The sequence below is a fragment of the Mugil cephalus genome, chromosome 16 (genome assembly GCF_022458985.1).
Source record: "Mugil cephalus isolate CIBA_MC_2020 chromosome 16, CIBA_Mcephalus_1.1, whole genome shotgun sequence".
NCBI lineage: Eukaryota > Metazoa > Chordata > Actinopteri > Mugiliformes > Mugilidae > Mugil > Mugil cephalus.
Window position 1 is genome coordinate 9,172,796 of NC_061785.1, and position 261,563 is coordinate 9,434,358.

General features: G+C 41.9%; 18 protein-coding genes, 1 long non-coding RNA gene and 1 pseudogene across 29 annotated transcripts in view; 12 read left to right on the top strand and 8 right to left on the bottom strand.

Annotated features, from left to right (window-relative positions):
- LOC125022804 (5-hydroxytryptamine receptor 3A-like) overlaps positions 1-8,638 on the top strand; it is an 8,996-nt gene extending 358 nt beyond the window's left edge. The window contains exons 2-10 of the mRNA XM_047609746.1: positions 478-522; positions 680-789; positions 979-1,148; positions 1,234-1,394; positions 1,662-1,872; positions 1,948-2,082; positions 7,339-7,401; positions 7,545-7,613; positions 8,568-8,638. Coding sequence (XP_047465702.1) covers positions 478-522; positions 680-789; positions 979-1,148; positions 1,234-1,394; positions 1,662-1,872; positions 1,948-2,082; positions 7,339-7,401; positions 7,545-7,613; positions 8,568-8,638 — 1,035 coding nt within the window. The remainder of the gene's footprint in view (positions 1-477; positions 523-679; positions 790-978; positions 1,149-1,233; positions 1,395-1,661; positions 1,873-1,947; positions 2,083-7,338; positions 7,402-7,544; positions 7,614-8,567) is intronic.
- Positions 8,639-9,320: 682 nt separating this feature from the next.
- On the top strand, positions 9,321-13,606 carry LOC125022727 (5-hydroxytryptamine receptor 3A-like). The gene is made up of 9 exons (XM_047609630.1): positions 9,321-9,549; positions 9,967-10,011; positions 10,147-10,256; positions 11,308-11,477; positions 11,584-11,744; positions 12,361-12,571; positions 12,680-12,844; positions 12,971-13,044; positions 13,173-13,606. The coding sequence occupies exons 1-9, from the start codon at positions 9,472-9,474 to the stop codon at positions 13,395-13,397; spliced, it is 1,239 nt and encodes a 412-aa protein (XP_047465586.1). The 5' UTR covers positions 9,321-9,471; the 3' UTR covers positions 13,398-13,606.
- A 3,486-nt stretch (positions 13,607-17,092) lies between these two features.
- Positions 17,093-24,482, top strand: LOC125022805 (5-hydroxytryptamine receptor 3A-like). Its single transcript, XM_047609747.1, has 6 exons — positions 17,093-17,338; positions 21,854-21,898; positions 21,987-22,096; positions 23,364-23,533; positions 23,653-23,804; positions 24,201-24,482. Exons 1-6 carry the CDS (start codon positions 17,261-17,263, stop codon positions 24,480-24,482), a joined length of 837 nt encoding a protein of 278 aa, XP_047465703.1. The 5' UTR covers positions 17,093-17,260.
- Positions 24,483-28,111: 3,629 nt separating this feature from the next.
- On the top strand, positions 28,112-38,009 carry LOC125022806 (5-hydroxytryptamine receptor 3A-like). The gene is made up of 10 exons (XM_047609748.1): positions 28,112-28,151; positions 28,572-28,738; positions 30,909-30,953; positions 31,054-31,163; positions 32,820-32,989; positions 33,085-33,245; positions 34,977-35,187; positions 36,628-36,792; positions 36,954-37,039; positions 37,491-38,009. The coding sequence occupies exons 1-10, from the start codon at positions 28,112-28,114 to the stop codon at positions 37,725-37,727; spliced, it is 1,392 nt and encodes a 463-aa protein (XP_047465704.1). The 3' UTR covers positions 37,728-38,009.
- Positions 38,010-40,549: 2,540 nt separating this feature from the next.
- On the top strand, positions 40,550-44,409 carry LOC125022808 (5-hydroxytryptamine receptor 3A-like). Its single transcript, XM_047609749.1, has 9 exons — positions 40,550-40,594; positions 40,749-40,793; positions 40,877-40,986; positions 41,124-41,293; positions 41,419-41,579; positions 42,638-42,848; positions 42,937-43,089; positions 43,223-43,260; positions 43,714-44,409. The coding sequence occupies exons 1-9, from the start codon at positions 40,550-40,552 to the stop codon at positions 43,951-43,953; spliced, it is 1,173 nt and encodes a 390-aa protein (XP_047465705.1). The 3' UTR covers positions 43,954-44,409.
- Positions 44,410-46,112: 1,703 nt separating this feature from the next.
- lrrc59 (leucine rich repeat containing 59) lies at positions 46,113-50,701 on the top strand. Of its 2 annotated transcripts, none has more exons than XM_047609939.1 (8): positions 46,113-46,280; positions 46,426-46,547; positions 46,681-46,740; positions 47,053-47,211; positions 47,458-47,562; positions 48,700-48,772; positions 48,868-49,071; positions 49,161-50,701. In XM_047609939.1, exons 2-8 carry the CDS (start codon positions 46,446-46,448, stop codon positions 49,442-49,444), a joined length of 987 nt encoding a protein of 328 aa, XP_047465895.1. In that variant the 5' UTR covers positions 46,113-46,280; positions 46,426-46,445; the 3' UTR covers positions 49,445-50,701. The 2 variants fall into 2 exon arrangements, with proteins under 2 accessions (XP_047465895.1, XP_047465896.1); XM_047609940.1 differs by having other exon boundaries at positions 48,868-49,059.
- On the bottom strand, positions 49,490-54,857 carry nat9 (N-acetyltransferase 9 (GCN5-related, putative)). Its single transcript, XM_047609941.1, has 6 exons — positions 54,633-54,857; positions 53,918-54,027; positions 53,559-53,699; positions 53,392-53,451; positions 53,020-53,114; positions 49,490-52,937 (listed from the first exon to the last, which is right to left on the bottom strand). Exons 1-6 carry the CDS (start codon positions 54,746-54,748, stop codon positions 52,788-52,790), a joined length of 672 nt encoding a protein of 223 aa, XP_047465897.1. The 5' UTR covers positions 54,749-54,857; the 3' UTR covers positions 49,490-52,787.
- A 1,008-nt stretch (positions 54,858-55,865) lies between these two features.
- syt15 (synaptotagmin XV) lies at positions 55,866-59,017 on the bottom strand. 2 transcript variants are annotated; one of them, XR_007114459.1, is made up of 8 exons: positions 58,885-59,017; positions 58,612-58,804; positions 57,529-57,677; positions 57,057-57,349; positions 56,786-56,953; positions 56,594-56,702; positions 56,330-56,525; positions 55,866-56,062 (listed from the first exon to the last, which is right to left on the bottom strand). XR_007114459.1 is itself a non-coding variant. In XM_047609227.1 (8 exons), the coding sequence occupies exons 1-8, from the start codon at positions 58,889-58,891 to the stop codon at positions 55,923-55,925; spliced, it is 1,242 nt and encodes a 413-aa protein (XP_047465183.1). In that variant the 5' UTR covers positions 58,892-59,017; the 3' UTR covers positions 55,866-55,922. The 2 variants fall into 2 exon arrangements, 1 of the variants encoding a protein (XP_047465183.1); XM_047609227.1 differs by having other exon boundaries at positions 56,330-56,512.
- LOC125022518 (flocculation protein FLO11) lies at positions 58,734-63,920 on the top strand. Of its 2 annotated transcripts, none has more exons than XM_047609226.1 (2): positions 58,734-58,828; positions 61,661-63,920. In XM_047609226.1, exon 2 carries the CDS (start codon positions 61,676-61,678, stop codon positions 63,686-63,688), a length of 2,013 nt encoding a protein of 670 aa, XP_047465182.1. In that variant the 5' UTR covers positions 58,734-58,828; positions 61,661-61,675; the 3' UTR covers positions 63,689-63,920. The 2 variants fall into 2 exon arrangements, with proteins under 2 accessions (XP_047465182.1, XP_047465181.1); XM_047609225.1 differs by lacking the exon at positions 58,734-58,828 and adding an exon at positions 60,533-60,822.
- A 2,364-nt stretch (positions 63,921-66,284) lies between these two features.
- Positions 66,285-69,485, top strand: zgc:112285 (uncharacterized protein LOC561476 homolog). Its single transcript, XM_047609654.1, has 6 exons — positions 66,285-66,449; positions 66,556-66,665; positions 67,796-67,890; positions 67,985-68,265; positions 68,754-68,917; positions 69,028-69,485. The coding sequence occupies exons 1-6, from the start codon at positions 66,314-66,316 to the stop codon at positions 69,205-69,207; spliced, it is 966 nt and encodes a 321-aa protein (XP_047465610.1). The 5' UTR covers positions 66,285-66,313; the 3' UTR covers positions 69,208-69,485.
- timm23a (translocase of inner mitochondrial membrane 23 homolog a (yeast)) lies at positions 69,478-72,747 on the bottom strand. Its single transcript, XM_047609655.1, has 7 exons — positions 72,337-72,747; positions 72,137-72,195; positions 71,959-72,052; positions 70,978-71,062; positions 70,832-70,890; positions 70,612-70,722; positions 69,478-70,319 (listed from the first exon to the last, which is right to left on the bottom strand). The coding sequence occupies exons 1-7, from the start codon at positions 72,440-72,442 to the stop codon at positions 70,195-70,197; spliced, it is 639 nt and encodes a 212-aa protein (XP_047465611.1). The 5' UTR covers positions 72,443-72,747; the 3' UTR covers positions 69,478-70,194.
- A 1,408-nt stretch (positions 72,748-74,155) lies between these two features.
- LOC125022181 lies at positions 74,156-79,019 on the top strand. The gene is made up of 2 exons (XR_007114422.1): positions 74,156-76,438; positions 76,645-79,019. It is a non-coding gene; the product is annotated as an uncharacterized LOC125022181 (long non-coding RNA).
- On the bottom strand, positions 78,222-93,513 carry qki2 (QKI, KH domain containing, RNA binding 2). 5 transcript variants are annotated; one of them, XM_047608582.1, is made up of 10 exons: positions 93,168-93,513; positions 92,947-93,095; positions 90,347-90,495; positions 89,110-89,226; positions 84,778-84,921; positions 83,449-83,536; positions 82,938-83,222; positions 82,039-82,062; positions 81,253-81,330; positions 78,222-79,313 (listed from the first exon to the last, which is right to left on the bottom strand). In XM_047608582.1, the coding sequence occupies exons 2-10, from the start codon at positions 93,086-93,088 to the stop codon at positions 79,291-79,293; spliced, it is 1,050 nt and encodes a 349-aa protein (XP_047464538.1). In that variant the 5' UTR covers positions 93,089-93,095; positions 93,168-93,513; the 3' UTR covers positions 78,222-79,290. The 5 variants fall into 5 exon arrangements, with proteins under 5 accessions (XP_047464538.1, XP_047464539.1, XP_047464541.1 ...); XM_047608583.1 differs by having other exon boundaries at positions 81,253-81,327; positions 92,947-93,512; XM_047608585.1 differs by lacking the exon at positions 82,039-82,062 and having other exon boundaries at positions 81,253-81,327; positions 92,947-93,512.
- Positions 93,514-99,579: 6,066 nt separating this feature from the next.
- On the bottom strand, positions 99,580-105,542 carry prph2a (peripherin 2a (retinal degeneration, slow)). The gene is made up of 3 exons (XM_047610062.1): positions 104,553-105,542; positions 102,844-103,090; positions 99,580-100,867 (listed from the first exon to the last, which is right to left on the bottom strand). Exons 1-3 carry the CDS (start codon positions 105,131-105,133, stop codon positions 100,661-100,663), a joined length of 1,035 nt encoding a protein of 344 aa, XP_047466018.1. The 5' UTR covers positions 105,134-105,542; the 3' UTR covers positions 99,580-100,660.
- A 2,129-nt stretch (positions 105,543-107,671) lies between these two features.
- tbcc (tubulin folding cofactor C) lies at positions 107,672-109,295 on the bottom strand. Its single transcript, XM_047609068.1, has one exon. The coding sequence runs from the start codon at positions 109,227-109,229 to the stop codon at positions 108,189-108,191; it is 1,041 nt and encodes a 346-aa protein (XP_047465024.1). The 5' UTR covers positions 109,230-109,295; the 3' UTR covers positions 107,672-108,188.
- Positions 109,296-110,203: 908 nt separating this feature from the next.
- Positions 110,204-119,780, top strand: bicral (BICRA like chromatin remodeling complex associated protein). 3 transcript variants are annotated; one of them, XM_047608960.1, is made up of 13 exons: positions 110,204-110,382; positions 112,477-112,542; positions 112,689-112,734; positions 113,034-113,082; positions 113,219-113,284; positions 114,036-115,313; positions 115,435-115,483; positions 115,585-115,625; positions 115,714-115,757; positions 115,840-115,985; positions 116,092-116,186; positions 116,268-116,370; positions 116,855-119,780. In XM_047608960.1, exons 3-13 carry the CDS (start codon positions 112,694-112,696, stop codon positions 117,307-117,309), a joined length of 2,367 nt encoding a protein of 788 aa, XP_047464916.1. In that variant the 5' UTR covers positions 110,204-110,382; positions 112,477-112,542; positions 112,689-112,693; the 3' UTR covers positions 117,310-119,780. The 3 variants fall into 3 exon arrangements, with proteins under 3 accessions (XP_047464916.1, XP_047464917.1, XP_047464918.1); XM_047608961.1 differs by lacking the exon at positions 110,204-110,382 and adding an exon at positions 110,459-112,139; XM_047608962.1 differs by lacking the exon at positions 110,204-110,382 and adding an exon at positions 110,459-111,782.
- si:dkey-21c1.4 (uncharacterized protein C17orf80 homolog) lies at positions 119,168-124,525 on the bottom strand. Of its 2 annotated transcripts, XR_007114430.1 has the most exons (6): positions 123,975-124,525; positions 122,549-123,388; positions 122,183-122,396; positions 121,269-121,379; positions 121,015-121,131; positions 119,168-120,925 (listed from the first exon to the last, which is right to left on the bottom strand). XR_007114430.1 is itself a non-coding variant. In XM_047608963.1 (5 exons), the coding sequence occupies exons 1-5, from the start codon at positions 123,982-123,984 to the stop codon at positions 120,897-120,899; spliced, it is 1,473 nt and encodes a 490-aa protein (XP_047464919.1). In that variant the 5' UTR covers positions 123,985-124,516; the 3' UTR covers positions 119,168-120,896. The 2 variants fall into 2 exon arrangements, 1 of the variants encoding a protein (XP_047464919.1); XM_047608963.1 differs by having other exon boundaries at positions 122,183-123,388; positions 123,975-124,516.
- Positions 124,526-124,957: 432 nt separating this feature from the next.
- On the bottom strand, positions 124,958-135,034 carry LOC125022423 (annotated as a pseudogene).
- Positions 135,035-135,925: 891 nt separating this feature from the next.
- Positions 135,926-148,825, top strand: rgs9b (regulator of G protein signaling 9b). Its single transcript, XM_047609987.1, has 19 exons — positions 135,926-136,114; positions 137,518-137,614; positions 138,360-138,410; positions 138,534-138,640; positions 138,807-138,858; positions 138,934-138,992; positions 139,074-139,150; positions 139,225-139,306; positions 141,408-141,470; positions 141,874-141,903; positions 141,997-142,058; positions 142,418-142,531; positions 142,622-142,737; positions 142,876-142,963; positions 143,431-143,569; positions 143,673-143,755; positions 144,387-144,510; positions 146,404-146,807; positions 146,968-148,825. The coding sequence occupies exons 1-19, from the start codon at positions 136,046-136,048 to the stop codon at positions 147,128-147,130; spliced, it is 1,980 nt and encodes a 659-aa protein (XP_047465943.1). The 5' UTR covers positions 135,926-136,045; the 3' UTR covers positions 147,131-148,825.
- Positions 148,826-158,504: 9,679 nt separating this feature from the next.
- Positions 158,505-215,189, top strand: LOC125021965 (glutamate receptor ionotropic, NMDA 2C-like). The gene is made up of 16 exons (XM_047608184.1): positions 158,505-159,918; positions 168,801-169,185; positions 170,157-170,255; positions 182,225-182,290; positions 183,126-183,314; positions 183,656-183,996; positions 185,202-185,316; positions 190,896-191,107; positions 198,679-198,847; positions 200,768-200,921; positions 201,400-201,525; positions 203,248-203,477; positions 207,122-207,282; positions 209,256-209,443; positions 210,834-211,066; positions 212,258-215,189. The coding sequence occupies exons 2-16, from the start codon at positions 168,817-168,819 to the stop codon at positions 213,815-213,817; spliced, it is 4,212 nt and encodes a 1,403-aa protein (XP_047464140.1). The 5' UTR covers positions 158,505-159,918; positions 168,801-168,816; the 3' UTR covers positions 213,818-215,189.
- Positions 215,190-261,563: the final 46,374 nt, after the last annotated feature.

Sequence of the window (261,563 nt, forward strand, 5' to 3'; positions counted from 1 at the left end):
GAATTCCTCAATTGCTGGCCTAGAGATACAATAACATAAAATATGTTGTATTACAGTATGAACTAATAAACACATAAAGGTGGAAAATTTTCAGTCGGCAGGGGTGAGACCCAATAGGGTTGGGAATAGGACACATTAGATCTGTCAGGCCTATGAAGCTCATATTAAAAACGTATTATCTGGGTGTAACAGGTGATATTGACTACTGACCAAAAACATTTTAGAAACAAGTAATTAAAAAAAAAAAAAAAAAAAACACTGAAAACAGCAGGTGTTGACCTGGCCTCCAAATTCACTAGATCCCAAACTGATAAAGTATCTGTGGGATGATCCACATACACAATATTAGGAAGGTGGTCATAATGTTTTGCCTGATTGGTGTACAATATAATGCAACATTTTATGAGTCTTGCTGGTGTGTTGTCAGCTACATAATGTTAACAGGTGTTGACACAAACTGTATTTCTTTGTCCACAGAGAGAGACTGAGCAAACTTTGAAGACTTACATTTGGATTTACATGGTGGGTTGTCTATGAGTGACACTTCTCACTCTTCTACTGTGGAAAATTAAATGATCTGGACAGCAAGTTCATCTGTTCTATGTTGTATCTTTTGTTTTCCTCGTGTACTTCAACTCAAACAAACTGCTATTTCTTTTTATTTTTATTTTTTTTGTAGGAATGGGACAATGATTTCACTAGGTGGAATCCAGATGACTTCTGTGGCCTTAAACATGTAATAGTTCCAAAGGAAGCTTTGTGGCAGCCAGATCTAAATATTGAAGAGATGTAAGTTGAAATGTATAAATGCTTTTTTCATTTTGCATGTTGGAAGGACATTTTTTTCTGTTTCATTTCTTGAGCCACAGATTGAGTTTATCTGCAAACCTAACTTTTCCACACTGTTAAATAACACATGAGATCTGGTAAGAGGTCCCATAATGATTTGCTATATTGTGTGTATTTGTTTCCATACAGGATAGAGACGAATGATTCCCCTCCAAGTCCTTATCTCAACATTATGTCTGATGGCAAAGTCAAATTTAGAAAAGACCAAGTGGTGATCACCACCTGCAAGATGCATGTCTATAAATTCCCTTTTGACACCCAGAACTGCTCCATCACCTTCAAGTCACTGGTGTTCTCTGGTGAGCCCATGTGAACGTGTTCTGTTTACCTCCATATGCATTGTTGTCCTCCTAGGAAATATAAGAGTTTTTTTCTTCTTCACAGATGAAGAAATACGTTTAAGAACAAACAAAAACAATACAGCAATCTCAGAGAGATCCCGCAGGATGATGAGAAAGGAGTACGAGTGGGTGTTCGTTGACATGAATGTCAAAAAAGAAACTTTCAACCATTTCGGCTTTTACCAAAATAGGATCGTTTACACTGTAAGTATTTCTGTTTCATTTAAGTGTGTTTGTGCCAAGTCGTGCCGGGATAACATTTGTAGACATAGCTGAAACACATGAGTTGGAAAAGTTGTAGGTGACAACCCCAGCTCCAACACTTCAATCATGTTCTGCAAGGAACAGACACTCAAATGCTTGAGCTCAGTCAAAGCTTGATGACAACTACACCCTACCCTTTATGTCAAGAATTTTTACTTTTGATATGTGTGCAGATTTTCTGATACTTGTGCTGTTCATACACAACAGATCAAAATGGAGAGGAGGTCTGTCCTCTACATCGCAAACTTCCTGCTCCCCGTCTTCTTCTTCTTGTGTCTGGACTTGGCCTCCTTTCTGATCTCAGACACCGGGGGTGAGAAGCTCGGCTACAAGATCACCGTGTTGCTTGCTGTCACCGTGATGCAGCTGATTCTCAATGAAATCCTGCCCAGCTCGTCAAACAGGATCCCTCTTATAGGTAAGGAAGCTCAGGGTTTCGCCCCATATTGGTCCGTGCTTTGTACACATTTATATTGATGCCTTCTCCCCTCAGCCGTCTACTGCATAGGGATTTTTTCTCTGATGCTGCTCAGCCTCCTGGAGACCATTTTGGTGATGCATCTGATAGAGAAAGACGCTACAACCCAAGACAATGAGACAGATGGAGAGCAAACCCCGAAAGGGAGATGTTGGAACAAACAGATCAACTGTTTTAGAGGTGAACTCAATCTGAGTCTACAAATCTTTGAAATTCATGTTAGTCTCCCGTTACTGATCAGTCTACAAGTTTAGTAATAATTTAAATGCTCAAAATGCAACAAATACACTTTGCTCAAATATTTCTGTGTCCAACTTCTGTACTTCCAGGAATGAAGCAATGTACTTGCTGTGCATCTGTCTCCGATGTCTCTGCTGATGAGATGCCATCTGTGACCAAAGAGGTTAGATCACTTTGAAAGACTTGACCAAATTTAAGAAAAAAGCCCCAAACTTTATGCACAGTTTATGCATCAATAGTTGTATTTCCATTACAGTTTTCCACAAAATAAAATTTCTGAAATTTCCATAAATTACAATTGCGCCTATGTTTCCATAGAAAGGTGTTTTGCGGATGAGCTGTAACTCCCGTAAAGTCTTGTGTCGCTATATCCCACAATTCTCTTAAACTCTCATCACTTCACTTTGAGTAACATGGACTTCAAATGAACTGATCACATGACCCTCTATGTCATCTTCGGTGACAGGGAATTGCAGAAAAAAAAAAGTGTTTCCACTGCACTTTTGCGATACACTTTTATATCGGTATGTTATAAAAGACAGCGTAAAAATGTTTCTCAAAATGTAGGTGTTTCCATTACCAGTTTTTTATTGCCATATTTAGGGTTTTGTGTATTTCAAGGGACAATGTCAATGCAGCAAGTTTGATGGCACAGTTTCAGACCCTAACGGCTGAACTGCACTTCCCCAGAACTGTAACCACGCTCTCCTACGCAGAGCTATCATTGGTCTGCTTAGTGTGGTTCTGCTTTAGTATTTCCAGGTGCCGCCCCATCTCCCCAATTTTTGAATTGATTTGGATCAATGAAGCTGGAACAGGAAAGGTTAACTGAGGAGGTTTGGAGATAGGATGATATATTTGTATGACCTGTCTTGGGCCATACTGTATTACTGTATTAGTATAAACCATACTGGTGTAAAAGACAGTACCGACTAGTGTTTGAGTGAAGTTGTTACAGAGTGAGCCAGACTGACGAGTGTAGCATAGGTTACACTGCCTATGTCCTGTGTAACCTACGCAGGCATAAACCATGGTTAAGAGCAAACGTGTACGTGGTTTAGAATCTCATTAATTGCGAGTCTATACAATCACTTCTGCAGGGTAGCAGCTGCCAGCTGACGAATGTGTCCCTTGCTTTGGAGAAGGTGTCAGATGAGCTGGGGGAGATTGAGCAAACAGTATCTCAACTCAGCATCGGGAAGGAAGAGGGGAAGCCCGGCTACTGGACAAGACTGGCTAAGAAAATCAACAGGGTTTTCATAATTTGTTATGTCATAGCAGTCTTTCTGTTTTTAGGTGCTCTCTTTGCAGCGTGGGGCATTTTGGAATAGCATAGCCTCAGTTTAAAAACGATTATGAATTAAATGATCGTTTAGTCAACACGTGCGCGTCTTTACAGTTCATCGCCTTGTCTTGGTTAGGTCTTGTCTGAAGTGGTGAAATGCATAATGGAGACAGCAACAGCAGATTCTCCATTCTCCTGCCTCAGTCATCCCCTCCAACTCCTTCCTTCCTCAGGGCAGGAGAAGTAACCACTGTTGAATACGTATTGTGATCAATGTTCCCTCTAAGCTGCGCGCTTACGCAATCGCGCACTGCTTGCACATTCTCAGCGCACAAGAAAATCTATGCAGCGCATAAAATTAAATTCAACATGAACGTATTAATTAATATCTAATATTAGACCTAATCTAATCTAATTAATTAGACCAATAATATTGTTTTCTGTACCATTTTGCAACGTAACTGGGTGAGTGACAGGTGTCCATTCAATGGTACGATGCAGTTCACTTACGCTACGCAGCCATTCATAGCCTTGACAGTGCTTGCCCATGTGCCCTCTGCCCTGCCCATACGCACCGCGCAGGCTAGCTAGCTAACAACAACCCTTACCATGGCGAAACGAACGGGCAGCGACACACCCACTCACCAAGCTAAAGTAAAAAAGAAATGTGGTTCTTTTAAGATGGAAGGGCTGTCGGAGAATGTGCAAATAGAAGAACAAGCAGTGAAACTGGGTGAGATTTTTTCTTTTTCGAGTGAGAAAGGTCTACTCTGTAAATACTGCTCACAGTGGTCCTCAGGGTGTGCTCAGGGAGCTTGTGTGTATGCCCAGACACATGAAAAATTAGAGGGAACATTGATTGTGATCATCATTTCCAGTAGTCAGCAATCACACCACAGCTTTCTTGTCGACTTGAAAAATTTCAGAGGAAGTGCTCCCTTCATCAAAGGTCTGCAGTTGCTCATACACATTATATGACCAGGACTAAATGTTTATACCTGGCTCCAGTCAATCTAAGAAAATGCTCGTTCACACACTTAAACATTATTGGCCAAAGCGACCGGTATAGTAGCACAGGTTGTAGATATATATATCGATATATGTCTTGATAAGGATATATACATTGCTAATGTTCAATTAATCTTCAAAATATATATTAAAATATATATATAAATGTAATGTAAGGGGAGTGTAGCTCTTGCGAGGCTGAAAAAAGTGCATGATCCTCTCTTTGGGAATATACTGTAGTGTAGGCATGAGGTACAAAAATTAATAAATTGACAAATACACTTGTTTCTTGTCCTCGTATCTATGTGTTTCAATTATTATTATTTATTTTTTTTATAAAGTGTATATAGTCACGCCACCTTGGACCAACCTGGTGACTAGCACATCTGTCAGTAACACTGGAAAAATAAAAAACTAAATAAAATATTGTATGCGTAGCTGCTCTAAGCCGTACACAAGCTTTGTTTTAGTGACTATGAATCGTTTGAAACCCTTTACTAGCTGGATATACTGCACGTGCATAGTCATGATGTTATAGTTGGGTGAATAAATTATATTTTTAACCTGTTGTTTTTTAAATGGGGGATTAATAATTAATAATTAGCCTGGTTAGCTTAGTCCATTTGCTACAAAAGGGAGAAATAAAAGGAAAGCACCACCCGTTTCAATTAAGTTCTACTAATTAAATAAGGTATTTCAACCATAATTACAATCAACATACATAGAGATCAAATCAAGCTGCTATCACCATTTGTCCAAATATAATAGTTCTCACAATGGTTAATACTTAAACACAATTTCCCATTAGTTCATAACTATAATGTCAAAACAGCTGTACATTTAACCAATTACAGCTTCCAAAAAAAAAAAAAATACAAATATTATGTGTGAACATGTGAATTGGCAATGTGTTGTCAGATAGATGATTATCGTATTTATATGTATTTAAGTTTCAGAGGCTGTACAATATAAAAGGGCAAATATACGATTTGACTAACAATGAATAAAGCAGCTGCGTTATTCAAATAGCTGTAGAATAACTTTTAAATGCACTCTCCTGGTGATATTCGTACATACAAAAGTTTGGGTCAAATAATTTTTAAGCAACACATACAGATGTCCCATCTGGCAACACTAGTTTATGGATGTAAATGTAGATAGCGGCTTTCATGTTGAGGGAAAGTAGATGAATGATAGTTGTGTGCAGGGAGGCAGTAGTGTGAGAAGCCTGGAGAGTTTGGAAAATTATTATTATATACCACTGCTGGATCCAAGTTAGTCGGTGAGATTTTATCCATATTTAATTGAACAACTCCATGTAGTTAATTGTCTCTTTGTTCTGCTCCATGCTGACTCTGTCAGTTAATTTCTTAATGTCAGGTGTGTCTAATTCATCTTCTCCCTTCCAGTCCCCTCTAGGTTTGGCCTGTAGTATGAATCTGGCTGTGTAGATTAAAAATAATCTATGCTCAGTTAAGGATTACAGGAGCTCAGCCAACGTGGACACACACTTGAGTGCAAAAAGGCAGATGACACACAGTTGAGTAATGAATGAATTAAAGTTTCTCTTCAACAGACTTCACTGCAAAAGACAAAAAAACATACAAATGAAAGACACAGAAAACAACTCACAGGCTCTATGCAGAAGTTTATGTTCCTGCTTTCTTTCATACACGATGACGTGTCATCATTCTGGCTTCATTGTTTAGTGCAACCTTCTCAACCATAGGCAAGTGACTTGACCATTCAACTTGACTTCTGTGGATTTAAACATATTTACATTGTGAAAGAACTTTTGTATTTAGTATAAATTAATCTGAATCAGGGGCTGCACAGCCGCTTGGTGGTTAGCACTGATGCCTCCCAGCAAGTGTCTCCGGGTTAGAGTCCAGTTCAGGCCTTTCTGGGTTTTCTCCAGGTACTCCGGTTTCCTCCCACCCTAAATTTACCCTAGGTGTGAGTGTGACTGTCCAGGGTCCTCTTGCCACTCACCTGACGACAGCTGGGATAGGCTCCAGCAACCAACTGAGTAGCAGAAAATGAGATGAATCCGAACCGTCATTAATTGATGTTTGATGTAAAACTACTTTCACATGCAGCTCCCACTTTTAACGAGTTTACTTTGAGCACAGAACGCCAACAACGGGGGAAATGAGAAGTTAACAGCCTTCAGTCTGATAACAAAGCTGATCTGCCCACAACAAGTGGTTGAGTGCTAAAAGGGTGCTGTCATTTCCTGGCAGTGTTGTTGAAAATTAAAAAGCAGTTGGTTGATGCATTTGCCCTGCCCTCCCTTCCAGTGCAGTTACATTAACACAGTGGAGAAACATTTTCAGACAACAGAGAGGACAGAGATGCTCACTGACTCCTCAAAACCATGATGATTGTAGGACTCTTCTTTCTGCTGCTCCTCACAGGTAATGTGATATCGTTCTGTATAATCTAGGCATTTGTTGTATTTCTACTTTTTACTTTCACTAAAGAACATGAACTGGATTATTTATGTGGTCGTTATTTTAATGAGAAGCAGGAATTTATGCCTGTGAAATGAGAGAAGGTTGGTTGTTCTTTCCATAGCAGATATTAAGTGGGTAAATCTGTGTTTTGGATTCATATGAAACTCTGAGCGAGTCTGATTTGGCCATAGATTCAACAGTTGATGACATCATGTCAAATAAAAATGAGAGTCAGTGGCTGAAATGGCGAATAAATTAATATTTCTCAGAAAGAACGTTAAAATAATTAAATTAGAACTATTGGTTTATTATTATTAGATGGGGTCGTTACGTTTTCCTAGAGCGTGCTGTATTAACTAAGAGACCGAAGTGGGTGGAAGTAATGGTTTTCTTTTCTTCTGTTCTCTTTTCTGTCAGGTGGAGATTTCTCCAGTTCAGATGCACAATATATGGTCAATCAGAGCTTGGGGGAAACGCCAGGTACACAATAAACACCACAAAAGTAACACGCTTTACATTAAGTAGCCAACACATGATCATGATACTGTATAAAGTACAGTGGGAGAGGTCTAGGCATGGGAATTATGATGGAATTAAAGATGTATGCTGTTTTCTGTCTGCAGGAAATAACTCCAATTCAGAGTTTTATGGAGATGAACTGGCATTCAACCGGAGCTCTGAGAATATTTCAGGTAAAAAACATGGTGTGATCAGATTTGAGTATTTTTTACTATAAAGATCATTCCCTGTGCATAAGAGCTTATGTCTTTGCTCACCAAGCATCTTAAAACAATGTGGATTGTTAACGACGCTATATGAATAGAAGTGAATTGAGATTAAATCAGTTTTACTGTATGTGCCAACAAGTGGTTTGTTTCTGTTGTGGCCTAGCATGTCACAATGTCACAGCTACTCTTCCTGAGCAGATTTTGTGTCGAGCAGATAAATGGATGGCCTGATTATGTGAAAACAGGAGATGCGTTTACGTGGAAATAATACTAATATAAGGGCCCATCATTTGTTTCAGCTTGATACTGTGAGCTAAAACAGCTTATTCCGTTATATTGTCCACTGAAGAAAACTTATTGTATCTTGTGAAATTAACTCACAACTCCCCACACTTTCAACTCACATTTCCAAGTTAGGATCAACTAAGTTTATGTCAATTGCCATTTTAAGTTGAGAGCAATAATGTTTGTGTTTCTACTTTTATTTCTCTTCTTGACGACTAACATGAGTTTAAAAGTTTACTTCAAAAAGATCCAACTCACATCTTTTTCATTCAGAAATTTAACAGTTATTTTATTTAGGCTGTTTAGAGGAGGAAATTAAATTTTGATCCACCAAAAACAACCACTTTGAAATGTGTTCCTGGTGGGGATACGGCCTTATCACTTCCACCCATCTATTACGCTTATGGTGCCAATATTTTTGCTGACGTTGAAAAACTGTGGTTTAATGAATTAATCCTCTTTTGTAGAGCCTCAAAGGTATTATCATTTTATAGGGATAGTTTAATAACAAAAAGGGGAAAATGGAGGCAGCCTCTACACTGACCACACAGACAAAACACACAAGAAGTTAAGACAATGGATTCATTTAGGTTTAAGTGTTAAAAACGTATTAATTTTTTTTCTATTTCCCAGTATTCCTATCATATCACCCTTCCTTCTCCCCCGTTGATTTTTTCAACCCAGAACTTGAAGACATGAGTTAAGTCAAAGTAAACTTTATTCAAACAATCAATCAAACATAAAGATGTAATAATATTAAAAAAACAAACAAACAAACAAACAAAAAAAAACAGGGGCCCACACCACAGCCATAAAGCCCTGGAACAGGACCCACAGCCATCGAGGCCATGACAATCCCCAGAAATGAACAAACATGTCAGTTCCGACATGTGCAACTCATGCAGGATTGAAATTTCCTTCCTCAAAGGCCTACGGTACAGCAACTTCAACATAAAATGTGCAAATATGAGATCTGCAGTCACAAGACAATGGATTACGTTACGTTTTTAAATTGAGTTCAATAATAAGAACTTGTCAAGACAGTTTAATACAGCTGTGAAGTTTTACTGTGTGTGCCCTTTTCTTTCAGGTGGTACAGAGCAACCAAAGCCTCAAGATAACAACAGTAGGAAACCAACACTTTCTTGTGCATAACCGCTTAATTATGGAAGTTCAGTTGACTAAATGCTGCAAATCTAAATTTGTAATTTTATTTATTTATTTATTTTTATCAGATAAATGTTCATGTGAATATGTAATTGGCTCTTTCAATTGTTTATTTTTTGTATATTTTTGTGTGTGCGTGAACTTGAGTGAAGTCCTGTGTTTCTAGCTTTGAATTTTAATTTGATATTTTTGCAGACATTCTTTGAGCAGGTGATTTTCATAGTTTTATAAAAATAAAATATTAATTGACTCACGGAGCTCAAGCACGCACATTTTTTTCTTTGTGTCTCGATATTCTTCACCAGAAAAGTGCAGATTTCAGGATGTTATTGATTACTTGAACTTGACCAAAAACAAAGATCTGTACACCATGGACCGGCCTGTCTCAGATCACAAAGATCCTACATATGTACATATCTACATGGCAGTCAGAACCATTCTAGATGTGGTAAGTTATTCATGTTTTTTTCAGTCAATTGTTTTTTAATATTGGCGGGAAAAAGTGAAGAAACTGTTATTTTGCTCAGATCCCTTCAAATAGTAATGCTTAGTTGGTTAGTGCTACATAAGTGCAGTGTGTTTTGTCTTTAGAAAAATAGCCATATTCTTGAAATCTAAACTAAGATGTTTATTAACCATGGCACTCAGTTTGTCTTTTTGTTTATTCTGTCGCCAGTTAAAATGGAAAGCAATGTTGTAAGACAGGGGTGTAAATCTCATTTTAGTTCAGGGGCAACTGAACAGTAATAAGTGCACAATTTGAACAGATTCTTTATAAATGTTAAGGACTCACTGTCTTATTGTCATTATCTGTGGGTGAACTTGTGTTTTAAATTAACAGTGTACTCTGATTCTTCCTCTACAGAAAGAGACTGCCCAAACCTTGGTGACTTACATTTGGTTGTACATGGTGAGCTGCCACCTCTCAGTCAGTCCTCTATTGTGGAAGGTTAAACTGTGTTTCTATCCCTTGTTTTTGTTTCTGTCTTTTATCTCTCATTCTTTCCTCTTGCACCTCACCCCCACAACAACCTCACTGTTGTAGGAATGGAACAATGATTTCATTGGCTGGAAACCACGTGACTTTTGTGGACTTAGAAGCATATTCATTCCAAAGGAAACTTTGTGGATGCCGGATATAACTATTGAAGAGATGTAAGTTGAAATGTATAAATGCAGTCACAGTCATACACACAGATCTGTACACAGTCAAATTAGTAACTTATAAAGCTTAATGTCGCTGTTTAGATCTGACATGAAACCAAACAAACTTTTTAAACCTGTCACTTAATAGTAATTGTACGTTAGCTTCTAGGACAGGCGTCTAAATTAATAGTTAACCTCCTGTTGTAGCCATTAAATGAAGAGCTCTCTGACCTGCCAGTGACTGTTCTTATTTAATTAAACTGGCATATAACATGATCAGCTACAACGGTGTGAAAAAGTCTTGGCACCCCCTCCTGATTTTTGTTCATGTTTGTCACACCTAAGTGTTTCAATTTAAATATAAGATGAATATTTCTTCTTACTTGGATATTTTCCCCCATTTAATGCTGAAAAAACTTCCTTTAAAAACTGCATATTGTGTTTGTGTTATTTTTGTCTTATATTTAAATTTGGTTGGTGACCTGAAACACGTAAGTGTGACAAACATGCAAATAAAATAAAATAAATAAAATAAAAATAAAATAAAGGGTGCAAACACTTTTTAACACCACTGTATATCTCCTCACCCTCTCTCTCTTAGGTAGATGAGTCCCTCCATAAGAGGTGGGTTCTGCTCAAGGTTTCTTCCTGTTAAAAGGGAGCTTTTCCTGCCACTGTTGCCTTCAGGCCTGCTCTGGAAGTTTCAGGTTTCATTTTGTGAAGCGGTTTGAGACAATATGTATTGTTGTATTCAAAAGGATTGTGGAATGATCTTATCAAACCCAAACTTGAATGTATTGCCATGTATCCAGTGAAGTCACTGGTTACTCATTTAAAATTCAAGCTGAGTATTAACTCTTTTTTTTGATTATGTTGCATCTAGTCATCCAGTTTGACACATAGGTCTGGCCTAAGTCCAGATCCTATCAATACATTATTCCAGGACATAATTTAGAACCTAAATGTATAAAATATTTACCAAATGTTGTGTAAAGTGCAACAGAAGCTTTATTTTGTGAGACTTTTCATTACCTTATGGTGTGTATTTCTTTTCATACAGGATAGAGACGGACAAATCTCCTCCAAATCCTTATCTTGAGATTTTTTATCATGGCGATGTGTTTATTAAAACCGAGCAGGTGGTGATCAGCACCTGCAGGATCCGTGTTTACAAATTCCCTTTTGACACTCAGAGGTGCAACATCTCCTTCAAATCCAACATGTACTCTGGTGAGCCCATAATATGTTCACGTGCTGCTTACAGCCACATGAACACATCATCAAATACGAGCACATAAATTCATACCTTGCTAAAATACTATTTTTACCATCACAGATGAAGAGATATCTTTAATGTATTACGAAAACAATGAATGGATCACAAACCACACTCGCAAATTGATAAGTACCCAGTACGAGTGGACTTTCATCAAAATGACAGTCATAAATGAGACCATCGACAGTTTTGGTCCCAATCAAACTAGGATTGTTTACACGGTAAGTATTTCTGAATGCACACACACAGAAACAGAACCATATTAGAAGTAACCAAGTGGTGGGTTCGAAACCACTGCCTTGCTGGAGCCTTTTTGTGTGGTATCCTTTTGCCTGTTCAGGTTTTCTCTAGGTCCACTGGTTTCCTCCCACCTTCCAAAGACATGCCTGTTTGATTAATTTGTTAATCTGTACTGATAGATGTACATGCGAGTGAGATGACGCTGAAATGCGACCCTACTCTGCACAAGACGTTGAAGTAAGGGGAATATATATATATATATGACAGGGAGGAATAGTAAAAACAGCAGACCTGAAAAGATCTGCAGACACAGCTCCAATACATCATCAAAGCCAACCACTTAAACTTGTTACTGTGCAGGGAACAGATAGTCAAATTTTTGCACACAGTTCACTACAGACACCCCTACTCTTATGTAAGTACATGTACTTTTGCTTCTGGTATTTCAGTATATTGTCTTTAAATGCTTTTCCTTTCAGCATTTTTATTTTTTTTTACTTGCCTTAGTGTGGCAACCTGTGTCTTGTTCAGTCGCTGCCTCTGTGAAATGCACAGGACTAGGACAGCCTTGACCTAAATTTGAACATCATTTAACAGATCCACACGGAAAGGAGGTCTGTCCTCTACATCGCAAACTTCATGCTCCCCGTCTTCTTCTTCTTGTGTCTGGACTTGGCCTCCTTTCTGATCTCAGACACCGGGGGCGAGAAGCTCGGCTACAAGATCACCGTGTTGCTTGCTGTCACCGTGATGCAGCTGATTCTCAATGACATTCTGCCCAGCTCATCAAACAGGATCCCTCTTATAGGTAAGGAAGCTCGGAGTTTCGCCCTCGTTGGACCGTGCTTTATGTGAGCAGAGACATACCACACTGACTCAATGAGTAGTTTTTAATGATGCTACTTGATCCCCTCAGTGATCTACTGCATGGGGAGTTTTTCTCTGATGCTGCTTAGCCTCTTGGAGACCATTTTGGTGATGCATCTGATAGAGAAAGACTCTGCAACCCAAGACAATGAGACAGATGGAGAGCAAACCCCGAAACGGAGATGTTGGAACAAACAAGTCAACTCTTTTAGAGGTGATGTTAATCATGGATTCTACAAATCTTTGAAAGTGACATTAGTCTCTGACTAATAGTCTCCCATTATGTTACATTTATTTTAACGACTGTGTATTTATTTTTATGTCCAATTTGTCGTTCCAGAGATAAAGCAATGCATCCGCTGTGTATCTGTCTCCGATATCTCTGCTGATGAAACGCCATCTGTGACCAAAGAGGTTAGATCACAGGCTGGTCAACCAAATAAAAAAAATTAAAAAAAGTTACTAACTGTTGACTGTAAGAGTAAACATGTCATGTATATCATAATCTCATTAATTACCAGTCTATACAATCACTTCTGCAGGGTAGCAGCTGCCAGCTGATGAATGTGCTCCTTGCCTTGGAGAAGGTGTCAGATGAGCTGGGGGAGATTGAGCAAACAGTATCTCAACTCAGCACTGGGAAGGAAGAGGGGAAACCCGGCTACTGGACCAGACTGGCTAAAAAAATCAACAGGATTTTCTCAATTTGTTATGTCACCGCAGTCTTTCTGTTTGTAGCTGGTATCCTTTTGGCCTGGTTGGTTTAAGATGAGTAGTGGTGCTTCAGTTTAAAAAGAGGATACAATTCTTGTGGACATGATCCCCATGCATTTCAAAGCTATCATGAACAGAGATGTAGAACACAAAAGCCCGAAGGAAAACGATATTCCATTGATACCTTAAACTGGTCAATAAGTGTTCACACTGAGCTTTATAAACCAATCAGAAATGATCACAGTTAATGTGTGCAGGCACATTTGGCCCATTTTACAGTCAATAATAATGTTTTTTTTTTAATGTAAGTATGTATGTTTAGTTTTCCTTTTATTTATTTGATCTAAAGAAATTCATTTCTGTGGAACCTGGATCTCCATGTTTTAAGTCATTTCACTGTGCTCTTTTCATAGATTTTAAATGCACAAAACTGGGGAACTAATTAGTTCCAGTTAAATCACGGTTCATTTGGATTTACAGTAATTGGACAGAGCAGCATCTCTCCATAATTAAATGGAAACTTTTGAATTCTACCTGCAAATATAGATATAAAATGAGGTGATTGAACTGACTGTATGGATACGAGCTGATGTTCTGGTAAATGAATCTATAACGATGCAAGACAAAAATTTATCTCATGGAAAAGACACGGGCTGTTAGAATGTTGTTAGAACTGAAATCACTGTTGAATGAAGTTTTCTGCTACTTCACGTATTCTCCTTATATACAATTATATACTACTATACTCATCACTCCAGTCTGACTGCATGAGTTGTGTTATATGTCCTGCTCAATACAATTATCTATAACTGGTAATATGTTCAATTAATCTATCAAATAGACAACACAATATGACAGCAGGGGTTATGGGGGAAGTGTAGGTCTTTTATAGCAGATGTGAGTTTAGATATTCCTCTGTCGAAGTACAATGTGTAGATATGCTGGCTTGTTTGTGTGTGCTCGCTCCAAATTTAATAGAATAGTTGTCCTGCCATGTGACTCAAAAAGTAGAAACAACTAAACTGAAATAAACAATATGGACAAACTTTTCTTTCTTCGTTCTTCTTCTCCCTTCTCTGTGTGTGTTGTGTTTACATCTCTGCACAAATTCAGGTTTTTTAAAGTCTACTCTGACTAGTCGCTGATTACGTCACAAATAAAAACAGCAGAAAGTAATGCTTTGCAACATGAAATCTATATTCTTGACCTGAATACACTGAGAACAGACAACTCATGCACTAAATACTGTGTGCTGCACTTATATATAGCCTGAATAAAACAGGCTGCAACTCAGCACCATCAATATCATTTACTAGCATTCCACGTGTTGCAAGATGGGATAAAGGTGAAGGAAACATGCAGTATTTATCTGAAGCGCTCTCCATGCTCTGCAGCTAAAGGTCTAATAACTCTGACGGACATGTGATGTTAAACTTCTGGGCCATAATAACCTTGTTCTTTATTGAGAAACCGAGCGCCGCCCAGCGGATCAAGACACTTGAGGAAGTTTACAAAGTGACCGGTGGTAACCGGTAGATTAAGAACTCCAAAGAGTAGATACTGAGACATGCGGCAGTGGTGTATTTTCATAAAAAAAATTTGAAGGAGCGGCAGCTAGGATTTAGGAATGGCGACCCACCGCTCCTAAATGAATGTAGAGGAAACGCTGCTTGGGTGTTGCGTAACTTTGTTTTCGTTTGAGTTGCCCTTAACTGTGGTTCCGGCATAATATTTTCTGGCGGTATACAGGAAACGTTACGATCAATTAATTTTAGTACTTAATACCGCAATTAGTTGCGAAATCGAGTAATCGTCTCAAATTGAAGCAGAAGCAGATCACCCTGTTTCAAAGTGATACTAAGCAACTGGATCCATTGCTGTGATTCCTTATGTCCATATATCTCTAAAAATAAGCCTCCAGCTTACCTGAAACACTATGATAAGCACTGACTCAGGTCGAACCATCCCTTTATTAGGTCACATGTGCTGTGAGTTCTTCTTTACTCTCTCACTCTCCTTGCCTTTGTTGCATGTCATTATAACACTTTCTCTACTACTACAAGTACTACTCTCCCACTAAGCTGTCATCATTTTTATAGCTCTGGTTTTCCATCCCTTTTAGCCATTACAGAAATGCATGAATTATCCATGACCTAATATCATGTATTCATGTTTGTACCATAAACAGAATACTTAATGCATGTGTCATGTAGTTTATGAATTCAAACACATGGGTTTGGTTTTCTTTTTAGTATCTGCTCGCTTATGCTGCCCTCCTCTTCTCCTCTCCTCCCTACTCATCTGCCTCACATCCACACAGCGCTCTCTCTCCCTCTCTATCTCAACACCTGCCGCCTTAAACGTCTACGAATAAACATGAAATTAATTGGTGGAATGGAAAATTTGAGTTTAGTTGTATATTAGCTATTATTTTAAAATGCAGTGTCCAGTTCTGACAACTTTACTTTTGGAACTGAACGGCGGAAATGACAAGTTAAGAGCTTTTGGTTTGATAACAAAGCAGTTCTGCCCACAAGTGGTTGAGTGCTAAAAGGGTGTTGTCATTTCCTGGCAGCTTTGTTTCATCTTAGTTTTTATGCTAATAATGATAATGGTTGGTTGGTGCATTTACCCTGCCCTCTTCCAGTACAGTTATATTAGCACAGAGAGGACAGAGATGCTCAGTGACTCCTCAAAGCCATCATGCTTGCAGGTTTCTTCTTTCTGCTCCTCCTTACAGGTAAACTGAGATCATTCTGTATAATGTTTGGCATTTTCAACTTTTTAATACCACTAAGAATTGACATTTTTAATGGACATTGGGGGCGGTGTTTCAGATGTCCTGCTTCTGCAAGTACATTTTTTTTTTGCTCCACAGAAAATATAACAATTTGGAGCTCTTCTGTGGTTTGGATTGATATGTGTGGGGTGCCCTAACAATTGTCATAGCGCATGGAAATGCTGAAATACAGCTGATGCTAGAGAATAAATCAACAATTTCTCAGAAACAAAGTTAACAGTATTAAATTGTGCTATTAACATTTACTGCAAAATTATGTAATTTCTCAGTGGGTCTGTATGTGTGTTAACTTGATCGCTTGGGTAGGCAGGTGAAACTAGTGGCATCCATTTTCCTGTTTGTTCTCCTGTCAGGTGGAAATACCTCCAGTTTGATGCAAGACCTTGAAGACCTGCATAGACAGGTCTTCAATCAGAGCTCACTGGAAATGCCAGGTACAAATTAAACAAACAGTACTAGATGTCTGCGCATGGAAATAATACTGAAAACAAAGAACCGTTTTCTCTTTTATACTAGCTGGGAATTATTCAAGTTCGGAGCTACCAGAGCTTCATGATGACCAACTGGCAATCAATCAGAGCAGGGAGGAGATTTCAGGTGATGGTTGATTTTTATGTGCTAACATATGGAATGACGTGTATGTTTAAAAAATATATAGTTTCAGTACTTTTTCTGTAAAAAAGGGAGATGTCTGTGTATGGAAACTAAAAATAAATACCTGTGTGCTCTTTTATATAAGCTGAAAACATCTCCAGTTCAGAGCTTCAGGATGACAAACATGGGAGCGGCAACAAAAAAGGTAGAAAAGCAGCACTTCAACAATATAGAGGGGTTACTCATCCCAGTAATCTATGTTTGATATATATGATGGCTTTGCTGATGAAGCACCTCTACCTTCTGAGCATTTGATAGTTCACCACAGAAGAAACCAGGGGTGAAACACTGATTTAAATCCAAATGAGACCTCAGAGGCGGGCATTTTTTTTATTTGCGTGTTTTTATCCTTAATTTTGTCTCCAATGCACCATTAATCTTGATATACTTGCAACAGATAGGTGCAGTGCTCGGGACATTATAAAAAAGCTCAACCTGACCAAAGACAATGATCTATACAAGATGAGTCGACCTGTCAAAGATTACCGCTCTCGTACGAAAGTAGCCGTCCGAATGGTGATGAATGGCATTCTAGATGTGGTAAGTCCCTTGAGATTTTCTGTTATTTTTCATTTGCCTATTTTTTTTAAATTTATTTTTAAATTACTGCTAGAATATTGCTCAATTAAGTTGAGTTTGCTCACTTGTGTATATTGCTATTAGGAAATGGTCACACACTTGCATTTTAATGTCTAACAATGACAAATGCAGATTAATGTGCTGTTAGTCATGATGTTGGTCACCTACATGAACCCAACTCAAAGCATGTCTCCCAGAATCCTTAATGACTGGAAGAGCCTGTAAGTGTCTCTTCTAGCCATTGAGCTAGTTGTATTAAACGGTGTACATTTCCTATCTCCTAAAAGTATTGTCTGAAAGTATTGCTAATATCATGTGCATGGACAAAATAGACGGATACAATATGGATCTGGTATTCTTATTATAAAATATTCTTACACAGTGACATGGGTAGGTAGAAGAGCAATATCTTATCTAGCCAGTATTAAAATCAGATTGTCCCCAAGTACAAGACGTGTGTTTCTAAGAAACAAAAAACAAAAAATAGAATACCGTATTTTCCGCACTATAAGGCGCACCTAAAAACCTCCAATTTTCTCAAAAGCTGACAGTGCGCCTTATACAGGTGCTGGCCAGTAAATTAGAATATCATCAAAAAGTTGAATTATTTCAGTAATTCCATTCAAAAGGTGAAACTTGTATACTGTATACTTTCCTTCCACACATAGTGATATATTTCAAGTGTTTATTCATTTTCATTTTTATTATTACAACTGACAGCTAATGAAAACACCAAATTCAGTATCTCAGAAAATTAGAATATTCTGAAAAGGCTCAATATAGAAGACACCTGGTGCCACACTAATCAGCTGATTAACTCAAAACACCTGCAAAGGCCTTTAAAAGGTTCCTCAGTCTTGTTCTGAAGGCTCCACAATCATGGGGAAGACTTCTGACTTAACCGTTGTCCAAAAGACAACCATTGACACCTTGTACAAGGAGGGCAAGACACAAAAGTTGATTGCTAAAGAAGCTGGCTGTTTCGCAGAGCTCTGTGTCCAAGCACATTAACAGACAGGCGAAGGGACGGAAAAAATGTGGTAGAAAAAAGTGTACAAGCTCTAGGGATAACCGCACCCTGCAGAGAATTGTGACGACAAACCCATTCAAAAATGTGGGGGAGATCCACAAACAGTGGACTGCAGCTGGAGTCAGCGCTTCAAGAACCACCACGAAGAGACGCATGAAAGACATGGGATTCAGCTGTCGCATTCCGTGTGTCAAGCCACTCTTGAACAAGAAACAGCGTAAGAAGCGTCTCGCCTGGGCCAAGGATAAAAAGGACTGGACTGCTGCTGAGTGGTCCAAAGTTTTCTGATGAAAGCAAATTTTGCATTTCCTTTGGAAATCAAGGACCCAGAGTCTGGAGGAAGAGCGGAGAAGCACAGAATCCACGTTGCATGAGGTCCAGTGTAAAGTTTCCACCGTCAGTGATGGTGTGGGGTGCCATGTCATCTGCCGGTGTTGGCCCACTCTGTTTCCTGAGGTCCAAGGTCAATGCAGCTGTCTACCAGGAAGTTTTAGAGCACTTCATGCTTCCTGCTGCTGACCAACTTTATGGAGATGCAGATTTCACTTTTCAACAGGACTTGGCACCTGCACACAGTGCCAAAACCACCAGTACCTGGTTCAAGGACCATGGTATCCCTGTCCTTGATTGGCCAGCAAACTCGCCTGACCTTAACCCCATAGAAAATCTATGGGGTATTGTGAAGCGGAAGATGCAATGCGCTAGACCCAACAATGCAGAGGAGCTGAAGACGACTATCAGAGCAACCTGGGCTCTCATAACACCTGAGCAGTGCCACAGACTGATCGAGTCCATGCCACGCCGCATTAATGCAGTGATTGAGGCAAAAGGAGCCCCAACTAAGTATTGAGTGCTATACATGCGCATGCTTTTCATGTTCATTCTTTTCAGTTGGCCAACATTTCTAAAAAAAAAACATTTTTTTCATTGGCCTTTTCAATATTCTAATTTTTTGAGATGCCAAATTTGGAGTTTTCATTAGTTGTCACTTATAAATATCAAAATTAAAAGAAATAAACATTGGAAATACATCGGTCTGTGTGCATTGCATGAATATAATGTACAAATTTCACCTTTTGAATGGAATTACTGAAATAATTCAACTTTTTGATGATATTCTAATTTACTGGCCAGCACCTGTATATGGACCAATATAGAGCCACAACAGGTCTCGCAACTACAATAGGCAGCCGCCGACTCTCCATTTGTGTTTATGTAAAGACCCCAAAATGGCTCCTATTAAGAGACACGCTTACGACGCAGAGTTTAAACTCAAGGCGATCAGTCACGCAGTAGAACACGGGAATAGAGCAGCAGCGAGAGAATTTAACATTAACGAATCAATGGTGCGGAAGTGGAGGAAGCAACAAGATGACCTGCGCCAAGTAAAGAAGACTAAACAGAGTTTCCGAGGGAACAAAGCGAGATGGCCACAGTCATTCATCTCTTCACCGCGATGATGCCAAAGAGCTTTTTCTCCTGCGATAAATAACACCGCTCTGCTGCCCTTCCTCTTGTAACCGATAAACTACCGTATTTTCCGCACTATAAGGCGCACCTAAAAACCTCCAATTTTCCCAAAAGCTGACAGTGCGCCTTATATATGAACAAAGTTTTAAAATAGGCCATTCATTGGAGGTGCTCCTTATAATCCGGTGCGCCTTATAGTGCGGAAAATACGGTAATACAAAGTATATACAAAACAAAACTATGCCGTAAGTGTATTAACTATCTAAACTGTCCATGGAGGATGTAAACATTACTGTAAGTAAAGTGAATAAAGTGCAAATGTAAACACGAATTATATGGATTATAAGAGTTTTTATGGATAAAAAATAAGGTGCTTGCATATACATATGCATTGACGCTTTCTATGTTGGTAAAATACAACTGTGGATCCAGGACACAGTTTACATTTTTTCTTCTTCCTGGAAAAATCAGGCATGAAAAAGATTGTCAACTCCTGTCAGTGGGTTATGTACATATATTAAATACTGACTTGACTATAGGCCACTATTTTGCCCCACCCACTCAAACGACCAAGCAAGCAGGACAAGCGTCCTGCTCAATTGACCAGTGATGATCAGTGCACAGAGCAGCAATCTGATGTAAACATCGGTATTAACTGTATAAACTTCATCACCTTTGTGTCCATCGATGTTTCTATCTATTGTTGTATTGATCTGTTCCTTTCTGTAAAGTGTCCTTAGGTGACTTGAAAGGTGCTTCTTAAATAAAATGTACTATTATTATGCATGATCAACATAAAGTCTCAGAGAGGGATTTTCACAAAACCAACTACTACTGCAAAAATACTGAGTGATTTATTATTGACACGTAACTTGACTTCTCTATATAAAACTATTTGACACTACTATTAGATATCACTCAAAATGTATATGGAAAAAATATGAATCACGATTTATTTGCTTAGAATTGAGATCATGATTCTTTGGTACGATTTCACACCAGACGGATCATAGTACAGGTTTTTAATCTCCTACGTAATGAGCGTCCGCTACTTATGGTGTAGGTAAGATATGCGCTCTCCCTCAGATCGTCGTTCTAGCGGCTCTGTTTACCGTCTTCTTCTGCGATCGACTTTCTTCAATGTTTTTGTTCCAAGGTCACACGCCAGTGCAGTGGTTGTGGAGACATGACAGAGCGGAAACTAAGAAACTTGACAAAATAAAACAGGAAACCCCAAACATGATCACAAAATAAGACAGACATAAACCATGACAGCTTCCTCCACTGATGGAATCGCATGTTGTAAAGACTTTACCATAGGTTAAGGGAGGAGTCAGCGGCAGTGCTGCTTTTAGGAGCACTTAAAAAAAAAAATCTGGGAAGAAATGGAAGCATTTGTTTGCGAAAGCGTCGTATTTCCAAATGAGATCACGTGTGATTCGAGATTTCGATTTTTTAACGATTTATCGTGCAGCCCTAGTAGCTGGCTTACTCGGAATGCAGACAGGGATTGATTGCTTCTCTCTGGTTAATCATAAGTTAAGACTGGCTGTTTTTGAGGTTGAATATTTGAGGTTGTATTTTTGAGGTTAAATATTTGAGGTTACATTTTTAAGGCTGAATATTTGAAATTGTATTTTTGAGGTTGACTATTTTAGGTTGCGCTTTTAAGGTTGAATATTTTAGGTTTAATTTTTTAGGTTGAATTTGTTTGTAAACTAAATTTAGAACTCTGATGGCACAGAAAAACTTCCATACAACATGATCTAAAAAATCATCCATGTGTGGTAGAGAAGAGGCTGGCTTCCCACACACAATATGTGACCCATAGTCAAAACAGAGTCGTCTCATTTGTGATCGACCTCACCTCTCACCCTGAGTCGTAATATTAAAACTGACATACTGCAATATCTTGATAATATTTTTGCAGCAGAACGTTAACTGAATTTCAAAAAACTGTATTTCTGTGTCCACAGAAAGAGGCTGAGCAAGTTTTGATAATTTTCGTTTGGATTCGAATGGTGAGTTCTGTGCGAGAAAGATGATACTACTGAATGATGATGAAAAGTGCAATTATTTACCCCCCCCCGCCCGGCTCTTTTTGTCTAGGCCTGGCATAATGAGTTTTTGTTATGGAATGCAACTGACTTCTGTGGACTTGAGCGTATTTACATTGACAAACAGTCTTTATGGAAGCCAGATGTACTTATTGAAGAAACGTAAGTTGATATTTACATGTATTGTACATACACCGACAATTCAATGTTCTGCTGGGAAACTTTTGGACCTATCATTCCAACCTCAGAAGGCCCATGTCCATTTTCCACCGCAGTATGTTGCCTTGCAATTGTATAGTTGTCACATCAGCAGACACATGGCAATCAAATTAAGTACACAATAAATTCTCAAAAGGGTCTAAATCCACACAAGTAGTATCACAGTCATTATCACAGTGATGGGTTATGCATTTTACACCAGTGCCCTCCAACTTTATTCAAAACACCTCTTAATACGGTCATTATAACACCACTGACCGTATTTATTGTGTATAACACAATAAAACAACACGTTGCACAGCATGGGAGTAACTCATACAGTGAGACAAATGTTATTACTACAGCAAGAAACTCAGTTAAAACTATTCAAAAAGTCTCCTCTCACCCACCGGTGTCACATACATCAAATTTAGCAGAAGCATCAATGTCGAACCACTAAGATGGCGAAAATATACATACATATAAATATAATTCTTTTACTCACTAGAACTTAAAGAAACAATTTAGAGTTCGTCAGCCAAGGGTAGCACTCACAGCAGCTGACCTGAAAGTTTCCCTAGCGGGGCCAGCCTAGCTAGTTCTGGGGTTAGGCGGCCTTTCCTCACAATATCCAGCTTATCCTTCAAAGTCTGGAGTGAAAATGCCTAAGATGTTCTGTGACCAAATTGATTGCCTCTCCTCCTTCTGCCATTGTTGTTTCAACAAATAGCTATCAAAGTGTTAACAGGGACGATTTGCTTGTGCAACATCATTACAATTGTAACAGACATTCATTTATGCGTGTTTCTTTATTGTTGTTGCAAAATATTTATGTACTGTGGGTAGCATTGTGGCAACGTCTGGTGGAAGTGCATTTATTTCACCAGGTTAATGAGACCAGGTGTCTGTCGAAATAATTAGTATTAAATAAAAGACTACCCAATGGCAAAGAATCAAGGTGCTATACCTTCTTGTGCTTAAACTGTGAACTGAATAAATGGAGCAAAGCAACGAGAAATGTTTGAACATCGTTTGAGAGAGCCGAGACGAGCATGCGTCAATTAATTGCAATGACATGCACCTGCAGTTAAGTGACAGTGGAAAGCTACTTACAACTTACAGACTGCGGCAACACATGACGGCTGATATATGATTGGCAAAGTTACACTGCCAGAAGCACTGCGGCTGAGAAACAGATAAGTCACAAAAATTTGTGTGTGTTTGTTTTCAGATTAGACAAGAACAAAGCCCCTACGGGTCCATATCTACAAATTAAGAATGATGGTTGGGTTTCTATCACAGAGAACAATGTTGTGATCAGCGCCTGCAGGATGGACGTTTACAGATTCCCTTTCGACATTCAGAGCTGCAACATCTCCTTCAAGTCTATTATGTACCGATGTGAGGACATAAACTGTGGTGCTGTCAATGTCCACATGAGCACACACTCACATACCTCCTCACACACTCCTACATTGTTGTTCTGCTAAGAAACATCTTTTTTTTTTTATTTCCACCAGATACAGAAATAGAGAGTCTATTCACCCACAACAACACATTGATCATGAAGAGGAATACAAAGATGATCCGGACGCAGTTCGAGTGGTGGTTCTTGAATATGAGTGCCATTAATGAAACTGACCGTGATGGCTTTACCAGGATTGTTTACACTGTAAGTATTTCTGAATTCTCCAATTGCTTGCCATGCCAAGCCAAGCTGACATGATGACATATATTTACGTATACTGGATACGACTTCATGAACAACATAGGAACAGTTATGTAGATAAATCACATAATCACAATCACAGTTGTGCAGGTAACTAGCTCCAACAGTTGTACCTTGCTGTGCTGTACAAAGAACACACAATAAAATCCTCCATGCCATTGCATTCATGGCATGGTTGTGTCTGAATTTCACTCACCTCTACTCTTTAAGTGAGTACATGTACATTTACTTTTGAGCAGATTGTCCACTGAAACAAGCTCCTTTGAGCAAAATGTTTTTTGTTTTGTTTTTTCGTTTTGGTGATGAACCATGAACCTGACCATAAACATCTTTTCACAGATCACCATGAAGAGGAGGCCTGCCCTCTACATCGTAAACTTCTTGCTCCCCGTCCTATTCTTCCTGTGCCTGGACTTGGCCTCCCTCCTCATCTCAGATACCAGTGGCGAGAAACTCAGCTACAAGATCACCGTGTTGCTTGCTGTCACGCTGATGCAGATTCTTCTCAATGAAATTCTGCCCAGTTCGGACAATATTCCTCTTATATGTAAGGAAGCTCTGAGACTCACCCTCATTCGACCTTCATATTTGCTTTATATGACCAAAAACAGCTCAAACTGACTCAGTTGCTGCATTTAAAAAGAGGCCAGCATTCTATTCATTATCGGCTCAGTCAGAGCACAAATTGCCTCTTGCAATAACCTTAATGAAACCAGACAGGTTAGATGATCAGGAATTTTCTAGAGGGGTGGAGTAAACCTTTAATAAACCCAATATTTTCCTTCTGGTTTGAATGAACATATTCCTTCTTTGCTTGTTTGCTACAAAAAAGTCTCAAAAGATGATTGAATTGAACATGAATGTGGGCAGCCTGGGTAAAAACTCGATCTTCTTCTAGTCAATGAATTTAATGTTATCAATGAAGTTAAACAGAAAGAAAGAAGAAACAAAGAAAAGAAAGAAATTGCCTTATGCTACTATATTTTAATATCAAAATGATTTCAATTAAGATAAACAAGTACTGTCAATATAACTTGGCCAATGTATAGATTAATAATGTCCACATTTATATTGCTCCTTTCTCCCCTTAGCGGTCTACTGCATAGGGGTTTTTTTTCTGATGCTGCTCAGCCTCCTGGAGACCATTTTGGTGAAGCATTTGATAAGGAAGGACTCTGCAACCCAGGACAATGAGACAGACGGAGAACACCTGAAATGGGGATGTTGGAACAAACAAGTCAACTGTTTTAGATGTGAATTTAATCATGGATTCTACAAATCTTTGAAACTGACCTTACGTTACTGCTATTTTGACTAATCTGAATTTATTTTTGTGTCTAATTTGTCATTCTAGCTATGAAGCAATGCAATCACTGTGCATCTGTGCCTGATGTCTCTTCTGATGAAACAACATCTGAGTCCAAAGAGGTTAGATCACTTTAAAAGACTGATTCACACAAACTTTCTTAGATCTTCAATTAATTGATTGTTCATTCCACAAAATCACTTCTGCAGGGTAGCAGCTGCCAGCTGACAAAGGTGTCCCTTGCCTTGCAGAAGGTCTCAGATCAGCTTGGGGAGTTTGAGCAAACGGTACCTCAACTCAGATTTAGGAAGGAAGAGGGGAAGCCCGGCTATTGGACCAGACTGACTAAAAAGATTAACAAGGTTTTCGCTGTTTGTTACATCACAGCAGTCTTTCTGTTTCTAATTACGATTATTTCATTGTGGTGCATTTCAGAGGACTAGTGGTGCTTCAGCTTTAAAAGAGGGTTGAATTATTTTTCATGCACATACACTCAACTATTTAGTTTGTACTCACACTTAGCAGAGCTCCAGACTGCCCTAAATGGTGGCATTTTACACCCAAAATTTGAGACAGTGTGAGTAAACTTTCCATCTTCTCACGCATGTGCGACTGGTAAATTTTCTGTTTTTAAAAAAATCATTATTAAATATTTTTTGTTGCTGACAAACTTCTGCTCCACACTTCAGCCCTAGTAGTTGGCGGTAATGCACCAAGTGAGCGGGTTTGCCAACCGCCATTAACTCCAAAAGAAGGAGGCGGGGCAATGTGCGAGTGTGAAAAAGCGTTGGACGAGGAGAATCCACACGTTTCATATCTTGAAAAGTGAAAAATAATTATTCCCTTAATTGGACTTTAAAGCCTGTTTCATATTGTCATCACCATAAAGACTGATCTTTGAACGGCCGAGATATTTTTTAATTTTTTTTTTAATCAAACAAATCAAATGTGTTGTTACATGATCGTTAATGGAAGCGCATAGGTGAATTATCCCTATGTCATGTTCGGGACATTGCACCAATGAGGGAATGCATGTGCAACTGTTTTTATATACGGTTTGTATAGCAATATCCCACACTTTTTAACGACCGTGGCAGCGCTCTGCATCTGAGGAGAAGAGGAGATTCGGCGGCAGATATTGGGCTCTGTGCAGGACAGTCAGTACGTTCACATGCACGTGACAAAAACTAATTCTTGCCTTAATCGGATTATGACTGGAGAACTTAAGTGCATGTAAACACATTACTCCGACTAAAATCGTCGTTCTCTATCCGATTAAGACACTCACATAATGCGATTGGAATTCGTTTTTTCTCCGGCATATATATGCTTAATCGGACATCTAACAGGATAATGCGTGTGCGCACGCTCCACAACCACTGCACTGGCGTGTGACCCCGGAACAAAAACATCCAAGAAAGCTGGTCGCAGAAGAAGAAGAAGGTAAACAGAACCGGTAGAAGAACCATCTGAGCGCGCGTCTTATCTATACCAGAAGATGAAGATAAATTTTTTTTACTATTATTTGAAATGTTTATCTGCCGCACGAACAACTCTCTGGCACAAAAGCCAGCCTAAGCCTTTAGTTAAAAAGAAAGGTAGCACAACTCCGGTCATTTAGAGACATTTTGGATTCAAATTGTTAGACGTGGAGCAGAAGGAGATTGTTTGCAAAGTTTGTTGTGCCGTCGTTATATTTAAAGTTAAGTTTTGGTGGTTCAATAAATACTTTTTTGAAATCAATGAATAATCATGTTTAATAATCGTGATTTCAATATCAATCAAAATAATCGTGATTACTATTTTTTCCATAATCGTCCAGCCCTATGTAAAGTAATTCCACACGGCAGACATAACTACAGCTCTGCAGGCTCCGGTGACAAAAACATAGGCGCATGGCAACCATGGGACAGCTAGACAACAGTGTTACAGCATGTGGTGCCAAGTGAAATTGAGGATATATGAGATAGTTTGGGCTTATGGATCGGGTTGGACGGGTTCTAATAAAAATATCTGATACCCGATCCAGTCATTTTGGCCTGGATCAGACTCGATACCAATCCAGTGGATCGGATTGGACTATCCCTAGTAGATACCTTATGTATTGCAAGATAATCTTGGTGAAGACCCATCCGTTATCCATGAATCGAGCCTGTCTACTGTTAACGAGGGAGCTATGCTCACCATTATGCTGCTATAGTATTCTTTCAAACATTACTCTTTGCTTTAACATTACTGACATCACAAGAGTGCATCCAGAAGCTGCTGTGTTTTCTTAGACTAAAACAACAACAAAAATGTTTGCAGCTGCGATTCGTTAGTCATTCATTAGATTCAATAGATTTGTTTTGTTTGCAAACCTCACAGCTATGTCCTCCATTCGTGTTGTTGCATGTATTACACAGTGCTAAACAGCTAAGACCCATTATTCTCTGATGACTACAGTGTGTCTGTATTACTTATAGTTGTATTAAGAAATACACAATGTCATTGCTCCATTACTTTTGCAAATACACAATAAATTTAGTGTACTAAGTGTTGTGTGGTCAGGTTAGAGGCTCACTGTGTGTAACTAATAAGAATCTACATCTGCAACTTTCTGTATTTACATGATGGAATAAAAGTCCTATAAAGCTTGTTTTATCGTGCTGTTGTCTTCTTCTTTTGGACTGTGAATGGTATATAGAGTATATATGTATGTATGTATGTATATGTGCATACATACATATACACTTGAATTTTGTGTGGGCATTTGCCCTCTGCAGTTTCTTTTTCCCAACTCTCGATGCTTTCATTAACTGATGAGGTTTAACAGAATAAGGGGTTGGTCATTCATTTTGCCCAGCCCTCTTCCTGTGTGAGGAAGTGGTATTTTACCGGAATATAACATTTCTGGACGGGGACTCACGTTTTCAGAACACACTGGATTGTTTTTTCACTCATCATGATTCCTAACTTCCTGTTTCTGCTCCTGCTCCTCACAGGTAAGGTCTCTACTCACCTTCACGGTCTTCTGAGTTTGGTAAATGTCAGACCTCACTGTGAACAGCTTATCACTGAAACAAGAGGGACATACGATAAGGAAATTTGTCTGACTTCTATAATTCAATCTGTTTGTTTAGATGAATAAAGATGTATTTGGCAATATGGGAGACAGAAAGCCCATTTAGACTGAAGTGAGTGTGAAAATCATTTAGTAGTTGAGCAGATGACATCAAATGCCTGCCAAAGTTTATCTGTGACCACAAGCACCGGATATTATTGCTGACATTTATGAGTTTACTGTGTACTAATGCTGAGACTCATAAAATATTCAGTGACATTGTGGCAAAATCAGAGGCAGAAAAAAATGTGTATTTCTTTCTGACTTCTATCTCATGGCGAGCATGCCCCCGTCTTTTTAGTTGAAGGAAGCGAGTCCTCTGAGAAAGTGTGCAGTTATCAGGACGTTTTAAACTACCTGAACTTGACCAAAGGCAGCGATCTGTTCTCCATGACCCGCCCTGTTAAAGACTACAGAAAGCCTACAAGAGTCTCCCTTGAAGTTCTGCTCTATGCCATTCTAGATGTGGTAAGTGCTCAAAGCTTTTGGTTTGTTCCTGGGTAATTACCATTTACCATCAAAAGGATTCTTTAGTCTAATCAAATCAAATAAATACGAGGGTCACAGTGTTACTATTTGTTGGCTTTGGCTATTTGTGCTTGTGTCATTTATGAAGGAAATGCCACTTTATCTCTGCTGGCAACACATTTTATAGGCAATAAATGTAGTTTCATTTCTTAAAATAAAATAAACGCAATGGACTGAGTGCTGACAGCCGTGCGTTGCTTGTCAAATCAAATATTAATATTAACTCAAATCAAATATTACTTATAAATGAGAATTAAATGCTTATATAGTCTGAGCTATTTTCAATACATTAATGTATATGTTGTGCTAATATTTCTTTTAGTGCTATGTATGACTCTATGCAACAAATCGTTCTTCTCACGGTTTTTCTTTGATTCCTGGTCATAATGGCCAATTAGGTCTTTACACAAGATACATTCTAGTATTTGTGATTTCATTTGCGTTTGTGTAGAAGAAGGACATCGCACATTGATGTAATGGTTTTTAGACAACAGGTTTACTGGCAGTGAGTCAGAGAAACCTGATGCCACTCTCTTCACTGTCCATTAAATATAAAACCACATAGATGCTGCAATATTTTTATTAATTGCACAGTGTCAACTCAGACTTCGTATTTTAATTTGTATGGATTTTTGGCAGACATTATGCATCTCACAGGGGCAGATTTCTCCAATGGATGCTTAATTTCATATAATATATTCTATATAGCAAGTCTATATAGCAAAATCCAAAAGCCTGCTCAAGAATGGATCAAGCTTTTGACCTAAAACTGGGCATGAAATGACAACTGATCTGGACAAAGTTTCATCAGACTCTACATTCAGAGAGCACGGCCAGTTTAGCGGTCCAGTTTATTGTTAGATAGCCAACAGTTTACCGAGCTTAGCTTAGTATAGATTAGGGGTGCACGATGATTATCGGCCCGATATCAGGAAAGTATGACATCACTCTGATAAGTTATATCATGATTTATCGGCCCAATAACATATAATATATATTTTTGTTAGCACTGCGGTGTGAGTCGTTGTTTTAATCAGGCACTCCCTCTTCTTCATGACACCTGCAAGGCCTGCAGTGAATGCTGCGTTCATGTGGCTCCAGTTTAATCGGAAAAACAACCTTCTGACTGATAAAATTACTCCCTTATGTCATAAAACAACTCGTCAACTCTTACTGCTTTCACATCGGTCGACCCGGCATTTTCCGACCCAGGTCAGCTCGTCTTTCGCGTACATTGCAGATAACGTTGCAGTTTGGTGATGACCTAAAGAAAGGACCGGTCAAATCCCCGCTCCTTCTTAAGGCTGCTGATATTAGAATAAATCACTGTGTCCTGCACAGAGCACGATATCTGCTGCCAAAGTTCCTGTTTTCCTCGGATGCAGAGATCTGCCATGATCGTTAAAAAAGTGTGGGAGATCGCTATACAAGCTGTACAGTCGCCGTTCACCTATGCGCTTCCATTAACGATCATGTAACAACACATTTGATTTGTTTGATTGGAAATGTAACAGGCAGATATATCATCGTCAGAGCGTCAGTTCGTTGGCTGAGTGCAATAAATGTTTAAAGAAAATATCACAGGAAGGGGAGAGACCATAGAACTAGCATAGAAATGTTTGATTCTAACTTGTGTGTGAATGCATTTTTTCACTTTATTTTTAAACCTGATGCTAAGTATTTCAGGTCTAGAGCCCTTTATTTTGTGATGTTCATTTGAAATATCAAATAGTTTAGTTTGACCTTGATCTTTTAGCAAATGTTTGCTCGCTAATAGTTTTTCATCTGAAAAAATAAACCTCTCAATTTTAAGAGTCAAAACTGTTTCTTATCTCCAGGTATGTTATTGGTATCAGCCTTTAGAAGCAGAAAGTTGTCGGTTATCGGTTTCAAAAAAAAGTTATTGTGCATCCCTAGTATAGATAATGGAAATATGGAAATGGATAGCCATGAAAGATAAAAAAGTAGATGTGACTAATCCAAATTAGCTAAATTGGCTCAGACAGACACTGTGAATTGTGCATGACTGTTGAGGCGATGTTGTTTTATCCATTTTACTATGGGATGGGAATAGATTAATAGATTTTCATATCTATTTCTTTGTTCACAGAGAGAAATTGACCAGACGTTTGTTCCTTATGTTTGGATTGTCTTGGTAAGCACAATTCCTTTACTAATTTCTTTTGCTTGCATTTTTTGCATTCTAGTATTTTCTGATATTCTGTTATTACATTCACCATCATTTCCCTCTGTAGGACTGGAAGAATGATTTCATTAACTGGAATCCCTCAAACTTTTGTGGTATTAAGACTGTTACTCTTCCTACTGAAGTTCTGTGGAAGCCAGATCTCACTATTGAAGAGATGTAAGTATAAATGCACTCGCATTCATGCCATAAACATCAAGACTTATATAACTTTATCCAAAGTGTTTAAATGTGGGTGGTTTACACTGAAATAGAGAATTTTTTAAATGTACGCCGACATAGAAAAGACAAAACGCACGTAAAAACATCAAACTCCAACAGTGTGAGGGCTGTTGAACTCGTTTGTATATGTGAAAAATAAAATGATCATAATCAAGGCATACTACTCTAATGGTGCCATCAGTAAAGAAGCGGTGTCTGTCCACAGATCCAATCTTCCCACAGACAAATAGGACAGTAAGTAAGCGTTTTTTGACCATATATAGGTTTATACACAACTCAGACATTTAAATTGAATTGTATGGTCAGAAAAAAGAGCAGTCCCAGAGATAAACTTCCCCTTACTGTGTAATATGGTTTATACAATAAATAAATAAATTATCTTAACCCCACTTAGAAGAGGTGGGTAAACTGCTTTAGGTTTGGTTTCATTCGCATTTCATTAATTTACCTCCTTATAGTTTCACTGGCGCCATTTTCTATCTCAACTCAACTCCACTGCTTTACATGGATAAAATAAGAGCATAAAAGATAACACAAGTAAAAGCATTAAAACGACAAAAACAATAGAAAATAATAATGGCAGAAAGCACTAAAAGCACCAAGCGAGGGCAGACTCGCATGCTGGGTTGAACGCCATGGAATAAAAATGGGTTTGAGGGGGCTTGTCTGTCTGTGTCTGCATCTGTGCAAGCATTAGCGCCATCCTGGGAACCCTACATTTAACCTACCTACCTACCTTTTACATGTTCTACTTGATGTTGAAAATTGTGTTTGCATCAAACAAATTCACAAACGTTAGTTGAGTTAGCTTACTTAGCTATAAAGCTAACGATAGCTGCCCTGGAAGCTAACGCCGGAGCTGACAGTCTGAGAGCAAACTGGAATCCAGTCTGGATGTAAACTCACCCCTGAATCTGCGTGTCAGCTTCAGTTGCCTCAGTGCCACCTGTGTTCGTGATAATTTTGATTAACTCCTTCGTTGAAACATTGGAGAGGCTTGAACCTGCTGTACCTTCTATTTCACCAACGGCCGTTTAGAAAGATTTGAAAAAAAAAAACCGCCGAGAGACGTTGGTAACGTGTGCTGCGTTCAGGTACTCTGGGAAAACCCTTAATTTGTTCATATTTGCAACCTTTGCTTACCTCTGCAAGATCCAAAACAGTTCGTTGAACATGTCCTAGTAGGGTGCTAATAAACAGTTTTTTATTTTCAAATCGGATTTTACGATTTGTGTGTATTTTCGGTTCCAGTGTGTGAATAAAATAGGATAAAGTCAAAAAAATAATTGTCAGATCACCAGGGAAAGTTGGGCTGGGAAAAAAAGACATTAGACATGTGTATGGCAAAATCAGAAGTATACAAAAACAGCCAGAACAGGCTCGAACACCTAAGGGTTAAGACTGTCTAAGGTCATTCACACCAACAGAGCTCTCCTATTTAAATCTCAATTTAGCACTAGTCTCTCAGAAATTAAGAAACTACTCGGATGAGTGACCAAACGTCTTCAAGAAATTCTACAAGTCCAGCTGCCTTTATTCAAAGCCTTTTGAATTTCTACATGTGTTTGATTATATTTCTCTGTTATCATACAGGACAGAAAAGGACAAAGCTCCTCCGAGTCCTCTTCTCACTATTAAATACTCCGGTATAGTCCACGTACAGAATGACCAGGTTCTGGTTAGCACCTGCAGGATGCAAGTGTATAAATTCCCCTTTGACGTTCAGAGCTGCACCCTCTCCTTCAAATCTGTTGTTCACTCTGGTGAGCGCATTATGTTTCTCTGTGAGTGCAGTGATCACACTTACCCTTAATTACAGTCTCATTCAATTCAGTCATTTTTTTTTCTTCCATTACAGTCACAGAATTAAGGCTTGTTCACAACCTGAGCTCTTCGGAGACCACCAAGTGGTCACGTGAGTTGATGCGGACTCAGTATGAGTGGCTGTTCATCAACATGACAGTCACCAACAAAACGGTCGCCTCATTCGGCTTTGTCCAAGATGTGATCATTTTCACTGTAAGTAGCTTCCATCGTTTTACTCAAGTATTTTAGTTAGCAGAAACACTAGGCTGAAAGTCTGGTTTGCATTGGTGATAGCCATAAACTGTGCAGAGACTGAGAGGGAACAGCTCCTGCAAAGTGAAACCAAGACCAGTAGAGCGCCCCCTGGTGACTGGTTGCAGTATAGGTCATAAGCTCCACCTCCTTCATATTAGTAGATAAGATGAGATGGATAAGAAGCTCGAAACAGAAACTCGAGTGAGTCTGGAGGAAGTATGCTCAGGTCATCGATATTTTATGGCTCCACTCTTGGACCATACTGATCAGCGGATTGCCTTAGATTAAATCTGCCACTTTTTGCTGGTAAACACATATGCCTTTCTATGTTTTGTCATTTTAATCTGGTAAAACGGGGTCAGGTATTTCGAGGCTAATTTGGTTGATGTTTTTTGACCGCTTTGTGTTTGTGCTTTGCCCGGAATTCTGAGGAAAACATGGTGTGAACTACTATTATAAAAACCTCAGACAGAGCCGTCATCTGAAGTGAACTTTGTGTGTACATGTGTAACCACACAACTGTAGCCATTGTGGAGTACAGTGACTCCATTGTCACTACAGAGTACACTACACCACTGCTGGTCAACCAAACTAAGCTCTTCAGGGGTTGCTAAGCTATTACGCAAGAACCACTAGGGTGACATTCTGTATGTGACTCATACTTTAAATCTGATAACATAATGAAATATCGATAATAATAATAATCATTTCTTCTTTCGTTCTTGTCTCACACCTTTAATAGAGAGTATGCATTGGCCACGTCCCCTGAGTGGCAAAAACATGATGAAATGCATTAGTAAATACAACGAGACCGGGAAAGATGTGATTAGCCTCAGTTTCGGTTAGTTAAAGTTAGTTTTAGGTCATATCAGTTATGATAAATGCAGCTAAATAAATGATGCTAAGAGCTTTACTGGGAAGTAACGTTAGCCTTACAATACTGTAGCATCAGACCCAACGTTAAAAGGATGACGAGGAGTGATCACAAATATTCTGTTGATTGTTTTATTGTTATTCATTGTTGAAACTGAAATAGTTACCACCGGCCATAACTACGCCAAAAACATCCCCAACATCCAACATCAACAAACTTATCTGACAGCCCTCCAGAACTAAGAGGAAGAAGAAGTAACTTACAGTATGACTTAATCAAAAATATTAAATAAATAAAAAATAAAAAATGAATATTTCCTGAAACAAAATGTGAACCACAACACCAGGTTTCTGTCACTGGATTCAAGTTGTTTCTTAGTAATGCTGGGATCCATTTACTTGTCTTTTCTTTGGCAGATATCTGTAAAAAATAAATCTTTGACTGCTTTTCAAATCTGTTGGTACAGCCAATCACACAACAGCGCTTTCCCATTTTTTAATTAATTTTATTTAGACGCTAATCAAGCCAATGATTCAAAGTAATGCTGCTAATCTCCAAGTTAATCTGTCACTTTTTGCCACTCGGTGGCCGTAACCATGGAGACTTCACATGCATACCCTCTATTGCCTTAATTATTTTTCATTTCTTACCTTTTCATTTTCCTCGTTTTTCTTCTTTCTGGCCATTCTCCATATTTATTCTTTCCTTTTTTGCATAAACCAGATTTGTCTTTTGTGTTTCTGAAGCAGATTAGCACAAATTGCCGCAGGAGCAAATGCAGGTTAACCATCTGACACTTCTACATCATTTCGCAGATCTCCATGAAAAGGAGGTCTATTCTTTACATCATCAACTTCCTGCTGCCTGTCCTCTTCTTCTTGTGTCTGGACCTGGCCTCCTTTCTGATCTCAGACAGCGGGGGAGAGAAGCTCAGCTTCAAGGTCACGGTGCTGCTCGCCGTCACGGTGATGCAGCTGCTCCTCAATGAAATTTTGCCTTCTTCGTCAGACAAGATTCCGCTTATAGGTAAAGACATCTGTTCACTGCCGGACCTGTTGGAGCATTTTACTGTCAGCTATGCAGATTTTAGGACTAAAGGACTATCTTTGTAGGGTAACCAGATTTGAGTTTGTAAAAAAGAGGAACCTTCAACGGGGGTAACATATTTGAGTAGTAGAACAAACTCCCAGATGAGTTTTAGGTCACAAACAGAGAACATGTCTGGGAAAAGGAGGGCGTCTGGTTACCGTAAAAAAACACTAGGGTGAAAGTGAAATTCCAAAGCAATTTGCCTGTTGCTTATCATTTGTAGTTGCCTTAGAAACCCTCTTGTATATTTTTCACCTCAAATGTTCATAAGCAGAGCAACCAGAACATAATAAATATTGCCAATTTATGGACGAATGTAGCCCTGTCTTCATTTAAACTCTAATTTCACTCAAGGCTCAAAGCCCACTGTCAGCGTTTTATTAAAAGTCCAATTGTTACCACATTGCTGCTAGCTGACAGCTGCAAAAGTATAAGCTACAGAGTGCAACATGTGGTGTTTTGGAAAAATAAAGAAAAAGAAAAGCATTTTGTTTTTCTTCAAAGTGAAACCAAAGTAAGTAGAGCTCCCCCTAGTGACCGGCTGCAACATAGGTCACCTGCTCCATGTGAGCGGATGGGACTTAAACACTAAAATATTTTTTTTTCAAGGATGGTTTCTGTCATTTTAGGTAGTGATAATACTGATGCATAGTCAAGTGTCCATTATTTGGATAAGTTTTGTTTTAGTTATGTGACGCTATAGAAACAGGATGTGACATCCTGATAACAACAAGTTGCCATGCCAATTGCTCTGTGAAGGCTGAGCATATTATGAATTAAATGAAAAGTGAGTCTGGAGTGTAGTGTAACCAGGGCATTAATATCGTGGCTCCAAACCCGTATCCCTAGGAAACCAGCATTGGTTTGGCCTATTGCCAGGAAGTGGTGACACGTTTTCCATATTTATATACAGACAGTGTCTTGAACTGACAGAATCTGACACTTATTGAGACAAGTATTTTATTAACTCCATCTAAAGATGCTTTCAGGTCTGGGGTGGCAGCGTGAGCTAAATGTGAACTTTGGCATGCTAAGATGCTCGCACTGACAGTAATAGCATAACTGACATTATGCGTGAGTTATTATAGTTTATCCTGCGGGAACATGAACAGTTGTATCATTCCATCCTGTGGTTATTGAGCCATTTCACTCAAAACCACTAATGTAGGGCTCTTAGTATTGAGTTACCTCAGCAGGAAAGAATTATTGTGAAAAGATCAGTCTGTTTGGACCAAAGTGGTGGACCAGCATGGCTAGTATTAAATGCAAAAATGATCTTGTCTTTCCTTTGTTGGACATAAGTTCATGTGGACTGACTGAGTAGGTGGTTGCTTATCAATCAGCATCATTGACCTTTTATTAAACTGTTCACTTCAGCGGTCTACTGCATTGGGATCTTTGCTCTGATGATGCTCAGCCTTCTGGAGACTATACTGGTCATGTATCTGATGGAGAGAGACTCATCCCAGGAAAACGAAACACACAGAGAGCAAAGCCTGAGAGGAGACGGTGGGAACAGACGAGGTAAAGTCAACTTCCATAGCCAGTTTAAGTACTCAGCTATATTAACAGATAATCAGGATGATCTTTCTGATAGACTGTTGGAAGCTTAAGTCCCATTTGAATGCAACAAAATACACATGATATCATATCTGTCAGTAACAAGAACTTCACTTCAGGAGCTACATATAAAACATGTGAAGATTTCCTTCCAGAGATGAAGAAATGGATTCAGTGTGCGTGTATCTCTGATGTGTCCACTGATGAAACCCCAGCTGATCTGCTGAAGGTAGGAACTAAAAGGCTGGAACAGCCAAATGTCCAAGCAGAATTGTATTTTGATTTTAAGGCAGAAAGATACTACAGTCGTCAAGTTACATAGATGGTATTGTTGCTAGTTTGTCAACTTTACACAGACCCCTAAAACTTCCAGGACTAACTCACTAACGAAATGACGCATTTAACAATTTATTTTTTCCTGTGATTAGGTGGACAATATGGCAGCGTGCCTAATAATTTAATTTTTCTTCGAAAAGCAGGACCTTAAAAGCAGGCCTATTTTTTTTCCCCAAGCAAATGCAACACGCTTCTGTAGGTTCAATGCACTATAACCCAATAACATATACAGTATATATGCCAAAAAGTTACAATTCATAAGTAGATTGAATGCCACAGCTAGCATTGTTATTTGGTTCATAATCGCACTGATAAAACAGAGTTTTCAAAATCACTCCTTTCAGCGGCGCAGCAGCCCGATGACGGAGGAGCCGCAGGCCTTTGAAAAGCTCTCAGATGAGCTGAAGGAGGTGGTGAAAACACTGACTCTACTCCTCAACAGCAAAAAGGAAGAAGGGTCGCCCAGTTACCTGGCCCGCAAGATTAAAGCAATCAACAAAGTTTACTTCATATTTTATGTCACAGCTTCAGGTCTGTTTCTATTCAGTATGTTTTTCATCTGGCTTCAAGCACATGAATGAAACAGGCTGAGATCTGTTTCCCACTTCGTACTGATTTATTATTCCACAATTATTCCCGCCACCTGATGGTAGTACTATGAGCACTAATGGTGTCTAGTTTTCCAATTGCGATAAGTGCATGCTTTACACACTGTTGCATGGCATAGCCTATATGACACTGATCTGGTTGTATTATCACATTGTACTTGTAAGTGGCAGGTTTGTAAGCTGTTGACATGTAACATGCACAACTGTGACGTTTAATGGATTCACAAAAACACAATAAAAAGGCATGCGAGCAGAATTAAAGACACATCACAGCGTTTTCATCGTATTCAATATTTCGCACTTAACATTTAATTTACGTCCTCATAATGTTATGGCTGATGTCGTCCGCATGCAGAAATAATCAATGAAAAAAATGTTTCTTTTCTTTTTTTTTCACAATAGAAACTCAAAACCCCGCCCTTACCTTAAACCAGCCATTATTGATTCTGACAAATTAAATGAGCTTCCCATCAGTTCCCTTTCAACTCCAGATCCCCATCCCACGTGTCATGCACATCTGCTTTGTGATTGTTTTCTTACACCACTGAAAGGAAACCATAAAGGGTGGGTCATTCATTCTGGCCAGCCCCCCGTCCAGACCAACGCGATGTAATATTTCTGGATCTGGAACTGACAGGGATGCACATTTGCTGACCGCATTCCCTCTGGTTCCGTGATGTTTGCTGCTGCTGCTGCTGCTGCTGTGCTCTTTCTCCTTCTCATCACAGGTAAGGTTTCTGCTCTTCCTCGCAGAGATGTGGAGAAATGTAACTTTTCAGCTCCCACCCACCTGGTACTTTACATGCTGTGTGGGACAGTGTGTCTTTATGTTGACTTCTGTAACATGAGAACAAAAATGCACTCAGACATAGTGCAGGTGATATGATAGCACCTTATTGCATGCATACGTTACGTTTTAATTAGGGATGCTACAATCCCAAATATTGCTAATTCATGAGCAAATTTGTTCAGTTACAATCCTCGAAACTTCATGAGGAAATGCCGTAAGAAAAATCTACAGAGCGATGAAAGAATCGAATTCATTGCCGAAACAGATCAAGTTTACCACCAACATAAACCAATTCAAATGTTAACAAAACAGTATCTATTGCAGCAGGTAAAATTTTCACTTGGGAACAGAGCATTTATGTGTTTGTTAACGGATACATCATTATAGTATAACAAATGGTAAATACATGGCAGAATAGAATGATTGTTGTGGGTTGTTGTATGTAGATATTATGATGTGATTACAGAGAAAAGGAAGGTTTTTATTGTTTTATTGATTGTGGTTACATACCTTCCGACTGTATTCATGGCTCTATTAAATTTGGGATGTGTTTGTGTTTCTGGACGATTGCATATGAACCACTATGTATTTTTGTTTATACACGGTACTTGTTCATATTTTGATATGTTCGTTTTCATATGTGTTTATATTTCTAAGTGCGTTGGTTGTATGTATTTTTATTTTGCATGGACTCCAGGAAGAGTAGCGGTCGCCTATGGCAACAGCTGACGGGGGATCCAAATAAATAAACAAACAGATGAGGAATAGATCACTTACATGATCTCATGTGTTTTTGTTTCACAGAATTCACATTGACTTTATTTATTTCTCCTTAATGTGTCTTGCCTCGGACCCTGCTTAACACAAGCTTGATGGGGACGAAGGGACGAACTAGAAAGAGAGCAACATTTTAAAAAACTGCCACTGAGGCAGATTTAACACTAAGTGCTATGTGGTCAATTAGATGAGCAGGCCAACGCCCATCCATTCTCTTGATGGCCTTTTTTTGCAACCATAATCGCTGCATTAGCTTCTTAAATTTGATAATTATTAGTACTTCCGTCGTCCCGGGAGAGTCATTGTGAAAATTTGTAGACCAATTTCTTGTCAAATGTGGTGTACTCATCCTCTGAAAGCTTAAACTCTAGATGCTTTGTGAGTGTCGCATTTGGCAAATTTCATCCCTTTTTGTCCCTCAGTGATAAAGTGTCTTGATGTTTTTTGCAGATGGGGCATCCTCCGAGGATAACTGCAGTTATTGGGATGTTTTAAATCACTTGAACTTGTCCAAAAACAATGAGAAGTTCTCAATGACCCGGCCGGTGATTAATTACAAAACGCCCACAACGGTGTACCTGGATGTACTGCTCTATGCCATTCTAGATATGGTAAGTGCTGCCCCAAAATACTACATTAATGAATTATTATTTCTTCACTTTGTGAGGACAGAAACGGAAAAGGAGCTGGTTGTAATTTGTTTTACACCGTTTAGCTACAACTACTGACAGGAGAAGTGAGTAACACTTTTGCCATTTGTGTGGATGTTACTTAGACATGTACCAACCACTTAGACTGGCCACGTATCTGTGGGATGCACTGGAACAAACCAAGCTACAATATTAGGTCATAATGTTATGCCTGATCGATGAATTTGTTTAGAATTTAAATATTTTATACAAGTGGTTAGACCCTTCATATATCATGGGGTTAGGGTTAGGGTTAGGGTTAGACATAGACTTAGACAGGCTTTGATGAGCCACGAGGGAAACCATTTGGTCACAGTAGATTAACACATCAAAGAAACATTATTAAAAAAGTAAAAAGAAAGATAAAATAAAATAAATTTGGGTCCTCTGGGTCCCATTATATTAAAATAAAATAAAAATTAGGGTTAGGGTTTCTGGTAAAACAAGTATTATCTAAAATAAAATAAGCAGTGTAATCAAAACATTTACAAAATTAGCAACATGAACAAATGCACAAAAGTAGAAGGCAAACAGTGCCCATGGTGATGCAGTTGTTTGGTCAGTTGCATAAGTTGTGTAAGGAGGTTTGCTTTCTCTCTGCATAGCTTGGACTTAACATAATAGCTTAGTGTTATAGTGTAATAAGTGTTGTTTGCTTGTCTGATTAGAACCGTGCACTATGATCTTCACCACTATCACATTTATTTATTTGCCAACACTGCATTTCTCCGCTGTTAGAAAGAGAAGGACCAGAAGTTTGTTCCTTACGTCTGGATCACGATGGTGAGCCCTTTATTGATCGAATGAAAAGACACATCTGACTTGTTGTGCTTAAACACATTTGCTACCGTTCTTCTCCTCTCTAGTGGTGGGACAATGACTACATCGGTTGGGATCTGGATAGATTTTGTGACATGAAGTTTCTTTCTATTCCTGCTGAAATAATGTGGAAGCCTGATCTCACCATTGAAGAGATGTAAGTGTGTATTCCTGTAGCTGTATGGGAACAGGGATACTCTATATGTTCTATTTGTATACTTATTGCATCCTTTATTATATTTTAAATTAAGCTGTAAATGTCTTTTACAAATATCTGTATTTGTTCTCAAACAGGACAGAGGTGGACAAAGCCCCTCCGAGTCCTTATCTTGCCATTACCAATGAAGGTAAAGTCGAAGTCACGAATGACCAGGTGCTGGTGAGCACATGCAGGATGCAAATTTACAGATTCCCATTCGACATTCAGAGTTGCAGCCTCTCATTCAAGTCTGTCATACACTCCGGTGAGGCCATAATGTGAAATTCTCCTATTTGTCAGAATGCGTCAACTTATTTTGAATATATGCACATAATGCCATCGCACATTCCTCATTTAGCCTCACTTTCTCATTTTGGTTTTCCACCTCAGTTGAGGAGATACAGATCTTTCCTTACTTCAACTCCAATGAGGCCACAAAGGAGTCTAAGCAGTTGATGCGGACCCAGTCAGAGTGGCTGTTCATGGACCTTGAAGTTACAAACAAGACTGTTAATAATTTTGGCTTCAACCAAAGTGTGGTGGTTTACACTGTAAGTATTTCTGTAGTTTGCTTCAAGTACAACTTTGTTACAGATGCATTTCAGTTTGTGAGCTGTCTCTATATTTTTATTCTTGATGGTAGTTCGTCCAAAATTAAACTGAGCATGTTGCAAGATCAGTAAGTACAAAGTGGCCACTATGGACCCCTTCATGGCCTACGTCACTGTGATGTCACGATGTTAACTGGAGGCAAAACAGAGGGAAGCTTGAGGCTGACACTGTCACTTTCTACCATGATAATATCGTCTTGCTGTAAAAATCAAAAACACTAACTTTTATCACATGCCAGTAGTAGACAACTTTGGTTTGGTGATTAAAAGAAAGATGAGACAAGGAAGTATAGCGGTCAGTGAATATAGTCCCATTCAGTCCCAGTCAGAGTCAACTTTTTAAAGTAACGGTCTCGGAGAGTGAGTGAATTAGTATATTCTCTGCGTCTCCCTCGTCCATCCATGCCAAAACAGTCCCTTGAAATATGCTAACCGCCGTTTACAGGCTATAATGTTTGCGATCTGTTGCTTCCAGTTAAGCCCCACCCCTCAAAATACGTCACATTGTTTACAAACCATGAAGGTGTCTTTACCCTCCACTGACCACTCCCTGCATGATGACCATCTCATCTCACATGGATGAAAGAAAAAACAGGACATTGCATAGTGAAAATGAACAATAAACTAAAAAACAGAAATAATACAATTAACCTTGAAGAGGTTATTTAAATTTATTTTAATTTTTAGCCTAGACTTCTTCTCTAGCACAAAGGTCACCATATTGGCCAGAGTAATCCACAAAGTAGTTGACCAGTCCGTGTCCCTTCAAGTGACCATGTTTTCCTTACAAAAGTGCCTTCTACCAACATGCTTACTAGCTTCACTTAGACTACAACCTCTCAGCCCTTGCAGGTTGTAGTTTATTTATACACGCCACACACTGAGGCCTACCTTGAGACTGGTATCCATGTTCCTGGATCAATGTCTTTTGCTCAAAGTCACAGTTTCACAGAAAGTTCTGAATCACTTTTAGTCAAATATCTTCGTCACCTTCACAGATCACCATGAAGAGGAGGCCGGTCCTTTACGTTGCAAACTTTTTGCTGCCTATCTTCTTCTTCTTGTGTCTGGACATGGCCTCCTTCCTCCTCTCAGACACCGGGGGCGAGAAGCTCGGCTACAAGATCACCGTGCTGCTTGCTGTCACGTTGATGCAGATTCTTCTCAACGACATACTACCGTCGACATCCAACAGGATTCCTCTCATAGGTGAAGAAGCTCAGAGTTTTGCCTTTACACGACAGCACATAGTGAGTAGGTATTTGTCCACATTAATGATGCTGCCTGCTCCCCTCAGTGATCTACTGCATGGGAATGTTTTCCCTGATGTTGCTCAGCGTCCTGGAGACGATTTTGGTGATGTATCTGATAGAGAAAGACTCTGAATCCCAGGACAACGAGACTGACAGGGAGCAAACCTTGAATGAGGACAACTTGCACCGGTGCAAAGGTGAGATGGTCTACAAAACCAGAAAGTCTGGAAATATTGTTGTGATTTCAAAAGTCACTCATTTCGACAACTTGTGAATCAGGAAGTAATCATATTGTGTGTGTGTGTGTGTGTGTGTGTGTGTGTGTTTCAGGTGACACGGTTGCTGACCTGCCGCCGGTGGCCAAAGAGGTTAGAATTAATACACTTTTTAAATTTTGAGATGACACTTGCTAAGCTGGTGCAATCAGAGAGAAAATGGTGACAAACAAGCGGTTCAGAATCCAAAACAAGTTCATGTCAAGAGTGACATGTGTAAAAGACAGTATACAAAACTGCACAAACAGTCCATTAGTCCCACATATTTCCTGACAAGCGGTTTTACATCTCAGTAGAGTATGAGTGTTACCGAGTCTGACGCTGAGGCTGACAGCTTGCAACTTGAGCCTGCACCCACCTGTAACTCAAAGCACCCTTTACTATGTTCAGCTTTAAGCCTCTATACCTGGATAAAAATTCACCTCACGTAAAGCTGTCATAAATTAGCTATAGAGACAAGGCTGCTATTTCATTTTGATTTCTGCTGTAAAACTAGAGTCAGGCTCAAGTGGTCAATTTACGGCCCTCTTAAAACTTCTTTTTCAGGGAAGCCGGAGCAAAAGGACGGAGGAGTCTCAAGCCTCGGAAAAGCATTCAGAGGAGCTGCAGGAGGTGATGAAAACGCTGATTGTGCTGCTCAGCAGCAGGATGGGGGAAAGGAAGCCCAGCTACTGGACCAAAATGACTAAAAGAATCAACAAAGTTTTCTTCATTTCCTACGTCATAGCTGCCAGTCTGTTTATACTCTTTATGACTTTGAGTTGGTGTTGGCTGGAGGATAATTAACATAGCAAATGAGTAAAGCGTGAATGAATTAATTATTAAATTATCATCCTCAGACATGCATGTTGCAGGTAATGCATTGCATTTTTGCACACATATGCTACACGTGTACTCCAACCTTCACCTGTACAAAGCTATTCTATTAGCTAAATGCTAATGCCTGTATGCTAGCATGTTCACGGTAACAATTCCTAACATATCAGCATTTCGAATGGTTTAATATTAAAATTTGTCACGTTTATGATAGTCTAAGAAATCAAAACATTATGTCAAGAACCACCAAAATGGTTTGATAGTTTGTGTTGTTGCTTCCATCAGTTGTTGAGACTAAACTAAGTGTTGGAGCCAAGTTGCTAATGTGAAAAAAATAAAATATTAAAAAAGTATGTCTCCAAGCTGAGGCTGACCTTTATGACTGAGAGGATTTATGTGAATCAGACCGCTATCCTGACATCTGTCCTGTACGGCTCTTATTGGATGTATCAGTCTTGGATTTAAGAATTAAACAATAAAAACAACAGCAACAAAAAATATTCCCTCCATTTTTTTTTTGTTCTGCTTTAATGTAGAGATGGAAAGCAAAAACAGTGGCCTGGAAGTGGCAATTTTACTCCTCAAAGCTGAGAGAAACAGCAGGGATGGATGTGGATTTATCACTTAGAGCGGCCCTGTTCACACAAGTAGTTGAAAGATCCATTATTCAAATAAAAAGTCAGTGGAGAAGCTGCAGCTCATGCAGAAAAAAATCCAACAAGTTTCACTTCGATGCTTTATCTGCATCTTGAGATTTTGATGTGATGAATCATATAAATGTAAATAAAGATATTCACTTTATTCTACACTTATTTTGTTGTGTGAGAAGTCCAAACCACCTGGTCCACAATTATTTAAAGTGGCCAAATTGTCTTCATCAATAAAAATGATGGTCTCATATGAAAAAGAAAATTCCAAACAGTCCAAATTTGGTAAATATATGTTTTTTTTATTTTTTTTAAGTGTCTTACAAAGGGATGCAACACAACTCCTACAAAATAAACCCTCCCTCTAGTTTCACATTAAGAAAAGCAGTTAAAATACTTTATGACGATTTCAGTTTATGGGCAAACGATACAAATTCACATTTCAGATAAGGATTTGTTTCCTTTTTATAGTTATTTTCACTATTTGGGAACAGTATTTTTCCCGAATACAGTATTTCGCACAGTTTTATGAATCTACATAGTCTATTGCAGGGACATCAAAACCCATTTTTTGTTCAGGGGTCACACACAGTCCAGTTTGATCTCAACAGGGCCGGACCAGTAACACGATACCGTATTAACTTATAAATAACGACAACTCCAAATGTTTCCATTTGTTTTCACACTCAATGAACCGCACAATTATAAAACATGTAATGAACAACAGGATAAAGGTCACAGTGTTGTGTTATGTCCACAACTCTTACTGAAACAATACATTGGAATAGCAGCTACTTTTACTGGAAAAATTGCAGGTAATTTCTTCAACGTCATTTTTTGCAAATTGATCCCACAGGCCAAATTAGACCCGCAGGATCAAGCTGCAAAAATTACAGCGCCCCACGTGCTGCTCCCTAACTCACACTAAGGACACTGACCCCCTCCCCAAACTCTCTGGATGTTACATTCCTTACATTTCATCAGTGACATCTATATTTATACTGTATATTATATTTTCATTCCATCCCTTTTCTCGCTGTTCAACTCAGCGGTTGCACCAGCCAGTTTATGTATATTGTCTTGCTCCATGTCATGTTTTGTTTTCTTTTTAGTGTACTTTGTATATACAGGTTATATTTTATATTGTGTGTGTACATATCCTCCTTTGGCGTTTGCATTTTTTTGAATATTTGCCGAACCGTAAGCCTATGAGGAATGTCTTGTATATCCTGAATATGTGTTGCACATTTGACTTTGACTCAGGTCATATTTTGACACCTGTGGTCTGTTGTATGGACATAATGTATTAAAGAGGTCTGTTTTTAAGTTTTAAACATTATTATAATGGTTAAATATTGACGCTGACTGGTTATACATATTTTATATTAATCTTTTATTTTTTTGTCTCGGCGTGCTGTTGTTTCCTCCGCCGCTGCAGGGGGCGCTGTTGGCTCCAGCCTTTCCGCGCTGTCGCTCAATCAGTGACGTGGATTTTCATTGGGGCAGTCACAATTGCCAAAAACAGAGACACATTCACATCTCAGAGCTTTTATACCAACTTTCTTCACAGATACAACCGGAACACTCACAGTTTTTCTCCTCGTTTGTCAAACTCTGACAGTTTTTTTTCCCACGCAGCTTCCGTAGCAGGTGAGCGGATCGTGTAAAAACGTTCCCATTTCATTCTTCTCTCTTCTCTACCAGTCACAAGTATCTGCAGCAGAAACTGTTGTAATAGCTTCAATGTGCCCTCGTGTCGGTATTAATTTGTCATTCGCTCTTTTTTATTTCTCAGAGTTTTCTACAAACAGCAGAATGAGTAAAAACAGCAAAGTGTTGAACCTGAAGGATAAAATCAGTGGGAATGAAGCGGACCTGAGTCTGTGTAACCTCACTGAGGTGCCAGTCAGAGAGCTGGTGAGTTACTCATTGATTTGTCTGCAAATATATATACATATTATTATTAATAAATGCACAATGGTTTTAAACTCATGTCTGCTTTTATTTCTGATTTTTACCAAATAAAAATTATTATTTTTGCTCCAAACAGGCTTTATTCACCAAAGCAACAGTTGTGGATTTATCTTGCAACAACATCACCTCCCTTCCTGTGAGTATCACACACTCAAATCCCATCAAACAATGAGCATTACAATCTAAAACCTGTGATTTGTAAATAATTCAATCAATTGAGGGACTGTTAAATAATTAACACATTTCTTGACATTAGAAAATCTCAGACACTGAAGGAAAACTTTACATTTCACTTGTATTATATTGGAATCTGACTAATTATTATGTTTTTACTTGTATAACACTTTGTTAAGGAGAGTTTGGGGACTTCACCCGCACCTCAGTGGCGGATAAACTGAGAAAATTAGGGTCCGATGTGATTCTCTCTGACTGTTTTTCCTTCATGCAGCCAGAGTTCAGCAAACTGACCCACTTGGTGAAGGTGGATCTGAGTAAAAACCAGCTGACCTGTTTGCCAGACGACCTGGGGAACCTGGTCAACCTTCAGCATCTGGACCTGTACAACAACAAGCTGACGGTGCTGCCCGTCAGTTTCTCTCAGCTCAGGGTGAGTGAATGATAGTGTTTTAGTGTGCGCTGATCAGCCACAGCATTATGACCACTGACATTCACGTAGATGTTGAAAATAAATTTGCACAGGAAACAGAACGTGAGGGACGGAGCTTCCTTACTGAAATTTAACCTTCTCACCAGTTATCTGGATACATTATTGATATGTCAGTGCTTTGTAATGTAGGTGGTTGAGGTTCTGTGTCTGATTTCTTTAGCTCATCGTGTATTTGTGCTATTTCAGAGTCTGAAGTGGCTGGACCTGAAGGATAACCCGCTGGAGCCCGGCCTGGCCAAGGCTGCGGGAGACTGTCTGGACGAGAAGCAGTGCAAACAGTGTGCAACCAAGGTGATAAGGAAATTCAGTAATCAATTAACGATTTAATATTTGTTTAATGATACAGAAAAATCACGTTTCGATACGTAACTCGGGTTTGAGGTCGTGGTTCAGGTTCGTGGTAATAAATAAAAAAAACTTTAGAATAAATACAATATTCTCAAGTAGAAATAGAAAGAGGCTGTTGAAATCCTGCGTTTGCACTGAGGTGTTTGTTTTTTTTAGTCACACTGTTTATCCTCGTCATTGCCCTTTGCAAAATTTAACCAAGAAGCCAAAGTGTTGCACAGCGCTATAGCAACGAGGGAGGATCTAAATTAGAAGCTCCGGTTTATCGCTAGCAGTAGCTGTGACTCATGACGGGCTGCACGTGTAGCGACAGGTGGAAAATAAACACACACGACTTCCGTTCTGGGAACTCAACCCGTGCACAGCCCTGTATCGAACCGAACGGTTCAACAGAGGGTATGCACAGCACGCGAAGTCTCCATGGTTACGGCCACTGAGTGGCAAAAAGTGACAGTTGAACATAGAGATTAGCAGCATTAGCTTTAATCACAGGTCGCCTAAACTGTAAAATTAAAAATAAAAAAAAAGGTGAAGAGCTGTTGTGTGATTGACTGAACCAACAGATTTGAAAAGCAGTCGGAGATAAATTTTTTCCGACAAAGAAAAGAGTAAAAATGGAAACTTGAATCCAGGCGCAGAAACCTTGTGTGTCAGGTAATATTCATTTATGCTGTATTTTTTGATGAAGTCCAATCAGATGCTACGGTGTTGTACTTCTCAGTAAAGCTTTTAGCATTAGCATCTTTTTATTTAGCTACATTTACCATAACGGAAATGACCTAAAACTAACAGAAACTAACTGAAACTGAGGCTAATCCACTTTTCCAAATCCACACTAGTTCCTATGGATCATTGTTGAGTCCAGATGTCCTAAATTTGATCTGATAATCCACATTTTCCCCGGTCTCACTGTATTTGCTGATACATTTCACCACGTTTTTGCCACTCAGGGGGCGTGGCCCCAGGTGGCAGTGACGTCAGTGCATACCATCTCTTCACATACATGTATCGTTACACCCCTCCCAGTTAAGTATTAAAACAAAACCGTCTTAAAGATGCTAAATGTTTGTGTTTTTCCAGGTTCTGCAGCACATGAGAGCCCTTCAGGACGAAGCAGATCAAGCACGAGAGAAACGGCTCCTCAGGGAAAAAGGTGGGCCTGAAACGATTTCACTTGAACGTAAAAATTCAGCATGAAAAAAAGAAAATGAGAAAAAACGGGAAACGTGTCCTTCATCTTCCGATCAGAGCTGGAGAAGAAGAAGGAGGCGAAGCAGAGGGAGCGGGAGGCCAGAGAGAAGGAGGCTCGCAAACGGGAGAAGGCGGAGGAGAAGGAGAAGAGGAGGAAAGAGTACAACGCTCAGATGGCGGCTCTGGCTGCGCAGGAGCAGCGGAAGAAAAAGAACGAAGAGAAGAAGAAAAAGAACGGGCAGGCAGCAGGTGGGAATAAAGGTCTGGATGATGCACACGTTAAAAGTCTAGTTCATTATTTTATTTATTTATTAACTCCTGCCTAACGTCACACGGTTGTTTTATCTCAGGAGATAAGAAGGTCGCCGTGGAGTCGGCGCCCAAACCTCGACGTTCTCTCATCGGCCTGTTGTTCAAGCTCGTCCTCGTCTTGCTGCTGGGTCTGGTCGGAGTCGCCGCCGCCTGCCGGCTCACCGACCTGCGCAAGGAGAACGTCTGCGTGCCAGTCAACGTCGCCGTCGACGACGGCCTATCCTGGGCCCGGGAGCAGGAGGGCGTGGTCAGACAGCTGGTGCAAAACCTGTCGTCTGCAGCGAAGGAGCTTCTTGAATCCACGCAGACGTCCAAGACCTAAACACCTGTACTTCGAAGCTCACCCTCACCTGTGAATCCTGGGATGTTTTTTTTTTTTTTTTTTTTTTTTAATATTCAGAAATTATATAAATCTCACTAAAATGTGCAAGCCCGCATCCCGCATGGTGCTTGCAGGTGAAACGTCTGTGCAGAAAGACAAAGGGGAAGTGGACGGATGTGTTTAAAATCATCTTAAATTCCTATGGAATTGTTGGCGCTCTCGTACCCTCTTTCTACTACAGCCTGTTTTTTTTTGTTTTGTTTTTTTTTTTTAAAAAAAGGATCTTAAATGTCTCCCCGGCGACCGCGTTTGGAGTGAAGGTTGGATTTGAGACGTGTTCGTCGTTGAGCAGTCAGTGCCGCACTGGAGCGTCGAGCCAGTCTGAGCATGTGCAGACTGAATGTAAAGCCTTCTCCGTCTTTTTAGTCTCACATCAGAGCTGCTATGAGTGGATTTGATGATATAACATTTGCGCTCGTAATAAGACGCTATATATATATATATATATGTCACACAAATGCCAAAGATCAGTGAGGTCATTCTGTTTGTGCTCTTTAATGGCCAACTAAAGAATACATCACACAATGGTTTGTGTTGTCGTTAGGGCTGCAACTAACAATTCATTTGATTAATCTGAATAATCTCTGGATTGAATCATTAAATTCAGTTTGGGGAAAAACTCGATGTCTTCTGATTCAGTTTATTTTGATTTCTAGCAACAAAAAATTAGCAAAATCCTCCAAACAATCCAATTTGGGGAAAAGCTGCGACTGGCTCCACGTGACCTTTTACATGAACAGAATGATAAACTGATTTTAAAAATGGATTTGAATAGATTTTCAGCCTCTAATACGCACCAACAGCCCGTTGATTCTGCTGCTGCTGTGTTTCAAGAGTTTTCCTGTGTCCCTACATTTCATAAAGCCGGAAGTGAAACTCTGAAATCTTTAGTGATACTGTGCAGACTGTAAACAAATAAGCTTTGGAATTTTAAGTTTCAAGAGTCTTACCAGTCTCCGTGAAGGAAAATTCCAAAACGCAGCAGTAACACATGCATTATCTGAAATGGTGTAGGTGATGTGTTGGTAAAAGGATCCTTAAGAATCTTGCAGTGATTACAGACACAGAGTTGATATTGAAAATATTGGTCCAGATTGTGAAATGCCTTTGTTTTTGCGACTTATTTTCTTAAAAAGGTGCCACTTGTACAGCGCTGTGAATGCTCATCAGCACCATTAAATGGCTATGCACTGCAAACAAATACTGCACCGTCGTGTTTTTGTAATGGATGGATACGCCTGGAAAATCCAAACACCGCCACCAAAAAAACTCACTTTTCACTTACATGAACTGAACTGTAGCCAAGATGAGATGAGATTGTGAGAAAAGGTAGGGATTGTTGGCTAGTTGTGTTTGAGCAGGACCTAAGAACTATAAAAATGTCTTTGAACAGGAAGTAGATTTTGGTAAAAAATTGTGTCCTCATGTGTGGACACTGAGATTTTTTTTTCTATAAAATATTCCTATAAATATTATATCAATATAATTAAGTCACCAATATATAATAAAATATAAAACTTCTATAAAAAATTCTCACGTATGAACATGGATGCGCAAAAGCAGAATTGCACATAATGAAGTCCCAACGTCCTCAATCGAGTACTTGATAATTAGCAAAGTTATAGATTGTTACTATTAATAGAATGTTTGTCATATTAAACTAGAAAAGTTGATAAGTATAAATAAGCAACTGTAAAACTGAGGTTTTGTACATCTTTGTTACATGACTGCGATCATGTTTTTACACCCACTAGTATCTAGTTATGAGGATGAAAGTTTAAACAAAGCAGAATAAGAAGCTCACACAAACCTAAAACTTAACGCCCCCATATGAGGACGCAGGGTCTCAGGAAGTTTACATGCCCTAAAGACATTTCAGCCCCTTCACTCTTCGGTTTCTGGCCTTTAAGAGGACGTTAGAGGACCACTTGTTGAGAAAAAAATACAGGACACCATCCAAGTTAGTGTCCAAAGAACTCCCCTCGTTACGGCTGAGTATCTGGTTGTTAAGATACTCCAGCCGTGAGTTTACACTGTGCACCACCCACAGATCAAAGGTCAGAGATGTCCCTAATAAAAAAAAAAAACAAACAAACAAAAAAAGAACCCTTACTCTTGGTCACTTGGATAATGGTTTGGATACACTAAGACAGAAAGTCCCGACCCACGTAGCCAGTAACTCCCCAAAATATCCACTGATTGCTCCCAGAGGTTGAGTCATCAGATGCCTGGTTCCCAGAGTGACTTGCAATAGCTTCCTTAAAGCTGCGTTACACCCGGACTAGACTTTATTGGCTGCCAGTTTCTGCTGCACTTCTGCAAAGCCAGAAGTGAAACTGAACCAGACATGAAGAGGTACGAACCACAGACTGTGAGTCTGATCAGCACAGTGGAGCCACGATATCAATGACCCGACCGCAGGACACGCTTTACGGAGCGGTTGGCATGGCAACTGGTGGTCGCCATCATGTTTCTATAGCATCAAACAACTAAAACGAAACTTATCCATAAAACTGACACTTGAGCATGCATCAGCATTATATTAACTACCTAAAATGACAGAAACCACCCTTGAAAACAAACTATTTGAGGTATATTTTAGTGTTTTAGTTTCGACTCAAGTCCCATCGACTAACATGAAGGGAGTGGAGCTTATGACCTATACTGCAGTCAGACACCAGGGGGAGCTCTACTGGCTTTGACTTCACTTTTGAAAAGCAGTTCCACACCCATATTTGTACCGTCTAGACCTTTTGTCTTTTTTCTACTTTACGATTATGGTTTAAATCTGTTAAAACATAATAGCTAGTCACAGTAGTGATACCCAGATCCTTAAATGAAGCAGAATCTTCGTGATTTTATAGTTTGTCAAGGTTACATAATCTAGAAACCACGTCTTTAATTTATCTCGACTCTTCAAAGACATTTGCTTCAAAGAAAAGTGTAGATAAAAATCACTTACTTCTAAAATCTCGGAATAATTTAAAGGAACCTTATAAAAGTATGATGATGTGTCACGTATGAACAGTGTCTTACCAAGATCTACCCGCCAGCATCTGCAGATATCTCTAATTGATACAAAACAGTTTTCAGTTTCTAGATATAAGACAACAGAACATGAAGTAGCATGCGCGCATGAATCCAGGTCTTCCAGGTCACCGTAGATCCACAAACAAAAGCAGGATGTGTTGCAAAGGCTCCACTAATTTAATTTTTAGTTCGCAGATTTCATCCATGTTCCGAATGATCTGCTTCACAGCTGGACGTCTTCGAGGAGTGAGAGTCACTGTGAGAGCAGCTCCTGTCTGCTGCTGCAGGTCTGTCTGTAGTCTCTTTCCTTCACGTGGGACGTCTCGTCCAGCAGCTTCGTCCTAAAGGACTCATCCACCGTCAACTCGAGGGTCACCTCTTTGAAGACCTTGCACACCGACGCCTGTAACAGACACAGTGGTAGCTGTGATTCGCAGGTTTGGACTCATCCACGTTCGCTCTAAACAGGCTGAGAATCTTATTACCTCCTGGAAGTGCAGTTTCTTGAACATGGCGATGCTGACCTCGTTGTCAAGTCCGATTTTCGCTTCAAACTTTCCCACCCCGAGTTTGGTGACTCCTGGTGGACGACAACAAACTCATCATCAGCAAACAGAGGCAGAGTTTCCTCCACATGGGTCTGAAGTGACCCGGAGCTTTTATTCCAAGTGATTCACCATTTAACACACACAGATGATGTATTTTGTCAAAGCCATTAAGTGTAATTAAGAAACGATGGATTTATTTCTGTTGTTGTTTTTTTCAAGTAAGATTTGCTTGCATTTCTAAAAACAGAAAACAAAAACTAAGTAGTGTTTCAGGAGAAAGCAGAAAAAAAGTCTGTATTAGCCGCTCACCGTAACACATCATCATGCGTGCCACCTCCTTCCCGATGCCTTTGCCTCTATAACTGGGCTCTGTTAACAAAAAGTATCAGAGAAATGGAAAAAAATGGAAAAATGATGATGAAGTCATAAAATATGTTACAAATAAAGCGCAGGTTGACTGCAAATGTTTGTGTCACCTGCTATCATGATCTCAACCTCGGCCAGGGACGGGTCCGTGGGGTCGGTCAGAAAGATGTTGACATCTCCCACCATGCACTGCTCTTCTTCCACGCTGGGGTCGGCCCACCGCTGCTTATCCAAGATGATGAACGTGCACTCTGGAAAGTTTTAGAAATAGTCAAGTCGGGAGGGTCAGGTGAGTTTTATTTATTTACAAAAGCTACGAGAGATCAAACCTAAAGGGTGAAGGTCTGGAAGTGCAAAGCTTTTTTTTTTTCATTATCAAAGGCCAACTTGCTGATGGGTTGTTTTTTTTTATAGATGCTGACAGATTTTTTGTGATTTCCTAAGTGCACTCCAACTGAAGAGCCCTTACTGTCGTCATCTTCCCTCCAGCTCTTCTGCATGTCGTACTCCTGCTCCAGGGTCAGCGGCTCTGAAGCGGTCAGCTGCTGCAACTCGGGAGACTTCATCCACTCATGATACCTGGATAAAACACATGGAAGCAACGGTTAAACACACCCCTGCAGAGGGAAAAGAGCCTCTTGTGTGTGTCTCCCTTATGGTCTTGTGTTTTTATTTTGACAAAATATATTTCTAGACTAAAGAAATCATTTAAATCACTTGATAATTCTTGACTTTGTGCAAGAAAAAGTAAAACTTCCATGACATCTATACTAAAACAACATTTTATATAATCAGTCACTAAATGGAGTTTGTGGTGAGGCTTCTTTATTTCACTAAATCTAAAATCTTTGCTGCACAAAGTGTTTATTTTATGTGCAAAATATGAGGATGCTGTTGCTACTTTATTTGGATACACTTGTGGCACCAGGAACAGATTGACAACAAGGACAAAAACACTATGTAAAATTAAGTACCACCTCATAAAAAGCCTTCAACTATCAGAAAACAGAACACACAATTTTTAGCCGTCATATCCACCACACTTAAAGAGTTAAATGAAACCGTGACACATCAGGGGTGGATTAAATTAAATAACACGTAAAGAGACAAACTGAGTTGGTTGACAACTGGCAAACATGTTTTACAGTGATGCTCATGCCTAAAAGTTGTTGGCTAAATGTTACCTGGGAACGTGGTTTACATTGTAAGGAACCAACACAACTTTGTGTCCCTCCAGTAAAGTGTTCTCATTAATCTTCATGATGCCAAACCGGATATGATGTGACTCGCTAATGTGCATAAAAGAATAACTTTAAAATAGCGGATACATGTTTATCTCATTGGTTTATCTCCATGTTGCCAGCTCACTGCAGCACTTCCTCATTCACGCTCTTCGTCGGGTCAATCTGCGGCTGCGCTCAGTGTCAGGAAAGAAAAGAGGCGGCGCCTGCTGGTCAACAGGAGGAAGTACAGGCCGCACTCATTTACTGCAACACACCATCCTTTACTTTTGAACTGTTTCAAATATAAATTTAGCATACAAATAACTAGATTATAACATAAGGAATATAAAAACAACTCTTTTATGTAATATTTCCCTTAAGGAAAAAAATATTTATTTGGATGTTTCTTTCCAAAATAGGGAAGTGATTTATATTATCTTCTTATGCACAGATTTACAAAATTACACAAAATTTAAAAATAAATAACAATAAGAATGAATTTATTATTAAAATTATACATTTCTGCCCCCCAAAAAGAAGAAAGCTGAAGTTATGTTACAAAATCTTTATTAACTGTTATTAACTTTTATTTAATGTTTAAGTCGCTGGAAAATATTGAACTTTTTATTGATTAAACAGTTGGTTGAGAAGAAAACTTTGTTGGACAGTTGCTTAAACACTGTTGGATAGCATGCAATAACAAAAACGGAGCAAAACTGCTGGAAACCACTTCTGTGGAGACTTTAAAAGTAGTACGACCATTTTCCCTTCAGCTGGAAAAAACACTTCCTTCTCAAATCTTATTTAATGCCTCCTACGTTTGCTATGCTGTGTATTTGTGTACTTTTTTAGTTTTCTTTTTAGTTTCTGGCACAAACATAATTGTTTAAATATGCAAAAATAATATTAATAGATTATTGTGGCCACAGGGGGGCAGCAGAAACAACGACGTCTCATAAACTGAATAATAGGACACAAAACTTGAGATGAATCATGAGTCTGATTTTCACTCTCTTTCAGCTCAGATTTAGGTTCCTACTGAGTTCTACGCAAAAAAAAAGTCATATCTTTAGTTATTACCACAACCTGTAAATGACTGACTGCAACAATTAAAACACTGAGGGAGTGGTGACAGTCAGGTAAAGTAGCATAGCTGCAACAGTTTTGCTCGATAGTCAAAAACAGCTGTCTTCATTTGGTTATTTTTTTTTTATTTCAAACTTTATTTATATCTTGAGCTTGATTTGGGTGTTAAGTGGCCCTGTTCAGTCTGTGCCACAGTTTGACCGGCTCCTGTGCTTTGTTGACCATGTCCATCCAGTGCTGCAGCTGTGGGCCCCTGGCGTACATGAAAGGACCCAAAACCAGCACTCCCAGCTGGACCGGAGGCTCTGGAGGCAAAACAAGGACACAATAAACAACACGCAAGCAACTCATCCCTGCTGTAACTTACCCATCATACATTTTTAATTTGGTACACGAAGCCTTTAAGCATGCATCTCTATTTATGAAAGAAGAATTATGCAAACAACATATTCACACAAACTGAAAACCAATTTCATGACAGCAATCCTTTAAAATCAGTGGGCCCTGGTTAAATTCTGATTCCAGCTGTTGTAATTCTGTAAAAATGAGATGTTATAAGTTAAGTTAGTCACCTGAGCGGACGCTGTTCGGCTGCTGCAGCTCAAACCTCAGACAGGCCTCGTCCAGGTGCTGAGGTCGCAGTTTAAAGGTCATCCTGTAGTTGAAGTACGGGTCGCTCTCACCTTTCACCACGCAGCTGCGCTTGATCTTCACCGCCTGAGTGTGGATCTGTAAGCTCACCTGGGCGCACACACCTGCGGACGGACGCTGCAGATAGACGCGAGTCGTATTTTTCACTCACTCGAGCCACAAACTTGTCCCGGAGCGTCTCATACCTGCGTCCGTGAGCAGCTGGAGGCCTCGCGCCCTCAAAACCACCACCGAGAGGCGCTGCAGAGACGAACTGTAGCTGAGAGATACCTGCACGTCGCCCAGCTCTGAGCACTAGGAGGTCGAAAACAGCAGGTCACGACTAAACCGTGCACCCAGTGCAATGTGTGTGTGTGTCTGTGTGTGTCTGTGTGAACCTGAGTGTCGTCCTCCGTCTCCAGGTCTCGCCACAGAACCCTGCCGGCCTGACCGAGCTCCCCCTCCAGAGGGAACAGCACCCTGCCCACCGCGTGGCGTTTAGCATCCTGCTCCACGCTCAGCACGCACACACTGAGCGTGCTCTGAGACACGCACACACCCGACACCTGTGGAGGGAAACATGTTTAAACTAAAAAGTTTAAACAAAGACACTGAGCACAGAGTTAAGTCTGCACTTCTTTACACTCGGAAGAAACTCCCCCCCCCCACCTGGAAAATGAGGCAGTCGTTGAACTCCGGGTCGGGCCCCGTGCCCCGGGCCTTGGCCTGGCGGGGCCGCCTGTCGTCGGGGAGAAGCCGGAGCTCCACCAGCGTGACGTTGCCGTGGAAACGAGGGGGGAGGTTGCCGAGGCGAAGCAGGGAGACCATGAGCTGCTCGCTGCTGTGTCGATACTCCACGGAGAAGCAGAGGCGGGTGGCCATGCCGGGGGGAGGGGCCACCACCTCGTTTAGGGGGGGCGCAGAGTAGAGGCCGGTCATCACCGTCCCCACCGGGTACCAACCTGGTGATAACTGGGAGATTAGTCGATGGGAAGTTTGCACAGAAACAAATCAAGCAAGTCTTCTCAAAAACCTCTACAAGTCCAAGTATATACCATGACCTGGATGACTGAGAACCTTCACAGACGTTTGAACAGGAAGTTAGCATTCCCAAAGTTGACACCAAATTTCAAGAACTTACTCGTCACTGACAGTGAGCCGCGATGAGCCAGTATGTCCCGACGGGCCTCCTCCATCTTCATCTCCTCCTCTTTGTCCTGTCTCTCATCGTTTTTCAGAGGGTTTTGGGCGATGAAACGAGGAGGAAGGGCGAAAGGGATGTCATTGGGACTAAACCACACAAAGAGAAGAATATTTTAAGCTAGTTTTTTGCAGTCCTAGCGGAGATGACTGGCGGCCATGTTTTATATCCATGTCAGTTTTAATGTTTGAGTTGCATCGTAAGTCAGATGTACCCATATGTCACAAACAATTGTTTCTACTTGTTTTGTTCTGGGTTGCTACCTCTTTTAAGAATTTTGAAGAAGTGAAAAATTTATTATTTTTCAATGTTATTCCATCTATAAATTAAAGATTTTAAGGATGCATGTCAATAAACAGATGCCTTCAAAGGAATCTAGACGGAGTTAATTTGCCTGTTCTAAATATAGCACAGGAAAAAAAAAAAACAGATTATAACATGAGCAAAATCACAAACATTTTTATGTAATATTTCCTTTAAGGGGGAAAAAACAGCGAAATAAAGTGATTTTTATTATCTCCTTATGTCTTATGCACTGATTTACAATACATAGACAAAATAAAAAATATATATAATAATAATATCACAACAAACTTTCACAAACTATCACAAAAAATTAATACATTCTTGCCTCCAAAGAAAGAAGAAAACCCTAAGTTATGTAACAAAATATTAACTGTTTGGACTTTTATTTAAATTGTTGGGCAAATCTGGAATAATTTGCTTTTTAGTAATTAAACAGTTGGTTTAGAAGAAAACTCTTTTTGTTGGACGGTTACTTAAACACTATTGGAAGTCATGAAGTTAACAAAACTGCTGGAAACCATCACAGTGTGACCATTTTCCCTTCAGTGGAAAGAAACACTTCCTTGTCAAATCTTATTTAATGCCTCCTACATTTGCTGAGCTGTATATTTGACAACTTTTTTTTAGTTAACTTGCGAGCCTCTACATTTACAAACCACATGGATGTTAAAATTCAAATTAAAGCCACGTGTGCATTTGACAGAAAACGGTACTGACGTGGTCCAGGAGCCCTGAGACACCGGGATCACCGGAGCGGAGCAGGCTGGTACTGACGGCACAGCGGGGAGCAGCTCCTGGTACTGACTCTGACGTTTCTTCTTCCTCCTCCGCAGACAACACAGCGTCAGACTCAGCAGCAGCAGCAACAGGAGGCTCACAGAGACACCAACAGCCAGGAGTAACACCTGGTCTGAACAGACAAACACATTAACAGGTAACAGTAGCACAGGTGTACAAGAGGCAGTGGGTTTAATTTAGCTTTCTCCTCACCTGCCATGGATGAGAAATTCCCGGATTTTCTCGGCTCAGGTGAAGCTACTACTACTTAGCATTCGTTATTAAGGGTTTACTGTTTGTGAGTCTGGAGAGCTGTGAGGGTTCGACACAGCTGGCTGGTTCTCACCCTGGTACACTGTTATCTGCATGGCTGCATTAATCTCCTGAGGAGCCCCTGGGCCAAAAATTAACTCCTGGGCCCCGAGTGGCAACAAATGTTTCCAGAAACTTGATTAACCTCCTGAGACCCAAGCTTTTATTTGATATGCATTTTTGATTTCTTCAAGGTGTTTGGTATTGGTTGGACCTAAAATGTATAAAAACTCAGCATTATCTTTGAACAGGAAGTAGTAGTTTTTGAGAAAAAAAAAACAATGTCTGGAAACTGGGATTATTTCATTATTTATATTATAAAGTAGTCACTAATGCATGACAAAATATAAAACTGTTTATTTTAATACCTGAACATGGCTGTGCAGTGACAGAATTGCAAACAATCAAAGTCCAATGTCCTCAAACGAGTACATGCTAATTAGCAAAAATTGCTAATTTGTTAAATTTCCACGTCATATCGAACTAGAAACCTTAATAAGCATAAATAAATAAGTCTTAACATTTGCTACCACTAGATGGCAGACTAAAGTGTCCACTGATGAGGACAAAGGGTTTAAATTAAGCAGAATAAGCTACTATTAAACCTTAAACTTAACGTCCCCATATGAGGACGCAGGGTAATTTTTAAGAAAATTTGTCATTTTATTCCAGCCTTATTAAATAGTTTTTAGCTGGTAGCAGGCAAAACTAAATCCATATGTTAACATCAATGAGCAATGATGGGCGTCAAATGCTACACACAGAACAGAAAACTTAAAAGCACCACCACAGCGCTCATGTTCACATTAACAGTTAAGTGAGTGCACATTTTCAAAGAGCTACTAGCTTGGCTCTTATTTTTTTATATTTAGCCACTGCTTCAGACTTTTTTCATCCACAGGGGGAAATGGGAAATATTTTAGTAACAGTAGTTTCAATTGCACATACATAAACAAAACAAACACTATTGAGGTAATTATAAAATTAACATATGAACTAATGTACAAGAAATAGAGTCAGGAGTAAATATATATTATATAGATAAAATTTAATAATGTACATTGACATGAATAACTTGGAGTTATCTGTTAGAGAAAGATGAGTTGTTTTACAGCTGGACTGAGTTTGGTATGAATGACGTTCTGTTGCGTTCACTTTGGGAGTGGAGTTGAATCAGTCTGTTGGAGAATGAGCTCCGCTATCCCTTTAATGTTTAGTGTAGTGGACATCCATACAGGTTGTCCATAATCGAGAGCTCTCCAACTCCAATTACAATCACATGTCCTGATGTGAGGACTACAGGAGTCTACTCAGGTCTGACTGTCCCTCCAGTCCAGTCTTTAAACCCGTCATTCCTTCTAAATCAACAAACTTGTGACAGAACTGTCTGGACATCTGACCTCACCTCAACTCGGAATCAAAATGCTCATGAGCTAATTCACTTTGCCCACTGACCCCTTACACACTCACAGACTGTTTAGAGATTGGATGGCAGCTAATGAGATGACTGTTAATCCTCAGGGCTAAAGCCAGAGTAATGGTGGTCCCTCTCTCTCTCTGGCACGCATGTCCACGAACTTATCACAGAACGCAAAAAAGAACAACGCTCATGCCAGCTTCAACATGAGGACTGTAGGCGAGATGGAGGACAAGATACAGATTAAAGAAAAGTGACAGGAGAAAACGGAGCGTGAGGTTGTTTATGTGTCTGGAAACTAGACAGGCGATTTGTTAAGAAGCGAGGGAGGAACAGGGGAAGGGATGAGGGGGGAGGAGAGACGCAATTTAGGGCAACCTGCTTTGTAGCAGCAGAGGACTAAACCAACTGTGAATCTAAAGGTAAGAGATTATTTTCTGCTTCACCAGACTTCATATGCGTATAAACTGACATTACGGTAGTTTGGTTAGGTTACAAGTGGTTGAAGCACTTCTGGGTCAGTTTGGGACAGAGGAGGATTAAGCAGTCTGTCAATTATTGTTAATGTAAGTATAGATTAATTCGTGTCTTTCGGCTTCTCAATCAGGCCTCGTCTTTAATTTTGTGACCTGACGTACAGTATATGCTTTTTAAAATGCTTAAATACACATGAGAACAAATTTAGAAACAGTGTGTGACCCCGTTTAGTTTGGAGATTTGAACAAATAAATGTTGTTATTTCTTTTAACAACCAACGTCCATTTGATTTTTCTTTCTTTGACATGTTCTGCTTCTCTGTCTTCTGATGGCCGAGGGTCAAATTCTCCTTTAAAGCTGTGTCAGTTAAGCTACCTATTGTCTCAACAATCGAATAATCTGGATCGTGTAATCCCATTTAGCTAATCTGGTAGTGCCTCTGAACGCGTGGGTGTGTGCTGTCCGTGCACCACCGAAGAAGAGTGTATTCCCCGACAATGTTTAAAGTGGCAGCTATATGTGATACTTCCTGTGTTTCTGTCTCAAATTGTGGAAGATGATGAACCTACGAACATCTGTTAGCTGAATATATTGCTTTCTAGGCTTTACAAGGTTTAAACGTCAGACAGGATGTGGTAGAAACTAAAAAAAGTTCTGAACATGAGTGTAAAAATAAACACACAGACATGATCCAAAATGTTCTGCTGCCCCCAAGTGGCCAAGAAACCCTTACTTGCAGTTTCAAGGAAAATTCAACATTTAAAGTTGTGCCTTTCGTTACAGGTTGCTGCTGTTGCCATGGCAAGGCCTGGGCGCCCTGCATCTGAGAGCTACCAGTCGGTCCGTTGTTCAGTCAGTCAGTCGATCTCTTACTCCAGCGAAGCCGGGATTGTGGAGGATGAGGTGGATCGGGCGCCAATATTCTCCATGTCCAAGAGCTCTGTGGACGTGGCCGTGGCGACGGGCCCGCTGCACAAGCGGGACCCGGCTTGGGCAGAACTGGATTTGAGGCGCAGCTCCAGCACCAACACGCACTCTAAGCAGAACTCGGGAACGCTGCAGCAGCTGCGCACTCAAAAGTGGGAGTACATCAATCCCACCAACCACCTCACGAGCCAGAACGTGGACATGCACAGCCCTCCCGCGCTAACAGAGCGCTGGATTTCCAACATGCAGCGCTGGAGTGGGTGTAGCGGCAGCATTCACAGCCGCAGCAGTACTCCAGACACAGTGGTCTCCAGAGGAGGGTCCTCACACCCTAGCAGCCTATTCCAAGAAGCCTCTTCTAATGTTGCACTTGACTCTCCAATGTCCAAATTAGCCTCTCCACCAACCACACCCTCCCCATTCATCTCCCCTCTCCAGACACCAACCAAACCACCTGTTGGAGTCTTGCCTTCTTCTTCTTCTTCTTCTTCTTCTTCCTCTTCAGTGCTAAGTGTACATCACTTGCAAGATTCGTCTCCTACACCCTCACCCCTCCAGACTTCGACCGTGGCTCATTCTGGGTCCACCTCTCCTGACCTCCAGCTCTCTAGCACAGAGAAAGAAGGCGTCCTAGAAAACAATTTACTTATATTCCAGTTCCCATCGCCAGTCCCATCCTCGGTTAACTTAGCAGAAGCAAACACGTCTCCAGGTCCTGGATACCATGTTGATGACTTGATAGAAGGGTCACCCAGCCCTGGAGTTGGGCAGTTATTGGACGACGAAGAAGTTGTGAAAAGTCCAGGTGAAATGGTTACCCACTTGACACCTTGTTCTCCAGGAGAAGGACAAGAATCCAGAGGAGGACCCTCAGTCTGCAATCTTGAGCTGCCACAGCAAAGTGGTCCAGTCGGTCGAAGCAGGAAATCGCCACTTGCTTTTTCTTTAAGTGATTCAGAGTTGGGTAACAGCTGCAGGTGCAACATAAACATCAGGGTGGGCTTTGCAAAGGCTCCAAATGAAGCAATGGCACCACAGCGGGAAACGGTAGAAGCAGCTGTGCAGACGATGTCTCCTGCTGGCTCCTGGTGGAACCTCAAGAAGGACCTGTCCATCTCCAACACCGGTTCCCACTCTATCTTAGGCTCGCCTCCTGGATCCAGACTGAACCTGAGGTCTTCGGTTGGGTCTCACTCCAATCTGGTTTCGCCATCTTGCAGCATGTTCCCTGTGAGCATTGAAGAAGAGGAGGACAAAGGAGCAGACGACCCGGCTCAGGACATCATCTCTGCTTCTTCGCACGATATGGAGAGAAGGAGGTCATGTCTGAAGACCCAGGCGGAAGAAAAGGATGAGCTGGGGGAGAGGAGAAGCAGCATGAAGCAGGTGCAGTGGGACGAGAATGGGATGACGTGGGACATTCATGGAGCGCCCGTGGACCCCAAGGAGCTGAGCACAGCCATTAAAAAACACCTGGCTCTCCAGAAGAGCCCTAAACCGCTGAGACAATCCTCCAAGAAGAAGAGGGCACCGAAGCCTCCCCTCATATCCAAGATGGTGACGGCCATCGCTGCCGAAATTAGTCCATCTGTGATGAATCCTGCATCAACGAGTTCGATGGAGGGCGAGAAGGAGGGGACGCCAGAAGCAGCTGGAGAGAGAGGAAGGGAGCAAGATGGAGGAGCCAAAAATGAAGAAAACCTAGAAACTCCTAGTAGAAGAAGCAAGGTAGAAAGAGAAAAGGGGAAAATAGAGGAAGTCTGCGGAGAGGACGGCAATCCTAAGTCACCCTCACGTCAGAGTGGACAAATCCGGAAGAAGAGTGTGATCCGGTCACTGAGGAGACCTCGATGGTGTGGAGGCTCCAGAAAGGTTGACGACTGATGCTGTCATCAGTTTGCACGCTAATAATGATTTTGGTGGACTCTCTGTCAGCACATCTTCTGTCATTTTGTACAATTTTGCAGATGAATGTTAGAAAATGTTTTTTCGATTAGGATTCACTGTTTATTGACAGGTAGACGCATTAGACGTCACCAGTGAATTAGTACGACAACAGCAAGAAGGTAATACAGTGTTAACATACAGTGGATGTTCAATAAAACCCTTCTGTCTGCTTTTGGTTTTGGTTACTGACAATGAACAAAAACAAAGGAAATTATATGAATATGTAGCATGTGTAAGAATAATAGTTGGTCTAGACTTCTGCTTTATAAGCTCCACCTCTGCCATTATTGTTTTGGATCAATACAGATGGAACATTGAGGCGAAAGTTTCAGTCGCCTTTATTGAAAGTGAAGCAGGAAATAGAAACAAAAATGAATCTGACTGACAAGTAAATTACATATGACTCACAGGTTACGTTGTTTAGATCCCGGAGTACTCTAAAAGAGCCTGAAGAATAATGTGCTTGACAGCAGTAGTTTGTGTTTACTTTAGAATTAGAAACCCTGACTAAAATATTGGTGAACGGCTCTTCATCTTCTCTCTGCTGAAACATGTAATTGTCTGCACACATTCACGGCAGAAACACACACACAAACTTGGTGAACCACACTGTCATTCAGATGAGCGGGCACATTCTCTCTCATTCACCGCAGCTAAAAAGCACAACTCACTAGTGGCTTCCACTGCAGTTATTGTTGTCATATTTTCACAGATGTGTGTGTAGAAGAGAGCAGGGAGGGTCAGTTTTAATTAATTTATTTTGATCTTACACCATCAGGCAAACGACAGAAATTAGAGGCAAATATTTGCACAAAGAATCAGTGTACCAGTCGCTCAAAATAATAACTATAATAACGATGAAAGATGCATGTCATGCTTCCAACCACTGGGAGCATGACATGCACTGGCAGAGTTAAGCTACAATCACGCTAGCAGCTCTGTGTGACTGTACTCAGGCTCAGTGGTGCTATAAATCCTATTGTGATCACGCTAACACGCTCATACAGAAGCCACAATGTTAATCCTGTTTAGTTTAACGTGTTAGCATGCTAGCAAATTAACTAATTAGCACTAAGATTAAGACAGCTGACTTCAATCTGTTTTTATGTCTAGACTTGATGAAATATGAATAATTGTGAGATAGTCAGTTGATTGCGGTTCATCCTGTGGGGAACAAGAAACATGAACCTCATGATGACACGGGAATAGGATTCATACACTGGGTACATTGAATATCCGTAGATGATTTGTGGCACTCTAACCACTGTGACATCACGATGTTAGCTGGAGGCAAAGCAGAGGGAAGCTTGAGGCTCAGACTGTCACTGTCAACTGTGAAAATGACGTCTTGCTGTATTTTTGGTTGTCAAAACCAAAAAACCAAAAACACTAGTTTGATGTTTTATCACATACCAGCTTCTGCCAGTCGTAGACAACAAGAAAGGATTGGAGTGTGACAATCAACAACTCGCACACTTCACATCAGATGTTAATGCTAATGCTAACCGCTAGCTAATGCTATGTTAGTTGTGTTTTTCATGGGTGTCCAAGCCAAAGTTGCATTTACTACGTACAGTGTTTCCACTTCCACTGGAGAGGCTTCGCTTGATAAAGACAGACCAGACGTTGTCCCCTCTGTGTCCTCCATCCAGTGAGTGAGAGTGTAGGGGTCGGTGAATGTAGTCCCATCAGTCAGAGTCAACTTTTTAAAATAACACTCAGGAGCGTGAGTGGATTAGTATATTCTCTAAAATATGGGTTGTCCATCTTTGCCAAACCGTTTACAAGCTATAGTGTTTGACATGTTATGCCTCCAGCTAAGCCCCGCCCCTCAAAAAACGTCACATTGTTTACAAACTGTGAAGGGGTCTGTAAATCAATAAATCAAGATAAATGAAACACACAGCGGTGGTGGTAAAAAAGTTAATGTCAATGGACAAACTATTAAATGACAGTTGTACAACATATTTTAGGTCTTCTATGTATTTTCCTTTTATTATTTGGTCAAACTCCAAGCTCATACTGATATACCTCTAACTCCAGGCTGAGAAAACATCTTACTAGTCTGATTTTGGTCCCGGGTTTGACTGGCATTATTTTATTTTCATATAATGTAGATAAAACATCTAGATTCTCCTGAGTCATGTTTGCACGGGGCGATTACACAGATTTGGGATACCAGAGATAAAGGTCATTCCTAGGTCACTATGTCACTGCCGTACGTCATGTGACATGTTGTGATGTTTGCTTGTGTACAGTGCGGTGCTGCCTTTGTGTCCGTGTGCGTGTTGGTGTGCCGTGAGCATGCTATGTGTATGTGAAAGTGCTGATAGGACTCCCCAGAATCCCCCTTTTTCTCAGCTGCAGTGGAAACTCAAAGCTACTGGAGAACGATCCAGCGCGCGGCCTTTGTTGTGACACAGCTCATTGTGATACACACTGGAGGTGTGCTGTTGTCTGTTGTGTGTTGTGCGTGCACCTGTGTACGTACGGCTGCTTGTGCTTTGCTGCCTGGTATAAAAAGCGCGGGACGTGCTCCGGCCGGTGATCCTGTAGAAGACGATGGCCGTGCCGGGACCTCCTCTGCTCCGACTCCTGTCTCTGTTGCTGCCGCTGCTGTTGAGCAAGGCATCCGTGCCTGCAGCTGCATACACGCTAACACCCGGACGACACCCACAGCATAAAGTCCTCCACCTGGGTTAGAGCGAATGCACACCTCCAAACATACCGGCAACTTTTTTCTTTTTTTTTTTTTTTTTTGTAAGATGTGCTGTGTTGACGTGATGGTGTTTCTCTCCTCCTAGACTGGCCCAAGGATTGTGGTATGGCCCACTTCAAGCCCAACATGGCTGAGAGGATTGTGTCTGGGAACGAGGCCAGACCTCACTCCTGGCCCTGGCAGGTCTCTCTGCAGGTAAATCAGAATAATTAGGTTCATTTTTTAAAGAAAAGGGAGCATTTGACTTATAGAGAATTATTGAGAAGCTCAGCTCCCTGCTAGTTGTGAAACTTATCATGTTGTCTTTTATCTATTATATTATTGTTGTATATTTCATTGTTTAGTGTATAAATTACATAGTATATCGGACACAGTAATATATAGTTTAAAATGGTCAAAACCGTCAAATATATTAAATTCCTATTAATCTAAAACAGAGGAAATCAGTAAATTCTCATTTTCTCTTTACTCACTTCCTTAAAAGAATGTATTTTATGCTGCACACTGAAGACATTTAAGTTTTTCTTTTAACATCGGTGAATATGGTTTTTAATATGGTTCAGGTGTTAAGTGATGATAAAAATAAGCGTTGAAAATATGTTTAATGTCAGTGATAAATTACTAAAATAAATAATAATAAAAAAATAGAACAAAGTATGTGGTTTAAACTAGGTCGTTTTTTTTTTTTGTCTGAATCATGGCACGTTCATTTCTAAATCATTTTAAAAATAACTGTACTTGTCTTTCCGCCACATAGGACGGAGAGAGAGAGAGAGAGAGTAAAGAAACTTCTCAAAGTCAATAAACAGATTCACTTGATCAGCAGATGCAGTTTTTTTTTTTTTTTTTAATTCACAGCCGGTTGAGGCAGATGGCCGCCCACCCCGGGTCTAAAAGTGAAAATTTTTTTCCTCCTCACTGTTGCCAAGCGCTCAACGGGGAACATGTGTGTTTGTTAAAAGCTGCTATATAAATAAATAAATAAATAAATAGTTTTCTTTTTTAATCATTATTAGAAGCATACTGGTATCAGCATGTGAGCTGCCAACGTGCTGACTTGGCTGATTCACAGGTGGAGCTTTAATCTTTAGTATTTGTCACTTGGCTTTAGAATTAAATGGCTTAAACTCTTACCCTGTCCTCAGTTTGTACCACAACTTACTGTATGAGCCTGCAGGTCAGATTAGGTTGTACCGAGGATACAGGTGTGGATGTGGTAAAATACTTAATAAAGTGTCCTGATGCTTATTTTTCTTTCATAAATCATACAAATAATGTCTCTATTGTGATATAAGCTGACTCGTTTGTCTGTGTCTCTCTCTCAGGTTCGGCCTAGAGGAAGCAAACATTACATTCACGTCTGTGGAGGAACTCTCGTCCACAAGAACTGGGTCCTCACTGCAGCTCACTGCTTCCAGAAGTAAGAAAAACGTCCAACATGTGCATTTTAGCTGCAGTTCCATACAAAAATTAAACACAATACAAGGCAAGATTCTGTTTCCTCTGTCTCTCAGGGGTAAAGCCGAGGACGCTGGGAGCTGGAGGATCGTCCTGGGGAAGCACCAGCTGAAGCGTTCAGAGATGGCCGAGAGGATTTTCCCGGTCAAAAGGATCTACCGGCACGAGAACTTCCGCTACCCGACTCACAGCGAGCTGGACTACGACATCGCCCTGGTGAAGGCCGCCACTGACATACTCCCCTCCAACTTCATCCGCTACGCCTGCCTGCCGCGCAAGCAGACCAGCCTCAAACCGGGTCACTACTGCTGGGTCACGGGCTGGGGAGACACCCGGGGTGAGTCGAGTCACAAGCAGGGAATAAAGAAACCTACTACAGAAGTAATGCTCAGTGCACATGCAGAGACAGGGCTTTGAGTTTAAAGGTTTTAGAGAACGAGGGAAGCAGATTAAAGCCTCAATCTTAAAGTAAATTTAATACCTTATTTATAGTGAAATGTAACTTTATGTATTGGTTTTCAAATGTTTTACTTTGAAAGCCTTCTGAGTCTGTACGGTTTGTAAAGATTCACAAGTGTTAAATTATTATTTTTTTTATGAAATTCAACTGGAGGAGGAGGAGGAACCAGTGAGATGGTAGTTGTAGTTCTCACTAAAAACTAATATTGTCATCCAGCAGGTAGTGATTTACAAAAACGTATGGGATACGTCTTCTGAGATTAGATGAAAGCCTTCAAAACTCAGCAGATATATTCCAGTCTGTAACACTAAATATTAACGCTGTGTATAGATGCAGAGATGACGTGGTCTCTCAACATGTTTCAGGAGGGAAGGAGAACGTGTCTCTGGCAGAAGCCCTGAATCAAGCCCGTCTGCCCATCATTGATTTCAAGACCTGCCGGCAGAAGAAATTCTGGGGCGACCGAGTCCGAGACTCAATGATCTGTGCCGGGTTCAGGGACACCGAGGGTCCGCCTGCAGCGTGCCAGGTAGGACGACGACTCAATAAATATGTATCAGGTAGGTTTTCCACCTCTTAACCTTCCTCTTAACCTTCCTCCCTCCTCCTCCTCCTCCCTCCTCCTCCTCCCTCCTCTAGGGTGACTCTGGTGGCCCTCTGCTGTGCCAGCTGGGCCGGGATCGCTGGGAGGTGCACGGCGTGGTGAGCTTCGGGCCCATCGGCTGCACCGTGGAGAACAAACCCAGCGTCTTCACCCGCACCGCCGCCTACATCCCCTGGATCGAGGCGACACGCATCAGGGACTTCTTCCTGCACTGAGCGGGAACTCCCGACCCGGGAGCCGGCGGCCAGCATCAGCTCCGCTCGGTTAAATGTCCGCAGACGACGTCTTGGCCTCACGGATTTTCAGTTCATCCATCCATGTTCACCGTTTCTATAGCAACCACCCTGTAAATACGTGTTCTGAACGTGCAGTCGTTTCCTGTTGCAGTATATAGACTATGCACTACTCTGGTGGATAGTGAACTCAGACCACAGCCTTTTACATCCGATCTTCTTTGTGCAATAAAACAGCTTAAAAGCAAAATCTTTATGAATATTTTGCATGTTTTTTATTTTTTTATGAGGGTTTGATGGAGACACATAAACAGCACAAACTTCCAGTACAGCTTTACAGTGATTTCTTCCCGACAGTAAAAACAGAACCCACTGCAGACATGTTTCAATAAATACGAGAGTAAAACTGACCGTAAGGCTTTGCTTGTGTTTGCAGGTCTTCTACTAGAGAAGATTCCTTCAGTCCAAAATCAGAATATGAATCCACTGTTGTTGTGCATCTCGTGAACCACGCACCAGATGTCAAAGGTCACCTTTGAACCCAAACGTCATGGGTTCCCTTATTATTTAAATCGAGCATCAGAGGAGACGAACAAGCCTCCCAATAACAATTATATAACAAATCCCAAACCTCTACAACACATCCTCACAGGGCGTTGTCATTATTGAACAGATCAGTGACGTGAATCCCTCAGAGGACGACAAAGAAAATGAAAGGGGAGGTGTGATGGGACAGTCTGGTTTTCCAGTGGAATAATCTGCATTTTATTTTTCAGGTACGTCTTTGACTTCCCAGAATGCTCCTGGAAAGTGGTTATGGTGGGGAAAACCAGAGAACTGCGGCCAACTCACACTTCCCTTCAAAGTACACAGCATTTGACCAGAGTCTAATTCCTCTTAGCGCTGTGGTTAAAGGCTGTGTGCTCGAGGTATTTGGCCCTAATGTTGAAGCAGCTGTGGTGGGAGAGTTCAGTACAGCCTGGAGGAGGAGGACGAGGAGGAGCCGGTGAGATGGTCCCAGTTGTTGTAGAGGGCGTAGGCACAAGACAAGGCTAAACCGGCCAGACCTCCGCGAGCTACACCCTTCATCCCACCTGGGAAAAAGAAAAACAAAAAAACAGAGTAAACAATAAAGCTGCAGCACAGCCATCACACGCTGTTAATCGAAATACTGCACTGTCACAATAAGCCAACACAGCTAAAATATAGATAAAACATAAAGGTGGTGAAATTAGTGCGGCAGTAATTACCACAACAGGTGCTGCAATAACAGCTGTTGAGCAAAAACGCCGAACAACTGCTGGTTTCAGCTTCTTAAGTGTGAGACATCTGCTACTTATTGGTAGAGAGCAACAACGTCAGTGTCAGAAAATAAAAGACACTCACTGCCGGCTTTAAAGAGCATCCCCGTTAACGTCCCAGCGGCCACTGTGTTTAAGTCATCTTCTGCTCCTCTGGCCTTTTCAATCACCACACCAAACGCACTATATAACAAAGCTGCAATGACATTCAAGAATACACACGTTTTAGAGAAATCACAACCAAAAAAAAAAAAAAATCCATAAAAATGGCTATTATGCATGGAAATAATATGTGACAGTCTTACCAACAGAGCCCAAAGTGTTTGCCCATGAAGCACCTTGCCTCGTCACCATGTTGAGAATCCTGAGAAAAAAACAGCAAAACTTAAGAAAACAAAATGTGAGTAAAGATTAGCAGAAAAACTACTTGGTTAGACGCCCACACACTTACTGTACATTACGTGGTTTGGACCACGCCATGTCTCTGGTCTCCTTCAGGCCCATCCTAAGGCCATTTACAGCTCCGAATGCAGCTCCTGCAGCAGGAGATGAGAAGGCAGAACAACTGAGTGAGGAAATACGTTGATTGTTGAACAGGTGAAGCAAGACACTTGGAACCTGGCTTCAACTACTTGTTCTCATTTACAAGCATTAGCGAAGTCGGAGAGTAGCTTCAAGTCAATTCAACTGGCTGCGAAAACCATTTTTGTACAAACTATGTTCTGATTATGCATCAGCTTTGTGCAGAATTTGCTTCGATGAGTTGATGTGTTCATGATTTACATTTGCTCCTCCATTTACTTGTGTTTATCCATTTTATTGGTGAACATGCAGCAAACCAAACCGAAAATGACCCCTCGCTGTGAGCGGCTGCAACTCAAACTCATTTAAACTAAGGAACTTAGGCAAAGACAAAAATGTTGCACCTGTGTTCATATACTTCTGATCATAATGTACTTCTGTCACATATAGTGCAACTACAGAACTCTTATTTTTACTTCTGTAAGTCATATTCGGCAGAATGAATAATGTTTTGAGTGAAGTTAAGTGAAGCTCTGTGCCACAAATAAGGATCAAGGTGTAGACCACAGGTGTCAAACATACGGTAGAGGGCTAAAAACAGCCTGCCAGAGGCTCTATTCTGGCCCACGAATGAATGAATATGAATATGGATGTGCATAACTTACACTGAAGACATTAAGTGCAATTTTTCTCATAAAAGTAACTTCTATTCCTGGGTCTCACACAGTTTTAGTCAGAGTTGTGGACGTAACACAACACAGAGACCTACAACTTTACAGAAATTGCATTTCTTTTTAGTTAAGAAATGTCTGTTTTCTAATAGTGCTGTTCATTAATGTTAACATTTTCATGATGTATTTCTTTGCACTAGAACAAACTGAAACTGGTGAGGACAGTTTCTGTTTCTCACCTGTCATACAGGATCCTCCAATGGTAAAGAAAGCCAGTTCAAACCTTCCCCTTGTTTTATTGGCTCCGGTGGGTAAAATGAACTCATCTGTGTCCTAAAACACAACATTTAACCTATGAGAGCCAGAAACTTACTCATTTACAGGAAAGAAAATGACTACAATTCTACTTTACTTTACCTGAACCAGGTAACGAGGGTCGACATTGAGGTAAGGGGACAAAGGACTCATTCCTGTCACTAGAATTAAGCAACAACATATTAGTTAAGTACTTATTTAGACAATTACTAAATTACAAATACACAGTTCAATTAAAGGTCAAGAAAACCATCATAGAAGCTGTTACCAGTAGCATTTAAGCTAAAGGTTTTGACACTTACATGGGACCCCGGCGAGCTCCGTGTTGGAATATTCGGGGGCGCCGCCTCCAAAAAGGCCCCCGAGGCCTCCCTTGAGTCCCCCCGATCCTTGTGAGTTGCTGTCCATGTCTGTGTGAGACGCCAGGTGTCAAACTGGACCCTGGAAGGTGCTGCTAGCCTGGTAGCCGAGCCGACGAAACTGACGTTAGCAGCCGCTAGCTCTGCCGCAATACTTTAAAAAACAAAGCAAACTATTCGCCGACGAGCTACTAATGTCACCGCCACCAACAGACGATATCCCGGCAGGGTGTGTTTTGTAGAGTTGACGATTTTTAAAATGAGTCTACCCGTCTTTTTCTTGACAGATTAAGGAGTCTTTACCTCACGCCCCTGACCTCCAGCAACACACGCTCTGCCGTAAAGTGACGCCTAGTGTTGAACTGTTGGTTACGTCAACAACACCCACCGTAAAATTGTATAAATACAGACAATACTACCACAAACACATTTTTGTCTGATTATATCTATACGGCGTCGTATTTATCAATGATAAACATGTCAGAAAAAAACTGTTAAATATCACTAGAAATATCAGCAATTTTGCGACAGATTCTTCTTCTTCGTTTTCCTGCTTCGTCTTCTTCTTCGGTTCCTTATTGACGGTTGGCAACCAGCTTGAAGGTGCATGACCGCCACCTACTGGACTGGAGACAATAACCGCTCTTAAAAAATAGATGCATTTTGACACTTGGCTCCATTTGTGGCATAATAGAAGAGAAAATGTCTCACTTATTTTGGGAATGTACTTACACTCTTACTTTTTGGATTTGCCTCAGTGATTTTTTTTTTTTTTAAATTCCAAACTTAAATCTTCTTTTAAATTGAATATTCAGCATGTACTTGCATCAGTGTGGTCTATCAGAAAATTAAAAAATAAGCCTAGACAAAATGTATGTAATCAACCATCCCATAATTAAAGTCAAATTTCATATTCTTTTCAACAGCCAAATATTTTAAAGCCATATGGACGTCCTATTTAGAAAATATAGAAAAAACTTTAAACCCCAAAGTGGCCAAAACAAGAAGTATATATAATATATATATATATAGTATATATAAAATATAACTTGTCTAAACTTTATTCAACCTCAAGCCATTTTATTTTGTTTTTGGTTAGTTCTTGTATTTTTATTTTATTTCTATTAGTTTTATATCCGTATTCTATCCTGGCCATTTTTGCATTGTAGTACTTTTTCTGTATATATTTTGTTCAACTTGAGTTCAACTTCAGGCAAACAAGGCACTGATCAATCATTTTCAACAAATATAGATAATCAATCATTTGATCATACTGGTGAAACATTTTATATGACATAATATGTTGTAATAGATTTTAAATTAAAAGTAAAAGATGTTACTCATGTACAGAAATTGTTAATTTTATCATTTTATGGTGTGTAATCTTCACTAGTAAATATCAAATAAATATAGTAAAAAGAACAACGGTTGCTCTCTTAGTTGAACATGAATGCAAGATGAATCACTATAGTACAATACCTCAAATATAATTTATTCAGATACTTTTACGTTTATTAAAATCGAACATATATACATTTTGACTTCTCATAGACATTTTTAAATGGCTTTATTGAACAATTTATAAACAGCAATGTACAAATTCTTCCTCTATGTAGAGGAACACAAGTATAAAAATATCTTTATATATAACAAATTAAACATACAAAAAAGTTTAAGTATAAAGAAGACTTGAGTTTACTGTCAGAGATCAATATACAGTCAAATTTTAAGACCTGTTTAAGTAGCAGCTTTTAAGAAAAAAGATTTTTATTTTATTTTATTTTTAAAATGCCTTTTCTTAAATATATTAAGACTCACACCGAGCTCTCTGCAGAGTAAACAGAGGCATGTATTCCTCATCAAGACAGTGATTGACGTCCATGTTGCCTTAACACATTAATGACTAGTTGTCATCTTTTTATATTTTGACTGTGTGTGCGACTTACTATAAATATTGTTAAAACCCTCCAGGAATACTCGTGATGTAATGTCCATCATTTCTTCAAAAGCATTAAAAGTGTGTCAGGATTAAATCTCATTTTTGCAGAATTATTGCCATGTATCCATGTATGTCTTTATATTATATTTATATATAGCTGCAGCACAGTGTACTAACCTGAAAAAGAAATCAGTGTCAGTTACTGAATTAAATACATTTTAAAGGTTAGACAAAGGGAGATTTAGTGCATCTCTTGTCGGAAGAAGAAACTTTTAAAGCTCAAAAGAAAAGTCCGAGGCACTCGTCTGGCTCGATTAAATAGCCCTTCTTAATAAAATGGTTTAAAACTGTTTTTAAAACGTTTCATGATGAAATAGCCATCTTAATAAAGTTTTTTTTACATTTTTCCGAGCCAGAGGAGTGCCTTGGACTTTTCTTTTGAACTTTGCTACGTATGTGTTAGAGCACACTCGTTATATGCATAAAAAAACTTCCTGAGCAACCTGGACCCTCTTGTTTTTTTTTTCCATTTTTACCCAAGAGATCTCTTTATGAGCTTGTTTACTTTAAAACAAATCCACAGCAGTTATATTTTTCAGTGGATAAACGACTGAAAACTGTCCCTGCTCACCTGACGCAGTTCATCTTTAAACGAGATGTGCAGTTCCTCAGATGGGACACATGGGGGCAACAGAGAGCTGGCAGTAGGGCCAGGTTTAGTTGAGGAGGGTCAAACCTGTTCCTCCTCAGACCTCCTTCTAATTAGCCCTGATTTAATTAACCGGCTTGGTTAAATTTGCTAACCAATCACGACGGACACAAGTTAAATTTGCATGACGCCGTTTGCACTTAGCTGAAGCGACAGGGGCTGAAGGTCGGGTCATCAACCACGTGACACCTGTCAGGCCCCCCCCTCACCTTGAAAGCCGGGTACCTTACCCGTGATGCAACAGCGGAGACAGGCCCACCGCGCACACATGCACCGCGTCCTCACCCCGCAGCCATCTGCTGCCGGTCAAAGGGACAGAGGCACTGAAGGAATTTAGTGTGTTGAATTTCCCGAATAACAGAGCATCTTATTTGGATTCTGCCATTGTATGTGTGTATTCAGAAGGGGCCAAGTGGAGCGATGAAGTTTGCCATTGTCGCCCAGTGTGGGTGTTTTCAGACTCTCTGGCATGATCTGTGAGTTAGTGTTCTCTGTGTTACTGCCCAGTGTGCCCACTGTCTTTCCCACAATGCCCCATTCAGCCCCGGGCCTCTCTCTCTCTCTCTCTCTCTCTCCCTCTCTCTCTCTCTCTCCAGTCCTCTCAGACTGAGCCCAGTTTGTGCCCCAGGCTAATAGTATTAATCATCATCATCATCATCATCATCACCATCATCATCTGGGCTACAAACGAACATTTTTTTTTTTCTCTCAGCCGTGGGATAAAATAGCTGTGACGTCACCTTTGTTGTCTTTTTCAGCAACTCTTGTTTTCATCTTCTCCTTCCTCTTCCTCCTCCTCCTCTCTTTCTTTCTTTCTTTCTTTCTTTCTTTCTTTCTTTCTTTCTTTCTGTCTCTCTGAGCTCCCAAACACAAAAGACAGAGAGGCCACGACAGGACCCCAGTGTATGCTGGTCGTCAAGGAGACAAGGAGACAGTGTTGGGTCTTTAAACTGCCTCAGAGGGGTGTGTGGAGTTAGGGGGAGTTGGCCTTATTTACATGGGAAGAGGACAAGGGGAGCGAGAGACAGAGGGGAAGGGAAAAGAGAAAGAGGGAGAGGGGTTTGAAACACAACTTTCGAGTCGTTTCCCTGCGACTTATTCGGCTAAAAATCATTCCACCATCAAATGTTTGCAAAACGGCAGCAGAGGAGGAGGAGGAGGAGGAAACCTGGTAGCCGCGCTCATTGCGCGCGACGTACATCAACCTGCCCTTTTATCCCTCGCGCTCTTCTCCCCTCATCGCCGTTTTCGCGCACGCACGCACGCTCTCTGATTGTGAGCTGTGGGAGCCGTGGGCCCCAGAGTTGGCAGCAGGCGAGGGCTGACTGCAGAATACATTACCAGATGCTTGAGGAGTGTTTAAAAAAGCGGACTCGGAGAACGGGAATTAGAAAACAGTGAGTGAAAACAGGAAAAACAGAGACAAGAGCGCGCACACACACACGCACACACACACACATGCCCGCCCCCCACCCACCTCATACATTCCCTCTTATATTCACTCCCTTGCTATCTCCGCTCAGTGCTTCCACCCTCCGCTTCTTCCTGTCCAGAGGATTGTTGAGCGGCGGTCACATTATGTCCTTTCTCTGTCTGTGATCAGGGGGCTGGGGCTGCGGCCGCGGAACAGGCTCAACTCCAAGCCCGAAGTTCAATATCAACCCCCCGACTCCACAATGAAAGCAGGAAGGGCAGGGAGAGGACGAATGAGCCACCCACGGCTGCATTCAGAAACCCGTGTGATTCTTTTTTTGTTTTGTTTTTTTCCTTTTTTCTCAAATGTGCAGAAAGTTTTACTTTCACCTTAACTTGTCCTTTGACTACCCACATTTATTTTCATGTGTTTTACTTAAATTAAAACAAATTTATTTAGAGTTCAAATGTGTTTGCTGTACTTTTTTTTTTTTTTTTTTTAAACTTCAGGGACAGCCTGTGATCCGGTGCAATATTAACTCAGACTGCAGATGTTTGAGGGCGAGCTTGCACAATCAATTTCCCCTCAATTCCCCAGCCATCTCCAAAAACCTGAACCCCTCCTTCCCTTCCCTTCCACCCCTCTGTTTTTTTTTTTCTGTTATACATGTGCATGCCTGTGAGAAACCATGGTGAGCTGGGTGTTTTCTTCTCTCTTATTACACACATCCATGTGTGCAATGTCCACTTAAAGCGCAGGGGAAGGCAAGAACGCAGGAAAAAAAAAAAAAAGGAGAAGTGGGAAAAACATGTTGTGGCCTTTTCCCTGCATTTTGTCAAAAGTGTCTGCTTGCGGGGTTTTCTTTTCATCCTCCTCCTCTTTGTGTCTAAGAGGTGATTAGTATGCGGAAAGGAAGCTGATTTGCATAATTAAGAGCCACAGAGAAAAAGCAACAAAGTTTGTTAGTTTTACAACTATGAGTTTAATAGTGTACAAAGAGTTATTCCTGCTCAGAATAAAAGTTAAAATTCTTCCAACACATCTTTTTTTTATTATTATTTATTTGTTTTTTAGACACACACGTTTTTTTTTTCGTTTTTTTTTTAAAGGAATCCAAAGCAAAGACCATGAAAGTGGTTAATAATCACAGAAGTGGTAACAGTTAGTAACCTACACTTTGCACCGAAGAGTAGATTAATGTCGTACTACACTGTTAATTGTCACACTCACAGTTTACAAAAAAAGGCACAGGAGGCAAGCAACGCTGATCTCAAAGACTCAAGTTAATACAGGGAACATCCAGTTCATCAGGAGACAGAAAGTGTCGTTAAAAGTACTCGGCGTGATAAGGCGTCATGATCTCATCTGAAGATTTAATGTTATTTCCACGTACAAAATAGAATATAAAAATACATTATAAACTCGTTACAGATGTTACGACTGCATGGTTTCTCTTATATATCAAGGCTTGGTGTGAAAACTCGACCACGCCCTCCTCTCCCTCTCCCTCTCCCCTCCCCTCCCTCACCCCCATCAAAAAAAAAAAAAAGAAAAGAAAAGCACATGCAAAAATCTATGGACGACTTCATCTTCTTCACAATCAACCAAACAAGAAAAAAAAAACACATAAAATATAACACTGTTCTCTCGAGGCGTCCCCACCTCACACAAACATGTCAGACGACAAACTGCACCGCGCTCCCAATTAAAATGAGACACTTTCTCATGGTTGTTTTTTTTTTGTTTGTTTTGTTTTCTTGGTGTTGTTGTTTTTTTTTTGGCACTTGGATCTGAATTGACAACAGTTGCAGTCTTAATTGATACGCTCAAACCCCCCCCCCCTTCAAATGATATCATTTCGAGCCAGGCACGAGGCCAGGAAGTAAAAGATTTTAGGTGTAACGTCGCTCCATCGCTCTCGATACATAAAGGCACCGTTGTTCAAGCTGGCACAAATACTGTAGTGTGACAAAGGCAAAGGCATCGTTGTGTGGGTCCTCTTAGCTTTTCGGACAAAAGAAGTTCCACCTTCCCTCTGTGTGCGTGCGTGTCTGACTCGCCTTGTTTTTTTTTGTTGTTTTTTTTTTTAAGAAACACTCAAGAGATACTTTGGCATTCGCGGATTTCCAGTTTGTTTCCTCAGCGAGCACCTGCTGATGGCTTTTTAAGAAGATTTCTTGTTCAGGCATGCATCAAAAACAAATGAGCGTCTTAAATGGAAAAATGCAACTTACGCTCGCCCCAAGAACGAGCAGAAGTGCAGTAGTGTCGCGCTTCCGCTGAGGAAAGATACTTCGTGGTATCTCTTCCCGTTTAGTGTTTGTGGAGGGTTTCTGTGCTTGGATAAGTACCACCGTTAACAGTAGAGTTATTAATACAGTCATTATTATTGCATTGCATGGGCAGCTCAGAGAGACAAGGGGGGGGGGCTGGTTTGGGAGCACCAGTTTGGGGTCCACTGATGAGTCTACTGCTTGTGCATGCTAACAGCGGTTACAGATTTGAGTGCCAGGTGTTTAGAGAGGACTCCTAGACCGGCTCTGGGCTTTTTTTTTTTTTTTTTTGGAAGGAAGGAAGGCACGCTCGGCATAGTTTAGGTTAGGACTCGGAGATGGGCGGGATCCTGAGGTTTATTCCCTTGATCGCCGTCGTCCGGTTGGCGGGGTTAGACAGAGGCAGCCGGGCCGCTCCCAACGTTCTGGTCTCCGGGTTGGCCGAGCTGGGAGCTGGGAGCTGGGAGTGGCTTGGGAGGGGGGGGCCGTGGGCCAATGAGCACGCCAGCGGGGCAGAGATGGGTGGGTCATCAGTGGGCGGAAAGGTCAGAAGGTCAAGGGGTCATGGGTTAGTTGCCGTGGCAGCTAGAGTTAGACGGACAGAGACGGACAGACGTGGAAAGGAAACAAAAAGGGCACATAAAAGGGGACATAAAAAGAAAAAAAGATAGAAGAGAGATTAGTGTCAGCTAGTGGCGTCGGGATGACAACAAGGCAGATCTACTGCAGTCGCGCAGCGTGAGGGACCTTATATAAGAGCTGCACGGCACCTCCATGAGCCCCGCATGACCATTCGCGAGGGCTTACATCAACCGTCGGGCGTTGACGTAAGGAATGGCCGGTTAGTGATGCTCGCATGTGCTCATGGAGGCGGTGTGTGTGCAGGGGTTCAAGGAGACGCTCCTCCCGCTGCGCGGCCGCTGCTATAGTGATACTACTCATGCTAGCTGGGCTACATCTAGCACAGACAGACAGTGAAACCATGGACAGAGAGGGAGACAGCATGGTTTCATGTGGGTGAGAGTGTGACCTTTATGTCCAAAGAAAAGAGTTTGGGCCTCGGAGAGGCTTCGCCGACAAGTAGGGCTGTTGTTTAGCAGCAGGCGCGAGATCTCGATGATTAACAGCTGCGATTAACCGATTATTGATTACAAATCTGCTATGGAGTATTAGAAGAGCGCCGAAAAACACTACGGTAAGCGAAGAGGCACCGTAAGAGAGAGCGATGAGAGGTTAAGAGATGGTGATTTTAGAGGGAAACAATTTCAATAGACAGAACTAACTACAAGAATTTAGAGGCTTTGGTTTTCCGTCGAGATTTTTTTTCAATAGTCATCTTTATTGCCTTTTAGTGTTTTTTTTTTTTTGTCCATTGTGTACAACAAGAGCGCCACCGCTCGCACACACATATATCGTAGCTAGCTAATCCATTTCTATTGCATAAAACAGTCACGAGGCCTGTGAATCGAGAAGGTCACCTCATCTTAAATACACAGAGCGAAACACTGCCTTCATTGCCACCGTCGCGGTGGCTAGAACAGTAGTAGCTACACACTTTGAATAAAGTTTACATGGAGACACTTCATCTATAAAAAGCATACCATAAAAACAAAAATAAAAATTTACAAACTAAAAACAAAAAACTACAAGTATTTCCAAGCGATCTTGTTCCATAAGCTTCATATAAGCACTTAAAATCCCTATATACAAATTTATTTTGCAGCTAAATACATGGTAACAGCACCACTCTGGCTAGGAAATAAATGGAAGATGTAAACAGCCCCAATGATAAAGTCCAGTGGGCAACTGATAAGACCACAAACAACAGTATTTCATACAAAAGAGCTTGTAACACAGACTTCAGTAGTTATCACACGCTGTGTTTTAGTAGTAAAAACTAAAGATCACGTTGAATTGAATGACCTTTAGAAAAAGACAATCACGTTTACTTGAAGTGTCATGTAGTAAGTGGGCATAACACAGGATTTTAATTAAAGGTAGTAATAAAAAAAGGAAAAAAAAAAAAAAAACATCTGTGGAAATCTAGTGGAATGAAGTTGGGCATAAATAAAACTTCCCACAGCATGTGTAGGGTCAAAAAAGTAGTACTGAAGAAATAAACAACAACAAATACGTTCTGAGCGAGGACTCCAAATCCAGAGTCACAAGGACCGAGTCACATGAACGGAGCGATCCATTCTAATTGAGAGGGTCCAGTTTAAGCTAACAGGCGGGCAAAGATAAACCGCCGCAGCTGTCGCCCCCTCACATGGTTCCTCCCGACCTCCTCACCCATTTCACTTTCACTACAAATACTGTTTTCACATTTTACACGGAAAAGGCTTCTGACCTTTTCGCCTGATACCGTTATTTCTCTTTAAGGCATGCCGTATTACAGACACATGTAAACTGAAATTGGTCCATTGGTCTGCATGCACACACACGCACGCCAACACACACGCACGCACACACAGACACACACACACACACGCATACACATAAAGTGGCTGGTGAGCTAACTAACCTCTGTCTGTGGTCACTACCCTTTGGTAAGGATGGATTCTCTTGTCGTGGCGTCGTACCTTAGTGGTCATGGCACCTGCTAACAGCCATTGACATCGCCCAAAACAGAACACAGAAGGTTACTCATCAGAAAGACATCAGACAGCCCACCCATGGCACCAACATCAGTGAAACCAGGAATTTACAGAAGTGTTCAAGGCTGAGGGTGAAAATAAGTGAAAAAAATAAAAAATAAAAAAATAAAAAATCGTCTAAGAGACAGAATTTATGTTGTTTTGTGGTCTTCTGTTCTCTAGAGAAAATATTAACCCAAACCGCTAACTTCTTCACTAAGCTTCACTAGTAGATTCGGCTGTAAGCAAAGTCACTCTAATAGCTCTGTGATCAGAATAAGCTTTAACATATGTTAAATCACAAACAGCAGCTCTATAATATCTACGGGTTCACTAAAATGTGTTAACAAATTACAAGCGGAAGCTGAACTATTAAAAAAAAGTTAAGTAGCTGTCACACCACAACGCTAGTCTGCTAATACAAAGAGGAAATTAACAGGAATGGACACTTGACTACAGAATGACTGTCGAGGAATCTGACATCCTAAAGTATAAGCAAACTTTGAGTATTTGCTGTGTGGGGACGAGTACGTAGGGAGGGGAGGGGAGAGGGGAGGGGAAGGGATGGGAGGGGAGGGGTTGGAAGGGTGGGGTGGGGGTGGTCTCTGCAAGCCAGTCCGTGTGTGTGCTAGGAAGGGTTGCTATCGCTTAGCCTTTGGTTGGGAAAGCCATACCTGCAAAAACACAGGAAGAAGGGACTGTTAGCCCAGCAATGAGCTTCAGCATGCATGTGTATATGTTGCGGATGTATTACAAGAGCTGGATATGGCGGCCAATCTAACTGGGAAATCAACAATGGCTGAGTTTAGGAGACTAAAAGCTGCACGCCTCATTTGGTTAATTACTATCTTCTTCATCTGTTTGCGATTAGATCCACGCGGCCCTGCGTGAAAGTCAAATTCCTCTTTCACACCACGCAGACATGGTGTAACCACATTTTGAGTTGCTTCTAGGCGACCGCGCTAACTATTAGAAACAGACTGCGGTCACTACCCGTCGGTGAGGATGTTGCCTCGTGACCTACGAGTTAGTAATGAATTAGCTTTATTGGGTCTCTGTCACGTTCAGTCAAGTCATGCCTTACTGCGTGCTCAGACAGAATTTGATTTCACCCAAAATCGATGCCAAGACGTGAGAGCATGCAAATTAGATCATGGGTCCCTTTTCCTGGAGCTTTAATTTGCCATCGACATAAATGTAAAGATATTTTGTCTCTCCGAAACTGGGAAGAAGCGGTGCGTCCTTTGTGAGCTAGCTTAAGGCTAATGTCTGAAAGTTTGGCACATTGATTATTTGGAGAGAAAAAACAGTCAATCAGCCAAATTTGCACAAATATAAACACATATGTTTGTTTTCTGTCTGGTCACACTCCTGTAGATGCAGGTACATTAACATAAACCTGCACTGAACAAATTGTTGACAGTCAGCCATGAATACTGAAAATGGCCTAGAAATGTTATTAACAATGTTTTGGGGGGGTTTGGGTGAACAACTTTCATTGGAGTCCAGTATCCAGTTCTCATAATACATCCATTGACCATGTATGAGAGTGATGAGAGTGACTTTCATATACCTAAAACTCCAGTTGAGTCAATCGGGTATTCCAATATGGAGGGCGTGAGTGTGTAGGGATACTCGTAGGGCGTGTAGATGATTCCGGATTCGGGCCCTTGCTGCACCAGGGCCGGATGCGGGTTGCCTCCCGGCACGAGGGCGGAGCTCTGGATCTGACGGATCAGAGGCATGATGGTGGGCGTGGTGACGGGGGCGGGGTTGCGCAAGGTGGGGGGCAGGACGGGCGTCGGGCCTGTGATGATCCTCGGCGCCTGAGGGGTCGCTAGAGGGAAGGCGGCGGTGGCTGCGCGGCGCAACGGACATACAACGACGCGAGTGTGCGTGCGCCCACATGCGAGCGCGCACAAAGCGCACATACAATAGACAGGGAAGAAGAGGAGAGGACAAACAGTCTATTTAACAGGAGAAACAGAGGCATTGTTCATATATACAGTGGACTCCTGTACCGAGACCCCTCCTTTGTCACCCACCAACCCTCCTCCAAATGTTAACTGTGATGTCATCCTTACGCGTCTTGACATTGGCGTCTCTGTAGGTCCCGTTCAGAATGGCCAGCTCCATCAGCTGCATTTTCTTCAGGTTGTCTTCCCCCTCAGCCTACACCAGCACACGGAGGCAGAGCAGCACAATCAGCTCACTTAGCCACGGCCGTCATTCAGCCGTCTCACCAGCGAATGAATGAATGAATGAACTTTTGTCAGCGGCCGGTCAAGAAGTCAGCAAATGTTACATTATGCTAATATCGATTCAAATGAAGTGTTTTCTGAAGACAGAAAAATGTCAGGGATTCTTGTGGTTGCAACTGTCTGACATTGTCACTTGGAGAGCAGACCTTGAACGCAGCTTCTCAAGATATTCAGTGTCAAACACGCCAGCTTCTTAGCTCCAGTTACAGCTTGGTGAAAAGCTTGACTGATTTACATTTGGCGAGGAAGGTCAGCTGGGTTAAACTAACACATATCATTAACTTTACCCTCCACACACACACACACACACACACACTCACACACATGCACAAACACAGATTAACAGGTGTTCAGCCCTCACATCCTTTAAGGCTGAGGGTTGTCCCGTACCGTGCTGTGACTGAACAGGAAGTGACGGCTGATTGCTGCAATAGACCCCCCCCCCCACCCACCCACCGCACCCCACACCCCCCGCTGGTCTTTTCAGTCTATTTCTATTGTTGCAAATAATGCAAAGATGAAAAAAGGAAGGAGCCCCTGCAATTTCAACATATATGCTTTTGTGGCTATGGTGCAATTTGGAGATTTCATGCCCGTGCGCGTAGCGGCGTCTGCTTCTGATTTGTCGTCGTCGTGTTTTGTGGCCCAATTATGTATACGTATGGGGAGCCCGTGGGGTGTGGGGTGGCTGGGGCGTAGGTGGGCCCGGAGAATGTGAGAAATGTTGAGGAGCGCAATCAAAATGTTCTCTTGTGCGCACAAAAGGGAAAAAAAATAGGGAGAAAGAGGAATACTGTAGCCAGTAGTTGGGAATGAAGTGAGTTGTGAACGAGTGAAAGGAGTGATGGAGTGGGGAGGACGAGTGAACAGACTCTCCATTCATTCCCTCAGCCTTTCAAACAACCCGGGGTTACCATGGAAACCCCTTTATGCGTGTTCCCTAATTACCCTAACCCCTTACACATACTCTCTCATACACACAGAGACACACACACAAACACAAAAAAAGAAACACACTTTTTTTGGGGGGCTGACAATCCCCTTCCCCCTTCCATGCATACCAACACAGTGAACTCTCATCCATTCACACACAGCCTTTTTTTTTTTTTTTTTTCACCAGTCCATAATAATTTCATTTGGACTGATACTCACAGCGGGCACCAGAAGTTTCTTGACCTCGTTGATGGCTCGCTGGAGCTTGATCTTGGCCCGGTTGTGTGTGTCCTCCACCGTGATCAGGACGTGGAGGTCCTCGCTGAGGTGCTCCCAGTTGGGCTTCCCTCGGTTCATCTCCTCCTGCAACACACACACACACACACACACACACACACACACACACGGACAAACGTTTGAAAGGCTCGGTGTGAATGCGACACACAAGCACGGCCCATGACTGCAGAGAGGGAACAGGATTTCACTTTTTCTTCTTGTTTGGCTCGGGTTTTGGCTCGCCCACAAGCCGCACACAAACACACACACAGACACACAGACACACACACAAGGCTCAAGGTCGTTTAATGCGGCTTCGGAGGCGTATCGAACTCATGAAACAACCATGTTGTTCTTCAGCGGTTACACAACATCGGTGTTGCATTTTATTGAAGGCTTTCTGTAACATCTTCCCAAATCTCCCCGTTCCCCAGTAGCGCTGCTCTTCACCTTATCTATTCCACTCCGTCTCCCTTCGCATCTTCACCAAGCCTCGGATAAAAATCAAATAAATTACACGGAGTTATATCCATTTAAAGGCGGATATTGTTGCTGACTGTATTTGTCGGTGTCCCTCAAATAACAAAACTTTCTATTGTGGACTTTCAACTGCACCAGCTGCTCGTCTTTGATCCAGAATCTTGTAATATTGGTTAAGTTCATCACATGTGGGGGAATCTGTTTGTAGTTTGGTCCGTTCATCAACCACTTTGATCAAGACTGAAATATCTTTCAATTTCTTTACGATAAGATTAAGATCTTTAGGTACGGTTGGGATTCGTAGGACCTAAGAAGTACAAAAATTAAGCATCATCTTTGAACTGGAAGTCGTTTTTGAAAACAATCTTGTGGACACAGGGATTATTTCAGTGCATATTACAATTTAAGTCACCAATGCGAACCAAAAAATCCCCCAACAGAACTGTATTCTAATGTAAAAGCAAAAATGGGAACAATGAAATCCCAACGTCCTCAAACAAGTAGTTGTGAATTTGTTTAATTTTTCATGTCATATCAAACTATAAAAGTTAAAAAGCATAAATGACACAAGTGTTGGCAGACAAAAGTGTCTCCTTAAGAGGACAGCAGGTCTAAACGAAGCAGAATAAGTTGCCACAAGCCTAAAATGTAATGTCCCCATATGAGGACGCCGGGTCTCAGGAAAATATAGTGAAATGGGTCAAAAATTTAGCTATGTCCAGTACGGTTTAAGCTAACAGCGATGTTAGCATGTTAATTTGTATATCGGAAAAGTGCTTACTCATCTGAGTAGCTTCTTCTGTTCTTAATGACTAGTGGGACGTTTTAGGTTTAAATAGGAAATAGCTCGACACTTAGCTTAGAACTGAAAAAGCTACTCAGATGAGCAGTCTTCTCTAAACTCAACAAGCTGTTTTTTTTTGTTTTTCTTTAAAAAAAAAAAGCTTTTTTGGATAAACTGCATGATAAACATTACCTGCTATGCATCAGCGAGTTAGCATTGTCAGTGTTGACATTAGCCCGAAGCACAGCTGTGCATAAAGAAGCCATTGTTTGAGGAGGACTTGGATGAATCGACGGATCTTGCTCTCATATCTGAATGCTAAATTTGAACTTGGTTAGTTTAGGAAGACAAGGGGGAAGCGGTGGAGATGCAAAATCCATCCGCAAGAAGCTAAAACGTTAAGAACTCGTCATAGCTTGTCTGTGGTTACGGTGGTTTACGTGAAGAAGAACTATTCCCTGATTGTGCATATTGACTTCCGAGCCAGGCTAGCCGTTATCCTAGCATCCAATCTTTACGCTGAGCCAAACAAACCCTCTTAAAAAGCTGCATATTTATCGTGGAGAAAGAAGAGTGGTATCAATCTGCTCATCTTTCTTTGGACAATAAGCTGAGCGCCAACTCCATTTACAATTTATATCCATGTTCGCACTGTGTAAAGTGATCACAGCTGAACAACTGGATCCTTGTATGTGAGTCACTGTGGCAGATCGTAACCTGTGTGGCTGTTTTCTCAAGTGAGATGTATCATTTTGAAGAACACTTAAAGTCAACATCTTTCTCTCGTCTCCCCCAGTTGCCTCCCACTGTGTCTGTGTTTTCCTTCCTCTCTATCTCTGTGTGTGTCTCTCTCCGAGGGGAGTGCGGGGTAGGGAATGTTCTGGAGAGAGACAGAGAGAGACAGAGAGAGAGAGAGGGAGAGAGAGAGAGGGGGGACAGGGGGGAGGAATGCTGGACTTGCTCCACCTGCCGTTTGGAAAGCTTGAGCCGACTCCGTCCAACAGCAGACACCAGGGGAGAGGAAGGGAGGACAGATGGACCGAACACCAGGACAGGAAAGAAGAAAACTAAGCACCAAAAACACATTGTGAAAGACGACCAGCGACCACATAGATGGATAAATGGATAAATAGATGCTGTCTATATCTATCTAAGCTTGTGTCTGAGCTCTTACTTGCACTTTATAGAAAAGGTGTTTTTGTGTCTGAACAAAAACACCTGGACTTGAGGTTAAATTGTGTTATTGCGTGTTTCTATAAATGACGTGGCCCATCCCACTGTCGTACTTTTTCCAAAGCCAATCATTCACACTTTTTTTTTTACATGCATCTGAAAACAAAAAAAGAATGAGTCTTCGTTCACTTTTAAACCGTCATCTTAAAATTAGACCATAGTGTTAAAAAAAGACTTCACAGACTTTCAGGCATGGTTTTCAGTTGATGCTCAAATGGAAACTGGAAGTAGCAACTGGTGGGTGGTTAGGACTGGAAACTCTGCGTGTGTGTGTGTCTGTGACTGTGTTGGGGGCCGATAGCTTAATAATGTCTAAGGCCTGTGACACACCAGTCCAATAGCGATTAGTCAGTACCGAGCAGTTGATAAGAATATGTGACGCGAGTTTTTTGCAGCGTGTTCTGCACAGTCACCACTAGTATGACTTTAAGATGTTGTGTGTTTGTCCGGGTGACAACCTCCAGGTCTGAACGATGAAGCCCACGTTAAGTGCAACAAATTGCAAGTTCATCGAGTGGCCGCTTGAGGCTGGATCCAAAAGGGAGCAAATCCCCATAGATCCCCATGTTAAAAAACCTTACAGCAACATTAAATGTTACAAACAACAACTTTGGTCCCTAGTCTATTTCACTATTCGTGACAAATGTACAGTTTATTTTTTGGGTTAAAATTCTGCATAATTAAGGGCGTTCCCGCTTTGAGTGACAGGTGGCAGCCTGAGCTAAGTTTTGAGAGTTGGGTGGGCGGGTCCCAACATACAGGCTGCTTTATCTCCGCCTCAACACAACCGCCCCATATTTGAAGTATCCAAGTCTGGGCGGAGTAAAGCTCGTCCACGCGAGGACCACGGGCTCCGCCCACTTTGAGCTTCATTTTCGAGATTCAGAATCCAATGGGTGACGTCACGATGTGTTTGTCCATAGTATATAAAGTCAATGGTTACAACAATATCATCATCTAGAGCAGTGGTTCCCAAGCTTTTTATCCTTGGAGCCCTCCAACTTGTATCTAAGAAAAGCAGGCCCACCCCCAACCCCGTACATCGTACACAAACACACGCACCATTGGACCTTGCGAAGTATTATGCTGTGCCATCTATATTGTTCATGTTCATATAATATCATATTGTACATAGGGAGACACACACAATACTGGTTAAAACTGGTGAAAACTGACGGTGAGCTAAGATCAGTCAAGTTTTGGCGCACCCCCTGTGATCTCTGGACCCCTTGGGGGGCCAGGGACTCCAGGTTGGGAACCACTGATCTAGAGTAAATAACCTGTCAAACAACTGATCGACATGACTGAGGAGAGACCAGCTCTGTAGAACAGTTCCTAGTTCTTCTTAGCCTCCCAGCTAATTCGTTTTTTACTAACAAATACAAACTACTGCCACCTGCTGGTGTGGAGGGTTATTTCCCCTCTCGCAGGGAGCAGAACGTATGTGCCAGCTGGCCGTAAGCTGTAGTCTTTACAGTTTGTTCCAGACACAGGCGACAGGAACCAACCCCACAGTCGGCCTTTGTTGCCGCTTGTTCTTTGATGTCGGCCTGGTGTGTCCGGGCCTTTAAGTTAACAAAATCTGGTTGCTTCACACCTCGCACTCTTCTTTGTTCGACATGTACAAAAAGCTGCGAGTCTTTGTTTCTGAGTCTTTATCTTAAACTAAAAAAAAACCCCTCTCGCCCACAAATGAATGTTTCCCACAACGTCAAAATAGCTCATTAAATAAATGTCAAGAGCACATGAAAAACATTCCTGATCGATGTGTTGTTTACCTTCTTCTTGTCTCTCATGGAGCCCTTTCCTCGCACCATAATCTTGCAGCCGGTCTCTGCCTCCAGTTGTTTGGCCGTCAACCCACGTGGGCCCAGGATCCTCCCTACGAAGTTGAACTGAACGAAACAGAAAAACATACAGAGATATATAAAGCAAAAAAGCCCGAAGGAAGATACGTCTACCATCACGGCCATAAACAGATTTTTTTTTATGATGTGCGAGTATTTGTATCGGGCACAAGTGAGTGTGGCTTTGAGGTTTGTGCATCTGCGATGTGTTTGTGTTACTAAGCGAGACAAAAATAGATCATTATATGGGTGCTGGCTGGTGCTGGTGGCATGACAGGGCAGCGTCGTTCTCTTAACCTTATCTGTCACTGAGACTGAGTGATTAACTAGACAGCTGCCCCTCCGAGTGTGCCTGTGTGTCCCTCCCTCTGTGTCTCGCCGCGTCTCCCGTAACAATTGTCCAGCCTCTTTCTCGTTTATTCCTCCACTAAAACGCACTCGTTTGCTAATTTACCCATATTTACGCGCGCTAACTTTTCTCCCCCCCGTCACCCCCACCCACCCCGCTCCGACCGAACGCACACATGCAGACAGAGGAACTCCTCTAAAATTAACCTTGATCTCAACCAGCGTTCTCTCGTGTGTGTCCTGTTAGTCTCCGGTCATGTGAGCGAGGACAGCCTGTCATTGTATTTGGTGATTGGCGAGCTGATGCATGGAGAGAATCATGTGAGCCACTGAATGTGGATCATTGCAACTCATACTGAAGTGCTTAGCCGTACGTGGCGTGACGTGCTGGATGGCTCCACACCGCAATGCACTTGTCTTAATTTATTTAAATTTTTTTATTATTTTTTTTTAAAGGAGCAAGAACTTAACCCACCTTTTATAAACTCTTAATAAATGTTTTCAGTGGAAACCTAGGGTGGACGCTGTGACACAGAAGGGGGAAGTTGCGCTAAAACATTACCACAACTCATGCATTTTTATCTCCTCACGGTTCAGTATTTATCTATTCTGGGTATAGGTTACATCACAGGGTGTGAGCAATGTGAGCAACAGAATGAAATCAGCTTTCTGGAGCAAATGTAAAGCAAAATGTCGCCTGTGATTTTTGAGAACTTTCTGGCGGACTTTCCTGTAACCCGGGGCGGAGACAGAGTGACAACAGTGGAAGGTAAACATGAAACCAAAGGGAAGGTCAAAGGTCAGCGATTGGCCCACTCACGTCGGGGTACTCTTTTACAGGCACGTAGAGCTTCTCCTGCAGCTGGGCCACGGGGCCGATGGCTTCGGGGAGCTCCTCCATGTCCCGGCCGTTGAACATGCCGCCGTTCAGTGTGTCGTTGTACATGTCCTTGCGTACCCGGCCGATTTCTTAGGGAGACAAGGTGGGGGAGAAAAGAGAGAGACGGAGTTCAGTTGAGGATGTGAATTCAGTCAACGTGGTGGTGGTGGTGGTGGGGGGGGGGCAAGACGTTTCACATTTCTTTCTTCAGACTGTTTCTTAAGACGGTGACTCACTGTCACCGGAATTAAAGGAAGCTCTGAGTGTGACAGTCGACGGACGGACAGTCGGACGGACGGAAAGGCAGACATTCTGCACGACAATGTAGAATCTAACCACTGACAATTCACCCCCCTTTCTATTTCTTCCAGTTTAACACCACACACACACTTCACTCTGTAAATAATACGAGGGGAAAGCATACATGTTAGCGGGGGTCACGCTGACCCACCCAGCCCCACAGTGTTTATGAAGTCCGAGTGCAGGACAGTTATTCATCCGCCCCGTAGAAAAGACATTCTTGGAAAGTGGTGACAGATTTAAGCTCTGATTTAACTGTTAAAAAGTTTTCAAATGATTAATCGTTTTTGCCAGAAAGCTGCTCTCGTCGTGACGGCGGCTCACAGTCAAGAGGTGTATTAGTTTAAAATGAGGGAAAACAGCTCATCGTGTCACAGGATACGCTTCAAAATGACTTCAGTCGTTGATAAAAGTTTCAGAAAACCCCTTAAACTAGTTTGGGAATTGCTACAGCCAAGAAAAAAAAAAAACATGTTTACAAAGTAAATTTTCTTTTTCGTGTTAAAAAAAAAAAAAAGGGAACAAAATCAACCCGTTTGATTGATCGATTTCTTCTAAGGTCAAATTTGTGGCTCATGTCTGGTACAGAGGCGCCATTATAAATGAGACTATGTTTGTCGGCCTGTGTGCTTGTTTAGAGCCGTCTCAATGACCAATGCTTGCCACTGATGCCTTTGTAATGACACACTAGCGCAATAATAACCGACTACTGCAGCAGACAAACACATATGCAACACATACGCAACGCGGACCTCCGGTTTGAACTCACACGAACGGCAGGAAAAAAAAAAACTGCCTGGAGGCACAAATATCATCTGACCTAAGCGTCCTGACAGGCATGTCTCCCTGCTCTCAGAGTGATAAGTCCAACCATAATAACTACAGTAGGACACTATAATTACAGCCACTGCTACAGCGACAACGATGATCCTCTAATAACCTATTCTGACCCGTTGCTCTTCAAAACTGGCGATTAAGACACTCGTACACAAACAAATCTGCGCAGACAGGCTTGTGTCACACTCGAGTTCAAAACTAGCCGGAGCAAAACGAGAAGTGAAAGAAGAACAAGAGAGTCGGAGGAGAAAGACACAGACAGAGGAGGGGGGTGGAGAGCTCTGTGCATGCCTTATCTTAACACTTCAACCTGTCATGGGATTATATATATAGACTGGACAAGACAGAAGTGTTGCAACAAACATGCAGCCTGACAATCCCTTGCACAAACTTTTTTTTTTTGGGGCTCCAGGGCCCTTATGCCTCAGTGGCTTGTCCACATAGCTCGGGCAGAAGAGGCTGAAAAATGGGCCCTGGTACAATGCCTTTCATGTCAACCGTGGGTGTCAAGTTATGCGAGGGACGAGCCCGCTCAGCTGGAAGTCCTCGACGTGAACTAGAGATGTTAGGTTGACCTGGTATTTGCGGGGCCGCAGAGGTCGTCCGGTGTCAAACCGACCCACCTTGCTGCGTCATGAGACTCGAGTCGCAGAGCACAAAGTCAGGACCTCGGTGACAGGCCTTAGTAAGCAGACGTTTTGAATAAATGAGTAAATAAACGAAATAAACGAGCGTTGCTCGGGATGCAGCAACAAGTGGTGTGTGCACGGATCAGTTGTGACTTGGGGCCTGTGAGCTAGCCTCGAATCAAATATTTTACACGGTGACATGCTCTCGTTCCAGCCCTGGGATGGGCTGCAGCATTCACATAAGCCTGCGCATTAGGTCACTGGGAAAGACTAACAACTGTCTGTTTGTTCCCATCACCAACTGCCTCTGAGTGTGTGTGTGTGTGTGTGTGTGTGAGAGAGAGAGAGGGAGAGACTGTGTGTGATTGAGTGAATGCGATTTGAGGCAATGGACACATCAGATCCACACACACACACACAAACACAGTTTTGTAGCAGTTCACAAGAACACAAGCGGTTTTACGATCTCAACTCCAGCAAAGATTTGGGTGCTTCGTTTATCATTAGCATCATCTCAGAGTTGGATGTAGGGAGGGAATGAGGGAGGGGAGGGGAGGGGGGGGGCAACTCTACTGTTTCCCAGGAACCAGGGAGGAATTCCTTGACTTAATGACTATTCAATAAAGTGAGTCAATAAGGACCACTTTTATGAACACCTACCATCAGACAGTTTAAACATTAAAAGATTGTCTTTGTGAGCGTGACAAGTGGTTGAAGACTTTAATGGAGAGGTGGGGGTGGAGGGCACACGTACAAAAAAAAAAAAAAAGTTACCTTCATCTAGCAGCCGCTCCAGATGCGTGAAGATGCCGCTGAAGTTGGGCAGCGAGCTCATCACCTTCCTGTCGTTCATCAGCTGCATTAGATAGTCCGGGTTGGACTTGGGTCTCTCCTTCACCTCTGTCTCCCCAACCATCTTCCTTCTTTTTTAAAATAAAAAAATAAAATAACGGGGATTTTTTTTTTTTAAATAAAAATATATATTTTAAACTAACCCCGAAAAAGATTCCAGGGGGGACTCCACCGGCCGCGACCCTCTGAGAGTAAAAGTGTCCGGGTTAAATCGACTCCAATTCGGTTTGTGAGTCTTCTTCGGAGCGGTTCCCCCCTCAGCCCGACTCTCTCCGGAGTTTGGAAAAGTTCCTATTTGCGTGGCGGGGGGAGTCTGTCTCTGCCTGACACTCTAACCGAGACTTCTTCAGCCACCGGCTACAGCTTTGCCATCAACTGGTCTCCTCCGCCCCGGCTGCTCCGCTTGTGTCCGCCCGGTGTGTCGGTATTCTGCAGCGGGGACCGACTCCCTATCATATGATTACAGTAGAGCGGCAGCACGAGTGGGGAGCGCGCCGCGCGTCGCCGCCATCAAATAGGAGGAGGAGGAGGCTCGTGCCCGTCTGCTCAGAAGCCCCTCACTTGCCCCCGCCCTGATCCTCTGTGTCTCTGTTACGCGCGCACGCACACACACGCGCACACACACACACACACACCCACAACCGTACAACAATATAACAAGTCCTCAGAGGTATGCACACCTGTTCTGGGACAGCCACTGTCCATCACACGCCTTGTTAAGTGTGTCTGACTGCAGGTGCCACCAACAACTGCGCCCTAATCCAACTTCTGCTCCACCACAGAGGCACATATTCTCATTTATTTATTTATTTATTTATTTTTTAACGTCTGCATTTATCTGACAACGCACAAAACTGCCAAAAGTACCCTGTTAATTTTAACCCTTTATAAGACACTCTCTGCAATACTTGCAAATTCTTAATTTCAGCCTTAGAGTGTTATCGTAGGACGTCAGAAAGACTGTTTTACTTTTGTGAAGTTTGTCAATCTTTTTTGAAATTTTAATGAAATGAGAAAATGAGAATTAATGAATTTAAGTGGTAAACGAACATTAGAACATAAGTTGCTGATTCAGGCACTCGTCATCATTAGGCCACTTCTTCTTCATGGTCCCTAATAAAAGTAGATATGCTTGGCCTTCACGGTCAGAGGTGGACCACATTTGACCCTGATTTGACCTGAGAGCATTTCTTTGATCTTCCCTGATTGCCTGAGTAAAACCCACATATTTCTAACCCCCACTTAGAGACACAGGGGCGTAATCTAAAAATGTGTTTGCCGAAGTTACCATATATGGTTCCTCGCCCCATAAAGGGTTAAATTATGCATGGCCTCGCCTGAAAAATGAAAATGGCCTCCATCGTGCAAGCAGCGTTTTTTAATTTATTATTATTTAAAATGTGCTAAGAGTAGCTTTAACCTAACAGAGCGGATAGAGGCATCAGTTTAACTAATGTTAAACAAATGTTTTCATTTTCTGTGAATGAATATATGAGGAATTATACAACTTTCTGCATCATTCAACACATTTATCAGCTTGTTAATATGTGGAAACAGAACATGTTGCTAACCAGGTGTTTCATACTATACAGATACAGAAAGCTTTATTAATCCCCGAAGGGCGTTCAGTTTCTACAGTCCACCATCTACATGTAGAACCATTCATACAACAATAATGCATAGCATGAGTAGCATGATATGGCCTGGGTTTAAGGACAATTAATATAAGGCAGAAACCACAAATAGTAATACAGAAGAATACTAATAAAAAAAAGATTGAGATTGAATTAAGCCCAGAATTAAAAGCAAACACATCTTTCTGATATAATCAGAGCTTTAACTGATAAACAAACAGGCTGCAGTGGTTTTTTGAGAGCTTTTGTCAGAAGAATTCAATAGTTTCCTGTTGATCAGCTAATTAATAATTGAGATCTATGATCCGTTTAGAATAATTTGATAACGTGGAGGGCCTCCACACAGTAAAGACTTTAGTTTTTAGGGCAACTTTTTGCTTTGCTTCAGCTGATCCGAACGCTTCTTCCCACGGCTCTTCTCGCAGCCTTTAACATAGTACGAAAGCCTCCTCTCCGCCGTTCACACCCTCCACTTTGAGGACTTTTGTCAAGGATCCTGAAATAATACGATGGTGCGAGGTGTGCATTTGTTCTCTCTGGGTGGCTGCTGCCTCTGGAGAAATGTTATTGCTGGAGGAACAGATAGGTGCGAGGGTCTAAACTTAACCTGCTGTAAATCACACACATGTGCACACACACACACACACACACACACACACACACATACAGGGAGACACTATATGTGTGCCCATGCATGCCTTGGCTTAAGCCTTTTGTCAGGCGCTGCTGGCCTCCCACCTGGATTCTCTCCTCTGTGCTCTGTTATATGCAGAGTTGTGAGACCAAATTTATGATTGAGGCTGTGTGTGTGTGTGTGTGTGTGTGTGTGTGTCGGGGCAGCAGGAATTGTAACGGGGCAGCAGTGTCGGTAATGGCTGGTCAGCTGGTATGGCGAGTATTCAGGGCGGGGGCAGTGCATTGTCCTCTCATGGCTCCAACAATGCCCCTCTGAGCAGGCCACACATCTACCAGTCACGGGCCTCTCTCTGCCTCCCTGCCTCTGCTTTTCTTTCTGTCTGCCATATTTATTCAGCCGGTAGTGAAGTGTAAAGTGAGATCTGATCGCAGCGTCCCCGACCTTTGGCTGAGATCTCAAGGTCGGCCGGTTACCACTGGAACACGTGTCGCTCATCGCTTCACCGCCAAGACGGCCGCACCTCGCACGCTCACGGCCTCTTTAAATGGTTAAGCAGACACCTCAAATGTTGCATATATTCGTCCGTCCTTTATAATTTATGCGCCATGGAAGTTAATTCGACAGATTCTGGATCTTATGAACGATTCTGAGGATGACAAGTTTAGATTTATCTCTTTATTACTCTTTATTCCCAACATTAAGCGCATCCGGCTTTCGTTTGATTTGTTTTAGTTTGTCGTAAAGTTAACATGTTGTTTGGAACATAAAAGTTTTTAGTCAGTTGCAGCAACTTGTGTCCCTCTCCGGGGTGCTGTTAAAGGCATTATGTGAAGGGAAGAATAACATTTTCTGTGTTTTATATAATTGAAAACAGGCCAAAGAAATAAAACCATCTCACACTGTGAGAAACCCAGTCGTAAAATAATAACACATTAATCAGCACTGAATGAAAAATAATCATTAGTTGCAGCCACAGTGTAAATAAAGAGTTTAATCTGGGCTTTTAGTCAAACAGAAAAATCTGACTGTTTTTTATTTTTTATGCAGAACAGTTATTCAAAGAAGAAACAATCTTTTAGGCCTTAATCACTTCCTTCAAAATCTCTCAAGGGATCATTCTTCTAATGAAATTAAGCTTTTTGTCTCAGTCAAACTGGATCAACTTGATTTTTGTGTGTGTGCATCACACAGCTAAAGGATATTATTTCAGTTTTTAAAAAATAATAACATTTATTTTAGGTGAAGCCAAGTAATGCGTTTTCTTTCTGAATTTTTTTTTTCCACGGTGAGAAGGCCACTCCTGTAACTTTATCCGTGAAGGAAAGACACCCCCTTGTGGATGTTTGATGTAATTGACAAAGAGTGAGTCACTGGTCCAAATATAATTAATACAAGACACCATATTTCCCCACAGAGAAGGCGTGGAAGACATTTACTGTCAGAATAAATTATATCCAGAGAGTCACACTGTAAAAGCTGGCTGTGAGCAGGGAGCAAAAAAATAAAAAATAAACAACCAAACAAAAAAAAAAACAACAACAAAAAAACAGCCGGAGACTTGGTGGAAATCACAGAGTTGACTTTCAGGAGCAGAACGTGAATCAGCTGGAAGACTGACAACATATGCCATTACTGCTGGAGGTCTTTGATGAGTTAGATCCACTCACAGTCAGTGATTTAATCTCAGTTTGTTACCTGCAGCCACCAACAGAGAGCAGCAGAATACGGAGGACACAAAAGATTATTATTATTATTATTATTACTATTATTATTATTATTATTACATATGGAAGCTGACGAGTGTCTGAATGTCATTTGGAAAGCAGCATATTTTAAACTTTTGCCACCTCTGCAAATGTATTAGTGATAATTAAAGTTTGTGAGTATGAGACCACCACTACCAGCCAGTAGTTCTCATTTTATTTTACCTTCTTAAAACAACATTTAAATTTAGTTTTATTTCTTTCCTGCTGCATTTATTTAACAGCTGCTTTGCTGAACACATGGTGCATTGTTATAGATTTTACTACACAAAAGTAGAAAAAAGGAATAAATATTCAGATTTTTATGGCGTGATGCACCTTTTTAAAAATCTCCAAACTCCAGAGAACTAAATCAAAAATAAGTACATATCAGGAAATATAAATAAATGCTTGCACATCAAGGACAAAATATTCAAATGTCCGGCTGGTAACCAACAATTTCACAAATTAACTGCAGTTGTCAGTTGTTTAATAACATCTTAAAGTCATCATTAAGTTAATTTGGTGTGACTTTGTAGACTGTGTGTATTTTAGGCATCCTGACTCATTGTGACCATTTGTCTCTTTTAGACAAAACTCAAAAGTTCAAATGAAAATGCAAACTGACAGATTACTTTTACTCTGCCGTGTTGCTATTTCCCCCCAAAAAATAACTAATGTGAATATATATTTATAATTGGCTAAAACATCATGGAAAACAGAAGAAGAAACTGTCCGTAAAAATGTCCCTGAACAATGGAATTAAATACTGTTTAAAACATTGCATATTTTATTTGATTAGTTTGTTTTAATCATGTAAAAACAACCACACTTTTAATCTAAATAAAAGTTTGCTCCAATCCAAACAGTTATAACTTTAAATGCTTGGGGCCAGCCTTCCTCATATGTTAGAAAAGGGATTTTTTGATTCTCTTCATCTGACAAACCTCGTTCTTTCTTTAGCTTCTGCTAAGCTCTAAGGCCCTTCCTTTCATTTTCAGACACATTTGTCACTTCTTGGCGCCACTGCTGCAACCAAACTTCACGCCAGTATCAGTAATGAAAACATTCATAGTCTACAGTTAACTCATCATGCAGCCCTCAGGTTTAACATTGCTCTGGAGGACAAGACCAAGTAACTTTCAGCCTTTAGCAGTTGCCAGTTAGTTTTAGAAGAATTCATTTTAAGATTGTTCTGCTCTTTAAGGTTTGACAAAGCCTGGCACAAAGTTTCATTATATATGACCTGTTAGAGCACAGGTGTCAAACTTACAGCCAGAGGGTCTAATCTGTCCCATATCATTTTCAATGAAAATAACTGCTGTTCCTAATTTGTCTACTAATTAAGAAAGAGAAGTGGACAGGACCCAGCACTAAACAGCAGACAGCAATGGGCCCAAATTAAACTTATTTTACTTTTATTTATTGTTTGAATGTACACAGTCTCCCAATTTACTCTTCTTTGCACTAAAACTAATGGAATAAAATCTGGAGTTGTCATTTATCATAGGTTTATTATGCTATTATTTTACTGGTGTGGCCCACTTGAGGTCAAATTGGGCTGAATGTGACCCCAGTAGTAAGTAAAATGAGTTTGATCTGAGTTGATAAGTCTTCATATTATTAATTACTGCTGAAAACTTTCTTTCATCATTACGACCTTCTCTAAAATGTTACACTGCTTTACTGTGGTTACTTCATCATACTTTGTTTTGTTTATTTTTGTTGTTAAATGTCATTCGTATGTGGAACCTTTTACTGCAACAGTTTTACTCAAAGGGGCATTTCTTTGTATATTATTTGCACATATTCGTCAGTTATCCCTGATCTCCACTTTCTCTTGTTTGCCTGTATCTGTGTCTTTCGGCGCCTCAGCTCCTGTGACGTGAGTCCTGCAGCAGGACATCACCTGCTCACCTGGATGAGGGGCTCATGCTAATCTAAAGCCGATTAAAGGTTCTTATCTACTCAGCGCTGATTATGCGCTTTGGTTCAACATAAATAAAGCGCCGAGTTGGCCTCTTTACTGCTCCCACCGACTCTTCACCGCCCTATCTGCTCAAACTAAGCCACGCTGCCTTTGATTTCACGGCTCCTCATTCCACACGGTTTTGAAGGATATGTGGGTCTCAGTTCAGATGCGCAAGTTTCTCATGGAATGTGTTTCAAGACAATGGATAAACTGAGCCTTACTCCTTATTATTTGTCAATATGTGGGCTGCAGGTATTCTCTGATGTCAAAGCTCATGCTGGAGAAGATTTAAAGCACACACACAAAAAAAAATGCAGGGAATCAATGCAGCAGCTCCAGAGTGTGATTCACCCAGAAACGTTGCCTGTAAATACATGTGTGCAAGCATGTGTCCTTACATCGGGCATGTGAAGAGTCATCCTGTGTCCATGTGAAAGCTGTAATGCTGTAAATGCCCTTATCCTATTGAGTTAATCAGGAACCCTGCGGCACTCACAGGATGCCTCTCCTCCTGATCTCCGGTCTCCAAGACTCAAGGTTAAGACAACACAATGACATTGTTTTTCAGCGTCTGATCACATCTCTAAAATCTTTTATTCATGTACTCAATCATTATAAAGTCTCTTCTAAACAGACCCGCACACAAAAATAATCATTTGGAAAAAAAAAAAAAAAAAAAAACTTTACATAGTTTTTAAATAAAAGATTTAGCTTAATTACATTATCTTAAAAAATGTTTTTGTCATTTCTACACTATGTACAAAGACAGCAACCCGCTTGTTAGAATATACATATAGATACTGAATGCACAAAGGGAGACTTCAAAGACGATCTGAGATTACAGTACAGGGGTCAGGAGCCGAGATTTAGCTGCCAATTTCAGTTCGCCTTCCACAGGTTAGGAGTTTCCTCAAGCGTCACTCCGGGATACACCTCCAGATTCCCGTGCCTCACGCTTCAACCATGCAACATACACCCAGAATTCATGCTGATTTGTTCAATTCAGAATTTTACTCCTTCTCAGGAGCTTGTCCAAAGGTGGACAGGAGTATAAAAAGAGCATTGTGTTTGCTTTTTCTGTTGTATTTTATATGTACAGTAGCAGCTAAAAGCCAAAGGACTATAGACTGGTCAACAAAAATAAAACACTCTCCTGTGTCTCCTGGGTTGTAAGTATCATGGATCTGCACCTTTGGCCACCATCTCTGACACACAAAATAACTATGTGACAACCATATAATGGGCAAATTATATACTTACTTTATGAATATTAAAACATCAGACATTTATCAGTAATTATTTACTTTCTTTTTGGGGAAAAAAAAAGCATCCAAATCCAAACTGAGCGAGTACCAGAAACCAAAACTGTAAAATATGAAGCAAAGTTAGAGCTTGAGACTTATTTGATTGGGGAAAACCAAAGATTAAAAACCATTTCTCATCTCAATCATAATTTCACTATGTAGGCGTATACAGCGTTATTTATCCCAGGAGTCCATTTGTAATGAGTCCGTTTAAAATGAGTTCGTAACCAAATGTGTGAGCAGGTAATCCCTCAAAATAAATGATGGTAGAAAAACATAGCAATCGCACATTTTCCTCCTCATTAGCTGGGAGTGGTGTCAGTTTTTTGTTCTGGTGTGGGAGTAGCTCAGCTCACGGTGGCGACCTGTACCTCGCCCCCCTCTTCCACCTTGCTGCCTTTGCCCATGGACTTCATTTTGTCCATGATGTCAGTGAACGTCTCCTTCACTGTCTTCTCCAGGAGCCAGCCCTCACTCTCACTCTCCGGGTCCTCCGGGTTGGCCAGGGTGGACAGGGAGGTGTCGACGTACTGCAGGCCGATAGTCACAGCAACCTGCAAAGAGACGGGAACATGTCAGATAAACATCATCTTCAGTAGAGAAAGGTTGAAGAAGGTGTTAGAGGTTGTAGTAGAACAAAGGTGTCAGGAGGGTCATGGGCCAAAATGTTAATTTTGCAGTACATTAAGTATATACTGGTGTATATGGGTATATATGTGTAAAATGAATAGTATCACAAACTAATTTTGAAAAATGAATGACACTGTTTATTGTGTAATACTAATAAAATTGTAGTTGGAGCGATTGAATTTTATTTATTTTTAGTTCTGACTTTAATCTCGGAGTTGTAACACATTCATATTTTTCCCAACTTTTATTTTTGAATTTTCGTTTGTCTGTGTAAAACTGCTCGTTGCATCCTCTCATTCGCTGCTGGTCTTCTTCACTTCACCTTTGAGCTGGCAGGAGCTCAACAGCGCCACCCTAACATCAATGCATCACAATGTTGTTCTCTGGTGAGGAGTGGAAGTGCACCAATAAATAATAATCAATGATAGCAAGGTTAACGAGCGACAGTGACGACGTAATTAATCGCGGATCCCAAACTGGGCAGCCAGGTAGTAGAAGGTGAAATGACCGACTGTTATGTAATAGGATGACACAACAAATTAGCAATCTGCAACAAAGGAACAGAAAAATGACCAAACTGCATTAAAATTGATCAAAGCTTACTTGACTTAAAGAACGTACTATTTTAAGATGTGTGTGTGTGTGTGACGTATAATTATAATTCTAAGTGAAATAAATTGCAACAACTACCTAATAAGTCAATTAAATCAAAATGTAATCAGCAATAATGATATTTTTTGGAGATTAACTGAGTAATCTTTCAACTAATTTTCAAGCAACATGTCAGGTTAGTGTATCACAGGGCTACCACTGAGAGGTGGGGTAGTAAGCATCAATGCTAACCACCACACCTCTGTGCCACCCCATGTGTCTGTGAACATCTGAGCAACAATAGACTACCCATTCTCTAGAAAAGTTAAGAAATCAGCAGATGTGAAGTGAAGACATTGAATCAGGAGATCAGGCTCCAGGAACTGTATCTGTCCTCGTCACCTTATGTAGCTTCATCTCTGTGTCTGCTATCTCACTCTGTGCACGGAGGCGCTTGCATAACTATCCTTAAATCTCTGGGATTCCTCTGACTGTGCGTCTGATGAGCTCCCATCTAAGTCCAGATCCACGTTTTTAGAACAAGTGTTTGTCTGGAGGAGCTCTGGGAAAGACGTGTTATCTAAAAGGTTCTATTTAGAGTCACCACTGACTCCCAGGATTTATCTGGAGATGTTTGCCTGTAGTGAGAATTAACAACAACAACAACAACAACAACAGATTTTTGGCAGAGGAAGCCGAGGAGAGAATTAAAGTGAGGACTGCTGCCATGTGCTACTACAGGATTATTGTTTGATAAGTAGAAAGTAGCAGGTGAGATATTTTATGTAAGCAGCACAACTGTACACGCCAAAGGTGGTGCGGGTGTAAGATGAGAGAAGGGCGATATTTAAGTAATGAATTTAGAGTTTTTTGGGAGGGAGATGCAGAAAGTGGATATTGCGTGTGAAAAGAATCGGTAAGAAAATAAGAAGGAAATGGCTGATAAAAATGCCAACAGTGTTGAGACTTGGTGTGTAGTTGCTTCACTTCTTACAGTAAGGCCACTAAACTTAACTGGATTCCAAACATTTTATTTGGAAGTTCAGGGTCTGGTGGGAAGGTTAACCAGATGTGCATTTGCCGAACCAACTAGTTTGGCGTCATTCATGAAGCCTCGTCTTATGCAAAAACAAGAAATGGAATGGGCTCATTGTTGCCCCTGTTAATGTGAGAGGATGTGCCCCGTGTTGAAGATGGGATTGCCCCATACAAGGCTAAGCGAGTGTGTATATTAAATCTAAACACTATGTTTCTGACTAAACCATTTATTTTCACTAATCCCGTGTCCATGTGCCTCTGCCGTGCTGACCTGCAGCATAGTGACCAGAATCACCAGGGCTCCGATGGTGTTCATCATGCCTCCGTAGTAGGACAGCAGGGCATCGCGGCAGCCGCGCCTCCACACGTTGAGCTCCTCGGTGTAGTGGTCGTAGCTGTAGTGGGCCGTGTTGTTGGTCATCTGATACTGGATGCAGGGCCTGGGGGAGCTGGGGTTGCAGCAGCTGAACGGGACTCCGTCCATCAGATACTGTCCGTCAACGTTGCTCCCAATGCGGCTAAGAGGATGAGACATGGTGTCATGTTAGTGTAACGTTATGATGGAAGGGAGGTTAGGGTGAGGTGAGATTAAAGGTCAGGAAGTAGTCATGCTCTATTTGTAGTGGGTGTGAGCTAAGATTAGCAAGTCCGTACAACTTGTCTTCCAGGTTTAACTTGTTGATGTTTTATTTTAGCTTCTTTTCACTGAATACAATCTATCACTATAATTAGGCATTAGTAAGTGGTGGTGTTGTATTCAAACATGGTAACATCTACAATAAAGAGGACTCAATCAATACCTTTATTTTAAAGGGTAAGATTAAATCAAACATGCCTTCAGATAGCTAGAAGAAGAATACAGTGTCATCAGTAAAGCATCTTACTGCTTGTTTAGAATATTCTCTCCAGGAATAATTGATTTAGATTACTGGTAATGTCTTTCTTTTATCCGACCTACATATTCAGTGTGCACATATTTGGGCGAGAGCTCAACCAGTGGAGCAGATTACAGCTGTGATTGATAGTAGTAGGTCAATGGAAAAACAAGCGTGATTGGATCAGAAAGATCTTGACGTGACAAACCTATACTGGTGATTTCTAGGAAGATCCCTGCCTAATCAAACTCTAAAATGGATAACACTATAAAAATACACATTTTACTATGTCATTTAAGAAAGGATGAAGGATGTAATAAAGTGCTGAATACTAATCAAGGCATTATTACTTGAAAAGTGTGTGTTTAAGAGAAATTTAAATGAGGATTTCTAAGCCAAACAATGGTTTGCAATGGCACCATAGCACTTTGATCCATCACCAATTGCTGCCCAGTTGGAGAACAATCAACAATGAGGCTGTTGTTGGTCTGTGTTTTGGTAATCAGGCTGTTGTTCTTCAGTTGTTCCCATGTTAAAAGTGTTGGTGCAGATCCTGGAGTTCTGCCAGGTCCTCTGCTGATTGAACAGGACACTGATTCCTGAAGGACATGGCGCTGTAATCCCAGAGATTAAACACTAATGATGTCCCAGTGTTTAAAACTGTCCTCCTCACAATTGTTTACATGAAGCTGGGAAGTACATGTTGTCTAAAATCACTGGTTGATACAAAGAGGCCACATATCACCGGACTGGAACAATATCCTTTAATCTTGCTTGTGCTCTTTTGACTGGATCTTTTTGACCGTATCTTTTTCCGTACCTAATCACCAAAGCCCCTCCTCCTGCTCTTATCCATGAAACTGCCTAGTAACCTTTTCTGCCCTCAAAGCCCTGAGTACCGAGTCCTCACTGCTACCTGTGGCTGTCACCTTTTCTGTGACAGTAATCCTTAGTGGATGAAAGTGAATAATACACCTGCTCTGACCTATCTTCTCCTCAAATCCACTTATACTGAACTCTCTCCATGGATGACCCCTGAAGTATGGTACAGTTTTAAAAAGAACTAGTTCATGGTTGCATTACACAAGAATGTTTTTCAACTTACTCTTTGACTTCCTTTGCGCTGAAGTCCAAGTAGCGGTTGCTAACCCACTGAATCTCAAACCAATCTCTGTAGTTGTCATTTCCGCAGCAACGAAACTCCATCTGCATCAGGTCCAGGGTCCTCTTCATGTAGCAGCGTCCCGGTGTGTCCGTGTCCTTGTAAAACTTCATGCCGTTTCTCAGCCCCTCAGCCAGCGTGAACTGCAGCGGGATCCTCATCAAGAAGCATAGCAGGGACGTGATAATCAAAAGAACGTTAAAGCCCATGCAAAATACCAAGAAGGTCTTCAACATGGGCTTCCACTTTGCAAACTTGACAGGATCCAGAGAGTCGTAACAGACTTTGCCTCCAAAGGCGTTGATGGCGCAGATTATTAGACCCATGAATATGAGAAGATTCGGCAAGAAGTGGCTCTCGTTGTTGTCCATGAGTTCTGAGCGCTTCCGCAGCTCAATCTTGAAGAAAAGGCCCATGCTTAAGACCAGCACACCAGCCATTACAGCAAACCAGTACATGAACCAAACAGTTTGAGCGAGCTTCACTCGCTTTTTTAGATCAAACTTAACCACCATCAAAGCCATGGTTCAACCTGTGATGTGTGCTTTCCTGTGAAGAAGAGAGTCAACTGGTGATCCGGACCCGCAAGAGCTCCAAGATTGCCCCTTAGTTTAGATGGATCTTCTTGAATTTGCCAAACTGCCGCACTTGTTTCCCTTTTTCTTTGTTATCGGGGTCTCCTCTGGCTGGTCCACCTGGACAGGAGACTCAGCTCAGCCTGTAATCCATCACACAGCCAAGGAGCAGAGATGAAAAACTCAAGAGGATACTCGAGTGTTATTTCTTCAAAGCTATCTCCTCTCCCATTGTGCCAGAAACTTCAAAGTTCACAAGGGTTTAATTCTCCAAACTTTTACCTGTTTCTCTTCCCAAACGCACAGGTGAGGCTAATCGCGATGTTCCGTTCTCTAGGAGAGGTGGAAGATTGCCGAGGATCCTCATGATTAAACTCAAAGTTACCGTACGTCATGCTAAGCCCCTGTAAGCAGCCTGATCCAATTTACAGAAATCCCTCCACCCAAGATGATCCTGATTGTAAGCTGCTGCCAGGGGCCATAATTGGTTTGAGCGTTCACGTGGTTACTCGGTTGCCTTGATCGAACGCACCAAGAGCCAAAATGGCATCAGCTGAAGTCTGACAAAGATTGTGGACTTGAAAGAGGAGCTGATAATGGGAGCAAACCCATTCACAGGTGGGGTCCACAAGTTCAACATAATAGGCTCAGTTAATGAAGCCACGGTAACCCACTGACAGAAACAAAGGAGCTTTCAGGCTTCACATATCAGCCACCACGGTATGACTGGAAGAATTCATTCATAATCACAGAAACCAGGACAAAACAAAGAGAAGTAGGACAAAAGCTTTTATTGATTGACAATGTATGTATTATGGTAGAAGAAAACCTACACTTGCAAATTAGCGCTCTCAGTCGTGTACATGCTATCACTTTGGTCAACAGTGCTTATGTTTGTTGACCAAAGCCAGCCCTGTCCTTGAATGGCTGCTATTCTCACTCCTTGCAGCTGGATGGGAGCTGCACTGTTGCTGTTTGCAAAATGTGTTACAACCATACAATCAACACATCTAAAACGAGAAGTGTCTTCTGTGTTACAATGTGCCACTTGCTAAGCAACTGCCCAAACAACTGGATCACGTTGGATACAGTTTTGGACACAACTTTTGTAAATTTGTTCATGGTAAATCTTAATAGATGATACTTATTTTTTTATTTTATCTTTATTTTTACTTGTATTTACTGGTATTTTTACCTGTATTTACTGGTATTTCTTTTATGTGCAACTAAGCTACTGTGACCAAGTAATTTCCCTTGTGGATCATTAAAGTCCATCTTTTAAAATTACCTTTTTATATATATAATATACTGTACCTTCTACATTAGCATTAATATGCAGTAAAATGTTATTTGTGACCAACTATGATAATATCTATAATTGTATTTCTTTTTTAAGATGCCCTTTACCACCTGGCCAGCTTTAAATTACCCTCACTATCTGAAGCTGTCCTATTTTAACAGCTATATTTAATATAGTATTTGGCTAAATACCAGACTCCATTTTAGCCACATAAAAATATTTGTTTAAGCGTACACTAATTACAGCATTTAGAATATTATAACCATTACAACCAACAATTCTGCTGTCAGCCTTTTCTCCGAGGTGGAATTCAAACTTCATTCAATGCTTTCTCCAAATCCACCGCGCTCCACTGACAAATACAGTTATTTAACAGAAGATGTGAGTTGCTGGTCTACCGTTGTGCCCATTGGCTAATTTATTGTTATTGTGCAACTTTGGTGTGTTAATGTTTTTTTGTTTTGTTTTGTTTATAATTTTCTGAGTTGTATTTTCTGATGTTAGGACACCAGAGACACACAGCAGTCGACCCACAGCTCTGGATATACAGTGCTGCTGTTACCGTTTATGGAGTCTGGTAGCTTTGAAGACAGCGCAAATCTGTAAATCTGCTTATACATACTCACTTGCCAGTTCATTAGGTACACCAGTGAAATTTAATGCATTCTGACATAGCCCGGCACAAAATCCTCCTTTATGACGCTCACAGTGTTCAGTTTATGTTAAAAAAAAAATTGACAGAGTAGGAAAATCGGCTATGTGATCATTTAGGAGGATACAGCTTGTGGTGCTATGCAACTGGATTAAATTAAACAGAATGGTATTGGTTACAGTTCGCTGACTAAAATGGAGTTATCAAAATAATTTTCATGAAACTGATAAGATGAAGTAAATTGATGTTATATTGGAATGTGTTCATTTTCACTTGTGTACTTAATTAAGTGGAAAATTATGTTGATTTGAATTGTTTTTTTTGTTGTTTTTTTTTTAAATCAGCTAAATATGTATTGGATGCATGACAGAAGATATAACATTAATATAAAGGCATGCGACTATAGAGCAGTAACATTTTTTATTTGCATCAGTGGAAGTTCATTTTAATCTTCATGTACACAGAGGACAGGTGCTACAAGATGAGACGAGAACTGTGAACTAACATTCATGATAAGGGTTTTTTTTTTTCCCCATTTTAATTGATTTTATTTTACAGAACTAGTGTATATTTAAACAGGGGAACTCTTCCTCTTACTGCAACTATGGTGGAATCTATGTCTTTGGATTCGATCTAGTTGATCCAACAAAACAAGTGCTCAGAAAAGGTCACGAGGGACTTTAGAAAATTAAAACTGGTGTTAACTTTTACTCACGGTATCCAACAATTTATTAAAAATAGAATTAAGACCAAGGAATGTACTGAATTGATCATTTTACATCAGAAAAAAAACACAACACTATCCACTCATCTCTATATTACTCTCATTTCTTGTTTGAAGCAAATATTTATTTAAATATGTAAGTGCAGCTTCATCCTTGGCACGCAAACTTTTTTCAAGGAGAACAATGACAACACACCATGATTAGAATGAGAATGAGAGCTCTTAAAAGAATCCCTTTAACTAATCTCACATGAACTTTAAATATGTGGAACTGAAAGCAGCTTATGTGACACTTTCCTTGACAAGTAAAGGACTTAAGAGTTAAATTCTAGGGGTCCCACTGAGTTTTTCTCTCTGCTTCAGGGATGACACTCCAGTTCGGGGAGGGGATTCCTGCAGCAAGCCAGTTAAAGTCATCCACCTGACTCCAGTTGTTTCTGTCCCGGTCTAGTCCAGACAGAACAAAGTCCTCCTCCATGGTGGGGTAAGACCAGGAGAAAGGGGCGAAGCCCACTCCGTTGCAGTCCTCTATGATGGCTCTGCTGGTGACGTGCAGATACACCTGTGTGTTTGTGGTGTGGTGGGTCCGCAGCTGCTGACAGGGGAGGGCCAGCGTGCTGTTTGTGCAATGATCTACAAACACTGAAGTGGTAACGGGCCCGCACAGGATCTCACAGCTGTCGATGTGTTTCAGGTGCAGGGTGGTGGGGGATCCGAACAGACGGACCTTGCAGTTGGTCAGGTGGGTCAGCAGCACGTCCCGTTTTTGGATCTCCTCTGCTGTCCTGGTCAGAAACTCGTTGCTCACGTTGGAGATGCCGCACTGCTCAGAGAACGCGGCTCCCTCCGCCTTGGTGCTACCTGAATCTACAACATCTGGTGCAGGTGTGGCTGCTGCTGCTGCTTGTGCAGGGACTTTAGCTGCTGCTTTAGTGCGAGATCGAAAGGCAAACTTCTTCTTGGGCAGGGCCTCCTCTCTGGCCTCAGCAAGGGAAGTCTGGATTTTCTGGAGAGCAGCCTGGGCTTGTCTTAGGTCGTACTGTGTTAGAAACAACATGCTGTCATTCAGAAACTTTTGGAGCTGCACTGTTTTGGCAGTCACCTCCTCCAGCTTCTCGGTCACCACAGCCTGGTCAGCTCCGGAGCAGCTGGACAACAGCTCCTCGATATACGCCCGCTCCTTGTTAAAAGTGCTGGAGAAATATTCGCCCTTTTCCTCGGCCACAGACTGACTCTCTTTAGCTTCTTTCCTCCGCTCGGCGTCTTCTGTCCTCGCCTGGTGCCGTTTCTGAAGTCGCTCTTGTACCTTGGCAGCACCATTTTCGCCGGCAAACCCAGAGTCAGGCGTAACTTCAGTCATTGCGTCCATGTTGATGCTCGGCCGGTTGTTGCGGAAGTGACAATGGGATTCCTTCTTCTTCGTGAGTTTCACAAACCAAACATAAAGGCCCGCGGCGCCATCAGCGCCCCCTGCTGTATCATTTGGACAATGACTAAAATTTAAGGGTTAAAAATCTAGCAAAAATTAAAATAACTTCCACAATATGTGATCAATAAATCTTTATTTTACCGTGGTTTCTATTTAAAACACTCGACATAATAAATGCAACATTTTACACAATATTTTAAACCAGTGATTTGTTATTTGTCTGACTATTTAATGTGGTAATTATTCATAATTGGTAATAATCAGAATCAGAATTACTTTACTCATCCCGGGATAGTATTGAGAGATATTGGACCAAATGGATTAGTATTTGGAATACTAAGTAGTATTTCAAATTACAGTTAGTAAGATGAATAGGACAATTTCCAAAGTATAAGTACAGCCCAGCATCAATTTACTGTAACTGCAAGGCACATAGGCTTAGGGAGAATTTTTGTGCATTTTTCTTTAAGTTAAAGTAGTTAATTTTCCGCTAAACAATTTTTTTTATATCTTTTTCCAAGAAAAATAATAATAATTTCATGTATTACATTAATATATCATATTGATATGGAGCATAGGAAGCATAGAAAGCTACGAAAATAGTAGATAAAAACAATTATAGAAAAAAATACTAATAGGTATTTTAGTCTAATATAAGCACAAGAATAAACTTTAGGGTATAAACTTCAGATTTATTTTCCGAGTATAATATTTGTTTATTTTTTTATTTAGTTTGTTGCTAGGCATTTCATACCTGAGCAACGTCAAGGTGTGGCACACAGAGGCCCGCCCTCTACTGTTAGTAATGATTAAGTCTAATTACATTTATCTCCAACACTTGAGAGCAGTGAAGCGTGTTATTAAAATTAATATAAATTTATATGTTGTTGTTTTGTTTTGTTTTTTAAAAAAAGGGAAAATGTGTATTTCATTAATAACGTTTCGCATATTGTGTGTGCATAGCGCCTATTCAAATGCCTGTAGTCGTTATGGTGCCGTTGAGGACCGTTGATTTTGGTGTGTGCACTACCCCAACAACCCGTGCGGTGATGGCGAGGAAACCCCGTTGACAAGGCACTGCTTTTTCATGACGGTGAGTTTCCCTTTGAGTGTATTATAATTTTGTGATAAAAATTTCAAGGAAAAAACACACACAGCCTCCTTCCTCCCTTCCTTCAGGGAGGGAAGAGAGTTTGAGCGGAGAGAAAAATCTATCCGAGACAGAACAGGGACAGTGAGAAAAATATATGAGTGGGAGAGGGAGAAGGAGGAGGAGGAGAAGGAGGGGGGAGCAAATTAAAAGTTGCCAAATGGAGATATTGGGTTTCAAGAGGAGTGAGACAGGAGTAAAGGGTTTGCCTCTTTGAGTCGTCTTTATGTTATGCTAATCCGGATAAATATTTATGGCTCGGCGCGGTTTAGTCCTGTAGCTTTTTCGGCGAATTCTTGCCGACGTTTCGCCCCCAAAACAGGCGTCGTGGACATCGCGGCTAGCTAACACACCAGCACAGGCCGGCGTTAAAAGTTAAAATGCGGCGGAGCGTCCAGCCCAGATCCAGGGACCGGCACAAGATCAAAAATAATAACCCCAGGTTGAACCGAGGTCGCTTTGGGTATATCGAGAGAAATGTGACGTTTTTTCTTTCTTTTTTTTTTTCTCCTGCTGGCAGACGAGCTGCATAGAGGACAAATGAAAGCCTCCCCGACTGAGAAAGGAAAGAGCACGTCAGCGGGCGTTTTTGTGCTGCTTGAATGCGATTATCATTCTGTCGATTCGGTCTATTTTTGGAAATAAAACTTGCAAGCTCTACGTTAGCCGTGTTTCTAAGTCGACGGTGGTGTCGTACGGCTCCGGAGAGGCAGGGACTAGCTTGGTTTGGCGTCGCAGAAGCAGACATGCTAGGGCGGCTTGGCAGTGGCTGGGTTTTAGCTTTAAAATTAAACAAATTAAATTAAATTTTCGCTTAAAACGCCTCTTTGTTTCGTTTCGCATTGATAAAATTATCTCAAACCGCTTCTACGGGCTCATTTTTTGGACGTTTTAGCTTAGCGAAGTCTTCTTTTTTCTTATATGTAGCTAAAACAAAAATCAGTTGGACCCTGTTGAGGTTTTGTGCCTCGTTTGGCAGATTAATAATTTATTTCGCATACAAGCAGTTCTCATTTGGAGCTTTATGTGACTTAAAATATAGTTAATTTATTCTTAAATTCGCCACTTGTTCCACAAACGCTTTGTACCAACTTCTCAAGAACGACGAAGCCTCGCTGTCTGTAGTAGCACGAAGAATTTTTTTGATTTTTAATATATTTATAAAAAGAAAACGCGACTCAGTTTTCAAGAAAATAATTCGTTGTGCTTGATTTTATATTTATGGGATTAAAAGCAGTCAGTTGAATCACCATTAAAATGCTACAGCACCGTCTGTCTTTGTTCTCCCTGAACCAAAGATGGAGGCTGAACATGGCTCCGCCGTAAAGACAGCCTTTGGCATGGTAACAGCCATTTTGTAGCATTGCAGTCGAAACGTTTTGCACACACTGAAAAACCAGCAGAACCAAACAAACCACATTTTACTCACCACTTTTCCACAACCCAAACATAAAATATACACCCCACACATTTTATTTGCTCAGATTATTTATTAGTGACTATAGGAATTTTTCTTTTCAAATAGCCTTTCTGCATGTTGCTTAAATAAAGTGACTACATGGACACTTTAACAGTCTGATAATTTATGTGTTTGATCATTTTTATGGCCCCCCTATTATCACCAAGATACACGCTTACTTCAGCTGACCAGCACAACTCATAGAGCTGTCTTCAATGTTGGGATCAGACTCAAAACAAAGGTATAAAAAGAAGCAGGGTGGAGTTATTTACACTCAAATGCCCATTTTCAGTGTGCAGACACCAAAGACAACCAATGTGGGACAGCAGAGGAGGCTAATGGGTGGGAGTTTTTGTGTGTCAGAGCCCAGCGTTTGTAGGAGGGGATGAAGGCCATGTCTGTCCTTTTACTTAAGTGCTGATCTCCCACAGCACCGCATAACAAATGTCTCCCCCGCTACCCGTCCAAAACGTCCTATTTCACACGCTCATCTTTCTTCCTCTGCAACACTCTCACACCCTCCGTGTCACATGAATGATTGTGTAATTTTTTACTAAATGCAGCTTCTCACTCCACAGCCCAGCCTGTTACAGGACGGAAAAAGGGTGTTAAATGACTGAATCCATGCTTTCTGCTGGAAATCTGTGAGTGCGACGTCCTTACTACCAACTTAAGAGCACACACGCTAAGAATTCGCAGGTTTTGTTGGAATAAAAACAAAAACAAAGTGGTCAAATTTGGCTTTTGATTAATGAACCGACCCCGATGCTATTCCTCCATATTCTTTCAGGTGTCATGGATGATGAGGACGATCGCCATCTTCTGGATATTTTAGGGTAAAAAAACACAACAGTTTTTAAAATATTTGCATATTTGCTAACAAAGCAATTCACAGTCCTTAAGCAGGGTTCACAAGAAGGGTTATTTGAAACCAGAACTACAAAGATCTGCTGTATTGTTTTTCCTCTTCCGCTCAATAAAGGAAGTTGCTTATCTCTTTACACAAGAGATTTATAGTAAAGCGTTTCCTGTCACTCTACGCTGGTCGGGTTCAGCAATGTTTTTTAGCGATACGCAAATGAAAAGATGTTTGTTAGGGGGCCCGTTAAAGTCTCTTCTTTACCCTCTTTTACAGAGATGTGGATGCACTGAATGACTATCTCCATGGCAGCAACAGCAAGTCTGTGAGTGACATTTAAAGAATGTATTCGGTCATTCAGAGTTTGCCCGAGTAACTTCCTTAGATACATCACCTCAATGAATGAAGCAACCATTCATTCTCTGTTGAGTGGGGGGTTGACTGTATGTTCTTTCCGGCAGATTGAGGAGGACGATGTGACAAATGCAGCATATGGGTCGGATGCATCCTTCTTTGGTAGTGACACAGTGAGTATGCCTATACGTAAATAAAGAGTTTTCTGGCATGTTTAGTGGAATTTGAGTCATTGTTTCCATTTGTTTGGTGTGGAGATGATTTATCGTCAGACATTTAAAAGCCAAGGAACAAATGCACAAATCAGCCACAAAATTACAACCACTGACAGGAGAGGTAAATAACATCTTGTGACAATCCAATGTTCTGCTGGGAAACCTTAGGACCTGGCATTCATGTGGATGTTAATTAGGCCTGTACCACACACCGAGACCAGACCAGGCGCCCAGTAGGAATGACGCCCCTTGATGGCAGCAGTCGTCACCAGCAGCCTGACACAGACGCACACACAAAAACAGTTTAGGAACAACTCAAAGTGTTGACCTGACCTCCAAATTCCCTACATCCCAAACTGATCAAGTATCTGTGGGATGTGCTGTAACAAGCCTGGTGCACTGAGTGGAGTCTCCTCCACTCAACCCACATAACCCAAAGTCCCCCAATAACAACACTCTGTTTCCATTCTCTGATGAATCAGAAGCTGCACAATATTAAGAAGGTGGTTTCATAATGGTAAGCCTGATTGGTAAATCACACTACGTGAACTTAGTTGTTGCAAATTACAGGAGATACACTACAGGGTATTATTTTTTATTGAGTCTAACATAATAGATGAGTAAATGTTAGGAATATGTGATAAAAGTCATAGTGTAATTAATGACTTTTATGGAGTTATTCACTTTCTCCTTTTAACGCGTCCTCCAGACGAGCTCCAACACCGGCCTCAAGGATGGCTCTTCTACAATGGGCGACTTTGGCGAGGATTCGGCCACGGCGGGCCTCCAGCTCTCGAGCAGCCTCTCGTTTATCGAGGACGAACTGGGGGGCGCGACTTCCCCCGGGGACGTGGACCTCGGGGGAGAGGATCAGCCCTTTGACATCCTCCAGAAGTCCCTCCTGGAAGCTGACATCACGGAGCAGACGTTGGTGCAGGAGGCCTTGCTGGACTCCCAGCCGGCCCCCACTCTAGTGCAGGCTCCCGGTCCCTTTTCCTCCCAGCTGGTCTCGGGGGGTTACGGAGGTGGGGTGGGCGTGGTGACCACGGCGACGGCCGCGTTCCCTGCCGGACAGTTCCTCCAGGGAATGTCCTCGCTGCCCAATGGCTCCGCCCAGCACATTCAGGTGTTGGGCTCTTTCGGGGGGAGCGGCGGCGTGATGACTCTGAGCAGCTTGGAAAGAACCCCTCAGCTCGTGCTAAGGCCGGGCGCAACCGTGGCTCCGGGTGGGAACGCGACAGGGGGGCAGGTGTTTGCCCCTACGCAGGGGCAGGTAGGCCAAGTCAGCCTACCTTTCAAAAACATCCCCCTTCAAAACATCATCATCCAGAGAAGCCCGGGAGGGACCCAGACTCTGGTCAGACCAATCCAGCCTAAACCTCTTCAAGCCGGGGCTCAGACTGTCTATAGCCTTGGTCTTCAGCCCACTCCCGCCTCCATGGCTAATGTAGTGAACGCTAACACTGCTGCTCCAGGGGGGCAGTACACAGCTAATGGCTCCATTGTAGTGCAGCCTCCTCTGGAGCAGCAACAAGCGCAGGCCCAGACGAACATGCAACCCGGACAGTTCTTGCTTCCCAGCTCCTTGTCGCTCACTCCGCCCAACAGCATCCACAACGGCCCCGTGGACCCCAACTCAAGCACCCTGATAACCAGTCAAAACACAGTGCAGATCGTCGCAGGGCAGAACTTCACCTCCCCACAAGGCGGTCAGTTAATTTTGAACCCGGGAGTGGTGAGCGGGGGTCAGGTTGGAGGAGGTGTGACTCAGACATGGACCGGAGTATCTTGTGCGAGCACCACGCCCGTACAGACATCGTGTGCTCCTGGGCGACTGACTCTGGTTGGCCCGGCGACAGTAGGGATCGGAGGTCAGGGCCAAGTGTCAGCTGGTCCTGTACAGCGCCTTCTAGTGACTACAACTCAGAATTGCACTTCTTTGTCCCCTTTAACTGGGAGTGTGACACAGGAACAAGACTACAAACAGGTATAATCAAAAGTTACCGGTGGCATTTCTTTCATTGTCATTCTGTTAGTTTTGCATTTACATGATTTCTTTGTAACCTGCTGTTTGATTGACACAGCTTCTTTTTTTTTTTGGTTTGTAGAATTCTTCTTCACCTGCCCTCAACCAGACACATCTGAGCAGCATCCATGGTAACAAAGGCTTTGATGATGTTGCACTGTGTGTTGTGTTTTTGCATCTGCGGTGTTTTGACCTACTATGGTTGCTTTGTTGTTTGTATCATCCCTCTTAGCCATGAAAACCATGACGCAAGATTCAACGCTAAACTCAGAGGTACATTAACTACACATTAGTTCTGCATGGAAATAAATACAGGAAAGGTAATTGTGTTAACTTTTGTACACTTTTTTTTTTTTTATAGGCACAGAAGAGGCCTGCCCTTCCACCACTTACAAGAAGCGGAATGTAAGTCTCTTCACATACTATGCACTGTTCAGATTTTATCACTTCTACGGTTGAACAACATCTTTTCCTGTTATCTCAAAAGGTTTTTACAGCACTTGAGGAAGGATCACGCTGGAGTTCAGACCCCAGATCGACGTCAGTTCACTTCGATTGACGATGCGCTGCTAAGACTCCTCCCGTACCACGTGTTCCAGGGCGCTCCACCGAGCCAGGACGAGTTCTCACAAGGTACAGCTTTCAATTATTAGTTTGACCCCAAATCTGCAACGAAAGGGCGGAAAACCTCCCGTTTGTGCTTTTATCCACACAGTGTTTTTGTTTTTGATAATTCCAGTGGACGAGGAGTTTGAGGTAGTTGCTACTCAGGTGCTGAAAAGAACCCAGGCCATGGTCAACAAATACAGACGACTACTGATGGTAGAAGCTGAGGTAGGAGCTCAAACGAGGAAAAGTTTGCGTCACGTTGTGGCATGTGCAGAGCTGACGGGTGGCGTCTCCTTTCCCCTGCAGCGTTCCAGTCCATCTTCAGAAATGGTGATGATTGACAGGACCTTCAACCAAGAGGAGCGCAGCAACCTGACGCAGGACAAGCGCATGGTACTAGTGGACCCAGGTAAATCAAACATCCTCCTCTTCTCCTTCTCTAAGTGGCCAGCTGGGTTCTCCCCTAAGCAGAAGCTTCTACTAGTAGATGTTCCAGACTTTGTCTTCATAACCCACTTGCATATTTCCCAGGTTTCCAAGTAAAATAAGCAGAATATAAAGATATTGCTAGTGTTTGCACATAGGAAGCTGTTCTAGCCGTTTGAAAACAAAGACTGCTCCATTTGGGTTTCGCCCGACTCTCCAAGCCCATAATCAGGATGGTGAAATTGATGGTAGGAGCCCAAGTTGAGGCGTTTTTGGGAACTAAAATATAGTTTTACAGCTTTACACGTTGGTCGTTGCTTCAGTCTTGCCTCTCCATCTTTGGCTCCAGGTTTGGCTCCAGACTCTGCTTTCTGTAAAGCGCCTACAGACGGTTAGTTTTTTTTTTTCCCCATTTTCTTTTCAGCGGTGTTTCATTCACCTCTCGCTCTTTTCTCTCCGGCGTATAGACAGCTTCTTGGAGGACTTCTGTTGTGGGATGAAGTCCAAACGTTTCAAAGACCCGCCCCCCCCTCAGTCGATGCCCAGCTCTGATCAGTCAGACCGAGGCTCCACGGAGCCGCCGTACAGGACAGACTCCCAGCCGGCGTTCGGAGACCCGGGAGGGGGCGGGGCCGCGGGACCTAGTTCAACCGAGAGACTACAGCCAACACACGCGGAAAACAAGAGCGTGTTGGAGCTGAAGAAACTGCAGCAACGCTACGGGCCCAGCAGCGGAGGTAACAGCAACAACAACAGCCTCGTCGCTGCCAACAGTTACCCCCAAGGTAAACCTTCGTCGTTTGCAGCAGCGTCGGGGGCACAGTCGCAATTCAACTCGTACAGCCCTGAACTCACCTCACCACCTCACCCCGACACAGATTCTGCTCTGGAGGCGGCAGTCAACAGCATCCTAGAATGTTAATGTTCCACATCTCCCCCCCCCCCAACGGATTGTTCTTTTGTGTTGTCTGTGTACATTTTTTTTTTTTTTGTCAAACACCCTGTGTGAAGAGAGGTTACCTCTTCTTTCAGGTCTTGGCGACACGCAGCCATGTAGCATGTTTGTAGTTTGCTTTTGAGGCATTACGTCGGAATCAAGAGAGTCTGTCGAGGTGCTCGGTTGAGAGGGGCACTTACAGTTACCTTTAAAGATCCGGGAATGTGTGCAATGCAATGGACTTACTAATAGATGCAAAATTTTTCGTTTATTTTAACCTTGTTTTAAAGTCGCAGGTTCTGCGGCTCTTAACGTTGCAGCTCTGAACGCGAGGGTGTTCCTCTCTTCACACACCACTTGATATGTTGTGCCAGTTTATGACGCCCCCACCCCCCGACTACCTATGCTGAACAACAGGGACGAGGAGGAGGGACAAAGTGACGACTCTGTGCCTGATTCTAGGTTTTTACGTGGAAGTGTTTACATGAAGAAACAGAAATATCCATTCAACCATTTCCTTCCTGCATTACAAAACAGGAACAATGCACACACACACACACACACTTGCATCAGTAGATTCATGGTTCAGAGATGTAGGTTTCATTCACGAGAAGCTCAGTAGAGACACATTCACATAGACAAATTGCACTAAACATACTGTTGCTTATTTCAGGAACTATATGAATAAGAGGCAGCGTTTGGAACGAACCCAAATCGGTGTTCCTGCTTTCAGCTCCCTAACGTTAATCACACCACAAACCAGTCAAACTAGTCACCCGGACACTTATAGTAGTGCTACTGTACTCGTCAGTGCTTTTCTTTTTCTTGAGCTGAAGTCACGTTTTTCTTTTTGTACCTTAAAGGTATGCAAGTCCCGACACAGACAGGACAAATCTCAACCACTCTTTATCATTTTGACAGTTTGTGTTCGTGGAGTTAAGTCCTCAGATTGAGGAACATATGAATGATTTTTTTTTTTTTTTCAGAGGTGACATTTAAAAAAAAAAGAAAACGAGGACTGTTTTTTGTTTGTCGTGATGTGTTTCCCTCCAACGTTGTGAACATGACTGTACGGTCGTGAGTTTAAATAATGATCCTCGAGGGTCGTTGATTGTACGTTTCTGTTTTTTCTTCGTCTGCCTTCTGCATAGAATTATATATCGATCATATCTGTTCATCCACGCTTTACTACCTTGACACGTTTATGAGTGTGCTGTGCGTTCACGTGTATCCGTACACACCGGTTTAACGGCTACGTTGTCATGTAGTCCGGTAGTTTATACTTCTGACTTTTGTTCCCGCGCGTTTTTTCTCAGTTCCACTTCGTTTTTCTCACTTTTAGTCGTTCTTTTCGAGCTCTTCTCACATTTCTCCCTCTCAGCAGCGCAACCAAAATTAGTAGAAGAGAGCGCGGTCTTGTCCAGAATCTCCCTCTGATGTTTTTCTTCAACTCATATAAATATATATATGACTGTAGTGTTTCCTCTGAAGCCAGAATGATGGATGCGTATTTTTAGTTTTTAAAGCAAAAAAGAACAATTACTGTGATGATTCAATACGATAAGGAATCGTTAATGTATGACTACGTATTTCTATACTTATTTATTTTACTTTTTTTTCTCGAATCTAGTGAATCTGCACTATGGTGTAAGCAAGAAACTGTGTTCTGCTGAACCCGACACAGGACCAAAGGCTAGGTTAAATGTATTAAAATGCTCCCGGGGGGATCGATTCCTGGACGGCGCCGCTCTTCTCCTACGAACATGTCTGTGAAATATGCTTGCCAATAGGCTACAGAAGTAGACTGAAGGCCTTTTATATGGGGTGACGGAGAACCCATTTATTATTTTATTTTATTTTTTTTTCCTCGAGTGCCAGTGGCAATTGCAGCCTGCCTGTTATCTCCTGTATCTCTGCCTCAACCCTCGTAGACCTCTTCTATCAACCACTGAGAAATTGTTGCTTCTAGTCACCGACTGCTGCAAGATTTTTGTGCCTCTATAGCACTTACATCCACGAGGGTTAGTTCTAGGCTCGCATAAGTAGGGACATGTCCAGTGTTGGTGAAACATTGCGTTATCTGGATGCATATCACGGTCCCGAGGGACCTGGTAGGAACATACTGTGCTTTTTTTCTCCCTTTTGTTTTTTAGTGCAGAGATTTGTTTTTCTGCCTCCATTTTCACTGTTGTTTTGTCCCAGTTTATTTGTATAGTTGGTTTTGTATAAAAAAAAAAATTAAAAGTTAAACACAAAATATTTATAATTTTTGTATGGAGAAAAAAACAGAATGTACAAAAAAAAAAAACAAACATAAAAATTATTTTTTATTGTGTTGGCTAAGAGGCGGTGTGAGGAAAACTCATTACAAAAATGCTGTCATGTCTTCATTTGTAGCTAATGTGTGTTCACTACAGCAGCAAGGAGAGTCGACAATAAATTCATTTTGAATACAATAACGAACTGGTCCAGTCCGGCTGAGAGCCTCCTTCAGTCTCCCTCCATTGCTATTCCGTGAGAGTTCACATACTGGCACTGATGGACTAAGCATGCATAATCACATCATGTGACATAGGAAGTATTTGCAAAAGGAAAACAGATTTGTAACCCTCTGCTACACAGATAGGATCTTTATTACTGACGTGAGGGCGTTTCGATTTCATGTTTCCCCCCATATGGCTTCAGCTGCGTGAGCGTTTTATCAAGTTAAAAATCTCTTGGTTCCCTTTAATCCTCTCTCGTGGACCTCGGCACCACTGCTTCTGCACAAAAGCGCAAAGAAAACTCTGCATAGCAAACGTCGGACTGGCCAGGTTTTAGTAACACGACCCAGCAGTGACACCTGGTGGAGCCACTGGAACACAACGTGACCTCTGATGACAAAAAAATAATGGTCTAGTGAATATTTTATCTTTCAAAACTTAAATAAGACACATAAATGTAGTTAATAAGATAAATAACACATAGATAAATGTAAAGATGCAACACTGCAAGCAAACTACTACTATCAGTCAGTTGGAGGTAAGAAGTTTCTATTTTTGGGATTTGTTTGGTGACACTAAGTATCACTTTCATCTCTGTTAGCTTAGCTTAGCATAAAGACATTTAGTAGTAGACATTCCAGCCGATATGACCTTCTTAAGTTATTATTGTGTTAACAAGCACAACATCAACAAATCGCTAATGTACGAAGGAGTTCACTCTTATTGCTGTCACCATTTACGCCACCACCGCTGCTATGAACATGGTGGATTTGGTGGTAGGAACCAAGGTTGTGTACATTTAGGGAAGTGCGGCACACGTCAGTCAGCTGTATCAGTTGATCCATTAGTCGTCCCTCAAATTTCACACTGATTCACATTGGTTCCTGCCCACTTTTAGTCACCCATCCAACAGTGGCTCGCCTGTATTTTCAGGCTTTCCTCTATGCTAAGCTACTAGGCTGTCGCTGTAGCACGGAGCTAAAACAAACACAAAAATAATAAAATGATGAGAATGTACTGAAGAGATCAGATGCCGGTAAGTAATCCAGTTCTGTGTAAATGATGTAAATGGCACGTCTTCCCTCGCCCTCAGTGATATTTCCTCCAGCGATCAAGTTCTGGGGAAAGAACAAACAAAAAAAGCAACAATTTATCTCCAAAGCTGTCCATTGTAAGAAGAAATGCTGAAAGTGATCCACACACTTACTTATATGAGGGTAGCTCCAGATGTAGCTGAGCACACAGTAACCTGCTAACAACATGCCCAGTCCACCTACGCCCCCTTTCTTCACGTCAATGTACCTCCTGTAATACCACTGCCAGCCTGGATGAGGGGTGAAAAACATCCACATATTTATACTCAACATTAAGAGTGTTTGTCCTGTGTGTCTGATACAAAGCTGTAACTGGCAGTTTGTTAGCTTAGCTTAGCATAAAAATCTAAGGCGCGTGATCACTGACCTTTTTGCACCATTTCCACAGCACCTCTTGGATGGCCGGGGGTTTTGCCGGCCAGCCACTCGGGTAACTCCCTCAGTCTGACTTGACCGAGAGGCCGATGCATCAGAGCGCCTGAATTTAAATGGACAGATACATGCGGATTCAAGGTTGATAACATACTTAAATTAAACTTAAATTATCAGATTGTCTGATCAAAAAATAATCAGACAAGATTAGGGTTGTAACTAACGTCATTTTAAAGAATAGGCTGATATTTACCTTGTTACCTTGTTTATCTGTTTCCTTGCATTAGTTGCGTACTGGGGTAAATGCCAAGTAACGCTGACGTGAATTTGTCTTTATTATTATTTTTATTTTAATTTCTAATTGATGTCACGTTCATGTTAGTTACACAAATAACAAAGAAGTGTTGCGTGGCTTAAATTGGTGCCCATTCAAAAGCCTGAAATACTTTGAAACTGTTATTTTACGTGGATTATTTATCTCCCTGGCACAGAAGTAGGAATAAATAAAAGAAAAATAATTTAATATACAAACTAAAAACATTGGCAATGGGACAAATTATTATTTTAAACAGCGGTATCAGCTAGATATCTTTATCTGTATCGGTACCAGCCAAAACATTTCAGTTAAATTTCAGTTCATCACTGGTTATTTTAATGATGTGGTCTAAAAGTCTAGTCTAGTGGGGTCCAAACAAATTTTTTCAAGCAAACACAAATAGGTAAAGGTCAACACAGGCCAACACCTAGAGAAAAACACAAATACTCCCATTAGAGAAGCTACAACCCTCATTTGCATGAAAAATGGTGAACTGGCTAACTGACAACTGATAACTGTAGCAGCACTGGAAAAAAATGACAGTTGCGTCTGGTCGAGCTCAGGGATGGACTCTTCCTCTTCCAGATACTGACCTTCGGTTGCGTGTGCAGCCGTGTTTTGCTTCCTCGTCTCGTCTCCCTCCGGCCTCACAGACGGAGTTTGTGGAGGGAAATAAAAAGGGCTGGGGAACTGGATGAGTGGCGGTGACACTGCGAAGAGATTCAGCCCCTCGCTCGGGCCGAGTGCTCGTGGAGGAGGGGACGTATGTGAAGAAAGAGCAGGAGCTGCAGGAGAAGTTGGTTCTGCCTGAGGGGAAGAATCATGTTGCAGTGATATTAAAGCTGCTGGTTGTTTCTTAAATGATTGTATCTCTGTATGTCGTGAGCTGGTGACGAGCAGCTGCTGATCTAATGGTGTAACTGAGCGGCTAATAGCATCTACTGGAGGCGGGAGTGGACCTGGGTCAGGTCGGATTTTGCCGCTGTGGATGTTAGTGGCTTCGATCTGGTGCAGGATGCTCGGCCTGCTGGGCTGACGGGAGGCGTTAGGCCGGCCTAACATGGATTTTACATTCTGGAGGGTAATCCTCCCCCGGTGACTTCCTGGTTTCAAAAATAGACGATTCATGGATAAATCCATCTCCTCCTGACTGTCCACCGACAACTTGACCTGTTTGAGGGGTCCTGAGCAAACTTCCTTCGCTTTAGAGTCCAGAAATTCAGAGATGTTTTTGTCTTTGGAAAGAAAGTGCCCGTTCGGCTTTGTCTGCTTTGTTTTTTTAGCGGCATCTTTGGGTTTAACCTCGGCAGACACAGAGTCTTTTTTTGGATTAGCTTCGGTCTCAGTCAGTGCTGTGGTTTTAGAGGCAGATCTGGTTCCCTCCCGTAACCCCTCTGTCATGTTTTCCAACTTTGCAGCTTCTATCAGAGCACGAAGACTCTTCTTCTTTGGCTTAAAGGCGGCGGCAGACAAAGGTGAAGAGGTCTCAGTTTGATCAGTCAGCTTCTGGTTCTTCTTAGTTAATGGCGGAAGCGACTTAGGTGAAGACGATGCCTTTGCTGGCGTTTGTGACGTCTGCGTGGATGCCTTTTTACCCACTGTCACCGGTGACGTCTGCGTGGACTTCTTTGCCTTTGCTGCTTTTTTGGCCACAGCTGTGAGTGCAGGAGATGACGTCGTCTGACTTGTTGTGAGCTCATGTCTGCTTTCTGGAGGTGTCTTGGAGCTCGCCGCTGCTTTGCAGTGTGGCAGGTGACTCTTCAGCCTCTTGTAAGTTTTCCCACAGAAGGGGCAAACCTCTGCGTGAAGAAACAGTGACCGTCATGTTTAAAATAAGCACCTAGCATATCTAGATGTGGTGGTGCAACATTCAATCATATGTCAACCTGACATTTTCTTCAGTTTTAAAATACTGCATATAGTGTAGGTTACAAGAGCCTTAAATTATATATTCAAATAACTATCATTAGGGACACTACTGAAACCAAATGCATTGTAATGTATAAGCCCTGCATTAAAGCCCTTTCACGAGTGTTGTAATGTTCAATTTATGTTGAAACAATGTAAATGAGGTGGTTATTCAACTTAGGCACTGAAAGAAATATTGGTGGTTTCCAATGGATGAAACGATACAGGAATAATTAAAAAAAAATAGCTTATTGATGGTGTAAAATCCCACTAAATATCGATAAACATCTGATTAAAAGGACGTTTTATTCGTCTTATTTATTTTTGTCACGTGTTGACCTTGGTACGCAAGGGAAATGGTGAATAAAGTAATCTATCAGTGTTCAGAAGTAAATTAAGTTACAAAAACAAATAATAATAATGATAAACGTATAATAAAAATAAAATGTGTGTTTTTTATTTTTGTTTTATACTTACCAGAGCCCATTCTTCACACACCTGATTAACAGCCAATCAGGTGGAAGCATGTTCCAAAGATCACAACAAAACCCTTAACGAAGCTGTATTAACTACTTTAAATATCATTAATTATCACGTTAATAGTTAACGGTGTCACTTTTTTTTTTATCTTGTTTTGCTAAGTTTTGACGTTCACGTTCAAGGCAACTGTTGCTCTGTGGAGAGAAGGACCCCTTTAGGCAGCCCGTTGGGAGCCTGAGTGAAAATCTTTTTTTTTTTTTTTTTTTTTTTTTTTTTAATGTCGAAAGTTTTGGGATAAATAATTACTGTGCATGGGTTTGAAACTACATTTCACTAAGGTTATAACGGTGCTGCTGAACACGCCGAGGCAGTTTTTGTCTTGTGTGAACATGTAGGGATCGATTGTTCAGTGGGTGTGGCGCGTCAGTTTAGATGATTCACTCCTCCCTTCTTCCGGTTTTGCGTAAATCCCCAAAAATACCGATAAAGCTTTTGATTTAGTCCCTCAAAAACCCACAAAACTGTTGTTTATGTTAGATTCGGATGTGACTTAGCCACTGTAATATTTTTTTTTAATGTTATCTGGAAGAATAATACATTTAAGCAGAAACTAAAAATGTTTTCTTGGAACAACTTTTTGATTTTTCTCCAAAAAGCTAAGTGTTGAGGGTTCAATTTACATAAAACGAAACTTCAAAACAAATCACTAGTCTTAAAATATACCAGGACCTACGTTTTAGTATCACGAAAATATTTTTTTTATCTGTCAATAAAATAAAAGTATGTAGTTTATAGCATGGTGTAAAAACAGAGAAGATATGGAAGATATGATATCAATTAAAAACATTTTTGAATCCGAAATTTAAACAGTCTTCACATCTTATCTGTAGAATATTTTGCTATATATGTATCTTTGTACATTTTTCCTTATTGGACCAGTGTTCATTCATAAGCAAGCACATAATAAAAAAAGCCGGGTCTTATGTCATTAGAAAAGTGTATTTTATTGATAAGGTTAGAGTGGCATGAGAATGAATTTTCAAAAAGGTGATGAAAAAATACACAAAATACATCTACATCAAAGGGTCATCTTCATTGGAAAAAGCAGTGATTTTGAAAAACATTCAGAAAAGGGGGGGAAAAAAATATGCCATTTCTACAACCATTTACATATACGGAGATAAACCTGAATATTATTTACATGGCAACAGATTACAGTATTTACAAAGCCAGGACTGGAAGCAAACTACTGCTCTCGTGAGCACTGCTTTTTTGGAGGAAAACAAACTGCAGACTGTCGACGTGAACAGTCCTGAGAAAGCACGGTGTGATTTGGCAGAAAAACAGAGATTTTAACAGTGCCTGGAAATTGTCCTCTAACAAAGACTGCCCCCCTACAGAATACGGTCACTGTATTCAGTAGCTTTTTCTTCCCACATTTTTTTCTTCTACAAATTCAAATTGTATTTTAGAGGGAAATCCTAAACAGCACAAAAAAGGAAAAAAAAAACATGTTCAAGGTTTTTGCATGGAGTCTCAACTCAGTGCCAATACAGATATTCTCACATGACGGGCTTAGCACAAGGCCAGTTACAGTATATTTAAAACAATCTAGAGCAAAAATCTCTGTACATTTATTAACAGACATTCACGATTCAGGCAAAGCAGGAGGGAGGGGGGGTCTGTCCCTTTACAAGGCATCTAATCACAGAAGAAATCAAAAGGGATAGAGAGGGGGATTCTGGGTCAGGAATCAAAGCCAGGAAGATGCAGTAATAAACACCACCCAGGAAGCGGCATGCAGGCCTGGCTGAGTCCAACCACCCAGATATAAGATTATTCCACTAGTTCACCAACAATTACATCAGCACTAACACCGATTTCGATTCAACCCTGAGAAAAACGGTGGACTGCATGTTCGTTTACCGAGACGCCTGCCTAATGTGCCATCAAACGGCCAGAAATGAAGGACAACATGTTTTGGGAACTTGCACCTTAACGGATTAAAAGAAGCTACGGTTTGACGTTTAATTCTAAAGAGACATTTAAACAGCGATTAGGTGTTACGCAGAAAGACACAGCTTCAGTCTTGCTTTCTTCTAGTCATTTTCCAAAAAAAAAAACCAAGGTGCCGGTGCTGGGACCAGTTTTTAACGCGTAGAATCTTCAACCGTTTGGAGCTGCTTTCGTGATCGGAGGTCCTTCGGTCGGCTCCGAGCTGACGCCTTAGAAACCTGCAAAGACGGGGAGAGGAGGAACGGCGCGGCAGTACGAGCGAAAAAGATCAGTGCAGTCTCCAGATCATTGGCAAGTTGACAACCCCTTCCTACAGCGTGGAGCGAAGGGGGTGAGAGGCAACGTTCAAAAGCAGCACTGGAGAATGCAACAGAAGTGGTGGAGTGAATCGGGACTGAATTCAGTGCTTGGACACAGACTGGCAAATGGACTATAGAAACAGGCAACGTTTTGTCGGCCGAAATGTCTTTAAAAACATACTTATATCACTGTGGTTGTCTCCTGTGTGTATGTGTGTGTATATATATATATTTATATATATGTATATGTGCGCGTGAAAGCATATGCCTGGTTTGTAAAACGTTTTGCTGATTTCCACTGGTGCCAGCACCGGCACCTTGTGAGTTGAAAAGCCCCAGCAAGTCACGTACTGTAAGGCAGAACTCAAGACTAGAGGAGAGAGAGTGTCGAGATGAAGTAGCCGGGGATCAGATGTTATCCAAGATCCAAAATAGCTTCTTGACTTTCTCTGTTTCATCGCAGCCTGCCCAACTGACTCGATCCCCAAAACAAATCCCGAACTAACAAGAGGGCGACTCTTCAAAGAGGAGAGTTAAAAACTAATATAAAAACGTCTGAAGAAGAATGCTGACATCTTATCGGATTCTTCTGAGGCCGGTCTCTCCCAAGTCCTCTTCATGAGCGAGTGGGTGGTTCGTCCCCATTCAGGTCCTCTCTACTTTTTTCACAGGTTGACAGGGGTCATTGGAGCATGAGCTGTTTGAGGTTGTCGTGGAGGATGGTGTCCTTGACGTCCCGGAACACCAGCCTGATGTTCTCCGTGTTGATGGCCGTGGTGAAGTGGTGGTACAGGGGTTTCTGGTTAGCATCGCGTCTCTTGCCCCGGAAGCACTCCACCATGTACGACTGGACGTCCGGCAGGCTGTGCTCCGGCCCCGTGTAGTCAGGGAAGTAGTCCTTGAGAGGAACGCTTTTCACTTTCTCCTCCAGCAGGTCAGTCTTGTTGAGGAAGAGGATGATGGAGACGTTGACGAAGACGCGGTTGTTGACGATGGTCTCGAAGATGTTGAGGGATTCACGGAGCCTGTTGGTCTGTCTGTCTTCCATCAGGACCTGTAAGACACGAGGGAGGGATTAAGTAACATTCTCACTGCTACTACTCTTATTGTACCGGTAATAAAATACTAACAACTACAAGTCGTTTTTTTGAATCAATCAAAGGATGAGGCCAATGTGAAAATACAAAAAACATAAAATAATAAACTGCAGTTCCTCAAATGACAAGTGTAGAGGAGTGAGTGGTGTATATCAAAGCTTACACTGATCAGGCATAACATTATGACCACCCTCCTAATATTGCGTGCGTGTGTGTGGGTGGGGGCGGGGTCTATGGATTGAGGGGAGCGGCCTCTGTGGATCATCCGACAGATATTTATCAATTGTGTCTGAAGCATTTTTGTGTGTGTGTCTGTGTCAGGCTGTTGCCATCAAGGGGTGTCATTGCTATTGGGTGGGGGTGGGGGGTGGGTGCCTGGTCTGGTCCAGATGGGTGGTGCATGTCTAAGTAACATCCACATAGATGAATGCCAGGTCCAAAGGTTTCGCATGAGAAAACTGCATCATCACAAGTTGGTGAGTCAGTGGTCATAATGTTGTGGCTGATCAGTTTAAGCTGGGGTCATTTTGATTAAAATGCAGATAACACGCTGAGAGAGGCCTCATTCATATTTATATACACTCTGAGGTTTACTTCACTAGATGTATTTTGGTCTATGTCTCAATATAAAGTTTGAAGCAGAACGTTCTGGCAGTTGTTGTCCAAATAGGAAGTGGCGCTGGTTTGCTGCACACAAAATAGAAAAACGGAGCTACCCTTTGTTTCCCCCCGTAAGTTAAAACAAGACAAAATGAAATGGAGAAAACCTATGATTCAGCGTTGCACAACTTAGACTCTGGACTTAAATCCCTGGAAAGATATGAACCCGACTGACGTCTAGTGTATTCGTCTGTCTTGAAGCTGAGGCCCTGGTTACAGATTCATCTCGTTTACGTCCTTAAAACATTGTGAATAATAAGCTACCGGCCAATGAGCCGTGGTTATGAAATGCAAACAGCTTCTATTTATGTGAGGAAAAGACAGTTAGTTCTTAAGATAGATATTAAATGAACACTGCAACCAATGTGCCTTAAATATAGATGACATAACAGTTTCAGTTCAACATGTAATTATTCACCAGAGAAAGTCTCCCAAGCTGTGAGATAAATCACAGTAGTAAAAGTGCACATATAGAAATAGCAAAGACAACGGAAGTCACGAGACGTTATCTCCTCATCTAGAACAAACCCATTAACGAGCCAACTTATCAACCCATCTCGAAGCGTGTGCGCATGCTCGCTTTTGGGGGAGGAAATGCGACGCTGCGGCTTTCACCTGGTCGTATTCGGAGGAGGAGACGAGGAAGAGGATGGAGGTGACCGAGTCGAAGCACTCGAACCAGCGCCTCCGCTCTGACCGCTGCCCTCCCACGTCCACCATCTTAAAGGGGACGTTCTTGATCTCGAAGTCATACTCGTGGATGCCCTTGGTGGGTTTGCGAGCCAGCAGGATGTCCTGTTGAGTGGGAAGATAATCCTGCAGGACGGACACAAAAATCAGCATGAACGCCAGTTCGATTCGTCCGTGTTTGCGCCTAAGTACCTTAAAAACACGTGTTTACGGCTGAAATCAGAAAGTTTAGTTTGTGTGTAGATTAGCCTCTCAGTGGCCCCTCAAATCAACAGATCTCTATCTTCCAAAACATTATTTCTCTGGTTCTCAGTTAATCGGTTTCTGCGATCTGCCCTGGAAGGTGAATACAGGTAATCTGTCATCTTGTTTTGGTCTGACGTGGGGCAATATTTCCTCCCAACCACGTGAGATGTTAAGAAAATGGCTGGAATGAGTTCATCAACTGCACAAAGAGGACACGCTTTATGAGGTTGGAGTAAAATTACAGAAAAGCAGCCATTCAAATGTTCACAAAAGTAAAGCTACCAGTTAACACAACAGTGAGGAGCTTGTGTTGAGGCAGTTTATATAATAATTGTTATAATATAATAGTATTCATTGGTTTGAATGTAAAGCTGCTTTCATTCATTGTTTGTGGATTAATTTACAGGAGCTTTAAAAGTATCTTACTCTGTGTTGTATGTAACATTAAATAGATTGTTTACAACCTTATACAGTGAATTAAGGTGTTTATTAAACTACACAACATGAATACAACTGAATTAATATAAATGAAGTCTTTACAGGGAAAGTTTTACAGAATTTAAAATACTGTACATTAAAACAAAAGTCCTTAAAGTTGCTCATAATCACATACAAGTTTTTTTATTCTTCCAAAGTCATACAGTACAACAACTATTAACACTGTCAAAAATATCAGAGCATTAATGTCGGATTTAGTGGTGGTGGTTGTGTTAACGTATATATTAGAGCTGCATCTACTTTGTGGTTTAGAGCAACACTGATAGATAAATAACTTACAACAAAAAGAGAACATTATAAACCACACAAAGGCTAAAATGGCTGAACCGCAACAGATTCTGCAGCTTTACATTATAGTGCAAACACTTGATTTCAAGCGTTGCCTGAGAACTGGATTTATTTAGAGTCAACTTGAATCCTCTGTGTCTAGATTTGAAGAGTATAAATTTATAGATGTGTTTGTACAGGATGTTGCAGAAAAACTTTGATGGTTGGGTTACAATCATGGCTAATTATATCACATTGGGTTAAAGCGGAAAAGTGGAAACCACTTGAAGCTGAGACAGAGATGGGATTCTTCTCATGAATGGATTGAACTTTCGCTTTTTATTTGGAAAAGTTGGGATAATGGGAGAGGAAACCTCTCGCTGTTTATATGCAGCGCCGAGATAAAACATGGAAAACGGGAATTTTGTTAAAAGAAGGTGGATTTTGTGCAGAAAATTTAGGGGAAAAAATGAAAAATATAGGAAATTGCTACTAATGTGCACACAGGGTGTATTCAACGCTGATAATTTTGAATTTTTTTTTACATGTTATTACCATCTTAAACATGAAAGTACCAATTAAATAATATAACCTACAACAACAAAGTTTGCATTTTACAATTATTTTTGCATTTTACACTTATTTTTGCATTTTAAACAGTTAATAAACGTCCCCAGTGCCACCGTCTTTCTCATGCCATTATCTACCGTGAGCAACCACCTCAGTCGCTCGTCACCTTAAATTGTCTGGACACGTTTGCAATATGAACTCTTAACGTGTTCGCGTCTGGTTGTAGGAATAAGAGAATAAGTGCAGGCAGAAACAACTCACCGGATCGCCGAGCTTATCCAGATTATCCAAGAAATACTTCACTGACTCACCCTGCGACAGGACAGAGGAGGAATTTCTGTTAATTCTGCACAATTCATCAGCGACGGCACAGTACGAATGCATCACACATTCAATATTTGGTATAAGTGCATTTAACGGAACGTATTTTTTTTTTTTTTTTTGCTGGCGTAGACGAAAAAATCTCAGTTTATCTACCACACACACACACACACACAAGAAACTTATTTTTTTTTTGTTCTCTCTCTTTCAATACTGTCGGCTCTGAGGAGCTGAAGCAGGATGCAAATTATTTGCTACTGCACAGACATGTGTTTGTAAGTGTGTCTTTGATGTACACAGAAGTGTGGCTTGATCGGTCTCTCTCTCTGTGTGTGTGTGTGTGTGTGTGTGTAGGAGCGCTTTTTTTTTTTTCTTTTTTCTTTCTCGACTCTTCTGATGCTGCTTTTTGCACACTTAGTGCAAGTCCAGACACGGGGCCGCCAAGACAGACATGCATTCCTTTATCTGTGTGTGTGTGTGTGCGAGTCCGGCGCTCGACGCGAACGAAAAGAAACGGCCGAAAAGAGAAAACAAAATCATATTCCGTGATTCACGGATGCCTCTACTACGACACACCTTTATGCGAGTTTTTCTTTTGCATGTATTTTGCATTCGTTCGTATATTATGCAACGCTCGGGTTGTAAAATTCAAATTCCACCAGCAAGTAGTGATTATTTCAGCGCGCTTGCAAAACGTACAAGTCATTCTCCCCCAGTGCAAAGCGTCACCTTTTGATCTTCTTCTCTCTCTCTTTTTTTTTTTTTTTTTTAAAACTAACCTGACCTGAAAAACCTGTGTTTGTGAATGCGTGTGCACAGCTAAGATTACAGAAGGGAGGAGCAGCAGGGCACTGAAAGCTAAAGGAAGAGGAGCTACCTTCCCGTGAATTTTTCTACGGTTACACCCGAGTAAAACTGAAAAAAAAAAAAAAAAAAAAAAAAGGCTCAAATCTTCTGAAAATGTAAAAAAAATGAGTCAAAGACAAGAGAGAGGAAACTAGCAGAGCAGTCATTACGAGTTCCACCGGCTCATTTTAAGACGCGACGGCGCCTGCAGCTAATATGAATGTACTGTAAAAGCAAAACTGAAACCTAATATTGTATAACGATATCAGTGTGACACTTAAATTTAGGAAGCGGGGACTTATCAGTAATAAATGCTGCAACGTTGCTACAGACTAAGGTGAGAGGAGGGTGTCTGCTGGTGAACTCTGCACTACATAAAGGCCGTCTGTACATGTGTTGTTAATGATAATTAGAAGTGAGCCGGAGGGAACGTGGGATTTGTGATGCAAATACTTAAAAGGGCATGGCCACAACACGACGGGTTTATCTGCTGGTGAGGGAACAAATTGGTCTTCGCTACAACAAGACGCTGGGAAAGTCTAAACGGCCCTCGATAGAACTTTACACTTATAATATTTCTGTTCTGGGACCATCAAATTATTACTGTTTTAAACTGTGAGAAGCACATGAAATTTTTCGGAGCCAAAAATCAAATCTCACTAGAATTTAAGACGATAGATGGCAGAATCTTTTATGCATATACAGACCTTCCTTTACTTTGTGGTTTATGTGTTTATTTGTTTGTAATCTGGTGGAACCTACATAAATTCTTAGTAACATTCTCGATTATTATTTTTTTTTGTAATTGGTTCGACTTAACAAGCAATTTAAAGGTGTCAAATTGCACCGGGGGAAATTATCATTATTATTATTATCATTGTTCTTTACAAATACATGAAAATAACAGTTCTAATCTGACACACTCCTGATGTGCGAGTGTGTCCTTGTGCAACCCGAAGTGTGTGACACTTGGTGTTTGTGTGCAAATAATGCTGAGTGGGAAAGCCAGGGCTCTGTTTGTAAGCACAAAGCTGTTTAACTGCAGATCAACATTCCTGCTCTGATCGCACTTATTCCCCCCTTTCTGTCTGCAAAAAAAAAAAAAAAAAAACAGCTCACACCAACAAAATGCCACTAAGAGCTGCTCAGCTTCGTGCAGCAGACACGTTTTTTTTTTTTTTTAATTTGCTGCCTATTCTCTCGTTACTCGAAAGAGAAGTGCGTCCCTATATGAGTCCCCATCGGGGGCCCCCGGGACTGCAAAGTTAGCCACGTGACCCGACATAAAAATCAGTGAGTCACTTTTGTAAAAGTGATACCGGTGAAGGATAAGAGCGCACACAGGTCATGTGAACCCCCCTCTCGACCACAGCCGCTGTTCTGGGTGAAACGTCACAGCATTAAAACATGCCTGCTGACAGCCAAGACATAAAGAGCGGGGAGAGGTGTAAACAGGAAGCTGACTCAATCACATGTCTGACCGCTCACTACAGAGGCAGAGGAATCAGAGCTGAGCGTAGGGCGACAGAGGAAAGGGAGACTCAATTACACCAAAAAAAAAAAAAAAAAAACCTGTTTCACTTTCTATTTCCACTAACGTTTTCAATTCAAAGAAACCATAAAGCTATTACAGGATCTTGTGAGTGAGAGCTATCCACCACAAGATGTTCTTTATCTGAGTGGGCTCGCAGACAAACTGGGCCACCGTTATCTGCCTGCGATGCTACGTGAAAGGCGTTTCGGCGACCTACCAGCTGAAACTCCCTGCGACGGTCGTAGGCGTTTTGAATACCCGAGTCCTCCCACAGGGCCCTGATGGCAGGCAGGTACCGCAGGAAGATGCCCGTCTCCAGCTGCCCGCTGGCCATCTTGGCCGTCCGGGTGTCGAACGCCATCATGCTGTCCCCGTGCTGCTGGTTGTCCTCGTTGCCCCACGGGATGTGCAGCTTCTCGCGGGCGTCCACCAACACACGGACACCTGAGAGAAAAAGCGAGGAGGTGAATTAAGAAACCCGTGCCGTCTAAAACAAAAAAAAAAAAATCTAACGCGGCCACATGTAAATTAAACCAAAAAATCACCAGAGAGCTTTCACACGCCTCTGGCGGCATTTCAAACCCAATGGGCGATTCATGAGGAACAAATAGAGACACTTGCCAGTTCATTAAGGAGTTAAAAAATATATTAGAGCAGTCCTAAACTAAATCTTATCTTCGCGAAGGCCGCGGGTTTTCAAGCATTTGTTTTAACATAACTGAGAGGGCTGTTGATTCAGCTGCGTTTTCTTTCTGGAGGCCGGTGGTTCGTGTCACTGTTTAATTATAATGTGGTGAGTTGACACGTGCTCCTACTATTTTTGACAACTCCATTCATTTATTTAATTATTTTTAGCAGGCAAGGTTAAATAACACCAGAACAACACAAAAACTAACAACCGGGACGAAAACAGGCTGTGGCAATGGCCACATTTCTTACACCGTCTCTCTCTCTTTTTTTTTTTTTTTCTTTTTTTGTTGAACATTTTAAGAGTCAGGAAGGAGGATTTAGTGCAGGCCTATTATATAATAATGCTTCTCCACTTGTGTACTTAATGTTGGCAGCTGAGTTCACATTTAACCTCTTAAATAGAGTTTCTGTATAAATAATTTACTCTAACAGACCTCACCTTATATGTGTAAGCGTGTGATGCACACACACACTTGCATATAATGTATTTTATTGAATTTTAAAGGCAGTTTTTTTTAGTTAGTGGACAAACAGGAACACCTTACAACACAGTGCCCTGGTGGGTTACCCTCCATTAGCGACATGTCGTTGAGCAACTCATTTTGCCCGTGGCTATTTGAAATTACTCGCTCGTGCGTTAATAATAAAATACACACATATATATATAAAGAAATATAGATATATATATATATATATATATACGAAGTTTAAAGACTTTGTAGTGACGGTAAAGGCACGCTAAAAGGGGTTAGCTTTGAGCAGAAAGGCGGCTCAGTATGGGTGTGCCGAGAGCAGATGTAGACTGTTTATATGTCCTCTCACCCAGCCCAGCGCTGCTAAACAGATGTGGAAACTTTCCCACCCGTTTTAAGCGCATTTTTTTTCCGCTTTCCCCCGAACCGCTCTCCCCCCCCAAAGCCTCCGCTTGAGCTCCGAGTCGCCGGCAGCGAGGTTTACCTTTGATAACGTTGCTGTAAATCGTGCCTTTGAAGTCCTCTCGGGCTTGCTGGTCGAAGTCCTGGCCGTGGATGATCCGCATTTGTTTGAGGAAAGTCGTGCCTTGAGCCTCTCGGCATCGCCGGAGCACGGAGTTTTTATCTTCACCAGCGCCGCTTCACGATTAACCGTTTCTTCTCCCGGGAGAGACATTTGTCGATCTCTTTGGACTTTCGCAGCTGTTCCACCTCGCCGCTGTTGAGCAGGCAGACGGGTAGACAAACTTTTAACACGGACCTGGTCGGCAGGAAATCCGCCATGTTCGCACAAACTTCATCGATGCTAATTTGATGCGCGTTCGCGAGGCGCGGGCACGGGACCAAGCCCCTTCCCTAAACTCAGGAAGTGCCTCCGCTGAGTGTTTACCATCCATCTTAAAGCCCCACAAGGTCTCTGTTTATGCTTAGCTGCCTATGTGATATACTTGACGCATACAAACATGTCATTTCACCCTTAGCTGTATATACACGAGCCCTAGAAAAACTAACTTTCAGTTTTAAAACTATATGTGTGCTAGTTTTTTTAAGTTTCAGGGAAATTAGTTACAGTTACACGCGTTACAACAAAAATAGTTCAATTTAACCAACATACACACATATATTTAAACGATTTATCTCACAGAAGAATTAAAAATAAAATAAAAAATAAATAAATCTTAACACTCGTTAGAGCTGACTGGTGATGATATGTCGCCATCTGCTGGTTCCGTGTTAGGAAAAAGACGCCTCCTGATTGGTCGATTCGCTCCTCGCTTAGGCCACGATGTTAGAAAAAGACACCTTCTGATTGGTTGATTCGCTTCTCGGTTCAGTTATGATGCCTTCGTGGACTATAGGAAATTTGAAGAATTTCACTTGAACTCCGTTCGTAAGATCAATAAAATAAGAAGTACAAACAAAAACATATATTTTCTTGCCTGGTCCTTTTAAAAACTATGATTATCTGCCCAAGAGACATTTGTGATACAAAAGCACTGAACGGATGCTGCTATTATACAAACAGATCGTTAAATTTTTAATACTCAGCTTTTTTTTTGTCAATCATGACAATGATGATTGACTTCTTTAATTTTTATTACACACATGTGTAGTGTGTCGTAGAGGCAAACTAATCATATTTTTCACTTCAGTATGAAAAACGAGAATATAACAGCACGCTTAGAGTTTCTAATATCCCCCACTTCAGCTCATGGGGAACATTTGAAGGCAGCATCACCATCGATCATTGCACTTCCCCTCAAGCATCCCCACACGACACAGGGCTCACAGGCGGCAGCAGTATTGAATGTGTGAGTGAGTGTGTGTGAGAGAGAGGGAGAGTGCACAGCATCACTAAAATATGACCATTAGAAACGCTATCCGGGATCATGGACAGAGGTACCGACCACGGATGGCTTGCCTCAAGAAGGTAGGCTATCCTCTTACATTAGAGATGATGTAAATCACAGCTCTCCTCAGGCTTATGGAGTGCACCTGCAGACGCACCAACAGATGGGTCACTTCTGAATTCTCCAACGCAATGCTTGGACTGAAGTGGTCTCCTGTAACTACGGAAACCCATTATTTTTGCTTGTAATCTGCATTAGCTTCTTAAATATTTTGATTTCTCTGCAGGTCCTCAAGAAAAACCTGCTTTATTGAAGATTTTAGAGTGTGGATTTATTTGAAATAGACATTTTGTAAAGAATCAGATCCCACAGGTTGCAGTGGACGACTGAAGGCTTAGAGGAGATCCAGTGCATTCAATATCCGAATTTAGAATCGATCAAAAAACATGAAATTTGAAAAGAATCAAGCATTGAGATGGACAAGATGTGATTCGGATGTCATCCTGGATTCTGTGCACACGTTGTCACACCAAATGTTAGTCTTGTTTCAACCTTTTTCACCAGTGATAAGGTCGTTCAGTTTAATAAGCATTAAGCCTGGATCAGTATCAGCTCGTCCATTTACACTGACCAGCTGCTGGAAAGAAGTTAATCCAGGAGCTGTGTATTGAAAACAACAGTGGTCAGAGAGGGGCTTGATTCAGCGCGTCGTGGTTAATTTTCACTTCACTCAGAAATAATTGTGACTCTTCCGTGCGTATTTTATGATAAACAACAAAGTGCAGCTCTCCAGGGGAATGTGCGGAGGATTCATTTCCAGAGGAACTTTGTGTTTTGCTCCATGAAAGCCCACTTCGGCCCCGGCTTCGCCCCGCTGCTCATAGCCTCTCTAGGGTGACTTCAAAGCACAAAGCCACTTCAAACAGGCCCGAGAGTCAGCCACAAACACTCTCTCTCTAACTCTCTCTCTCTCACACACACACACTTTCTCACAAACTGAACTAATGCACTGGACTATTTCCTTCCTTTTCCACGACACACCTGGGATCTATGGAAGTTCAGATGAAATGATAACTGACAAAGTGCTTAGAGGGCACTGAGTCATCGCAGGCCTCCCACACGAGCCGGGCAAGAGCCGTGAAAATCAGTGCATGAGACGAAACCCATCATGTCACCTCGCAAGGCTTTCTAAAGCGGCATCGAGGTTTGAAACTGTAAAGCCGCAAATCTGTGTTGTGAGCATTTTGTGTGACAGGTGGTATTAATTTCAAGATTTGATGGTGGACTTTAACATCCCACGGGGAAATTCTTCTGAAAAAAAAAGCAAATTCTAGTTGCAGGCTGCCCTCCACAACCTGTTGTCAAAGCAACCTGTTGGCATGGTGACCTCTGCACCCCCTCCGCCCCCCCCTCCTTCCACCACCCCCTCCAATCAATTGTCGTCTTAACCTCTTTTCACACGATGAAAATATTCCCCCCGCAGGCGGAGAAGGTGCTGCTGGAGATGCAGGACCCCAGAACGGGAGTCAAGTCTCAGCCGCAGAGACTGGTCATCACAACGATACCACACGCCATCACCGGTAATAATAAAAAAAAAAACACAAACACACAAAAAAACACACACACAGACACTGGTGAACGCACACACGGGTTGTTATTCAGCGGCTGGCTGAGTGATTGCGCCCGCATAGTCTCACTGGAGGATACCAGAGCTCTGGGCTCAAACTCGGGAGCCGCAGATTTCATCGCCATGACAACCCCCTCGGTTTCAGAGGCAGGGAGAGGGAAAAAGAAAGCAGGAGGTGAAGTCAGGAGGAGGAGGAGGAGGAGGAGGAGGAGGAGGATGATTGAGCGGGCGCGAAGGAACGAGCAAGCGGAGACGGAGACGCGAAGAAAAACTGCGGAGGAGGCGGACAAGACGAGAGGGGGAACCTAGACTTCTACGTCATCCACAAGCTCTGGATGAATCTAGTTAACGTGTCGACGTCCCTTTCCTCTTTTTTTCTTCCCCTTCCTCAAATATCTTTTTTTCTTTTGCTTCCCTTCCCTTTTTTATTATTTCTTTCCTTTACTCTCCTTCCTCATTAGGTTCACTCCTCCCCTCCTGTTTTATATTATTGCATCATATATATATTCTTTCCTTTCTTCACCTCTTCCACTTCTCTTCCAACATCATCTGTTTGGCATTTATTTCCGCACACCCACCTACAACCTGTCAACACACACAAACACACACCTTATTCAGTGCTGTTTGCTGTCAGAGCAGATTTTTTTCTCCTGTATATTCATTGTTTCTTCTGACCTTTGCCTCTTTTTTCTGCTCAGGCGAAGACATAATTGTGTGGCTGGTGGACAGATTCCAAGTAGACGCGCAAGGTGAGACGCTGTGACAGACAGCAGGCAGGGCCGCGCAAGTTGAAGCGACCGCCGCTGGCGCCACAGCGGCCGCTCACCCCCCTCCTCTTTTCTTTTGTTTTCTGTTCTGTCTGTTGTCGTCAGAGGCGAGGAGTTTTGGCTCCACGCTCGTGGCGCTGGGATACATCTACCCTCTGCAGGACCACAAGCGTTTAGTGATCAAGCCAGATGTGTCCCTGTATCGCTTCCAGGTACAGCGACAAAGCGAGCCTTTCAAACCTTGGATGGAGGGGACAGGCCCCGCCCCCATCCCTTTCTTTGTGCTGTGAATTTAAAAGAGGGATGCACATGCTATTTTGCTATTTTTATCTACTACATCTATATATACTCGCTAATCCTTCCCCTTATTGTTTTCAGACACCATATTTCTGGCCCACGCAGCAGTGGCCTGTCGAGGACACAGATTATGGTGAGTGTGACTATCGCTCGCAGATTTTATCTCGTCTTCCCTTTTTCTCAACAGTTTCTCATTTCATGTCTTAAGCAATCTACCTGGCGAAAAAGAACATACGTAAGAAAGGGATCCTGGAAATCCACGAGCAGGTGAGATGAACCGAGAACCGGGAGTGATTCATTTTGTTTGTTGCCCGTGTGCTGATGTACTGTGTTATTTGATTTTCTCAGGAGCAGTACAACCGTCTTCACAAGTGGATGAATCATAAATGGGACTTCATAGTGATGCAAGCCAAGGAGCAGTACAGGTCGGTGTTTAAGACGCTTCCCCGGCTGCGCTCGGCTTTAAGAAGGTGTTACGACCGCGTCTTTGTTGTTTCAGAGCTGCAAAGGAGAGGAAGAAGCCGGACCGTGTGGTGTTTGACTGTCAGGAGAGAGCCTACTGGGTGGTTCACAGACCTCCGGTGAGAACAGAGCACGTTTCATCACGTAAACCAAATCTTTGCCTGTTATAAGGAGCGATTTTTTTGGGGTCTCGAGAAGTGAATCAGGTTCCCACAACATGACTGTGCAAACAGCCCTTGTGTCCCCACAACGTGAGGAATACAAGTACGCACTCACACGGAGCGATAGCTATCAGAGTTGCACTGCGAGCACAGGATGCAGCTCCGTGTAGACATAAGTGGATTGCCAGCAGACGGAGAAGTCTGAAAATAAATCGCACGCCACCTCAATACTTCCCAGGGTATCTCATTATCTCTACCCATGATGCCTCATTACCATTACATGTCCAGTCGGAGGAAAAGGGCATGACTGATTAATATTTCACACCGCATCGGAGAGCGTGCTGCAGCGGTTTGCAAGTCGTGCACGCGGGGGATCTTGTGTCGTGAGATTAGAAGACGACAGCTCCCCAGAAGTTTATTGGTCGTTTAATTGACTATAAATGTGTTTGGAAGAAAATATCAGCTGAAACAATAAGGACTCTAATGCCTAAACGTTTATGATTCTTAGTTATATGTAGCATTTCTGCATGTTGTATGTGATTATACGTGCAAAGCGCAGTGCATCTCAAGCTAATTGACTCCTGCGGCTGCAGACGATATAACGAAAGCAGCCGTTTGCACCGTGGGAGTTAACTCACTGCAGAAGTAAACTCCAGAAAGTGACAGTTAAAGGGTAATGGCCGGCACCGATGTAACAGAAGCACAACGGGAGAAAAGTCCAAAACTCAGCGAGTCGGCACATATTAGGATAACGTCTGCCACCGTGAGCAGATGTTTGTCTGCAATGAGTCGTACGAGGCTGCAGCAGACGCACAGTTGGGTCCACCTAATGAGACATGGGTGCTTTTTAATGCTCATGATAGGTGTTGTGTTCTTTCGTAGTGTCACTTTAATTAGTTGGTTGGGATGCACACACAGCATCACTGTGTGTGCATCCCAACACATCGCTGTGGAGCTACATTTAATTTGTGCCCCATTCCACGCAGTGTATCAGGAGGTTGGGGGTTTTTTAGCAAGTGCAGATTCAAAAAAAGTAAAAATCTTAAATATTTAGGTAAATATTTAACCTCTTCTCGTCTATTTAGGACATTCCAGCTCATGCATGGTCATGGTCTCTTTTGAAAGCGTGAAGTTTCTATCACAAAAGTCAGACTCTCTCTTAGTGGTATTGTTCTGGAATAATCAAAGTTGGCTCCGAAAAATAAGAACTTGTTGGGTTTGCCTGATGTTTTTTTTGTTCTGAAAAAATGTGTTCGTTGAATCCTGTAATGGCTTTTATCAATGAAATCAGAAGAAAATTATATATTGCATGTAGCATTTTCTCAAACACAACTTGAGCTCTGATTGGTTCAAAACGCCCTCATGTACGACCCAGCAGACTGTTAGAGGATTAAAGCAGATGTTGCCTGTATATTAATTTCTGTTCATTCTGAAATACTTGGTGCATTCTTGAGTTTTTTTTTAGCCTTTATGGACAGTACAGAGAAGACAGACAGGAAATGGGAGCTAAACAGTGAGCTAAACACCGCCCCTTGCATCCTTGACCTTAACAGCAATTTTAGCTTAGCTTAGCTTGCAGCACATGTCAATCAACTGAAGTGAGCCATCCCCACTGGTCGTTGCCCCAATTAACTGTTAGTCTCTTCCTGTGTTTAACCGCCTTACTCTCACAAAGTCATTTCCCAGAAACGTCACCGCTTTTTCTTCAGAAGCAAAACCTTTTTGGTGAGACTTGTATCTCTTACTGTGCATACCAGTCATATTCCAGCGGTTAAATGTGACAAAGCTGGATGATGATGATGGTGTTCAAATGTAAATCTGTACAAACAAAGCTACGAAACAAATGTTTTTCCAGATCCAAAGTTTTATTTCGTCATGTTCAGGAGACGAGACGTTTGTGGCCTCTGCTTGTCTCAAATGTCCTGGGAAAGCGTGACACTCTATCAGGCAGTGATTAGCATTTTAAAACAGCCCTCTGTGTTAATTAATTAGTCCTTTGGTAAACACGCGTAGGGTAATTTCCTCTTCCTCATTCACGTGTGTGTGTGTGTGTGTGTAGCCGGGGACAGTGAGCGGCATGGACTACGGCCTGGAGCGGCGAATCGATCCCAACGCGGACGAGGTAACAGGTGAGTCTCAGCGTGACCTGCATGGACGTAAATCCAATTAATCAGCTTATATTTAATAAGAGGCTTTATAGCAGTAAAGGAATACCTGCAGTGCTTTCTCTTTCCGTTTCCTGGCTGCTGCCCTAATATGATTCTTTTCTTCTCTCCCTTTTTCTTCTTCTGTTCTCCAGGCATTTTCCCCTGGTTCTATTTCTGTACTCAGACTTTTAAACCGGCTAAGAACACTCACATAACACACCCACGCACATCATGCATGTTTGTACTAGCTGAATGGAATACAAAAGACAATAGCTCTGGGTATGCTGCAATTAGTTTATTCCTCTGCAGACCTATATGCAGTATACTCTCTGATGTCTCCTGGAATCTGTAATTTTGTATTTGGATTTTTCTCCTCAGACAAAAACACCTGACTTCTACGAGAGAATCGTAAGTGAGGCTTTTACAGTCCCCTCCTGCTTTTAAGCTTTTCCCCATCATCCTGTTTTGTTCGTCATGTCACGTCTCCTCTGTGCACCGTAGATGATCTTCACCCAGCAGTCCATCATGAGGCCCCGAGTGAAGTCATCTGTGTCCATCGGAGCGTAAGTCGGCCCCTCGTATTCTCCGAAAGCCTCGAATTAGACCGGTTGCTGTATACGTCTCCAAACACCACTGTTAATGGAGGATATACACATATATATAAAAAAGCTAGTGATGTATTCAGTAGATAAAGTCAAAATATGTTCAATCTGATTGGTTTTAAAGTAAGAAAATAAATAGAATCCACTTACAACCACAATCTTTTCAACAAATATAATCTTTGTGAAATACGAGAATGAGAATATGTAACTTCCTGTTACACCCGAGCGTTTAAAATATGACCTGCGGGCCCACTGCATCCACGGCTGCATCATTCCTATTTATGATGTTATCGTCAGTATTGTTTTTCGCATCCCCGCAGACTGGTGAAATACTGCACCACCTACTACGGCCACGACCCCTTCCTCTCCAAGTGTCTCCCCAGTAACCCCTGGCAAACTGACGACCCCACGTACTGGACCTTGAACATGCCCAAGTGAGTCACCGGAGGACTATGAGTAGTCGGGCTGTAATTTTAGAAAACATTATTGGTTATTGTGTGTGTGTGTGTGTGTGTGTGCTGCAGTGTGGAAATACCAACTAAAATGCGGGTGGAGAGGTGGGCGTTCAGCTTCGGAGAGCTTCTCGCCGACCCCAGAGGACGAGATGATTTCAGACTCTTCCTGAAGAAAGAATTCAGCAGTACGGTGGTTGGGATTATATTTAGATCGTGAACTAAGATGTGAATGGGACAACACTGGCGTGTTGCTGCCGGTGCCCTGTGAATTTGTTATTTTAACCGCGTGGTTTTGTTTCCTCCTTTTCCGAAAACCTCTCCAGGTGAGAACTTGGCATTCTGGGAAAGCTGCGAGGATCTGAAGTGGGGCACTGCAGCAACGATGAAAGAGAAAGCAGAGCAGATTTATAAGTAATGTTTTAATTTGTCTTTACGTAACAGAAACAGAGGGTGACTCTTTCTTTCTTTTTCTTTCTTTATTTCTTGTACTTCTTTTCATTTACTTGTTCCTTCCTAGTTTTCTGTTTCTTCTGCTTTTATTTCCTACTTCCTCCGTTACCTTTTCTTTCTTTCTTTTACTTCTTTTCCCCTCCTCCCTTCCTTTTATTTTTTCTCTTTTATTTCCTTGTTCCTTCCTAGTTTCGTCTTCTGTATTTTCTTTCTTGCTTCCTCCCTTACATTGTCTTTCCACAACTGTTTTGGAGGCATGAGGGAGGCCTACACAAAATTAGGAAGGTGGTCATAATGTTATGCCTGATTGACCTATGTCGATAGTCTAGGAGCATCTTATTTTATTTATTTATTTATTAGTATTTTAGTCGTAAATCGTGTAAATTGAATGACTTGCTAATGCAGCAGCATTCCTCCTCATTTCCCAGGACCTTCCTGGCGCGAGGCGCACCGCGGTGGATCAACATCGACGGAAAGACGATGGAGATCACGGTGAAAGGCCTGAAGCACCCTCACAGATACGTGCTGGACGCAGCCCAGACTCACATCTACATGCTCATGAAGAAGGTCCGTGAACGCGCCAGTGGCTTGAACGGCGGCGGCGGCGGCGGCGGCGTCCGAACACTCACTGAAACTTTTGACCCACGACGAGTCTGTGTGTGTTTTGCAGGACAAGTACGGGCGCTACGCTAAATCTCCGCAGTATAAGGAGACGTGGAAAAAGGCCATCAGCCCCGACGAGCACAAGTTCAGGTAAGAGGCAGATTCTGAGTTGAGGTTGGCTCATGTTTCTCATCCGTCTGACTGAAACGACCACATCTATCAATCTTCGAGACTTGTCCTCGCCTTCATTTGTCTCCTCTTACGCTCTTCTAAACCACATCCTTCCGTTTTCTCCCTTTTCTTCATTTGTTGCTTCTTTGTTGCTTTGTTCACTCTTATTTCCCTTTTCTTCATTTTTCATTCTATCTTCATTTTTTGATGACTTTGTTTTGCTATCTTTTATGTTGTATTTATTTCCTCCTTCCCTTCTTTAATTTTTATTCTTTCATTCTTATTTCTTCATTCAGTTTTCTTTCTTACTTTCTTTCTTTCAGTTTTTTCTTTTTTATACTTTTTCTTTCTGTTTCTTTCTTTCTTTCTTTCTTTCTTTCTTTCTTTCTTTCTTTCTTTCTTTCTTTCTCGTACATCCTTTGAACCATTTCTGTTCTATAAAAGTGAGGCAACAAGAGCTAAAACTGTGTCAACATGTGTCTTTGAGGACCTGACGGCCAAATTAAACTAACAGATTAATCAAGAACAATCAGTTGAACCTCTAACGTGCGTGCGCTGTCACACCATTCCTTTCTCTCTTTCAATCTTCTCCCTCTCTTCCTCGTGCCAGTGACTCACAGTTGGAGCAGAACGCCAGGAACAGGCGGCCCAGCCTCAGCCCCATCGTCCTCCGGCAGATGGAGGAGGAGCAGAGGGCCAAGATGGCCGCCAACGCCCCCGTCGACATCACGCAGGTCATGAGCAAACTCAGCAAGCAGGGCAAGGAGGCTCCGCCCCCCCCGCGTCCTCCGAAAAAATGAACGCAGACACTTGACACGATAAGAGTCAGGATTCTTATACTTTCTGTAGTTTATTTCGTAATTACAGCATTTACCTTTAAATGCCCTTTTAGTTTAAGTTTAAAGCAACAACAGGCACCTATGTTGATTTGTTTCTTAGTCCCACACAAAGTCCCAAACATTTCCTGATAGTGATGATGGTGATGATGGGTTTGGGGGATTTAGTGAATAATGAAAATTGCAAAAATTAAAGCGTAATTTATTTGCTTTGTGTTAAAGCCTTAGATGGAATATTGTACATACTGATATAACCTAATATAATTAGCTGCAGAGGCGTGTGATCTTGTTCACCCGTGCAGAAACTGAACCTTTAAACACATGTCTACACACGAGTCATTGAGTCATGACGATAACACGATAAGCGACAGAAGATGAGCGTCTATATGTCTCCATCTGTTACGTTTATGTCCACACAAGCTGAGACTTGTTGTCTGTCATTCTGTTCATCTCTGTTGTGTCTCTTTCTGTGTGTGTGTTTTTTTTTTCTGTCATCGTTCACGAGCAAATAAAACATCCTCAAACCACCTCATCTTCATGTGTTTGTCTTCACTCGTCATGCGTTCAGTGTTTCCATGGAACCAGATGTCGTGTCACTCATGGGTCATAGGCTTCTTTCTTTCTTTCTTTTCTGCACCTGTTTAACTTTTCTTGTTTATTTATTGTTTCCTCACTTCCTTATTTCCTTCCCTTCCCCCTGTTTTTTCATTTGGTCTGTTATCGTTTTTCGTCTCTCTTACTGTTTTCATTCCTTTCTTCCTATCTTTCCTTGTCTTCCTTTTTCTTTATTTTTCCTTCCCATTTATGTGTATTTGTCTTCTTTCTTTTTCTGTCTCTCTTTTATTTATATTGCTCTTCCCTTTTTGATCTGTATTTTTCATTCTTTCTTCCTTTCCTTCTTTTTCTACCTCTATTTCTTTTACATTATTTCTTTCCTTTTCTATCTGTTCTATTCTTTCTTCCTTGTTATTCGTTTCATTTCATTGTGCCTTCCTTCCTTCTTTCCTTTGTGTATTTGTCTCTCTTTTTCTTTCTTGATATTCTTTTTATTTCATTGTTCCTTCCTTCTTTCCTTCCTTTCTTTGTCCCTTTTTATGTGTATTTGTCTTTCTTTCTTTCTTTTTCTACCTCTCTATAATATTTTTTCTTTCCTTTTGCATCTGTATTTCTTTCATGTTATTCTTTTCATTCCATTGTTCCTTCCTTCCTTGTTCCCTTTTTCTTCCGTCTTTCCTTGGAAACATCTATTATTCTAAATGTGAGTAAAACTAAAACTGTGAACACGAGGGTTCGTCGATTAATAACGACACTTCAGCATTAAATAACATCTGCGCTCACTCCGTATGCAGACGTGCGTTCGCCCCGTTAGAGGAGCATTTGCGTTGCTGTGGCTCAGTGACTCTTTCATGAGGCTCCGTTAGAGACGCTTCTTTAACAGGGCCGCTCTGAAGAGGCCTCTCACCGTGTAACGAGACTGTAGGTTTTTTTTTTTAAAGATGTCTGCTGGTCGTCATGTCGCCTTCTCTTCACTCTGAGCAGACAATGAGCCTCCGTGAAGAGCCACAGTCTTCATTTACTGCAGGTTTACAGAAAACCTGCTGATGCTTACGAGCACGTTTTAGGAAACAGCTGTCACTCTTGACCTTGTGAACACTGCACCCACAATAGTTATGATGCATTATGCATGCCACGTCTCTTCTTAACTTTATTTACAACTATGCTCATATTTTTTGGAGTGACACTCTCTGGATGCCCCCGCTGACTTGTGCCTCTCGCCCTCTGACCTCACAGCTGTGCCGCTTCACCACTCCCGTCCCCCACCTCGCCGTCTACTCTGGCATCACCGACTCCCCCTCTGCCAACGCCTCGCCCTCGTTCCCTTTCCTGTCCCACACCCCGGCCTGTCCGTCCCCCATCAGCGTGGCCATAGACAGCAACTCGGCCTCTGAGCGCCGGGCTGAAGGCGGCGAAGAGGACGGCGAGGGGAAACCCGAGGCCCGCGGCCCCCCGGGAGCAAACATCTCCAAATCCCGCGTGGCGCTGTCCCTGCGGCGTTTCCTGAAGCGAGGCTGCGCGCCCTCGGCCATGTTCGCCAGCCTGTCGCCGAAGTGCCACTCAGCGGCCGGGACGAGCAGCCGCATCCAGCCGATCAGCCCGGATGAGCCCAGCCACGCTCCGCCCAGGAGGATCGGCAAGTGAGTGTGAAATATTCACACAAACATTTTACCTGTTAGCCATGTCCTCGTGTGAAGTGGTGACTTGTTTTTTTGCGTCAACGTGTCACTTTCTCACCATATATAATATTATTCTGAGCCTGACTAGAGTCTAATAAGGTCCCCTCTGCAACAACTTCAGTTTTTTCCAGATAAAAGTGGACATTCCCCCAGAGTGCCGCATCTACCCGATAGACTCTGAGGACGAGGATGAGGAGAACAGGTCTGCCTCTAGAGGAGGAGTGGGAGCCAAAGAGATCATTTGCCCCTGGGAGAGCCTCACTCCACAGAACGGGACGGGCTAATGTGTGTGGTGGTTTATACAGGTGGCCACAAATCTACGGGACCACGCTACAGTGTGAGATAAATGTCAAATCGCTTGAACTAAAGGTCAAAGAACCCTTCGATGTGGGCCACAAGTAACGGGTCAGACAACTGAACGCCTGTTGGCTTGAAAGAGCCCTGCGTTGAAGAGGTTGAGGTTATAACCCCCCTCCAATGTTTCACCAAAGTATGGTTCAACACACAGTTTTTATTCCCAGTTATTTGCACATGCACCAATCAGCCACAACATTAAAACCTCTGACAAGATAAAGTTAATAACATTGACCTTGATACAATTCAGTGTTTTCACAGATACTTGACCAAACTGGTCAAGTGGATTCGACTTGACCACACTGGTCAAGTATCTGTGGGATGATCCACAGAGGCCCCTCCCTTCAACCCACAGGACCCAACGACTCCCACTAACAACAATGTGTTGCCAGTAGAGATGGGATTTAAAGCTAAGGCCAACCGATGTTGTGGATCCGTTCTTTTCAAAGAGCCGTTCCAAAAGACTCGCTTTTTTTGATATTTATTTTTAAGATGCTAGTCTGGAGGTAACTATTTTTTATCTGGGAAATAATCAGTAAGTGGAATGATGGGGTAAGATTTAGCTCAGAATCATTCAATCTTAAACATTGCACCAACAACTCGCAGCAGCGACTTGGTTCCCATTGGTCATTCCAAAGAGCCGGTCAATAGATTCGATTCATTTGCAAACGTCACAACTCTTTCTGAATATTGGCTATTTGGTATTTTGTAAAAGTCCGTAAAAGCTCCCAGGAAAACACTGAGGACACATGAATCCACACCTTTCAAGCCAACAGGCAAAAACCAAAAAAAAAGTTTGACTCTCAAAACATCGGTTTCTAGTGGAGGTACCCCTTTTACTGCCTTTTACTCCTAACAGGGGCCTCTCTGCAACAGGACAGCAGGGTGCATGAAGGTTTGAGTGCTCTTGAAACTACTGGAGCTGTAGCTTTCACACGCAAACCTCATTCTGTACGTGTTAATGAACTGTAGCCTTATCCGCTTTCAAACACGTGGGAGATTTGTTTGATTTTGTCTCCTGCAAAAAAGACCTTTTATTATTAAGAGCCACAACATCCACGACAGGAAATAAATGTGTTAAATAAACTATTTTTTTTTTGTGGCTGCCAAGGAGCATAAGGAACAGCAGCGCATTAGTGTTTACAGCCTAGATATAGTGTTGAGCCAAAGCAGACAGACACCTGTAGACTCTGCTTGTACACATGTCTGCTGAAGATGTATCTCTATATTTATAGAAGTAGAGAAGTGTTCCTGTGCCGCAAAATAGACTTAGACGTCTCATCCCCAGCTTACCTCTGACAAGCAGTGTGTGAAATGACGAAAATAAGAGCACATGGACTGCTCCTTAGCTATTTTTGTTTGCTAATCAGATGCACATAGTTTTGTATTTGGCTCTACTGTTTTTTGTAACCGTGGTGTGCACTGTGCACTGTTCCGAGCGAGGTGTTAATATTTTCCCCTCCTGTGGAGGAGGGACCGTCCAAGTAACTGTCAGAATGTATTTATTGACCATGTTTACAGATGCAAGAATGTGAAAAATACCTTAAATTTGTTGTATTTGATTTGTACATTTCATGGCTTGTGTCAAGTGCCTCAATAAATGATTGTCTTTAAAAAAAAAAAAAGAGGGTCATGTGTTTTCTTGGCGCAATGATCCTTTTTAGGTATTTTTAATTTTATAATGTGCAACAATTCCTCCTCTCGGTCAGCGGTAATGACGGTGTTTGACCACTAGGTGTCAGTATTGCAATGGCAATAGAAATTTAACAGCCGCGGGAGGCTGAGATTAGAAGAAACAAGCCTTTACTATTTATTGAAGCCTTTTCATTTACTTTCTCCTTATTATTTTCTAGACTGTGTGACAATTTGATTAAATTATTCATTCTCAACCATCTTCCCTGATATCTGAAAAAAAGTAAACAAAAAAACAAAAAACATTTGACACCATAGACCACAGCATATTATTAAAAAAATATGGAAAGGTATGGCATCAGAGGGATTGGATTGGCTGAAAAGCTATATGCAGAACCGCCAACAGTTTGTGCAAATAGGCAAATATAAATCATCTTTCCTAGATATAATATATGGAGTCCCACAAGGGTCGATGTTAGGGCCACTATTTTTTCTATATATCAGTGACATATGCATTACCAGTAATTTAATTTTACTTATTGGAAGTTTTTATTTTTCTGTCTTTTCTTCCTTTTTCAACTGTATATGCATTTGATGCATTTCTTTGCTTTTGAATGTTTGAAATAAATAAAACCAAACTAAATATCTAATTTCCGCATAAAAACTTGGAGCCATATGATAATCTGATATCCACAGGGATATCTCTGCACGTGCCTCCTGCAAACATTTCTGCTGCCCCACATCTCACTAACTGATTTGTGATTTAGAAACACACAGGTTACTGAATTCAAGACCAGACCTCTGACAATCAGTCCGTGTGTTTTTGATGTCCGTGCGATGGGCATCTCAGTCCATCCGTTCATCAGCTCACAGAGGAGGAGGGAATTTATGCAACAGCTTAACGTTCATCCGAAGTGCGCATATATTAAAACACATCTGAGTGGAAGCTTCTTTTTAATGAAGCCCTTGGAGTTTGCTGTTCCACCTGAATGAGTTATTCATGTCAAATTACATATCATTCAAAACCCAATCATGGCTTGTTTTAAGAGAAAACCTGTGTTTTCTTGTGTTGCATGGCCTCAGATTTAGTTTCCTCCTGCTGCTGTTTGATTCCTCTTTTATCAGTTGCTGGTTTTAATGGGTTGATGTGTTGCACGTACACAGCAACTAAAGCAACACTTATCTCAGACCTAAAGGAAAAGTTTTATGGTGTAACCTAATAGCAATTTAAAACAAGGGTCTTTAACGTTTTTCAGGCCTAGTGCTATTTATAAATATACATTATTATTATTATTATCATTTTGCATTCATTACTAAGCTAATCAAATCATACTAATAATATGCGAGCTAATGTACTTTCTCTTCAAACCTTTTTATTTGAGTCACACCTTTGTGGCGGTAAACACAGAAAACAAATGCACACACACACACACTCCCACAACGTAAACACGCATCTATAGGCACACATGGTCTCCGCAGACGTAAACATGTGTCGGCCGCCGCGTGTGACCTCGCAGCGACATGATGAATGACCAAATCAGGAGCGTAATGAAACGCTGCACGTTCGCCTGCTGCCACTGCTGCTGCTTCCATGTGTATGCATGTGTGTGCATGTGTGCATGTGTGTGTGTGTGTTTGAACGTCCGGGACCTCAATCAGAATCACAGGTGACCCGGCGTCTCTCTCCGAGCTTCCCAGGTTTGACAAGAGCAGATAATTACCACTGACCTCCCACCTCGTAAAATCACCCGAGGAGAGAAAGCGGAGCGGTGCTGAGGACGAGGTGGAGTGACCTTGAACACTATATTTAGGTCACCTTTCACGGCCCCTCCTTCACACCTCCTCACTTTTCTTCCCCTCTTATCCTTTGACCTCCCGCTCACATTCGTGACCTCCTTTAATTCCTCCTCTCTTCCTCCACACCTCGGGGACTCTGATCATTACGGGGAGAGATACTTAGCTGATTCCACCCGGCCATAAACCCATCAGCACGCCTGGTCCCGTGAAGACTGGTTCAACTGGAGAGAAACCAGACACTGTGCGATGTGCTGCACTGTAGATAAACAAGCGGCCACAGTTGTAAAGCAGGGAGTGTCATTTCTATGAGGTGGGGGAGCCTGGTCTGGTCTGGTCTAAGTGGGTGATACACGTCGAAGTAAAATCCATATGAATGCCAGGTCTAAAAGTTTCCCAGCCGAACACTGAATTGTCACAAGATGCTCAAGAGTTGAGTTATTTACATCACTTGTCAGTGGTTTTAATGTTGTGGCTGTATCTTTTCCAGCTCTGAAGTTTAAAATCTGGAACCGGATCCAAAAAAAAGATATTACTCGTACTTAAATATCAACAAAACTTTAAAACCCATTAATGTTACGTGGTGGGTGTAAGCAGATACAGACGCTGCAGGAATCGGCACAAGTCACTGAAGTTAAATCACCCCAAACACCATCTTTGCTAATTAATGGAAGAATGTTAATTAAGTCTACACTAAATAAAGCATAACTTTTGTGAATAATGTCATTGGGTAAAAGTAGCAGTTTCTTCGTACAAGTTCAAGGAGGTGAATTAAGCCTTGGATTACTACTTAGAAAATAATAGAAATAGAAATATTTCCTTGCAGCACTTATCTAGTTTAAAATTTAGAATGGATTATCTATTTTTAAAGAAGAGAGATTAAGTTAGAATAAAAGCAACATATATACACCAATCGGCCATAACATTATGACCACTGACAGTTAGAGTAAATGACATCTTGTGATAATTCAATGTTCTGCCGGGGAACTTTTGGACCTGGTATTTGTGTGGATGTTACTTAGACATGCACCATCCACCTAGACCAGACTAGACACCCCCACCCCATAGCAATGACACTCCAGCAAGATGCAACCTGACACAGATACACACACAAAAAATGATTTAGGAGGAACTAAAAAAAACACAAAACAAAAACAAAAACAAAAACGACACAAGGTATTGATTCAGCTTCCAAATTCACTAGATCCCAAACTGATCAAGTACCTGTGGGACGATCCACAGAGATCCCTCCTGTAGGGAGACCTACACAATATCAGGAAGGTGGTCATAATGTTATGCCTGATCGATGAATAATAATAATTGAGGTATCAAAACAAGTCTGTGGTTATAATTGTTTTTTATATTTGTGTAAAACAAAATTGATGAGCAGATCTGTCTGGTTTATCTATATCTTAAATCCACTAATCTGGCCGTCTGGAAGAAAATCAGACATGGAACTGTTTGTGTGTTTGTGTGTGTGTTTGTTTGTGTGTTTGTTTATTTGTGTGTGTGTGTGTGTGTGTGTGTGTGTGTGTGTGCGTAGCTGTGTACACTGGTGAGGACAGATGTTTAAACAGGCAATCATCACTCAATGAGTAAACAGCTCTGCAGATTGGACTAATGTGAGTGCGTGTCTTGAGGTGAATACTGAGAGAGGAGGACAGACGAGACAAAGGAAGTCGACGAGAGGAGGAGGAGTAAATAAAGCCCATCGGCTCACATTAGAAAGCAGCCAACGGGGCTGAATACAGATTTGTGATTAGCCCACATTTGTGGTATTTTTATCACTCAATGCAACTCTTTGATCACAGCCATGTGTCAGAAGTGGAGGGATCATCTTAAGGGAAATTTTTCCCCGAGCGTTGGTTAAAATACGAACTCCTCTGGGCCTCGCTCGTTGAGCTCTCTGGCTGCCGGCCCGTCAACCTTTCCCAGCATTCCACTGGTCTTTTCGTCCGCACCTTTGTCTCCTCCCTACCTCCCTTTCTCCCTCCCTCCCTCCTGCCTCTTTGAAAGACACACTTTGAAATCAAAAAATAGCTGGAGAGCATGAAAGACGTGAGGAAGTGTCAGATCCGTAAATAAATTGGGTCTTTGTGCACCTTGTTTGAGGTTGTCTGACATTTTAAAGCTTGCCAAGTATTAATACCAATTCGCTTGAGACAAAGATTGCATGCAAGGCCGTGCATAAGTCTACATCTGTGTGTGTGTGTAAGACAAAGACAGAGAGTCAGGGCTCGGTTGATTTGTCATTCTTGTGAAACTCTTCCCAAAGGCACAGCTGACAGATTTATTTCACAGTTTCGCTGAATGAAATTCCCCTGACAAGCTGACATGGACACGAGAACACGTGTGACTCCTGGCAACCGAGCCAGATGAGTTCCTGCTTATCCCATGCACACATGTATGAGATAAAATAAAGTAATCATTCAGCTCCTGTAGACTGTCCTAATGCCACTGGACTGATAATATTTAAATTTGTTGTGCAGGTTTTGTGGTGTTTGTGGAAAAAAATATGATTTATTCACCTGTTTTTGTAAACCAGTGGGTCAGTGTGCATGATGTGATGATGAAAATCTGCATGTGACAGCTAAACTACATTAGCGTATAACTACTAGTTTATTGGAATAGGAAAAGCTATTTAACAAAGATTTACGGGGTAAAAGTTATTAAAATGTGCTGAAACATACAATGCAGCTTGTAAATGCAATGGAAGGAAGTGATTATTCGCCATTAGCATCTGCTCTGTTAAGCCTTTGTTGAGTTCTTGTGTGAGAAACAACAGACAAGGAAGCAACAGTGACTCCCAGACGATGACCGACCGCCAACACTAAACTCACTAATAATAATATTTAAATAATTTCAATGCTTTTGATGATAGGGTTGGGCTTTTTTTGGTTAAAACTACGTGAACAACTTGTTGTGATGTGCTCTACATAATTGCTGTAAATTGATTCAATTACATGATCAGCATGAATGATTCACTGTTGCAACCTTAAACTGGTGTAGGTGAATACTGCCTTTAACAAATCATTAATCAAAATCTGATTAAATTAGATGAAAACAAACCAAACTATTCAAAAAAGGGGTTTAAAGCTGTACTGAATTCAATTTCAGTATTGGCAAGGGGCCACATGAACACGTGATGCTAAAAAATGATCACCTGACCCAACGTTTCCCCCTTTTTCTTTCTATTCCGTGTTTCTTATGTTTTGCTTGATCTCATTCTCTCATGCTAATATAAAGGACTGCTCAGATAAATCCACCACGCGTTACTTGCAAAACACCAAGTGTTTGTCACAATATGCAAACTCCGAGCTATCAGGAACTGTGTAATTAGGACATTTATTATTATGCATAGCCTGTACTGCCAATCCCACCAATCCAATCACACCCCAGTTTACGACTTTTTCTATTTTTTGAGGAAAAGACGTCCGCATTTGGACGGGCACGCAGTCATTTCCTATAGAAGTGCAGATAAAAACAAAAAGGAAAAAGTTTTTTACTCCTCCAGCTTTAAACGGTAACATCTAAAATCTTTCATGATGTAATTTAACGTTATGAATAAAGATAATCTACTCCCAACCATTTCCACTTTCTCCACTCCACTGAAACAGCTCTCATTAAGGTTCTAAATAATCTCCTGCTTGTTTTCGACGCTGGTGAATATCGTATTTTAATGCTACTGGGCTGCAGCTCTGCCTTTGACACGGGTGACCTTACAATCAACCGTCTCGAAAATAAAAAAAAAAAAAAAAAAATGGCAGCACCGACTTTAACTTCTTGGGGGGATGTGCTCGCGCAATTACAGTTTTGGAAATGCTGGTTCACTTGTCTTTGTTCCCCATGGCTTTTTTTTGCATTGTTTTAAATTTGCATTATTCCTTCCGGGCACATAATTTGAAAGCGTGATTATTTGTAAGCATAAAATTGTGTCTAATTGCTATGCAGATGACACGGCTTTGTGCCTCACTAAAACACAAGTGATGCTGGCAACTTCTCTGACACTGTGACCTGGGTAATAAGTGCTGCACGTCTCAGGAATTCATTCCGAGGCTCCACTCCACAACACTTAGGGTGCTTTTATCTATAATCGGGGACTATCCTAACTTCCCGCACTCCATTTTTATCAAGTTATTCTACCCATTTCATCTTGGTGAAGCATTAAAGATGGATCATATCATTAGTATCAATCTTTACCGGATTCCCCGCCAGTCTTTGCAGGGCTTAGCTTTAAGGCTCAAAGAGGGCCAACACTGTTGTCCCGTAGTTTCTACACTTTAGGTTAGACTTCTTTATACAATGATCAACCAGAGGAAATACTGAAATAAAATAAAAAAAAAACACAGCAAAGCATTACAGGTAAAGCTGGATGTCTTGACCTAATCCTGGAGCGTGCTTGTAATCCTACACACATAGACAGAGATTGTGGAACAATGATAGCATAGAAGAGCTGCAGCATACAGGAGTACGCTGGGACAGAGGTTGGGGCTGATTAAATGCTAAGCAGACAGAAGAGATAAACGTGAGCAATGAAGCAGTGGCATCACTGGCACAGTCTGGATGGAAACAGTGCGTTTCAGACTGCATCAGTCATTCATGAAATTGCCTTAAAGGTCCAGTCCAGTACATTTAAAAGCATTTTGAGGAAATTTTGTCTTAATGTGTCTTATAAAGATGGAGGAGATGGGGGCTGGTGGTTGGATCAACAAAGCCAACAAAGTGTTTGGATGCCCTAGTTCTCTCCGGATCCATAACCACGAATTTTTGGTCTGTTTGTTGTTTTTTTAAAAATAGTTTTAGGAGGTACATTTGGGAGTGAAATTAGAAAATGGGTTATATGTTTCTTATCCAAGACAAATAACCATCTTAGGATCTCTACTGAGTACCTGCCAACTTGTCCCAGATACGGAATAGCCCAGCACATTAACCTTTACAGGGACTACAGGTAGCACGCTATTAATCCTCATCTCTGCCATAAATGGTTGGCTTTTCCCCAAAAAAGGAGCTTTTTGTCAAATTTAGAGACATCTAGTGGTGACGTTACAGTTTGCAACCAGCTGAACTTCCCTTTGACTAAGGTGAGATTTGTACTGCTGTGTCAGATCCATGTCATTGCTATGTATTAGCCTTGTATCTTGTGTCTTGTCCTGATATGCACCACCCCAGAAAAGCAACTGCAACAACCATGATGGGCTCAAAATTAATTTCCCGGTTAAAGACTTTCACAGGTTGAAGAATCTCACACCAACATACCAACTACTCCAGAAGTCTGCTTGTCTGCGCTGCAGTGATTTGAGTAATAAGTTAGTTTTCAACATTTATCAACTCCAAAATGAGCTGCACAATTTCCAAACTTGTGACCCAATCTATGTGGGAAACATCTTAAATATGCTACAGCCAGCATTTGGTTTGTTAAACATTTCACTGTAAGGCAACAAAATCACAATGATTGATTTAGTCGACTGTACACTTAAGGAAATTTTATCACTTTTATTTAATTTATACCAAACAGACCCGATTAAATCTCTGCTCATGGGCCTTGGCTCTTTTAAACTAAATATTCATCCTGCTGTTTTCCCGGAAACTGTGCTTTTCTGACCACTGGCCATATAACAGAATCGTCAGCCAGGAGATTGATTCAGTAAACCTGCCAAGACCTAGAGGAACGTTGTCCGGCCTCTGGGCTTTTGAGTGGCCACTAAGAGAGGAGCTGTCCAGGGTGCTGAACGACATTCAAGCTGTTTTAGGACATGAATAGAGCTGAAGCTAATGAGTATTTTTATGACTTCTATTTTTTTTTTTCTGGTGACCAACTGTCTCATCTCCAAAATAAAATAAATAAATAAAAATTTATGGTTCTATGCAAAAATAAACTCTATCTGCTCTTCTGATATGTCAATCCTCTTGACAGGTCCTCCTTTTAAACTTTGTAGCAACACTGTCAGTAAAGTTCTTCTTCTGTTATATTTACAGCAGATTTTAGGTTTTGCAAACACATTTATGTCATCAGATGAGTTTATGTTGCGTCCATGTAAACAAGTTAAGGTGGAATCTCTGAGGTGAAGGTGAAGAAATACTGTCCAGGTACAGAACCACTGCTAAAAGAACCACAGTTCTCTTCTCACTTGAAAAGGTTTTCTTCAGGGATTAGTCGTGAGATGTCTTTAAATGGCCTGAATCAATCTGCAAAATTCTAACTAATAACAAAAGTCTTACTTTTTATAGGCTGGACACTAAAATGTAGAATATATTTTTTTCAGCCACTGAGCCTTTTCCCAGTAAATACAACTGGTTGAATCAATTTGAGTTAATCTATTCTATGGATCTGGTCTGGCTGCTGCCCAGAGAACATATGTTCCAGGCTGCCCAGCTGCTGACAGAGAGACTATCCTCCCAAACATCTGTCTGCTATTGTCTGTTCCCATTCATCAAAGGTTTGACTGTATCTGCTACACGCATCCCGTACCCATATAAACGCCTCAGTCACGCGTCTCACATCTCAAACACTCTATTTTAACACTAGTCTGTATTTATAGAGCCGTGTTAAAAGACGTGTCACCTGATCGAGCTGCCTAACGAGGAAAGAGCAGAAAACAGCTTTTTTTCTTCTTTTTTTTTAAAAAAAAGGAGCAACTGTAACTTGCAGACAACGGCACTGTTTAAAACTATGAGACGAGTGAAGGAGAGCAAAGCACGATTGTTTGTCTATGCTAAGTTAATGTCAAAAGTAAGTTGTGAAGAGAGGGGAAAAAGTGAAAGGCACCCTCTATTTCTCACACTCAGAGCTACTCACTACGTTCTCCTCTCAGCTGACACGACATGACACAAGTTAACATTACTGTTTTCTCCAGGCAAATGATAAACGATGACTTGTGGACGAGGTGTGCATATCGAGATGTATTTGTATGTGTTAGGTTCTGGTGAGGTGGAAGCCACATGCAAGACACAGGAAAGCCTTTAAGGAGAACTCAAGGTGCTGCAGGGTGTGAAGGTGAAATCCAAAAACTCAACTCCAAAAGCAAGGAAAACAAGCAACACGCAAAACACGAGGAAGCACGAGGATAAACAGGCGCAACGTCACACACGACACGTCAAAGGACAAAGGGAAAGTGTTTGTGTGCACTTTCACACAAGGGCAGATGGTATAACGAGAGACAGGTGAGATCAATGAGGGGAGGAGCGCGCAGACAAAAGACACGAGGTGAGACAGGTGAGGCGGGAAAAGGCAAACAGGAAGTAACACTGGAATCGTACCAGAAAACGTTACAAAATAAAATGCTGTGATTTAAAACTCAAAACCACAACAGTGTGGGAGTATCACTTTCAGGTCCACTGTCACATTTTTTTGTATTGCTTTGTGTGCTTGTAGAGGTTTTGAGTTATGTTTCTAAAAAGCCTGGGGAGGGGGACATTTTGGTCAGTATTTCCACAAGCTGAATGGGACGTTTTGTTACATTCAAAGCAAACTTGGTTCACTTTAAGATATTGTTTCAGTATGACAGAATTCATCGTGATAGTTTTGCTTCGTCTGCATGTTTAAATTGAATTGTGCGACGCCTGTTGCCTTATTGATTTTATATTTGAGCTGATTAAACAACAGGCAAAGCCTCTTGGGTCCTGACTGGGGACAAACAATACTGTTAATGGGCTTCCGACCTGTTGATGTTGAAGGGAAAAAGGCAAAGGGAGGGTATGAACGGCGGAGCACTACAGTGAGTTGATTTAGGGAAAAGAAGGCAGGATGCATGACAGGATGAAGGTGAATAATACGGTGAAAAAAAAAAAAAAAAAAAAAACAGGAGCAAAAGTGGGCTGGAAGAAGAGGAGGAGGGGATGAGCCGAAGTGAGCGAGAGGGAGGAGAGGAAGGGAGGCTGGCTAAATCCTCACACCATTATTACCAGGACTCACATGCAGCCCCTGTGATGGAGTGAGAGGAGATAGAGAGAGATACAGAAAACATGGAGTTATGGGGGAAATGGAGAGCAGGATTACTGGTGTGACAGCACAGGCAGATGAGCGGCGGCGTGACGGAGAGAGGGGCTGAGAGAAACTCTGGAGGAGAGAGGTGGGGTGGAAAAAAAAGGAAAAAAACAAATCAGTGCAACAGGATGAGGACCTGCTAGTGCACAGCCGGCCTGACCCCACAGACCTGCCATCTGTCCCGCTCTCACCATCCACCAGCATCTGGATCACCTTGCATCCATATGGGAAGGAGGGCAAAGGGGGGGCCAGCAAACTCGAATCTCATCCTCTCATCCTTTTTCATCGCACAGGACCTGAGGAGGAGCATCATCACCACTTGGAGAAGAGGAGGGGGGGAGATCCCTTTACTGCGGAGTACCATCACCACACAGGGGCTGATAACTGGACGAAGAAGGAGATAAAAATAAATAAATAAAACTTTTGCTGAGATGCAGAGGCGTGCACAGGACCCTTCCTCATTTTTCATCTCTGTGATTCTGTAACTTCTCATGGATCTGTTGTGCCTCTCACCCCCGAGCAGGGAGAGGGAAAGGGAGGAAGAGGAGGGGGAGAGGGGGAGAAAGGAGAAGGCGGCGGGGAAGCGTCACAGCCTCTGCTGCTGAAGTGTTACCGGCTCTCGTTCCCCTTTCACCGGAGAGGCATTTTATCACTCCTCCTCCTCCCTCCTCCTCCTCCTCCTCCTCCTCTCCCCCATCTCCTCATCTGAACAGCGGGTCGCCTGAGTGTTATAGACAGAGAGCTAAACACAGTGGGTTTACGCACATATGCACGCACACTCAAACACAAACACCCAGGCTGGCTGCAGCTCATCGAGGGGCTCCCACACCTCTCCTCCTCCTCCTCCTCCTCCTCCTCCTTCACCCTCACTTTTCCTCCTTGTCCCTTTTCTGATGTCCTGTCCTCACCTATGTGAACGAGTTCACTGTGACACACGCGGAAAAAGAGGGAAGTGAGACAAGAAGAAGATTTTTTTTTTTTTTTTTTTTTTTTTTGAGAAACTGGGAGATCACACACACACACTTCTTGCTGTCACGTTGTGAAGTCCTCCAGGGGAGTGCGCCGACATCCAAAAGCTGCCAAGAGCGCACGCATTCGCGCATTAGGAACTGATAACTCGCGCAGCCTTGAATCTCACACAGAGACTTGGTCTAAATGCGTACTCCTACAGGTGCCGAGAGGAGAGAGAGAGGCAGGTGACAAGGAGGTGAAAGAAACAGAGGATCAGAGGCAGACGTTTGGAGGAAAGCCCGCGGGGTGGGGGGAAACGATGGAGCAGCGGGAGGTAAAGTTCAGCAGAAAACGCAGGTAAGTGCGCGCCTTGATGTGACAGCTTATATATATGTAAGTGGGTGATTTGGATCAATAGATGAAGAGACGGGACAGACAGACGGGACTGAGGCGGTCGTAGCTCAGTTTTTGTAAGTGAAGAGTTTCCTCAGGAGAAAGCGCCCATCTGCTGCTGACAGAAACAGAGCAGCCAGTTGTTACTATAACAGGAACTACTGTAAGAGGACGTATTATCATTTCTCACCCTGAGATTTAGTGGTTGGCTGTTGGTTTACTGTGTGTGTATGACACTTCCATACCTGCTGCCATTCTTTGTCAATACGACTCATTTAACTCATGGATTATGGATGTTGCAGTATTTTACCGCCGTATCACTTTTCTGGTAATGCTCATTGATTTGGCCCATGAGCTGTAGGCAGCAGCTCTCATTTATCTACATTAGTGACAGAGGCTTCCTACTGGTTTACATTCATCATGTTGCACTGTAGTTTCATGGTAAACCAGTGGTTCCCAAGCATCGGTCCATGGGCCCTCTTAAGGCTCATAACATGACACTGAGAGGGTAAAAAAAAAGTAAAAGAAAACACAATTTTCTATAAAAACTAATAATAATTTAAAAAAGAAAATATAAATAGTTGAAAAATATTCCTTTTTTGGTTTCCAATATAAGGTTTGGGGTTCTGAGAGCAGACCCTGGGTAAATGTGAATGCTCACAAGATTGTGAAATTCATAACTTTTGACTTTTGTCAAATAGTTTTTCTCTTAAATATTGCTGCATCACAGTTTCTTTAAAACTGGTTCTCAATCTGAGGGTCGGGGTCACCTGTGAGGGCCCAATTTAAATGTAAATAAGATGGCTAAAGAGACATTAAATACGAAAACAATGTGTGTTTTAATAAGTGTGTCAGTTTCAGGTAGGTTTAGCAGCAGAGTGAGTGTCACTGAGATTTTTGAAAACCTCAAAAACAAAGCTAAAATAAAGACAATTGGACTTGTTTGAGTTTTCCTGGCGCTGTTCCACCACCCACCAGGTTTAAATGACATGCAGGGAGTTAATGTTTTATTACGAACGACTGTCGGCGGTGCCCACCTGAGATTTTTATTGCTATACTTGTGAATGGCACTGGGCCAAGAGGATTTAGAAATGCCCCCATCACGTCAGCGTCATTCATCCCGGCCGACACATCCGGCCCGCAACGATTTCCTGTAAAGCTGTCAAGTCTTCATGTCCGGGAGCAGAAACCCACAGAGAGATTGGGTTCCAGTGTTGGCAGTTAAAATCCTAATTATGATAAATTTATGTGGCAGACGTTATGTGATATGTTTCGTAATAAGCTCAGGGGTTAAGCATGACACGCTCATTTATTCATATTGTGAGTTTAATTTGCACGTGGAAGGTCGATTAGGAAGGTTGATCCATAAGGAGGCATGAAGGGATGAGGAAGAAACGGAGGAGCAGCTGAGCTGATTGACGTTGACAGAGCGGCTGCTCCTGGTTCAGTTCAGGCCCTAAGGTGTGTTAACTGTCAAATCCACAACCTTTAATTCAACTGATTTGACGATGACTCAAGGAAAGGCTAATTGAAGTGCTTTATTGGCTGGAGTCTCATTAATCCAAGTTAGGACTTTATTCCTGACGGGCGCTGCTCCTCTAAACAATTCATAAAATTAAATTTAGTTATAAAATAATTAAAAAAAAAAATAAATCAGCTAACAACTGGAGTTTGTAAAAACATGAATGAACCAACAATCTATTTTTGACAGAACACACTGAGCCAGGGATTTTTATTTGGCCGCGGCATTGTCCCATCTGTGACCCTTTTTTGACCTTAATTGGACCTCTGGATTATCAGCCCATTCAGCCGGTTGCATCGGTGGCAGAGCGCATCACTGAGAAATTACTCCGATTAGCTGCTCTGCTCTGTGACAAATGTAAACAAATGGTGGTTTGTGCGGTTTTTCATCTTCATCTCGTCTGAGTATTTTCACCGTTGACCAACTAAAAATGACGGTTCAGGAGGAAATAGTTCTGCTTTATTCTTCCTAGACACTCCTAGCACAGAACTTATGTATTTGTTTTGTGTCTAAACATCCAGATCTGTGGTCTTTACGGTGCGTTCAAGTGCAGTTTCTTTTGGCCAAACACAGGCCACATGAGACTATGACCCAGTCAGGCCTCAATTGACAGTAGTTTTTTGATGCTAGTTTCTTGTGTCCAAGTCCTTCTCCAGCAAACCTTCTAACACAAAACTACTGAAAATAGATATTTGCTTGCACAGTCGTTTTTTTCTGACCACCAGATGAAGACCAACCCAGCATTTTTTTTTTTTTTGCTTTAGGCCTGTGCTCTGGTTCTTCCCTGGTTAATGCTTTGTTCTAGAGATTACACCATGTTTCACAAGCTTGTAGATAACTCTCAGGGTTTGTCTCTTCATGCACTCATTACATTGTTAATACAAACATTGTCTACAGTATCTCCCAATAAGGCAGGTAATGCAAACAAGAAAATGTTCAAGGATTGCGCAACAATCGTCAGAATCCCAGAGTCATATATTAAAGAGAGTCTGGTCAACTCAAATTATGGGCGCCATGGTTGATACATCAAGGGAAGATTCTACAGTGTAACAATATGGGGAGGATGTGCTATGTTGAAATAAATCTCTTATTTCCAACGTCTGTCAAAATGTAAAAGGACCTCACTTATATATTGTAGCGTTTACTTACTTTAAATATCTTAAATGAGCCTGTAAAATGCTTTGTAGCCCAATCACCTCATCATGCATGGAGCTGTGTTTACCTTCTCCTCAGTCTCTCGTGTTCATTCATCACTGTTAAAATTTTGAAATTAGTCAGAAAAATTATAAATACTCAGAAATAGTGAAAATTAAACTAGTCTTACTGTTATTTAGTGTTATCATTAGTATTATAACATTAGCATGCTAGCGATAATAACTTAGTAGTAAATGAGGCAAAGGTACGAGTCAATTAAATTTGTCTATCTACGTGGACATAAACTACACGCACACATGGACTCCATACATGTGAAGGTAGCTGCTATTTTTTCTAAGCCTTCAGTCTAGATACCTAGCTAGCATAAGGCTAGCATAAGGCTAGCATAAGGCTCGGTTAACTTCAGATTTCATTCATTTGTAAAGTGGCGTTTTTGAGATCAAGGTACACATTAACGATGGTATGACTTTATTTTTCCTATATAAAATCTTAACAAACGTAACAAACTTCACAAAGAGAGAAATTGACATTTACCACAGATAATAGGGAGAAATCAGTTCTTAATTCTACTTTTTCTGCCACGATAACTTCACTGGGGAACGGTGGAGTTTCCCCCGTGTTTTCCTGATCCTGTACTGCAGCCATAGACTGAGCACTGTGGTATATTTTAACTCTAATCCAATTTTATTCTATCCTATTCTCTATGCATGAATATTGGTTGGATGTATCTAACATGGTGCCCATGAAACCCATGACCAGCTGAGAACCAATCAGCATAGAGGGAGAGCTCAGAACGTCCATTCCCCAGCTGGCGAGACTCTCTCTACTGTGGTATACGGCTCTGCAGAATAGTTTTTTTGTATATTATATAGCATATTAACCAGGTTTCATTTAACTAAGAATCACGGCTGAGAAATAAATGCTCACTTTGACAAGTCCTTGGTCCTTGGTCAGAGCTCTGAGCGCTGCTTGTCTGTTGAGTTGATGAGAGAATGGCTGTCTACTACATTAATACTAGCCTTTCAAGCTCCCTAATTAATGCTCTCAAATCAGTTTCAGAGGTGCTGTGAAAAAAAAAAAAAAAAAAAAAGCACGTCTGTTGATAATACTGTGGCGCTGATGGCTGATGCTCATCCCGTCAACTAGATCCTCTCTGCTCGTTTCCTCTCCACCCCCTGGGGACTCGGTATAGGGACTCCATCACATCCCTGCTCAGTAGTTAAATGACTCAGTGTTTCCAACTGTATGTACAGTTCTGTATGTCCCAGGAGAAACAGTATGTGGTCGCGACAAAGAACGGCTCACATGTGGTTGAATATTTGGCTCACTAGATTCATAATCTACATAATAATAGTTTTTATTCCAGTCATGTAGACAGTGAAGTGATTCTTACTATCAAACTCAAGGAATTTCGTGGAAAACAAAAAAAAAAAAAAAAAAATTTTTTAGGATTTCTTCTTCAAAATATTAATTTAATGAGAGTTTATGCTTGAGCAGAGGCAAGCAGTGATAATTTTGTATTTAAATTTGTAAATGTTAAAACCTCGCTTGTGGGCCGCAACATGAACTTGATAAGAGACACAAGAGTGTTCAAAAATAAGTGTTTTTCATTTCTATTCATTTAACGAAAAGAGCAAAAAAATAAATAAATAAATAAAATAAAAGCCTTGTGAGGATGAGGTGTGGAAAATTAAGACAAATGAACACCGTGCACCACCCCGAACCTTTTCATTGGTGCTGCAGGGGCAGTGCAGGTGTGTGGGGGCATAAAAACCTTTGTTTCCATTGTTGGTTTTATTGAATTCAACCAGCAACCAATTTGCGTGTTCCAGACCAGGGAAACTACATGCTACAGTGTTATTACCAGTGCTATTTGCATCTAATTTCTGTTATTAGTTTTTGCTAATATTAATCACTGCACCTTCATATTCTTACATTTTCACCATACGGTGATTTGGATTCATGTCAATGCCCATGTACCCTGTACAGCCCTATCCCAGTCCCCAATGAGAGAGTTTACCGCAAATGGAAGAGCTGCTTTCCATCTGGAAATCTCCATAATAATAGAAACCCTGCACAGCCATGCTCACTCACTCTGTCTCAAACTGTGCATATGAATATGATTGTGTTGTTTACCTTCATCTGACTGATTCTCATCTGAAACACTCATATCACCTTTGTTCATGTATTGCATTGCAAAAACATGGCAGATGGTTGTCGTGTGTCTGCGTTTGTGTTCAAAGTTCAGATGGAACACGTCTCAGGTCCTTTCCTTGTGTGCACATCCTTTTATGTGTCGTAACTGCACTGTTGCTGCCAGTCTGAAGCAAACACACACACACACTCCTTCAACCTCTTCTAACATCATTCTCACTACACACACACACATGTTTGTATGGCTATCTTTGTGAGGACAGCAATTTACATAATGCATTCCTGAGCCCCTTACCCTAACCCTGAACCCAACCTTAACCTAATTGTAACCTTTACCATAGAACCAAGTCTTAATCTTCAAACAGCCTTGTAAAGAAGTGAAGAAAATATCCACAATTTGCATAGATGTCCTCACTCCGATGGTGTAAAAATCTGGTCCTCGGAAAGATAGCTGTACGAAACCACCAACACACATACACACGGCTAATCTGAGGTCCATTATGCGGCCTTTTCCCAGAGATTACACAGTTAAATGAACACTTGACCTCCTCTCCTGTCCTATGATTCAGCCAGTCAGCATTTGTCTGTTCCTTCTCTCACTGTTTCTATCATTTGCAATAGTATTCCTTGGTTTCCATGTTTTCCCTCCAATGCTCCATCCCCCTGATTTTTATATTTATAAGGAATATTAAATTTAAAACAGTCCTTCTGCTTATCCTGACCACTTTGTGTGTACAAATAATCTCCTGTTCTTACTTTGAATACTTAACATTTTGAGCCAAATGCAGCGAGGAGTCTGCCAACTGTCAATTGTTTACTCTGGTGGGTGAAAAGCAAGCAGCAAAATACAAATGGATTTCAATCAACATTCATAGCTCATGACAGATTTGTTGTACCTCAGCGCTGAAGAGTGTGATTTTACATTCTTCTTACATAAACTGAAGAATTAAGATGAAATTAAAACAAATATTTACTTTCATTTACTCAATTCTCCATATTTTTTATTCTAATTGGTCTGTGTATGTAATGAAAATATCCCACGGTATGAACACATTCTGCTCCACAAGCTTTTCTAATGTGAGCAAAAGCATCTCTCTAATCTAAGGATATCAAGATTTCTGCGCAGCTCCCAGATTAACTCAGTGATTAGAGATATATCCTCTAGTTCAGCTGCATAGAAAGCATATTCATTTCTTCCCTTTTATTTCAGATTATTTCAAATACAATCAGATGCCATTTCCTTGTCTGCCGCTCAGAATCCGTTCAGCATTATGCTGCGTGGGGGGTTTGTTTGTTTGTTTGTTTGTTTTTAATCTCTACAGAGCACAAGTGGGTGGCGATTTAACGGATGCTTTGTGCTTGCATCAATGTATAATACTTCATAGGGGACAAATAAAGTGATTTCAGCGAGTCGAAAGAAGCAATCTGGGGATTAACAAGAGACAAAGTTCTTGCCTTCTGCACGCCAGTCCTGTTTCAGATTTTGAGATGCAATTTTCTGTACATTTACACCTTTAATAACAGATTCTGAAGATGATACAAACCAAATTTGACACTGAAGCACAACCCATGATATCACAAGAAAAGCAAATCCTAAAATAACTGTATATCACTGTATGCAGATGACACTGCTCACTACATTTCTAATAAGCAATTTAGTTCCTCAAAATGCATAAACAAAACACAGAATAAAAAAAACATAAAACTGACCCACGTTGCTAAATCCAGCTCTGGCCCTGAATGGACTGAATCGCTTATCTTCAGCTGCATGTAATAACAAAGATGGATTGGCTTTCAGTGCTTCAAACTGTATATTCATTGCTATGGGCATCTAAAGCCCGGGAGCTTAAAACCTTATTAAGACGAATGATTGATATGCCTGGAGCATGAGGAGTGTTGGAGGGTTGGGACACATTTAACCCAGTGTTGCTTTGAATCAAAGCTGAGAGCTGCTGTTAATTATCAGAGTGTCTCTGATGGCCATAGATGAAACAGACACGCTATCTCTCCTCACCTATCAGATATGTGGGTGTATGTGGAGATCTTTATTTGCTATATGAAAGCCCATCTGTCTTTATGAAAGGCTCAAAGGTATTGATATAATAAAGAAAGATGTTCAATGAGTAAATGATTTATGAATGTGGCTTTGTCCATAATGCAGGTGTTGGGAGCGTTTCTGCTCACGATAATCCACATTTTAAGGTTTTTACTTCGGCTATTTCAACACTTTTAGAGCATTTTCTAGGGAATGGGATTCATGTCTCTTACGGTGAATGATTTTGATGAAACACATTGTAAACATAATAATACATAAATGTTGTCCAAAAGTTAGAATTGCCCATTTTAAGTGCAGCACAGCCTGCTGTTTGCTGTAGTTTCAGAAAACATAACTTGTGTTGAGTAGCAGGTTGGGAAATAAAATATTAGACTCCAACAATGGTACTGCAAGGGGGCTGCAAAATCTTTGGTTGATTAGACATTTTCTATATATATATAATTTTTTTTAATTTTCCCACACAAATTTAAATTTCTTTACACATTAACATGAACACAACATATTTTAGTAAAGGGATAAATGGAGGCAGAAGATGTCATCCTTCTTTTTAGCATTTCACTCATTCGGCGATACAGGAGCTGTCTCAACAGCCACCGTTTCACACGCAGTGCCACACTAGACCTGTCAATCTAAGCCTCATGTACCCAGTAAACCACGCCCCTATCGCTGCTGAGCCAATCATGAGGCCGCTTATTGCACGCTTACTCTGTTAGATTCCCCACAATTGGCCAAGAACCTATTCAGTCCAGACGGAGAAAAGCTAACAGTGTGGCCTGAAAAACATTGAAGACCACCAACTGATAAAAAACACACAAAAAACACATGATATCACAGAAAATTTGATCAGTCATCATCAAATCCTAAAAAAAAAAGATTCTGCATTGGTCATGGCTCCTTTTTGATGATGGAGAAAATGGGGGCATTGCAAAAGTGATGTCAAATGAAAGGGAGGTGCATATGGTGGATAGATGGGTCAAAAATTACCCATGTTATTGTAACCATGCTGACAAATATGATCGTTCTCCAAAGCGAATCTAAAGTGAGTCTCAAAACAGAAATGAAAAAAATGCTCTGAAAGAGTAATGTCTGTTCTCTGCTTAAAGTCAGACCCTATATTATATTATATTATATTATATTATATATTAAGGTGTATTCATCTAAATAAAGAGAAAGGATTTTGACATACATAATACAATTCAAAATGTATGCATATTTTTATGTATAAACCTGCAAAAAATGCAAAAAAAAAATACTCAAAGATCTCCATGTGCGGTTGTCATCTAAACGAGGCACGATCACTGTTGGGTAAAAGCTGAACATCAGTGCTTGAGTAACTGTTAAACTATGCAGATATTATCCAATGGGGTTTGACGGTACGTGAGGATGTAATTAAATATAACCATATGGTGGATTTTTGGGTTTATTTTGTAAAAGTGCACTCATTTCCACAGCAGTAAGTGTAGTGGCAGTTTCACAGTTGCCTGCTGAGGACATGGCACAGCGTGGAGAGTGGCTGGCTGAAGTAATGTAATGTAATCCCAGTGATGAGGGTCGAGGACCTGTGTGACAGTTTTGGCGTCCTGCTTGGCCCGAGTGTGAGTGCATTTGAGTGCTGAATCAGAGATGTGTAGAGATGGCGAGGTGATTTCAGTCATGACACTGGTGACTGGATTATGGAGGATTACATGCATGCAGACTCTCTCTCTCTCTCTCACACACACACACACACAAACACTTACAGTTCTCCTGATGACACAAGAGTCTAAATGCAGGGCTAATACTGTCACACAAAGGGGTCAGAGAGAGAGACAAACCAGGAGAGGGAAATAAGAGATTGATATGTACGGACGGATTATGAGGCATTATGTCAAAAACATCATAAAAGTAAAGCAGCTTGTATATTTGACTACTGCTCTCTTTCCTTCCTCTCTCATCCTCCTTTCTCCCCCTCCTTTCCAGGCAGTAGGCTGCCAACATGGCCATTCCCACAGGGCATCCTCCTCCTCCTCCTCCTCCTCCTCCTCCTTCTTGGCCCCCTCTCTTGCTCCTGCTCCTCCTCCTCCTCATCGCCTCCCCGCTGCCCCTGCAGGCCCGGCCGCTACTCCTCCACCCGTCAATCAACGTGGCGGTGGTGTTCAGCGGCTCCAGCTACCAGAATGAAGTCAGAGGCCGCCTCAGCGGGGAGAACTTCGTCGACCTGCCCGTGGTGGTCAGCCCCGTGACCGTGCTGGTCAACGACACCAACCCTCGTGACCTGCTGACACGCCTCTGTGATACCATGGCAACAGAGAGGCTGCACGGCGTGGTGTTCGAGGATGACGTGGGCTCGGGTGCAGGCGCGCAGGTAAAAAAAAAGGATTTTTTGAGGTTTTCTGATAAGACCTCGGCTCCAGAGTCACGCTGTTCAGTCACCCACATCCAAATCCTTAAACCTGCACAGGGAGCATTTTTATGTTAAGAGGAACAAACAAACAAATAAACAAACAAAAAAAAAATAGCATCTGTCTTGTCAGCTTAAATCACAAAGAGGAACTAACCGAGATGCCAAGCATGTAGTGTCTTCTTTGAAATAAAATTCTGATGGTAGCTTCAAATTGTAAAAGGTGGCATTAAATCATAAACACAAAATGTGCACAGCTTAGTTTTCACTGATCCTAAGAGGAAGGATGTTGAAAGTGCTGTTAGAAATCACAGATGTTTCAGTGGTGGTTCGCTCACACCTATACTTTGTAAGAGTAAATGTGGTTTAATACAGAAAGTCACAGGATCCTGGGGGGAAGGGAAACTAAATATAGTTGTTTTATTAAAGAAGTCGAACAGTAATTGGATTTTTTCATAGTTCTGCGAGCGGCCGTGATCAGATTGTGTGCTGCAAACAGCAGAAGTCCATGAGCAGCAGGGCTCAGGGCACTCGCTGGAAATTTGCAGCCTGCAGCTCTTCGTCTAACAGTTCACTGTGGCTGCTCCTGCTGGTTCCATTAGACGCTGAAACACATACTGGGATGTGCTGGGGCATGGTGGTCAGCATCATGTATCAGTATATGCCCCAGCACATCCAAAGTGTACCATTGCACATTCACCTCTGTATACCGTGACATGCCGTGTGATGAGCCTAAGCTCAATACCTACAACGCAGTTACTGATAATGTAGTTGTAGTGTTAGTGTGTATTTTTTTTATTATTTACTATTAACTTGCTCACAAAACATCTAGTGGATGTTTTAGATTTTCAAATCTGTTCACACCCAGTCGACTTGTTAGAATTTAACACCCATCACTTTATGCAAATACCGAATCCGACTGTTTTTGTCCCCAGGTGGCAGAAGTGGCACAGATCCTGGACTTCCTCTCGACCCAGACAGCTCTGCCAATTGTGGGCATCAGTGGCGGGTCTGCAGTTGTCATACCATACAAGGTACTGTCAAAATAATGAGCAAATCATTCCGACATTGACCCATCTGCACCCCGGAGCTTGAATTGGGCCTGAGCAGTCTCCTTTCTTGTCCTTCTGATGAATGCATTTCACCCAGAGCTGTTGAAATAACATTAGTCACATATAATGAGCAAGGTGGGGGGCGGGGGGGTGAGAAAAAAGAAAGATTCTTGGTATGAGATGAGCCGCAACCTGTAATGTAAACCCTGTCAGCGGCGGCACTCGATCTTCACAGCCTCCTGTCTTAGTCAGAACTCTTTTGCGCCGACATCATTCAGCTTAAAACAACTTAAGTAGGTCAGAGTGGTGAAACCTACTTTGGCGAGCAACCCGCTGCATGCAAATATTTGGATATGAGCAATACAGATGGGTGAATTATCAGCGGCGTCTGCAGCATTCGGCCCTCATCGGCTCATCTAATTCCTGGACGGGAAAAGTCTGAGATGGGGAAACTTTGCAAGGGGAGACGAGTGCTACGAGTGATCTGCACTTCAATCAATCATCTTGACGAGCGGCATGCTTTTCCTGCAGTGATTTAGCATGCATCTCATTGATGAATGGAGATGTGTAGTTAGATTGTAAAGAAAAGATTGATGACACCAAATGGATTGTTAATCTATAGTTTCCCCCCCACCCTCAATTTCGAGTGGGAAAATGGCTCCGTCCCTTCTTTTTCCTCTCACACTCCACGGTTTCCACCCGTCTTCCCTTCGTTCCTCTCATAGCTCAACTGTTATATTCAACACCGCGTATTTTTAGAACCAACTCTCACACGTAGAAACACACATGCAAATGAAGCACACACACACACACAGCCTAATGGGTGCATTCCTACACGTATCCGCCACCACAACAAATCCGAACCAAGCCGAAAAGCGTAGCCATGTGGTTTGCGACTGGTGGATTTCTACCCCCGGGCGATATTTTGTAAACCGCAGCCTGTTGTGTTTATCAGACTCCTGTTAATCAAAAGTTATCTGCAGATGTCGCATTCATAGATGGGTATTAAACAGGAGGACGTGTAGCTGCGGGAGGGTGATTGATTTGCTGTATTTTGATGGCAGAGCGAGTGAGTAAGAGGCAGCGAGAGGAGAGAGACGCTTCGGTGAAGCTTGGCTGACAGCTGCCTGAAGGCAGTGTTTTACTGTCTCACAGAGAAGTCTCTCTTCTCTCTTTCGTGAGTAAAATAGTCATTCTCGTTTCCCCGCTCCTTCCTTTCCCTGTTTTTTCCTCTGTTGCGTTTTCCCGCTCTCTGTCCACTTCTCACCTTGTCTCATTTCCCTCTCCTTTTCATATTTCCCCTCTATCCACCAGCCTTGACACATTTGAATTCAGTTTTCCAGCTCTCTTGTGCGCCGGGTGAATCTATTAAGGTCGTGGCTAGAGGTAAGCCAAAGGCCTCTGCTCCTCCGTGCTCCCTTGGTGCTCCAGGACACCATTAATCCGTTAATTAGACCCTTCAGGAGGCTCAAGCCCCACTATAGCAAGCGCATGCCGTTCACCCAAAAAAATCCAAACCGCTGTACGTTCCTTCCCTTCTGCTTTTGCATTTCGCTGCCTGTCCCTTCTAAAACCTCTTCTGCTCTCCTCGCCCTCTTCGTATTCAGCAGATGTTCTTGATACACTGCAAGTTGTCAGTCTCTGGTTTGGACTTTCTGGAGCCATTTCGCCCTGGATTATTTAAACTCTCCGCTCAGCCAAAGACAAAACGCAGATGCAGTGCTATCTATCGTAGCAAGTGCCCAAAGTCTTGAGTGACGGTTCTCTATATAGCACAAAGAGTAACGCGTTCTCCTCTGTGGTCTACATCGAAGGCCTCAATCAGCGCATCTCCTCAAACTCCCCTTCAGTCTTTTTCTCTTCTCTTATACACTCCTTTGTTGTCAGCAAGAAGAGAAAACCTTGTCTGAGGTGTCTGGCACAATGGGACAGGTGGATTGGATGGAGAAAGACATATGCGCGAGTGCACGATTCTCTTAGGGGATAAAAGAGCTCAATAGTGCTTGATTATCAATAGCCTGATGATGATGAATATCTTTGATGGCGGGTTTTAAAAAGAAGCAGCAGCCGCCCGGGCCGCCTATTTATGGTTCCCGTCTCAGTGATCTCTCCACGGCGAACAACAAGGAAGGAGGGAACGAGACAAAGATGAAAAGATTGAAGGGAGGAGAGGAAGTGCTCCTTTTGTCAGACGACACGTACATCAAGCAAAAGCAAAGGGGAGGAAATGAGAAAGCAAGAGGAACGGCGGAGAAAAGGCATAAAGACGGCTCAATGGGCCCGCGAGGGAAAGAGGGGGGAAAAAAATAAAATACTGCGCCGCGTCTCTCGGAGGAGTTGGAAACCAAGAGTGTGTTTCTCTTTGTGTGCGTGTTCTTTGCCGGGTGGCTGTGAGTCATTGCAGTGTGCGGGGCGGGCATTAGAGGGTGCTGCTTCCAGATGTCAAGTCACGGGAGGAGTGGAGCAGGAGGTAACAGGGAGGAGAGACGAGTGAGGATGAGGAGAGGGGGGATGATGGCGAAACATGGCTGCAGACGGAAACAACAAGGAACTTTCACTTACACAGAGCTACATTCCACTATCTGATAAATGGGAAGTCTAATCATGATAGCAACGTTTATGGTGGTAACTGGTAGAAGAAAAAAAAACAGTCAAATATAATTTAGCAGGTCTCTGGTTCAGCAGCAATAAAAAATGTTTGGATTTAACGTTGCATGGCCAAAAATATGTGGACATGGATGCATTCCAGTTATGAGACTATATATCTGGGATATAAGCTGGATACATAAAAACCTGCTCATGCATATAGGTTTGTAATACACAATAAATATTAATATCCTAGCAGCAATTACTGATTTTTTTTAATTTTTAAAATTTTCCACGTTTGTTGTAACACATTAGCAATGGTAGCATTACTACATTAACTTTATAATAACAAGATGTTGACCTCTATCTGTTTGACATTTTGTAACCTCTCTCCTACAGTATTAAATAGTATTTTTATTTTTTTAAAATGTCATGCTTCACTTGTACCTCCTCATCTCTAAAGGTCTCAACTTGTCTTTACCAGATGAAGCTGGAATTTCACTTCATGTATTTATTTAAGCAGCGACATTGTACATCAGTGAACATTCCTTTTAAAGAAAAGAAAGAAAGAAAGAAAGAAAGAAAGAAAGAAAGAAAGAAAGAAAGAAAGAAAGAAAGAAAGAAAGAAAGAAAATGTAGATGCACCCAGTTGATTTAAACTGCCCCCCCCCCATGTTAGCCAGTGTGGTTCCTAAAAAAAAAAAAATAAGAAATGCAACATAAAATATGCAATTACAATATAAAATACATTAAAACACATAATCTTGTCATCACATCATTTTACAGGCAACTGGTTTCCAGTTGTGGACTTTGAATGAGCCGTGATTCATTAATTCATCCAGTTTTGGGTCGTAAAACTTTAAGCTAGCACAGAGGAGACAGAAACTGCTGCCGTAAACATCTGAATAAAAAGTTCATCGTTTTTTGTAACAGCGGAACTGTTTTCAAGTTGGTTTTTTGCTGGTGTGAGTATTTGCATCACCTGTGACGTCAAACTCTCCACCTCTCGTAGTGTGCATATTACCCAGCGTGTGGTTTCTCTGAGTGACAGGTTGGTCCTGTCACAGGTTGTCTTATGCATCACCCGCCCTCCTGAGCTCTGCTCACACTTCACCTCATTTACCATTTTTAGAAGAGTAGCAATAGAGTGACATGGGGTCAAGAAACCTTCATCCCTACCTTGAAAAAAAAAAGGAAAAAAAGACTGTAGTTCATAATCTGATTGAAATGACTGGTGTTTACGTAGCTATGTGCACCCCTGCGGTGTTGTGAATAAGTACATTTAAAATCTCTCAGCGGGGAGACTTTGTCACCGTGGTAGCCGAGAAAATGGTGGAGATGTTGCAGATGGGGGAAATTTTGCATTGTCACATGTTATTAGTGGCATGAAAGGGTGACAATGACCATGAAACAAGTATTTTAACTTGACGTGAACTTCGTGGTGCTGCGTACCCCTTACACTCCATTTGAGAATTATGCCGAGTCACAGTCGGATAAAGGTTTTCACTAGATGTGTTTTATGAAAAAGCGTAATTGGTTTCGGAGACAAAACATAGTAAAAGCAGAGTTTAAAACATTTATATCTGCTGTGAATAATTTGGAAAGCGGAAATATTAACTCCGCTAGAAATGACAGCTTACGACCGCGCAGCGCTGCTTCTGTAAATCTCTGGTTTTGAGGAAATACACAGTTAATGTTTGATCACTCACAAGCCAGTCTTTGTTTGTTAACAGTTACAAGCACCCGAGAATGAGCGACTGCAGTTGTAGCCGAAGATAAAGCCCGGAATAAACAAAGCCGACAGCTTTATGTGTACGTCTGTAAACAGGAGCAGAAGTGCCTTTTAAGTGCGCACATGATGGATTTTTTGAAGCGAAGAAGCCGTTGAGCTCCAGTATTTGAGCGCATAAGATCATTTATTACAATCTGAAGCTGTCAGCAGAAGATTAGAATTCAGGAGTTAGAGTCGAGAAGGGAACTGGCTGCAATCTGAGGTCACACTCAGGTTGGGATATTAGATGTCAGAAGTGGTGCGGCGAGCCAGGCGTCCCTTACTGGATCACTGTGTTCGTTTCTTTTTGTTTCTGTGGCCAGACTGACCCGGTTTCTCCACGTGTCCTTCTGTACGTGTCTCCGTCTTGCCTCCATACCCTCACTTCTGGCTCTCTCTTGGCCTCATGATCCAGAAACTACATAAAGAGGTCACCAGAAGCTCAAAGCTGCACAGTATTCCCATTGGAAACTGGTTCCTGTCGCTGGGAATGAAACGACGTCGATGGCCAGGTCACCTCCAAGCTCTATAGCATGGACCAGTGCTTTCAATGAGTCAGGCTAGTAATTTGTAGAAGGGAGTGTAGAGTTTAAGTAAACTGTTTGCTGAAGAGGATTTAAAATGCATCATTTAGCATTAATGCTAAAACACTGAGGACATAAACATCTATTAAAATGACTGACTGTGTATAAATATGGATTCTAAATCCTGCACAATGTCACCCAGAGGATCCCTGTGTGTTGTGGATCAGGCCTTCACCATCATGTCAAAAATGCACAAAGAAGTGGAGTGTTACTGGAGTCTTTCAGCTTCTCATCTGGTGCTAGTTACCCAAATTAAATTGTGAAGCTCGGGAGGGTTTCATGTTAATCTAAAAATGTACGGAGGCTTCAAATGCTCGATACCAGGTGTTGCACCTGTAGTGGAGTTAAAAAGATTGATGCATTTGCAGACGGTCCGTTTATTTCCATCCAGTGTTTATCTGTCAGTTGGTCAGTCGACCACCATCTCGCCATCTGTTCCTATTACTGTGAAATTAGTTGCAGATATTTGGATCCTGTCTCACCCAGCATCAAAACACAACAGTTTATAAATATTAGGGATTGGTAGTTTAAGATACGGTAGTTTAATTTATGTTAGCTTTAGAGATGAATCAAATTCAACACGTTCATAACAGTTAAATAATATAAAACATCTTCTTTCTTGTGAAATAGTATTCACTGATGCTTGGTTTTGTTTTTTCTTTCATGGGAACATCCGAAAGTGGCACAAAAGTCTGTCATTTTAGTGTCAGTCAGATGCACTAACTACGGTCTGACCGCTGGTCAGAACCCCTGTCCAAGATGGCGGCCGTGTTGACGTGTCTGACAAGCCTGAATGCAGCATCTATGTGTATATATCTATGAGTTTGTCACCTGCATGGATGGAAGTGAGCATTCAAAATGGAGAAACGGTCAAAATTTGCCTGTACTTCACCTCAAAATATGGAGACTGGGCAAAGTGCTCGAAGGCGATATTGGTCAAGGGAGGTAACATCTCGAATTTGATCAAACATCTGACGACACATAGTATTTATTTAAAAGCCGAGAAAAACAGCCCGTCTTTGATAACCTGAGCGACCCCACGCCAGCAACATCGCCGGAGAGGAGAGCAGTTGATACACTGTTGTTTTTGTTATGATAATTATGACAATTTGTTGTGAATTTTATATTGGCTCATTTATTTCTTAGTTGTTTTCATATTATTACATATTTGATATTGCTTGCGAGCCACAAAATTCCTTAAAAAATAAAAAGGCACCGTTTTTGGACAAAGTTTGTACATTTTTCCATTATTCTTTAAGCACCGGGCACCGGTTCAAATGTACCGGTTTGGCACTGGTACCAGATAAAACCTTAACGATACCGATCCTTAATCAATATACAGTATTATCTTATATCATTAGATTATATTTTCCACTTAATCCACAATAGAACATAATTTTTATGTCCTACAATAACACTTTAGAGCTGAAATCGTGAATTTCCAAATATTTCAGTGTGTTCTCTATAAAGGGTAAATTCAGTGTAGTTAAACTAGCCTCAGCCCCTGTCAATGAATCATAGTGCTTAAGCAGTTACAGTAATCTCAGCCACCAGATAATCAAGTAAAACAACAACATAAACAACATGCTGATTTGTTGGTTTTGCATTTGAACTATAACCTCATATAAATAAATTAAATTAAATAATAAAATAAATTCAGCTCTAGCAGTGGCTCCTACATGTGTTTGTCTGCACATATACGAGCCCACATGTGAGCGAGCATCTGCCTGAGCGACCTGCTCCGTGTCTGACCGACACCACTCTTTCCTCTGAGGGGAGGCGCGGCACAAAGTCCTCCCCATGGGAGGAGAGTAGTGTGCGAGCAGCCACCATGTCCACCGTCTCCCTGTCACATTACCATACGCTCCTGCTGCAGGGCTGCTAATTACGCCGTGTGTGACAGCCACAGCGCTGCCGAGGTGGCGAGAACAAGACTGGCTGGGAAGTGGAGGGTGAGAGAAGAGGGGAGGGGTGAACTCTGTGTCTTTGCGCGGCTGTTTCACCGCGAGAGTTAAGACACGGAAAATAATGCGCTTTTGTTGTTATTCTTGTTTGATTCGACGACGCAGGAGAAAGTCTTTCAGCGTGTTTGACTTTGACTCGACTGCTAATTGGATTGTAATAAAACACGGATTGAACTGAGGGGGTCATCACATTATTAGTTTGTTTAATAGCTGAGACACAGCTAATTGGATTTTAATGGCGCTCCTTCAAACGAAGCACCTCAACACTCCTCTGACATTTCAGCCGAAGTGGGGCACTATAGTTAACCAGGACTGCCAATCCATAGCCATTTTTTATTCATTCGCTGACAGCCTGACACGGTTGTGTACTGCTATTTTTACTGCTATTCTGGTGCACGGCCCAGTCAGTGGTCTGGTGGCACTTCGGCTCCGGAGGTGAGTCTCAAACAGGCTCAGACGGAGATAAAACTGGTAAAAGTGAGTGAAGGAGAGTCTAGCTGTGATATTCCTGCGGTATTCCTCTGGCTGCTGAGCCCTCTCGAGCTTTGGAGGCTCTGAGCTGTGGGAGAGGGGAAAGCAACAGAAAGGAGAGATGACAGTTAGTCACTTCTGAGACGAGAACAGACTGAGAAGATCTGATACCTGGTCCCAAATGGCACTTGACAGTTTAAATGTTCTCTCTCTTCTTGCCTCTCTCTGTTATTCTCCCTCATGCATGGCTTCTCATAGGCGTGTGCCGTTGTATTTTGAGATTTCCCGGCCTTATATTTATGTCTCTGATTAGTACGCTGCTCAAAATATTTAAGAAAAAAAAAACACTTTGAAAACACATCAGTTCTGAATGGGAAAAGAAATTGTAGCTGGATATCTGTACTGATATAAACTGGGTGACGTTGTGTTATAAATAAAAGGATGCTACGTTGCTTAACAAAAAATGAAAGTGATTATTATGCAGCAGGATAGCCCATTTTGTTCAAATTTCTCAAAATGGTATAACCCCAACATGCTTGTATTCAGGCCTGACAACATCGGGGGCATGCTCCTAACAAGACAAAAAATGGTGCCCTGGGGAGTCTCCTCCCAGATCTGGACCAGCTCCTGGACAGTTTGATGGAGTCAGATTGGATTTAATCCAGACTAGCATGGGGGCCGGTCAGTGGTATGAGTAGGGATGGGTATGGTTAAGGTTTTATTCTGAAAAGCTGACGATGCTTAAAAAAAATTGAAAACATGCAAACTTTGTCCAAAAACGTCCTTTTAATTTACAAGACATCTTGTGCAAGCTGAACATAATATTAATTTAATATAATATAAATACAACTAAGATGATGAAATAAATTAACCTATATAGAATAAAATTCACAACATATTGTCATAATTCTCATGATAAAAACAGTGGGGTTTCGCACGCTACGCAAGACGGTACATTTGTTGGCTTTAAAAAAAAAAAAAAAATGCTATGCGATATCAGATGTTTAATCAAATTTGAGGTCTTGCACAGCATTGCCTTTGTGCACTTGTTGCAGGTTGCCGATGCTGAGTCTGTATCTTTTGAGGTGAAGTACAGTCTTAACGTGGATTTCCACCAGACGTGTCCGCGGCACGTAGACTACGCCACAGTCAGTTTATGGCCATTCAAGTAGGCACAATCAAGGTTCACTTCCATCCACGCAGGTGAAAAACTGACAGGATGTCACGTGTGGCGTCGGCACAGCAACAGAGCTAAGGGCCGTTATGGTACCACATATTGGTACCCATCCCTAGGTACGAGTTCCTTAATCTTCGAGGAATTACCTTCATACTCTCGCTACATGAGGCTGAGCATTGTCTTGCACCAGGGGGAACCTAGGATCCACTGCACCAGCGTAGGATCTGACAATAGCTTCAAGGATTTCATACCGATAACTAATGACATTAATGGTGCCGTTGTCTAGTATGCAGATATCTGTGCATCCCTTTATGGATATGCCTCCCCACTCCATCACTGACCCATGCTGCACGATCTCCTCCATGTTCTTGAGGCTGTGCTGGGCTGGGAGACACAAGAAAACCTTCTGGCAATGGTACGTATTGTTGTGCCATCTTTGAGACTGCTTATCACCTCATGCTACCAGTGGTGACACTGACTGTCAGTCAGAGAGATGAGGAGGATAGAAATGTCAGCGGCCTCCTCCTGTTTTGGGGGTCGCCTCATTGTCGCCCCTCTGCTGCACCTGCTGAAACTGATCTACAACCTCCTCCGCTACTAAACTGAGACCAGATCAGTTACCCGGAAGTTTAACTGAGTGGATGATGTGATCTGGTTAAACAGTGTGACTTTTATATGAGGATGCTGAACGGTACATACTGTATATGTTAAAAAAAAAAAAAAAAAGAGAGAGACCATATTACACTGATCTGTTCATTGTTGCAGCAGCTGCTTGTCACTAAATCTAAATCAAATTCAGAATATTAGTACCTGTGGAGAAGTCCCCGCATGTACTTGCACCTGCTTACATCACAGGTCTGCTTAAACCCCTACAGCACTACTAGCCTCTCAGATCTCCAGCCCCTGTTATAGTGCGGGAGCTGAAAATGGCAGAGACAGGTTGTCCAGACTGTCAAATATGTTGACCTCTTTTCTACTGGTTTGTGCTGTTTCTGTCCTCTGTGCATGTCCTGTGTGTGGGAATGTCCCTATGAAGCAATTGGGAGATTACATTCGTTTTTTTTTTTTTTAATTTATATTACAGCTGTTTGAAACAGACCGGAAATGAGTGAGTTTCAACTTTGGACCATCAATAAAATGGACAAGACCCATACATTTCCTTGTAGTTGCCACCATGCATGTCTATTTTTTTGTTTTATTTAAACAGGAAGTCCCATTGATATAATAAATCCCTTTTACAAGAGAGACCTGGCCAAGGTAGCAGCCATAGAGAGTCAAACAAGATACAACACAGGCACATGACACATAGATGAGCAATAAAACAATAAAACATTAAAACAATAAAAACAGAGAAACAGCTGTTCAAGAACAGTGGCCTCTCGAGGGAAAATCGATGCATGACTCTGAACTAATTCAAAGAATCCAAAGCATGACTCAAGGCTGGCAGGTGGTGCCTGTGCTGGGAAATCGATTACGCAGTAGTTGTAAGTCTAGATAAATTTTAACGATTGAGTTGTATAAAAATTTGACCCTTGTACATCTGTCATGAATGGGGAAATTAGTCATGGCATTTTTGCCAGGCTGTAAACACGTATTTATCCTCGTAAGTTTCACATTTGAACATAGAGGTCTATGGGGATTGACTCGCTTTTGGAACCAGCCTCAAGTGGTCATTTGAGGAACTGCAACTCCTGCATCAAAACCATTGGCATGACAGCTTCTATATTGATTCTATTTAGTTCAAGTGTTTTGTATAAAACTCTTGTCATCCTGTGGTAAAAAAAAAAAAAAAAAAAAAAAAAACTTTGACAGGTAGAAATATTACCATTTAAAGGCCAAAACAGCCAATTAAAACATAATTATTATCACAAGCCATAACGTCATGTCTTCAGTATAATTTACACATGTGCTACAGCCTAGTATCATCTGTCAGTGTCAGTATGCATTCAGCAACTGTTCATTTATAAATACAAGAATTAAAATGCTGAAACAACAGATGCACGTGACCTAAAACTGCCAAAGAAACATGCACTTCCAATAAAATTTGACCCAATGTCTAGACATCAATTGACCTACAAATCACCGTATCATTTCTCATATATTTCCGTGTTAGCATCTCCTCGCTAAACTTTCACATTGCCCACTACGCCATGTGTTGTCAGGCCTTCAGCCTACTTTATTTGAATGCACTTTAAAAAATGCACAGGGTTCAGACGACTTTAACAACCTGATCTCTGTCAACACGGTAGCTATGCAAATGTGTGCCAAAACACACACAACGTTGGACCACCCCTCCTTGACAGAAAGAGAGCAGCAGGACGGAGTGTTTGCTCCCTCGGAGACATTTGTACCAGACTGAGGCTGAATATGGAAAATCAAAGCTCTGTTGTAAAACGAAAGCATCAATAAATGTGCAAAACGGGATATATTTATGCACGCTGACTGTCTCTTGTACGAAGCATCAATCTGCATCTGCATCGTTATTGCTGCAGGGTGCAAAGGTACAGAATAGCAAAATAGTCACACTGGAAGGAGTTGTTGCATGTAAATAACAGCCTATCTGTTCAAGTAGTAGTTAAAACCTTAAATATGATTCAAGTCTCACTGTCCAAGCACCATTAACGTGCCCTTTCTTTTTCCACATTTTTCACTTCACATCTACTTAATTGTGTTCTCTTCCACTGTTCTGGGTACACGACTTTTACGGCTAATGGCTTAAGGAGTCATCTTGCTGAACAAGAGAACAAATTACTAAAACGCACCGTCCTTGTGCTGGTGAGGATTTAAATGTTGCGCAGCGGTGACGATGTTAAAGGTGCCGCTTATATGAGAGGAAGCAGACGACTTAATGTGAAAACGGGTTCAACCTCGTGGTCAGTTTATGGTCCGCTGAGTATTTAGGTTTTATAAATATCCAGAAGTCGTCTATTCACAGTTTGTTGCATTCCTTGATGTGGTTGAGGGGATATATGGTGTGACAAAGATCACGGGGGAAAGAAAAGACCAATGGTGATGTGGTGGTGTAATATACTGTGATAAAATATGAGCCAAGACTAATATGAAAACCGAACCGAAATCTGAAACAGAACCAAAGCCAAAAAGTTAAATTGCTAAGCTAGAAACACAAGCAGCCTGAGAGCTGCCCACACTGACACCTTGGCAAAAGTTGGGCTTTTCTGTCTTTTCATTTCCGTCCCTGATGAGTAAACGGGAACAGCTTCAACCCGAGGGCCCATCACGCCACTTCAGAACTAATCATTCATTTTCAGAAGTACATGTTTCACAGTTTTTTAAGTTCCCGTGAGAGGAAACATCCACACAAACCGAAGGAGTCAGCTCAGCCCCTTTCCACCCATGCTGACCCATATCATTAAACGAGACTCTCTTCCTCTTAACAGGCAGAGGGATCCTCCTTCTTGCAGATGGGGGCCTCTCTGGAGCAGCAGGTCATCTGCATGTTCAAGGTATAGATATGCATCATTTAAACTGACAGTTAAACCTTATTTCAACAGCGTATCGGAAAATTCATCTCAAACAGTTCGAAGGTTAAGCCTGACAGCTGGGTTCTGGCCAATTAAAAAAAATCTGTGGGAGAATCCTTCATTTAAACCATCTGTATAATGGACTGTACCACTTCTCATGAGATTAGGATTAAATAATTAATGAGATAATCCTTTATTTATCCCACAAATGTTTTAGGAGTCATCGGGGTAATCTGAGTTAAATCTCTGACCTCATCGTCTAGTGGGAGCATGTATTTTGAATGTATTTTTTAAAAGATGGGGTGTGTTTGTGACAAAATTCATTCATAAATCATCCCATAAACCTAAACTCCAGATTATTGCAACATAAAACGATACATATATATCATATGAAATTCGCTCGTGCTAATGTGTAAAACTTAAAGGAGGATTTCAGACATGTTGGCTAATATTTGCTTATATGGAATAATCTGAGAAAACTGGCTCCTTCTTATTGGTTTATAAAATATGTAGGAGCTCATAACTTTAGTGCAATATAAAAGTGGAAACAGGAAGAAATAGCTTATGCAAAGCGAACAAAATCCCCTATGCCAGCATCTCTTAATCTCACCACTTATTATGTGCGCATTTTAAAATCTGCCTCTAAATCTTCTTAGAGGTGAAGTAGTGTTATAGGGGAGCTAAATTTTGTAACTCAAGAATGCATAATAACATATGTTGTGTATGTATACATGAATGTATGTGTACTGGTTCTTTGTAACCACATTACATCACCATGAATGTAACTAATTAAGCTTTTAATAACTGCGTGTTTCAGATCATGGAGGAGTACGACTGGGGCGAGTTTGTGGTGGTCACCAGTTTGCTGCCGGGCTACGACACCTTTGTGGATATAGTTCAGTCCTATACGGATACTTCCTACTTCCTGTGGAACCTGCAGGACGTCCTGTCTCTGGAAATGTCTGTAGGAGCGAACGACGCAAAGACCAAGCGCGTGCTGCAGCAGGTACGATAAAAAAAAAAAAAGGCACACACATACTCGTTTACTCGACTAAGTGTGGACCATCGGCTGAAATCCACCAAGAGGGGACTGGTTATTTTGAAAGCACGTAGAGGGTTTTCTTTTAAGTCCTGTTTTCACATCATCATAGTTAATATGTTTGTTTAATATGTTTATACTTTGTGATATGTTGGAAAAAGTTAAATTAAATGAGTTTGCATATTAAATAACAACCATGAAACTATATTCTCAACTAAATTGTGTTCTTTGTAAGAGGTGTTGTCACTGACTTCTGAGGATCTAGAGCGACGCAGCACGTTCAGCCGGTGGTTCTCCTCCATCTGCAGGTGGACTCCCAGGTCCTGCTGGCGTACTGTTCCTACGAAGAGGCGCAGTACTTGTTTCGGCAGGCAGCCGAGGTGGGTCTGCTGGGGCCGGGCTACATCTGGATTCTCCCCAGCCTGGCTGTGGGCAACCCCGACAGCCCCCCACCTGCCAGCTTCCCCATAGGTGTGATCGGCGTGATTACGGACCAGTGGAGGAAAAGCCTGCGGCAGAGAGTGAGGGAGGGTGTCGCCATCGTAGCCAAGGGGGCGGAGAGCTTCAAGAAGCAGTACGGTTTCATCCCGGAGGGGCACGGAGACTGCAACAAGCCGAGTAAACACTCAGACAACAATACACTGTTCAGGTGAGGGAATCACTTAAAGTTTCCACTGTTCATTGACTTCAGTAACTCAATGTGTGATGGTTTCAGCTACAAAGTCGTCTCCTGTATGATTAGACTCCATGTTACCAGCTGCCATCTTTTAATTAATTGTCTGTTTAGTGAATAATATAATGGTGAATAAGAAGTAAAAGTTGCAGTTTAAATGAATGTCCACACTTATACGCTGATCAGCCACAACATTAAAACCACTGACAGGAGAAGGAAATTGCATCGTCCATGTTGTGACAATCCAATCTTCTGCTGGGAAATAACTGAACTTGGCATTCATGTGGATGTGACTTCGACATGTAGCACCCACCTAGACCAGACCAGACCAGACCAGGCCAGACCAGGCCAGACCAGACCAGACCAGACCAGACCAGACCAGGCACTCCCACCCCATAGGAATCACACTCCTTAATGGCAGCACATGAAAATGGTTTAGGAACAACTCAAAAAACTTGAAAAACAGCATTAGATCCCAAACTGATCATGTTTCTGTGGGCTGATGGGCCACAGAGTCCTCTCCCCTCAATCCCTAGGACCCAAACGGTCTGATGTCTAATTTCTTTAGACCTCTCAAGTCATCAGAAGAACGGCTCAACACTTGCTCTGTCTTGACCCAGAGATGATTAATCAGTATCGTTGGGAGGATTAAAAACTAATAATCCCCTTTTTGTTCTCAGATATTTTAGCGATACATCCAACTGCTAATTAAACACACATTTCTTTCTTCCCCATTTAACTTAAATACAAACAGATAATTATTCTCAATAGCCTAAAACTCCTCGAGTGATCATAAATGACACAAGGGCCGCACGACATTTTCAATTGAGCTCTCTGCTCAGGACGTTTTTCACGTGGTCAGAATGCAAAGTGGCCTTGATTCATTATTCACAGCCTGGTCTACCGCCTCGGCTTCCACCTTAAGAGACGGCAAAATCACTCAGCAGGAACACCCTGCTGTCCGACCAATCACCTGCCGCTATCATCCCCTAATGAGCCACTTCCAGTCTCCCACATTAGATTAAGTCCTCCCCGGGGGGAGCTTTAGGTTTAATTAGGAGGTGATCATCATGTGGGCTTGTATCCATGTAAATGAATATGCAAATACTCACGGGCAGAATCAAAGTAACTTGATTGCAAGTGTTATAAATTCATATTTGTTTTGTTTCTGTTCTGTGCAGGCATATGCTGAATGTGACGTGGGAAAGGAAAGATCTGTCGTTCAACAGTCAAGGCTTCCTCTCGAACCCTTCGATGGTCATCATCGCTTTGGACCGGGAGAGGCTCTGGGACAAGGTACCGAGCAAGAGGACACATGGCACAGAGCACAGCGTGGTTACAAATGTACAGAGGAGACACACATGAAACCCTGACATAATAAATCTGACAAATACAGGCATTAAAGGCAAATATTACAAATACTTGAATTCATGGACAGTTAAAACATTTTTCACTTTTAGGGAACAATATTAGGAGAAATCCCTCCTCAGTACAATTTTTATTTTATTAACTAACCGCTCTTGGCTTTCTAACCCTGGTTTTAGGATTAATTTTGTTGTTCGGGCCAAATATAGATGACAGTATGTCACGGCGACATCGTGAACAACGCAGGCACGTCGAAGCTCTTTGTGTGGCCTCGTTGTTGAAAGGTGCCATTTAAATAAAATTGCCTTGTCTTGCCTCCGCTGCCGTCAGTGTGTGAGCGTACGCTCGACAAATGAGCGACACATTGTGAAGCGCTGCAAGAGGAGAATTTTCAACTAGACGTTATTTCAGCTTTTAAATATCGGCCGTTAAAATTCAGGAAGGAACAAGAAACATCTTTTATTTTTTTCTCTTATGTTTGAACATATTTGTGGGCACATCAGTGGCTATGTTTACATGCACAATGTTTTATCAGTGATAACTTACATGCCCATATGAATTTATTTATGTAGAAACAACGAGATCAGATGTTTAAATGGTTAATCTGTGCTGGTTATTCTGGTTATTAAAACAACAAAATGAATCCTAAAACAAGCTGTTAGTTAATAAAATGAATTTGTACTGAGGGATTTTCCTATTTAAGGTTTTACCAAAGGTCTACACCATCCCTCCCAGTCCAGTAGAAAATTTTCTTTTTCTGTATTTTTTACTGAAGAGGTTACATGAGGCATGTTTATTATATGTTTATTATAAAATGGCTTTTACTCTTGAATATTATGGAGCCAGACCACTGACTTCAATCTTTGGCAGTGAGAAAAATATTTGGTATTGTAACAAAAGTTGCCTGTCTTTTTGTTTTGTCTTTTTTTCAGTTTCAGTTTTCAGTTTCCAGTATAAGTGTTTCCTTTTTCAGTTTCAACATACTGGCAGGATTTTGGCATTTGAGGAAGTGGCTAGGGACACAGGAACGTGCCTCCAGGTTATAAAATAGGTCTGAGACCAATGGCAACTGCCTCTGTTGCTGACTTTTTCTGTTATATACATAGGACCTTGCTTAAATTTTATGTTATGCTTTATAAGGACCGTCAACGTCCGCTGGAAGAAGCCAAACTATAACTAAGCTAAGCTAGCGAAAACGAAGTAGTTTCCCTGTAATGCTGCAGTGAGTCGGTCCTTATAAAGTATGGTATAATGAAATGTGTGCTTCCTAATTTGCTCACAAATGCTTGTTCATAAATAATATACACAATTGTGCACTTTGGTTACATCAAAGTAAGTCCAGTAAGTCATCAGGAATCAGACACTTTTATATGGAGTCAAATACAAATAGAATAAATATAAAAATATATATATAAAACATAAAATACGATGTCAGATGCATAAAAAACAAAAATATTGCCTAAATATTCACAATTTACAGAGGTAACCTGTTACAAATAAATTGTAAAAGAGTCTGAATGGTTAAAAGTGAGCTCAGTGGGAGGAGTTATAAAGTTCGATGGCTGCAGGCACGAATGACCTCCTCCGAGCTACAACATCACTGGAGTCAGTTTATTTAGTCCGTCAGCGTCCCCCGCTCTCAGCCAGGAATCAGGAAGATATTCTCATCACACCTGTGTTAAAACTTGACTCAATTATCTAGAAAAGGAACAAATTATCCTCCATGAGTGTCACAGCCTCTCACTGTTAAAACCTCACACAGACAATCTGGCTGCGCGCAGACTGTTTACACCCGAAAATAACTCCTGACCTGTAGATGATATGTGAAGGTACAAGTTCTTGACATCGTTTTAAATCAATGTTCTCGTGCATCTTTGTATTTCCCCCCCACCCCAATGAAGCCATATCCTTCTCTTACCCCTGTTTCATTGAAACCGTGTCTTGCAATCTAGAGTACTTCCACTCCCTTTCACACACACAAGCAAACACACACACATCCAAAGCCTGAGGGTATATTGAAAAAGCGCGACTTAACAGAGAGACCCGAACGTAATCTCACAGCTACAGTTGAACTAATTTATTTCAGCCCCGGAAAGACCAACCTACTTTATCAATGTCACCTCCTGGCTGGTGTGTATGTATGAGTATGTGTTTGAACGCAGACATGTAATAGCGCTGAAGTGGGGTTAGTACGCGTGTGCGACGATCTTAAAGCCCTCCACATGTCCTCGCGTTGAGATGTAGTGTTAATGTTCTCGCACGGAAAACATCTTAAAAACATCTTAAAACAAGATGCAACACAGGTGCACACATTCTGCGGCTCCTCTCCTTTCCACTCCGAGCTCATTACAGCCTGATGTCTCACTGCCTGCTCTGCCTCTCCTCTTTGTGTCATGTATCTCATCCGTTCTAACGACACGTCACGCTGTACTTTTTGCTCTTTTCAAGCTCCTCTCCTCCATTGTGACACCCTGACAGCTTAACATGATGTTGTTCCTTATCATCTGAAGGGTGCTGCCGGGTAATATTTTAGCTGAGGGAAACTCCAGTTTCACTGCCAGAATATTCTCCTACTTCTCCTTTCTACATTTCGTGCACTCCTTGCTTTTTCACCTGTGGACTCTATACAATACTGTATGTATGTATGGAAGAAACAGTTCAGGTTTTTGTGTATGTGAGCACAGTGTTGTGTGGCGTGTCCTGCACCGTGATCACTTCAGTAAAAAAAAAAACAGGGAAAAGGATCACTGGTCAGCTTATTGAATAAGTATCCGAGAAGACATGATGAAAGTAAAGACTGATTTAAAGTAGACGTCGTAACCTACACACGGTGTTAGTAAATTATACTTGTCTTGCTCTATAAAATGCTAACCAAATGCTAGTCAGTGCTGTGTCTCTTTCGCTAGATTCATTTTTGTTTCCATTTCCTGCTTTACTTTCTACTTCCTGTTCCTTCAAATCTCCCCATTTAACCTTTCCTCAACTTGTTTCATCTTTACTGATCCAAAACCAATCAGTCTGAAAATTGCGGACATGGAAAAGCAACCAACCAACACGCTACTAGTAAGCAAACCAATCACATCTCTTGCAGTTTGCATCGTTTTGACGTGTAGTTACATTTCTGGAGAGGTGCATGTCAGGCTGTGGCATTGACGCAAAAGCATAAACCACCTGTAAGAGAATGACAAAGTCTCCTTTTTCTTTATCTTGTCTAAACATTAAAATAAATAATATTTTCACAGCAGCTCTCTCCACCTTTCCAGCTAACAGCAGCTCTTCCAGTTCCCTCCTCTGAATGACGAACACAGACCACAGCCACCTGCGAGTTATTACCTCAGAGTTATTTCCTTTTCACGCAGGTGCAGAGCATATGTGCCATCTGCCCATTGGCTGTAGTCTTTTGCGGTGGGTTCAGGTGCAGCTTTTTGGTCCAAGCACAGGTGACATGAGGTGACGTGATATTTGGACTTTTTGTCAGATTGGTGTTTAGTTTTATTTATTTATTTTGCAGCTTGCAACTTCACTGCTCTGGTAAAATTTTACAACTCTTTGACCTAAATAAACTGAAATGTACCAAGCCTCAAACAGTAGACAATGTTCATGATCAGATTATGAACATAATGGGGTATTTTATGCTAACGTGCAGATGGAGACCAAAACAGGAGTTTTAATTGCTAATGTTGCTTTGTAACCACTGATTGTGTATATACGAATCTGTTAGCTCATGTATGAACAAACTGAAGGTGGAAGAAGTTAGCAGGGACACTATTGTACTATGGAAACTGTAGGATTTGTCTTTTCCGGTTTTTGTGTCCCCAAAGTGCCACACTGCACAACTTGAGCTTTATAAATAATATTATAATATAAAAATAAATATTCATGCTCTAAGTCATTGGTCTTCAGTGTTTTTGAGGCCATGGACCCCCAAACTGATGGAGAGATTAAGTAGGGACCCCCTACCTACTATTTGTGTTCTATATTAAGCTCGGCTCTTATAATAATAAATGGGAATTCAGTACTAAGCTATCCCTTATCCCTTAGATTCATGTTAATGTAAATTAAAAAAAAAAAAAAAAAAAAAAATTAAAAAAAATGTGGGAGCAATTAAAAAAAAATATATAAAAAATGTCTAGTCAACCAAAGATTTTGTGACCTCCCCCTGCAGTACCTCCGTGGACCCTCTACGGGGGTCGCAGACCCCTATGTTGTAGACCTATGCTCTAAGCGGAAACTTTAAGGGTTAGTAATTTTGGAAAGAGACGTTTTTGATTAGGATTTGTTTTTTCTAAACTGCTGAGATTGACATGTCCTTAAGCCGTAAGTCAATATTAATAGAAGGAGGAAATGTGTGGAAATCCTTTCTTTTTTTGGCAGGGGTTGTGTAAAACAGGGCATCCCAAAGGCTGCTCTATCTTTATAGGTAGATGCAAACAACAAGAACTTCCCCACACTTCATTTTGCCCTAATTACCGCAGCGTCAGGAGTGGCAGGATGACAAGCAGAAGATGGAGCCTCTGCTTAAGACGCTGTATGAGACAACGTGAAAATTCCTTTAAAGGGCAGATTGAAATGATTGATCTCTGAAACTGACATCCTGCGATTCCACCATATGCTGCGGAGAAACAAATCTGTACCTTCGCAAGTATCTATAAGTCATCCACGTATGATGAAGGGAGCGCATTAGTATCAGCGAGCTGGAGAACAAATCAAGGGTTTGCATGGGAAAAAGAGGTCTCATTAAATCAGTAAGGGAGCGAGTTTGGAGCACAGTAAGTCAGCGCTGGCTGAGCTCAGAACGGCTCATTAGGTTGTGTGATGTGACAAACAGTCATGGCTCTCATGAAGAGCTTAGTGCCAGCCTTGATGGGACTATTCATCGTGTGATGTGGTAATGTACGCCGATCCTTGTTCGAAGTGGCCCCATGTGACACTGAAAAAAACCCCTCTGTTGCTTCCTGTTCCGTAGTTATCTTGCCACACGCTCACAATCTATTTGTTGAATCATTAGCACAAGAGCATTTTATTTTATTTATTTTTAGGATAGCAAACAAGCAAACGCACACGTATATAATAAATAGCACTAATCACTTGAGCAGTTCCCATTTCTGAACAGTAACGTTTCGATTAAAAAATTAATAATGGAATAATCAGTCAACTTAATGAACACAGATTGAAGGCAACACATGCTGGGATGTATTATTAATGTGATGCAGTCCGTTTGCTCTTTGTTTTAGTTTCTTTTTTTTTTGTTCTTTCCAAAAGGTTTCTCAAAGACTTTAGAGTGTCCTCAGTGTGCGTTAATGATCTCTACTCTCCTTTCATCTTCTAATCCTCTTCCTCCAGGTCAGCACATGCAAATTTTTCTTCATAAAATTAGACAAATCATTCAGCCTGTGATGTAGGGAATGACAGGGCAGGGGGAAGAGAGACGGGTTAGACGCGAAGGTCGTGGCTCCGGTTCAAACGCACATGCACACGATACCAATGAGCTCTTTGTCTGCCGTATTCAGGTGGGCACCTACGCCCGGGGCATCCTTCAAGTTCGCTATCCCATCTGGCCTCGATACGGCAGCTTTCTGGAGCATGTGTCGGACGACAGGCACTTGACCGTGGCCACGCTGGAGGAGCATCCCTTCGTCATGGTGGAGAATGTGGACCCGGGCACCGGTACCTGTGTACGCAACACGGTGCCCTGCAGGCGTCAATCAAATCAAACGGAGAGGTAAACACTACAAACACTTAATAATTAAATATAAAGCCCACATACGCTTACTTGCCACCTTATTAGGTACACAAATAGCTAATTAGCCAATCACGTCACTGCAGTTAAATGCAAAAGGCATGTAGAGGTGATCAAGACAACTTCCTGAAGTTCAAACTGAGCATCAGCAGGCGAGACAAAGAGGATTTAAGTGACTTTGAACGTGCTGTGGTTGTTGGTGCCAGACGGGCTGGTCTGAGTATTTCAGAAACTGTTGATCTACTGGGAATTTCATGCGCAACAATCTCTAGGGTTTACAGAGAATGGCTCTGAAAAGGGGATAAATATCCAGTGAGCAGCAGTTGTGTGGACGAAAATGACAAAATCTCTTGGGAATGTTTCCAACACTTTGTTGAAAGTATGCCATGAAAAATTACGGCAGTTCTGAAGACAAAGGGGGGTCCAACCTTTTACTAGAAAGGTGTACCTAATAAAGTGGCTTTGTGATATATAGATAAGAAAACTATCTTCGCAGTTCTGATCTTTTGAAGAAGAAGCAAATCAATGACCATAGTTTTCCCATTGCTGTTGCTGTTTCTTTGCATTGGAAAACCCCAAAAAAGTTGGTCTTGGCCAGAAAAAAACATCACAATAATTTGGTAAAGCAAGTCATAATAAATGTCCAGGTTGGTTTATGAACAAGAATTTCACTAGCAAAGACCACACCTTCAACAAAAGGAATAACAATTTCTTGATAAACGGATGAGTAAGATTATGATGACGGGATGGATTGAGTGTGATGTGGGGAAGCTTCCAGAGAGAATCTGTTGAGACGCCCAGACACAACCCCCTTTAGCTTTAACTTTGAAATGTATCACACAGTTCTCACCTGTGCATCCTGTTGGGTGTTCATGACTTTCATTGTTGGATTTATTGTCGGACTTTCCATTCAATGTGCACTTCCTGAGCCTAAAAGTCAATCTGAAGAAACTGTGATCTGCTAATACGAGAAGGTCAGTGGTTTATGTTCTGGCTTTTCTTTTGTCGGTAAAAGATATTTCTTATTTATACCAAAAAAACAGGTATCATGTATCAGCGCTAGCAATGAAACATTTCCAATAATACCCAGTCATGCTCACAGAGACCTACACCCTCCCTTCCCGTTCCTCTGCCCCAGTTCGCTTTTGAGTAGACACACTTCATTAAATCCAGAGTAATTGTGTGTACTGAGTGTCTTAGCACTTTACAAACACACCTCCAGTGTCAAGCACAGATCTCAGCGTGGCAGAAAACAGCAATTAAAGAGCTTTTCCCTCCACCTACCTGCAACTGCTGTTCATCGGGAAGTCGTACAAATGGCGTCATTATGTTATGTTATGTTACACCGAGGTAAGTCTGACGCATATTTAATTGAGTTTAATTTGCGGATGTCTGTTGAAATCGTTGTAAACCACTTTGTGCACAGAAGCACTCTGGCAAGCACACAAGACATTTACAGTCGCTCTAGGGTGACCTTATTCTCATTTAAAGCTGGAGTGCAGGATGAGTTCACACAATACTGACGAAGCCCATTGGAGCCTGATAAGTATTTCACAGGAGTTTTACATCTGATGTCTCTGGAAACTTTCTCTTGCTAGTGCACAGGCAGCACTGGTAGCCATGTGTTGACGTGAACCAGCATTGATCGTTTACCAGATTGGACTAGGTTTGCAAGCATCGTGATGGTAGAGATAGAGGAGCCTACAGATACTAGGAAATACAGCAGAGTTCATAGTAAAGAGGTTGGAAAAATTCCTTTGGATGAGATGGCAGTAACCACGCTACAGTGCCGGGGGCTTTTGGAGAGACAATCTAATAGCAACTGAATTAGCGGATGGGTAAATCCAAGGCATATACTTTAATTTTTCCGAAAGACTGGTAAAGGAAATGCAATATGAAGTATTACACTAAATTAGGGAAGCTAGCAGAACGGAAGCCAATGATTGGCTTTGGACCATTCAGCCAGAAAAGGACTGTAACAGACTGCAAAAAGTTTCTGTGCTGACTCACATTCAGAGAGGGAGACAGTGTGAGGCCTGGATGGGTCCTTATTTCTTATTCATTTCTTTAATATTTTAAAGTTAAGATTATTTTCAAGAGCACAGATGCGATGCATGAAATCCGCTCATTTGCATTAACGCTGACACAAATCTGAGGTAGCGTGCCAGATTTCTGATTACAGACATCTTTGCATCTTTTCTTTCTGGAGCTGCCAAGGTAGCTTACGTACCTAATTGAGGTGGGTGGTCTTGAGAGTCTGAGATTTAAATCTAAGATTTTTGTTGTTGTTGTTTAAATTATAGACATCAGCCATCTCCAGCTATGTTTCTGCTACATGAACATACACACCAGGCGAGCTGTTAATCTTGCGTGATTGTGTGCATTTTCTTCTGCATACCAGAAGAACCAGGAAACACTTTGAGAGCAGACACTGATTAGTACTTGCTGCATGTTGTTTACCTTTGAACTGGTTCTCTTCAGACATCTTCTGGCAGCTACACTGCTGCACCCACCCAGACTTGAGGCAGACATTTACACTGCATGTTGATGTTTTCCTTGCTGTTCTTCACACCAAAACCTTCACCCTGTTCCCCTCTGCTCTCCGTAGGTTTGTTATTTCTAACTTAATCCTCACTGCCTGTTATTGATCATGTTGCTATGTATTCATACTGGCTTGTTGTTTACCTGCAGCAGAGAACTTAACCCAGAAACGTTTGAATTGTAGGGAAAATCAAGCATGATTTCCTGTTTGTGACAAGTTGCTGCTTTATGTTCTCTTAATGCTAAGCTAACGGGCTGCAGATTCTTGCATCATATTTATGTTATACACCAATCAGGTATAACATTATGACCACGTTCCTAATATTGCGTTGGTCTTCCTTGTGCTTCTGTGGATCAGGCTTGGTCCAGAGCATCCCACAGATACTTGATCAGTTTGGGATCTAGTGAATTTGGAGACCAGGTCAACACCTTGTGCCGTTCTTCATGTTTTTTGAGTTGTTCCTAAACTGTCCAAACATCCACACGAATGGCAGGTCCAAAAGTTTCCCAACAGAATATTGAATCGTCACAAAATGGCCAAACTATGCCTAACTCCGTGTTTATAATATTTGCCATCTGTACAAACTGATAACCTCTTAATCATGTGATAGTAGCCCATAAAAGTCATGTTAACGTCCACCTCCGTCACAGTCACTGTGTGTGTCTCTGTGGGTATGTACCCGTTATGCAGATTGCCGAAGTGACCACGGCCGGTACATTAATTATCGAAAGAGATACGTAGCGGCTGTTGTTTGGCGCCATGGCACATTGATTGCCAGTAAAGAAGATTTATCCGTCCAACACGGGGACATCTGTCATAGCTTGAGACAGTGTTATCCCATCCTAGCCTCTTTCAGGTTCTCTTTGGCGATCTGTCCCATTTGGACCGTGACCAACAAAACGGGGAGAAGAAACGGAGAGGGAGAGCTGCTGTATAAGTCACTTAATCTTTCTGTGTGGTCTGAGCAGCTTCCATGTTGAGCAGATGTTTGGGATGATTAAAACTTTTTGTCTTGTTCATTAAAGAAAAAAAAACTTTCCTTGGACAGATGATAGCTTCTTTTGCCAGAAGGCTTCATTTACCTCTTTGTGCCCATTAAGGGTTAGAATTCCACACTAAACTCATGCAGTCGTCAAACGTGGAGAAGGACTGCAAGAGTGAGAAACCTGACGAGACCTTTGGCAGAAAATCGATTGCTAAGGACCCTAATGCAGGACACTAAGTGAGGCAGAACCAGGAAGCAAAATTACTTTAATAAAAATTTAAAATCCAGAACTTAAGACGCTGCAAAACCGAGATGAGAACACAAGAAAGCGTGAAGAACTGAACGGCGAGATAAACATGTGACATCACAGACGACTTGACAGATGACAAATGGAAAGCCAGGGTCATTTATGCGCTCACACACAAGGACTGATGGAATAACGAGAGACAGGTGAGACCAGGGAGGGGAGGAGCACGCGGGCGAAAGACACAAGGCGAGACAGGACGACGGACAAACAGGAAGTAGAACTTCCTGTTTTTTCAGAAAACAGACTATGAAACAAAACAGGAAACACTAGGAACGAGGTTACACAAAACATTTGGAACTAAATCACTTCCCTGAGCTTAAAATGGCAAAACTTCATGATTATTGTGACTGTAAATGATTTTTTTTTTTTTTTTTTTTGTAGCAATAGTTTGCTTCTGACTTCCAAAACCGAAACACAGTTCATTCATCAATTCATGTTTTAAATGTCTTTTTATGATTCTGATTAAAGCAGGGGATTTAATCTTGGTTTAATTGCTGTTAGACTGTTTACTGAGATTAAAAAAGTCAAAAATTACAATTGGACACTCTTCATCCTGCACTAGCGCTGACAGGTATTTAGACACAACCATCTGATTTTAGTCCAGTGAAGGTGAATCATAATGTTACAGCAGGCAACTGATTTTTAGTCAACAGTTCTCCATGCATAAAGAAATGGTTTTCTGACTTTAGTGTGCAGGAACTCGACTTGCCTCTCAAAGCCCTGGCCTTACGCCTGTGCAACACTCGACTGAACTGAAACTTGGACTTCAGTTATGCTCTTCTCAGTAAATGGGAGCAAATCCCTGCAGGCGGGTCCCAAAATCTGTTGGAAAGAAGTGTGGAGCACGCCGCAGAGAGTCGGCATGTCATGTCCGAGCTCGCTTCTGTTCTCCAACTCAGTGCAACTTCTTTCATCCATCTTCCTGAGAAAATGATCCATGTCGCTGGGGGACTACTTTCAACATTATCACGCAAATCAATATCCACTTCCACAGTTGCTTTTTCATTTTGTCGGAGCTGAATAACGATCACATCCCGAGCTCTTGCAAAGAAAAACGAAAGAAAAAAAAGCAGCTTCCATCATGATGCACTGCTAGTTAGTGTCGTCCACATCTGCAAATTGTGATTTTCTTCAGGTTGTGAGCTGCATTATGTGCTATTACTACAAACATGCAAAACACACCCATCAAGACACTCATCAACTCTTTTGTTTAGCCGAACGGTTTCAGGCTTGTCGGAAATAGTATTTCGAAACATTAAATAAAGTAACCTTTGCTCTTTTCTAAACAAACTAAATTAAAGTGAACACGAAGCCATATATGATTAGTGGAGAGTTAAAATGTTTAAACTCCTATGACCAGGGTCTGTTAATGTGTGAAAAAAACAATCTGGATGACTCACAGTCTTCAGAGACACCCTGTGTGGATGTCTGTCTCATTCTTGCGGATGTTTCGATTAAAAGTCGTCTAATTTGGCACAGCTGTTCATATTGACTCAGTAAAGACCAAGGTCAGCATGACCTCCCGCAAATGAAATATCTCTGGAAAGCATTTAGGGAGCTTCTTCAAATTTGGCACAAGTTTTAACGGGGAAATCAAGAAGGAATTGATTACAGCGACCCTCAGTAATCAGAGGTCACTGGGACCTTATGAAAGGGTTTTAGCCACTAAATGTCGTTCCCTAATAATGACAGAATGTGGCTTGACAGACATAAGACTCAGAGTCAACTTCAAGAATGTTCTGCAAAAAATATTTTAGATAATTCCAAACTCTCATACAGTATAGTATCTGGCATAACATTATGACCATCTTCCTCCACCGACCGATAGACATGGGCTTTTTGAGGTATCTGGAAGCAGGATGTTTTTAGTGGGGGCCTTTGGGGCCTTTGGGTCCTATGGGTTGAGGGGAGGGGCCTCTGTGGATCATCACACAGGCACTAGATCAGTTTGGGATCTAGACAATTTGGAGGCCACACCTTGTGCTGTTTTTCATGTTTTCTGAGTTGCTGCATCCTGCTGGGGATGTCTGCTGCCATCAAGGAGTGTCTGGTCTAGGTGGGTGGTAGGAGTCGCAACATCCTAAGCAACATCCACCCAAATGCCAGGTCCAAAAGTTTCCTTGCAGGACACTGAGTTTTCACGTGATGATCAATTTTGTTTCACCAGTGGTTTTAATGTTATGGCTGATCGGTGTATTAAGTGTGGATATTGACGTAAACACTTTGCAACTTTTTTTATATTATTATAGATATAGATATAGATATTATTCACTAAACAGACAAATAATTAAATCAGGGGGGAAAAAAATCAACAGGTTAAATGTTTAGAGGATTAATTTAACTTTGCGGCGCTTTCCTGATCTTTCATTCAGGATCACAGTGGTGGTAATTTCACATGCCCTCCTCCTCCATCTGTCCTCCTTTGTCCCTGCCCTCCTTTCCTTCCAAACCGAAGCCGCCGTCCCGTCAGGGCTCGTCTGGTTGCTCGCCGTGTGTGTGTGTGTGTTTTCTTTTTTTTTTTCCATCAGCTGAAAATCTTTCTTTCTCCAACTCTCTTTGGTCCGGCTGCGTCTCGTTCCACCCTACACGGTGCACTAGTTTCTGGGCGTTTTTTTTTTTTTTTGCGTTGAGACCACACAGCTCAACACAACTGCTGCCAATCCTCAGAGGCCACTGTAGCGCATGTGTACGTGCGTGAGACGGGGAGAGGCGGCCCAGTTTAGGCGCGTTCGCCTGCTTGCGCTGGTGAATTGTTAGAGGAGCGCGTGTAACGATGACAGGTGGCCGGCTCCTGCGGCAATTAATTAACACTGAATTTAACAGAGCCGGGCTCCCGTGAAAGAAGCGAGCCCCCCGAAAAAATGTTTCCAAACTGAACGACTGAAAATAATCAACTTGTTAATTACTCGCTTGACTCTTCGCTTATTCACTCGCATTCTCTCTTTATCATTCCTCACATCGCATGCTGACTCATTGACGGGGTTGAGGTTATCAGTCAGCAACTCACACACATACACACACAGAGTGACTCAGCTCTTGTAGATTTTAGGCCTCTGGATAAACCATAGAGAGGATTTTTTTATTTTTTTTTTGGGAGGGATTTTTATCAACTTGCTTTTCAGTCTGTGTGCTTTCAACATTCGCTGTCACTTTTTGAAGTTGCCCAATATGTTTTGCTCTATTATGTTTTTTCCCGTTTCGTCTACGCTTCCCGTCCTTCTGCTCCCTCCTTCTACACCCCATTAAGTAGCGAGGCCACACAGAGGAAGCGGCCGCGTCCCGCGAACGCTACACACCTTAATGGGCTTTGATTAAAGGCCAACACAGCCACTCAACCATTCACCGCGCGCTCCGCCTCACTGTGTGCGCGCGCGCACGCGCGTTATTCGTGCGCGTTTGCAATTTTGTCTGCCTGTAAGACACCTTGCTAACTGACATTGATTTTGGCTAACGAACCCAGCCGTCGCGAGTCCTTCACTTTGCAGCCGTAGACGACGGCCACTGTGAGCATGAGAGACTATTTAGCGCTCGCTCTCTGCAACAGAGTACAACAACAACAACAACAACAACAGCTTTGGTCTGTGAAGCTAAAGATAGCGACAGCCCCAGCTGCCGGAAAGGGTCTTTGATCGCAATATGTTGAAACAAAACTGAATTTACTGCACCGTATGTGTGACTCTGCTTTTTCTTTTTTTCTTTCTTTCTTTCCTGTCTCACAGTATTATTGGCCACTCAGAGTCCTACACCAAACTCTGCTGCAAGGGCTTCTGCATAGACATCCTCAAGAAGCTGTCCCGCACCATCAAGTTCTCCTACGATCTTTACCTGGTCACTAACGGAAAGCACGGCAAGCTCGTCCGTGGGACTTGGAACGGGATGATTGGGGAGGTGAGGCTCGGGCCCGAGTTATTTAAAGAACGGCAAATCCCTGAACGCAGCAGCTGGTGCGGTTGTATTGAGCTGCCTACTGGCGTCGCACAGGCCAGTTGTTAGAACAAGGTGTTTTAAAGCGTTCGTCCACAGATAAACGTAGCCTTGGGCTGTCGCACGTCCCAATTCCATTAAAGGCAGGTTATTTATGTGAAGCCTACTTTATAATATACAAAAACAGTGGCATACTGCTGAATAAAGCAGCACACAATAATAATTGTTCCTCGATTATCTTCTGTCTCCATCACACACAATGCAGCCATAAATCCTGCCAGCCGATGAATGCGAGCCCAATATTCAGTCTTATTTTAGACCTGTGTTAGTCTTTGCTAACTTGTGAGTCAAACACTTGGATCTCCTGCGGCTGAATGTTGTTTAATAGCAGGCAGTTAATTTACAATGTTTTATAAAGACTTTTTCACTGTCGACAGCCTCTTGTAAACAACGTTAACATGAGCGATGTTAACGATCTAAAACTAGAAAGCCATAAAATCAAAGCAGTGAACTAAAAGAGATTAAAATACTGCACACCCTAGAGCGGAGGGGATGGACAGAGATGGGCGATCAATCTCTGTTTTACTACAAGTCACTTTCGTATAAACGCAGGAGCCTCCCATAGAGACTAGGAACTCAAACCTGCTTTGAGCTCTTAGTGTCTATTATGTTTTGAAGTGTGTTTCCACTGCAAAGACCAGGGTCCAAATCAAGTTCAAGGGAACACATTTTACCATCCTAAGAGCTCAGGAGATTGAGGCCTGATGCAGTGAACATTTCGGATTGAAAATTCATGCCATTTTTAATTCTCCTTAATACTGTTGCTCCTCTGCTGTCCAGCATTGAGTCAATGACTACATTTACAAAGCAATAAATCAATGTATGAAAGAACATTTTAGTTCCTTGAAAAAAAATAGACTTTGTCTAAAAGTTCCTGGTACTTTGGATGAAAACGGTGCTGTTCTTAATAGAAATTGTAAAAAAAAAAAAAAAAAATCTTTAATTAAATAAGTGCTAAAACATTAATCTGCAAATAAAATAACAACAACAACAACAACAAAAACACATTACGCCTCTTTATGAAATGTGAAACAGGATGAAATGTGAAAGCCGGGCTCTTTGTATGATGTATTGTTTATGAAAGTCAAGGTTTTGACAGTCTATTCAGCAAGTTTTATCAGACTATCGTAGTAAAATTGGAAATTGTTTGGTACATTCGAATGCAGCGGAACAAGCGCCTCCATCACAGTGCTCTTCTCTCCCCCACCTATGCACAATGATGTGACAAGTGTCGCCATCATTACATGGTCGAGAGAGTCTCTTTGATGTGTTTTATGTAGGTCAGTGGTGTGAGGTCATGCATATACATATGGAGATAATATGCCCCCCCCCCCACACACACACACACACACATCACACACACACATCAACAGGTGTTCCTCTGGAGAGCCTTCTTGCTTGCGTTTCCACAACTGAATGTGTGTAGTTATATGAGAGTGTGTGTGTGTGTGTAGAACACTTCTAGCAAAAGAATATCCTGCTTTTTGCCCAAAACTACTTTGCATTTGAAGACTCTCGGCATGCAGCATCCTCTCTTCCTGGATGCTCAAATGATGAGACAAATATTATTCATTTATCTCTGCAGACAGCCATCATTAGAGCCACGTCGTACTGTAGAATACTAAATGTGTTTGCTGCCGGTCGCTTCCTTCCTCTGAAAAGACTGCCGTTCAGAATTTGCGCTGTTATTTGCAAAGATGTTTTTTTTTTTTTTTTTTGCCACAGTCCAAAAAAAGAATCAAATACAGGAAACGTTGGTGACCCACTATCAACGCCCCACCGTTTCTGCATTCTCTCACATTTTTTTCCCGTTCCTTCTCCCAGGTTTTGTACAGACGAGCCGACATGGCCATCGGCTCCCTCACCATCAACGAGGAGCGTTCAGAAATCATCGACTTCTCCGTGCCGTTTGTCGAGACAGGCATCAGTGTCATGGTGGCACGCAGCAATGGGACCGTATCCCCGTCTGCCTTTCTTGGTGAGGAACGCGTCCTCCGCATTAACTCTGATTGGATTCTCTTCCGTTTCAGACCTGATCACAGCATCTGTCATCCCGGAGTATAGTGCTTGCCATGTTTCCGCTTTCTTCCACGATGGCCTACTTAAACGAGTTCTGTCTCTGCAGACGCTTCAGGAAACTTCCCATTAAGCTTTTATCCCGCCAATAACTGTAGCCTACAACTAAATCCCCTATACGCACCACACAGGCACGCACGTACACACACACACCTAAATCCCCTTTTCCAAACCCCAAACAACAAAATTCAGGCACAAAATCCTCAACAGCGTGTTTCCCCCCCTTTTCTATTTCACATCAGTCAGTTCTCCATTCTCCCACCTGCTATCCCCCTACCACACACGGTGACCCCCATCACCGGGTGAGGTTTAGAAGCGGGAGGTACAAAAGGGAGTTACTTCAATCCACGTTTGTTCATTTACTTTCATTCCTCCTTCAGAGCCCTACAGCCCTGCAGTGTGGGTCATGATGTTTGTGATGTGCCTGACCGTGGTGGCCGTGACCGTGTTCGTGTTCGAGTACTTCAGCCCGGTCGGCTACAACCGCAGCCTGGTGAGCGCCAAAGGTGAGTATCACACTTGAATGTAATTAATTACTACAGCATCATCAAAGCGCAGAAAAGAAAAAATAAATCTCACAGATTTGGCATAGTGCTAAATGGATTAATACTTATTGGTATTTTTCTAAAAATATCCACGCAGTAGCTCCAAGCTCGTCAGTTTGCAACCCCACCAACCCGCTTACATGCCGCCAACTCCCGTACTGTTAAGAGTTACTCAACAAAATCTTCGGAGAGGGTTAATCAATCCCACAATGCAGCTCTGGCGGAGCGTGGCTTCGTCTCCAGGTCCGAAAGGTCATTTTCCTGTTTTAATTAGCATTCGCCGCTGCACTAATCGAAGCGTGATTGATGGCGGTGGCACCCTCTGTTGCTAACACATGAGCAGCGGTGGCAGAGAGCGATGGCGGGCGGGCGGAGGCTGTGAAATTGTTCTGCTGTTTGGAAGTTTGCAGAAGGGCACACTCACGGTAGTGAACAGTAGACATTGTTTGGTAGAGGAGCGATCGAATAGGGACGAGGACTGCTTTGTTGTACATCAGCTTTGCGTGTCGCCACCCAGAAACGAGAAGCTAGAAGTAAACACAACGTCGCGTTGACAGGACAGATCAAAACAGGACTCAGCGTGGATTCGAACCATGCGGTTCCTCAGCGGGTCGCCCTGTTAATGGCTGCTGTGGCTGCAGGTACTGAAGCTTCTGCACAGTGAAGTGAAAAAATATGTCATCACACTGACAGTAATTACGTCTATGGTAAACTATATCTATATCTCACTTATCTATGGTGGTATCCTGCCATGCAGGTAAGATTTGTTATTTCTTTTAAAATCTCTGCCTGTGAGGACGCAGCTTCTTTCTATGATGCACTTCTCTCTGCTGAAGAAACGGTTCATATAAAACTGTCCTACCAAGAAAATGATCATCCATCTCTTCATAACAGCACAAAGAGGAGGTCTGGGCGGTTATGGTTAACAGGGTCAACAAAACACTGAAATGAAATCACTTTTTTTTTTTTAACCATGACATTTGTAAATGTTCATTGACCTTAACAGAAGGTTATTTTGATGATCTTTGTCTTTTTCCTACCCAGCTTCAATGAAACCTTAAATATCATTTTGTGCTGACAACATCTATGTTGTGTATCTGGAAAAAACGAGCTCTAGACCTTCTAAAAATATATTTTAAAGGTGTAGAGCCAGCTCCATTTATCACTTTTGTTTTAGGCTCAAGACATTTCTATTTGGATATTTTTTGGAGGGGGATTATTGTAGTCATTAAAAGAGAGTATGAACAGAACAGGGACTGAATTGGCTCTCAGCCAATTGTGGGGAACCTGACTGAGTCGGCATGTAATATGTGGCCTCCTTATTGGCTCAGCAGTGACAGGGGCGTGTCCTACTGCGTACAGGAGGCTGAGATTGACAGATGTCGGCTAGTGTGAAGCTCTATGAAACTGTGCGATGTTGAAGCAGCGCCTGTATCGTTGGCTGATTGAAGTGTTGAAAGAAGGATAATGTTTTCTGCCTCCATTTATACCAATTTACTAAAATATGTTGTATTCATGTTAATATGTGTTTAAAGAAATTTAAATTTGTGTGAGGAAATTAAAAAAAATAAACCTAGAAAAATGTCTAATCAACCAAAGATTTTGCGTCTTCCCCTGCAGACCCACTGTTGAAGACCTATGCTCTAAAACTCTCAGACTTGTCTCCTCTCTCTGTTTCCTCAGCTCCCGGCGGCCCCACATTCACAATCGGCAAATCAGTGTGGCTGCTGTGGGGCATCGTCTTCAACAACTCGGTGCCCATTGAAAACCCCAAAGGAACCACCAGTAAGATCATGGTCCTGGTCTGGGCCTTCTTTGCCGTCATCTTCCTGGCGTCTTACACTGCTAACTTGGCTGCCTTTATGATCCAGGAGCAATACATCGACACCGTGTCTGGCCTTTCTGACAAGAAGGTAAGAGACTGAGTGAAGTGTCGCTTGGAATAATAACCTCGGGGTAATTATGAGGCGGGACCGTTGCTGAAAGTTCACACAGACAGAGGAAGGCTGTTTTTGTGGAGCAATGAGATATGGAGCGCACCGCGTTCTTTGTGTTTGAATTCAACTCATGCCACATCATCTGCACTTTTCTCTGTTCATCAGTCTTCATTGACTAATAAACCGTGAACGGAAGAGAGAGAAAAAACCTCACAGAGAGCCTTTAAGATGGAGTCAAGGAAAGGGATTTTTGTTGTGAATGTCTCTGTCCTTTTCCTATCAGCGGGGAGCTGGTGGCATGAATGACTAATCAATTACTGCCTTCTGTCAATACAGATGGTGTCTGCGTCTCAACTTGTTCCGTCAGTATTTCGGTCTGTCCATCAATATTCCCCCTGTGCCGTCTCCGGCACTTGTCTCTCTCACACTGTTAAAACAAGATCGCCAAATGTCAAATGATTAAAAGAAAACAGTCAAGCCACAGAGGGACAACAACAAACACGCACTTCCCTCGCCACTTAAGTGCGTATGCGCATGCTGAGACAAACACACTCGAGCTAGAAACAAAGCCTCGGAGGAGCTTTACAAGGAAGCGTTTCAGTCTTCACACATAGTAGAAGCAACTCCCAGGCAGGGATCAGCAGAACCACCTCAGTGGTCTGTGGTTGTATCAACCGACAAAATAAAGGACAGAAAGGACTGGTGTGAATTAGCCTGCCCAACGCAACATAAGTCTCCTTTGCATTCTTAGGTCCTACATGACCAGGATTAGTGGGATTTAGATCATGATACAGGCTGGACACATTCACATTACAGAGGGTATGCACTGACGTCACTGCTGCCTGGGGCCACGCCCCCTGAGGGTCAAAAACGTGGTGAAATGTAACAGTAAATACAGCGAGACCGGGAAAAATGTGGATTATCAGATCAAATTAGAGGCAATTGGACTCCATACAAACTAGTATGGATTTGGAAAAGTGGATTAGCCTCAGTTTCAGTTTGTTTAAGTTAGTTTTAGGTCATTTCAGTTATGATAAATGTAGCTTTACTGAGAAGTAACGTTAGCCATACAATACTGTAGCGTCTGACTTGGTGTTAAAAGGATGATGAGGAGTGATCGCAAATACTCCGTTTATTGTTTTAATGTTGTTTATTGTTGGAACTGAAATAGTTGCTGTCAGATAATATAACCTGACACTAAATGTGAACCGCAACACCAGGTTTCTGTGTCTGGATTCCAGTTGTTTCTTCTTAATGCGGCAAACAATTTATTTCTTTTTTCTTTGGAAGATATCTATAAAAACATATGTCAACTCTTGACTTTTTAAAATTCATTTTACAATTTAGATGCTATTAAAGCTTCATGTTCAGCTGTCACTTGTTGCCACTCAGTGACCGTAACCATGGAGACTTTGCTCACGTACATACCCTCTATTCAAAGTATGAGGCTGATGTTATTATTTATTTTTTTCATTGTCTGAAAATAAATTGTAAGCATCACCAGTGTGTTAGACCGTCTTGCATTGTGCCAAACTCTATACCCAGTTGAAACACAGTGCGGTTTCTCAGAAGCAGTTTTGAAGCTCAGTGCATTGCCCCCATTGTCACCATCTTGGCAGCGTGTGACTCCATCTAAATCCTTGCTAATTGAAAAAGCATCATTCATGCGTAACTTTAAGCTTTAATACATTTTAAACAGATGAGTTATCACCTCAGTTGAGAAATTAGCTACAGCTAGTGTTTATTGTTTTGTACCAGTCTGTAAATGTGTTTTTTTTTATAACATGTACCAGCTTTTTGAGTGCACCTCAAGTGGCCGTTCAGGGCACTGCACGCTGCTGTGTTCCCAAAAAGCTACTCAAGCCTGGCAAGAAATACACATATTTCACTTCTGTGAAAGCCCTGTGGATAGGCAGAACTTAATTAGAAAAGCCACAAGCATCAAATCAGACTGAAATGGAAAAAACAACAACAGCTAAGGGAGCAGCTTAATACAACATGTGTAATAATTTCCCTGGAAATTTCCTGCAGAGAAGTGTGCCGCGTTTTACTATTTATAGACTGAGATAAATCAGATTCTCCATATATGCATGTTTAACTGTATATAATGCAGACTGGAGTTTGTTTTGCATTTTATAAAGAGTACGTCTTTATACAGTATACTGTATACTCTCCCAAAACCACAGCAGTTCATCAGAACCCATTTAGACTTGATTTAATTTTGTCCTGAGTCCTAACTGAAGTAGTTGCGGATGTTTTTAACATAGGTGCCCATTGAGACAAATAAGATCAAATGATACAGAGAGGAGGAGGAAGCTTTTATAGTGTGACGGAGGTTGTTCAGACTCAGAGGTACTTGTTACTTCGCTTGCATGGCTGATGATCTGAGAGAGTTCTGATCTGTTCTTAATGAAGAGAGAGCTGCAACAGACACGTTGATGATAGTGATTACTGGCTTAATGAGCAAAAGTTCTTTCCTAATGATAAGTCTGAGAGCCTTATATTAAGACAGAAATAATGTGAACACCTCCTGTAATTCCTAATTTTCTGGCTATGATGTGGGCTTTTGTTCAAACAGCTGATTATTTAAAAAAAAAGAAAAAAAGGGGCATCTCGACTGAATCCATTGCAGCTGAAGAGCGATTATATCAGCGCCCATACACACACCCACTCGCACGCTCACATTTTGATTGGCCCATTCATTTGCTCTCAGCTCAAAAGGTCAATGCCGTAACCAAGATGAATAGATCTTTTCTGTTTACAGTCTAATTGAGCTCGGGACGACGCATTTCTGCTCCATTCACCGTAATTTGTCACCCCGTGAAATGTGAAGTTCGATCGGCAGCGGATTGAACCGGATTAGGATCATCTGTGGGCAGTGGAAATGATTCAAACCGACGCATGTTGACCGATATCAGAGGCAATCTAATTGAAGTGAGCGAGGGGCTTCCAGTCCTGTTGACACAGCGTTGAGTTTTAGCCGCTGATTAGATCAGTGCTGGGGGAAAAAAAAAAGGCTTTAAAATGGATTTTATTTAACCGAGTAGTCCTTCGCCTTTACCTTTACCACATTTCTTCAATCTGGTTCCCGCGTTTCTTCACTTTTCACAAGTATTTCTGCTGCTCTGTTTCTTTCACTTTCTCTTTTTACTGTCTTCTTTCCTTTCCATTTTCACCTCTTTTTTTTCCCCATCTCCTATTTTTGCACTTTCCCTTCATTTCTTCTCCTCTTTCTTTTTTCTCCCATCCCTAACCCCTTCCCCTTTTCTTCCTTTTTATTTGATCTCACCATCTCTTTCTATTTTCGCCCTCATTTTCTTGTTACGCTCTTCACTCTTCCTTTTTAAAAATCTTTTCCCGCCTTCCTCTCTGTTCATGTGTCTATCCCACTGCCCCAGTTGCTTCCCCCACCTCTTCCCTCATCTCTTCCCACATCATTCCTCCTTCCTCCTGGCATACTCTGCTCTCTCCTCTTCCCCAATGTTTCCCTCCTTTCTTCCTTCTCTCTCTAATCTGTTCTCCCAATCAAACTTCTCTAACTCTGGTCTGTTGTCTCCCATTCCTCATTTCTGCAACCGTCTCCCCTTATCCCTTTCGTCTCATCCTCTGTTTCCCTACAGTTCCAGAAACCACAGGAGCATTACCCTCCTTTCCGCTTTGGGACGGTCCCAAATGGGAGCACGGAGAGGAACATCCGCAGCAACTACCCCGACATGCACACACACATGGTGAAATACAACCAGAAGGGGGTGGAGGAAGCCCTAGAAAGCCTCAAAAATGGGTACAGTTTTTCTTAAATTTTAACTTTTAGCGCGGTTTTGTCATTAATCTTCATGCAATCAGAGTCATAAGATGTAATAATTAGAATAATAATGCGGGTGACAGAAGGATTTTTGATCCTCTTTGTGTTGTATACCTATTCATGAATTAGGTTAAAGTGATGGGTGTATTTTTAGATGTAAAGTCATGTCTAGTGCAGCTCGATATGTATAGAAAAGAGCTGTCATAAACATCCCATCTTCACAAAGGACCAACTCACACTTCAAGTATTTTAAGATCCATTTTGGGACCATTTACTACAAATTATGTTGATTTTCTTTTGTCAATGTGGAGCAAAAAAAAAAAACGTCACTGTGATGTCACTTCATCAGCTGGAGGCAAAATTGAAGCGAACACTGTCAATGTCAACCACTAAAAAAGCATCGCTTGCTTGTTCAACTTTGGTTGAACGTGATTAAAAGAAAGGAAAAGAGTGAGACAATCATTCACAACGCTCGTGTTTGCAGCGCGCACTTCATATCAGGTAAAATGCATCATCAGTTTCAGCCTGAATAACATTACGGGTTAAACAAAATTGTTACAGGTTAATGCTAATGCTAACTTCAAGCCAGCCCAGCGTTATAATGGGTTATAGTGGATGTGAGTGAGAGTGTAGTGGTAGTTGTGAATACAGTCCCATTAGTCAGAGCCAACTTTTTGAAATAGCACTCTAAAAGATACATTCTCCTTGTCCAGGGGTCAGCAACCTTCAACACTCAAAGAGCCATTTGGACCCGTTTCCCATAGAAAAGAAAACACTGGGAACCACAAAACCCCTTTGACATCTAAAATGAAGATAACACTGCATATATCGTTTTTACCTCTATGCTAGGCCTATGTATATAAAAAAAAATATATATTGTGTTGAATTTATGAAATGAAAGAACTGCAAAAGAGAAAGCAACATTTTGTTTATGCATAGGAATACATTTTGAAACTCCGAAAAAAAGCAGGTTGAACGTAACACAGCATATATCGTTTTTTACTTCTATGCTATGTATATTTATGAAATGAAAGAATTGCTACAAAGAAAACAAAATTGTATTTATGCATACATAACAGGGATTTATTCATGGTTGGCTTACCTGCGGTAGAAAAGTTCAGCTGTCTGCACATGCCGGCGGGTGTCGCACATCGGCAGTCGTGACGTATATTATGAGCGACAAAAAATTAAACACATTTTATTTTAATGTTACGAGATCACCGTAAATTCAAATTTATTATTATGTTTAAAAAACTAACGAACTAAAATAAAATACATTTGAATTAAATGCTCGATAGCAAAGAGTATATGCGCTGCAATGCACTGTGGGAGTTAAGTGTTTTTTGATGTTACGACCTAGTATATACAGTCAATGGTTACGACCATGAGTGCGAGTGGTGGTGTGGCATTCAGTGTCATTCAGTTGTTGTGTAGCGCTTGTTGTAAGTGTAATTTATGGATTTGGTGCAGAAGACTTTCTTGAGCCCTTGACTTTTTCTTCAATGCCATGTTTTTACTTTTCATTATCAGGCAGACTAACTTTTTGTGAACTGTTTGCTCTATTTGTGGTTGACAGACCACCTCAAGTCAGCATTTTAATGACCAAATACCTGCAACACTAATGATGTCATTGTAAGCCTGTTAACACTCACAGCCTCCGGAGTGTCCAGTCATAGACTCCTCCTCGTCTCTGTTACATTTTCTTTTGATCAAAATGATCTTGCAGCTAGACTCTTCACAACCCCATGTAACTCTGAAAGAACGTTTCTAAAAAACTGATCAAAGGTTCACTTTGATGGGTTGTCATTTGTAAGCAAGTTTGAAGGTGACTGTTTCTGGAATTAACTGTGTAAAAAAAAATGGGCTAAAACAAAAAAAACAACCTATGTGTGAAATATAAAACACCAGTTGTTAAGCTTTTTCTTAGATAAACATGATGTATTTCCATGCAGGAAGCTTGACGCCTTCATCTATGATGCTGCGGTTTTGAACTACATGGCGGGGAAGGATGAGGGCTGCAAACTGGTGACGATTGGCAGCGGGAAAGTGTTTGCCACCACGGGATACGGCATCGCTTTGGAGAAAAACTCCCGCTGGAAACGACCTATTGACTTGGCGCTGCTGCAGTTCCTCGGAGATGGTGTGCGCTCATTCAAAACTTACATCAAGCACAACTCTTACCTGTACAATCACAATCACATGTTCCGCAGCTATTTCTGTGTCACTGTATACGAAACCGCGGAAGTGGCGTCAGTCCAACTCAGTGCATGTTGTATCGGCAGGGAAGTGGGCTTACAGGGAAGAGTTAATATCCTGCAGAACAGCACGGAGTGTCAGCGATATGATTATCTCTGTTACACACTCACACACATACACACGCCCTACCTACGTACGCAGTCACACAAACGCACCATGATGGCCGCTGGTGCGGAGTTAATATCCTCCCTCCTCTTGAGAGCTTAAGAGCACCCCACACATATTGTCGCACTCACTCCGAGTTATCCATGATGGTTTAATAAATAACGTGTTTATGGTCAACATACGGCAACTGAGTGATAAAACGGGCCATGCTCCCTGGAGGCCAATGGAAAAAGCTTCCTCAAGAGGTGGCCACCTGTTCTGAGGCCTGGACGAGCAGCTTATGTGGTAATGATGGCGAATAGAGGCGTGTACTATAAATCTATTTCATGCTTTTAAATGCACCTCTACCACTAAAGAATAATGAATATGAAAATAGTCACTGGGATATCCACTGGCAAGACCTTGATTTGAGGGTGTTCACATAGACTTAGACTTCAATGATCCACAAGGGAACTTGCTTGGTCACAGTAGCTTAGTAGCAGAATTAGCATATGAACAAATGAATGAGAAATATAGGCTAGAACTATAAATTATATACATAGGAATGATAGTCAGATACATCATTGTCAATTAAGATGAACAACATGGAATCATCTGTTCCATATAGGTGAGTTGTTGTACAGCTGGACAGAGTAGGGTGTGAAAGAAGTTCTGTAGTGTAGCTGAATCAATCTGTTGAATGAGCTCCACTGTCCCTCTATAGTTTGGTGTAGTGGATGAGATGGATCGTCCATGATGGAGAGCAGTTTGTCCAGTGTCCTACTATCCCTCATTGAGACAAACGTCTCCAACTCAATGCCGATCATATGTCCAGCCTTTCAGATCAATTTTATCGATCCTACTAATGTCCCTTTTGGCTGGTACTACCCAACAAACCACAGCAAACAACAACAAAATTGAACAGAATTTAGTTTGCTGCAGCTGCATTTAAATCTCTGGTACTAAAGTGCACACAACATACCAATACAGAGATGCCAGACCATAAACTGAATATAAAAGCCATAACAATACTACTGTAGTATTTAAAAGCTAGTTTGGGGAAACAGGTGATCACAGACAGGATTTAGACTGTGTGGTGACAACAGAGATAGTTTTGAGCAAATGCTTACATCCAGGCTGTTATAATTTGATGTCTCACATTGTCTTCCTGTACACCTCAATCCCTTCAGGAGACACCCAACGCTTAGAGACAGTCTGGTTGTCGGGCATCTGCCAGAACGAGAAGAACGAAGTGATGAGCAGCAAGTTGGACATCGACAACATGGCAGGCGTCTTCTACATGCTCCTGGTGGCAATGGGCCTCAGCCTGCTGGTCTTCGCCTGGGAGCACCTGCTCTACTGGAAGCTACGACACTCTGTCCACAAGTCGCACAAACTCGACTTCCTGTTGGCCATCAGCAGGGTGAGACTTGCACTCGAGTCAGTTGATTGTCGAGTTGTTTTCGTTAAAGATCCGGGTTGTTTGCACATCCTCGGTTGGTTTGATGGCTCATTGGTTTGAGAAATTGCTTCAGTGATTTTTACAGTGATTATTTAGTTAAATGACTGATTGGCCCGCTGTAATTGGATTAGCTGTGCAGCAGCTTGGATGGGAGATTGAAAGTCTGGCTGGTTGATTGTTTTGACTCTAAATGGTTAGGGGACTTTTTCCTCTATTTAATGTGATGTTTTACATGAGGTGGCTTTTGTGTGATGGCAAATTAATGCAAATAGATGTGTATTTGCATGTAATTACATAGTAACATTGGAGGACCTTGTAATAATATTAGCGAAAAATGCTCAGCCTTCTCATTAGGAATGAGATGGGAGGGGAAAGAGGAGAGATTAAAAGCAAGAAAAGCAGCTCTAATTCTGGTGTTTACCCAACATTTAACTTTGATTGCCGAGTGTTCATTTGCAATTAACCTAAATCAGTCCCCAGTTTGTTGATGCCTTTGTTAGCGAATGTGGTTAGTGAGGCAAAATGATCTGGCTGAAGTTACAGCCATTGAAATATCTATGGACTCCAGCTTCCTCTACTGTGTAATTATAACATTGTGCCTGGCTCTGGGTTTTATCAGATTAACGGCTAAATGACTATCTGATCATTAATCCGTATGGGGCGGCCCCAAGGACCAAATTAAATTTGGCTGTTTCAAGATCTCTCAGTAAACTGTAAGCAGAGAGCAGCCATGGGATTTGGCTCTCTGTTTGTCCAAGCATTTAGAGACTATTTAGAGTCTTTAGGCATGCGTGTGTCTGTGCCCGTGTACTATTATTGAGGCAATCCTCTCAGCTTGAACAGTTTTTCTTTAAGTCCCAGGAGAATGCATAATGAATTTCTGACTAAGACTTGCCTCAGTGACAAAATGAGAAATCCTTTTAAAAAATTTAATCGTAATGCCAATGCAGGGGTTCAACCGTTAGGAGTTAGCTCGTCACTTTGAGGTGCACAAATTGGTTGAAACCTTGTCTGTGAATCGGTTCTCTCAGGACAAATTGGGCAATTCAAGGTTAAAGTTTAGAGACCGTCGAATGATTCAACTACAATTAGTTTTTTTTTATCCTCATTTCTTCTAAACGTTCTTTTTTTTTTATCTCTTTCATCTATCAGGGCATTTACAGTTGTTTCAATGGAGTGGAGGATCCTGGGCGTTCATCTGGTTTGGCTAAACCCGACCTGACCTCCAATTACGCTCAAGCGAATATGCTCAAGATGCTTCGCACTGCCAAGGACCTGGTCTCCACTGCCAACGTTGAGAGCTCCCTGGACAACGCCACCAAGACCATCGAGAAGTTGAGTCGTCACGGTGGCAGCTTGCCTGTACGTGTTCCACAACTTGCCACAGAGGCCGTGCCAGGAGGCTTTGCTTATATTACAGAGAATCACTGCTCTCTTCCTCAACGCTCCCTGACCCCACCCCTCACGGCTGTCACCTCTCTGAAACAGCACCGGGGTGTGACCAGGCCGACGCCGCTGCGCTACACACTTCCAACTCGCTCTTCGTCGTGTCTTTACGACCAACCACTTCCTGTTTCCAGTCTCAGTAGCCCCCACCTGGCCGTAGGGGATCCTCTCCCTCATCAGCACCCGCACCACTACCAGACCACTGGGAGACTTTACATGGACAACCATCCTCACTCCCCCTTCATCCCTTACAATGATCTCCAGCTGCCTGACATCTACGCTTCTCACCCGGTCTCCTCGCCCCATAACCAGCACGTGCAGATGGGCTTCACCCGGCGGAAACGGAGGTCCAGGAGTTTTCAGTGTGAGGACGGGGACGTGGAGCGGAGAAAACACGGGGACCAGGAGAAGAGTGACAAAGGTCCCATCTGTCTGAGTGAGCTCAAAGCCAACCACCTCCAAGACAACCACATCTCTGCCCCGAGTGTCGACAACATCTACTCGGGGGAGGTGATGTGTCCTCGGGTGGAGAACTACAGCTCGTGGCCTCCCGAGGACCTCGTGCTGAGAGGGAGACGCAGGCACCGCCGCCCTTCTTTTCTTAAAGCAACTTGGGGGAGCGAGCAGATCCGCCAGCAGGATGAATCCCTGTCTTCCCTGTCCAGCCAGTCACCTTCAACCCTGCCGGACCTGTTCCCATGCATTCTTACGTCGGCCGCACCTGCCAAACCCTACAACCCTGCTCATCTCCGAAACAACCTGTGCCTCCCAAGGAACCAGGCCTACCTCCACATAAGGGAGGACCAGAGGAAGCCTAATGGGCGTAAGGGCCAGAGGCTGCGCTACTCCCAATCTGCACACCTCCCCACGTACGGCGAAGCAGTGCGACACGGGACTGGGTTAGGGCGGGGCATGGTGCGGAGAGCGACTAGCTTGCTTAGTAGACAGTATGCGCACTACCTGAACTCGTATCCTGGACTACCGCTCTACCACGGCCCCCTGGACCTGCAGCAGCACAACCCGGCTTCTAGCAGTCACCCAAGTCCCAGCCCTATGTGCCAACTACTGGCTTGTGGTGGTGGACATTGCGGGGGCCAGCGGGCCCTACTGTACCAGGACAGTGTGTATGGAGCCTACGGGATCTATCAGGGGTCTCAGACTGCATCAGAAGCTCAGGGATGTCAGGGAGCAGGGGGCCAACCTGTCGGGAGCCCCTGTGTACTTCGGCCCTGGCGACGGGTGTCTAGTCTGGAGTCTGAAGTCTGATTGTGAACCATAAGGACCTCACGATGTAAACTGTGGAGATTACCGAAGACAAGACTCTGAAACATTACCACTGTGGAGAGAGTTTGTTGATTAGATTAATGTCAAGGGGCAACGTTTCACCCCTTTGAAGTATTATCTATGTGATGTTGTGTGGTAAAGAATAGAAGTATGGGTCTCCTGATGTGATGTACACTACCGTAAGAAGACGGCACAGCCACCAATTTATCCTGGAGAAAGCTGTGGAAAGCTGAAGGCGGCAGGTTTAACTCACTTGCCGCTTTCCTACGAACAACGCTTGTGTGTTTTCCGTGCTTTAATGTGCACTAAGATTTACAACAGTCCATGGTGTTGGCGCATGGTTAAACTATAACCAGAGTTTTTTATGCCGTGTGTGTGTGTTGTGTATATTTTAAAATGTGGATGGTCGGGGTTCAGTCTTGGGTGTCGTCTAGTAGATGAACCGTTTACAGCCGGAGAGAACAAGCGGAGGAATAAAGGATTGTCTATTTAAATACAGCCGCCAAAAAATAAGCAGCCACTGTAGCAGGACGTTTGAGGACAACGGCAGAGGAGAACGAGAGAGGGGGTTTAATCTCAACATTCAATATTAAAACACTTTGAGGTTTTTAGAGTGAAACGATCATTTTGAGACAAATGCATATCAGGTAACTTCTTTGAATATTCATAACGCTGTGGAGCTGAAACCTTTTCACGTCTTCATACGAGTGATGAATCAGAGCGAACCAGTGACTTTATGAAAGCAGTCCATATGAACACAATCTGCAAAAAAAAAAAAAAAAAAATGTTGACAGTATGTAATGGGACAGTATTGACCAGCACTAGGTGTCTTAAACCATGGACTCTTGTTTCCTCACTGGGTCTCATTGCGAGGCCACAGCACAGCACAACATCCGACAGGGCCTCACATCAAACAACGTCCCATACTCTAAGTACTATATAAATATAGAAACATGTGTTATTTGAGGCTGGTTAGTGCCATATTCATGTATTCTACATATGATAGGAATTTATAGTCACTGTTTTTCTAAACACATCTCTGGCACTTTTTTTTTTTTTTAAACCGTTGCGGATTTACTGGAACATTTGTTATTATTATTATTACTATTATTATTATTATTATTGTGTATTAACTATATCAGTTGGCCTATATTAAGATTTTCATCACCCTCCTCCTTTCCACTCTTTTATATTCCCTCCTCATCCTACTTTTTTCCCCCCATCTCCTCTAACTGTTTAATGATCAAATTTAAATGAGGTAATTGAAAGCTATTCTAGTATCTATATTACCTGGATCCCTCACCCTGTAATTAATCACTTAGACCAATTAAAGAGCCTTTTTTCGATTAACACACATGCGTGCCTCGTCTCTGTGGAGTCTTTATCTTGTGTGCTTGTGTATTGTGTAAGAAAACAATGTATTGAAGGAATAGCGGTTAAGGAAAATGGAAAATGAGAAGCTGCTGCGAGCTGAGGGTTATGTTAGAAGTGGAAGCAGGTGGGAAAAGCTAACTTAGCATTATGCTAAGGTGAGAAAATATTTTTTGTTGTTTTTAAACAAAAAATTGTGGTTTTACAAGAGCTTATTTGTTAGCCGTTTCCTCCTTTTACGCTAAGCTAACTCGAGCCGTGTTTCCAAAAGTGTCAAACTTTTCTTTCGAGTCTGAAAAAAGACGGTTTAAAAAGGAGAGAAAACGTCAGAACAGCGGTTGAGGAAGATGATTTGGTTGCCGATTAAAGCCTCCTTCTCTGATCTCGTCGTATGGAGGTCAGTCATCTGCCGCAGCATCCTCGAGGAATATCCTTCTGGTGTTTGGGTCACATGTTGGCTGCTAACTGACACAAATATGCTGGAGAGAGAGGGAGAGAGAAAATAAAAAAAAAGACTGCAACAACTGGCAGCGACCGTCGACGTTTCAGGTTTTTGACAAGGTTGCTGTCGGACTTTGTTTAACGTGGCAGACTGGTCGTCATGACACGGCGTAAACCTTCCAGTGGCGCTCGCCAGCCTGAAGCAAACGTAGGTGAAGATAAGCTACTCCAACTCAAGGTGACCCGTTGCCATGGCAATTACTTTCACTCCGTGCTGTTGTCATGACGAGATAAGACTCCATTCAGGAGGGCAGATGAGTAATGTTAGAGAGTTTCAACATTGAGCACTTTGATTTTTCCATTACTCTCTGCTTTGTTGCTGGCATTGGCTCAGATTGGACTATAATATTGATTTAATCCTCTGCTCTCTAACTGATCTCATATTTTTAGAGTTCAAGGTAATTGGACTTCTTTTCATCCGTGAAGACCAGAAAGGGGCTGAGGAAATTATGCAATTAACATATGCTTGTTGACCTAATATAAATCCTGGATTTACGCAGGTGGAGGTGGATCTTTATTTTTTGTTATTTGGTACAAGCTTCTAATGGCGTGGATGTGCGCATGGAAATAAAACACATCCACCTACGTCGTGAAGCTTCAATTTGTTTTTTAATCATCAAATTAAATAGGTCAGCATATTTTCAGAGCAAATCAACCGAGCAGAGCTGAAAATTTCTTGCGATTCTAATCATGCAATTTAGAGAGTCGCAAAATGAGATATGACAACCGTAAAGTTAGGGCCGTGAATTAAAAGTGATGATTTCAACATAAAGTTGAACATTTCACATAAATATGAGTCAGATGTCAAATCTGAAGGCTGTCATCAAAAAATCTGTTCCGAAAAGCTAATAATAAATAAAGTGCTGGATTTGTGACCAGAATAAATATCTTGTCGTCAGAGATGACAACTAATTACTTAAATATTGATATCTGGAAATTGATTCAAAGAGAAATCCTGCAGCTGAAAAGGAAAATGTTGATAGAGGCTCAAGTGTTATGCGAATCTACCTGTAGGAGCTGTTAAAAGGATATAGAACCACTTTAAATCTAGGCTTATATGTTGTTCATGAATGGACTTTTATTCGTCCTCTTGCTTCTCAAGCCAAAGGAACCAGACAAAACAACATCTGACAGCATTGTTCCCTGCAGGCCATGGCTGCATTATTTGTGATGAGTTCCTATGTGCTTTAGTGGGCCATGAACTAGATTAGATGGTAGTATAAGACTCCATGACATACAATGCGATCTAACTTATTTTCAGTATATTTCAATGATCGGAACATGGAACAAAAAATTCCCCACTTGTATAAATTATTAGATATGTTCTGTCTAAATACTATGTTTAGCCCTCGTATCTTTTCCATCTTTGACTTCTTCTTGGTAACGCCCGCGTGCGTGCGACAAACTTTCAGGTTGTAAAATGCTGCCACAGTGGACAGAACAAATGTTTTCAGCTGAGCGGCACATGGAAAAGGATGCTGTTCAGATGAAACATTCATGAACTTAACAATTCAACCATCCATTATTCTGTGACCATCTCAATGAGCTTCTCTGTTCCGCTGTGAGGACGACAGGAAGTCTCTTTATTGCTTCAGCCAACAATCTGCAAACATTCAACACACTTCAGGGCCAGCTGGGGCTCCATGTCAACACCTGCCCAGCCCAGTGTTGAAACACAGGCGCCATTTGGAGTTCTGAGTAAAAAGTCATTTTTTGATTATGATATGATTTATGGATATATAATAACACATTCTGTGATCTCCTGACTTGATGTGGGATGGAATTCAACAAAATAATGAAATTTGACTAGAAGATAAAGGCTTGTAAGACTTTCTTCAACTTTAATGCAAAATTCAAATTTCTTGTGAGGACTTCACAGTGATATAAAATGATTTCACCGTTGTCACTTTAGCCTCGAATTCCTGCACAGACCGCGGCGCATGTGTGTGTACCCGAGTCTCGGTTACGTGTGTGTGTGTGTCGCCGCATCAGGACTGATGAAGGATCTGTCTTGCCAAATGATGAAAGATGTAACTCGTGCATATGAAAGCATCAGCGGAACACCTGAGACACGCCGCAGACACCGCGCACGGAAACTGACACATGAAAAGAAGCGCTGGCATGTTCACATTCAAATAAACCCCCCCCCCTCACATACATCCACCCTTGCAAGCGTGCGTTTACCTGAAATCTAGCATCTCAAACAGACGAAGGGGGGGATGAAAGCAAATGCACGGGAACAATTAGGCACCTTTACCAGCGTGGGGATTTAATATTCATGTCAGGAGGACTCGGGAGTCTATGAGGACCACCCTTGAAGCGAAAAAACATTATTCATTTATTCACTCGTGCACCCACGCAGACACACGTCACTTCATAATTTTCCACCAGGGACGCTCAACTCTTTCATCCAGCGCGTGCATCTGCTTGTTTTTGAACTCTCTCTCTTTTTTTTTTTAAATGAGCCAAGAGGTGCAATCCGAATCCTGTGGCCCAGTTGATTTTTAAGTGCACAGCTGCTGTTTGTACGTATATAAACAGCAAGCCGCAGCCTTGACAAGCTCGTCGGCCACGACGTTCGGAGTCACCAGAGGGCCGGAGTCCGGTCTCCTCACACCTCCCCGCTCGCGAATAAATTGCTTCACGTAGCAGCAGCTCCAGATGCTCCGAGTCACCTTGAGACAAAAGGCTGGCCTGCCCTCCCTGATAGGTGAGATGAGGGAGGAAAGGGACGGAATGAGAAGAGGAGGGGGAAAAAAAAGAGGAATGAAAAGGGGCTGAGAAATATTTGGGACAGTGGTGGAGAGGATTTGTGAGGAGGAGGAGAAGGAGGAGGAGGAGGGGGAAGATGGCAAAGGAGATGGCTGCGAGTTGTCACAGGAGGAGACGTGGAATAAGTTACAAGGAGGGGAGGGGACGCTTTAAGAGGAGATGGGGAGAATAAGCAAAGAGAGGAGGAGAGAATGAGGGGAGACAGAAGAAAAATAAGCATAACGGAGACATATTAGGACAACTGATATGAGATCAGGAGGGAAGCGAACAGGAAAGAAGAGATTTATTTTTCTGTGTCTGACAGAAAGAGGATTATAATTTGAATTGCAGGATGGTGACGAGGAAAACCAGGGAACTACTGGGGGGAAAAAAACTCCCCAGAGTGTCTAAAAACGTCTCCATTTCCTGGTTGCGCAAAAGTGCAATTTTGCAATGACAGCCTTATTAAAGAAATATACACAGGCAGCAAAAGAAATCGTCATTACCGCTTCCTCTGAGATACACGTAGAAACGTGAGGTAAATGACAGACGCTCGGGCTGTTTTGACTTCCGCTATCACATTAGCTAAATCATCAAAGCAGTACAGCATCCTGACTGTGACAGCTGCCTACGCACGTGCGGGTGCGTTTTACTGTGCTACAGAACACAATTAAACTTTGAATTTGAGACTGCTTTGTGGATTTGTATGTGTGTCTGTGTGCCGGCGTCCCGTATCCAAGACAAGGCGATTGGATCTGCCAGCCAGCACGAACGTTAATTAACTTCAAGCAATCTTCGGCCTCACTTCCCACAATCATTGCCATCTCTAGGAAGGGAATGAGGTTCGGCCGTTCAGGAAAACCAGCTCCAGACCGATCCTTTCAATTCAAATCTGTTTTGACGAAGATGTAAATCAAATGAGCAGAACAATACAGATGGAGTTTAGGAGCGTGCTCGCTACGGGTGAATCTTTATTTGCCCATGAAGAATGAAACTTCCTTTCCACTTTGCTAACCAGCTGCTACAGTCGTCTACAATAAATGCTTGGACGTAAGTCCTCATTTCTGGGTGATAAGTTGAAAGGATTGTTTGTCAGAGATGTTTGAGAAAGAAGCTAAACAACAGCTTGGATTTTAATTCACAAATCAAGGTTTAATTTTAGGACACATGGCAGAAATAGTCTTGTTTTTCCTTTTTCTTTATATCTGTTTTACTAAACATCGTAATGCAGAAAACTAAGAATGAAAGCAGCAGTGGCATTCAAGGGAAAGTTGTGGCATGCAATTTATTATTTATCTTTTTTTATCTGCGCAATGAGTAAATGTTATCTGATAATGAAGGAACCAGCGAAACAATACAATACAATACAATTACAATCTTGTAGCAACTAAAGCTGTTTAGCTGTTGGTTTACGTAGCAGAAAGATAATTTCCGCCGACTTTCCCGATAACTGATAAGGAAAATTAGAATCATGAAGGGAAATAAGGTCATTGCCTTTCTGCATTAGATGAAAGGTTTGGCTTAACTCTTGTGTTTGTGTGGTAAATATGGAGCTACTGTCAGCAGAAGTTGGTTAGCCTAGCGTAGCAAGCTTACAAACTTGCCTGCAACTCTAAGGTTAGCTTGCTGCTTTCACTCACTGTTGTGTTTACCAGCTTCAAAAGAAAAGTCAATCTATTCCCAGAAATGGTGGCAATAGATTGTTAATTTATTTATTTATTCATTTCAAAAATTGCCAATGTTATTTTTGAAATGTTATGTGTCTTGCTTGTTAGCGTGCTAAACTGTTAGCCGTTGATTTACAGCTGTTAACACGTGAACCCTAACCACTCCACTTTATTGATGTACAGTTTCTTACAACTTTCTTAAACTTTACACTGATCAGGCATAACATTATGACCTAATGTTGTGTAGGCCTCCTTTGTTGCCTCCAAAATAGTTGTGACTCATCAGAAAGTGGACAGGGGCCTTCTGAGTGCAGACACCACTGATACTTTAGCAATTTGGGATCGAGTGAATTTGGAGGCCAGGTCAAGACCTTGTGCTGTTTGAGTTGTTCCTAAACCATTTTTGTGTATGTGTGTGTGTATTTTGTACTAGTTCATACTTAAAGTCTGATGTGATTTCTAGGGACGGTGTTTTGTCGTGTTGCAAAAGGATTAAAGTGCAGCACACGATCTAATCATTCTGGGCAACAAGCTTACTGGAGTTAAAGAGAACCACTCTCATGTCTGTGTGGTGAATAGCTCATAGCTTAGCCAATGTCGTAAACAGGTGGCCTGCTAGCACTTCTTCTACAGTGATTAATATCTTACTTGTTGCACTTTCTTAGCAAGAATTTCAATTTGAGTCTATTAAATGCTAACACTCTGTGGCACTACAGTTGGTTATAGTAGTGCAAAAATTGAAAAAAAAGCAACTGTTGCCGTGTGAAAAAGTAAAGAACTGTCCGCCTGTGCTTCATTGCAGTTCCTACCCATGACCCTGACGCTTGTGAGCCGGACTTCCCTGGAGACGGCTCTTCACGGACATGACAGCTAATGCAGTTCCTTTCCAGCTGCTGGACCTCTGGGAGCCTTCAGCCTCAGACTGGTTTGCCCAGTTCACATTACCAGACATTGCAGGCGAGTGACACAAAATACAACCGTGTAGTGGCAGCCTCTTGGCAGTGGTCACAAATGTAAAAGTTCCTATTCAGATGCAACAAATCAAACTATCCACCAGAAATAAAAATAGTAAAATGAGCTCTATTACAGCTGAATATACAGCTGCTATGACATAACGTAGATTATATTTTCTGAAATATCAAAACCCTGTGCTGTGTGTGGCCTCCATCCACCCCCGCCTCCTCTCTACAAATATGTAGCACTTCTCTCACTTGGAGGAAAAAAAAAACATAATCTAGGCAGCAATTATGTTTCTTGCCACAGTAGTATTTGCGGAAAGAAATCAGGAGTATATTAAAGTAATTTCTAGGACACTGGAAAAAATGATGATGTGGTTCTATGTCCTGTTCACCTCATGTGGCATTTTCCTCAGCTTCTCACTGATCAGCCTGATTTTTCATCCCTTCCAAACTGTCACCAATCTCTATTAGACCCGAGGCTCCAATCCTGGGGCACACCAGCTTCTCAATGAGTTTTTCGGCGAGCAATTTCACCGAGGCACATCCAGGTCCGGCTTGTTTGTACGCAGCCTATATATCATCAGACACAACCTCACCCAGAAAAAACAGAGGTACAGCAAAGACCTTCTACGCTCAGCTCCACCTCGTCCGAAGAATAAATCAGCTCCGCGGTGGAAGATCCTGATTCCTGCGTGAAAAGTTACCGCGGATCATCAGACGAAGGCAGCCGCAGCTGTGATTAGCCGTTGTGTCTCGCTGCTGACATCCTGTGAACAACACTATAAAGCACCCACTGTCACCTCGCCTCTCGTCCTTCCAAGGTGACAGCTCCTGGGGTGCTCTGGCAACGGTTACTCCGTCAAATTAACAAAGCCCCACGATGATCCGCCGACGGCACAGCCAAGGAACCGGGGCCCCACAACCTCCGTTCTGTCAGGAAGACACACACACACACACACACACACACACACACACACACACACACACACACACACACACACATGCACTCACACGAACGCACGCACTGCCGGCTACGGGAGCCAAATTCATTAACCAGTCCCACCCGCCTGACCCACTAGCCAAGAGCAGCGTTATTATCAGCCACATCTTTTTGCCGCTCCGAGATTTTTCCCCTTCTGCGAATACGAGGTTCAGTCCTCTGTTCTCGTTTGATGAGCGCCAAATGAGAAGGAAGAAAGAGATCCGTTCGAGTGAGGCGTTTAAAAGTGTTGACCCCTTTTAACACACCAGTGTGATTCACAGGCAGAGAATGTACAAAACAGGCCTTGAAGGCATGTGCACTCCAAAAACTCATCTTCTTCAGTCTTAAACTTATTATTTTTTTTTTTTTTACTCACACTCAGTTTAATCACAGCGCAAAACTGAACTCTGATCAACAGGTAGACTGTGAACAGGGGAACTCTCATCAGGCGAAACATTATGACCACCTTCATGATATTGTCTAGGTCTCAGTTGTAACTCACCAGAGAGTGGATATGGGCCTTCTGGGGGTGTGCTGTGGTGTCTGACAACAGAGTAATGTTCGTGGGGGCCTTTGAGTCCTATGGGTGGAGGGGAGGGGCCTCTGTGGTGTGGACCCATATAGACACTTTAAAACTGTTGAGATAAACTCTGATGGTGGCTTTGCTACGTATCTGTGGCTTGCATTAGATCCACAGAGTTAAATAGACTCTTGAAGTGTTGGTAAGTTATCACTCTCGAAGTGGTATTACGGACTCTTTTTATAGTGAAAATATTTTTTTCACATATTACATATTACATGTAAAATTAATTATGATGAAATAAAGAGGTCATGTTCAGCTTAAAATGTTTACTTTTAAAATGCACCACAGTAACAAATGTAAAATACACTCAAATCTAATGTACAAGACATTAGACGCCACTTTACATCAAACTTTCCAGATACTTTGTTCCCAAACATCAGGTAAAATGAGACAGAATGAGTTCCTGCAGCTCCTACAGCAGGTGTCACAGCAGAATTCCTGCTCGTAGAAACACAATACGTCTACACTCAATAGAGATGGTCCTACGTAAGCAGCGTTTTGCCTCATTCATTCACTAACGTCAGGGTGCAGATCAATAAATGATAAGTTGCGCGTGTGTGTGTGTGCCAAGTCATGACGCAGGCACAGAAACCAGAGTTGTTCTTGGTTCTGGATCAGCGATAGAGATCCGTCAGAGACAATGGATATTAAAATATTCTTCTGGGCCCCAGATGATGTCGGGGTTTATTTGAAAAGAGAGCGCAAAACAGAGATGGGATCAGGGGAAGTATCTGGAGGCGCATGTTAATGACAGGCCTGAGTATATCTAAAGATGGTAACTTGTGATCCAATAGTCCAGATTGGATCTTAATGCATCTTAATGAGGAGTGCATGACATGACGGAGGTATTGACCGAGTGGAGCTCGAAAACTCAGACAGGCACAGAGAGAACGTGCCTATTATTAATGTATAAAAATACTGTAAGGGGCCACTAATGGCCTTCCACTGGATTTGCTGGGGGCTACACCCTAAGCATGAGCTTGGTGTCCTGAGGAAGCTGAGACCTCCACCTGCAGCTGATCATCTGTCTGTTGGGTTGGACCTTCCAGCCCAACCTCCAAACTATTAATGAGAATGAGAAACAGCTCCTATGTAAAAGCTACTGGTGGTAATTTGATGACGTCACAGCGACGTCTTGATGACATCATCAGGAACAAGAACAAATGCGGCCAATAGCCACGCCCCTTATGGTGTTTTAATTTTAGAGGTCTATTTGAAACCAGACAACGTTATCTGAACTGGACACGGCACTATGAGGTCATGACCATAGACTGTTTAAGGTAGTGGGGCGTTTAAGGTAGCGGGGTGAAAAGGAGGAGGAGATTACCCTACCCCTGCTCTAGAACCAAGAACAGCTCTGTTTTATGTGCGTGCACCATGATTTGGCTCGCACACACACCACTTATTATTTATTGATCTCCACCCTGACGTTAGCGAATGAATGAGGCAAAGCGCTGCTGACGTAGGAGCACCTCTGTGGAGTGTAGACAGTATTGTGTTGTGTGACCCTGAGGCCAGTCTTGTGTGGAGGCTGGACACAGTTCAACACCTGCTGTAGGAGCTACAGGACTCATTCTCTCTCATTTTACCTGATGTTTGGGAGCAAAGTATCTGGAAAGTTTGATGTAAAGTGGAGTCTAATGTCTTGTACAAACAGTTATAATGTATGATTTCAGTGTATTTTACATTTGTCACTGTGGTGCATTGTAAAATAAATGTTTTAAGCTAAACACGACCTCTTTATTTCATCATAATTTATTTTACATGTAATATGTAACCAAAAAAAAATATTTAAATCATTCTGTGTAAATATGGAGTAAACACCTGAAGTAGTTAACAGCTGTCACTATGAGTCACTATGAGGAATTAATATTTATAGCACTTAACCCCACAAAGACGTTCAGTGTTGTTAAGTTCTCCTGTCAGTCACAATGTTGTGGCTGAATGGTGTACATCTTGTGCAAACACGCGGAAAACAGCTTTTCTTGATGACTGTGAATTTCCCAACAGTCCTGACAAATGTGCGAACTCTCTCTCTGCACCCACCAGCTCTGTCAAACTAATTTGTTTGATGCGGGTTTGTTTCTTTTTGTCAGAATAAATTAGAAAGACAAACTAATAAGACAGAGGTGTGTTTCCATTTTAGAACAAATGTGGTCTTTCAGGTTTTCTGGGTTGACTATCGCTTCAGTTCTAATGAGAGTTTTGCGTAGTTCCGTATTTTGCTCCTTTCTGACTGTCTAGATGGGAAAAAAAATCTATATGTGTTGGTGGAAATAGTCATTCTATGCGTGGAGTCTGGTCTTTCAAGGTTTCAGTGAGATTAAAGTCTTTTTAAGACTGTCAGACAACAGCACTGGTCCTTTGTTGAAGTATTTGACTGACCTATTTACCAGAAACCTTTTGAAGAGTGAATGCTTTCCTCTTAGAGAGGATCGAAGTAGAAAGGCAGTGTAGTGCAAAAGGCTGCATTTGAAAGAGTAGACAGCTTCATTCTTTTATTTTTTTAACCAACCTTTCAACAGTATCCTTTTCATGGGTTAATACTGATGTTTAGACCACTTGGAAGGAGCAGCTGTAAACGCGATTTACAAGTTTTCCAAGTTTTATATAGCAAACTTCTTAGCTAACAGTTGTCAGAGATGGAGACATGTAATAGCCCACTCGTTAAAAGTACTGCAGGACATAGAGGCTGTATCCTACACATGTTGTCCATGTCGGTGCAAGTCATTTTTACTAGTGTGCTCATCAGTCTGGCCTCCCAAACACTAGTCGGCGCAGTATATTTTTTGCCAGTGGGGTTACTTTGTGTTTCTACTTCCTGGTTCTGCTTCACATTCAACAATGGCAACTGAAACTTTCGCCTTAATTTTGTCATACTAATGTTTGCATCTAGTTAACATTTCCTTAATGTGTTCCATCTTTATTGACCCAAAACAATCAGTTTGAAATCTCGTCAATCATAACTCTTCACGTTTACGTTAGGATCCACATATGCTCTGCACTGTCGCCGTAGCTATGGCGTCAAATTGAAGCCTAAACCCAGAATCAGAGGGAGTTATGAAGTCAAATACAATCACAACTATCTGACTCTATCTAACTTTTTTTTGATATGTTCTGCCTGCTAAGAAGTGGCAAATCCAGAAATATAACATTGATAACATTGATTTCAGGGCAACTCACAGCAAGAATGTTCGGGTTCTGCCTGAAACCATCAGCCAAATGGGGCTTTTCTATGTGGAGTTTGCATATCCCCCCCGAGTTTGTCCGGGTACTCTGACTTTCTCCTATCATTAGACTAAAGGCAGTCTAAATTCAAATTGGCCATAGGTGTGAGTGTGGTTGTCTGTCTCTCTGCTCTCTGTGGTAGCCCTGTGACGGACTGATCTCTCCCGCCCAATGACAGCTGGGACCCTCATACGGGGAGGGGAGTGTAACTGAAAATGAATGAATGAATGAATGAACATTGATGCTAGAAAAAGAGAACAAAGACTGACGAAAGTGGACCCATGTTTTCAACTGTGTTACCTCCTTGTGGTGCTGTGGGCAAGTTAATATTATCATCCCAGAATATATAATTTTGGTATTAGGGGATGTAAAAGGCCACAGTCAGACCAGTTGGAGGAAAAAATAAAAAAAAAAGTCCATTTCAGTTTACACCCCTGAGGAAATCAGTGAGGATGTTGCAACTCGTAGAAAATTGGAACAATGATTCCAACCCAGTGGGCACAGGGACACAGCGACCTTCATCAGAACACATACATATTCTGTCATGCCATAAAACTCACACTGTCTCTTTTTTATCCCTATTGCTGATAAAAACTGTTGGGTTTTTTTTTAGGTGTCAATAAATGGCAAAGGTGTATTTGTGTGATTGCAGCATAGGTGAAATGAACACAGCCTTACTGGCCGCACAGGATTTAGTCTCCGTCTCACTGGGATTCCACGCAGGCGTAATGTGAACCCAAACACTCGCCTCAGGTCTGACATTGATTTTTTTCTGCTGCACAAGTACAGCTGGATACTAGATACTAAGTTGATCAAACCTTTAAATATTACCCAATCAGTGATAAAGTAATTCTATTTCCATGTGTTACAGTAAAGTGCACTCAGTTCACAGCGCAGTCTGCAAGGACAAATATAAAGGGCACAGTTGCTGCTGCACAAATGTCCTTCCACTTATATTCTCACTTTGCTGCGTGTGTGTTGCTCTTTTTAAACCTAGAAAGCCGTAAGTATCTCTCCAAAGACGAAGGACAGACCTTGTGTTCAATCCGTTTTCAGACATTTGAATATACCCATAGATATGTCTTTTCCAGAAGGCTTGTGCCTTTCTTAACTGGGGAAATTTAAAACAGGGAGAACGAGGTCATTTGTTTTTAGCTTTGAGGGACAAAATGTAGAAAAAAACGTACTCACCGAAATCTCATCAACTGTATGTATGTGCACAAGAAAAGCAGCTTCTTCTACTTCTTCTTGTCCTAACCTCCTGAGACCCTGCGTCCTCATATGGGGACATTAAGTTTTTCATTCTACAGCATGGAAAGTGGATTTAAATTCTTCGGCTGAAGCTTTAACAACTTAAAATTTAAGAAATTCTGTCAATAGTAAAGAGCTACAACGTAGTTAATTAGCAAGTGCTTGTTTGAGGATGTTGGGACTTCATAGTTTGCAATTCTGTCTTTGCACAGCCATGTCCATGAGTTAAACAATTTTAGGTTTTGTGACAGATTGGCGACTTTATTGAGTTATACAGTGAAATAATCCCTGTGTCCACATATGAGGACATCGTTTATTTTTCAAAAACAACTTCCTGTTGAAAGATTATGCTTATCTTTTATACATTTTAGGTACCACTGATCCCAAATACCTTGGAGGAATTAAAAATGCATTGCAAAGAAAACAAAAACAAAAAACGCTTGTGTCCCAGGAGTTTAAACATGATTTTGCAGCATATGAAATTATGAGATTGCTTTGGGGTCTTGGTTATTCTTAGTCATAGTTTCCCAGTAGCAGTACACACAGTGTTAGCTATGCTGCAGAGATGCAAATGCCAATAACGTGTCACCGGTCGACCACTTTTTCTACCTGTGCATCCGCATCCATGTCCATAAGTGTACGGATAAAATCTGAGTATCCAATCTCTCTCCATCTGCAGTGAAAACCTCACAACACCTGTCAGTCTGCTATGAAGCCTTTGTCTACTGTATAACAAACCATCGAGATAAAAAATATAATAATAATAAATGATATTCATTATCCATTCACTGTGAATATGCCCACATCTCATCGAGTGAATGGTCACAAAATAAATTTCCCTTTTTCTGTCCATTTAAACACACCAAATAAAATGACAGCTTAACTATATAACTGCACAGGTAATGTAACTGTAAACTGTACGTTCCTTTACCGACCGTTAGTGTCAAGTGATATCATAGACGAGAGCTGTCGGTGTTTAGGAGGAGATAAGAAAAGCTCGTTGAAGGTCAGAGAGAGACATCAGACCAGAGCAGATGAATGTGGACAAGTTTGTGCTCTCAGGGAGACAAAACGATGCCTGTACCTTATCTGAGTCAGCACAAACCACCTCTGACAGCACTGAGAGTTTTCTATCCTCGTGTGTGTGTGTAAGACAGAGAGAGAGAGACGGGGAGGATGGCGTCCCAGCTTTTAGAGAGAAGACCAATTTCTCCAGAGTGAGTTTCTGGCAAGTGATAGACTCACGAAACAACATCTCCCTCCTGCTCTCTCTGTCTTACTTGCCGTCTCGCAAACCACTCGCCCACCTGCTAAATCACGCCAATTTGACTTAAACTGCGGCCGCTGTAAGTCAGTTAAATCTGAAAAAGCACTTCAGGACATAAGAGATCTACACCGAAACTCTTCATCCACTCTAAGTCTGCCGCCAAAGTCACCACACTCAACAAGTGGTCAGCGGATGGAGGAGAAACTTTGCTTTTAAACCTCCTGTTCCCAGTTGTTAGCACCTGAACTATCTTTTAAAGCCATATGTAGTCCTACACATAAAAACCCGTTATTTGACATCTGCAAGGACTCAATTCAGATACTGCAGTAATTAACATGAGTCTGAGTGACACACTTAAATATTAGTACTGGACAACACTGCAGTCACACTTCCTGAAAAAACAAAACATGATGCAGTTCCGCAGTTGGCCACTTGAGGCGTCCTGCAAAAGCCAATACCAGAGCCATACATTAGAGAGAGTCTGGTCAACTCAAATTATGGGCACCATGTTAGATACATCGAAGGGAAGGTTCTACAGTGTAAACCTATGGGGTGGATGTGCTACGTTGAAATAAATGTCTTATTTTCACCATTAACGGGCCAATAAATGTTATTACCAGTGTACCAATATGTACAAGGCCCTCACTTATATATCCCAGCATTTATTTAACTTTAAATATCTTAAATGAGCCTGTAAAATGCTTTGTAGCTCAATCACCTCATCAGTCACAGAGCTGTGAAATTCCCCAGAAAAATTATAAATACTCAGAAATAGTGAAAATTAAACTAGTCTTACTGTTATTTAATATTATCATTATAATATTAGCATGCTAGCCATAATAACTTTTTTTTTTTTAATTAAATGTGTCTATCTACATGGACATAAATTACATGCACACGTGGGTTTCACAGTATATATGATGGCATCTGCTATTTTTCTAAGACTAGATAACCAGCTAGCATAAGGCGTGGCCAGCATAGTGGGATAGCTCAGACGATCCATTCTTTTGTTAGCCAGACTCTAAAATATGACTCTGGACAATACTAATTTCACAAATCTGGACGATCCTGGTAAGTTTCTGTGAATAGGGTGAACTCTCGATTGATTCACAGCCTCAGGCTGAGACTGTCAGCCGGTGTCTCTGCCTCTCCACATCTTTGATCATTATTGACTGGAGATGGGCGGAGCCAGACACTGGCAAGATGGCAGCCAACCGAGTCTCAACAATGAGATTCAAAACTGCTCTTCCAGAAAGCTGCAGGTGACATCACAGAGAGTTTGACCATCTTTGCTGTGAATCAGTCAATGAAAAAAAATAAAAAATAAAAATCTCGACCATAGACAGCTGTTGTGAAAGAGGAGTATAATTGGAAAGCCCTTCTCTGACCAAGGAAAGCTGACAGACACATACGAATCAATCTTGACCTCTCTCCCTGAGAAGTTTCAGCCCCATTTACACGTATACTAATGAGTATAAAGATTTTCTGGCTGTCAATGTGTCATTAGCGAACCGTTAACTGTGCAAATGGTAACCAGAACAACATCACTGTGAGTTTCAGGTGGTTACCATCCCCAGGTGCTCCTAATAAACCCAGAATCTCCATCAGATATTTAAACCGAAGAAGCAAATCGGCCGGTGAATCAACTTTGAAAACACTCAAACAAGTCCAGTTGTCTTTATTCTACCGTTTTTTTTTTTTTTTTTAATTTTTTTATTTTGACCTGGATGACTGAGAATCTTCACAGACACGGAGACGATCATTTTATCTTTCGGTGTGAGCAACTCTTTTTAAGCAGAGTCGTCTGTCCACACTTTCTTTCCGCAGCGTATGTTGAGTTTTCCTTTATGCTTTTGACTAATGAGTCCTGGCACATTGGTGTCATAGAAATGACATCATTAAGGAAGAAGAAAGGCCACAACGGAAACAAAAAAAATGCACTTTTAGAATTAGCCAGCTAAGAATGGACCAATGAATAAAAACAAGTCTCCCGAACACAGACGCTAACTGTAGTAATTTTTTTTGTCTTTACTGGTTAGACTTTAATCCCTCTGTCTCTTTCTAACACACAACAACCCGGGCAAGCTCGGACAGCCGTTCACTTGTCTCCCGCGTCCGTTCCGTCTTCACCTGCGCTTGCCCGTTTCGTCCGTTTCCTTTCCACTCTCCATATATCTGGACCGGTTCATTTACGGAGGAGAGAACATTGCGCTTTCTCAATGCTCTCCCTGAGTCATCGGGCAGCCGCGAGGATGTGAAGCCCGGTGTACCTGTCAGCTCTGGAGGAGAGAGATCACCATCAGCTGGAGATCAAACCAGAACCAGACTCACTGGCTTGGATGTAATGAGGGGAAAGGAAAGGAAAGGAAAGGAAAGGAAAGGAAAGGAAAGGAAAGGAAAGGAAATGGTGAGACGAGATAGAAGGAGGGGCAGAGAGGAACAAGGATGAAGGAGAAAAAGAAGGAACAAAAGTGGGTAAAGGAGGAAAAAGACGAGAATGTAAAGTGCCAGAAAGAAACAGGAGGTAGTAGATAAAGGTGTAGGTTCACAAAAGGGGAACAAACAGATTAGTGGAAGAATTGTAAGAAAAAAAAGAAAGACAATGGAAAGAAAACAAAAGTAAGGATATAAGAAAAACAAGATAGCAACAAAGATGAGGCAAGAACAGGAATTAAAGAGAGATTAAAGAAAGGAAAACGTAAAGAGGAGGAAAGGAAGAAAGGAGGAAAAAGAGGAAACACAAGAAAAAAGAGAAGAGGAGGGGGAGGCTGAGACAGATGTACACACTTGGCCAGTTCTCCCTGAAGCACTGACAGGTGAACATGCACACGCCCGAGCAGAGAGCTGCACACTTGCCAGCCTTTTTATATCTCTAATACGTGCATGCGTCTGTCCGCTGGTATCACTGCTGTTTGTGTGTTTCTGCACGTGTGTGCGTGCGTGCGCACACGCCTGGGCTCCGACGTGCAGGGGACCCTGTCTGCACTGTCCAATCAGCCACGCTTCATTACTTTCTTTGTGTGCTTTTTGAATCTGCTCATGCCTGAACTGGCACGGCCAGTGATCCATGTGCAAAAACGCCGGCTTTAGCCCTTCAGAGCCGGGGCCAGGGGTCCGTTCATCTTTTACCTGTCTGCCGTCACCTGACGTCACCGACCGCTAGCCTGATACGACAGGAGCGGGACGACACCGTCACGAAAACGAGAAAGTGGGAAAGAAAAACGGGAAAGGCTGTCAAATGGGTCAAATCGGGCTGAATGAGAATTGAATGAGAGAACCAAAGATATTTGTGCAATTACCTTGAACAATACGTGAAATCCAATTAGATACAAAGCCCGACAACAAAGCAAGTTTTTTTTTTTGCAGGAACGATCAGAACTCGCTATTTAAACCGTACCAGGTCGAAGATGGAAACCGCGACTATCGATTAGCACCCAGCGAGCAGCCGCGCTTCTCATCAACACTAAGCGCGGCCGCTCTTGTTTGTTTACTTATTTATTCATGCTGATTTCATTTCTGATGCAGAAGCTGTTCGCCTCGCTGCGTTTATGTATTCATTTCTAACAAAGGCTCACGCAGTAAGGGAGTAATTGCAGTGCTGCATTTAATACTCTTTAATTCACCGTAATCACATTAGATACTGTCGGGCATGTCTGTGTGTCTGTCTTCTAAGGTTTTCTCCTGTTTGACCTCAGCGGCACCAGCTCAGCTCGCTCTGTTCTATCTTTAATGAATGTTAAGAGCTGTCTACGCCTAATGGTCGCATCAAACACGTGCTCGCTTCTGTTTTAAGCATATCGCGTTTCACCGCTCACTTTTCAGGTTAAAATTAACTCGCGGAGGAGCGATATTACGGCTGAATTTTTTAAGTGCAGGCCACCGTACGCACTGGAGGGACAGAGCGTGTTTTGATGAGAGTGTAGACGGGAGCAAGAGAGGTAATGAACATCTCTGTGAGGTCTGGAGACTGTCAGTGTGACTTCCAAACCCACTTAAATGTCTTCACGCTCTACATTCCTCCCCATCTCCTGTGCCCTGCAACCTCACAAAAAAAAAAAAAAAGGGCTACGCAATAGCTGGAAAATGAAAGCTGAACTTAACTCATGCCCATGGGAAAGTTTCCTCTCAATATACCTGGACATTGCTGCTGTTCTCTGCGTGTGCTTTCCAGGGTAATTTTGACAAAGCTGACTGGGGATGGCATGTCTAATTGGGGACAAAATTGGTGTCCCCATTTGGATTTTCACCACGGCTGCATTCAGCAGATGAAGAGTGGTTTCTGTCTTAATTGTTAGGTTGAGGTTAGTAATTGGGGTTAGGGTTAGGTTGACTCTGCGGGGAGGGAATGTAAGTCAGTGCCATAAAAGTATGCTACTTTTAAATGTGTTCGTGTCTGCTGCTCGGGCACACTCGGGTGTTCAATGATAAATATCTCTGTTCCCATTCTGTTTTCAATGGTTGTGTCTGGACCTTCAGAGAGAAAGAGATTTTCTTTTACTCTCATTTGTTTAGTTTTTTTAGCTATTCTATTTTAGTAGCTATAATTAGACAACCTGTAAACAAATTCCCAGTTTCACCAAACCAAGATTAATATTATCACCCAGGTTGTCCACTGATGGTGGTGCAAAAATAAATTATTTAGTTTGTAATAACTCATAGTTGAATAAAATAAAATACGCATAAAAGAAAAGTGCCTTTATATCGGAACAATAGGCATTACAACATAGTTAAATAAATGCAGCAGCCTCCGGTGTTTAAATCAAATGCTGAAAGACTCATCCATCAACCCCAGTCTAATTTTTTTGCTCCTGTCATAACGACTGCAGCCACTAGAGAGTGCTATAGACGCCTTCGTGGCATACATCACTGTGACATCACAATGTTAACTGGAGGCAAAACGGAGGGAAGCTTGAAGCTAACACTGTCACTTTTAACCATGAAAATGTCGTCTTGCTGTATTTTTGGTGCTAAAACCGAAAAATCTAAAACACCGACTTGAAGTACTCTCACGTGCCAGCCACTGCCAGTTGAAGACAACTTTGGTTTGGCGATTAAAAGAAAGGTGAGACAATCTACAACGGGCACACTTCATATCAGGTCGGATTAATATGTAATGCATCATCAACCTGGATAACATTATGAGTTAAGAGACTAAATCATGGCTGAAAGTACATTAAGTTAATCCTTATTTAGGGGATTCTTGTTACATGTGAATGCTAATGCTAACCGCTATGTAATGTGACATTAGTTGCGTGTTGAACGGGTGTACAAGTAGATATTGCATTTGCTATGTTACCCTCCACAGTGGTTCTGCTTACTTCTTGTAGTTCTATGCTGAAAAGGCTTCACTTGACAAAGACAGAGCCTCTGTGTTCGTATGGACAAAAGTCATCATTCAAACTATTCTATTGCAAGTCTTGCACATGTCCATTCAAGACATTGTTATAGACATCTAACGATTTGTATGCCTTCAAATTTTCTCTATATTCTGTATATTCTCTAAAATATGTTTCCCTCATCCATTCTTGCCAAAACATGACTCTTTTGATATGCTAACCGCCGTTTACAAGCTATAGGGTTTGAGATCTCTTGCCTCCAGTTCAGCCCCGCCCCTCAAAATACGTCACATTGTGACCGTGAAGGGGTCTATAGGAAAAAAAGGTATCATAATAATAAGCTTTTTGCATTAACGACATAAAAAGTCTTTTCTGTTTGATTTTTTAAATCACATAAATTATAAAAAGCTGTCCATCAATTTTTCAGAAATCAAAACATCACAACAAGGTGGTTACTAGGCAACCAGGACCTTGAACGTCCACCAGTGACCAACTATCAGCTACAGTGAATGTTGGACCTCCAATGGTTCGAAAAGATGTGAGCACAAATGATTTTATTGTTCAAGTGCTGTCAGTCATAGCGTGAATGATGATCAGAACTTTAAACATAGGGAATGTTTTATAAAAGCATTTTGCTTTAACTTACATGTGTCACAAGAGAATTGAAACACACTTTCAACATCCTTCATTGTAATCACATTAAGTTTATTATAAGACAGCAAATCAAACATTTCAAACTTTTTTTTTCTTTTTTCTTTTTTTTTAAATGCTGTTATTTCTGAGTGGGTTTTAATTTATGCTTTGACAAGGCCATGGAAAATCAACAATTCAAGAAATCTACTTACTATAATTGGAATAAACATTTCTGCATAATTGCCTCTAAAAATAATCGGCTGTTTGAAACTGTCTGACCCTGAAAACTCCTGCTTTAAATGTGTTGTCTGTTCTGCTGACTGACTGACATGAAATGCCTCCTGCTTCCTTTTTTCGTACGGACCGATCCAACGCTGGCGCACGTGGCCCCTGAAGAGCCACGTGTCAAAACAATCAGAGGCCCTGACAGTATCTCTTGAGTTGTCGCCCTTCAAATAGCCTTTTCATCTGTCTAGCAGTCATGACTCGAAATACAGGAATCAGAGATGTGGGAGGAAGGCAATTAATTTTTCACCTGCAGGAAATTTAGATCTCGTCCGTGCCGTTAGCGGAATGTAAAAATCATAAATTCACACGGATGCTTGGAAACACATTCTGTACGTGGCACGCGTGAATTGTACTGTCGCTCCTGCTTTCTAATGTTCCTCTCCTCTAGGTAGACCCAGACTAATAATACTCATACTCCTCTCATCTGTCCAGAAATGTACAGTGTCTATTACAGCTCTCTCTCTTTTGTTTCCCCTCCAGGGCCCAAATGAACAGAGCAGTAATGGGAACATCACTTTCTCTTCCTCTTCTGTTCACCATCGTTCTCTCGCTTCGCTAGGGGGGAGACTGAAAAGCAAGAGGTTAACAAGGGAAGGAAGGAGCTGCCTGTTGTTGTCGTTGCATCAACCCAATGAACACACACACACACACACATGGTTTTACATGCACGGTGAGGACAGATAACTCTTTCCAGTAGATCAAACATGCTGAGCTTGGAGGATTTAAAGATATTTTTTAAAGAAGGAGATTCAAATTAAGATCTTGCAGAAAAAAGTTATTTTCTTTTTTTCTTTTCAGAAATATGCAAAAAGTTGTCTCGGGGCATTTGTTCTTTGAGCAAACTCAGTTCAAAGCTATAATTAAATGTGATGAAAATTAGGTGGCAAATCCCGCTGTCACTCGTCCAGAGTGGTTATTGAACTGGGAATTGCACCTGCTGAAAGGCCTGCTGTTGTGATGGCAGATGTGGTACTGGTGACAGCCAAGGTTTACAAGCATTTGGCCATAGCCTTGCTATTTGCCACACTGTTTTTAATAAATGCTACACATGTATTTGACCTCAATAAAAGCGTTTAATAGAAATTTAGACGGCTTTACACTGAGGAAAGGAGGAGTTATCAATAGCTCTGCCTGGAGGTAAATTAGTCAAACCTGAAGTATCTCAGAAGCTTTTTGAGATGGACAGGATGTCTTTTCACGTTGCTATGCCATGAGGGAGGTTTAAATTTGTGGAAGAGCCTCTCACATATGTATAGCACCCATTGTGCTGTGTAGTCATTGCTGCACGCTTTAAAATCATCGTCTTCTTCTGCAAAATTTTGTTCAGTTCGCAACCTGGAATTCTTCTTTTTCTTTGCTTTTTACAGCCATGCATAACCTTTATGTATCGAGGATTATCCGCAACAAATATGGGAACTTCAATAACAAGACCACACCTCAGTACAGACAGAGAAGTTTATTTTGATCAGGATAAGGGGAGGGAAAGGTAGGGGATGAGATGAAAGAAGATGCAGACACTGATGGTGGTCCCCTGATGTTCAGATGGGGGAGCCCAGGGAGTGATAACTGAGACAAACGGGCGAGGTGAGGTTAGACGCGCCTATATATGTAGGTGTGGGTAATTGGATGTCTGAGGCGTGAACTTGGCCATGAACCTAAGTTATATAACTTCATAATGAATTGAAACAACTAATGTGAGTATTTATTTCGAAGTAAGTCTGTGTCTAAATGAAGCCTTTGCTGAGCTGGTGGCATAAAAAGACAAATGAAGGACACCGGAGAAACAATAAGTGCGCAAGAAGTAAACATGCTCTTCTCGTTGCCTCCTTCAGTTCCAGACACCACGAGGACAGTTTAACCTTGTAGCAAACAGCGCATCATCATTATACAGCTGTGTTGTCTGTGGAGCATGCCGAGAATGTGAGAGGTCAGGACGGACGTAACCTCTCACATCCGTGTACGTGAGATTGTGTGGGTGCTGCTGCGCTGTATTAGCAGTGGTGTGAGAGGATATGACAGGTCAGGGATGCGGAGATAGGGAGAACTGACCTTGGCTGTTCTATTGAATTAAAGTTTTTTTATTACAGAGTACGACACGAGAGAGGAGGAAAGGTCAGGAACATATTCATTAACTTAATGCTGCAAAATTATGTAGGTAATTGTCTCCGATGCAACTAGAGTGTCTGAAGAGTAGCAGCAATTGTAGCAGTTCTGTTAAAGCTGATATCACTATTAGAGTATGAGACGTGTTATTGGTAGTAGTGATGAAGACATTGTTTTCACATGAATTCATATACAGCGAAAAGTAATTATCGCTCCTGTCTATCGTTGGATTCATATTCACTCTATTGTTATATCACCAATTGACTCAACATTTCTTTCCTGAGGTGTTGAGTTTTATTGGCTGTCGATTCACTCTGTTCTTGTTACAGGCTGAATATTCCCCAAACACATTACACGTTTAACGCTGAAAAAACGTATTTGTAATTAAGTGTAAAATCCATCTTTTACACCGGAGAAGGAAAAAAAAAAACAGTCGAGACTGATTCATCCAATAAAATGATGTATTATGTATGTATCTCCGAAAACATAAAAGGAACAAAAGTACACGATCATCAACCGATAAAAATTAACAGCCTACAAAAGTTTTAAAGTTAAAAATTGTGTCAGTATGAAGAGCAAACTCAGCCGCAGCCATATGCAAAGGGGGGTGTTGTTCAAAGCTCCGCAAAGGGTCAAACACATTTGTGATGTGTGGATGAGCTTCCACAGAGCAGCACTACAGGGAGAGTGGCTATATTTGCAGCAACAGGAGTTAAGTGAGATCACGAGGCGATCACAGGCTGGCAAGAGGATGTGAGAGAGGATGAGGAGCAGTGGAAATACTGAAAAAGAAAAAGAAAAAAAAGCTGTACAGTGCAGGAAGACAGAGAGCAAAAAAAGTCTTACTACGGTTTTATAGTTGCAGAAGATAAAAGACAAACTCTGAAGCAAGTCTAATGTATTTTCTGGCCCTTTTCTATTTTAGTTCACTCATGCTGCTCTTGTAGCAGAAAAACACACTACTTGCTCAGCATTAAATAATGGACATAGTTGGCAAGAAGCTGGTGAACATAGTGGAGCAATTACCAAGTATAGAACCGACTATACCCCTCAAGGGTAGGTACAGACTAAATATAAAGCTAAAAGAAGGTGATCATGTGGCCTTAAAGGGGGTTTCAAATAATTAACAGCGCTGCTCATTAACCCCAGTACATAGCCGGAGAAAATTCAGCAGCTCAGTTTTGAATGGCGTTGGTCTTTTCTGAATCCAGTCATGCATACTTTTCTGTGTCTACAATGTCTACAATTTCATGATTGAGATAGGGTAGACCCTTTCCACTTACAACAGTTCAATACCATTTTGTATTGACAGGGCACACAAATAGCAAAACAGTTTCTTGTATTTTGTGCGCCGAACAATGTTTTCACAGTAAGAGTGCAATTAACAAATGCTTTCAAGTCTCAAGGACACTGGGGGCTTATATGAACAACTCTCGATACTGGTTAAATGAAAAACAGATCAATGCTGATTACAAGAGTGGCCCTAGACAAAATCCCTGTGGAATTCCACTAACAAGAAAGTTTGGGTTGATGTGTTACACTGGGATGATTCACAACAAATGGACAGCTGATTTTCTATTTTCAATAGTATATTTAATATGAAGACAGGCCACATGACCTGGCATGTAATGTGGCCTGTCTTCAACACAGTGAACGCACAATAAATCTTAATCAATAAATCTTAATCTTAACCAAGCTACCAGAGACAGCCGAGACAGGGCAGTGTTTTGCCAGCTGCCTGGACAACTTGGGCAGGTGTGCTTCTTTTAGGCTGCTCAAAGCCAAAATATTTCCGGTGCTGCCAAATATTGGAACTCTGAGTCTGATCACACACACATATGAAAATAATGAATGTGAATGAATGAACTAGACTAAAACTATAAAAGACTAAAATGACTAAAATGTAACGAAAACTTATAAACATTTATTTTACCTGAAGACTAATGCTAAATCAAAGATGGCTGTCCAAAATAACAAAAAAAAAATCCAAATGGTACCTTTGTTGATAGAAAGTTTATTCTTGTAAGTTCAAACTTGAAAGAGAAAAACTCATGAATTGTTCAAATTTTAACGTCATCAACTTGAGGCCTATTTTTCTGCCTCCTATGCAAAAATGGCATATAATAATAAATGGGCTATATCTTCATAACTCTAATTTTGGTCACTTGTGACACAAACACCAGTGAGATTGCAATAAAAGTGAGTGTCAGAAATATGATATATGTTACTTTGTCAGAGTAAATTCATCAGCTGAGATACGCTCCAGCGACCCGCGACCCTAGTGAGGATTAAGCGGTATGGAAGATGAGATGAGATGACAAATACAACACTTTTGACTGATTCACTCAGACCATGTGTAAAAGGAGGCCTTCATGAAACTCAATGGAGAATATCTCGACAACTGATTGGACGATTTTAATGACTGACACCTCTATCGATCACTCAGAGTCCAGAGAATCAAACGGCATGCCCAAATTTACCGTAGCAACCACCAATGATGAACAAACAGGACCACCAAAACAGCAAAGGTAACACATACTTTATGATTTTGCAAACTTTATTTTCGCCTCTTTTTGGCTTGTAGCTCTCTGAGTTTTTGTCCGCAAATTTTATTTTCGGCACTCTTTGGCTTCTACCTCTCTGAGTTTTTGTCGCACAGTGAAGAAGCAGACATTGTTGTAATCAGCAGGATCTCTGCTTTCATGCTTTCATGACACCTCGTTTGTGTGGCTATGTTGAAGTGATGAGGTTAGTAGAAGCACTAAATGAGACGTTCGCCATATTCGTGTTTTCGTCAAGTGCCCATACAATTGCTTGGGGGTTTATTTGTGTTTCGTTTAGGTGGCAATACCTGATGGAGGCTTTTAGATGAGTTTCGCCTCGTCATTTGGGTGTATTACATGTTTGGAATGGTGCATGCTATCATGTGTTTGGACCAGACGTAGCGTACGGATCTCACCTCAGCCCCCTGTACAGGTGCACTCGAATGTCATGAATGTGTATTTCTGAGCTTCAGGCACGAATTTTGCTTGATGGGAGTAATTCAGAAAAATACTAGGGTTGTTGGACAGGGATACAAAATGCAAAACCAAAAGCCATAAAATGAAAACATCCAGCTACAAACAAGTTGGAGATGGAGTGTTAATTATAAGCAACATTAAACTGCATTATTCCTCCCTTTAAAACACAAACTGACTTAGCCCAACGTGACCCTACACAGCAGAGCCCAGAGGCAGAACTGGAGGACACACAAAAGTTTCCCGGCCTCTCACACACACAGACACACACACACACACACACACACACACGCACAGTCATACAGAGTACATTTTCTCCAGGCCTTCCCCACAGTGGCGTCACGCAGGGCGACGGAGTGTCAGTCCTGTTTGACTGCTGTGAAAGGGGAACAGGTGCAGTAGTCGACAGATGAGGACGGCTGTCTCCCCAGCCTTCTGAATAAAACACCATCTATCTTCAACTCAAACTTTAGGCCACTATACTCAAAAACGCAAAAAAAAAAGTTTGTGTTGGTTTAGTAAAAGATTATGACAATACCATGGTAAAAAGTCCTCCTCTTCATTCATTCGGAAGAAAACTCACATATAAACAGTCGATATTTAAAGCACCTTAAAATATCTTCACCTTCATCATCTCAGTCATTTCAGGTACTACTTTGTCTATAATACTTTAACATTTCACCAGTAAGGATCACTGTGCATATGTTTCTCTGAGTCCATCATCAAACTATTATAAAGATCACGGGACAGACTTTTAATCTGATTGCAGATTATATTTAGAAATTACCATTCATTCCCATCCACTGTCAGACAGATGGGAACCCTGAAGGGGGGTCCTCTAGATGCAGCATCCTGAATCTCTTCACCTGTCCTGATACATGACCTCCAACATGGAGCCTTTCAGAAATCCAGTGACTGATTGAGGCAGATGGGGGAGTCACATAGAGGGTCGTGCTGGTGGCTTCTCGTCTTTTAGCATAGTAACCAGAAATGTTCACGTCGTCCTTGATAAGAGGTTATTCCAATTCCAGCACTGGGTGATTCCAGTTTTTCACATTTGAACACTATTCTAGTTTATTTTCATCATAAGCACTTGTGGGTATAATGGCAGTTTTTTAGAACAGTATCACAGAGCCTTGTCTTTACTTCAGTTTTCACCTACACTAAGCTCACTAAGCTCAAGCTGCAAGGACACATGTTGCACACAGTAATCAGCAACATGCTGAGCTATAAAGATGGCAGATCCCTCCATGATGTCACCCACAGGGGACCTGAAAATGTGTCATTGCACAGGGTGTCACCATTTTGGCAGACCCTGACTCCACCTAACCTCAAAGACAGGCTAAATGATGGTGTGTGAGTGAAGTTGAGGCAAGTAAGCTAGCAACCGGTTACTGCACGCACATGTCACTCAAAGCCACATCCTAAAATCTGATTAACTTTAAGCCTAGATGTATAAGCCTAGATTTGTATGAGGTTGTACATTATTACATTACATTATTTACAACAAATTTGGGGATTTTTACATGCCGGTCTATGAGGACGACATTTTTGGAGCCGGCCCTCGAGTGGCCATTTGGGTAACTGCATTTTTTGTAGCACTTCCATATTGCCTTTATTTTTCAAAGGTGCTGCAAAGGTTGCCGTGTTGACACACATCATATTCATTCATTTATTTTCTATAACCTCTTGTCCTCTGGAGGGTGGGGGGCAGAACTTTTTTGAGCAAAGTCGAGCAAAGTCATTAACACGGCTTCAAATAACGTGGTTTATTCTTTAAATCTCTCTCTCTCTCAATCGCCTATCAGTATACCCTCTGCCTTTATTCTTTCTGCCTCGAACTTTGTCCTCCCATCTGGTATGACCAGCTAACAAGGAATCATACGGTGGCCTACTGAGTGTCGACCAAAACCAATAAATGTCAGGAGAGAAGACAGTAAATCTGCAACATGCTGACCCCCACTGTCCCAGCAGAGGAATGGCTATATAGACCAACATAGACAGGGGTAAAGTAAATCTCTCTGTGTCTCCCCTTAGCGATGAATGTCATCTTCAAGATCAGACCCCATTTCCAGTATTCTCTTGTGACAGAAGAGATATACTAACACACACATGTATAGCTCAACAAACCCACTAACACACATACTCTGACCTACACACACACAAATAACACTAGGAACCATGTCAGTGCTCATCCCAGAGGACAAAACCATAACAGTAAAATATTAAATAGGACCTCATTGACCTCACCCTCCTCTTCCATGTAAAAGTACATGTATGATTAGTGAAGACTTATTGCCGCATACCTTCAGTGCACACAATCGCTCATCAGTGTTTACAGTGACATTCAGTGACACTGAAGGAGGCAGAACCACTTTGCACACTGTCAGAAAAGTTCTACTCTAACTTATGTTTTTTGGCATGTAATATTTTAATATGTATCTTAACAGGTCATCTTATTTAATGTCCATGTAAAAAAAAAGAAAAAAAAAAGGAAAATGCCTTAAACTCTTGGATCACAATGACATCAGTGGTGTCAAAACACATTATTAAATGCAAAGTAGGTCAATATGTGCATGTGTGCATATGCATGGGCTGTACAGGTGTCTTATAAAAATATTTAATGAGTGAATAAGAGTAAATTTGCACATTTTATATTACAATGTAAATGGTTATTAAAATGAAGGAAACCCTCTCAGCAAGTGATGGCTATACTAATATCGTTTTCAACAGGCATTAAAATCCAGCAGGGCTCTGTTGTGATGTATGTGTAGGAACAGTGCGAAGTCTCAAAAGGTTTTGGTTTCACTTCTGGGTTGACCTTTGAACAGTCAGTTCACACTCTGGGCATCGGCTTTAAAAAGTAAAGTGAAGGACAGGGATTCGGTGATATGTCGGGTTTGTTTACAGTCTGTTATTTCAGCCATAGTCTTTTTACAGTATCTACATATTTAAAACTAAATCAAGAAATAAATAACGGGGAAGTGCAAAATCTGCTTTTATCCTTTTCTGCAGAACTGGAGTTCCCGGAGCAAATAGTGTAATCTGAATGGTGTTTTATTCATTTACCATTGAAAACACACAATATATAATAATTTGAACAGATGAATTGTCATGAATACATAAATGCATTTGAATGCTGACACCTCAGTAACTGACAGTAAGTTAACACTTGGCATGCAAGGAGCTATAAGCATCCATACAGGAGATCATAATCAGTTTGGCACCCTGCTTTGCATTCTGCATGCACAGATAATGGGGCTGGTCAGTTCCAACTGACCCTGCTGTCAGACAGATGGGAACCTGAAGGGGGAGAGGGGGGGGGGGGGGGGGGGGTCTTCCTGAAACACCACCCACAATGTCCCCGTAGCTATCCTGATACGTGACCTCCATCAACGGAGCTCACCACAGAGCTGATGACCGACTGGATGAGACTCCTGAGAGGGCTGTGAGAAGCGGCAGTCACAAGTCATGCCAGTTTGCATATCTTAGCCCACCAATAAACCTGCGTGCGTGTTTGACTTTCATCTTCTAGTCAACAAGAAGGTGCCTGCATTTTTATGGTAGGTGTGCACACAGCTGAGGGGGATGTAAGCCTCTGCCCCGTTAACTACAACACCTCTGCCGCTTCAATTACACAGCCCTCCAAACATCCATCAGCCAAACAGCCTCAACAAGCGACCAGCGGAGGTCAGAGTTTGACAGCGTTAGATGAGGTGTTGATCAAAGTGACAGAGTTAAGCGGTGTTAAGGCAACAGGGTAGTAGGTCGGGTGCAAGCAGCCATCAGAGGCGTTTTTTTTTACACACAAACAAACCTCTGGCCGATGCTTTTAACTGTGGCAGCATTGCAGCCTTTAGTGCAATTATCATCACAGTTTGTCAATGGTGGGCGCTTTGCACAGTCTAACGAGACAATTTTACTCGAGGCTGAAAAGAAAATTACTTTAGCTTGATAAAGAAATACACTATGTTATCCTCCTCCTCCTCCACACTAGGTGGCGATATATGTCTTTCCAGCAGGTTAATACGGCCCCCTTTCTGGTTGACCTATTACGTCACATAATAAACAACTGGAGTCGTTCATGCGGCAGACCAGCGTTTCAAACAAGATGGACAATAGTAGGAGCTTCTGCCATGTTGCTGCAGAGGTGATTCTTCTACCAGTTCTACCTTCTTCATCTTCGACTGGCTTTTTTGGACATTTCTGGTCATATGCCAGTGCAGACACACACACTTGTTGTCTAGTTTAACTCTGATTAAGGCGTATGCATGCCACTGAAAATTATTTCCAATCACATTATCCGGGTGTCCTAGTTGGATAAGAAGAAGAACTCCAATATTAGTTGGAGTAATGCCGTTTCATGTGCTTAAGTTGTCCAATTAGAGTCAGACTTGTTTTCTTTGTGGAACTTGCTTTGTGCACTGGTTCACAGTAATGTTGGAACAATGGATGATGATGGAATTGTCCAAAATCTCTTGGTATGCTGAAGCTACTCAGTTCCTTTCTCTGGAACGAAGAGGCCAAGCTCCTGAGAAACAGCGGCCACATGTTAATCCTGAACATCACACTTGGCACAACGCAGCCAGAGAAATACCGATCTCCTGGCAACCACCAAACCTAGATTGATCCATCAGATTGCCAGATGGAGAAGCATGATTGGTCACTCCAGATAATGCATCTCCACTGCTCTAGAATCCATTGTGTTGGTTCTTTACACCACTGCATCTGACATTTTGCATTGCACTTGGTGATGTTTGGCTCGGATGGAGCTGCTCAGCCATGGAAACCCATTCCATCAAGCCCTGTATGCACTGTTAGTGCACCTTTAGTGCCAGTGACAACCACAGCCAGAGACAAGGAAGATAAAAACCATTACAATATCCGTACGTCAGTAGCACAAGAGATGCTCAGTCTCCCTGGTGTGGCATTCAAACCCTCACAGGCTATAATAAGACCACTTTGACATGTACATCACAGATCACTACTAAACCACTGACTCCACAATTTCTGTCAAATCTACACTTTTAATAATTTGTGAATTTAATGCTAATGTTCCTCCATGCAGGCTGGTGAATAATGTTAACCAGGTCTCTACAACAGGTTTAGGAGGTTGTAGATTGTTTTATGTTTTCTACTGAGGTAAACGTCCCAAACACTTCTTCAAGCAGACATTTCAACTTTAAAACTTTTAAACTTTTAAAACTCAGAGTCAAAAACTTCCTCAATCACAGTAGAGTTGTTGCCCGTTCTCTGGATCTCAGCCTAAACGCTCATGTTCACAAGCTGCCTCTGTGTCACCAGTACATACCCACCAGTATTCTGCATATGGCTATTATACCACCTAAGGGCGTGACATGCTCGCATAATAACTTTTTGTGCATGAATATTCTACAGCCAACATACGCTTTAGGCTGCACCCGCGAGTACGGCCCCACTTTGCCATTAATAATGAGCCGAGCTGAGATTTCCACCTGCCTCAGGTGAACTCTAAAGTTCTGTGTTGAGAATCTTTGAAAACAACTTTTTTTTTAGATTCATCTTCATAATTAATGAAACACACATTCACCCCTCACAGATCCAGATTAAAGTTTCTTTGAGAAGTCGCGACTAAACTGATTTTGAACAGTCACTGCTTCTTTTCTCACAACAAACCAATTCATAATCCCTTTTTTCTTCTAATACGCTGCAGAAAAACATAAAGAAAATGTCTGAAAGTGGAGAATACCATGCAGCTCAGTCAGAAGATAATATCCAGAGCATTAACGTGCATTATCAAACAACTATTACAGCAGCCACTATAATATTTTATCCCCCGCCACAGACTTTACATGATATGTATAAAAAACACATTTGTGTACTGAATCAAACTCCGCTCCTGAGTTGAGTGAGGGGTGAGCCTCTGCGACGTGTCTGTCTGTGTTGATATAATGAGCAAAACGGCCGTATGAATCACTCCTGTCATTGCAGGTATTACAGTTCCGTGCCGTAGGCCGTCCGCCGTGATTGATAACTCAGATGATTACACTTTGCCAGGGGGGGTGTGGAGGAAGAGCAGGAGGGATGAGGCAAAGGAAGGGACGTAATGACACTAATTATAATTACAGAATAACTAATACCTGAAACGTAAGTAAAGAAGCTCTGCCTTCAATCACGGACATGGCAGCATGTACTTTAAAAGCATAAAACACACTAAGCCAGTGTACAACTTTAACAGAGTCGTACATAAACCGTACATCTAACAGAGGCGCTAAGTGACACTAAGGAAAAAATCTAACAGATTCTTTCATTTGAGTATGTGCAGGTGAAAAAATAAATCACACAATGCTCATATTGTGCATATAGATTGATTATCTAATGGTTGGGCCAAACTACCCGCACTGACGAACAGGAAGAGGTGTGATGTGAAGTTTCCCAGCAGAACATCGAATTATCACAAGATGGTCAAGAGTTATTTACTTCACCTGTCAGTGGTTTTAATGTTGTGGCTAATCGCTGTATGTTTTCAGATATAAAATCTTACGATTTAACACTTCCTCATTAAAGTTATGATCACAACAAATAACCAGGAAAACAGGAAAACAAAGCGTGTCCTGCAGGAGGATGCGTTCACCTTGACAATTTCAGTCCTGCAATTACTGATGTCATTATCACAATGACAGTTTGTTTTGTTTGGTGCGATTGTCTCCGTGTGGAGAATATTAATAATAATAATCATATTAAGTATTAATTCCTTAATACATTAATTATATGTAGCTGTTGCGGAGCTCACAACGTAAAAACCATACGTTTAGAAGTAAACAAGTATGATCGTGTCATTTCAGCAGTATAATCATGAATGCACCGGTGCACATATCCATTAATAATGTACTTGATGTGACATTCTAAATTTCATTAATTTACATAAGACCCACCCATCTGCCTCTGAGTGATAAATTAATCTTTAACTGTGGAAATAAATCACAATTTCTATACTGATTAATTTGTACTTTTATTCTGAAGGCAAATAACTATTGCTAAAAACATCAAATCAATGTAATGGATTAAAAAAAAAGAAAAAGTGTACAATAAAGACGCAGAGAATTTCAAATAAATTACAAGTGGCAGGATATAAACGCACTGTTCATCTCTTCAGATTTACTGCTACGGCCGCTGTGCGAAAACTCCCCTCGACTCTGCAGCATCACGACGCCGGCAGTCCAACAAATTAGTTTTTCTCTGAAATTTTGCTGTGTCACTTTGGCTGGCCTGTCCCGACAGCGTGCCCCTATAGCAGCTTGCTAATTACCAGGCAGGGGCCCCCTTCTCCCAAACCAGACCTGACAGCGTTCGGTGGCGCGGCCGTAACGTTTGCGACGGCTGAATGAAAAAAAAAAAAAAGTGAAAAGTCCCCGCGGCGATCCCGGCAACGCGGTTTGTCTGTCGTGTGTACGTTGGCCCCTGCGACTGCTGTCAACATGCTCTGTAAACGTTGGACCTGCTCACCCTGAATAAACTGGGGGAAAAAGGAAAAAAAAAAGGTTTGATTTGTGCATGGCTGAACGCGGACCGTGTTCATTCCGTGTGTTTGTGTTGTGTCTGCCAAGTGAGTATTTATGAAATCTCCATTTGTTACTAGGTGCTTGTCGGTGTGTAAATGACTCATTGGTACCTGATGAGAAAGTCTGTCGGTCACACTCCAACGGTGACGGGCTGATAATCACCTCCCACTTAGCCGCTCTGGGGCCCCAAATGTCCGCACTGACGCAACTATCTAATGGACTCTTGGAAATCTCCTGCGCGACCTCCGACCCACGACTTAATTTGCGCCGCACGGGTCAAACCGACGTTTTTCTGCCGAGGATGCAGTGCAATTTAAACGCACAGGTGTGATATAACACTGATGGGTTCGCAGAGCATCCACTGTCTGTTTTTCTGGTGAGATAAATCAATAGGAATACAACAGTTAATCCACCCACCTGTTTCAGACAGGGAGTAGGAGGGATAAAGGGAGTAACTGATGGATAAAAGAAGGGATTTAATACAAAAATAAAACATGACTTGGATTGTTTTTTGTTTTTCAGTAAAAATAGATGTGCGCTTTTTTATTCTAAACAGAGACAGGATCATCTGTTTGCAGACAGAGGAGGCGATTCTTCGCACAAGGGCTGTATAACTCACTGCCCTCTCGGGTGGGGGGCGGGGGTGGGGGTGGAAATAAGAATCGAAGACAGCCGAGATGAGGCGTGGAGGGTGGGTGGGGTGAGGGTATCAAAGGAGGAGCAATCACTGGGTGAACGCGGGGCGGGATGACGGAAAGTAGAAGAGGCTTATTAAAGGGAGGTGGAGAGGTGAGCTGTGTTTGTGCCAGTCTGTGCCAGGGCTGCTCCGATCGGTCCCTCTGTTTTGGCTGGCAGATGGGTCCTGTCGTGGCGCCGCCTGAAGGATGGCGAGCCACGCCGACGCCTTCTCTGGGAACACGCACGCACGCGCCCGCGCGCACACACACAGTGTTCTTTTCGCAATTTCACTTCCTTCCTTGCCAGCATGGACGCAGCACTGACAGATTGAGAGCAAACAGGCAGGCGGGCAATCAGCTCAGACACCTGAGAGCGCCCTAAGGACCCCCGCTCTCGCTGGCAGCCGGAAGGGACTGCTGGCTACGCTGCAAAACACCAATTAGGTCCTCCAAAAAAAGAGGTGGGGAGGGCTCCATTAAAAGACCAATTAAAGAGCCATTAGGCTCAGAGTAATGAGACGAGCGATACCTGTTAGGTCTGAACCAACAAAAATACAGCGGACCCAACACCTGAGCAGTTTTACGCGGTGGCCTCGTGGTCAGACATCATGCTCGGTCACTGAGGTTGAGCTGACACTGGACGCCAACATGCCAGAGGTTCATTGATTATGATTATTATCATATTCATTCATCCTTTTATTCGGTGACAAACACACGATGCAGAAAATAATGCTTCACATGCGGCATTCCGTCCGTTCTGACACACCGTGAGATGATCCACGTTTGCGGCGGGGTTCATCCTGGATACGAAGACAGACTTTTTTTTCCTGGAGCACGGTGATGGAGTGAGCTGCCACTGAATTCCCTTCGCAGTCGTTAAAACACTGTGGACTTTACAAGGGCAACAAAAGGAATGGCTCGTAGACCGAAGACTGAAATTGTTGCACAATCACTTAACCATGTGATTACTTTCTATTTCTATTCACTGAAGTGGCCTCTCTCAGGTTTCTCAGTGTGTGTGCGTGTGCTTGCACAGCTATATTTCCGAGGACCAGTTAAAGTTTTAAACCATCAGATTGAGGACATCGTGGTCGATCCTCACTTCTCTACGAGGCTGTTTGGGGGTTAAAACTTAGGGTAAAGGTTACAATTACGTTATGGTTAGGGTTAGAGTAAGGCTTAGGTTTAGGCGTTTATTTTAGATGGTTAAGGTTAGGGTAAGGGGCTAGGGAGTGCATTATGTCATTGAGTGTCCCCACAAAGATAGGCATACACATGTGTGTGTGTGTGTATGTGTAAGTGAGGGAAAGAGTGAAAAAGCCGAAGACACACAGAGGCAAGTGTCCTTCTGCTTGATATCTCAGCCTCCATCAGAGCCAATCAATACAATCCCTCAGAATTACTGTCACAACAGAATGACTTGGCCTGTCACGCAGAGAATACACACACACACGCAGTCAAACTTTGCATCCTGCTCATTCTTCCCTGCACGCACGCACGCACGCACACACACACACACACACACACACACACACACACACACAGACTTCCATTATGTTTATTGGGGCAAGCAGCAAGAAATTGAACTATCTTGTACCCACTCTGTGTTTACTTGATGCAATGAAAAGATTGCATGTTGAAATGGCACAAACTGGTAGACCCGGGTCATTAACCCGTCATAGACTTCACAGGGAGAAGGGGCAACGCATCACTACTTCCTCCTTCTGTGCAGAATTGGAGCCAATAAAGTGCCATCTTGCAGACAGTCGTTTGTAAACAGAGTCGAGGTCCTGATTCCTTTAAAGAGAAGAAGGAGAGAAAAGTGGAACATGCTGTGCATATGCTGATTTCACAAAGCTGGATAATCCTTTATCTTGGTTTCAATAAAACCTGCGTATACAATGTGAAGTACTCTACTACTCTACAAAAGTAGTAGAGATACTGTAGCATGTATACATGCTATCCCAGGTTTATGATCGGCACTGACTGCTTGTGCAGGTCTGACTTTAGTCACAACCAGTCTGCACCCAGTGGCTGTAAAATTAAGCCAAAGTGGATGTGCAGGTATTTCAACGGACCCTTGAGGTTCTAAAAGTTGGTCCACGTTATTAACAATTAGCATGTCCACACGCATACATTTTATGATACGTAATCAGAATCAGAATCACATGCCTGCCTCATTTTTGAGTTAGATAGGAGCTGCATGGATTCAGGCGCTGGCAAGTCAGCTCTAACCATTATATACACTAATCAGGCATAACATTATGACCAACAACATCTTGCCAGACACCATAGGACACCCTCAGAAGACCCATGTCCATTATCTGATGAGTCACAACAGTTTTGGAGGCACAAAGGAGACCTACACAATATTAGCAAGGTGGTCATAATGTTATGCCTGATACTACATGTATAGAATAATCATGTTCAGAAACATGTACATTGTTTCATCATCAAAATAAAGTTTTATTACACGTCCAAAAGGAGTCTCATTAAATCCAGATAAGTTGCTTATAGCCAACGTCTGCATGTACTTCATGCATCCTCAAAAAACATTTTTTTTATTTATTCGCTACCAGTTCATGTTGTGCATTCATATTTATCAAGTATCCAGAGACGTGAATCACCGGTTTTCTCTGTGCTCCACGTTGACAGAAATGTAATGCCACGTTAATTAAAGCACGGAGCAAGTTCTAAAATATTGATACTGGGGACATCGAGAAAATGACAGCATCTTTTATTTAGTTTTCATTCTCACAGTGTAATATCCACCCATGGCAGCAAAAGCATCATTATACCTTTTTCTTTGTTTGCACGTTGAAAGAACTTTATTTCAGTCTGGGAATAGCCCACGATTTTACGTTCAACACATGAAAAGTCTGCAGTAGAGATGTTACAAGTTCATTTTACCTGAATAAAATTACACCATAGCACATTTTCTGCTTTGTTTGATCCTCCCCGATATATAGAAGTGAACTCATTTTCCATTTTTTAATTCATCTTAACGGCTGTTTGCGTTTGTGACGTTACTGCAAGTTGGTTTGTGTCTATTTGTCCGTGTTACGCAACGTCCTCCCAGTGCATCTGTGACAAAATGGCAACATTTTTTTATCTTGTTGGGACACAGACTCACTTCTGTATCTCCACATGGGGCCAGATCTGTCCTTGTTACATGGCTGCATATTGACTTTGGCAGGAAAAAAAAAATAAAAAATAGATATCATGTATCCTTGGGGTCACATTTGTCTTCATGGATACTGTGTTCAGACACAGATGAGAGGGAGAGAATCAGGGGTGACACAGAGATGGTCAATAAGTAATAAATGGAGAGGACAACAAGATAGAAAAGGAGTGAAGGACATGGGAAGAAGAAAGGGACAGAGGGAGAACTAGGACACAGAAGGACAATGGAAAATGGAGGGAATGTGAGATCCAGAGAGATAAAAAATTATCCTCTGATGCTGCCTGGCTGCTTTGGGCATCTGGGATGGGAGGATGAAACAGGAGATAGGTGTGAGGTGATTAAAGTATTGTGTTGGCCCCGTGAGGACGGACAGCCATCCCTTCCCCGCTCGTATTTTCTTCGCTCAGGAAATGCCATCTTCTCCTCGAGTCTTAATCACATGAGACCGTGTTGTAACAGCTGGCCTCAATGTCAGCGCAGGGCCGCTGCTCCGGGATCCGCGCTGGGATACAGCAAGGAGACAGATGCTGGTAACTAATGGCCGTCGCTACGGACACACCCACACAAGGCTTTCAGTGTGGACACTTGGCTGCACACAGCCTAAATATATAATGATGCAAATACAAATACGACAAAACACTGAGCATTATTTTGTGCCTAGTTCATTGTTTCCAGTTAAAAAGCTTGTTTTGTTTGACATATGGGTTTGTTCCCTACGGGACTTTTTAGCACTTTATTTAAAAAGCTTTTCATTTGCTTTTGCATTAAGTAAGTTGTGATTTCTGTAGTTATCTTTTAGGCAGATGGCATCACTCAAAGATGTTTCTCACTAACGATGCAAGTATATACACAGATCAGGCATAACATTATGACCACCTTCTTAATATTGCGTAGGTGTCCTGTGGTGTCTGGAAACTGAATGTTGTTAGTAGAGGTTGCTAGTTGGGTTGAGGGGAGGGGCCTCTGTGGATCATCCCACAGATACTTGATCAGTTTGGGATCTAGTGAGTTTGGAGGCCACGTCAACACCTTGTGCTGTTCTTCATGTTTTCTTTTTTGAGTTCATCCTAACCCATTTGTGTGTACTTGTGTACTTGCTGGGAATGGCTGCTGCCATCAAGGAGTTTCTTTGCTGTGGGGAGGGGTTGTCTGGTCTGGTCTGGTCTGGTTAAGGTGGGCGCTACATGTCTAAGTAACATCCACATTAATGCCAAGTAAAAAGTTTCCTAGCAGAACATTTTATTGTCACAAGATGGTCAGTGTCATTCGCTTCACTTGTCAGTGGTTTTAATGTTTTGGCTGATCGGTGTATAGTAATAAAAAAAAAAAAACGCTGCTACGACAACAAATGCAAAGTGATTGTGTTTCTTCACGTCAGACAGACGCCACTCAGAAAATGTTTAGAAATTAAACCCAATCTCCTGAATTGCCGGTCACACCATCTCATCTTACTGTGATATGTAAATATAAAATGAGGATGGAAATGGGTTGGTATCTTACAGTTTTTTCACGCAGCTACGAACATCACAATAACAAGATTTTGGCATGAATGTCAGAAAACTGTAATTGTTCTGACTGCGGTTCATTTTGTGGTTAATTATGGTTTCACATACGGCGCTTGATGCATTTGTTACTCTATCGGCATGAAAGTGCAGCCAAAGCTATGATTTACCCTAAGTTCAGTTTAATGAAACATATGATATGGTGTGTATTATGAGTGTGAATTACATCCATGCTTTGGGACACACACACACACACACACTTGCGCAGCTTCATTAAATTTACATTTTAATCCCAGCTGGGAAGTACACAGAATACGTAAACTCGCGCACACAAACATTGTCATCTGTGGATACACAAACAGAACAAGGTCACTCTAGGCATCAGTGTAACCAGCAGTGTTTAATATTTGGACTGCAAACTTGCACTTTAAGCCACTTCAAATAAAAGCACCGCACAGAACAACTGTCACCTGTATTCTGCGGCCTTGTACTTGCTTTCACGCTCTCGGCCTCTTGTAATCAGTGGAGCTGCTTTTATTGTGTGAGGGCAAACTGAACAAGTGACCACCACTGGATCATTTATTTGGCCAAACAGTTTGAGAGACAAGAGAGGCGCTCTGGTCATAGCAGGGAAGGAGGAAGGTTGTTGTGAAGACAGAAAATGCTGAGGGAACCCACTGCTTAAAGAGCCTTGTCAGCAAAATATATTCACTTATTATAAAAACACAGATATGTCTTTGTCATATAATCTCCATTATGTTTAACTGTGCTTTTTTTTTTTTTTTTTTATCTACTCGTAACTCTATTCAGCCGTATGCATGTGCAGTGGATTCAGGAAAAATGCATGGATTTACTGTGCAGAAATTTTTGATTAGCATTCTGTATGCATGTGGTTCCATATTATCTCCATGTGTCGATTGTATATGCAGAGGCATGCAAGCATATACTGTATATTCAGCACATATGGTACCAACATTCACATAGCTGGTGAGAGTGAGTGTAATGATAGCAAAGGACGTGACTGGGAGAAAAAAAAAATTGTCGATATGGCATCTAGTGTACGTACAAACACATGAATATTCGCATCCATGAACGCACAAACATGCCACACACATGACCAAGCCTGTCCTGACCCTTTAGTCGACCATCAATCTTCACCGACACATTATTAACCATGATGGCTCTGCTAGGGTAAATCTATATTGAGATTGGCTCTCTCTTTATTTACACAAACGCATTTGCACACACCGATACGTGCACACACCTCCCTCGTACTGTTTTGTTTTTGCCTCATACAACTATCTGTCATGCTTTGAAGGGAAAATACATTTATAACTCCGCATCTCTATCTTACTCCCCCAGATCGAAATGGAACTGGCCCTGGAGGGCTGCGGTTCAGGCAAAACCAAGCAAACTCCACCAGCTGTAATACCACACACATCAGTGCGGTAACAAACAAACAAATTCAGAGTAAATATGGTTTCTTCAGTTCAGCTGATGCAGGTACAGTATATTTTAACAAAACTCCACAAATCTTGTTTGATCAGAAAAAAAGATCCGTCTTTTGTTGCCTGAGAAACAAAATTTGTTCTCTCTTCTGAGTTTTTTCCTCATAGCAACAGTTCATTCTAGTTTCATTGATGAGCGTTTCACTAATAGTTAGGTTCCTATTTTAAAATTAAACATATATGATAGGCAGATATTCACAGTGTGTTCAGAGTGTATAAAAAGCATGTGGAGTCCCCCAAGGTACTATTCTGGGACATCTTGTGTTTAAGTTTGATAGTTAAACATACCAAACCACTTATACATTTATATAATGACACAAGCTAAAAAAAGGATTTAGTCATGAACATTTGAATAGTATGACCTGGGTTAAAATTCTTGGTATATATGCCAAGAATTAACTACAAAATCCTGACGACTTATACGACCTATGACTTGTAGAAACTCTTGTCTATCTTCAGTTAGCCAGGCTGTTGTGAAGCTGTCCTTAAAAAGTCAATCAGAAAGCTACAGCTTATTCAGCTCGAATCATTACTAAAACCAGAAATTACTAAAACCAGAAAAGTGGATCACATCAACCTATAGATGCAATTAAGTAAGCTTGGGACTTGGGCTTGCTGTATTTGTACATTGTGTTTATATTTATTCTGAAATGCCATAAACACCTGGTAAAGGGACTTTCGGTAAAGTCGGGTGCATTTACATGGTCAAAATGACGATTAATGTCTGCTCTTTACATCTTTCTTGCTTTTTGATTGCTTTAATATTTTTTCATTATTTCAGTCAATGAGTCTTTATATATTGTCAAAATGCAAAAATAAAAAGATGAACAAAAACCCAGGAAAACAGGGAGGCACAAGGAACGGAACAGCAAAGAGGAAAATTCACAAGCCAACAGAACAAAGGGAAAGGCAGCGCTATATATGCACACATGGGCAGAGGGGTGACGAGACACAGGTGAAACTAATGAGGCCGGAGCACACAAGAAGAAACCAGTAAAACAATCAAAGAGGGAAAACACAGGAAGTAAAACAGGACATGAAACACCAAAGGAAAGTTTATAAAATAAAACCAGGAATGCAACGGAACAGCATTACATCGGGCGAACCAAAACCACAAGATCATGACAGAAAATATTCACAACTCCATAATGTGAGAGCAACTTATTTTAAAAGCTCATTCTTGGGGAAATGTGCTCTGCCTTAAAGATACAGTTGGAGGTGGAAACGTGCAAATCCTCATGTCAATATCCACTTTGTAGATATTTTCTGACTTGAGAATGTCAACACAGCATCAACACAGCAGTTCAGAAGCTATGGCAACAGCTTCTTGGTCACATTTGCACTTGAGAATAAGTAATACTTGTTTCTTCCCCTCATTTGCATTTCTACATATTACTCCTCAGACCTGCCAATCAGAACTGTAGCAGATACGGTCATATTAGCGTTGTTAAATCATCTCAGAATCATTTGATATATTGGGATTGATGTACACTTAAACAGGTACTGTATATTTAGATGTCGAATTTCACATTTTTCAATATGACTCTGACTGTTCTAGTTCGAGGACTGTGTTACATCTGATTAAAGCGAAAACACACTGTGCAACTTGAAGGTCAACCCTTGCCCCGAGTGTTAAAATTCACTTTCCAACCACCGATAGCAATGCTAATGACCACATGAGAAGAGAGCCTCCTTAACAAATATTCTTCTCATGCTCCCCACCTGCCCCTGGTTCCAGGAGACAAGGGGCCTCTCTTCAGGGGGTGTCCCTGCCGGCTGCAGAGAGGCGGTGGAGTGACTGACGACTCAGAGATAGTCCGTCTGTCAGACAGAGTGATGGCTGGGAGACACTCGCTGACAGATCAGGCGAGACGAGAGGAAATAAGAGAAGTGGAGGAGGACGAGGAGGGACGCCTGGCAGCTTTGTCTTTCATTCAGGGGAGATATAGGAAATGGGGACAGCTGGAAAAGTGGTGGCTGTGTTGCTTGCGAACGATCAGCAGATACTTGTTGATAATGATTTCAAGAATGATCAAAGGCTGACAAAAGTGCTCCATTATGGTCCATTAATCTTGTATCCTTGGATGTTGCTCAGTGATAGTCTGCAGCCAGTGTGAAAGCTCTCACCCTGGGACATAATGGAGAGGCTAATCAGGCAAGTCTGTAATCAGCAAGTGTCTTAATTAGGGAGGGTTGTTGAAGAACAGTCTGGGTTCAATCAATCAAGCCTCAACCGGTCACAATTTGAGGGAAAAGATGTTTTGATGATACCTTTTGATTATAAACCTTCCTTGACACTGTTACAATTATTTGTTGCAAAGCTGTCATTTGTAGTCAAGATATTTTTCATTGACAGTATTATTAGCCACAGTCTTATTTTCAGTAAAATAAATCAACACTAATTGGATGCACTGCTGGTAACGGTACTGAAGCAGTTGGCGATATGAATGAAGACTGAAGCTACAAATTGCTCCTTTTGTTGCTTTATGATGTAACTTTATTCAGTTCACCAGTGACACACAAAAAAACAATTACTGCCCTATTCTGACTCCAACTGGACAACATAAGCGCATGTAAACGTGTTACTCTGACTAATATCGGAGTTCTCCTTATGGGATTTTTCTCCAGCATGTATACGCCTTAATTAGAGTTTAACTGGACAACGTGCCTGCACATGCTCCACAACCGCTGCGTTGGCGTATGAGCCTGGAACAAAAACATCCTTGAAAGCCGGTTGCAAAAGAAGAAGGTAAACAGAGCTGGCAGAAGAACCACCTGAGAGATAGCGCCATCTTATCTGCACCACAAGCAGCGCACACTTTATGTACGAGATTAAAAAAGCTGTGCTATTATGTTGTTATCCCGTCCGCCACATGAACGACTAGGTGTTTACTATATGATGTAATAGGTCAACCAGAAATGGGGCTGTGTTAACCTGCTGAAAAAACACATATTGCCACCTAGTGTGGAGGAGGAGGACATGTACCCTCTTGTCCCAGTCCATGCAAACTGGGACATGGACCGCATTCAGAAAGTCGAATTTCGAGCATAGCTTGATCAAGCTGTGCATGTAAATGCACTGACAGTGACACATGAAAGCAGATGCATGCGAGTGTTTCATGGGTTACTTTTCATGGAGAAGCAGACATCAACGAGAACATCGAGTGCTTGAGCAGTTGTGAAGTCGATGAATTCCCTGGGAATACATTGAATTTTCTGGTGACACTGTGAGACTGACATCTGCAGTTGTCCCAAATACATATATATATATATATGGACTGCCTTGAAATTTGGCAACACATTTACATTACATCCCCTCTGTTAAAGAATTGTAATAATTTTGTTCATAGATTTATATTTAATTTGGGTCAGTTTTATAGAAAAATACCTGTATTCTAATCACATTTCTGTCAGACACAGCTGTATGGATTTGATTAAGGAATGGATTAATCCAGATGGAGCGCTAGTGGTGTTGGTAGTATTTATTTATTTTCCCCAAATAGAGATCAATCATGGAGAGAAGAGCTGTTTTTGACATAGTTTTGACATAATGACAGTTTATGTTCTGCTCACGTATGTGCTTTGGAAATTTACAAGAGGTTTACTGAGAAAACCAGAACCTGGAACCCTTACTAGTGACTAATAGTTTGCTACATATTATTAGCCCAATAATTTAACATTTTTGGAAAACAAGAAATAACAAGCAAGCACATTGATATTTTTTTATTGATATGGCAACATTAAGTCAAAAAATGACTCAGGCAATTATGCTATTAGGCTCACGATATGGCCAGGGCAGTGTAATTATCTTGACTGAACAATAGTAATTATAAGCAGATCAATAGTGATGTGACCTAGGAGACGAGTCCTGTGTCATAATGCCATCTGGATTTCACTCCTCCACACATTCTTTGCCACTTTCTGCCACTCTTCTAAAGCTACGCGTCCAACTCCGAGTTTCAACTTAATCCCAAGCTAAATTTGAACCCTGCACCATGAAAACGTTGAGATTGATTTGCATATCCTTAGCTGCAAGAGCAGTCAATCATCCCAGTGTCGGGCGAAGTGCTTCCCCAGGGGTCACATGTGGTTTCCACTCTCAGGTTTGCCTCCTTCAGGCCCAACACATCCAGCACCAGTAGCAGCGCTGAGACTCACATTAGCATAAACCTTTCCCTTCTCCCTGCCTCTACTCCTCTCTTCGCCTGCCCTTCAACACATTCACTGACAAGTCCCATTTCCACCATGTTGAAACTAATTGGCCCACCTCAGAACTGAGCTTTTACAACTTGATTGCTTTTCTCTTTCCTACCTGGGCTCAAGGCAGTACAGTCGTGGGCTTGAGTGGCATTTGTATTCAGCGGCAGTGTACGTGGAAGATCCTCCAATTTTAATAAAACACGGAGAGTTTGTTATGAGTGGTTAAGAGTCTTTGTCTTAAGCTCTACACTCGCGCTGTGTCACGTACTAGGGGCGACACAATGCTGCACACTTTCCCCATCAGCTGTTTCTAACACTATATGTGCATGTGTTTCCTGTATATTTTTCATTGCTTCGGAAGAAGGAATTATCCACGGTGCTGCATGTCAGGGGAGCCGAAGCCATTTTGAAAGAAAGCGACGGCCGTCTACCGACATCATTATTCAGCAGGATGACAGCAACACATACTGTACTGTTTACTTGCAGGATGCACTGGAACCAGCACGGAAAGGAATAATAAAAAAAAAGAAAGAAACACAAACAGTAAATGGAAAGAAGAATATAAGGTTGACAAGAAAGTTTCGAGGACCACTGTGATGTTTTATTTTAATTTCTGTCAGGCTGCTATATTTTCCTCTCCTCTGTCTGCCCCGCGTGTGACTCATTGCACATTCCGCCTCCATCTTCGTCTTTCGTGACTGTCTCTTTTCTTGTTTTCCCTTTCCGTCTGCCTCCTCCACGTGCGCACAGCGCCCTTTCCCTGTTATCATCGATTAAAAACAACTTCCCAGAGGTCGCAGGCACAATAAGCTCTTAAAAACGTTCATTAAGCCTGCAGCTTGGAGCACAGGGGGAACTAACAGGCACAACTATCTTTGTGCGCAGAAGCGCACACAGAGGAACGGTGTCACTCGGTTCTGACACTTGAACTTGAAGAAATGAAATGAAGAAACATTAACAACATCATGATGTAGTTCAACTTAAAGAAAATGTATCCAAAGTAATGAGAAGGGGTCAAGGGGAAGTGTTTTGGAGGCACAAAGGACACCTACACAATGTTAAGAGGTGGTCATAATGTTATGCCTGATCGACACAGGTAAGAGTGGGAAGTAGAAGCACATGTTTCTGAACTTAAGTCATCATAACTTCATTATGAAGAATTTTGATTGGTCTTCTGACCCTCAGCGCGTCACTGTCCCCTCCCCTAATTGACTTCCTGGCGTTTCTTCCCACGGTGATAATCTCCAATCAGCCATCTGCCGTGTCATCTCCGTGCGCCTGCCGCTCTGCCCTTGCCTCCGTCCCACCACCGCTTTACCAGTTTCCCCCGCTGGCAATGCCAAGACGCAATACACTCTCAAAGCAGCCATCGAGCAAAACGCTGTGTGAAAACATAGCTCATGCGCTGCCCTTTCTTGTGCAATTTATGTGTCACAACATCTAAGAGGCTGTGTGTGTGAAAAAGGCCCTCCTGTGATGGACGTAATAGGCCAGGACAGATGGCCTCCCGTCCCACCAAAGCAGCACCACCAGCAGACACACACACAGACACGCTCGTGCCCGGAGCACAGCCCCTGTGTCTGGTCGTGGTTGTTGTTGCCTGTTCCAGCGCTAGCCTTATTCTGTCGCTCAGAGCAGCAGGAGAGAGCTACATCTGTGCCGCGTTCGCTTGTGATGTCGAGACAGAAATAGAAGTGAAGGAGCCGCCGTTTGAACCGACCATTCAGCTCTCTGACATCTCTGGGTAAAAATAAGCTGTTTGGGACGTGTCGGACTCTTTGGTGTTAGGCGTCGAGTCCAACATCTGCCTGTCATAACCTGGGAGAGCTTTATAGCGTGATGGTGCGGCTACAGGTGTGCGACCGGTCGTCTGAGACTGGGTGAAATTTGCTGTTCTTACAAGACATTCAGTTTAATGTGATATGATCAAGCTTGGCATCTGAGTGACTCTGACGGGATGGAATAAAAGAAAGGAAGTCAGTGGAAAATACAGTAACACTAAAAATAGGCGTTGCTTACAGCTTGTAGCTTGGTACATTCATTAAAACGTGGGTCCTAACTCAAGAGACCCATCCGTCTGTGATTTGTATATATGATATTGTATCATTCTCTGTCAAACAGTCAATGTATTTTTGAGCGTGCAGAGTTTGGTTGAGGGGAAATTGTCATGTCAAAATAGCTTTCACACCTAGATGTGGCTCTGATTCATAAGTAATGTGATACAATGTCAACTGAGACAATGTTCTGACACACCCTCAACCCTCACAGTTTTGAGAGTGGCCATATTTTTTCCAGGAAATTTAGATTTCAAGAAGGCAGGAAACGACTAAATCAAAAATGGACTGTGACCACTGGCTTTTATTACTGGCTGCTGGCTACGCATAGGAAACACGTATATGCTGAGAAGGCACAATGCTGCTGCCAGCCAGCGTAATGCAGGGTTTATGTTCAGACCCCAACGCCGTAGCCTGACGTGCACTTCCCCAGAAATGTAACTACATGTCACAGCGACGCCGAGCACAAGAGCTGTGATTGGTTTGCTTGGTAGTGGTGTGTTTCTGCTTTCGTATTTACAGCTGCTTCTTCATCTCCGCAATTTGAAATGCATGTTTCAGTAGAAACAAAAATGATTCCGACTGGCATAGGCTACGTGCATAAGTTACAACATGCTCTGGAGGCAACCTTTTCACAAACCAGTTTATTTTCCAAGACTATGGTCTACGAATAACGTATGGCCTCACCAGAGCACCATCAGAACGGGCAAACCCATCAAGAAACACTTAAAATAGATATCCACTTTTCGACATATTTTGCAATGACAACCCTCTGAAAGCTAGGAAGGCCCAACACAGTGCATCCAAAGTACTCCACATCCCCCAAAGGCGCGCACTTTCATCTACCCTATGACAGATTACGTTAGCTGGGAATGGTGGGTGGGGAGGTAGCACACATACGTCTTCGCCCTGGGCCGACCAGAAGCTAAGATCTGAACTGGTTCTCACTGCAAACAAATCAAATGAATCAGCCCTGGGGGAGCCATTGCAAGCAGGGTGAGAACACCTTCTCTAACCTGTCTCAGCCTGGTTGATTTGCTCCAGAAGAGCGCATTCACACCAGGCCAAATGACAGGAGGGAGGCTGCACCCGGTTTCGTAAAAACAAACTAGGTGCAAAATCTTG

What these genes read in the sequence shown, in the direction of transcription:
- LOC125022727 (XM_047609630.1), top strand. Translation starts at nt 9,472, where the DNA reads ATGGACCGGCCTGTCTCAGATCACAAAGATCCTACATATGTACATATC. An exon ending in CAAATCCAACATGTACTCTG is followed by an intron (nt 11,478 to 11,583) that starts GTGAGCCCATAA and finishes TTACCATCACAG; the next exon opens with ATGAAGAGATATCTTTAATG. An exon ending in CGCCATCTGTGACCAAAGAG is followed by an intron (nt 13,045 to 13,172) that starts GTTAGATCACAG and finishes TCACTTCTGCAG; the next exon opens with GGTAGCAGCTGCCAGCTGAT.
- LOC125022805 (XM_047609747.1), top strand. Translation starts at nt 17,261, where the DNA reads ATGAGTCGACCTGTCAAAGATTACCGCTCTCGTACGAAAGTAGCCGTC. An exon ending in TGAATGGCATTCTAGATGTG is followed by an intron (nt 17,339 to 21,853) that starts GTAAGTCCCTTG and finishes CTGTGTCCACAG; the next exon opens with AAAGAGGCTGAGCAAGTTTT. An exon ending in GATGTACTTATTGAAGAAAC is followed by an intron (nt 22,097 to 23,363) that starts GTAAGTTGATAT and finishes GTTTGTTTTCAG; the next exon opens with ATTAGACAAGAACAAAGCCC.
- LOC125022806 (XM_047609748.1), top strand. Translation starts at nt 28,112, where the DNA reads ATGATTCCTAACTTCCTGTTTCTGCTCCTGCTCCTCACAG. An exon ending in GATCTCACTATTGAAGAGAT is followed by an intron (nt 31,164 to 32,819) that starts GTAAGTATAAAT and finishes GTTATCATACAG; the next exon opens with GACAGAAAAGGACAAAGCTC. An exon ending in CCCCAGCTGATCTGCTGAAG is followed by an intron (nt 37,040 to 37,490) that starts GTAGGAACTAAA and finishes CACTCCTTTCAG; the next exon opens with CGGCGCAGCAGCCCGATGAC.
- LOC125022808 (XM_047609749.1), top strand. Translation starts at nt 40,550, where the DNA reads ATGGTGATGCAGTTGTTTGGTCAGTTGCATAAGTTGTGTAAGGAG. An exon ending in CAAGTCTGTCATACACTCCG is followed by an intron (nt 41,294 to 41,418) that starts GTGAGGCCATAA and finishes TTTCCACCTCAG; the next exon opens with TTGAGGAGATACAGATCTTT. An exon ending in CAACAGGATTCCTCTCATAG is followed by an intron (nt 42,849 to 42,936) that starts GTGAAGAAGCTC and finishes TGCTCCCCTCAG; the next exon opens with TGATCTACTGCATGGGAATG.
- lrrc59 (XM_047609939.1), top strand. Translation starts at nt 46,446, where the DNA reads ATGAGTAAAAACAGCAAAGTGTTGAACCTGAAGGATAAAATCAGTGGG. An exon ending in TCAGTTTCTCTCAGCTCAGG is followed by an intron (nt 47,212 to 47,457) that starts GTGAGTGAATGA and finishes GTGCTATTTCAG; the next exon opens with AGTCTGAAGTGGCTGGACCT. An exon ending in GGCAGCAGGTGGGAATAAAG is followed by an intron (nt 49,072 to 49,160) that starts GTCTGGATGATG and finishes GTTTTATCTCAG; the next exon opens with GAGATAAGAAGGTCGCCGTG.
- nat9 (XM_047609941.1), bottom strand. Translation starts at nt 54,748, where the DNA reads ATGCACATTAGCGAGTCACATCATATCCGGTTTGGCATCATGAAGATT. An exon ending in AATGTAAACCACGTTCCCAG is followed by an intron (nt 54,028 to 54,632) that starts GTAACATTTAGC and finishes TGTTTTATCCAG; the next exon opens with GTATCATGAGTGGATGAAGT. An exon ending in ACGCATGATGATGTGTTACG is followed by an intron (nt 53,115 to 53,391) that starts GTGAGCGGCTAA and finishes GTCGTCCACCAG; the next exon opens with GAGTCACCAAACTCGGGGTG.
- syt15 (XM_047609227.1), bottom strand. An exon ending in CGGCTCACTGTCAGTGACGA is followed by an intron (nt 57,350 to 57,528) that starts GTAAGTTCTTGA and finishes AGTTATCACCAG; the next exon opens with GTTGGTACCCGGTGGGGACG. An exon ending in AGACGGAGGACGACACTCAG is followed by an intron (nt 56,703 to 56,785) that starts GTTCACACAGAC and finishes TCGACCTCCTAG; the next exon opens with TGCTCAGAGCTGGGCGACGT.
- LOC125022518 (XM_047609226.1), top strand. Translation starts at nt 61,676, where the DNA reads ATGGCAAGGCCTGGGCGCCCTGCATCTGAGAGCTACCAGTCGGTCCGT.
- zgc:112285 (XM_047609654.1), top strand. Translation starts at nt 66,314, where the DNA reads ATGGCCGTGCCGGGACCTCCTCTGCTCCGACTCCTGTCTCTGTTGCTG. An exon ending in CCTGGCAGGTCTCTCTGCAG is followed by an intron (nt 66,666 to 67,795) that starts GTAAATCAGAAT and finishes TCTCTCTCTCAG; the next exon opens with GTTCGGCCTAGAGGAAGCAA. An exon ending in GCAGCTCACTGCTTCCAGAA is followed by an intron (nt 67,891 to 67,984) that starts GTAAGAAAAACG and finishes TCTGTCTCTCAG; the next exon opens with GGGTAAAGCCGAGGACGCTG.
- timm23a (XM_047609655.1), bottom strand. Translation starts at nt 72,442, where the DNA reads ATGGACAGCAACTCACAAGGATCGGGGGGACTCAAGGGAGGCCTCGGG. An exon ending in GGAGCTCGCCGGGGTCCCAT is followed by an intron (nt 72,196 to 72,336) that starts GTAAGTGTCAAA and finishes GCTTAATTCTAG; the next exon opens with TGACAGGAATGAGTCCTTTG. An exon ending in TGGAGGATCCTGTATGACAG is followed by an intron (nt 71,063 to 71,958) that starts GTGAGAAACAGA and finishes CTCCTGCTGCAG; the next exon opens with GAGCTGCATTCGGAGCTGTA.
- qki2 (XM_047608582.1), bottom strand. Translation starts at nt 93,088, where the DNA reads ATGGTTGGGGAGACAGAGGTGAAGGAGAGACCCAAGTCCAACCCGGAC. An exon ending in AGACGCCAATGTCAAGACGC is followed by an intron (nt 83,223 to 83,448) that starts GTAAGGATGACA and finishes TGCGCCGCGCAG; the next exon opens with CCACCGCCGCCTTCCCTCTA. An exon ending in TGACTCAACTGGAGTTTTAG is followed by an intron (nt 82,063 to 82,937) that starts GTATATGAAAGT and finishes CTGGGCTAACAG; the next exon opens with TCCCTTCTTCCTGTGTTTTT.
- prph2a (XM_047610062.1), bottom strand. Translation starts at nt 105,133, where the DNA reads ATGGCTTTGATGGTGGTTAAGTTTGATCTAAAAAAGCGAGTGAAGCTC. An exon ending in AGCGCAAAGGAAGTCAAAGA is followed by an intron (nt 103,091 to 104,552) that starts GTAAGTTGAAAA and finishes TCATCCTCTTAG; the next exon opens with CCGCATTGGGAGCAACGTTG. An exon ending in TTCTGGTCACTATGCTGCAG is followed by an intron (nt 100,868 to 102,843) that starts GTCAGCACGGCA and finishes GTCTCTTTGCAG; the next exon opens with GTTGCTGTGACTATCGGCCT.
- tbcc (XM_047609068.1), bottom strand. Translation starts at nt 109,229, where the DNA reads ATGGACGCAATGACTGAAGTTACGCCTGACTCTGGGTTTGCCGGCGAA.
- bicral (XM_047608960.1), top strand. Translation starts at nt 112,694, where the DNA reads ATGGATGATGAGGACGATCGCCATCTTCTGGATATTTTAGG. An exon ending in ATTCAACGCTAAACTCAGAG is followed by an intron (nt 115,626 to 115,713) that starts GTACATTAACTA and finishes TTTTTTTTATAG; the next exon opens with GCACAGAAGAGGCCTGCCCT. An exon ending in TACTGATGGTAGAAGCTGAG is followed by an intron (nt 116,187 to 116,267) that starts GTAGGAGCTCAA and finishes TTTCCCCTGCAG; the next exon opens with CGTTCCAGTCCATCTTCAGA.
- si:dkey-21c1.4 (XM_047608963.1), bottom strand. An exon ending in GGCTGCACACGCAACCGAAG is followed by an intron (nt 121,380 to 122,182) that starts GTCAGTATCTGG and finishes ATTTAAATTCAG; the next exon opens with GCGCTCTGATGCATCGGCCT. An exon ending in CTGGAGCTACCCTCATATAA is followed by an intron (nt 120,926 to 121,014) that starts GTAAGTGTGTGG and finishes TTCTTTCCCCAG; the next exon opens with AACTTGATCGCTGGAGGAAA.
- rgs9b (XM_047609987.1), top strand. Translation starts at nt 136,046, where the DNA reads ATGACCATTAGAAACGCTATCCGGGATCATGGACAGAGGTACCGACCA. An exon ending in TGTCGAGGACACAGATTATG is followed by an intron (nt 138,859 to 138,933) that starts GTGAGTGTGACT and finishes TCATGTCTTAAG; the next exon opens with CAATCTACCTGGCGAAAAAG. An exon ending in GGGTGGTTCACAGACCTCCG is followed by an intron (nt 139,307 to 141,407) that starts GTGAGAACAGAG and finishes GTGTGTGTGTAG; the next exon opens with CCGGGGACAGTGAGCGGCAT.
- LOC125021965 (XM_047608184.1), top strand. Translation starts at nt 168,817, where the DNA reads ATGGCCATTCCCACAGGGCATCCTCCTCCTCCTCCTCCTCCTCCTCCT. An exon ending in GACAACAATACACTGTTCAG is followed by an intron (nt 183,997 to 185,201) that starts GTGAGGGAATCA and finishes TGTTCTGTGCAG; the next exon opens with GCATATGCTGAATGTGACGT. An exon ending in CTGGCCTTTCTGACAAGAAG is followed by an intron (nt 203,478 to 207,121) that starts GTAAGAGACTGA and finishes GTTTCCCTACAG; the next exon opens with TTCCAGAAACCACAGGAGCA.